The sequence below is a fragment of the Gorilla gorilla genome, chromosome 2 (genome assembly GCF_029281585.2).
Source record: "Gorilla gorilla gorilla isolate KB3781 chromosome 2, NHGRI_mGorGor1-v2.1_pri, whole genome shotgun sequence".
Classification (NCBI taxonomy): Eukaryota; Metazoa; Chordata; class Mammalia; order Primates; family Hominidae; genus Gorilla; species Gorilla gorilla.
The window spans coordinates 204,437,311-204,725,668 of NC_086017.1; the positions used below are offsets into that span (position 1 = coordinate 204,437,311).

Sequence of the window (288,358 nt, forward strand, 5' to 3'; positions counted from 1 at the left end):
CTTGTCAACCATGGCGAGCTGGACTCTTGTCTCTCCACCAGCCAAGACCCAAGGCCTCAGCTCCTTCCCACTAAGGAACAAGCACTCTTTGCCCTGTACAAGTACAAAATACCCACTTCAAATTAAAGTCTTTGAATAATCCCAATGCTCATAAACGTCTTGGAGGCACTGAGCTTCCAGGTCCCAGAGATGTGAATGCTGACATTGGGCCCATTTACCATATGATGGATTCATCAGGGCAAAGTTTGTGTTAGATAATCTCTAGGGTCTTTAAGTACTGAGCATTGCTTTAGCCACCAGAGGACAAGCTCTGTGAAGAAAGTAATCACATGGCATTAAACCCTGCCTCCTGGAAGGTCTGCAACAGCCATTATAGCTTATAGGACCTAATGCCAGATCCCCATAAGCAACGTGAAGATCCAGTCATGCCCCAATGGCTTAGCCAGTCCCTTGTAGGCACATGGGTGGAAGAGTCACCTTTTGTGTTTATACACGTGCTGGAGGGTTAAGGGCATCTCTTCTGGGAGAAGCAGCCTCAGGAATGGTGGCAGTGGCCTCTTCCTGATCACACTAGTATTTCTAGCCATAGAGTTCAGGAGGTCATAACTTAAGCTGGAATTCTTTAGATCTTTTCCATCTGAAGAGGTCAGATTCCCTGTTGCCTATGACTAGAAGCAAAACAGTGCATCCTGATGAACCACAAAGGCAAACTCTGTCCTAATAAGAAGGAAGCTGTCAGCACCATACAGCATAAGAGCAGGGGCCTTCAGAGACAAGAAGGGAGGGAAGAGACCGATGAGGAGACTCAGAAAGGAACAAAGAGTAAAATGTCCACTTCACACAGGGGCCTGAAGAACTGATCATCCCTCAAGAAGTCAAGTCATAGACCACTGAACAGCTTTCCTATCAGAGTGAAGCCAGAGGAAGTAAATGACTGAGAGAGTGTTTCATCTTCTTCCACAATCCCTGACTTGGAACACAATTTCCAGAAAACAAAAAGAAACAGAGATGGGCAAAAGTTTGCTTAAAGAGGCACAGTGAGATAGCAGCAGATCCAGGGCTCAAGCCCGGTTCCCTGCCTCACAGTCCAGCATATTTCCACCAAGAAAGGCTACCTGCTCTGCTGCTGTATTTTCTCTAGAACTCTGCTCTGAATGCTAGAGAGGTGAGGGACACGGGGATGACATGGATTAGGGAGAGGGTGTGTCACCACCTCTAGTCCACGAGGCTTATTCAAGGAAGACACAATGGACGTGGTGAGGTTGGTTAGAACCGTACCTCACCCTCCTATTTGGCAGAGACAAGATTCTCATCCCCTATTTTCCCATGAAGTAAGGGGGAAACTTATCCAGATTTGGATGTCTTCTCTAGATTTTCAAGCTCTCTTGATATTTTTCTCCACCCATCAAATGGAGTCCTACTGGAACATTCTATCTTGGAGATCCAGGCTCCTTCCATCTGTGGCTCCACGATTTTCAACACGTGGCTTCCAAGGCTGCCTTGATTATATAAAAGGGGGACTTCATGGAGGATAGTAAATAAAAGTTTCCATGGACTCATCCTGGAAGAGTTACTCTGAACTTACGCTGGAAGTTCTCAGAAGTTCTTAGAACTCAGTTAGGTGACCACATCTACTTGCAAAGTTGACCAGGAATGTGGTCCACAAGTGTGGCAGGAAGAATAGAAAGTGGGTTTGGGGTTACCTAGCCACACAGCCCCAATGATCCTCTGAGAGACGGGTGAAGATAGATCAGCCTAGATCTCAAGGGACTCTGGTGAGTCTGGTGAGAGAACAAAACCAAGCAGAGGTGACTGCCACACATGGCAGAAGTGATGAAGGCCTGCATGACTGCAGAAATAAAGAGCATCTGTGGAAATCTGAGAGGTTCTACATCTGGTAACAGGGTATGGCGTGGCCTGTGATACCTGACTGAGTGACAATGCCATAAGCTCTTTGCAAGAACCACAAAGGTTAAGAAAATACTTGAATTTTGATACACGACTTGTCCTCTATCTGAAATATGGAATCACATGCCCTCTCTTTAATTGCACTCAGTCTATTCATAAGCAGAGCCAACCAACCCTTGCTTCTTTCACCCCTAACCACCACTGAATCAAAATAACTCACACATTCTCTACAGATTAGAACAAAATAGAAGGAGCTCCCTTTAGAAACACAAATATGGGCTGTTCAAGGTGAAAGTATGATTGTAAACTTTCCCAATCCCTACCTCAAATTTTTATTTTGGAGATCAGCAAATTGGGAATTTGGTGATGTGTAGCAAGCCTTAGATGAGTAGAAATAAAATTATATCTTGTCTGATTACATACATACAAAAACCCCAAACTGTAAATGGAGGCTTCCTGTATTATTCCTTAACCTCTACTTGTCCTGTTAATTCATTTAACAAACAGCTTCTAAGCTTATCAGACTAGTGTTAAGACTGAAGCGGGGGTGGGCAGAAATGAATCAGATGACAATCCTGCCGTTAATGAGTTGATAGGCTAGTAAACAAAGAATAAAAGAACACGACTCCACTATAGGAGGAATAATGGAATAGGCCAGAGAGGGTGGCCAGAGAAAAGGCTAGAAGAGAGAGAGAGGCATGGAATCTAGCTGCTCAAAGGACTAACAAGTGTGTCTAGCCTAGCAGCTTATTTACCTGCTTGGGGTCACAGAGGACTTTGAGAATCTGAGGAAATATGTAGGTTCCCTCCTCCCCAAGAATAATGCACATATGCACATGTGCAGAACATTTTACTTACGTCAAATTTGCCTTACGCTTTAGATGGTTCAAAGGTCTCTTCATTTTATGCTTCTTCATTAATTTCTTGAACAAATATGTATTGAGGACTTACTTCCTATTAGACGTTGTTCAAGGTGTTGAGAGGACAGCAGTAATCAAAGCAGATAATGTTGACTTCTCAGGGAGCAGGAACTGACTGACAAAGCAAGTAAATAAGTAAAACCCACAGTTTGACAGGTAGTGATATTGCCATGGAGAGAAATCAGGTTAAGAAAGTGAAGAGGCAATGCTGGTGGGGGTCAGAAGTGAGGGGAGTGGGGAGTGGAAGGGCATGTGGAGTTGCATGTTAAGTAAGGTGGTCCGCTTGTTGAAATCAAGGCCCAGCACCGTACTACAGTCCTGTTTTATTACAGATTATTACAGTGAACTGAATGGGTACTGAGGCTTCACCAAAGACATACTTTTTTGGTTTTTGTTTGTTTGTTTGAGACAGAGTCTTGCCCTGTCCCCCAGGCTGGAGTGCAATGGCGTAATCTCTGCTCACTGCAACCTCCACTTCCTGGGCTCAAGCGATTCTCCTGCTTTAGCCTCCCAAGTAGCTGAGATTACAGGCACCCACCAGCACGCCCAGCTAATTTTTGTACTTTTAGTAGAGATGGGGTTTCACCATCTTGGCCAGGCTGGTTTCGAACTCCTGACCTCAAATGATCTGCCCACCTCAGCCTCGCAAAGTGCTGAGATTACAGGCGTGAGCCACCACACCCAGCCCGTTGCTGTTTTAGGAATAATTATACCAATTTTAAAAGCATTCCCCCACCTGTCCCCACAGACCCAAACAAAATGTGGTGGTGTTGTCTTCAAAAAAGAGAATTTTTGTGTCATTAACATGATGGAAGAACTTTTTTAAAAACGTAACTGTCAAGTATTCTATTTGCATTTAGGAGACTGTTCATCTATGCTAGATTGTCATTTTCCCTCCTTCTCCCACAAAAGTTTACTGGGAATCCATGTCGTGACTCATAGCTATCCCTCTAACCATACCATGGAAACGCAGGCACCCAATGTGAAAAGGAGCATTTGCTGGGCATCCCTGACACCATTCATGTTTTACTCATATTTGAGTAATCAACACATCTAGAATTATCTTGCATTGCCTAAGTCATATGTATATAGTGAATGTTATATAATATACCTGGCAGGTGTGTTTTAATTTAATTGAATAAAGATACAAATACTTTGTAAAAATATTAATAATAACAAGGTGGTCAGGGAAGACACTACAAAGACCGGAGGAGCTAAGGGCACATGGCTACCTGGGCAAAGAGGGTTCTGAGTAAAAGGAATATCAGGTGTCAAAACCCCGAAGCTGGTGGCCAGGAAGGAAGCCAGAGTGCCCAGGGCAGTGTGCACAGCCAACAGAGTCACAGGATCCCAGGAAGCAAAGCGACGTTGTGGACATATTTGGCACGCAGAGAAGATCGTTCTTTACGTCCCCCTTGTCTAGGTGATAAATTTTTTAAGTGTGACATAGAATTAATAGCAATGGCCAGAAAATAAACATAGAGAGTAAAATGGTCTTTTATTGAATTTTGTATACGTAATCATGCCACTAAAAATGATTTTTAAAAATAAAAAATAAAGATTACATAAAGAAGTAATCAATACTTTTCAACTATACTAAGATATTTTTTACTATAGGAGAAAAATGTATACATTTTAATTAATAATAACATTATAGCAACGAATAAATGAATTTTAATGTAATGAAAACAGAGGCAAAAGGTAAAATTTGGGCAATTATTAAATCATTTCACTCATGGAACATTTTATTTTCTTGACCCATACTTTTTTCAAAAAGCGAACAAAAATTTGAAAAGCAAAATAAATCTCAGTTTTAAAGATATTATTTTTGAGACGTAGTCTCGCTCTTGTTGCTCAGGCTGGAGTGCAATGGCGCGATCTCAGCTCACCGCAACCTCCGCCTCCCGGGTTCAAGCGATTCTCCTGTCTCAGCCTCCCGAGTAGCTGGGATTAGAGGCATGCACCACCACGCCCGGCTAATTTTGTATTTTTAGTAGAGACGGGGTTTCTCCATGTTGATCAGGCTGGTCTTGAACTCCCGACCTCAGGTGATCCACCCAGATATTATTCAAATTCAGAAATATATTTCAAGTATGAACTAAAATGTGCACTTACCATAAAAAAATGACAACTTAGAATGTGCACTCTGTCTTCTTCTATTTGTGAAGAAGATCCCCGGAAGAAAAACCTCTAAGACAACTAGACTAAATTGGAGCCAGGGAATGGAAGTCTGAACAGTGTGGAGAGGGAATTAGATTTTATACTATTGCCAAAAAGCAACCACTGGAGGTTCAATAGTAGTTCTTCAACTTATTCGGCTCTCCTCAGTTAAATTCTGCCCATAACTGTGGAAAACTGCCATATGCAAAACACTATTCTAGGTCCTAAAATGAGGATCCATAGACGAATAAGGTACAAACCTTGCCCTTGAGCTCAGTCTACAGGAGCCATGCTCTCAAGTCCAAGTCTTACGTATTCTCTACTTTTCCTCCAGCTGCTCTTGTGTCCTATTTTACAAAAGAATCTTTGGCAAGCTCATCTCTCCTTGCCAGGTTCAGGCGTGGCTTGTAACTGATATACATAGGTACCACCCATATAGGTATGACCATTCATTGTTTAGCAGGATCCTTTGAGGTGAATTCCTCTGATAGAAACTGGATGATTCAGAATCTGTTGCCAGAAGTTAGGAAGTTTGAAAGAGATTGATTCTTGGAATATATGCAGCTTCTGTCAGAAAGCAAGGCAGCCCAAGGACTTCTGATTACAGCAGGTGAAGCTAAAGAAAAAAATATTCCCTTTTACCCACTCATAGCTGACTCCTCATCAATGAAGAAACAACTCCTCCACCTCTGTTAGTAAGTTTTCTCTGGATCTCTCATTGCTACTCTTTTTTTTTTTTTTTTTTTTTTGAGCTGGAGTCTTGTTCTGTCATCCAGACTGGAGTGCAGTGGGGCAATGTCGGCTCACTACAACCTCTGCCTCCTGGGTTCCAGAGATTCTCCAACCTCAGCCTCCTGAGTAGCTGGGATTACAGGCGCCTGCCACCACACCTGGCTAATTTGTATAGTTTTAGTAGAGACTAAAATGAGTTTCACCATGTTACCCAGGCTGGTCTCAAATTCCTGACTTCAGGGGATCCACCCATCTCGGCCTCCCAGAGTGCCGGGATTACAGGCATGAGCCGCCACACCCAACCTCATTTCTACTCTTATTCTAGGAATGGCTGTAGCTACCCTCCACAGGGGCAGAGACACAAGCTTAGGTAGCTGAGCTAGCTCTTCCATGCCCCTCATGGGAGTCAAGAACCAGAACTTGAACTAAATTCTGTGCTCTGCTTGGTTTTTATTGTAAAATGAGGGTTGATACGTTGCAAATACTGTTAATATGTTGTGGATTATTGAAGCAATTTTTAAAATTTAATTCCTTGTGTTTTGGATTTTTTAAAAAACTGCCTTTTCAGTCATCGAATAAATATTAATTGATTTACTTTCTCATGGAGTCAATTCTATTTTCCAAATGCTTCATATGTCCCAGGTTGGGTGACCTTCACTGTCCTTGAGTCCAACAACTTTGCTTCGGGGACTATTCCCATAACATTTGATAAGTAAGTAAAGAATAGTTCTTAATACATTCAAGGAAAAGAGCCATTCATCTTCAAATCCAAGCACTTAGCATAGGGAGAGGCATATATGATTAGGTGCTCAAAAAATATTGTGTGATGAATAAATGACTCTTTTCCTGCCTAGGGAATATGCTTTTCCTGTGTTACTCAGTGACAGATACCGTCTGCAGTCTGCTCAGATCTTCTTGGATGTCTTTGATGCCTTCACAGGCATTTGTGTGCTTTTCTTCTAATGACCTATTCTTCTGACTCTTTTCAGAGGGTTGCCCTTGAGCCCCTTTGACTGTTCTACCAAAGACCCGAAGTTTGCTCCCCACCCCCACCCTGCCCAGGCAGCCCTGAGCCAGTGACTGACAAGGCAGAAGTCTGAAGCTGTTTCCTTGCCAATAGTTGGGACAGAGTGAAGAAATGTTTTCATTCCAAAGCTCCCTGGCAGCATCAGATTGAAATAAAGACTCTGCCCAAAATCACATTCTTACTTTTATTGTCTTTCACTCTCTTACCAGCTTCTCCTGGAAACACTTCCTTCATAAAATATTTATATATAAATCCAGGTCTTGCTGTCTGCTTCTGGGGAACTCAACTTAAGAAAAGAACTAAGCGTGTCTAATGTTTGTACTCACTACATCTGTAGGTACCGACAACCCGTTCTTTCTCTGGGGAGGAAAACCACCTGCATCGTCCCATTCTGTCACCTCTTACTCAATTCTCTCACTTCAAAATCTACAGTGTCTTTTCTCCTTAATTTAAAATTGTCCATGTAACCATGCTGAGTTTGGTCTGACCATTCTTTCTCCTTAAGGTGTTAGAATTGTTCCAGGATAATTCAACAGGTCACCTTCTGTTCCTGGAAATCTGTTCACTATTGTCAAGGATTTTAAGCTTGTCAAAGCATATGCCATGTTGCCCCCGTGCTCTGTGTATTAGCTGCAGGGGAACAGAATGTCTGCTTAATTTAATATTCTGGAAGGCCTTCCACATGACTGGCCACAAGAACAAATCCACACAAACTCCCAGTTGTATGACTTGTCTGATGACAACAGTAAGTGCCAGTGAGAATGACTGTCCAGTGTTAACTGTGTTTGTCAGTTAAGTCACCAACCTGCGTCAGACCAGTGGCCAAACATGTGCCCCAGTGTAGTCGGGTCAATGCCTTGGTGAAGACTAAACTCCCACCTCTTCTCCCCTCACTGCTGCTAAAAACGCTCACAACCATTGAGACCAGTAAATGGTGCTGGGCAGAGGACAATAGCATTTCCGAAACTATTGTGGCTACTGAAAGAACAGGAGTTCAACTGTATTTGTGGATTCAAAAGAAGGAAGAAAACAGCTGTGATGAGGTGCGGTGGTTACAAAGATGGAGAATGGACAGAGGCCTTCCAGAATGAGTCAGATCACAAGATCTATCTTAAGGAGAATAATCTCTAAACTGATGTTGCAAGGCAAATTGATTTGTTACTACTCAATTGCAGATGATCTAACCTAGTTGGCGAGATGAGGATTTCCTTAAAATATTCAAACCAGAGAATGGTCCAGGATCAGTTATTCTTTTTCTTCCTTATCTGGAGGGTGGATTAGTTTGTGTATCTCAGAAACTGGAGTTTTTGGCTGGGCGCGGTGGCTCAAGCCTGTAATTCTAGCACTTTGGGAGGCTGAGGCAGGTGTATCACGAGGTCAGGAGTCCAAGACCAGCCTGGCCAAGATGGTGAAACCCCATCTCTATTAAAAATACAATAATTAGCTGGGCATGGTGGCAGGCGCCTGTGATCCTAGCTACTTGGGAGGCTGCAGAGAATTGATTAAACCCGGGAGGCAGAGGTTGCAGTAAGCCAAGATTGCGCCACTGCACTCTAGCCTGGGTGACAGAGTGAGACTCTGTCTGAAAAAAAAAATATTGTGGAGTTTTTGCATAAATTTTCAACTAATTTGAAGAATACAAGTAACTAAACCCCATTCTGTGTTTTTGTCCATGGATCATGGCAATGCTTTTCCCCATTGAACTCAGCCACCCGGTGATTGTTTTGTCAATAGTTCAGTACTTAGAGCTCTAACAAAGAGCAGGGATAAATGGGCTCACCTCAAGGGACAGAAGTCTGTCAGCAGGATTTCCTTTCACCAGGGACTGCTTTTGTCATGTAAGGTAGAGAATGCACAGTGACAAACAGAATTTACAAAGGAAATGTACCACAAAAAGTTCTCTCAATGCAGGGTGAGTGGCAGAAAAAATTGTAGATGAGTCTCCATAGGGACAAGTGCAAGATAGCACATTTGAAAGAAAATAATCTAAGTTGTTCTTTTAGGACTATGGTTTCTAAACCTGATCCATCGTTAGATCACCTGGAGAGCTTGATAAAGATATAGCTCCCCAAGACCCATCCTAGAGATTATGATTCAATATATGTCTCCTCGGGCTCAGGAATTTATTTCTAATAAGCTCCTTGAGGATTTTCGTGATGGGTCAAGTTGGAGAGTCATGTTCCAAAAAGAAGCCTATGAATTTCTGTGGACTATTCTATGGAGAAAGTAAGCTAACACATGGCGTGACAGCAACAACAACAACAACAACAACAACAACAACAAACTAAACATAACCTACAAATATGTCCAAATCTGGGCTGTTTTGCACAGATCTTTGCATCTCAAGGGAGATCTCATAGACTTGGAAATTATCCAGAAACTGCCAGTTTAAAAAACCATTCTTCAGGATAGTTAGATGATGGGATAAGAAGAGCTGCAAAAGAAAGCTGACTCGTTCAAAGCATAAGTAGTTAAATCTGTAAACAAAGGCTAGAGGTAGGTTGCTCTGTATGTTATTTAAATAAAATAAGAATAAATAGTCTAAGTAAAACATAATTTAAACAAACAGTAAAACATGGATAACTACAATTGCATTAAAATAGAATTAAATGCATTCAATTCCTGGGAGTCAATAGTGTGTTCACTATTTCACTCATTCTTCATTCATGCATTCTTCAATTTGTTCTTTTACTGACTCCCACAACACAATAAATAGCTATATCATGTGTAAAGCCAAGACTTAAGAAGCTTCCTTAAAGTTTGAGAGATGAAGAAAAAGAAATTATGTGCCACATTTAATCTCCTTTGATTTTTGCTATTATCAATGAGATCATAAATAATATTTTCATACCAATAGCCAATTGGAGATATAGGAAAAAACAAATTGTTTTTCCTACTCTCACACACCACTCAACGCAACACTTTTGACATCAGATGTAAGCCAAGCAGTTCTCCAGTGGACACCAGCTGGATATCCTATGATACAATTGAATTCTGACCCTATCTGCCTAGAGATAGTATGAAATCCCACAGATTAAGGACTTCGTCTCAAAAGACTGCCCCAACCTCACACACCCATTGCAAGTGGTAGGTTGTCACCTATGCTTCTGACCAATTGGGTATAAACTGGGAGTCCCATTATCCCCTCCATGGGTTTGATTAATTTGCTAGGATGACTCACAGAACTCAGGAAATGCTTTACTTGTGTTTACCAGTTTATTAAGAAATATAATAAAGGATACAGATGAACCGCCAGATGAAGACATACACAGGCAAGGTCTGGCAGGGTCCCGAGTCCAGGAGCTTCGTCCCTGTGGAGTTGGGGTGCACCACCCTCCCTGCATGTGGATGTGTTTGCCAAGCTGGAAGCTCTCTGAGCCCCATAGTTCAGACATTTGTATGGAGGGTTTATCATGTAAGCATGACAAATTATTAGGTCCACTTCCAGCCCCTCTCCTCTCTGGTAAGTGGACAGTAGGGCTGAAAGCTCCAAGCTTCTAACTATGGCTTGGTCTTTCTGGTGGCCAGTTCCTATCCAGGAGCCCACTAAGAGTTGCCTCGTTAGAACAAAAGATGTTCCCATCACCAGGAAATTTCTAGGAATTTAGGAGCTCTTTATTAGGAATTGAGGTCAAAAGCCAAATACTAGAACAAAGGATTCCCCTGTCACCCATACCTGCACGGGTGTTAGGAGCTCTCTCTCAGAACCTGAACAGAGACTAAACATTAGAACAAAAGGTTCTCCTGGCATGCTTGTTGCTCAGGAAATTACAAGGGTTTTAGGAGCTCTGTGACAGAGACTGGGGTCGGGGATCAATATAGTATTTCTTACTATTTCACAGTGAAGGAAACTAAGACACGGACATAGTGAGTAATTTGCTCAAAACGGCAACTCCAAGAAGTCTGGATTAGAACTCAAATCTGTCTGATTCCTAAACTTGTACCTTTAACCTGCCATATGCCACTGCCCCAAAAGAGTCACCTTCGAGATGAACTTTGTTGAAGAACTGTGTGGCCTCTAATGATAAGGTCAGACTTGGGACACTGGCAAAGTCTGAGGCTTTGGCTAGCATGGCATCCAATGCCCCCAAGGCCAGTTCTGCCCCCACACAGGCCTACGTACAGCTAGACTCCTGCTGCCTTGAGCCACCCACTGTGCCCTGGGCCACCTGTGAACCTCCCTGACTGCTGCATGAGACTGAGATGTGGGCAGACACAAAGATTTGGATTTTCCCATGTATAACTCTTGGCATCCAGACCACCTGGATTCCAGGAACCATCTAGGGAGAATCCAAGCCTACAAAATTATCCCCAGATCAAGTTACCAATTAGTCATGCATTGTGACTGAATTCCTGAGGCTATTTAAGCCTTTATGAAATTCTCAAGGCTAACCTTGGGCTGGGTCAAGAGAAAACTGGCTCGGCTTTCAGGAAGAGCACTCAGCCAGCTGGGAGTCACTCCACCTTGTATTGTGTTTAGTTCCTGAGCACACCGGGAACACATGGTGGCCCTGAGGCTCTGCGGTGCTTTCTGAGAGGATTCTCCCTGTGAGCGTCCTCGTGCGGACTTTCACCAAGTGGGCATTCACCTTGTGGGGAGATTTCTTTCTTATCTTATAACCTGTGTTTCCGTGGCCATGTAAACCCGGGACCATAGTCAAAAATGGGACCCTGGAAACCCCACTGCTCTGGAGTCCCTCCTGAGTCATTGAGAGGTTCACAGGGATCCTCCGCACGTGCTGCACAGTGTGCTGTGCTCCTGTGACACCATGCCCTTCCCTCTCACAGTCTGTGTGGCCACAGGCCACTGCTTCGAGATTGTCACGGCTGCTTCCATGGTCAGGCTTGCTGGGGGCATTGCCTGACCCTGAGGTTGGTGGCAGGGGACCCCAGGCCTCCATGATGTGCACAGATACCCTGTATCACCCTTGGCCCTTCTCTATCTCTCTTAACCACTTTCTTTCTCCTTTAGCCACTTATAGATATGTGAACTCTTTATGTCACCTGTACTTCTGTGTGTGATAGCATCAGCCACTAGAAACACGCATCTCTTGGGTGGTGGCTCACGCCTGTAATCCCAGCACTTTGGGAGGCCAAGGTGGGTGGATCACCTGAGGTCAGGAGTTCGAGACCAGCCTGACCAACATGGTGAAACCCCGTCTCTACTAAAAATACAAAATTAGCCATGCGTGGTGGCGGGCGCCTGTAATCCCAGCTACTCGGGAGGCTGAGGCAGGTGAATTGCTTGAACCCGGCAGAGGTTGCAGTGAGCCAAGATTGCACCATTGCACTCCAGCCTGGGCAATAAGAGTAAAACTCTGCCTCAAAAAAAAGAAGAAAGAAAAAAAAAGAAACACACATCTTCCACTTGTGTTCCCACAGTCACATCGGCCACAGGGGGATTTTCTCCACCTTGCTTTTATTACACTCTGACACGCAGACCACAGATCACAGAGTGGATCTCTCTTGCGCATGCTTCATATATATGTATACACACACACACACATACACGTATGTGTGTGTCTGTCTGTCTGTCTCTATCTCTACATAACTTTTTTTGTCATAGCTCTCTTTTCCAATGGTCCTTGCAAGAGTCCTAAAGATAGGGTGAAACCAGGCCACAGACGGAAAAATTCATACCCTATTGTCCTCAAACTTTGCACTTTCCCTTATATCCAATGTTTGGGTTTCAACAAGTTTGTTTGGCTCAACTCTTTATCTTCTTTCGGGTTTAGTATCTTCCTGTGTGGGCCCTTGCACTCTCATGCAAATAAGCCTGTAGTGTCTTCTACACATTGAGATAGTCTTTGTAGCACACACCTAACTTTTATAATTCCACACCACACTTCTACATCCTCTCTATATAAATAGCCAAACTTATTAAACACAACATTGAAATCACTATACTTTATACTTCTAGTTGTTTTTATTCATAGCCCTATTGTTGAGTTAAGCTTCAGTATACTGGATGAAAAACAGATGTTCACAGACAAAGGATGAGAAATAAATCAACAAAATATCCCAATGATTACATTTTTTTATGTAATCACGTGACAGCTGCTTGCTGAGCCCCTAACCATAGCTCTGTGCTAGGTGAAGGATGGGAAGATGAGACAACTCAGGCCTGGCCCCTAGCCTCAGAGAAGGTACTCTCTAGTTGAAGTGGGGTTGGGTGGGTGGGAGATATGGTACATTAAGGCACTACAGGACCATGATGCAAGGCAAAAACAACAACAACAACAACAACAACAAAAACTGCATGCCACACAAAGGATAGATATGTAGAATGTGATGGTTGTGTAGAAAAAGAGAGCTTCTTTCTGGCTTGGCAGGTCAGGTGGTATTCTAATGGGATATTATTACTGAGAAATGAGTGGGATTTGGATGTGTCAAGATGAAAGTAAGAATTACTGATGCCCCAAAAGAGAAAACACGAGCCAAGGTATTACATTAGTCCATTCTCACACTGCTATGAAGAAATACCTGACACTGGGTGATTTATAAACGAAAGAGGTTTAATTGACTCACAGTTCTGCATTGCTAAGGAGGCCTCAGGAAACTTACAATCAGGGTGGAAGGTAAAGGAGAAGTAGGCACTTTCTTCACAGGGCAGCAGGATGGAGTGAGTGGCAGCAGGGGAAATGACAGACATGTATAAAATCATCAGATTTTGTGAGACTCACTCACTATCATGAGAACAGCATGGCAGGAACTGCCCCATGATCCAATTACCTCCACCTGGTCCCACTCTTAACACATGGGGATTATGGGGATTACACTTCAAGGTGAGATTTGGGTGGGGACACAGAGCCAAACCACATCATGCTGCCCCTGGGCCCTCCCAAATCTCATGTCTTCACATTTCAAAACACAATCACACCCTTCCAATGGTCCCCCAAAGTCTTAATTCATTCCAGCATTAACCCAAAGTTCAAGTCCAAGTCTCACCTGAGACAAGGCAAGTCCCTTCCAGGTATGAGCCTGTAAAATCAAAACCAAATTAGCTACTTCCTAGATACAATGTGGGTACAGGCATTGGGTAAATACACCCATTCCGAATGGGAGAAATTGGACCAAGACAAAGGGGCTACAGGCCCCATGCAAGTCCAAAATCCAGTCGGGCAGTCATTAAACCTTAAAATTCCAAAATGATCTCCTTTGGCTCCTGTCTCACATCCAGGTCATGCTGATGCAAAAGGTGAGCTCCCACAGCCTTGGGCAGCTCTGCCCAAGCTCCCTGTGGCTTTGCAGGGTACAGGCCCCCTCCTGACTGCTTTCATAGGCTAGTGTTGAGTGCCTGTGGCTTTTCCAGGCTCACAGTGCAAGTTGCCAGTGGATCTACCCTTCTGGGGTCTGGAGGATGTTGGCCTTCTTGTCGCAGATCCACCAGACAGTGCCCCAGAGGGGACTCTTTGTGAAGGCTCCAACCCCACATTTCCCTTCCACACTGCTGTAGCAGAGGTTCTCCATGGGGGCTCTGCCCCTGCAGCAAACATCTGCCTGGACACCTAGGTGTTTCCATACATCCTCTGAAATGTAGGTGGAGGTTCCCAAACCTCAATTCTTGACTTCTGTGCACCCACAGACCCAATACCATGTGTAAGCCGCAAGGGTTTGGGGCTTGCACCTTCTGAAGCAACAGCCTGAGCTGTACATTGGCCTCTTTTAGCCACAGCTGGGACTGAAGCAGCTGGGAATCAGAGCACCATGTCCGGAGGCTGCACAGAGGAAGGGGGCCCTGAACCCAGACCAGGAAACCATTTTTCCTTCTTAGGCCTCTGGGCCTGTGATGGCAGGGGCTGCCATGAAGGACATTTTCCCCATGGACATGCCATGGAGACATTTTCCCATTGTCTTGGTGATTAACATTCAGCTCCTTGTTACTTATGGCAAATTGCTGTAGTAGGCTTGAATTTCTTCCCAGAAAATTGGTTTTTCTTTTCTATTGCATCATCAGCCTGCAAATTTTCCAAAATTTTACACTCTGCTTTCTCTTGAACGCTTTGCTGCTTAGACAGTTCTTCTGCCAGATATCCTAAATCATCTCTCTCAAGTTCAAAGCTCCACAGATCTCTAGGGCAGGGGCAAAATGCCAACCAGTCTCTTTGCTAAAGCATAGCAAGAGTCACCTTTGCTCCAGTTCCCAAGAAGTTCCTCATCTCCAGCTAAGACCACCTCAGCCTGGACTTCATTGTCCATATTACTATCATCATTTTGGTGACAACCATTCAACAGGTCTCTAGAAAGTTCCAAACTTTCCCACATCTTGCTGTCTTCTTCTGAGCCCTCCAAACTGTTCCAACCTCTGCCTGTTACTCAGTTCCAAAATTGCTTCCACATTTTCAGGTATCCTTATAGTAGCGCCCTACCATTTCGGTACCAATTTACTGTAGTAGTTTGTTCTCACACTGCTATGAAGAAATACCTGAGACTGGGTAATTTATAAAAGAAAGGAATTTAACTGACTTACAGTTCCACATTGCTGGGGAGGCCTCAAGAAACTTACAATCATGGCAGAAGGTAAAGGATGCACTTTTATTTTTTATTTATTTTTTTTTTTTTTGAGACAGAGTCTCACTCTGTTGCCCAGGCTGGAGTGCATTGGCAGATCTCAGCTCACTGCAACCTCTGCCTCCTGGGTTGAAGCAATTCTCCTGTCCCAGCCTCCCAAGCATCTGGGACTACAGGTGCCTTCATGCCCAGCTAATTTTTGTATTTTTAGTAGAGACGGGGTTTTGCCATATTGGTCAGGCTGGTTTTAAACTCCTGACTTCAGGTGATCCACCCGCCTTGGCCTCCTAAAGTGCTGGGATTACAAACATGAGCCACCGCACCCAGCTGCAGGCACCTTCTTCACAGGGCAGCACGATGGAGTGAGTGCCAGCAGGGGAAATGCCAGACACTTATAAAACCATCAGATCTCATGAGACTCACTCACTGTCACAGAACAGCATGAGGGAAACTGCCCCCATGATCCAATTACCTCTACGTGGTCCCACCCTTGACACATGAGGATTACACTTCAAGGTGAGATTTGGGTGGGGACACAGAGCCAAACCATATCAGCTATCGAGGTGGGAAAGTGAGGACTGAATGCTGAGAGTAATAGGAAATTCAGTTTGCTGAAGTAGAGAAGGCAATAAGGGAAAAGATCTGAGATGAAACCAGATGTGGCCAGTGGAGAAGGACTTGAAATCCTTAGTAAGCAATGTGTACTTTATCTGGCAGACATTTCAGACCATTAAGGGTTTCTGGCCATGGACATGACATCATCAGAGTTGTGCAATAGAATAGATAGAGACTTTGAGAAGAAAAAATAGAAGAAAGATCTCAGTCAGGGAGACTAGTTAAGAGGCTCTTGTAATCAGGCAGGTGGTGACAACCAAGGGCTTAGAGGAGAGGAAGTTCTGCATGAGAGACATTGCCAAGAGAGGGTCTAGGATTTAGGAATTGCTTGTAGCAGGCCCAGGTGGGACTTTTCATTGCATATATGTGTTTGTAATTACAAAGGTAAAAGCCATCATTTACCCACAAAACTTCCTCGATACGATGCAAAACCATCACCCTGGGCTTGCAGCACAATATGAATGGTGCCTCCTAGGATTGTACAGTGTGAAATACATACAACACATGTGAGACCTCTCTGCAGTGTAACCCCCCTTTAACCACTATTTTAAACTCAGCAGAATGTCCAGAGTAAGTATGTGTGCAGCCTTTATCACAGGTCAGTGACTTATCAGATTTTTCATGGCACTGAAACACTTCAAAGTCAAGACAGCAAGGAAAAGAGCTGGGAGAGTCTGGATGACTCTTTGAGGGCTTTTCATCCAACCATGGACAATGCTCTGCAGCATCCTGCATTCTTTTCCCTGACAGATTAGCTAATTTAATTAGCAGAATCTGGCTAGATGTGAAAAATGTAAAGAACCTTGATTTGGAAGTCAGTACGTCTAGATTATAGACTCAGCTCATTCATTTCCCCATTATGTGATCTTGAACAAGCAGTACTCGTTCAGCTTTGGTCATCTGAAGGGTGGCACAGGCATTATGCAGAAAACAAACCACGGTAGTAGAGCAAGAGCAACATTAGACAGAGTGTTCAGGGAAGCCTTCTTGGAAGAAGTGACAAGTGAGCTGAAATCTGAAGGAGAAGGAATCAGGAATGGAAACAGGGGGTTGGTGGCGGGCAGCATTCAAGGCAGAGAGGATGGCAAATGCAGTCTTCCTGAGGATAGAGCAAGCTCAGAGTGTTTGACAAAGCCACATGGCTCACTCCTAAGGCTCTTTCATCAACTCCGGGAGAGTTGTGTTTTGTTGTTAATTTTATCTTTGTTTAATTTTGGAGAAACTCACTTTACTAATAAAGTTTAAAGGCCATTGTTAACAAGTCTAATGGAAACCAAAGGGCAGACAGAATATTATGGGGCAGCAGTTTTCCAAATGTTTATGCATAGAGAAGTGAGCACAGTTCAAGGCCAAAAGAAAATCTATAGGAACCTGAAAAGCTGTGCCAAGCAAGTCTGAATAAAGATCAAGCAGGGATATAGTTTTCTGTTTCTGGAGACTGAAGTCAGAAACCAGAGCTTTATCCAATCACATGAAATGGGCTCACAGGGCTCTGGTGTTATGATTTTCCTCCCTCAGCTGCAGGAGTTGGCCTTTTCTGTGACTGATGGTCAGGTTCAAGAGAACTTCCATGAGACACCAAAATCTCTTTCTGGAAGAAATTGTGCTCATTATGGCAATTACATTGGACATTTGCCTTGCTGTCATCTTGTTTTTCAACGCTACGGTTTTTTTTCTTCTTTTTTCATTCAGGAAAAACAACGCAGGAGAGTGACACAGCAGGGATCTCGCTGATAAAGGACCTGCATCTGAATCCAGCTCCTCCATCCATGGGCCATGTGTCCTGGTTGCTGAGACGTCTGGAGAGCCTTGTACCTCATCAAAAGAAGAAAGACAGTAATCCTTGCCTTTCTTTCCTCCTAAGGTTGTTAACGAGGCTTAAATGAGAGAACAAGGATGAAAGTATTTTGTAAACTCTAATGCCCTGTGTATAAAGCAGAGAATAATAGCATCTGTGGTGTTAGAAAATGCCTGGAACTTTGTAAAGATGTTGTTTGATTCAACATTACTGGAGTAAACCACACCATTAGACAGAGTAAAAGACTCCACCGCAGAGAGAGAGATTGATTTTTATAACAACTGAATTTATTATAGCATAAACTAAATACAAAGCTCTGAATAAATAATCGTTTTTTTCAGTCATCACATCTGCAGGTGTGTACGTGAACATTTCCATAAGCACATAAGGATACAGATGTCACAGACATATTTAGTGAGGGAAGCCCAGAGTCAGGGTTCTCTGTGGGTAAGAGCTAGATGCCTTGAGATGAACATACAGGGCACCGTCTCAAATGATTTGGACTATGTGACTGTGTTCGTTTCTCCTTCAGACTCTGCTCAAGAAAGTGTATTGATAACAGGTTGCTCCGCCCTCAAGTTTAGGGCACTCTCCCATGCTCTTTCATGCAAAGTTTTTTAACACCTCTCTTTAAGAAAATTCACAAATCAGAAGTATTACCCCAGCTTCAATCTGACAATCAGGACCCCTACTCTGCCCCTCTTTCCTAGGATCTTATCTCCATTAGGGGTCCCCTTTCAAGGTACAGGGCAATTGAGTCTATATGTCCACACAATCGGATCTGACAAGGCTGGGAGCCCTCCCTCCAGAGCCCATCCTCCCATGAGTGTCGGTCTGGTATTCTGTGTGGGTAGTAGTAGAAAATAGTTCACATCTGGTGGCTCATGCCTGTAATCCCAGCACTTTGGGAGGCCGAGGCAGGCGGATCACGGGGTCAGGAGATCGAAACCACCCTGGCTAACATGGTGAAACCCCATCTCTACTAAAAATACAAAAAAATTAGCCGGGCATGGTGGCAGGCACCTGTAGTCCCAGCTACTTGGGAGGCTGAGGCAGGAGAATGGTGTGAATCCAGGAGGCGGAGCTGGAAGTGAGCTGAGATTGTGCCACTGCACTCTAGCCTGAGTGACAGAGCGAGACTCCATCTCAAAAAAAAAAAAAAAAAAAAGGTTCACATCACAGCATAAGACTGAGACACTGGGTGTATCAAGCTTGAAAGAGATCTTGCAGGTAATTGAGTTTCATCTGATACTTGACTTCCTTCTCTACTTGGCCTTTGAATAGGCACTTGTTCCTCCAATGTTCTAGAGTACATTCCACTGCTATCAGTGCTGGCTGTTAGGACAGTGGTTAGGGCAGATGGCCTGAAGCCATCCCCACTGTGATCTTTACCCACTTGTCCTGATTTTGCCTTCTCATGCCACCTGGCACAAGTAGGATCCTTCTTTCTCAGGAAAACCCTTCACAGTCCCCTGACTGTTTTCTTTCCAGGCTAGGCACTCCCTGTTCCTTCAATTACTGCTTCTAAGATGTAGTTAATCCCAGGAATACAGTCTTCAAAATGAGTCTCTTTTCCCAAAGATTTTATGGCTGCTTGACTAGTGGAGGACTAGATTCTTTTCTTCCTGTTTCCTGCCAGCCTTTGCTAGGGATAGAATCACTTAGGATCAAGGCAAGAGCAACTCAAAGTCTCAGAAAGGCAGACAATCATTTTTTGGTTTTGTTTTGTTTCGTTTTGTTTTGAATACACCTCTAGTCCAGGCCTGGCAGGATGCCTGGCATTCATCTGAACAGAGGGCCTGGTATGAGCAAACGGTTGCTCATTCTTTGCTTGCCTGTGAGATCACACTAAGCAACCTGCCCTGCTGGAACTCTGGAATTTGGAAGTATTTGGCAGCAATATAAGGTTTGCTCAGAAGATCTGTATTTGAGGCCTAGATCTGCTCTTGCCATTACTGAATCTCAGCTTTCTCATCTGTATGGTGGAGATGATAAGCCCTTCCTTGTTCAGTCATGGGACAATTGTACAATTCAGGTGAGTTAGTGGAGGTGAATGCACTTAGCAAAGGGCACATTTAAGTATGAACTGTGCAGGCTTATCTTGCTCATGACTAGGTCACAGACCATCTCTAGCTTGCCCCTGCCTATAACCCTCTACTTTTGGAAAATGAGAAACACTTTTAGAGAAGGACATTCAGAACTGCCATATCATTGCTGAGGCTGGCTTTGCAAAAGGAAACATTTCTTTCTGTACCAAAAAAGACAGTGATTCTGCAGTCTTGAAACACTAAAATATCTTCATGCCCTATTTTAAAACCAGAAGTAACAGGGTACCCTCATGGCTGGGAGACACCACGTTCCTAGAATCAGCTGCAATCATAAAGCCATCAGCCATGCTCAAGAGCTCAGTTAGGGGGAAGGAATGCTTGCAAATGCTATTGATAAGTTCCAAAGCCAGCCTGGGCCAGGACACTTATCCCCTGATCAGAACATTCACCTAGGATTTGATGCTCATAATAAAAATTTTGCTTTTGCCTTAAAATATTATGTGTAGGTGTGCTCCTAGAGTTCAGTGTTGTCTCCTGAGCTAACAGAAACCTGAGTCTTCCTTGTGCTGAACAAATCAAATATAACCAAATTGTAATAGTGACAAAATAAGGACAATTTTAGTTTTCTGGAAACTCAAGCCACAAACTTTAAAAAAAATGTACTGGTTGTGTAAGAACTTCCAACAATAGTGCCATATAATGCTGTAGCATGAGACTAATGTTTCTCAAAAGTAATAAAGCAGAGGAGTGAAAATTTCTGGAGTTGGCCATGTGACATGAGAGATTCCTAAAACATAGGATAAGTTACTGGGGTTAGGAGAAGTGGGCTGTAGTGGACAGCACTCGTGCTTTCTGATCTGCTATTTTCCTCTCCTTCCCAGGACTACGTTCCAGACCAACTCTATCATTTGTGGGGCCTGGTACAAAATGAAAATATGGGGACCCCTGTTCAAAAATTAAGAATTTTAAGATGGAAACAGCACAGTGTTAAAGCCAAGTGTGGGGACCTTCTAAGCATGGGTCCCTGTGTAGTGACAGCTCATAAGCCCATGAAGCATCCCCAAACACAGCAGACTGCACTTTCCAGCTCCCTGGCCAAATCCTTGACTAATGAGATATGAGTAGGGAAAGCAATGTGTGCCACTTTTGGGGTGAGGCAGTGAAGAGCCCACATGTGATCTCCAGTCTATTCCTTCCCCAATCACAGTCAACACAGGGTCCTTGCATCGAGCTGATGGAGCCATCAGGTTGAAGCAGTCACTGCTGTAAGAATGGCAGTTCCAGAGTGTCACCTGGATCATGAAAGAAGCACTTGTGTGTTAAGGCACTGATATCTGAGAGTTGTTTTTTATTGCAGCATAGGCTAAGCTTATCCTTAATAATATGTTGGGTAAGGCCAGAAACAGAAGAAAAAGCCTCAAATCTGAAAAGTACTACAGAGAAAAGGAACCCAGACAGTAAAGATTGGTGTAATGTTTCCCATGCATTAGTTTTTCCATCGATGAAGTAAAAATTCAAAAATTACAACTCCGTGAGTATACACAGTACTACTTCCCCTCAACTCATTTTTATAAAAAGGAAAGTATTGTCCTGTCATAAGAGGAAAGATCACATATTTTTCCCCTTTAGCCTGCTTGTCTCTTGGCCCATAGAAATTCTTGGCCCATTCTTGCCTTCACTGAATGCCTCTAATACCTTCAGAAGCCAAGAGGAAAGCACTCTTCTGGGTCAATGTTCTTCTCTGTAGACAGTATTTTATCAAACAGACTTTAGTTTGTCACCATGATTTGATAGGTAGCCCCAAAACTCTAGCTGATGTTACAAGAGTCTCATTTCTTAAAATCAATGAAACTGGCCCCTTTTGTCATTGTTTCTCTGTAATATCAACTTGGATATCACATATCCTTCAAAGTTGTTCTTCATTGCTCTCAAATACTGGATTGCTGTAAGACACTCCTCTGCCACACTCCGGCATGTCAGAGTGGGAGGTTTGGTTTAGCGGGGGCCAACTAGGGTCATTTGCCAAGTCCCTCTGCCATATCCGATACTGGCTTTTTGACTGATAGCCGAAACATCTTTTAATCATCATCCACAGGGCTCGATTTTCAATAACAGCCTCCTGCAAAATAAAAGAATTACTTTTTACAAGCAAGGGTTGAGTGTTTTGAGGCTACAGCCCTCCACAGGCCATCATAAGTCACTACTGCAATGGTTGCTTAGATCCAGCTTGACAAAGAGCTTGACCACTGGACCAATCTAAGGTGGTTTCATTGGACAGGTATTGGTTTCTCAAACATTTCTACTTAAGTAACTCCTGTGGGAGAAGTAAGAGGTGCAACATTTCAAGACTCTGGGAACATAACTTGAAATGGCTTGCCTCAAAAATGAAGTTTCTTTTGAATCTCACATCTAAATTGAATTTAAAATCATTCAAATTCTATGTTTCACTCTATAGCACATCTATATTTTATTTAATATAAAATGACATTAAAATTACTTACTACTAAATACTAAACACAATTGACCCTATATAAAGATGTGGCCCATGTATGACATGTTTTTGATATATCCTGACATATCACTGCATATTTAATTTCACACGGGCCAGTCTTGGAGTTGAACAGATCTGGATTTGGGTCCCAGTTCTGACACCTATTATGGGCAAATTAGTTACTCTATCCACGTCTCAGTGATTAGAATAATCCCTTCCTTATGTTTGTTGTAAGGCTTATATAACTCCCTTTACAATGCAGGGCAGTGCAGGGCACAGCTCTCTCCCTTTGCCTACCCTTTGGAACTACTCATTTAACAAATGGCTATGCACTGTGGTCCTGTTCACACATGCCTCTAACCTTCACCTTCACTGAAATACAATATTAAGATTACAAAAGACATGTCTCTTTGAAAACATTTTGCAATGCCATTTTATTTCATGAGTTAGAGTGAGCCTTGAATAGAGCCCAAGTTATAACTCATGAGAGGTTATCATATTAATTTTCCACTTTTATCATGTTTGCTCACAAAGATTGACCATCTTAGAGGTTATTGTGAAAGAAACAAAGAAAAAATATGGGACGTGAAACTGTCCCACAGAATTAGAACTGATTTTCGTGTCCATCTTTGCTAATTTGAAAGAGTTAATTCTATGAGATTCTATAAGGAACTTTGCCAGAGATAGTAGTTTTCCTAAAATCTACCCATTTTTGCCATTTAGGTTCCACTGCCCATGAAAGGATAGAGAACAGCTAGTCTGAATTATTCCTGTGATACCTGACCATCTGCTGGCTGCGGGGTTGTTAAAGAGCCATATAACCGTCTCAGCCTCTTGGAAACTTAGCCAGATGAGTTATTCTACTTTCCTGCAGCAAAGTTTTTTTGTCCTCTTTAATTAATGTGAAAACAGTAGTTCTTCTTAGAGCTGGGATAAGGCAGGAGCATCAAGTAAAGGTTTTAAAATCTTACTTACTTCAAGGAAACCTTAGCAAACCTTAAAACAAAATAGATGAAACCACACACACACACACACAGAGAGAGAGAGAGAGAGAGAGAGAGAGAAACTTTAGTGCTCTCCATCTCTACATCTTGCCTTGAGTGTTTTTTAGTTCTGGACTCTGATGACCTGTATCACCTTGCTGCTCTGGAAGAGGAAACTACAGAGAGGTGATCTGTCCTGTTACCGCACATTATAAATACAAGGCAGAACTGGTGACATGATCTGAATTTGTATTTCCATCCAAATCTCGTGCTGAAATATAATCCCCAATGTTGCAGGAAGGGCTGGGTGGGAGGTGACTGGGTCGTAGGGATGGATTTCCTTCTTGCTGTTTTCGTGATAGTGAGTGAGTTCTCATGAGATCTGATTGTTTAAAAGTGTGTAGCACCTTCCCCTTCTCTCTCTTCCTCCTGCTCGGGCCATGTAAGACCTGCCTGCTTCCCCTTTGCTTTCCGCCATGATTGAAAGTTTCTTGAGGCCTCCCCAGCCATGCTTCTGGTACAGCCTGCAAAACCATGAGCCAATTAAATCTCTTTCCTTCATAAATTACCCCGTTTCAGGTATTTGTTCACAGCAGTGGGAGAATGGACTAAAATACAACTAGAAAAAAAGGAAAGCCTTAGTGAGACATTTCTTTAAAAAAATTTCACCACATGAGCGCTTCTGACTGGCTACTCAAATAACTCATACATACAAGCATACCTATATAAACACATCAATAATCGTTTTAAAGGTGGGGGCAATTAAAGCTATCCACACTAGCTCTCATGCCTCTCAGCTGGAGGTTCGATCATGAGCACTGGCATAGTAAGGATAAGGTCCTACTCAAACCTGTTTGTTTTCAGGGCTGATCAGAGATTAGATAAGTGGAATAATTTGCCCAAAGTCAGAGAGCAAGAAAGTGGTGGAGCCAGGATTCGAACCCACCCATGTAGATTACCCCGAGCTTGTGCTCTTAACTGCAAATATGCTGAAAATGGAAGAACTTCCTGCTAGAGGATTAAGGAAGACTTTGATACTTCATTACCATACAGCCCATTCCCTCCCAGCTCTTCCCTGCCCACCTAAAAGGGAAAAATAATGATAATAAGAGGTCTAAGCCAAATTATCTAACTTTTGACATGGATCCACTTTCCCAGAATCTTTTTCTACTCATGATGACCATGAGACACAAGTGTAATCGATAAAGCATAAAAGGAAGTCTGCTGGTGAGCTTCAGGAAAAGTTTGTTTCTCAAGAAAAGGTTCAGACTTGCTGGAAATTGGCCTGCTGTGGCCTCTCCTTCCGTTTTTTCCCTGCACTGAAAACAGATGTAAAGTCCGGCTCTGTGGAAGCTATCTGGACACCATAATCACACACACAAACATGAAAGACCACATCGAAGGAGAATAGAAGAGAAAGGTGAAAGAGTATGGATTCCCAGTGACACTACTGAGTTACTAAGCCAGTCCTGAAGCCACCTACCTTCAATCTTCTTCTTGAGTCGATAAACGTCTTTATTATTTAAGCCACTGTTAGTTAAGTCGTTACTTGCCTACCTGATCCAGAGATCAGGAAAGATACATGAAGAGGATACTACTACAGCTGTGCTGTAGAGGATGGAATAGCACTTCAATATGCAGAAATGGAGGAAACATACACCACACAGAGGGAATCCTGTGATCATGAACAGGGATAAGATGTACACACTAGATCCTCCTCTAAAGGGCAAAGACCATCTCTCTGCCATTGGGTCTGAGGACACCCGTGATAATGCTCTTTTATTAATCTGGTTGCTTTAGAGACCATATGGTGTAGCACATTGCTTCTCAAAGTGTGATCCCTGAACTAGTCTCATCGGAATCCCCTGACAACCTGTTAGAAATGCTAACTTTTGCACTTCTTCCAGGCCTACTGAATCAGACACGCTGAGGGTAGGGCTGGGCAGTGTGTTTTAACAAGCCTCCCCGGTGATGCTGATGCCCACTCAAGTTCCAGAAGCTCTTGTTTAGCATATAGGGAGAAGTTCCAGTACTGAAATTCTGTGTCCTGTTCTGCCACCAGCTCCTGTGCAGCCTTCACTCTGCATCGGAGTAAGCAGGGGGAGCTCATTGAGGTCCTGCCTGCACAATACTGCAGGGAAGTCAGGCTGTAGGTTCTCACAGCTCACCATGAACACTCCATTTGCTGAAACAATTCTAGTTCTGTATCCCAGAGCAGAAATAGAGACAGATGGAATCCTGCATCTCACCTCTCCTTTGTTCATAAATGCCTTTTCAGGGCACCCCTGCCTACCAACAGGCTTTGAAGAATGGAGATTGTGTCTGGTAGTACTGAGCAGGGAAAGCGTGAATCACGCGGAGAAAGAAAGCAGGAGCACAGGCTCATTTCACTGAGGAAATGGAGCACAGGGGAGCTGAAGAATAAAAGCTAGAAAATGGAGCAAATGGAAGCTGGAGAATGAAAGCTGGAAAAGCTCACTATGAATGTCATTTCCCATCCGTAAGGCAAAAATGATATGAGTTAAGTGAAAGAAGCCACACACAAAAGGCCACATATTGTATGGTTTCACTTATATGAGATGTCCAGAAAAGTCAAATCCACACAGTCAGAAAGTAGAATAGTGATTACCAAGGCCCAGGAGAAGGCAGAAGGGGCAATGAAGAGCAACGGCTAGTAGGTACAGGATTTCTTTAGCGATGATGAAAATGTCCTGCAATTAAGTAGCGTTAATGGCTGTACAACTCAGTGAGCGCACTAAACACTACTGAATTGTGGACTTTAAAAGGGTGAATTTTATGGTGCGTGAATCATATCTCAATTTTAAAAAGTAAATTGTGTTGGGTCTTTATTTGGAAATTGTAGAAATGAATAGGACCTTAGAGATCATAATTCCATTCTCCCCCGCCCTACTTGACAGATGAGAAAACTAACGTCCTGCTTGGGACTCATCAGAGGAAGGCACCATTGCTTATACTGTGAAGGAAGGGAGCCCCTGCACTGCTGAGTCCATGTCAGCTAAAGCTGTTTTCAGAGTCCCAAAGAAGTCCCCGTACACATATGCGTGCCCACACACAAGATCAGCAGCCCAAGATCAGCACACTTACCTCGGCCACAAGGGACACAATGAAATTCAAGCTGAGCATGATGACAATGGAGGCCCTCCACAGGACGGGAGTGCAGAGCAGCTGGCGGGAGATGATGAAGCACAGTTAGTCTGAAGACAGGCAGATGCTGGAAACATGCTCACATGTTCACAGTATATATTTTCATAGGTTATAAATCTCATATGTAATATATATGTGTGTATATTACATATATCTTATATATATAAAGAATTTCTATGCTTGTATGCACAGAAAAAGTACGGAAAGGTTATACTTATGATCCTAATGATTTGGGGGAGTTATGAGTGTTGCTTTTCTTCTTTTATCTTTTTTTTTTTTCTTGTGATGTGTGTGTTTCTCTACGATTTCTAAATTTCCTAAAATAACTTTGGTCACTTTGCAATTAGAAAAGAATAGTAAAATCACTTTTTGTTTGCTTGCTTTGTTTTGTTTTCAAAAGGGAGGCAAGAATGTGGCTTTATCCCCAGGAGGCCTGAGGGTACCCATGTCAAACCTTCACAATTGGGCAGCATTGCCCTCTTCTCCCTGGTGTCCCATCTCTCCCCAGCCAAGTCCTGCCTTTAGCACTGGCTCAGGGCTTCACCCTCAGGACTGTGCATCCAGCTGCACAGTGTGCCCTCACAAAGTCCCTTGCCAAAGGAGCAAATGGAGCTGAAATCAAGCTTGTCATGACCTGTCCCTTTGCCCATTTTCTCTGTGTCTTCCCCAACCCCTTCCAGGCACATGCCTGATATATATGTATGGTGAATGAGTGAATCAATGGGTGAATTAATGAATGAAAAAGTGCCAAGGGCATCCCATTGTACCTGGCACTGACTTATGCATTGCCTCATACATTAGTGGGAGTAAAAACTGAAACAGTTCCATAGAGGACAGTGTTCTCAAAGTTAAAAATTCAAATCCACTTCTAGGAATTTATCTGAGAAATATACTTGTATATGGCTAAAATGATATATGCACAATAATATTTTTATTGCAGCTTTGTAATAAAAACTTGGAAACATCTTAAATGTCTATCAATATGGGACTACATATAAAGCATGGTATACATATAACATATACATAATATGCATTTACGTAAAATATTATATTAGCATTAAAAAGAATGAGGAAAATGTATGTACTGATATGGAACAATTAATACTGTTATATGAAAGAAGCAAGGTGCAGGACAATGTATGTGTTGTAGCAGCCATGAAAATTTTCCACTCAGATCTTCTGCTGCTGGGAGGATAAATGGTGGATACCCCAACTGTTATGCTCAGAATCCACCACCACATCCACTGTAAAGCATATCTAAAGTCATAAGCTGCACATAGCCAAGAAATGAGGACAGCACGGATTCTCATCAGACTCATTCCTACGAGACGTAGAAACTCCTGATGGGCAACTTTGGCCTGACTTTCTTAGAAGTGTACTGCAGTCTGAGATGCTACACATCTAGCCCTCCTTCTTCCCTCCCTTCTTTTTAGAGGATAAACCCACATCACAGTGTGATGCCTCTCCCCACTTCCTCTGGCTTTCTATTCCCTTACCCCTACCCCGAGAATTTCCTCCAATAAATCTCTTGCATAACTAAACTCAACTTGTCATCTACATCTCAGAAGACCTGAAGAAATATAATAGTTTTCTACTATTTATGTAAAAATGTGGAAGACGAATATACAAAATATGTCCCAAAGTATGTAAAATAAACTGGTGTCATTGGTTACCTCCAGGGAGGGGAACTGGTAACTGGGAATCTAAGATGGGATGGGGATTGTCACTACATGGCTTTTTAAACATTTGAATTGTGAACCAAATGAATGTGTTCCCCATTAAAATAATTTATAAATTTTTAAGTAAGCAGTTTCTAGGTTGCAAAACAACATGATTCCATCCTTTTAAAAAAAACTAAAAATTAATCAACACGTTTATAATATATGAATTGTAAAAGAAGGAAGAATATAGTGATAATGTTATAATTTTCCTTGCCCGCACATTCTACATTTTCTAAAAAGAACATATATTTTTAGGTAATAATAAGAAAAATAATTGTTTTATAAGTGAACAATAATTCTTTGCAGAATCCTTTGCAGTCATGCTGGTAATGACCCTACCCAGGTTCTCTCCAAATTAAATATGTTCCCTATTTTGTTATACCAGAGGACCCAGCCTTTCTGTAAGAATCTTCTTCTATTAAAAAGTGACATTCAGCTCATCACATCTCATCCTTAACTTCTGTAGGATTAAGAAGTTTTAACTGACTGAGAAGACCTGTGGGCAAAGCCTACTTATTTCCATGAATACTTAATTTAACTCACGAAGGCACTTAACAACAGTGGTAATTACACTGCTAACCACAGTGATGTAGTTACAAAAATAAAAAGACTCATGCTAAACATATTAGTATGTCAAACTAAAGATATTAGTTAGTATGCCAAATGTCACTGGGGGTTTGTGCAGGTGTTGCTGGTTGGGAACGCACTGTATGCTCTAAGTGCTTGTTTATATTTAGGAGTCTGATACGCAATGATCAGTCAGTCATTCCTTTGTCATTTTTTGCCATTCTTTGTGTAAGGCACTGGTAATACAAGAATGAATAAGATACACTGTTGGACCTCATGAAACTCGTCTTTGAGATGGAGAGGCAACCAGATATACAAAGCACTCAATTAAAAGAACTGTTTCTTTAGTCATCTCTTCAATATTGCATTTCTTGATCTAAAGATCATTTAGCCATGATTAAATTGTAATAAAAGTAGGATAGGTTAAGGGGATCAAAATATGTTTTTCCCTGGCTTGGATATGTAAAATTTTGGTATCTTGTAGGTTTTTACACCTGTATCAATATTATAAAATATAAGAGAGTTTATGAGGAAAAATATGGCTCTTGGAAAGTGAGTTTTACAGACATTAAGTATGAACACACAGAAAACATTTTTAAAGCCGTAAAAAAATACATAAATATATGATAACCAAAAAAAAGCTATAGGCAAAACAGTTTTAAACAACTTCAAAAAAAGAAGCAATTAGGAAAAAATTCTCTCATATTTGTAAAAGAAAATATAGAAAAACATTTTCTCATCTTATATGAGATCTTTTAAAATAAAAATATTTGGTTAGATGCGGTGGCTTAAGCCTGTAAGCCTAGCGCGTTGGGAGGCCAAGGCAGGAGGCTAGCTTGAGGCCAGGAGTTTGAGACCAGCCTGGGCAACATAGCAAGCCCTCATCTCTACAAAAATTTTTTTTAAAAAATTAGCTGGGCATCATGGCACACTTCTGCAGTCCTAGCTACTCGGGAGGCTGAAGTGGGAGAATTTCTTGAGCTCAGAGGTTTGAGGCTATAGTGAACTACGATTGCACCATGGCACTCCAGACTGGGCAACAAAGTGAGATCCTGTCTCTTAAATAATAAGAAGAAAACAAAATTAAAGTATTCAATAATTAAAGGCTATCTTTAGTCTCATGAAATCAAAACTGGGTAGAATTTTATTTCTTGACCAGTTTAAATAAAAAATATAGATAAATTTAGCATTTTTTTAGCTCTGCCATCCCAAAAGAATAATTTGTGTCAAAAATCATGTCAATTGAAATTGTGATCTGCTTTTTAAAGTTAAACTGTTACATAACTGTAAAGCATCATCATATCCCAAAGATTAGACTTACATCCAAACGTCTATATAATTCTGGTATATCAGCAAATAGAATGAATAGACATACACCAAGCTGTATTATCAGCACAAGGACAAATATATCTGAGGAAATAAGAACACAAGGTATTATTTTGAGAAATCAGAGTGAAAAATGTCACATATATTGACGGATGTATTCTAGATTAACACTGATTTAATTTACTTGATTTCTACATCCAAATACTAGATGGAAAGTATTCATTTCTAAGCAATGGGTCTCACCTCTATAATTTCTATGCATGTCCTTGAAGCAAGTGAAAATTTTCACATGCACATTTTAAGTTTCAATTAATAAAAGTAGTAGATATACATAGGGCAACATTGACAAAAATACATGTTCAATAAATGCCTTGAAGATATCCGAGTATCTGAGTCACTTTAATGCAAATTATCTACCTCAAATCATTTTCTGGTAAAAAGGAAGCCTGTCAATAAACCAATTTTTAAATTGTTATCATATACAGGTCAGTATTTAGCTGCTTCCTCATCCCAGGAAGAAGAAAAGCTAAATAATTTTCTCTGAACAAATAAACTTTTATGAAAATATTCATAAAGGAACTCAATTTGGGCTTTGAATTTTTTCAATAAGAAGAGTAGTGATGATATACAAATAAATGTCTCAAAGATTAAACAGGTCACTCATTTCTCATCCAAACATACCTTCCTACTCCAGAATGTAAGGAAGTAGGAGGGAGGTACTCTGGCCGAGAGCCTCCATAACCCTCTCTAGTCAGGTTCCTCCAGGCTGGACCCACTAGCAGCCTGCCACCACACAATGCCACCCTGACTATTGCCTTCATGGCAAGAGACAGGATCCACTTGAGTTCTGTTACGCTTCTCTCCATTGTTTCCAGGGTGAATTCTGACAAGTACTGACAAGTAGAGAAATAAATTGGTCTTTTCAATTTGGAGTGATCCCAAGAAAGACACCCAGAGGCAAACTTCTGGTGAAGGAAAGGGAGAAAGAAGCCCTAGTATTTAATGTAGCTTTGAAGGAAAGAGCAAAGAACCATGAAAATGAGGCTGTATGATGTGTTTTGCAGAGCCCTAGAGTGGAAGTCAAGAGATGCTAGATAAGAATCAACTCTAAAGCTGTTCCCTAAGTGACCTGGACATGTCTGTTCTCCTCTCTGATGACTTCTCACCTCTGATGCAGTACAGTTCTACTCACAGTTTGTATAAGTTGGCTGTCTAAATGGTTTTCCTTTAGAGAACACAAGAGCCACAATGATACAGTTGATTGTTCCCAAGAACCAGATTGTAGTGTTCTCAAAACTTGTGAAGGCACTATTACTTTCCATTTTTTCTGGAGCAGTTGGAGACACGGTTAACTCTGAGATGCTTTCATTTTGTACTGTGCAGGCACTAAAAGGGAAAACCAAAGAAGCTAATGAAGTAAGATTGCAAGGCTTTATGGAGCATTTGCATCCAGAAGATTCCATACCAAACAGTGTCCAGAGCAGGCACTCAATGCTTCTATAATTGCCTGTGCTTTGGAAAACACACACACACACACACACACACACACACACACTGAAAAATAGGGAAAAAAAATCAACAAGCACAGACAGACCCATATTTTGGATACATTGAGAGAGAGAGAGAGAGAGAGACAGAGAGAGAGATTCAGCCAATTATGTATTCAACAAATTATGCACATTCATTAAGGCTATATGGGAAAGAGATTGGTAAATCATGATTCCTCCCTCAAGTGGCTTAATATCTCTGATAATTTGGCCGAGTGTGGTGGCTCACACCTGTAATCCCTAGGAGGCCAAGGTGGGTGGTTCACTTGAGGCCAGAAGTTTGAGACCAGCCTGGCCAACATGGTGAAACACCATCTCTACTAAAAATACAAAAAAATTAGCCGCACATGGCAGCATGTGCCTATAATCTCAGCTACTGGGGAGGCTGAGGCAGGATAATTGCTTGAATCCAAAGGCAGAGGTTGCAGTGAGCCTAGAACACACCACTGCACTCCACCCTGGGCAACAGAGAGAGACTCCATCTCTATAACAGCAACAACAACAACTGTTGCAGGAAGTCAGGGACCTTGAACAGAGGGACCGGCTGGAGCTCTGGCAGAGGAACATAAATTGTGAAGATTTCATTTTAATATGGACATATATCAGTTCCCAAAATTAATACTTTTATAATTTCTTACGCCTGTCTTTACTGCAATATCTGAACATAAATTGTGAAAATTTCATGGACATTTATCAGTTCCCAAATAATACTCTTATAATTTCTTATGCCTGTCTTACTTTAATCTCTTAATCCTGTTATCTTCGTAAGCTGAGAATGTACGTCACCTCAGGACCACTATTGTACAAATTGATTGTAAAACATGTGTGTTTGAACAATATGAAATCAGTGCACCTTGAAAAAGAACAGAATAACAGCAATTTTAGGGAAGAAGGGAAGATAACCATAAGGGCTGACTGCCTACAGGGTCGGGCAGAATAGAGCCATATTTTTCTTCTTGCAGAGAGCCTATAAATGGACATGCAAGTAGGGAAGATATCGTTGAATTCTTTTCCTAGCAAGGAATATTAATAGTTAATATCCTGGGGGGAAGGAATGCATTCCAGGAGGGAGGTCAATAAATGGCCGCTCTGGGAGTGTCTGTCTTATGTGGTTGAGCTAAAGACTGAAATACACCCTGATCTCCTGCAGTACCCTCAGGTTTATTAGGATGGGGAAAAAACCCCACCCTGGTGAATTTGAGGTCAGACTGGTTCTCTGCTCTTGAACCCTGTTTTCTGTTGCTTAAGATGTTTATCAAGACAATACATGCACAGCTGAACATAGACCCTTATCAGGAGCTTTTGATTTCTCCCTTTGCCTTGTGATCTTTGCTTTGCCCTTTGCCTTGTGATCTTTATTGGCCTCAGAAGCACGTGATCTTTGTGACCTACTCCCTGTTCATACACCCCCTCCCCTTTTGGAGTCCTTAATAAAAACCTGCTGTTTTTGCAGCTCAGAATGGCATCACGGTCCTACCGATATGTGATGTCACCCCGGAGGCCCAGCTGCAAAATTCCTCTCTTTGTACTCTTTCTCTTTATTTCTCAGCCAGCAGACACTTAGGGAAATTAGAAAGAACCTATGTTGAAATATTGGGTGCAGGTTCCCCCGATAAACAACAACAACAAATCTCTGATAATTTGTAAGTGAGTTGAATATATAACTTAACTAACAAAGATAGTTTTGAAGGTGAAAAGGAAAGATGTTAATAATTTCACTGGGACATCACTTAATTTAAAGTGGGCTACTTAAACTGGGGCTGCTCAGGCAAATTATAATCCATGGTCACCCTAGATATCAAAGATGGTCATAGATCATTATCATATAAGACAGACAAAGATAAGTGATAATGAATGAATGATACATTCATTAGTATTAAATCGTGCTACAGAGAAGAAATAATCACTGAAAATTTGCCCAAGGGACTTTAAAAAGCCAAAACCTTTGGCAGAATGAAGACCCATTTGCCTCCCGTCATATTGGCCAGAGGATGTTTGATAGAAATTAGAATGTGAGAAGCAGAAGCTGAGACTATACTCATACCTGTGTATCTCCACGGAATACCAAGGCTGCCTCTGAACCAGGATGAAGCCCGCAACATGCATGGCCAGGCTGAGAAGAATGTTGAAAATCACAGAGAGTAGCAGAGGTGGAGAGATCAGCCGTCCTGCAGGTCTGAAAGGCACCAGCTTAGGGTAGGCACCATTCAGATTCACTATAAAATAAATTCAAATTTTATATTTATGAGAGCAGGAAAATGTATTCTTGATCAGAAGAATGACATAAGTTCATTGGCCCATACATTTGAGGAAATGGACAAACTGGAGTACATCACAAACTGAGGGAATAAAACAATTAATGGACTCAAATTCAAGTCATGTAAAGAATTCTTAAAAGAGCAGACAGAGCCACAAGATGTCACCTTTGGCCTTATAAATAGAGAAAAACTATTAAATTACAGAGAAGGGAGGGATGAAATATACTCTCTCATATATTGCTTGTGGGAAAATAAATTGATGCAAACCTTCTGCAGGGCAATTTGGCAATAAATGTGAAGAGACTGAAAAATGTTCATAACTTTCAACATAGTTATTCTACTTTTGGAAATTTATCCTAAGCTAAAAAAGTTAATCAGAGATGTGAAAAAATGTTCATTACGGCATCATTTACAATAAGTTATGGTACATCTATACAATGGAACAACATGTAGTCACTAAACAGCAATGCTTTAAAACACTTAATGACAAATAATAGGTGATATCCAGCAAAATGGTGAAGTAGGCAGCTCCAAGTTCCCACATCTCCACAGAAATATCAAAATACAAGCAGAAACTGTCAGAAATCTGAAAATCTGAAAAACAGAAAAGTATACTGCAACCAAGTGAACATTGAATCAAGAAAAAGACAATTTTAGGATCACAGGAAAGTTTTGTGGCATTTCTACTTGCACTTGATCCACCCCCTGCTCAGCTTAGTGACAATCCTGAAGATAGCCTGCATTCCCAGAGGGAAACCCTGGTCCCTGGTTACAAAAGGAGCATAGCAGGCTTTATTTACAAATTGTTACATATGTCTGTTCCAACCTGTCTGGGAACTACCTGAAGGATTGATGCAGGCACTCATCTCTGTTCCACCTAACACAGAACTCACTCTGCGCAGAAAAGCAGTGCACATTGCTTGAAAACATTATTAGGCTAACAAATGCAGTTGCCTAGGGCAAAAAAATTACAGTTGATACATAAAATAACCATCGAAAGCCTGGAAGAAAAGCTAAGGAAATTTCCTTGGAGGAATTAGGGCAGTCTAAAGCATCTGTGTATGCTGGGAAATGTAGAATGCTATGTAAATGCCCAGGGCAAAAGCTATGTGCATCCCAGGGCATAGTACATGCTCAGTAAAGACCAGAGAAGACCCAAAGCCTTCAGCTTTGGATTATCTCCACATTCAGTGTAAGCCTAGCAAAGTGTTGAATAAGTAGTCCAGCACAGAAATAATCTGTAAGGACTGGAAAAGGTTTTGTTTGTTTGTTTGTTTTTTCACTCCTAGAGGTCAAGTAAATCTCTATCAAAACATTAGCTGAACAAAAGCTGAAGGAACAAGGACATATGCGGTCTCACATGAAAACTAGTACAGTCTTTCCAAAAAAAGCTTTGGAAAGTCACTAAACAAATGGTCTATTACAGCCTTCAACAAAGAGTGAAACAAAAAATTCAAACCCTAAAATAGGAGAAGAATCTAATTTTCAGAGTTAGAGCATTATAATATTCAACAGAACAAAATAAATGGACAGAATTTGTCCCTGAGGAAGCACAGATATTAGACTTATTAGGTAAAGACTTTAAAACAACTATCTTAAATATGCTGAAATAACTAAGGGAAACCATGGGCAAAGAACTAAAGGAAATTAGGAAAACAATGTATGATCAAAATGAGAATGTCAGTAAAAAGATAAAAATTATAAAAAGGAGTCAAAAGAAATTCTGAAGCTGAAAAGTACTGTAAGTTAAGTGAAAACAGCAAACTTGCAAACTTGAGCAGACTTGAGCAGGCAGTTTGCTGCTCAACAGCAAACTTGAGCAGGCAGAAGAAAGAATCAGTGAACTTGAAAGTAGGATAGTTGAAAATATCCAACCTGAGGAACAGAAAAAAAAATAATAAAGAAAAATGAACAGAGCCTAAAGGGCATGTATAACACAAACAAGCAGACCAACATGTACGTTGCGGGAGTATCGGAAGGAGAGAAGAGAAAGAGACAAAAAGAGTATTTGAAGAAATAATGGCAGAAAACTTCCCAAATTTGATGAAAGGCATAAATCTGCATATCCAAGAAGTACAAGTAATTACAATAGGTCAAACCCAATGAGATTCACATCAAGACATCATATTTGAGCTATTAAAAAACAAAACAAAACAAAGACAAAGAATCTTGAAAGCAATGAGGGATAAGTGACACATCACCTACAAGGGATCTTCAGTAAGATTAGCAGCCAATTTCTCATCAGAAACCATGGAAGCCAGAAGTCAAGGGATAACATTTAACATGCTGAAAGAAAAATAAAAAAACTATTGACTAAGAATTGTATACCTGGCAAAACTGTCCTTCAAAATCAAGGAAGAAATTAAGACATCCCAGATAAACAAAAGCTGAAAGAGTTTGTTATCAGTAACCCTACCCTAAAAGAAATGCTAAAGGGCTCAGATTGAAATGAAAGAATACAAGATAGCTACTCGAACACTTATGTAGAAATAATGATGTCTAGTAAAGGTAACTATATCAGCTATCAGCAAATATAAATGCTGATATTTGTGTATTTTTGGTTTGCAATTTCACTTTATATATCCATGTTATTTAGTATACAATGGAAAAAGATGTAATTTGTAACATCAACAATATAAAAGGGGAGATAACGCTGCAAAGGAGCCGTTGTTTTCATGTTATTAAAGTGAAGGTGTTAATTCAAACTACACTGTTATAAATTTAGAATGTTTCATGTCATCCCCATAATTACATTTTATGTAATTTAAAAACCCACAGCTAACATCATACTCAAGGGTAAAAGACTGAGAACCTTTGTCTTAAGATCAGAACAAGGTAAAAATGCCCTTGTCAGCACTGCTTTCAACAGTGTGCTGGGAGTTCTACCCAGAGACATTAGACAAAAAAGAAATTGGCCAGGCGCGGTGGCTCATGCCTGTAATCCCAGCACTTTGGGAGGCCGAGGCAGGTGGATCACGAGGTCAGGAGATCGAGACCATCCTGGCTAACATGGTGAAACCCCATCTCTACTAAAAATACAAAAAATTAGCCAGGCGAAGTGGCAGGCACCTGTAGTCCCAGCTACTCGGGAGGCTGAGGCAGGAGAATGGCATGAACCCCAGGGGGCCAGAGCCTGCAGTGAGCCGAGATTGTGCCACTGCACTCCAGCCTGGGCAACAGCGAGACTCCATCTCAAAAAAAAAAAAAAAAAGAAATTAAAGTCAACTGGATGTCAGCAAGATGGCCAGCTAAAAGCCCTTAGTACTCATCTCTCCCACAAAGACAACCAAACAACACTATATTTTGATGAAAATAACTAAACGAGAGTGTCAGAATACATCAAAGGAGTAGCAGAAACCCTGTAGAGCACAGAAAACCAGTATGGCCACATACTGGTTTCTATTATAGTACTCCACATCCCAGGAAATATCTGGCATCCAACACCCCACTCCCTAGCCAGGATCAGCTTAGAACCAAGACGATGTCTCCTTGTGGGGAAAAGGTAAGCAAGAGGACCCCAGCAGCTCCCATCAACACCCTGGACACCTACAGTCCTCACAGGCACTAAACCAGCTGAGGGAGTTGCCTGAAGTCCACACAGCAGTGCTACCCCAGAGTAGAAGCTAACAGTGTGCCCTTCTCCCTGTGGCCTACAAGGCTACTGCACTATGTCACCTTGGAACATAAACTACTGCTGGAATGTGTCCTGCTCTGAGGGGAAGTGGCATGACCCCCTACCAGCCTTGAGGCTTAACAGCTGCTGGACTACTCCTGCCTGGTGCCCTGCCATCCCTGATCCGCCACTACATCTCACCTTGAGGGCCAAGTTGCTATGCAGCTATTCCATTTACCCCTCTTATTCCCACTGTACCATGTCCTCTAGGGACTGAACTGAAGCTACACACTACCTCCAGAGGAAATGAGTGCCTTGGCAGAGCTGCTCCATTTGCCCTTCCCAGTCAACACTGCAGCCTGCCCTGCATGGCCTGATGGGAAGCTGTACGTTGCATCCCAGAGAAACTGCCTTGATGAAACTGCTCCATCTACTCCTCTTAGTCACTGCTGCACCCTGCCCCTAGGGACCTGAGTTGAACCTGTGCACTGCCTCTGGTAACGCAGTGGAAGAAAAAGAGTACCATGGTAAAGCTGCTCCATATACCCTTCTGAGTCCCTGCTGTGCCCTGCCCCTTGGAGCTTGAGATGGCACTGTGCGCTGCCTCCTGAAGAAACAATGCCTTGGCAAAGTGGTCCAACCACCCCTCCCAGTTGCTGCTGCCCCTGCCCCCATGCCTGAGCTGAAGTGTAGTGTCTTGCCTTCTGGGAAAATGGTACTTTGGCTTCCCAGAGTAGTCATGCCTCCCCAGTGCCTGAGTTGAAGTAGTGCCCTGTCTCCCAGGAAATGGTGTGTTGGCCAAGAGCAGTCATACCTCACTTCCCCTACCCCCTATACTTACCCCCAAGCCTGAGCTAAAGCAGTGCACTGCCTCCCAAGGAATCAATGCTTTGGCTGAGCTGGGCTGTTGTGCATTCCAGGCCTGAGCTGACATAGTACTCCACATCCCAGGGAAAAGCACTGGCTGAGCAGAGACATCCCTTCCCCCAACAGGAAAAATAGCTCTAGTTCCCTGGTTCCCTAGAGCTTGACTAGCTGGACTAGAGTCTGAACTGCTGAGATACCTCCTTCCCAGGTAAGTGGAGTCATCACTGTGCTGCTCCCTGTCCCCCACCCACTGCCCCTCCAGGGCCCAAGTGATAGCTGTGCCATTTTGGGTTCTTTGCTGTTGCTGTACCCCAGCTTCACAGAGTATGGAATACCACTGTGCCCCATCATCTCAGGGTCCAAGGTCACCACTGGATGGTGCTTCATCTCCCAGGGAACTTCGCTGCCATTATATCCTATTAGCCCTAGTTCCTGAATTGCAGCTGTACCCTGCTCCCTGGTCCCAAACCTCCAGAGCAGTCCTTCTCTCCAAGGAGAAAAATCCTGAACCTAGGAGCCTAGCTTCACAGCCTCTCTAAGGTCTTCCTGCTATAACCCAGCACTACTGCAGCTGCTTATAGGTCATGCCAGACCTGACACCGAGAGGGTCCCTCAGTCAAGTCTCCCCATCATCTATAAAATGGCCACTGAGGCACTCAGAGTCATTACTGGCATTGATCTTAGCTGAAAAACTTGTACAAAGTCTATACTACTGCATCTTCTCAGAATCAGAGTTACCACAATCTTCACAATTAGCATACCGAGACTCATCTGCAAGTGAAAGCCACTGTGTAAAGTTTGGAAGAGGTGATTGTTCTGCCAGGTGTAAAGACATTGATGCAGAAACAAAAAGGAAATACAAAAGAGCAAGATAATAGGATATCAACAAAGAAACACAATAATTCTCCAGTAACTGACCCCAAAGAAAAGGAAAGTTACGAATTTCCTGAAAAGGAATTTGTAATGATCTTAAGGAAACTCAGTGAGATATAAGAGAATACAGATAGACAAATTAGGAAAAGAGTTTCCCAATTCAGCAAATTTAGGAAAATTAGGAAAATTAGGAGAAGAGTTTAAAGAATTTAAATGAGAAACTTAACAAAGAGATAAATATCATTTAAAAAGAACCAAACAGAAACTTTGGAGCTGAAGAATTTAATGAATGAAATGAAAAAAATTAATAGAGAGTTTTAATAGCAGACTAGAGCAAGCAGAAGAAAGAATCTCTGAATTTGGAGCTAGGTCTTTTGAAATTACCCAGTCGGAGGAAGCAAAGAAAAAATGAATATAAAAGAACAAAGACAACCCATAGGACTTATGAAACACCAGGAAATGATCAAACATTAGCATTATGGGATTTCCAGATGGAGAAGAGACAAAGATAGAAACAAAACATTTTATTTAATACGGTAAGTGCTGAAAACCTTCTAAGTCCTACAAGAAATATGAAAATCCAGATATATGAATTTCAGAGGTCCCCAAAAGAATTCAACCCAAAGACATTCTCACCATGGCACATTATAATAAATTGTCAAAATAAAGGACAAAGATAGAATTTTAAAAGCAGCAAGAGAAAAGTGCCAAATCACAAATAAGGAAATCCCCATTAGACTATCAACAGATTTCTCAGCAAAATCCCTGCAGGACAGGAGAGAGTGAGATGATATATTCAAGGTGCTAAAAGAAAATAAAAACTGGCAGCTGAAAATATTATACAAGTAAAGCTGTCCTTCAGAAATGAAGGAGAAATAAAGTCCTAGACAAGCAAAAGTTGAGAGAATTCATCACCACTAGATTTTCCTTACAAGAAATGCTTGACAGTTTTTCAAGTAGAAATGGAAGGACACTACTAATATAAAAACATATGAAAGTATAAAATGCACTGATGAAAGTAAATATATAGTGAAATCCAGAATATCCCAATACTGTTATGGTGCTCTATAAAACATATATATCTCTAGTATGAAGTCTAAAAGCCAAAACAGTCAAATATAATAGTAACTACAATACATTGTTAAGAAGTACATAAAATAAAAAGATGTAAATTGTGACACTAAAATATAAATTGGGGGAAGGATGAAAGTCTAGAGATTTGTATGTGACTGAGGTTAGTTGTTTTCAGTGTAAAACAGTCCATTATAATTATAAGATATTTTATGTAGCTTCATGGTAACCACAAAGCAAAAAGCTATAGCAAATACACAAACAATAAAGAGAAAGTAATCAAAACTCAACATTGGAGAAAACCACCAAATCAAAGAGATAAAAAGAAAAAAAGAAAGGAACAAAAGAACTACAAAGCAACCATAAAATAACAAAGTGGCAATAGTAAGTCCTTAACTATCAATAATTACTTTGAATGTAAATGGAGTATTAAATTCTCCAATCAAAAGACATAGAGTAGCTGAACAGATTTAAAAAAACAAGACTCAACTACATAATGCCTATAAAAGACTCACTTTATCCTTAGAGACACAAATAAGCTGAAAATAAAGAGATAGAAGAAGATATTCCATGCAAATGGTAATCAAAAGAGAGCAAGATTGGCTATACTTATGTCAGATAAAGCAGATGTCAAGTCAAAAACTGTCACAAGAGACAATGCACCCAACATTGAAGCATGTAAATATATAAAGCAAATGCTAGTGAACACAAAAGGAGAAATAGCAAGACAATAATAGTAGGGGACTTCAATAACCCACTTTCAACAAGAGACAGATCAACTAGACATAAAATTGACAAGAAAATATGGGAACTGAAGTGTACATTAGACAAAATAGACCTAACAGACATATACAAAACTTTCTATTCAATAATAGAAGAATACACATTATTTTCTAATGCGCATGGAACATTCTCCAGTTTAGATTATATGGTAGTTCACAAAACAAGTACTAAAACATTTTTTAAAAATCAATTATCATATCAAGTATGTTTCCAACCACAATAATATGAAACTATAAATCAATGACAGGAGGACCTTCAGAAACTATACAAATATATGGTAATTAAACAAGGTGCTACTGAACAACCAATGAGTCAATGAAGAAATTAGAAGAGAAGTTAAAAAATTTTTAGAGAAAAATGAAAATTGAAACAAACACAGCAAAACCTTTGGGATACAGCAAAAGCAGTACTCAAAGGAAAGTTTACAGCAATAAATGCCTACATGAATAAAGAAGAAATAACAAACAACAACCTAATGTTGAACCTCAAGGAAGTAGAAGAACAACAACAAACTAAACCAAATATTAGTAGAAAGAAAGAAATAATAAAGATAAAGCAGAAACAAATGAAATTGACCTAAAAGCAATACAAAAGATAAGCAAAACAGAGTTGGTTTTCTGAGGAGATAAACAAAATCAACAAACCATAGCCAGACTAAGAAAAAAAGAGAGAAGACTAAAATAAATAAAAACAGAGGTAAAGAATACATCACAACTAATAACACAGAAATACAAAGTATCATAAGAGACTATTATGAACAACTGTATGCCAACAAATTAGAAAATCTAGAATAAATGGATAAATTCCTGGACACATACAACCTACCAAGAATGAATCATGAAGAAACAGAAAACATGAACAGACCAATAATTAGTAACAGGATTTAATTAGTAATAAAACTTTTCCAATCAAAAAACGTTCAGTACCTGATGGCTTCTCCACTGAATTCTACCAAACATTTAAAGAAGAACTAATATTGATTCTATTCAAACTATCCCTAAACACTGTAAAGGAGCAAATTATTCAAACTATCCCTAAACATTGTAAAGGAGCAAATACTTCCAAATTCATTCTATGAGTCCCCCACTAGAAGGACACAATAAAAAAAGGGCCAATATTTCTAGTAAATATAGATGTAAAAAAAAATCCTCAGCAAAATACTAGCAAACTGAATTTAACAACACATTAAAAAGGTAATTCACCATGATCAAGTGGGATTCACCCCAAGATGCAAGGATGGTTCAACATATTCAAATCAATAAACATGATACGTTACATCAATAGGATGGACAAAAACCATATAATCATTTCAATAGATAAGCATTTAACAATATTCAAAATTCCCTTCTGCTAAAAACTCTGAACAAATTAAGCATAGAAGAAATGCACCTCAATGCAATAAAGGCCATGTATGACAAATCCACATCTAACATCATACTAACAGGGAAAAGTTAAAAGCTTTTCCTTTAAAATCTGGAACAAGAAAAGGATGCCCACTTTTGCCACTTCTATTCAACATAGTACTGGAAGTCCTAGCCAGAGCAACTAGGCAAGAGAAAAAAAAACAGACATTCAGATTGGGAAGGAGAAAGTCAAATTGTCCCTGTTCGGTGGTGGCATGCTGTTATACATAGATAACCCTAAAGACTCCACCAGAAAACTAATAGAACTAATAAATAAATTCAGTAAATCTTTAGAACCCAAAATCAACATAGAAAAATCAGTAGCTTTTATATAGGCTAATAGTGAATTATCTATAAAAGAAATAAAGAAGACAATGACACTTTCAATAGCTACACCACAAAAAGTAAGATGCCTAGAAATAAATTTAACCAAGGAGGTGAAAAATGTCTATACTGGAAACTATAAAACACTGGTGAAAAAAAATGGAAGCTAACACACATACATGAAAAGACATCCCATGTTAATTGATTGGAAGAATTAATATTGTTGAAATATCCCTGCTACCTAAAACAATCTACAGATTCAATCCAATCTCTATCAAAACACCAAGAAATTTTTCACAGAAATAGAAAAAAAAATCCTAAAATGTATAGGGACCACAAAAGACCTTGAATAACCAAAGCACTCTTCAGCAAAAAGAATAATGCCAGAGGCCTCACATATCCTTGATTTTAAAATATACTACAAAACTACAGTAACTAAAACAGCTTGGTATTGGTATAAAACAGACACATAGACCAATGGGACAGAATAGAGACTCCAGAAATAAAAACATCTACAGTCAATTGATTTTCACAAAGGTGCAAAGAACACACATTAGGGAAAGCACTGTCTCCTCAATGAATGATGCTGAGAAAATTGGTTATCGATGCAGAAGAATGAACTAGACCCCTATCTCTCACCAAATAAGAAAATTAATTCAAAGTGGATTAAAAACTTAAATGTAAAACTCGAAACTATAAAACTACTAAACAAAAACATATGAAAAATGTTTCATGGCTTTGATTTGGGCAATAACTTTTTTGCTAAAACCCTAAAAGCATAGGCAACAAAAGCAAAAATAGACAAATAGGGATTACATAAAACTAAAAAGATTTTGCACAACAAAGGAAACAGTTAACAGATTGAAGAGACAACCTACACAATGGAAGAAAATATTTCTAAACTATGCAGTATAATACAATAGCCACTGACAAGGGGTTAATATCCAGATTATATCAGGAACTCAAAAAAAAACTCAATAGCAAAAATAATAATAAAATAATTCAATTAAAAAATGGACAAAATACCTGACAAGACATTTCTCCAAAAAAACCATAGAAATAGGTATGCCATATGCCAACAGATATATGAAAAAATGTTCAACATCATTAATATCAGGGAAATGCAAATCAAAACCACAGTGAGATATAATCTCACTCCAGTTAGAACAGCTATTATCAAAAAGACAAAAAATAATAAATATTAGTGAGAATGTAAAGAAAAGAGAACACATACTGTTGGTCGAAATGTAAATTAATACAGCCATTAAAGAAAATAGCATGGAGGTTCCCTTAAAAATTAAAAATGGAACTACCATATGATCTAGCAATCCCACTACTGGGTATATATCCAAAGAAAATAACATCAGTATGTCAAAGAAATATCTGCATTCCCGTGTTTATTGAAACCCTATTCATAATAGCCAAAACATGGAATTGCCCTAAGGGTATATCAACAGGTGAATGAATAAAGAACATGTGGTATACACGACGGAATACTATTCAGCCTTAAAAAAAACAAGGAAATCTTGTTGATTGCAACAACATAAATGAAGCTTGAGGACACTGTGCTAAGTGAAAGAAGCCAGACACAGAAGGAGAAATTCCACATGACCTCACTCATTTGTAGAATCAAAAAAAGTTGATCTCATAGAAGTAGAGAGTAGAATAGTGGTTTCTTAAGGCTGGAAAGAATAGAGATAGAGAGGAGAAGGGGATGGAGAGAAGGTTGTCAGTATGTACAAAGTTATAGTTCAATAGGAGGAATAAGTTCTATTGTTCCATTGCACAGTAGGATGATTATCATTAACAATAGAAGACTTTATATTTCAAAATTGCTAAAAAAGAGAATTCTGAATGTTCTCACTACAAAAAATGATAAACGTGCAAAGTGATAAATATGCTAATTACCATGATTTTATTATTACACAACATATACATGTATTGAAACATCACATTGTACCTCATAAATATGTACAAATGTGTGTTAATTAAAAATAAGTTGTAACTTTTAAAAAGAAAAAGGAAATAAAATCATCCAATTGGAAGAAAGAAGTAAAAACATCTCTATGCACTGATGACAAGAGCCTACATACTGAAAATCTTAAGAAACTCACAAGAAAGCTGATAAAATTAATAATTGAATACAGCCATGTTTCAGGGCATAAGATCAACACAAAAACAATCATTGTGTTTCTATACACCAGCAGTGAACAATTCAAAGATAAACTTAAAAAAATTCTATTTCCAAAAAATGAAATACCTAGAGATAAACTTAACCAAGAAAGAGAAAGACTTCCACACTGAAAACTACAAAACTTTGTTGAAAGAAATTAAAGATGACACAAATAAATGGAAAAACCCATTAAAATCTCATATTGATGGATTGAAAGACTCAATATTATTAAGATGTTTGTACTATCCAAAGTGATCTACAGATTTGATGCAATCTCTATCAAAATTTAAATAGCTATTTTTAGAGAAATGGAGTCAGTCCTCAAATTTATATGAAATTATAAGGGTCCCTAAATCATTTCTAAAAATCTTGAAAAGAAAAATAGCATTGAAGGACTCACACTTCCCAAATCTAAACTCAGTAACCAAACCAGTTCGGTGCTAACATGAGGAAATACATGTAGACCGATGGAATAGAATTGAGGGTCCAGCAATAAGCCCATACATCTATGGCCAACTGATTTCAAAATGCATATTAATACCATATAATGAAGGAAACAATAGTCTCTTCAACAAGCTGGGACAACCAGATTTCCACAAACAAAGTAAGGAACTTGGACCTCTACTTCATACCACATGTAAAAATTAACACAAAAAATGGATCAATGACCTAAATGTAAGAGTTAACAACATAAAATACTTAGAAGAAACTTAGGGAGAAATATTCATAACCTTGAATTTGGCATTGGATTCTTAGATATAACACCAAATACATGAACAAACAAATACATAAATAAATAAATAGGACTCCATTAAAATAAAAAACTTGGACATTATTTAAAAAGTGAAAAGACAACATATAGGAGAAAATATTTGTGATTTCATGTCTCATAAGAGTTTAATCTCCACAATATATGAAGAACTGCTAGAACTCAATGTGCAAAAATCACAAGCATTCTTATACACCACTAACAGAGAAACAGCCAAATCATGAGTGAACTCCCATTCACAATTGCTTCAAAGAGAATAAAATACCTAGGAATCCAACTTACAAGGGATGTGAAGGATCTCTTCAAGAAGAACTACAAACCACTGCTCAGTGAAATAAAAGAGGACACAAACAAATGGAAAACATTCCATGCTCATGGATAGGAAGAATCAATATCGTGAAAATGGCCATACTGCCCAAGGTAATTTATAGATTCAATGCCATCCCCATCAAGCTACCAATGACTTTCTTCATAGAATTGGAAGAAACTACTTTAAAGTTCATATGGAACCAAAAAAGAGCCCGCATTGCCAAGACAATCTTAAGCCAAAAGAACAAAGCTGGAGGCATCACACTATCTGACTTCAAACTGTACTACAAGGCTACAGTCACCAAAACAGCATGGTACTGGTACCAAAACAGAGATATAGACCAATGGAACAGAACAGAACCCTCAGAAAGAATACCACACATCTACAACCATCTGATCTTTGACAAACCTGACAAACACAAGAAATGGGGAAAGGATTCCCTATTTAATAAATGGTGCTGGGAAAACTGGCTAGCCATAGGTAGAAAGCTGAAACTGGATCCCTTCCTTACACCTTATACAAAAATTAATTCAAGATGGATTAAAGACTTAAATGTTAGACCTAAAACCATAAAAACCCTAGAAGAAAACCTAGGCAATAGCATTCAGGACATAGGCATGGGCAAGGACTTCATGTCTAAAACAACAAAAGCAATGGCAACAAAAGCCAAAATTGACAAATGGGATCTAATTAAACAAAAGAGCTTCTACACAGCAAAAGAAACTACCATTAGAGTGAACAGGCAACCTACACAATGGGAGAAAATTTTTGCAATCTACTCATCTGACAAAGGGCTAATATCCAGAATCTACAAAGAACTCAAACAAATTTACAAGAAAAAAACAAACAACCCCATCAAAAAGTGGGCAAAGGATATGAACAGACATTTCTTAAAAGAAGACATTTATGCAGCCAACAGACATGTGAAAAAATGCTCATCATCATTGGCCATCAGAGAAATGCAAATCAAAACCACAGTGAGATACCATCTCACACCAGTTACAATGGTGATAATTAGAAAGTCAGGAAACAACAGGTGTTGGAGAGGATGTGGAGAAATAGGAACACTTTTACACTGTTGGTGGGACTGTAAACTGGTTCATTGTGGAAGACAGTGTGGTGATTCCTCAAGGATCCAGAACTAGAAATACCATTTGACCCAGCCATCCCATTACTGGGTATATACCCAAAGGATTATAAATCATGCTGCTACAAAGACACATGCACATGTATGTTTATTGCGGCACTATTCACAATAGCAAAGACTTGGAACCAACCCAAATGTCCAACGATAGACTGGATTAAGAAAACGTGGCACATATATACCATGGAATACTATGCAGCCATAAAAAAGGATGAGCTCACATCCTTTGTAGGGACATGGATGAAGCTGGAAACCATCATTCTCAGCAAACTATTGCAGGGACAAAAATACCAAACACTGCGTGTTCTCACTCATAGGTGGGAATTGAACAATGAGAACTCTTGGACACAGGAAGGGGAACATCACACACCTGGGCCTGTCGTGGGGTGGGGGGAGGGGGGAGGGATAGCATTAGGAGATATACCTAATGTAAAGGACGAGTTAATGGGGGCAGCTCACCAACATGGCACATGTATACATATGTAACAAACTTTCACGTTGTGCACATGTACCCTAGAACTTAAGGTATAATAATAATAATTTAAAAACCCAGAAGACAAAAATTCAATTAGGAAATGGTCAAAGGACCTGAATAAACATTTCTCCAAAGAAGACATGTAAATGGCTGATGAGCACATGACTATATGTTCACTATTATTAGTCATTAGAGAAATGCAAGTCAAAATCATAATAAGATATCACTCCAAACCTATTAGGATGGTTAAAATAATCTTTGTCCATTAAATAACAAGAGCTGATGAGGCTGTGAAGCAATTAGACCCCTTATATATTGCTAGTGAGAATGTAAAATGATGCAGTCATTAGGAAAATAGTTTGGTGGTTCCTTGAAAAGTTAAATATATGATTAACATATGACCCAGATTCCACTTTATACCCAAAAGAGTTGAAAACAGGGACTCAAAAAGATATTTTATGCAAATGTTCATTGCAGCATTATTCACAACAGCCAACAGGTGGGAGCACCCAAGTCCATCAACAAATAAATGGATAGATAAAATGTGGTATATACATATAATGGAATATTATTCAGCTATAAAAATGAATTAAGTTCTGATGCATGTTACAAAATGGATTATACTAAAGAAACCAGATACAATGGTACAAACTGCCTGACTTTATTTATATGAAATATATTGAATAGGCAAATTCATAGAGACAAAAAATAGATTAGAGTTAACCATGGGTTGGAGGGAGAAAGGATGGGGAGTTATTGCTTTAATGGATAGAGTATCTGTTTGAGGTGATGAAAAACTTTTGAAAATATATAGTGGTGATGATTGCAAACATTGTGAATGTAATTCATGTCCCTAAATTATACACATAAAAAAATAAAAATGACTAATTTTGTTATATAATTTTACCACAAGAAAAAAATTAAAATGAAAATAAGATGCACTCTATAGAAGACATAATTCTAATTTCTTAATTTATATAGAAAAAAGACTGGACAGAAATACATCAAAATGCTTTAATTGGTTAGCTCTGGATAGTAAGATAAAAATAGGTTTTTCTCTGTTATATCTTGAAATGTTTTCCATCTTTCACAGTGAATATACGTTAACAACATATACACTTAATATATGCTAAACAGAAAATAATCAAGTTGTTTAACAAAAAATAGAGAAAATCCTAAAGGCACTTGCTATGGAGAAGAGAACAATCACAGAATAAATAAGAGCTGTTTCCAAATTCTTTCAAATAGAATTTTCTGTTCGAAATAAATTTCAAACAGGAGGACTGTTCTGGAGAAAAAATTAAACTCTTCTGTGACACCTCAAATGGCAAAACTGGGATGGATGAAAGTTACACATTAAGAGATAAATTTGGCTTTGTGTGAAGGGGAACTCTGCTAACAAAGTTAACAAAGCCTGTACGAGGTTGTTCTTTCAATAGATTTAACAAATATTTAACAAGCTCCTTTAATATGTCAGAAGTATTGGGATTACAGCATGGATCAATACAGACTAAATGTTGTTCTCATGAAACACACATTCTGGGTGAGGAGAAGCAGGCAAAAAGCTAATGAAAACAAAGATAAATATAGTAACTTCAGATTGTGGAAAGTACGGTGAAAACATAAAGCAGGGTTGTGTGATAGAGAACTGGCTTCTTCACTATTAAAGTGATCTTTCCGAAGAAGTGACATTTGAGCTCAAATATGAATAATGAAAAAAGTCAAAGACATATAAAGATCCAAGGGGAGAGTATTTTAGGCAAAAGGAATAGCCAATGCAAGGGTACTTGAGTTGACCACAGCTTGACAATGTACTAGAGACACTAAGACCAGTACAGCAGTCACATCAGTGAGTGGCAATGCGGGTAGAGCTGAAGTTGGTGAAGTAGTCAGGAGCCCAATCATGTAAGACTTGAATTGAGTCAAAATGGGAAGCATTGGAGCATTTTAAGCAAGAGAATGAATAATAACATTTATATTTAAAAACAATACTCTTACTATTGTGTAAATGGGAGTGAGGAGAGGGCAGCAACAGTGGAAGCAAGATCAGCTATAAAGTTGTTACAGTAATGCACAAGGGAGCTGGCATTGCTTAGTGACTAATGATGGCGGCTACACTGAAAATGGAGGGGGGGAATCACAGTACGTTTTGGAGGCAGTGCTAACAGAAATTTCAAATGTATAGGATGTGATGGGTGAAGAAACAAGAAAAATAAAGGATGACTCTAGTTATTTGACTTGAACAACTAGGTAGATAATAGTGCAATTCCAGTAGAATGTAAGCTCCATAAGGAAAGAAATCTTGTTTTGTTTCACTGATGTATTATTCTAAGTTCCTAGATCAGTAAGTAGCACAAACTAGGGACTCAGTAAGTACATAATGATTATATTGAATATCAGATCTGGGGGAATTAAGAGTTCTGTTTGAGAATGTGAAGTTTAATTCCTATTAAATATCCATGGTTAGATGCAGAGTAGCTACATTTCCAGAGTTTTGGATGGACATCGAGGCTGGAGATATAAATTTGAGATTCATCAGCAGATAGATAATATTAAAGTCATGGGGCTGGTTGAGATTACTTATGGAGATGGTATAGGCTGAAAAGACAGCAGATCCAAGAAGAAGACTTGAAATATTCCAAAAGTTAGAGAACAAGTATATTTGCAAATTGCTCACTACATATTTCTTTTCAGTAAAGTTACTTGTTTCTATATATGCATGTGTGTGTGTGTGTGTTTACTATATATGAATATGCTTCCAAATATATAGGGGTGTGTATGTGTATATGTGTGTATATATATGTTTATATATACACACATATATATGTTTCTATATATATTTATATATACACACATATATATGTTTCCCATATATATATGTGTTTCCATTATATATATGAAAACAAGTAAATATATATTATATGTATATTCAAACTGTTTTGGAGAGCAACATGTTAAACATTTGCAAGTATACCACTGCCTCCTACTGAACAACTGCATAAGCCCAAAATTCAAATTCATGTCCCTGGATGTTAGAATCTGGCTAATGGAAATGGAATGGTAGTAGAATTAGGGATGAGAATGGAGAAAGTGGGTATACATAACTGTTTGGGAAGTTTAAGAATAAAGGAGGCAGTAGCTAGTGGTAGATTCAGGGTCAAATAAGAATTTTTAAAAGAAAGAAGATATGAGAATGTATTATATGCCATCACTGGGAGTGATCTAGTAAACAAGAGAAAGGTTGATAATAATGGAGAAATGGATTATTAGACGAATAAAATCCTTGAGAAGGTTGGAGGAAGTAGGAGTAAAAGCATAAATGGAACCACTACAAACCTATTAGAACGGCCAAAATCCAGAACACTAACAATACTAAATGCTGGTGAGTATGTGAAGCAACAAGGACTATAAATCATTGGTAGTAGAAATGCAAACTAGTATAGCTGTTTGGAAAGACAGTTTAGAGGTTTCTTACAAAACAAAACTTATTCTTACTACACAATCCTTTACCCAGTGAAAATGAAAACTTATTTCCACTCAAAAATCTGCACATGGATGTTTATAGCAGCTTTATTTACAGTTGCCCAAACTTGGAAGCAACTAAGATATCCTTCGGTAGGTGAATGAATAAATCAACTGTGGTACATCCAGACAATGGAGTATTATTCAGCACTAAAAAGAAATGAACTATCAAACTATGAAAAGACATAGTTGAACCTTAAATGCATATTACTAAGTGAAGAAAAGCCCATCTGAAAAGCCTATATATGATTCCAACTATATAACATTCTAGAAAAGCCAAACAAACCTGCATGTTGTGCACATGTACCCTAGAACTTAAAGTATAATTAAAAAAAAAAAAGAAAAGAAAAGAAAAGAAAGGCCAAAACTACTGAGACCGTAAAAGATCACAGTGGTTGCCAGGAGCTTTGGGGAAGTGGGGAAGATGACTAGGCAGAGCAGAGGATTTTTAGGGCAGTGAAAATATTCTGTGTGATAATATAATGATGGATACATGTCATTATACATATGTTCAAACCCATAAAATGTGCAAGACCAGGAATGAACTGTAATGTAAACTATGGACTTTGGATAATAATGATGTTATTATTAATTGTTTCTCACGAAATGCTTTCATTGAGTTTTGCCAAACTCTTGTGTCCGTAATCAACCTATGATTGCAATTGATGACTGAATTAGTTTCAATATGAATGTTGGTTGAGATTTTTCTTAGCTGAGCTAGTAAGACAAAAGCAAAACAACAAAGACATGTCAAAACTTCAATCATTCATCAATAGAATTTCATCAGTTACAACAAAAATACCACTTTGTGAGGAACGCTGATAGTAGCAGAGGCTATGTATGTGTTTGGGAAGGAAGTACATGGGAAATCTCTGTACCTTCCTCTCATTTTTGTTGTGAACCTAAGACAGCCCTAAAAAAGAATAAAGTCAAAAATAAAAAAAATTTCCATTGCAGGAACATTAGGGAGACAATTTATTCATTAGAAGGTGGAGAGTAAGAGAGGTATAATGGCAAGATTACCTTTAAGCTTCATTCTAAATCCTGAGAGGCTAACATTTAGGTATGAGAAATATAAAAGCCATTTGGCTCCTATAAATTGGGTACATTTTAACTATAACTGTATATAAAAGCACTCTGAAGTTAGTGTTCCTGATTTTCAAGCTGCTTTTTTCATTTTAAGTGTTTAGTGACCATTTATAGAAGTTCCACATTTTGCAGAAAACAGCAAAATAACGAGCAAGCTTTTCTTTTGCTAATACTTTCTTGCAATACTTAAAAATGAGGATTCTATTTCCTCTCTGTGTATATATTTGGGAATAAGTTCCAGATCATTGCTGCTGTTGCAGCTGCTATTCCTCATGGTAGACAAATCTTTCCAAGGCAGAGGGAGGGCAGCTGAGGGTAGCACCTCTGGTAAGAAAGTTTTAAAATGTCTTACTTGTTACACCAATAAGAGTTGTAATGGCCAGATCCTGGAACAGAAACTGGTAATTTGAAAGGCTGTTTGTCTCCTGAAAATAAAAAGAAAGCAGACCAAAAAAGTTGTGACCTTCTGGATGAAATTAGATATCGATTACATTTATTTTCTCACGGTGACATAGGGTTTTTCGAGTAAATTACTGTGGAGATGCTGCGGTCGGGGCCTGGTTGAGTTGGTGAGCAATGGTGTTGGTGGAAGTAATCAAAGCCAAACCTGTGAAACCCTCTGTATCCAGGGGGCCTGTCATCACGTGCTTTCAGGGTGGGATTGCTTGTGCATCCTTATTACTTTGTTGAGGAGGACATCTTCCCCTACCAGATTCATCTCTGCTCTCTTTTCTACTTGTTAACAGAAAATTTAGGATTTCATTTCACACAATAAAAAAATACATCCCCAAGTGACAAATGTGTGGTAACCTTGCATAAATTTTACTGATGGAAAATGAGAATAAGTAAACTCACTATTTGCATTCTTGAATGTTTTTAGACAAAATTTTAGAAAATCCTAGCAAAACATCTTAATAGTCTAGAGGAAAAAGTGCTATGTCTTACTGATTTTAAGAAACTCACTCACTTTCTTGCTCCCCACCCCTTAGTGGAAAGGAGGTAATGTTCAATGTTTAATTCTACTTTTGAGTATAATTTGGGAATTCTAAAATAGAGGTCAATTTCCAGAAATAGCCTATCCTTCTCTAGCCCATTTATCAGTGAGTAGGAAAAGATATAGTTTATCTGAGAGCAATAGAACTAAAATCTTTAACCCAGGAAAAAGAAGGAAGTATATAAAGATGAATCTGGATATCTGCCACACAGATATCAAGACGAACTTTCTTTCCTTGGTGTTGGTTAATACGGTAATCTCACATGTTGAGTTCACAGATGATGTGCATGTTTTTTTCTCTTTTTATACCTTGGTAAATAAAAAAAGTGATCACAAGACCTATGTATTTTTTGTGGTATGATATGCCAGTTTTCACGTCCCTATATTCAGGGAACCAGTGGCATGCTGGCTTATACTAACACTTAAAAGTCAATTGCTAAATTTTCAGAGATGTTGTGAGCTGGTTGTTAAACAAAGCCAATATAAAAACTTAAATTATACAAGTGTACCATTAAATAAATTACACTAAAACCAAAGTTAATAAATACTCAAAGCTCAGCTCTTTCTAAATATTTTTCTACATTTTACTGCTATCTGTGCCCTTAAGGTTATTTATGACTCTTGTATCTATATGGGGCAAGTATTATAGAATCATATGCTACTATACATCTTTCCCCACTTCACATTCAGCAACAATAGGCAGACAGCTTGAAACTGGTTATGGTAGGAGTATTTACACCACTGAAATGGGCAAACATTAATAATCAGGTCTTTTTTTTTCATGCTAAATGAAGCATTTAGCAGCACCCCGATGCAGAGAACCATTTCTTTAGTGAGTGGTAGACTAGGGTAGAGCCACATTGCAATTAAGAAGATAAAGACCTTGTCCAATCAGGTAAAAGTAGCAGCAATATATTCAGTTGTGATTTCAGCTATTACTAGATAAAAGGTTTCTATATCAGAGAATTGACATCAGCAACTTTTCCTGTACAAATCTGTCTATTTGTGATTTACTTTACAAATTCTGAAGGATATTTTTGGAGGGGCTGTTGTTGTTCAGATATCCTATTTGTACTCTTTCTTTGAGAGGCATTGTAAATTGAGAGTGCACTGCTACTTGTTTTAGTTCACACTAACCAAGAGGCTAAGTCCCAAGTCATACCCAGTAGAGCAGCAGAACACCAACATACTGAATCATGCTGTACAGAGCCATGTACTTAAACATGCAAAAGGAGGTAACGAGAGCTGCACGTCCTTCCCTGTGTAAGAAAAGAAATGATAAAGACATGAAAGTAATGAAAAGACATAAGGTCAGTCATTCTGTGCTGTTCGGCTAAGCTCAGGAGAAAAAAAAATCAAAAGTCATTATACAACTGTCTGAAAATGGACAACCCTGAGCTCGTGGATACTGGCTGTCAGTAAACTACACAACCCAATTTTCAAGAAAGGCCAATTCCAGGCCAAGGTCCAAGGGCTTTGATCTGGTGATGGAGTCCAGATTTACAGTTGCTCTTGTCCTTTCAGCAGGCATTGTTTTAGCTCCTGAACTCAGATCAGTGGAGCTAGTGCCAGATCTTCTACCTATTCACTAATGAGATGCAGAAGATCATTTCCCTTGTCTCAGTTTCTTCATCTGTGAACTAATGGATTTAAATAAAATTCCAGATTCAGGGGTTATTTTCATACAGGAGCTTCAGCAGCTTGGCAAGCATTTGATTCAAATTTCATTTTGGCAGTCCCAACTTTTTCTAAAACTGGACCAAAACAATATACACACTGAAATTAGTCATATATCAAATTGAAATAGGCTGGAAATGATGAGCATTTTCATTTGTGTTATTGTTGATTGATTTGAGTAAATAGTACACATTTAAAGCATGAAATAGACGACATATGAAATGTCACTTTTATCTTCTATTTCATTCGGTGAAAAATAAAGTTTAAGTTACACTTTTTAAATTTAAATTATACTTTTTTTTGGTCAGAATCTTGCTTAGTCACCCAGGCTGGAGTGCAGTGGCATGATGTCAGCTCACTGCAACCTCTGCCTACCAGGTTCAAGTGATTCGCCCGCCTCAGCCTCCTGAGTAGCTGGGACAACAGGCATGCTCCACCAGGTCCAGCTAATTTTTTTTTGTATTTTTAATACAGACTGGATTTCATCACGCTGGCCAAGCTGGTCTCAAACTCCTGACCTCAAGTGATCCACCCACCTCGGCCTCCCAAAGAGTTGGGATTACAGCCATGAGCCACCACACCCAGCCTAGATCATACTTCTTTAAGTTTAAACTCATGCCCACTATGATGTCCTAGGGTGTTAAAACCTGATCCTCAAACCAGGTTTTTTTCTGTATCAGAGTTTTGCCGTGACATTTCCTCTGCCCAGAGGTAGTTTCTCCTTATTGCTTAGAGAGGTTCTCTGAGCAATAAGGAGAGGTTCTCCTTAGAGAGGTTTTCCCATACCACCCCATCTGAAGCAGCTGCTTCCACCTATATAGCCATCTTATTCCCTTTCACCCTTTTTATTTCCTGGACAGCACCTATCAAAATCAGTAGGTATCATCCTTATCCCCCTTAGTTTCTGGCACTAAATGCCTACTCACTAAAGATTTGTCAAATGCATGAATAAATAAAAAATTGGGAGGACCTAGCCAAATTATTATTTTTATGTGGCGGAAATAGTATATCTGTAGATAAAATGCATTTGAATAAAATTAATTCTAAAACAATCTCTAACCTCACATGGTTGTATGAGCTTGGGCACATCAATTAAATTTTCTGAACTTCAACTTTTTTGTTTGTTAAAAAAATAGCCATTCCTGCATCTCCAGGCTGTTTTGAAGTGTGAGATAGTAGGCATTATAGCATTTTTAAACTAGAAACACATGTCAGTTACAATAACCAAGAGCAGCCACCATGCTCACTATCTCTATCATTCAAATATAATGGAGCAGAAGTACATTTTCGGCAGGGTGGTGGGGGACATCAAAGCAAATTTTAGTGAGAGCAGCAAAAGCCAATAAAGATTTTTTTTTTTTTTTGAGACAGAGACTTGCTCTGTTGCCCAGGCTGGAGTGCAGTGGCACAATCTTGGCTCACTGCAATCTCCACCTCCCAGGTTCACGCCATTCTCCTGCCTCAGCCTCCCAAGTAGCTGGGACTGCAGGAGCCTGCCACCACGCCCGGCTAATTTTTTGGTATTTTTAGTAGAAACGGGGTCTCACCATGTTAGCCAGGATGGTCTCGATCTCCTGACCTCGTGATCTGCCCACCTCGGCCTCCCAAAGTGCTGGGATTACAGGCGTGAGCCACCGCGCCCAGCCAAAGATTTTGAAAACTTTATTTTTCAAATAAAAATTGAAAAGGAGATAGATACATTTGAAAAATGAGGATGATTGACACTTTCAAAGCAATAACAAGTTCCAGATTCCAATCTTCTAAAAATAACCTAATCAGTGAATTCACTGGAAATGCCACTGCTCTCCCAATGTTATTGTTAACTTCTGGAAAATCCATTTGGAAGTAGAATGCTTGACTGCATTCTTCCACAAAACACCCCCCGCACCCAGGGACAGAAAGTTTCTCTAGTCTTTCCCAGGCAGAACAATGTGATTTGCACCAGAAGTCAAGAGAGAGAAAACAATGTTTGAGGAAGTGCCTACTTACTTGATAAGGTGAGGTACGCACTCAATGTTTGGAGTTTTGGAAGTGAAAGGTGAGGCCACAGATGCCTCCTGCTCTGATAATGAGATGCCCACATGAGCCATTTTCAGAGCCTGAAAGCAAAGAATCAGCTTACTCCTCACATAGACTCACGTACGTCTCTACTAAAGCCTCATAAGAAAAGGCCAGTTAAGCTGGCCACAAGGTGGTTTGTGTGCCCAAACTCTAACCAAGAGACTTAACACTGCCTGGAACATAAGAAAAAGATGGCGTTAGGATACCTAGCCAAAGAAATGAGAACTCCAGAACCAAATTCTACTCTGTGTAGCCTAAACTAACCATTGAATCAAAGTGTGACTTTGGTCAAAAGCCTCCCAATGCAACAGTTTATCCGTCAAGAGGAATGTAAATGGTATATATGTCAGGAGTATACCTCTAAAGGGCTTGAGTATAAATGAATGTGAGATTATGACTACACACACTGGCAGCTACTCTAAAGGGCTTAAGTGTAATCAAATGTGAGATTATGGCCACACAAACTGGTAGCTACTTACCCCACAGTCATTGGCTCCATCACCACACATACCTACAAAGTAACTAAGAGGGAACCACATTAATTGTAGATGAGATCAAACCTATCTTGCTAATTTCTCTAATTAAAAAAACAAAGTAACCATCATTACTTAGGGTTCAAACTCATTATTTAAGGGAATTTTCCTAAGAGTCTAGTTTGACTGAAAAAAGTGTGATTCAGCAGTTTATCCAATGGATTTAGAAATTCAGAACATGATTCCTGACCGTAAGTGTTTCATGTAGACACCGCACATCACTGAGTAGGGAGAGCTTTCTCAGCTGTAAGACAGAGGTGCTCACAATTCTATGACGTAAGTTTGGCATGGCAGAGAGGGCACAGGATTTGAAACCAGATGCAGATGTTGACCTGGTCATCTTAACATTTTCACTATTATTATTATTCCCATCATTATTATTATTTTGCCTACGAAGGGCTATGAGTATTAAATGAGGTGCTGTATGGGAAAGTACTTATAAAGTCTAAAATGATAACAAGTCATAGTTGTTTGTGCTGTTAATACTAGCATGAGAGGAAATCCACCCTGTCAACAGTCACTCAACTCAAGTATGTAATGCCAGGCCTAGAAGTTGAAGAAAGAAAACACATCCCTGTTTCAGAATGACTTTTTGAGGCTGGGTGAATACTCTCTTGAATCATTGACAAGGACTATGGAGAGCCAACTTTTTAAATTATGAGCATTCTGACAGCATTCATAGAACATGCTATACTTTTCTTCCACACTGCCATATGGAGGGAACTCGTTGACTCTCTAGGTTTCAGCCATGTTGAGAAGATAGGGCATTCTGAGCTGAGAAGCTAGCCTGATAACGGAATCAAATGAATAGGAGGGCAGAGCAGAAACAAGTAGAAGTCGGAGTCATGTTGTTGTGACACGATGACCAAGATGGAGTACCAGAAAGCCTCTGGTACTCTGTGGGGTTCTATTAACAGGAAACAAAGGGTCCCAAGCGATGGGCACTTCATTTGGACTGCCCATTCTGTCTAGGAATGGAGACCCTTTGTGTTAGAAGAGAATGATTTTTCTGATTTAGGGTGGAAAAATGCCTTGGCACACAAGTATTTTAGTATTTTTAATGTTACATGAATCTCTTGTCATATGAATATCCCTATATCATCATTGTGATGACAGCATATACAAATAAATTCTCACTGTCCCTCCAGGAGCTGAGCTCAAGCCACCTTTCCATTCTTATTTCTCCCCACACTCTTTCAGGACCCTTAGGTTCTAGTCCAGTGATTCTCAGCATTGAATGCAAAATTGACTTAAGTGAAAAAAAATACTGATTTTTTAAGCCCCATATAAACAACTGAATCAGGATCTCTGAATGGTGAGATCCCTTGGTATTGCTATTTTCTCCAAAGCTCCCAAGTGATTATCTCATGCAGCCAGAGTACGGACCACTGCCCTTGCCAAACTGAGTGACTCCCGGTACCTCTTCCACTCCCCCTGACTGTTATGCCTCCATGCAGTTCATGCCACCTGCACTGGCAAAGAACCTACTCCAGTTTCTGAAATTCTTCCACCAGACTGGACTTCTGCCCAGGAGACATTCTTGCAAAGATGGTCCCATTGATCAATATCTGTAAGGAAGCCAAAATGGAGATTTTTTTTATCAAGTCATCTAGTTGTACACGAAATAATTACTAACACTCAGAATGTTGACTGCATCAAGACACTTACGATGAAGAAAAAAAAAAGTTTCCAATGAGCCTTCCTTTGGATTTTAAGACAAACATTGAGGTTTTGGTCATCAGATAAGTGATCAGTGAAAAACAAAAATCAGTAAAGATAATTACTTAACAAAAAATATTTTATGAAAATGATGACCTACAGGAATTTACCTCAGCTGTCATGGGGAATGTGGTCCTGAAAAATCTTGAGCTTAATGGAACCTTGAACTGCACAACAGCAAAAGGTTGATCTACATATCTAAACTATCGATCTATCTATCTCTCTCTATATATATATATCTAAAACTTACCTCCCCCCACTAAAGCTTTAAGTTTGACCCTCTTGAGTACAGAGGTCATCTATCAAAAAACTAATGGTGTTCCTTTATTCTTGGTGTGCTTTCCTGTGTAATTGCAGGGTTTCCACTATACTCTGAGACCCCTTACCACGGCAATATAGTGACGGCCACCCAAAATCATCTGTATAATTCAAGAAATCACTGATACTTCAATCCTACAGATGGTGGAAAATTGACTAATCAAGTTTATTTATTTCAAATCTAGTAGAAAATGAGACAATAGTATCCTCTGCAAAAATATCTGTCTCTCTTAAGATACAGAAAACTCACTGAGTATGTTTTACCTGTCTCAAGATTTGAAATAATTTAGGACCATGTTCTGTAAGAGACATCATCAGCATTTTCATAGGGAGATTGTCACCCTCTTAGAACTTACCTTTGGCAGTAGGCTGCTGAAATGTTGACTTATAACATCAAAGGATTTTCCAGTTAGGGCAAAATGGTAACTTCCTTCTCTGCCTTTATCAGAGACTTCATCCCTGATGTTAATGTAATTGTCCTACAAAGCAAGACACAGTTATTTTAGACTCTTTCATTTGATAGAGTGGTTAGAACCATAAGCATATCTGAGAGAAGTTAATGAAGACAGACCAGGATCTATCTGTAAAAGTCACTCTGATTCCTCAGAGAAGCATTTTCTTTTTGCTGGATCAATCTTTGCACATCACAGACAACCAGTGAATAGGAGAATAACACTTACTCATGTCCTGTTTTCATCGTGATTTGATCTTGGTGAGTCCCACAGAAGAGCACATTTCACACATATCAAGTGTAAAATACAAAAGCACTGCAGCTTAACAAATTTCTCCCTGAAATGAGAACTTACTATTTTTTTGTACTTAGGGAACTAATATTGTTCTACAAGGACACAACGGAGATAGAATACTGACAAGACTGGAGATAAATGAATGAAACTTTTTTCTCACCCTGAAAACATCCGTCTGATTTTCTGATACACAGAGCAGCATCTCTCCCAAAGACTAGATCCCCTTAGAACCCAGTGGGGTGATTGACAAGCAAGGGGAAAGGGAGAAAATAGATTCAGCTCCACTCACTATATTCTTTCTTATATAGGGACAACCACTTTTTTAAGGTTAAAAGATGGATTATTTCCAGCACACAGGAAAGCACTATACCTTCAATCTCTGTATGAAAAGTATGGAAAAACCAATGTAACTGAGTTCGCTCAAAAGCATGAATGCTAGACATTTGGAAGCATATGTTGACTCTAGGTCAAAGCTGCTCAGTCACCAACACTGCGAGACACATTGATAATGTGGCAGAAGGTCTGTGTTCAGGAGTACCTGATTCCCATACGTAATGTGTTTCTTCTCTTCTACTAATGTCCAAGATATAGATGCTGATGAGGACCCGGTGGTTTCATTTGCCTCAATGAGAATGACTTTCTGGCTTTCAGAAATCATTCCAGATTTTCTGGCCACTGTTATTGCAGTCTGAAGATTGTCACCTAGAGGAAAGGAGGAGTATCTCAAGATGAGGTTGACAAGATTGAATTAATTCATGCAGAGCCTTGAAAACCAGAGCAGGGAGTTCAGTCCTTATTTCAGGTATGAAGAGAAACGATCTCTGATATCTTTTTCAGCCCTGACCTTCTGTGACTCCATGATCCCTTTTCCGGTCCTTACTGCTTTTCGTCAGGTTGCTTCATGATCTACCAGTGTATTTTTGCCAGACTGGGGGAAAAAATTAAAAAGCAAAATTCAAATCTATTTTCATCATTTGTTTGCAGCTTTGCAAATGTTTAGGCAAATCCTCTGGTTTAGTAGAGTATCTGGTGGTTCCACTTCCAGGCAAAATGGAGTAAACCCACTAGGATGTATCTCTCCCACTGATTACAATGGAAAACTCTGAACAAAAACCAAGAAGCAACTCCCCAAGGACTTTGAAAAGTAAACAAAAGCTGGCAGATGGTGGGAGGGAGTCAAATTTGGAGAAGCAACCTACAAGGGGATGAGTTTCTCAGCATTTTTTCTCTTCCCTATTCCATATTTGACTGGCGTGTGGGCCTCAGTTAAAAAGCTGTTTGGGCAGTAGAACTCCAAAAGACACCCAGTCTTTCTGGTCAGAAGAGCCAGGAAAAGGGACCTTTGTAGGCTAAAGGGCATGGGCAGAATCCTGGAAAGGAGAGAGCCAGACACGGGGACTAATTCAGTATATGAATTACATAAGTCCCAAGTTCAGCCTAGAGCTGTGCGTGTGTGGACCAGATCCAAAGAAAGATAACAAAAACTTCAGGAATTGAACTATGATATAAATCACCCCTCGTCTGTGAGAGTAACCTCTGAGTGAGGCAGACCCAAACATCATAGCAAAAGATTTTATATTTTAGCTAAGATTGAAACTGCCACCTACAACAGGAAAGATAGAACTTATGGTTGATTGCTAGCCAAAACAAACAAACAAGAAAACTCTCAACATTCTCCAGAAGATTTTAACAGGATTCAAAGTTTCATAACGTAATATTCAAAATGTTCGGGATATTCAATATGAAAAATCTGGAAAATCTGGCCAATTCTCAAGAAAAGCCACAACAGTTGCCAATCCATAGATGGCCTAGATGTTGGAAGTATCAGATAATGGTTTTTAAAGCAGCTATTAAAAGCCCCCTTCATGTGGTAACTGTTAATATTCTTGAAATAAGTGGAAAGACGGAAGTTCTCAACAAGAAAATATAAACTGTGGGAAAAAACCAAGTGGATACTTTAGAATTAAAAAATATAATACCTGAAATTTAAAAAAATCACTGAATGTACTCAATAGCAGAATAGATCAATGGAAATTATACAACCTGAAGAGCAGAGAGAAAAAATCGTTTTAGTGAACAGACTCAAAGATATAAAAATAATTCATATTCATGTCATTAGAGTCCAAGAAGGAGAGGAAAAAAGGTTGAAAAAGAAAAAAAAATTGACAAAATAATAGGAGAAATTTTCCCAAGTATGATAAAAGACTTAGATTTACAGATTCAAGAAGCTCAGTGAATTCCGAACAAGATAAACTTAGTGAGAATCACAACCAGACATATAGTAATCAAACTGCTAAAAATCAAAGATAAACAAAAAAAGCAGTTAGAGAAAACCACATTACATATAAGAAAACAATAATTCAAATTATCACAGATTTCCATCAAAAATATGGAGAGAAGAAAATAGTGGAACAACATCTTTGAGGTGCTGACTTCATCTTTCACTTTGAAGTGTCAACTCTGACTCCTATAGCTTCTAAAAATATTCTTCATGAATAAAGGAGAAATAAAGACTTTATCAGATGAGTGAAAATTGAAGATAATTTGTTGACAGTGGACCTGCTCAAAAAATAAACAACAACAAAAGCTACAGGGTTCTTCAGGTTGAAAGGAAATGATACCAGACGTTAACTTGTAACTTAAGGAATGAAAACACAGAAATGATAATGATCTGGGTAAATATAAAAGTCTAATTTTCTTTACTCATGTTCTTTAACTCTTCCCTGTTGAAAGTAAAGACTATCACATCATCTGGTGGGGGTTTTCAACATATGTCATAGTTATGACAATAATAACATAAAGAAGAGAAAGCAAGAGACATTCCTGGTTATAAGGCTTCTTGAAAGGAGAGGTATGTATGTTGTGATGCCTAGAGCAACCATTAAAAATTAATCATATAACATCTGGCTGGCTATCCTTAACATAGCTTCTCCCAGGTTTCTACCAAACTATGTATGAAGATCCTCAAAAGAGCCGAAGTGGTAGGAAGGAGCTACCTGAGGCTGGAAGGATACAGGGAGCCCTGAGCGCTCATAGGCTTCCTCCATGCTCCACAGCAGGCCCCTGATAGCCTGTCTGCTTTTTGCCCTCTACCACCTGTGAGAGATCCAGTGTTCGGGATAAACAGCCCAGGCCTGAGCTCCAATCATCTGACAGAAAAATCTAATAACCTGTCTAAGAAATTCGAGACACTGGACAGGAAAAGATCAGGAGGAACAATCAGAGCACATGACTACAGAAGTCAAGAAACTGCTGGAGACAGATGAAACCTGCTTTAAAAATAAGGAGAGCACTGGCCAGGCGCAGTGGCTCACACCTGTAATCCTAGCACTTTGGGAGGCCGAGGCACGCAGATCACGAGGTCAAGAGATCGAGACAATCCTGGCCAACATGGTGAAACCCTGTCTCTACTAAAAATATAAAAATTAGCCAGGCGTTGTGTTGCGTGCCTGTAATCCCAGCTACTTGGGAGGCTGAGGCAGGAGAATCACTTGAACCCGGGAGGCAGAGGTTAGAGCGAGCCGAGATCGCACCACTGCACTCCAGCCCTGGCAAGACAGTGAGACTCTGTCTCAAAAAAATATATAAAAAATAAATAAATAAATAAAGCACTGGCTGGGTGTGGGGACTCATGCCTATAATCCCAGCACTTTGGGAGGCCAAGGTGGTAGGATCACCTGAGGTCAGAAGTTCAAGACCATCCTGGCCAACATGGTGAAACCCTATCTCTACTAAAAATACAAAAATTAGCTGGGTGTGGTAGTGCACACCTGTAGTCCCAGCTACTCAGGAGGCTGAGGCAGGAGAATCGCTTGAACCCGGGAGGTGGAGGTTGCCCTGAGCCGAGATCAGGTCACTGCACTCCAGCCTGGTGACAGATCAAGACTCCATCTCAAAAAATACAAATAAATAAAAAATAAATAAGGAGAGCACTTAAGAAAACTCAAATCCCACCCCACACACAATTTAAGAACTGAACGATTCAAAAGGGGATTTGAAAAAGATAATGAGCATTGTTGAGACCTGAGATTGTGGTTTGAACAAACTGGGTGCAAAAAAAAAAAAGGCTTAAAGCAAAATTATAAAAATATACAATCTAAAGCAAGGCAAGTGGTGCATGCCTGCAGTCCCAGTTACTAAGAAGGCTTAGGCAGGAGGATCGCTTGAGCCCAGGAGTTCAAGGCTGAAGTGAGCTATGATCCTGCCACTGCACTCTAGCCTGGGCAACAGAGCAAGACTCTGTCTCTAAAAAATAAATAAATAAACAAACAAATAAATAAGACAACTACAAGAAAAAAGATAGACTGAGAGGATAGATAATAATGGAACTACCAGAAGTAAAAATGGAAAGACAGAGAACAGAGGCAAAAATTAAATAAACAATAGGGAAGTCTTTTCTGGTAGGAAGAAAGACTAAAAAGTGCTGTCCATGTTTCTCCCACTCCAATCTCTTCTTGATTCTGGGGAAGTCTGGTTCTGATCACTGGTTTCCAGGGATTGATTCTAAGGCCTTGGGTCACAGAAAGAAGCAACAAGAAATTCTAATCAATTCAAAACTTTTTAAGTGAATGAATCATCATAAAACTGGTCCATTCAGAGGATAGAGTTGAGTCCATTAAGTTATTGTCACAAGGGTTTGCGTATTTGGTGATTCAGTTATATAAACCAATGTTCTTGTTATAAATATGATACTTTTCATAATCTGTTTTATCATATGTATAACATTCAAAGTGACAGATATTATGATGACTTAATAATAAATGTCAAAAAATGGTAAAAAAATAAAAATAAAAATTTTTCTAAAAGTGCTGTCCATGTTCCAGACTAAGTTAATGAAATAAGGAAAACACAAAGGCAAACATTTCTAAATTTCAAAGTTAAAAAGTTTATGTGCAGAAAAGAGTAAGTTACTTACAATGGACTCTCACTGGACTTGTCATGAGCAATATCAGAAGCCACAAGGCAAAGGAATAGCCCCTACATACAGATCATTAAGAAAAAAGAACAATAATTCAAGAATCTTATATCTGAGCAAGATGTCATTCATGTGTCAGAGCAAAGAAAGATATTCAAGCATATGTAAGAAATCTAAGAGCACCCCTTCATTCCATCCAAGGGCAATACTTCAGTGAAAAAAAATTTGTAAACAAGCAAGGAAAGAAATACAGCAGAAATTTCAATATGAGAAAAGAGGAAGTAAAGAGAGAGGGTGGAGAAGGATGAACACTTGTACATAAATCTAAGTTAAGGATAGATTATGAGAATGTGTCATCTAAGTGCTAAATAAAGATTTTTGAAACAGAAGGGTCACCGTGTAAGGGAAATCCTAACCAGTAGTAAATGAACTCAGCAACTTCAAAAAGTTGGACTGGGGTGTTAGAAAGGGAGAAAGTAAAAAAAGTAAAAACAGTCCAAGATCGTCTTGGATTGTGGGGAGTAGAACAGGGGACAGAGAAGTACAAAAGAGGAAATAAAAGTATTCTAGAGTTTGCAACTGTAGAATTGGGTTCAGGTGAAATGGGAACAGAAAATGCGTGCTTTGATGGGGAAATAATGTATCTTCGTGACATAAATGATAGAGTTAAAAGCATGTGACTACAAGAGCAGGGAAAAGAAAGACAACACACCCCAAAAATATGAACATGAATTCATTAGGAAATCATGTATTCACCTCGTCTCTTTCCCAATTAAAAAATTATAGCATCAGTGTGAAATTTCATTAATAAAGTCACACTTAATTTCATTAAGAAATTTCACACATTTCTCTTGTGTGATTTACTCTCATTGCTCTCTTGTTTGTATGATTTGGAGTTGGGATTGGGAGTAGAGAGGACATCATTTTCTTAAATTTCTAGAATCGTGGATTTTATGATTGATGGGCTTTCAGCATATTTATAGACCCCATCAACTGAGGATGCTTCTTCTTCTAGCACTTGACAATAAAAATCACCTTTGCCTGACTCATGTCTTCTTGCCATTCGGGTCTTATTTCAAATGTCACATCTCGGAGAGGCCTCTCTTAACCATCTCATCTAAAACAGATGGTCAGACACTTTCCTGCATTATCCTATTTGTGTGCCTCAAAACGCTGATACTATTTGACTGATTGGTTGATCTTCTCTCATTCCACTCACACGGAAACTCAGGGAAAGCAGTAAATGTGCGTTTTTGTTGCCCATCTCCAGCACCTGGAATGGTGTCTGGCCCAGAGTAGGTAGTCAACAACATTTATTAAATGAGTGAACCATGTCTATTTCCACATCAAATTCTTACTGTTTTCACTGTATACTTTGTTTTATACCTGTGATCATTACAGTCCTTATCCGGGCTGAGATGAGCTCTTCCAAGACAGGTTTTGTCTCTTCCTTCAATCGATTCTCCAAGATCAGCAGCCCCAGAAATATCAGGTCTGATTCTACCGTCTCCCTGAAAATACATATACAGATGTATTGAACAGAAATAACACATATTACAGCTTTTTTTTTTTTGAGACGGAGTCTCGCTCTGTCATCCAGGCTGGAGGACAGTGGTTCAAGTCATTCTCCTGCCTCAGCTTCCCAAGTAGCTGGGATTATAGGTGCCCACCACCACGCCCGGCTAATTTTTGTATTTTTAATAGAGACAGGGTTTCACCATGTTGGCTAGGCTGCTCTTGAACTCCTGTATTCAAGTGATTCACCCGCCTCAGCTTCCCAAAGTGCTGGAATTACAGGCGTGAGCCACCGCACCCAGCCACATTATAGCTTTCTTACAGGAAGTAAAACAAAAAGAAAAAGACCCCTGTCATAGTGGTTCCATTCACTCATTCAAGCACTGTTAGGTGCTGATTAGGGACCGGGAGCGATCCAGAAAGAGAACAGAAACGGACACAAAGGCTCTGGAGACGTTTACTCTAACTGAATGAAGAGGAAGAGGAAGAGAGTGTTCATTAAGCAAAAGCTTTGCTTTAACCTTTGCAGAAAATGAGCTGAAAGCCCGTAAGGGTCTCCTCCATCTGTTGTGGCTAGGCTGATTTTCATTGCCTCACCTGTTACCCACAAAGGGGAGTTTTAGTTCTGGCACAAAGCATGAAAAATAAGGGAGGTGCAAAGAAAAATAAAATAAAATGCCAGTTTCTCCAGCAGGCAAGTCTATAATCAATATTATTTTAGCCTCGGGAGATATGAGGTCATAATCTCAACAAACAGGCCTCTCTATTCAGGTAAAGCTCATCCCTTTCTTTCTCCACCAGCTGGTAGCAATGATCTTCTGCATCAAGCGTGAAGATTTCTGCAAATAGGTGCAGCCTTCAAGGCTCCTATCCACCCCAAGAATATTTTCAGGGATATTCTACAGAACTGAGTGCAGGGAATACATTCAGGATCAGGAGTTCAAAGATTCTTCCATCATTTATTTATCTTAGACACAGATCGAGAACAAGACACCAGCACTGCCTAACTCTGGCTGAAATACAGATGAAAGTGGCACCCACTCAGACTCCTTGCCTGTCTCAATAGTGGGTCTCACATCAGCTACAGTCATGAACTAGCGTTAGTGATGCTCCCAGGAAACTGCTAAAGCCTCCACGGAGCCACAGGAAGTGGACACAGTTTGAACTACTCACCTCAGAGCAGGCTTGAAAGAATGGCACTTCCTATTTTCTGAATCTATCATTTAAATCTCTCTATGATCTGGTTCCAAACTATCTTTCCAGCTTCAGCTATCACTAAACTCCTCACCCACCCTCATTTCCAGCCAAGTTGAACCACTAGCCATGGGTTTTCTGTCTACTTAACCATCTCTAGACATTTGCTTTAGACTGCTGTAAGACATTTGTCCTTACTTCATAGAAAAGGTTGTAATTTCCCCATGATCTGCTATTGAAACCCTCCCAATGTTCTGAGCCTTATACCACGGCCCCCACAAAGGCTCCCTCAGATAGAAATCATTGCTCCCAGACAGGCGCGGTGGCTTATGCCTGTAATCCCAGCAGTTTGGGAGGCCGAGGTGGACGGATTACCTGAGGTCGGGAGTTCGAGACCAGCCTGACCAACATGGAGAAATCCCATCCCTACTAAAAACACAACATTAGTGGGGCATGGTGCCAGGTGCCTGTAATCCCAGCTACTCGGGAGGCTGAGGCAGGAGAATTGCTTGAAGCCAGGAGGTGGAGTGAGCTGAGATCACACCATTGCACTTCAGCCTGGGCAACAAAAATGAAACCTGTCTCACAAAAAAAAAAAAAAAAAGAAAGAAAGAAAGAAAAAGAAAAGGAATAATTGCTCCCTTGGCATATTACTTATATTTCACTGTAACTCACATTTTATTTGCCCATGTTTTATTCTTGGGCTTCTGCTTTGTCACACTATCTCAGCTCCTTGGGAACAATCCCACCTGATTCAATGTTGTGCTCAATACCACTCATGTGGTGCCCAACACACAGCAAGTGCTCAGCAAATGTGTGCCTAGTTGAAATGCTCTGAGGCCTGTTGGGACCATTTTTTGCCAGGTAATCTATGGAAATTCCTCATCCAGAAATTTTACTGAGTTCAAGGAACAGCACTGAGAAAAAGTGGCAGAGAATATGCAGAGACTGTAGTAGCAGAGACTGGGAAAAGTATTAAAACAGATGTCCAAATCAGAGTCCCATGGAGTCAGAGAGGAGGGTGCTCTCATTTCTGGGTGGAGTGATTGGAGAAGGCTTGCTGTAGAAGATGATATTTAATCTGGGGTTTGAAGGATAACTTGGTTGATGCCTGATTGAGGGCTTATAGGGTAAATGCACCTGATAGCAATAACTACTTAGCATACCCTTAGAATGACCCTCTATGGCAGACGCACCTGAATGTATGTTCCAAGCTAGGAAATCTGGCCGTGGCCAACCCGGAGATTTGTTCCTTGTCTCTGAGGAACTTCTGAGCCCCCATCCCATCTAGTGGAACATGTGCCAGGCCATAAAGGGAGCTGAAGCCCTGAGTTGTGAGGTGGATGAAGGTTGCTGGGTGGAGGTCATTAAGGAGTCAAGTGAAAACACTATACAAACTGCATGATGTTTGCAGGCAGCAGCGGTTTTCCTGCACAGCTCACCACCACTGGAGTATAGGAAGGCAGATATGTTGTCCACTTTGCTGCCACTGGACTGTTTCTGTATGTAAGGTGGTTCTCCTGTCCAGCCGGCTGTTACGGGACTCTCTCCCCTGCAGGTGAGCCCCTAATAAAACCCCATGCCTCCTTTGCTGGCTCTGAGTCTCTTCTTCAGCCTCTTGAACCTGGTGCCTTCCCTGTTGAAGTGCATGGGGGTTTGGCACAATAGGTCTTCCAATCTTTCTCATGGTCCTGGTACTCAGGCCCCAGGCCTTGGTTATTTCTGCAGATGACATGACCTGAGCCAACCACAAAGTGCCAGATTAGGCCAAGAAAATGGCTGCAGGGTCAAATATCTGCCATAGACTACAGCCTACCTTGGCACTAGTATTTCTAGTTCCTCTGGCTTATGGCCTTTGTATGGTTCAAGGCACAATAATCAGGAGGCTGGAGTTCTAATGTCAGCCCTACCACTGCCTTGCTGTGTGAGCATGACTAAATCACTTTCTTTGCCTGGTAAACAAGTTCTTCCTTTCATGAGCATTTAATCTGAACCAAAAAAATTAAAAGGAGTAATTCCTCAAGGGGTCGTAAGCCCTGAAACGGAATGGCTTTCTATCTCTTCTGGCTTCCTGCACAGATATTATGCCTCCTCCTGAAGTATCTAAAAATAATAAAGAATGATAAGTGTAATATATAGAAAGCATTGTCATCCCTGTGATTACATCTCATGTTCTTAAAATCCATGTGACTTTTAAAGGATGAAATATGCATGAAGTGGGCCAATAACCTTTGAAGAGATTATGATACCAATGCTGGAAGCACCCTGAGTAACCACACACAAAAAAACCCCAAAACAACAGCAAGAATGTTCCATCCTAATCAGGAGTTCACAAAGGATCATTAAATTAATTTAGCTGTGTGTATGCATGGTGCTGATGTGCTTTAAGACAGGAGAGGCAGATTGATGACCTGAGATCAAATCCTAGTTGAGAATTTGTGATTTGTGTTTAGACCATACAAGATTTTAAGAAGTTAGAATTTCAGTACCTTTAACCAGGACATGTACTCTCCTGCGCGCCACAGCCCTCACTATTCCCCATTGCTCATGTGTCTCCACAGTAAGTGCTTTGTTACGTGCATGCATTTCAAAGCCATGAGTTTGCAACTTGTAATATGCAAATATCATATTATGACAATGAGAAGCAGCAGCATGGTAGCCAGACTCTTACCATAGCCCTTGGCAACAGCCTGTCAGGAAACCAAGTTCCATTCCCAATTCTGCTCTGTCCCTTCCCTTCCCTGGACCCAAGTTGCCTCTCCTTCAAAATGTGATATCCAATCTCAAAGTTTACTTTTAGCTCCCTTACTTGAGTGACCCTGAACTAAGTTGATCAAATTACAACAAATATACAGAATTGTAGTAGCCAGAGTTTCAGGGGTAGAATGAAACTGGCCCTCCGGGAAGAATGGTCCAACAAGCCCAGGAAACAAACACAATGAGCCACTTCCCACAATGGGCTTCATTTTACCCATCACAAAGTGAGAGGGTTGGGTCACAGCAGTCCTTCTAAGCAGAAACAGTCCTCCCTCTAGAGGACATTGTGGAATTTTTTTTTTTTTTTTTTTTTTGCATCTATGCAAGACTTTCTGCAAAGACCAATGCACAATGAATAATTATCCCGCATCACACATGCCTTTTGAATATTCTACTGGACATTCATGAACACTGAAAAAAGTTATTATACTTTTCTAAGTATAATAATATACTTTTGGCTTATACCGTATATATTTTACTATTATTATAGAATATACTGTACTATTATTATATATATAATATTATTATATTATATTAAACAATTACAAAATTGTTTATTAAAATTTTCCTAGTTTATATGTGTTACATATAAACACAAAGTATTTTTCACACTTATATCCTTTTGAATTTTGCAGAAATGTAACTACCTGTACTATATAAATTGGGAGGAGATTGTATTGTTTTTTTCAGAGTTTTACCAAGACTTGTTAACCACTTCACAGTCACCTTACTGGCGGCAAGACTGAGGTATTTGAGTCTGCAATACATAACACACCTGTATCGGTCTGTATTTGTAGATGTTGCAGCCTCAATTATTCTATACACAGGTACAAGCAACTTGTTACTTCATTTTGTGTTAGTGGAGTCAGCTGAGCATTTATTAAAGTATCACCTGTGTGAAACATTATATGTTTTGCTTTTATTCTTACTATATAATGGGTCATTATATATTTTTACAAAGAATATGTGCAGATAATATGTGAATTTTATTTTAGAATATTGAGTTAAAAAATATAGTTACAAGAGAGTGTTGACTCTGATTAGATTGAAACAAATAGGTTAGACTTCCCAAATGTAAAATCCTAAATTTAAAAATGAGCCTAGATTAGCTCCGTAACAGCATAAGCAGTGGTGGCTGACCTTAAGTGTTAGAAATGACATGAAAGGTGAAATAAACATGATACCTGAAAAGAGTGGAATTAAAAAAAATAAAATTGAACTCATAAATACTGCAGTTTTGGAGCTGTTAAGCATCTCTATTTTAATCCTAAAATGTAAAATTTAATCTATAGGTTAAAATCTTTCTCTAGTATGGCACCTCAGAAGTTTTCCTTGTTTTTTTTGTAGATGTCACCAAGATTACATCATCTAAGCTGTATTTATTTGTTTCATTAAGCTGTGTATTTCCAATCAAAAATTTTTTCTGGTAAATGTTATGTTTCATAATTCCCAACCAATCCACCAACTATAATTTTTTTAAATGGGGTCATGACCACAATTTCAAATTCTGAAACGCTGATTATATTTCTATGTCTGTTTTCACAAAGCTGTAAAAATCACATCATATTAAACATCTTATATGACTATTTCTCATAAAATCCCCCAGTGAGTGTTCACACTATCTTTGGGATTTAGGCAGGGCAGGGATTACTATATCCCTATTTACCAGTGTTCAGAGACAATGTTATGCACACAAATTCAGCAAGCTACATTGCTCTGTCCACCACCCAGAACCCCTAAGTCCATCCCAGTCTAATGCACTTGACATTCCAACCTGGCACATCTTTCCATCAAACCTTTCTGCTTTATCAAAATCATCCCCATTTACCTCGTCAAGGTAGTAGCGTGATGGTCATTTTCCAGCTTCTTGTAGGCCAGTGCTATGACTCGGAAGCCCTGTGTCGTGTAAATCTGAAGTTCGCTAACAAAACTAGTGGGTACTGTTTAGAAAGAAACACAGGGTTAGTACGCGGTATTTGCTTAGGCAGTACTGGCAAAGAAATTCTTTACAAACATCCAACTTTTGCCCAAGAAAACACACTTCTACAAAGATATGTAAACAAGTCAGTTGAAAATTCTAAACATAACTACATTGTCAGGGTTGACCTCTTCAGATGCAGTGAAGCTAAAATGAGAAGGAAGCATTTGAAAAAATTTAAAAAAAGATAGGAAAAGTGTAAAATTCTTTTTTCTTCAGTTTAACCAACAAACATTTATTGAGAATCTACTATCTGGCAGGCATTGGCTATGCAGAGAATAAATCACAAGCTCTACACCCAGAAATAAGACTTTACACCTACAACTATCAGATCTTTGACAAACCTGACATAAATAAGCATGGGGAAAGGCTTTCCTATTCAATAAATTGTCCTGAAATAACTGGCTAACTATATGCAGAAGACTGAAACTGGACCCCTTCCTTACACCATATACAAAAACTAACTTAACATGGATTGAAGACTTTTAAAACCTAAAACTATAAAAGCCTGGAAGACAGCCTAGGCAATACCATTCTGGATATAGGCACAGGCAAAGATTTCATGACAAAGATGCCAAAAACAATTGCAACAAAAGCAAAAATTGACAAATGGGATCCAATTAAACTAAAGAGCTTCTGCAGAGCAAAAGAAACTGTCAACAGAGTAAACATACAACCTACAGAACAGGGGAAAATTTTTGCAAACTATGCATCCAACAAAGGTCTAATATCCAGCATCTATAAGGAACTTAAAGAAAATTTACAAAAAGAAAAAAACAAACAACCTCATTAAAAAGTGGGCAAAGGGCCGGGCGTGGTGGCTCAAGCCTGTAATCCCAACACTTTGGGAGGCCGAGGTGGGCGGATTATGAGGTCAGGAGATCAAGACCATCCTGGCTAACACGGTGAAACCCCATCTCTACTAAAAATACAAAAAAAAATTAGCTGGGCGAGGTGGCGGGAGCCCGTAGTCCCAACTACTAGGGAGGCTGAGGCAGGAGAATGGCGTGAACCTGGGAGGCGGAGCTTGCAGTGAGCCGAGATTGCGCCACTGCACTCCAGCCTGGGCAACAGAGCGAGGCTCCATCTCAAAAAAAAAAAAAAAAAAAAAGTAGGCAAAGGACATGAACGCTTTTCAAAAGAAGATGTACATAAGACCAACAATCACACACACACACAAAAGCTCAACATCATTGATCATTAAAGAAATGCAAATCAATGAGATACCATCTCAAACCAGTCAGAATGGTGATCATTAAAAAGTCAAAAAACAGCCGATGCTGGTGAGGTTATAGAGAGAAAGAAGTGCTTATACACTGTTGGTGGGAGTGTAAATTAGTTAAACCACTGTGGAAGAAAACACAGTGATACCTCAAAGTCCTAAAGACAGAAATACCATTCAGCCCAGAAATCCCATTACTGGATATATAGCCAAAGACAGGTAAATCATTGCATTATAAAGATGCACATGCATATATATGTTTATTGCAGCACTATTCACAATAGCAAAGACATGGAATCAACCTAAATGCCCATCAATGGTAGACTGGATAAAGAAAATGTGGTACATATACATGATGGAATACTAGGCAGCCATAAAAAAGAATGAGATCATGTCCTTTGCAGAGACCTGGATGGAGCTGGAGGTCATTATCCTTAGCAAGCTAACATAGGAACATAAAACCAAACTTATATGTGGGAGCTAAATAATGAGAACACATGGACATATAGGGGGAACAACACATACTGGGGCCTGTTGTAGGGTTGAGGGTGGGAGGAGGGAGAGGATCAGGAAAAATAACTAATGGGTACTAGGCTTAATACCTGGACAGTGAATTAATCTGTACAAGAAACCCCCATGACACAAGTTTACCTATGTAACAAACCTGCACATGTACCACTGAACTTAAAATATAGGTTAAAAAAAAGAGTGAAATTGAAAAAAACTCACAAGTTCTGCTCTAAGGATTTCTGTCTAATTGAGTTACTGCCAGTAGACTAACAATGCAATCAAATGAGATCATTGCTATGATCCATGCCACTGCAGCATGCTATGGAAAGCATTTGGTGGTGTATATACCAGCCTGGGAGGAGGTGGTTCAGTAAAGGAAGGATTCTGGGGCTGAGGGAGAATCATGAGCTTAGGCATGGAGGCATGAGAGTAAGCTGTGAAGAGTTAGGAAAAGCACAGGATGAGGAGTGGTAAGGCCCATCTGGAAAGTTCACTGGGAGTTCAAACCTGAAAGCCTTATATATGATCCTAAAGAAATTTGAGATTATACTGGAGCCTATGAGAGCAACTAAAATAATCGTGAGGTAAAAAATCTGGTCACAGTACAGAGGGCAAATCAAAATTGGGGAGACTGGAGGCAGAGGGTCAATCCACCAACTACTGAAGTGATCAAGAATGATGAAAGCATGAGCAGATGCAGTGAAGGACCACGGATTAGCAACTGATGAGACAGAGGCACTAAGGGGCAGTGAGAAATCAGAGATGACACGTAAATGGGTGGCGGGGGATGTTGGTACCATGCACCAAAATAGGAAACTGGGAAATACAGGAAATGAGAAAGACACGCTTGGTTTTCGTATCGAATTTGGAATGCCAGTGAGCCACCCAATTGGTGATGACCCATAGGCGATTGAATTAATAGATCAAATGCTGTGGGAACATATTTATCTGGAGATACAGATTTGCCAGGTGTAATCCAAGTCAAGTTACAGACCTGTCTCAGGTTGGCAAAAGCTGGCCACTCTCTCTGGTGCACCTTTCATGAATGCCAGTCGGTCACCTCCCATCTCTTGGACAATGACTGTCATTCTTTGCAGTGCCGATGAGAATGGGAACTGATGCAGGATTGCAATTCCTTCCACTGGGACCTGGTTGAGGGATGGGGAAAGGAGAGGAACATGCTGACACAGCTTCTAGCTACCGGGAATTAACCACTCCTTCCGTAATCTTCATTTTAACAAATAAGGGGGAAGGTCTCACCCATTTTCACACCTGAAATTCAAAGACACATCTGTGACCTTTCAAAAACTGGGGGCCAGAAGAGAGTTTCTCTTTGAGTTTGGGTGTTGTGGAGTGAAGAGCAAGCAGGGCTTACCTGGCTGGCTGTTCTGCAGGGCTTAACTACCATGGCATGTGCCGGCACTCCCTTGATGTGGAAATCGTCCCCAGAAAAAGCCATTTCCTATTTCACAAATAGGATATTTCATTGCAGAGATTTATTTATTGTTTGCCCACTGATGCTATGCTTGAACCCTCCCCTTGAGAAGATCCTCAGACCACCTCAATGTGTTTTCTGTGTCTCTTCCCTCAGAGGTGAACCAGATTTATTCCGCCACAGAAAAAAAAAATGCATTGAAAATGCTGCACAACTTGAAGGGCAGACACTTTTGAATTATTCATGCAATTTATCTTGTTTTCTCTGTTGGAATGTGCTGTGTAAAGGCTCAGTCTCCATTTCTGAAGAGCCTAGCTTGAAAGCCATGTGCATGAAGGGCCAGACTTCTTTTGTGTGAAGCAAGCACCTTTCTGTCGTTCTTTTCCTGCACTTCACAGCTCTTCCTGCCCTTGCATGTGTGTCTAATTTGGATGGATGGTTCTCAGGGCTGGGGTAGGGCAGGGCAGAGACTGTGATATACATGGTTAATAATCAGTAATTGCTATAATAATGACCCTAAATTATAGTCAAAGGGACCTTTTACCCAAAGACAACACAGTGCTTTGTAATCATCTCACTGAGTGGCTGACAAGGTCCCAGAGAGGAAACTGGGATCCCTATTTAAAGATATGGAATCAGTAACCCAGAAAAGATGGAGGATTGGCAAAGTTATATTAGATTGCTATGAAATAATGCTCCAGGAGATTTGGAAGGGACCCTGAAGATTGTCTCTTTCAGTGGTGCTCAAAGTGGGCCACCAGAGGCGAGAGCTATATGCAGCTCAGGAGAAAGGAAGGGATTATAGCTCAGTAGTCAGGGATGCAGGTCCCTTAGTCCTCATCTTTAGATCCCACCTTTTATTTCAACTGGAGTAACTCCAGCTATTTAGTCTTTAGAGTGTTTCTGGAGAACGTTTCCTTTTACGAGAAGATTCCAGATTGTTTGTCTTGTCTTGTGTTATGTGAACACCACTGGTCTAATTCAACTTCATTTTATGGTCATGAGAGCCAAAGCCCCAACATGAGAGATAGCTTAATGGGATTCAGCAGTCAGTTAGAGCAGAGCCAAAACTAGAATCGGAAAAGCCAGATTCCTGAACGACACCGTTGGCTCTTAAATCTAGTTTAGAGTCTCAACAAAAGCTCTTTAGTGGTTTTCCTTTTTGTTCTTTCTAGTCTTGGAAATAAAATCAATACGAAATTAATAGAAATAAGACTTATACTCCCCAAGAATCTATGAGTTATCCTGAGCACTGGAGAAAGCAATGTTTTCTGATCCCCATATTCTGGAAAATCTTTGAAACCAGACAATGCTCGGAGAACAGTACAGAGAGACAAGAAATAATTGCATAATAAGTACAATTATATTAATATGATCGAACCTTTAATATTTGCCAGGCATAGTGCCAAGGATTTTCTTAATGCATCATCTCATTTAATCCTCACAACCTCATTATGTAGATGCTATTATTAGCTTCATTGCACAGATGAGGAAACCAGCCTTAGATTGGTTTGCCCTTCACTACCAAATGTACTCCACATTGGAAACCTCACCTTTTATAAGAATTAGATAGCTCTGATATTGCCTATGTTGCTCTGGCATTGAAGAAGCTTCTCAGATTCTCTGAAGAGCAGAGGCTTACCCAGGTGGTGGCTTCAAACATTTTGAGGTCCAGAGGGTCTCCCTGGATGGTCCCATCAAGAAGGATGAGAGAGTGGCAGCTGGCCATGGCCGCACACAGTGGGCCCCATGGCACAGCCTGGCCCGAGGCAAAGCTGTGAACTTCCTGAAAGCTTAAGGAGAAAAGGAAATGGGTTTCCATTCCATCGCCTCATGCCGAAACAGAGCATCTTGGAGGTGAACAAACATGTTTATAAAAAGTAATTTAATATGCTTTGTTGCATTAATAGCCACTCTCCAATCCTCCCACATTAACAGTGCTTCATTCAGCCAAGTAAGTCACTGAGTATGAGAAAGGTCTCTGAGTTTTTTCTTTTTCTTTTGGATACAGGGTCTCACTCTATCACTCCGTCACCCAGGCTGGAGGAGGACAGTGGTGTGATCTCGATTCATTGCAACCTCTGCCTCCCAGGTTCTAGCGATTCTCCTGCCTCAGCCTCCTGAATAGCTGGAATTACAGGCAGCCACCACCAGGTCAGGCTAATTTTTTGTATTTTTAGCAAAGATGGGGTTTCACCGTGTTGGCCAGGCTGGTCTTGAACTCCCGACCTCAGCTAACCCACCTGCGTCGGCCTCCCAAAGTGCTGGGATTACAGGCATGAGCCACCGCGCCCGGCTAAAAACATTTTTCAAAAGAACATTGCATCCACCTCTTCCACCCTGGCCTCTTGTGTCCATATCCCAACCATTATCCCCATCATCTCATTTTAGGTGAGAACACGGTCTCATCTAAAAAGCTATTAAAATACAACTCAAATGTTATATGCAGGCTTCTTTCACTAATTCAGAGTGGAGGCCATTAAGTTCAGCTTTGGCGTCACAAGAAGAATGTCGTCTGCAGCTTGGTTGGTCACAGCCCCTTCTCAAATGTGCAGCACAGGCGTTGGTTCTCAAAGCAGCTTATCCTATTTGGAGGACGTCTGAACGGTGGAAGCCTCATCCTACATCGGGGCAGAATCTGCTCCTGGGAGCCAGTAAGGGTCCACTTGCTCCCCGTCCTCCACATGCCAACTTCCTTCAAACTTATGGATCAACTCTGCCGTCCCCTTCACCCTCTCTCCCTCTGGTGTTGCACAGGAACCTCTAGCACTTCCTCTAATAACAGTTTGATCAGGCCTCCCTCTCAGCTTCCCTATTCTTCTTTTTTGGAAAAGTTCCTAAATTTGTTATTGTCTGATCCTGGAGACCACATTTCAAGACAGACAATTACTTCTGATAATATGGACCCTGAATTTATTTAAAGATAACCTTAAGTTGCTGTAGCCCTTTGTTTTGAAAGCAAACACGTTGCAATGTTAACTCACAATTCAGCCACATGGCTTCCTGGCTTTTGCATTCAAGCTTCCTTTTGTCACACTAAGAGTTCAAAAATGTCCTGGCTTCATATTGACCCTGTTAGTTATATTCATTACTATGTCTTAAAAGAGCAATTCATCTTGGTGGTTTACCGCATACCCGATGGTATTTTAGTAAATATCTAAAAGGAAGAGACCACCAGCAGTACAGTTAACACAGAAACTTAAACTCACACTGAAAAGCAAAATACAGATCAGAAAAAAAATCTTATTTTTACTATGAGACGTACACTATCACTAGTCTGTAATTCTGAGTATATAATTCTTCATTCGAGAGGATTGGGCCAGACTCTGTTTAGCACAGCAAATACATAAAGCTCTCTATCATTCCTGTCCGCGCATTTTTATCTGAGTATTTCTGGTTATCAATCCCTGATAGCCTTTAATAGTTCTTAAAGTATCTGACACAACAATCAGGGCTTTTTGGAAAGGAAGAAATATCAGAGATGAGCTCACCTTTAACAAGAAGGTATTGAATAGCCTATAAGTCAGGTGCTCACTTCTTACCTAGAATTAATTCTGTTTTGTTTCATTTTATTAATTAAATTTGTCATTTTTTATTTTAAATTGTTTTAATCATTGGAATTCAACTTTGATTGGAAGGCAGGAAGGCAGGAAGGAAGGAAGGAAGGGAGGGAAATGAATCATTTACCTAAACATTATATTAATTGTTATTCCTTAAATGTAACAAGTCACTTTTAGAAACGAAGTTTCCAAAGTTTTACGAATAGTTTGGTGTCAATCGAATAAGAAGAACATTCAAAAGACAGAACATATTGAGTTCATTTTAGATGAGCGATTACTGTTCACCTACTATTTGTGCCTAGTACAGAGCTACAGCGCTTAGGATGCAAATCTAAATAAGAACAAGACTGCTCTCAAGATGCTCACATATTTGAACAAATGTACACATATTTTGCAGAAGCTGAAACAAAAACACTAATGAACCATGAGACAAAGTATATATCCAAATCTATCCTCCAGGAAAAATGAAAAAACTTTACAGTTTAACACTTTAAGAGGCCTCTTCTGTACACTAAAGTGGTTAGAAGCACGAGGATCACTTTTTTAATCCAGGAATTAGACTTGTTTCTAGATAGCATTTTAATATGACAATTATTAAACTGTGTAATTAACATTTTATGGATAAATTACATGTCATAATGCAAAAGAACCACAAAGAACCTTTCATGTACAAAATGCTTTGTGATTTAAGTTATAAGTGTTAGAGGAAAAAACTTTCATTTTCAAACAAAACATAAACGTCAAGTGCATCAGAGATTTCATGTTCTGATTCCACGGGAGTTCGTAGTGAGTTGAAAAAGCGGGCAGAGACGCAAACTCAAACATGGCCACAAGAGGGCCACAGGAGAGGGCTGTGCAAATCTTTACCACACCATGCTGAGAACTGTCAAAACTGTCTTTTCTTGCTAGGAAAAAGGAGTTTCAGCCAGGCGCGGTGGCTGATGCCTGTAATCCCAACACTTCAGGAGGCCAAGGTGGACGGATCACCTGAGGTCAGGAGTTTGAGACCAGCCTGGCCAACATGGTGAAACCCCGTCCCTACTAAAAATACAAAAATTAGCCAGGCATGGTGGCAGGCACCTGTAATCTCAGCTACTCGGGAGGCTGAGGCAGGAGAATCGCTTGAACCCAGGAGGCGGAGGTTGCAATGCACCAAGATCATGCCACTGCACTCCAGCCTGGGCGACAAGAGTGAAACTCCGTCTCAAAAAAAAAAAAAAAAAAAAAGAAAAGAAAAAAGAAAAAAGAGTTTCCAGCAGCCAGAAAGTAGAGTTCTCAAAATTAGAATACCAAGAAACATGAGTACACTAGCTACGGTTCTACAAATGTTCCTCTTCCTGAAATTCAGGGTACAAAAGTAAGAGCAGTGTCCTTCCTCCTAGCACATCAAGAGGCTTCAGCTTGAACAAAGAATGTTACCTCCTTAAAGGACAGTGTCCTGGTAATGTCTAAATTACTTATACTGGGTCAACTTCATGCTGGAAGCAAATTATATTTTAGCAAGGATTTGAATGCAGTGTCAAAGCTTCATCTCCCGGATTTGTGAGTGGCATGGGACTGGGTTGGGATGGGGGGAAATGTGTGTGTTTTAGGGAGGCTTTGAAGAATTCAAGATGAGAAGTTAAAAGAAGATACTTTGGCAGTCATTGTCCACCAAAGCCAAAGTCCAAATGTCTCCATTCGTAATTTCAAGAGAAAACATGGAATTTTGGAAAAAGGGACACTAGAATGCACTTAGTCCAAGGTACTCACCCATTCCTATCACAGGACACGACTCCCCAGAGGTCCAAGCCATCCCTTGTTAAGGTGCCTGTCTAAACAGAAACAAATGCTCCATTTACTCTGAAGATCCAGGCAAGGCACGGTGGCTCATGCCTGTGATCCCAGCACTACAGGAGGCTGAGGCAGGAGGATCACTTGAACTTAGGAGTTTGAGACCAGCCTGGGCAACATCATGAAACCACCTCCCTACTTAAAAAAAAAAAAAAATCCAGTGGCCCCATAGTGAAGACTCCGTAGTGCAGATAAATAAGGTATTTTTGTAATGAGAAAATACTTCACAAACATATTAACAAGATCAGCACTTCAAGGAGGGGCACAATGGGTGGGTCTCTGGAGTGCCAGTTGGAAGCGTTGATGAGCTCATGCCAGTTGTCTAACAAGCTGGCACTTAATCTTTTCAAACTTTAGTGTCCTCCATAACAACAACAACAAAAGTATCTTCCTCACAACTTCAGAGGCTTGTTTTGAGGATCTAATGGTAGACTCAATGGATGGGAAAGTCCTCGATATAAAATGGGTGAGTCCTAGTTTCATAGCAGAAGTTTAAAATATGTCATTAAAATAAGGAATAGAGTGAAATTTTTACCTACAGGGCACTGTGAACAGACTCGAAAGAAATGGTTTGCTATTTGGTAAAAAAAAAAAAAAAAGGTGGTGGTATTTCTCTCAGTGCAATATAATGGTTAAGAATTCAGGTTAGGTTTAAACACCAGTTGTGTGACCAGAGCAAATTAATCCCCCTAAATATAAGAGCTCTTATCTGTAACATGGTCATAATCTGAGAGCTGTGGTGAAGATTAAATGGGATAACATAAAGTGTTTCATTTAATATCTAGCATACAGTAAAAGCTAATAATAATCATAATTATTCATAATTATTGCTCGTTTTCTATACAAATTCAGGTCACAATTATCTCTCCCACTCCTGTTTCTTTTTCCAGGTCCGAGGATATAATCTCACAAATAGAATGTCATTTCTTACATTGCTAGTTTGATCACAAAATAGTATAAAAAATGGTGGCAAGAGTCATGTTGACTTTCTGTTCTTGGTAGATGTTTCTGCTATTCCAATAACTATAAAATACAGCCCTGATCCCATTAATTCTCAACTATCAAAACCTTCAGTGTACTGTTGAATGAATATAGCTTCAGTTTGGGAAAATAAAAGAAGTTCTCAAAAGGAATAGTAGTGATGGTTGCAGAACAGTGAGAAGGCACTTAATGCCAGTGAACAGTACACTTAAAAATGGCTAAAATAGTAAATTTTATGTTATGTGTATTTTACCACATTTAAAAAGTAAATTAAAAAAAGAAGTCAACAACAGCAACAAAAGCCTTCAAATAACCCTCCACTGCTTAAAATACATGTAAACAATTTCTTAGCCAGACATTCAAGGTCCACAGATAGCCTCTCCCATTACCAACATCCTGCTCTAGTCAAAGCCACACTCTCTTGCTTTCCTGCCTCCAGGCCTCTACCCATGCTCACCTGTTCACAATGCCCTGAAAGGCATTTCCATCTTATTCTCTCACAACTCCTACCTTCACCCCAGCATATGTGTGTACAGACTAAATAAATACAATAAAAAGACGGTAGAATACAAGGCTGGTTGGGAATAACTGGCAAATAATCAAGGGTAATTTTAAGCAATAAAGTACAGATGGGAAAATACAGCAAAAGCTTGATATGAGTCTCATAGTAAGGCACAGTTTAATAAACTCTTCCTTTTTTATTTGTTCATTAATTCAATCGATATTTATTGCACACTAACTATATGCCAGGCAATATTCTCAGCATCAAAGATACAGCAGTGACGATAGCAAAGGGTTTAAATTTTCGTCTTTGTATGAAGGTTTTGACTGCAGAGAAACAGGATGCTATTTTAATTGCTTTTCATAGGATATTGAAGCTGGAAGGACCCAAAAAGATTCTCCTATTTAGTACCCACTTCTCCTCTAAACCTTGGACTCTGCGAGCTCAAGAGACATATCTTTCCCAGATCATGCATCTAACCAGGGATAAAATGAAGACAGGCACCCACATTCTATGTCTCCTGCCTTGCAAGGGGGTAAAAGTAGACATACATGATGACAGCAGTGGTAAAAATGATGATAAGAATAAGGATGAAACACACATACCTTGTCAAAGCAGACAAGGTTTAACTGTCCACATACATTGATCCTCTGGGGGCTAATGCAGAAGATGCCTCTCTTCTTCAGCCTCCTCTGGGCATAGATAATGCCTGTGGTCAGAGCAGCAGGTAGAGCCGGAGGAACCGCAATTGTGATGACGTCAAGGGCTTTCCTCACCACCTCCTCTGGAGGTTCCTGGACGACAGTCATTCTTTAATTATTACAGACAAATCTCTGATGAACAGCATATGACTGTTTGCCTTTTTTTTTTTTGAGGCGGAGTTTTGCTCTTGTCGCCCAGGCTGGAATACAGTGGTGCGATCTCAGCTCATTGCAACCTCCACCTCCCAGGTTCAAGCGATTGTCCTGCCTCGGCCTCCTGAGTAGCTGGGATTACAGGCACACGCCACCACACCTGGCTAATTTTTGTATTTTTAGTAGAGACGGGGTTTTGCCATGTTGGCCAGGCTGGTCTCGAACTCCTGACTTCAGGTGATCCACCTGCCTTGGCCTCCCAAAGTGCTGAGATTACAGGCATGAGCCACCTTGCCCGGCCTTCCTTCTTTTTGTTTACTTCTTTAGGTCAAATTTCAAGAAATGATATCAGTGGGTTAAAGGCATGACCATGTTTATAGCTCTCACTATCTTTCACCAAATAGCAATAAAAAAACCCATGTGATTTATATTGTTACCAGCAAAACAATAACGTACTAGTCTGCCATGACCTCACCAAAACTGGGTGTCTGATTTTATTTAAAATCCCTTGCTCAGTAGCTCTAAATATGCTACTTTATTGAAAGAAATATATTCTCAGATTGAAAAGAAAAAATGGTATAAAGTGTGAGGAAAAGAGAAGTACACTGATATATCAATAAACAGATTGTTTTATCCCATTATCCCATGAAACCTGTTTGTTATTATGGAACTTAGTGATCAATTGCTGACTGGGATCTGGAAGTCTATACGTAGGCATCAGTGCTTGGTTTTGTTTCCCAGGTTTGTAAACCACATCCTAGGTTAAGGCCAACATGCACAGTACAAAATATACAGAGATGAGTGTGTGTGCATTTAATAAAAGAGCAAAGACAGCTTACCCCGCTAAGCACATAGACGCACAGAGTATAGATCATCCCAATGGTGGCTGTTCCTACAAGGCACAGGAGGAACCTGATGGCATCCCTGTACAACTGAAAATTCACTGGCTTAGGGTAGAGAATGGATCTCACAAGGTCTCCCTTTGCAGTGTTGAATCCTGGAACAACAAACACACACCCCACACTCTCAGGAGACCAACGCTACTGCTAGTGCTCTTCCAAACCTCAACACTGCCTTTGTTTTTCTCTGCTGATATTTGAACAGTGTTTAAGCTCAAAGGCAATTGAAAGATAACTAGAAAAATACATAAATGCTGGAACGGAAATCTCTATCTCAGAGCCCAGTACTCTCTCTGGCCTTCCTTCCCTCTACTTCCAATTTCAATGCATCCTGGAGATAGAAAACCGCCGTACTGGGTGCACAGCACAGCTATGCCAAATAGCATTTTATTTTAAGAAAATGACTCAAACGTGTGCACGCACACGCATGTCACTGAATTAAAATTAAGTGGTCCAGTAAATACTGATGGACTCACTTTTCTAATACTTTGCAATGTTAAATTTTCAGTTTCTAGCCCACCCTGGAAAGAACTTGGGATTCAGGATGAGACCTGAGTTCTAGGTCCAGCTCTGTCAATTGCTGGCCATGGTATTTTTTTAAGTTCATTTGAATTGTGTGGCCTCAGCCTATTCATGGACATAGCAGAAACAGTAAGCATCTCTGCTCTGCTTGTTTGATATGGTGAAAATAGTTTATATACTGCAAAGCACATACATAATAATTATTGTTATCAGTACTATCATTTTTACTAACAGGCATATGCCATAGTTCAATTGGTATTTAAAATATATGGATTTATATATATTTGATGTGTTTTGTACCTGTAGGTAAGACTTCTCCTTGTCTATGGGTCCAAAAAAAAATGGAAAGAATGAATAAGACCTACTATTTGATAGTACAAAGGGTGACTATAGTCAATAATAACTTAATTATATATTTTTAAATAACTTAAAATGCGTAATTGGATTGTTTGTAACTCAAAGGACAACTGCTTGAGGGAATAGATACCCCCTTCTCCATGATGTGCTTATTTCACATGGCAGGCCTGTGTCAAAACATCTCAGGTATCCCATAAGTATATACACAGCTACTATATACCCACAAAAATTAAAAATTAAAAAAATATGATTATAAAGAAAAAACAGCTTCTCTTTACCTAATAAATTTAAGGCACTAGACAAACTGGGCAAAAATATACCATTAAAAATAAGAAAACGGAGGTGATGCTAACCAGTCTGCAGTACCACGGCTCTCACGGTCCCAGAGCAAGCTGCCTTGGCCTGGATAACCTCTGTTCCACAGAAGAGGACATGCCGTTTGTAATCCGCTTCACTCTGTGTTTTCCAGGGCACAGAGCTATCCATCTTGGGTAACGGAGTTTTGGTGACTGGAATACTTTCTCCTACAGAAAACAGGCATCTTGTTTTGTGAGGCAGGATGGCTTCCCTCATTTAAATCATGCCTGCACCCGCGCATCATGCAACAGACATTGTTTTTGTGAGCCTACCACGTGGCAGAGACAACCCTAGGTATTGGGGATACAAGCGTAAACATAGTTCTTACTTCTAAGAGGTCTGTAGTTTAGAATAGGAGACAGATATGTAAACTGATAAGTATAATACAGTATTATAAATACTATGGGTACTGTAAATCAAACACAGATGTCAAGATAGCTGGAAATAACTATTTAGGGAACCACAGGCTGTGCAGTCAAGAACGTGGAGTGTGGAGAATAAAGGGCCGTGAGAGCTATCTAGGAGCCAAAGCATGGAGAACCCTAACTGTCCACAGATATGTCTAAAGGCACTGGTGGGCTGGGCACAGTGGCTCATGCCTGTAATCCCAGTACTTTGGGAGGCCGAGGTAGGCAGATCACCTGAGGTCAGGAGTTCGAGACCAGCCTGACCGACATGGAGAAACCCCAGTTTTGTAAAAATACAAAAAATCAGCCAGGTGTGGTGGCGCATGCCTGTGATCCCAGCTACTCGGGAGGCTGAGGCAGGAGACTCACTTGAACCCGGGAGGCAGAGGTTGTGGTGAGCCAAGATTGTGCCATTGCACTCCAGCCTGGGCAACAAGAGTGAAACTCCATCTCAAAAATAAATAAATAAGTAATAAATAAATAAAGGCACTGGTGACTGAAGGAGGATGTAGAGAGATTTAACCACTTTAATCAGGAGAGTAATATCATATTTATGTATAAGAGAGAGCACTCTGTCCATAGCACAGGGAATGAATCAAAGTCTGGTGAGGTTGGAGGCTGGGCTGGGTATCCGATTGGGAAATAATCACAGGAATCCCAGTTGCAAGGGATGAGGTCTGAACTATAACAGCTGGCAGTGGGGATAGAAAGGAAGCACTGCATTCAGGAAACAAGGAAGTGGCCGGGTGTAGTGGCTCACGCCTTTAATCCTAGCACTTTGGGAGGCAGAGACAGGCAGATCGCTTGAGCCAGGAGTTCAAGACCAGCCTGGGCAACATGGTAAAACCCTGTCTTTTCTAAAAATACAAAATCAGCCGAGCGTGGTGGTGCATGCCTATAATCCCAGCTACTCTGGAGGCTGAAGCACGAGAATCACTTAAGCCTGGCAGGTGGAGGCGAAAGTGAGCAGAGATCACACCACTGCACAGCAGCCTGGACAATAGAGTGACACTCTGTCTCAAAAAAGGAAAGAAACAAGGAAGTAAGAAGCTACAAAACTTGAGAAAATGTTTGTATTGGCAGGTCATAGGGACAGAGAAATTTACAATGACTTTCTAGTTCTGACTTGGGAGAATATGCAGAGGGTAACATTATTCCTCAACACAGGGATTACAGGAGGAGAGAAAGAATTGTCTTTTGGCCACTGTAAGTTGAAGTTGCCTTGTAGAAATACCATGTTGAGAAGCCTTGTAGGCAGTTTGAGATTTATTTGGATTTGAAGCTCAGATGAGAGGCCTGGACGAGAGATATTTAGCCAGAGCTCATGAGGTTATGGATGATAATTAAAGTCACAGAAGCAGACAAGATTACTTAGAGACCAAGTATAGAGTGAGAAGAGGAAAGGCCAAGGATGTAGCCACGAGCAGCACCAACAATTCAGGAGATGGAGGAAGAGGAGCAGCAGAAGAAACTGAATGGGTATAGTCAGTGGTAGAAGAATTTGGAGAGAGAGAATTATCTTAGAAAGTTATAGAGAAGATGGTTTTCAGAAAGAGAGCTGGTCAGAATAGTCAAATGGAACAGACAGGACAATAAGTTGAGAAATTTAAAGAATCAGGCTGGGCACAGTGGCTCATGCCTGTAATCTCAGCACTTTGGGAGGCCCAGGAGGGTGGATCACTTGAGGTCAGGGGTTCAAGACCAGCCTGGCCAACATCGTGAAACGCCGCCTCTACTAAAAATACAAAAATTAGCCAGGCATGGTGGTGCGCACCTGTAATTCCAGCTACTTGATGGAGGCCTAGATGAGACGATTGCTTGAACCCGGGAGGCAGAGATTGCAGTGAGCCAAGATCAAGCTACTGCACTCCAACCTGCGTGACAGAGTGAGTGAGACTGTGTCTCAAAAATAAAGAAATTTAAAGAGTCCACTGCGTTTGGCAATTGGGACTTTGGCAACTTTTACCAGTGCAGTGGGAGGGGCCTATTGCAGAGGCTTGAAGTGCTAATGCAAGGTAATGAATGAAGCCATGAAATAACTATGGCCTGTTCTGAGGAACAAGTTTCTAAAGTCTTTTGATGGTCTCTGCAGAGTGGTCAATAGAAAGTCGGAGTTGCATTACAGTATATTAAGGCTACTTTCATTAGAAAAATGGTACTTGGCACTGCAGAAGTCCCAGCATTACAGGATTTTTATGAATCTATGGGATTTTGAGGGAAAAGAACCTGCTTTGCCATGGTCTGCGACACATTTATTCTTTGTAAGCTAACATAGGAAGAAGGTGTGTACACTTGTCTCCATTACCTGTCTTTCTGGGCTGCCTGAGAGAAATGGATTTGATCTGAACTTGAGTGGGAACCATGTTACACCAATAAGAGTGCGTTCACAGCCTCTGTGTATTCACAGCCTCTCATTTTATCTCTGAGAAACACTTTATGATTCTTCTTTATCTTACAGCAATGTCAGCCAAACATCTCATCATTATGCTACGTGAGTGAGAAATCAAGGCAGTGTAACCTTAAGCAAGTCACCTCTCTGGACCTCAGTTGCCATGCCTGTGATATGAGATAACCTCACAGGTCCCACCCAGCTCCAGCACTGCCATTTGAAAATGAACTACAGTTAGTCCATAACACCCAGTTTTGGACTGGAAGCAGCAGCTTTACCAAATGCTGCATCATGAATTTCTTAACATTTTCAAGCCAGGCCAGGAAGAATTTGGATGACCCCTGTGGGTTTCAGGATGTCACTGATGATTTTCAAACCCTCCAAGTTTATTTAAAAACATGCTTTATTTAAAATAAATAAACATAAAAGTCACAGACAATTCTGAAAGATCTAATGATCTCTACAATCTTTTAAGGTAAATGAGAGGGTTGTAATAATCTTTTGTTCAATAAATAAATACTAAACACTCAAAAACTTATTATTGTATCAAACTTAACACATAGAAAGAGCTTTAATTTGAACCCTCAGATCCATTCACAGCAGGACTAAGTAAGATTTGTGGCAACGGGAAGGTCCCATAGCAGCCAGTGCTTTACAGCCAGCCATTGTCATTCAGGTAGAGGAGGCGTAGGGACCATAGTAGCGTGGAGTGTGGGCCAGCCCACAGAGGTTGTCAGCTGTGGAGATGGAACTGTACCTGTCAGCATGCCTTCATCCACCACACAGCTGCCTTCAATCAGAACGGCATCACATGGCATTAGCACTTTGTTCCCAGTCAAAATTAATAAATCTCCAGGCACCAGGACGCGTGATTCCAGCTCTTGAACTCCAGCTGAAAGTGGGAGGAGACAGAGTTGAGTCAGGTTATTTTCCCACAAAAATACAATCCAACATCTATTTAACTTGGATATCAATGAAAAAGCAACCAAGACTTTTTTTTTTAGAAAGGAGAACATTCCTCAACATTGATTCAAAATTTGAAAACAAAAAGAAAAAAATGTAACAAATTAGACTACATAAAATAAAAATCTTTGTGTGGCAAAATAATAAGAAAAAAATAATGACAAATTCAGAAACAAATTTGAAACTTACATTACAGATAAAAGGTTAATATTCCCAGCTGAGCACAGTGGCTCATGCCTGTAATCCCAGCACTTTTGGAGCCCAATGCAGGAGAATCACTTGAGCCTAGCTGTTTGAGACCAACCTGGACAATATAGCGGGAGCCCTATCTTCACCAAAAAATAAAAAATAAAAAAATTAGCCAGGCATGGTGACACACACCTGTACTCCCAGCTACTTGGGAGGTTGAGGTGGGAACATTGCTTAAATTTAAGCTCAAGAGGTCGAGACTGTAGTGAGTGATGATCGTGCCACTGCACTCCAGCCTGGATGACAGGGCAAGATCCTGCCTCAAAAAAAAAAAAAAAAAATCCTAATAGATAAAGAGTTCCTTTTAAAAACAGATCTCCAGCAAATAACTGTATAGCAAAATTGCTAGATATTGTCACTTCACACACACACACACACACACACACACACACACAAACACAAGTGGTGTGTTAAGTGTCTGCAAAGCTGTTCATTCTTACCCATGATAAGAGAAATGAAAGTTCTTCCCTCCTTCCTGATTGCCTGCCTGCCTGCCTTTACTTCTTTTCTTCCTTATTCAGTCTTAAAGCTATTAGGGCCTGTGCAAGATAGGCATTCCTGCAGGGGGCTGGGTGGGGTGGCAGGCTGCTCTGGGGTATTGGATCCTAAGCAGGATGGAAGGGTGTTTACATGACCTGGTATAGGGTGTCAGAGCTTGAGCAAGGACAGAAGGGCCCCCATGGTGGCAGTGGCCTGCTGTGGGATGTTGGGACCCGAGCAAGGTGAAAAGGGTGTCTACATAGGAGTGGGATGAGGGGCAGTGGGAGCATCAGCGGTGATGAAAGATTGGTTGCATCCAGGCAGAAATGGAACAATAAGTACAGTAGTCTCCTTTGATCTCCAGTTGAACTTTCCATGGTTTCGGTTACCTGCAGTCAACTGCAGTCAGAAAATATTAAGTGGACAATCCCAGAAATAAACAATGTGTAAGTTTTCCAACTGTGCACCATTCTGAGTAGTGATTAAATCTAGGGCTATGCGCTCCATCCCACCCGGAACAGAATCCATGCTTTATACACTCCTTGCTTGTCAGTCACCTGGGTAGTACATTGCCTGTTGCAGTACCCCTGTGCTCATTTCAGGTTACCCTTATTTTACTACTTGTGCCCCAAAGCACAAGAGTAGTAATGCTCACAATTCAGTTATATCAAAGAGAAGCAGCAAAGTGCTTCCTTTAAGTGAAAAGGTGAACGTTCTCGACTTAAAACAAAACTGTATGCTGAGGTTGCTAAGATCTACAGTAAGAACGAATCAACTATCTGTGAAGTTGTGAAGAAGGAAAAAGAAATTTGTGTTAGTTGTGCGTCGCACCTCAAACTGCAAACGTTACAACCACAGTGTGTAAGTGCTTAGATAAAATGGTAAAGGCATTAAATGTGTGGGTGGAAGACAGGAACAGAAACGTGTTCCAAATGACGGTGATCAGACTCAGTACTACCCATGGTTTCAGGCATCTACCTGGGGTCTTGGAATGTACCTCCTGCAGATAAGAGGGGACTCCTGTAGATATAATGAGGTTAATCAGCCAGGTTTCTCACTGAAGAAAGGAAGTTACAAATAGAGAAAGAGATACAACTACAATAAACCCTGTGATAGTAGATTCCAATGAAAAATATCAATGTACTAGATAGAGAGAAACAATATAGATGTAAATATGTGTGATTATAAGAATATATAAACATGTTTGCTAGTCTTCTTGTTTATACACCAATAGTAATGAGCACATCCAGTGCCCAAAGTTTGGTTTCTAAATTCCCTTTCTCCCAATAAAAAGGTTTCCTTAGAGAGAGGACTGAGTACAGGCTGTGCCAAGAAAAGTATAATATAAGCTAGAACATCTTCTTGTGCCATTAAGTAAAGAAATGCTCAAAGACTGTTGGGGACATATTACAAAAATATCAAAGCCAACTTTAAAGGGCTCTCACTGCCTAAATCTGTAACAATTTGAACATCAAAGTAAATAATGATAAGAAAGAACTATAACCATCAAATAAAATAAGGATTTATGAGTCCATAATGACTTAAGTAAATGAATAAATAAATAAGGAGAAGAGACAGGTTTTCCTTGCAGCAAAATGGCAACTAATTAATGTAGAAGGAGAGATAACATTAGAAAAGTCATCATTTGGCAACTATCAAAGTAATAATTAATTTGGCCAAGAAACATCAATGTATACTAAGACTAGTGGGTGAAAAATTGATGAAGATGGTTTATTTATATTATCTCAAAGTATCTCTCAACAAAATAACCATTAATTACAAAGAGGAAAATAATAAATTTGCAATGGAGAAAGCTGGCAGACACCATTTAATTAAGTAATATAAGTTAACATCACCAGTAATAGGACAAATTGAAATTATGTACCATCTGAGAGGAAGCAGTGAAAACACAGCATCATGTTGTGATATTCCAGCCAAAAATGCATAACCTGAATTTAACATGAGGCATCATCAGAAAATTCAAACTGAAGGACATTCTATAAAATAACCAGAGTCAGAAGAGTCAAAGTCACAGAATTCAACTAAAAATTGAAGATTAAAGAGACATGGCAAACAACAGCATTGTGTAATTCTGTATCTCTTTTCTATTAGAACATTATTGAGACAACTGGCAAAACATGAATGAGGTCTGACCATTAGTTGGGAGAAATGCATCAATATTAACTTCCTGGTTGCACAGTCCTTCATGTAGGAAAATGTCTTTGTCTTTCAGAAAAACACAGTAGAGGCCAGGCGCAGTGGCTCACACCTGTAATCCTAGCACTTTGGGAGGACGAGGCAGGTGGATCATGAGGTCTGGAGTTTGAGACCATCCTGGTCAACATGATGAAACCCCATCTCTACTAAAAATACAAAAAATGAGCCGGGCATGGTGGCACGTGCCTGTAGTCCCAGCTACTCGGGAGGCTGAGGCAGGAGAACTGCTTGAACCCAGGAGGCAGAGGTTGCAGTGAGCCCAGATAGCGCCACTGCACTGCACTCCAGCCTGGTGACAGAGCGAGACTCCGTCTCAAAAAAAAAAAAAAAAAAGAAAAGAAATACACAGTAGACCCCATCTGTACAAAAAATACAAAAATTAGCCAGGCATGGTAGCGCACACTGGAAGCTGAGGTAGGAGGATTACTTGGGCCCAGGAGATCGAGGCTGCAGTGAGATATGACTGCACCATTGCACTCCAGTTGGGCAACAGTGCAAGTCCCTGTCAAGACAGAGAGAGAGAGAGAGAAGAAAAAAGAGAGAGAGAAAGAAGGAAAGAAAGAAGGAAAGAAAGGAAGAAAGGAAGGAGAGAGAGATGAGAAAGAAAAAGAAAGAAAGAAAGAGAAAGAAAAAAAGAAAGAAAGAAAAAGAAAAAAGGAAGGAAGCAAAGAGAGAGAGAAAGAAAGAGAAAGAAAGAAAGAAACAGAGAAAAGGAATACATGAAAGGATGTGCGGGTCATGATCATGGAGCTACATGTCGGCAACTTATTCTCAAGAAGTTCTAGAAAAAAAGTTATTTAAATTATTCTTACAACTTTTTTGTAAGTTTTAAATTACTTTCTAAAAAAGAGAGTGAGACATATGTATGAGATAACATTGCTCACCTTATGATTAGAAAAATGTGTAAAATTTCCAGCGCATTCTATTGGCAAGGCTGCGAGGAATCAGTCACTGACACATTTCTGGTGCAAATGTAAACTGGCACAATCTCTATGGAGAGAAATTTTGGCAATATTTTTCTAGCAAAAGTACATAAGCACTTATTTCTTAACCTAGCAATTTTACTTCTCAGAATCTGTGCCGAAGATATACTGGCAAAAATATGAAAAGACATATGTACAAAGCTTTTTATTACAGCACTATTTGTAGTAGTAAAAAACTGAGAAATTTTTTTTCAATAGAGGATTGACTGAATAAACAATAGTTCCTCCACACAAGAGAGGACCATGCAGCTGAAATAATGAATGAAGAATATCTGTATATACTAAATGGTCCCTGGGAAACATAGTTACGTATGTAAAATATACGCAGCAGGAAATACAGTTAAATATGTTTGATATACCTCTATTCATCTAGAAAACAGCAGTATAAATATATATTGTATTTTGTATATGTAATATATAGCTATGAATATTATATATAATCTGTTTATATTTTTAAATGTAAGAATAAATAAAAAACAAAGTGATGATTATAGAGAGAATGAAGACATAAGTCAGAAAGGAGAGGGATAGGAACCAGACTCCCTGGAATGTCTTCTGTCTTACAGATTTGACTTTCAAACCATGTAGATATTTTCTATATCTATATAAAATAATACAAATATAAGTTTGAAAAGCTAACACTAAAATCTAAAGCAAAAGGAGCAAAATAAACCTATCAAGTTTCTGGCATAACCAACAGAAAACTATTTTGAGTGACTTTAATGAACAATGTATAATTTGACTATACATTTCTAATGGGATGTTACAAACGGGAAAAAAAGAATTCTAAAAACATCTTAAATTGTTTTTAGGAATTACATTAATGCTGAGTGCATTAGTTTGTCACTCTGAGGTTATTATATACAATGAGATAAAGCAAAAGAGTAATCTCTTCCTGTCATTGAGAACCAGAACTTTGGGTATAGAGAAAAGAGAAACACAAGTACAATGAATAAAGTAAAGTAAAAAGCCCATAGTGCTAAACTTGAATTGGAAATTATAAGGTCAGTATAACTATGAATTCTAGACTAGAATTGGAAGTTATGAGGTCAGTATGACCTCATAATGCATTTTATCTTAAAAAGTTATTTCCTAAGTATGTTTTCTAAAAAGACCTAGAAACAATGACTAACACCATTAAAATGAGTACTTGCAACATTCTTATTGAGGTTTATAAGCACTGTATCTGGTACTGCGACTTCACCGTCCATTTTTATGTATGGAGATGGCTTCTTTCTTTAAACCTCATAAGCCAAACTCTGCTAGCTTCAGACTTTTCTTCTGTAGTTTTCTTACCTCTCTCAGCCTTTGTAGAATTAAAGAGTTAGGGCCTGACTCTGGATTGGGCTTTGCCTTACAGAAATATGACTGGTTTGAGCTTCTATTCAGACCACTACAACTTTCTCCGCATCCACAATAATGTTGCTTCTCTTTTGATCATTTGTGTGTTCACTATTGGAGCAGCGCTTTTAATTTCCTTCAAAAACTTTTCCTTTGCATTCACAACCTGGCTAACTGGTGCAAGAGTCCCAGCTTTCAGTGTATCTCAGCTTTCAACATGTCTTCCTCACTAAGCTTAATCATTTCTAGCTTTACTTGAAAATCAGAAGCATGTAACTCTTCCTTTTGCTAGAACACTTAGAAACCAGGGTAGGGTTATTTATTGATCTAATTTTAATACTGTTGGGTCACAGGGAGTAGGGAGGCCTGAGGAAAGAGAGAGAGAGAGACAGGAATGGCCAGTTGGTGAACATCTAACACCGATTAAGTTTGCTATCTTACATGAGCATGGTTCATAGTGCCACAAAACAATTGTCATAGTAATATCAAATATCACTGATCACAGATTGCCTTAACAGATATAATCACAACAAAAAAGTCTGAAGTATTTCCAGAGTTACCAACACGTGACACAGAGATATGAAGACAGCACACGCTTTTAGAAAAACGGCACGGATAGACTTGCTCATTGTAGGACTGTCAGAAATCTTCAGTTGGAAAAAAAATGCAGTATCTTTGAAGCACAATAAAGCAAGGGGCAATAAAACAAAGCGTGCTTGTGTATGTATCATAAGTATGTCTACACAGTACTTGATTCTGTTGACAAAATTTGAACATTGCCTGTATAACTATTTTAAAATTATGAGGTTTTAAAAGATGTGATAAAAAAATTAAAAAGACTCTTTATATTTTAGAGCTATATGCTGAAATATTTTCAAATAAAATATAATATCTGGGATAGTTCTAAAATAATCTAGGGTGGAGAGTTAATAGAACAGATGAAAAAAGATTCATTAAGTTGATAATTATTTAATCTGTGTGACAGGTATGTGAGGATTTATTATAGTATTCTCTGTACAGTTGTATATGTTCAAAGTGTTTTATCATAAAAAATATGGACAAAAAAATGACCAATTATATTTTTAAAAGGTAAAAATTCACTTCCAACCAAGAGAGAATAAAAAGGACGAGAATTATCTTCCCACTGGAAACAACCATATAAAATATATGAAACAATGGGTTTTAGACACTGAACATCAAACAACGAAAGAGATGGGAAACAAATAAAGGTGTTCTACATTTGCCACGCTTACTGTCTTTAAAGAGTTTCCAAGCCACTATGCAGAGAAGGGAAACCAGACCAAGTCCAGATGACTACTGAGTTCAGAACACAAAGATGAGCATCGATGGAGATCTTGGCAGCTTGAGTTCATAGAGCAGAGTGCTGGGGAGGTAACTGTCCAGGGGAGAGCCACGAAGATCTGCCGAGGGTCTCTCCTTAGTGTGAAGCAAACTACTGATCAGCATGTTTACATGATGGAACGACTAGCAAATGAACAACCGAACAATTTACATTTTAAAATATCATTTACAATAGCATCAAAAATATGAATTACTTAAAAATAAATCAGAAAAAATGTGTAAGACCCACACACTGAAAACTGCAAAACACTGCCAAAGAAATCAAAAACCTAAACAAACGAAGCAGTGTTATATTCATAGAGCGAAAGATTGAAATATGTTACTAAGTCAATTTTCCATAAATGTATCTATAGGTTCAACACAATACCAATAAAAATCCCAACTTTTTTATGCCTACTCAAAAAGTCTGGTAGAGCACAAATAGACAATCTAAGGTTACACCTCAAGGAACTAGAGAAAGAAGAATAAACCATACCCAAACCCAGCAGAAGAAAATAAATAACCAAGATCAGAGCAGAACTAAATGAAATTGAAACAAAAAAAAAAGCCCACAAAAGATAAATTAAACAAAAAGCTGGTTCTTTGAAAAGATAAATAAAATTGATGGACCATTAGTGAGATTAACCAAGAAAAGAAGACAGAAGATCCAAATAAGCTCAATTAGAAACAAAATGGGAGATATTACAACTGATAACACAGAAACACAAAAGATCATTCAAGGATACTATGAACACCTATATGCAAATAAACTAGAAAATCTAGAGAAGATGGATAAATTCCTGGAAATATACAACCCTCCTAGGTTAAACCAGGAAAAATGTGAACAGACCAATAAGAAGCAGCAAGATTAAAACGGTATTTAAAAAGTTACCAAGAAAAAAAAAGTCCAGGACCAGACAGATTCACAGCTGAATTCCATCAGACATTCAAAGAAAAATTGGTATCAATTCTATTGACACTATTCCACAGGATAGAGAAAGAGGAAATCCTCCCTAAATCATTTTTTGAAGCCAGTATCACCCTAATACCAAAACCAGGGAACGACATAACAAAAAAAGAAAACCACAGACCAATGTCCCTGATGAACATAGATGCAAAAATCCTCAACAAAATACTAGCTAACTGAATCCAGCAGCATATCAAAAAGATAATCCACCATGATCAAGTGGGTTTCATACCAAGAATGCAGGGATGATTTAACATCCACAAGTCAATAAATGTGATAAACCACATAAAGAAAATTGAAAACAAAATCACATGATCATCTCAATAGATGCATAAAAAGCATTTGACAAAATCCAGCATCCCTTTATTATTAAAACCCTCAGCAAAATTGGCATAGAAGGGACACACCTTAAGGTAATAAAAGCCACCTATGACAAATCCACAGCTAACATTATACTGAATGGGGAAAAGTTGAAAGCATTTCCCCTGAGAACTGGAATAAGACAAGGATGCCCACATTCACCACTTCTATTCAACATAATATTGGAAGTTCTAGCCAGGACAATCAGACAAGAGAAGGAAATAAAGGGCATCCAAATCAGTAAAGAGGAAGTCAAACTATTGCTGTTCATCGATGATATGATAGTATACCAAGAAAATCCTAAAGGCTCATCCAAAAAGCTCCTAGAACTGGTTAATGAATTCAGCAAAGTTTCAGGATACAAAATTAATGTATACAAATCACTAGTTCTGCTAGACACCAACAGTGACCAAGCTGAGAAAAAAAGTCAAGAATGCAACCTCTTTTCTAATAGCTGCAAAATACAATAAAATACTTAGAAATACGCCTAAACAAAGAGGTGAATGACCTCTATAAGGAAAACTAGAAAACACTGCTGAAAAATTATAAACGATACAAACAAATGGAAATATGTCCCATGCTCATGGATGGGTAGAATCAATATTGTAAAAATGACCATACTGCCAAAATCAATCTACAAATTCAATGCAATTCCCATGAAAATACCATCATCATTCTTCACAGAACTAGAAAAAATAATCCTAAAATTCATATGGAGCCAAAAAAGAGTCTGCATAGCCAAAGCAAGACAAAGCAAAAAGAACAAATCTGGAGGCATCACATTACCCAACTTCAAACTATACTATAAGACCACAGTCACCAAAACAGCATGGTACTAGTATAAAAATGGGGATATAGACCAATGGAACACAATAGAGAACTTAGAAATAAAGCCAAACACTTATAGCCAACTGATCTTTGACAAAGCAAACAAAAACAACAAGTGGGGAAAGGTCACCCTAGTCAACAAATGGTGTTGGGATAATTGGCAAGCCACATGTAGAGAACGAAACTGAATCCTCTTCTCTCACCTTATAAAAAATCAACTCAAGATGGATCAAAGGCTTAAATCTAAGACTTGATACCATAAAAATCATAGAAGATAGCATTAGAAAAACTCTTCTAGACATTGGCTTAGCCAAAGACTTCATAACAAGAACCCAAAAGCAAATGCAAATAAATAAATAAATAAAGATAAATGCATGGTACTTAATTACTTAATTAAACTCAAAAGCCTCTGCACAGCAAAAGAAATAACCAGCAGAATAAACAGAACATCCACAGAGTGGGAGAAAATCTTTGCAATCTATACTTCTGTTGAAGGACTAATACCCAGAATCTACGAGGAACTCAAACAAATCAGCAAGAAAAAAACAAACAATGCCATCAAAAATTGGGCTAAGAACATGAATAGACAACTCTTGAAAGAAGATATAAAGATGGCCAAGAAACATATGAAAAAGTGCTCAGCATCACTAATGATCAGGGAAATGCAAATCAAAACCACAATGCGATATCACCTTACTCCTGCAAGAACGGCCATAATCAAAAAATCAAAAAATAAGAGATGTTCACGAGGATGTGTTGAAAAGGAACACTTTTACACTGTTGGTGGGAATGTAAACTAGTAAAACTGCTATGGAAAACACTATGGAGATTCCTTAAAGAACTAAAAGTAAATCTACCATCTGATCCAGCAATTCCACTCCTGAGTATCTACCCAGAGGAAAATAAGTCATTATATGAAAAAGATACTTGCATGTGCATGTCTAGAGCAGCACAATTTGTAACTGCAAAAATATGGAACAAGCCCAAATGCCCATCAATCTATGAGCGGATAAAGAAAATGTGGCATATATGTAACATGGAATACCATACAGACATAAAAAATGAAATAATGGCATTTGCAGCAACCTGGATGAAATTGGAGACTATTATTCTACGTGAAGTAACTCAGGAATGGAAAACTAAACATCATATGTTCTCACTCATAAGTGGGAGCTAAGCTATGAGGACACAAAGGCATAAGAATGACACAATGCACTTTGGAGATTCAGGGGAAAGGGTGGAAGTGGAGTGAAAGATAAAAGAGTACACACTGGGTGCAGTGTACACTGCTCAGGTGATGGCTGCACCAAAATCTCAGAAATCACCACGAAAGAACTTATTCATATACCAAAATAAATAAATAATTTTTAACCAGGAAAAAAACTTATATTCCCCTTAAAAATAATTTATTTCCTTTAATTGGTTGGTTACGTCACTAGAGCATGTTTTGAACTTTATATTCTACATATGTATATAATATAAACAAGCCTGAAATAGATGCCAAAAAGGGTTATAATACAAAAACACATACATATTTCCACAATTTAGAATACACTTACCAGTTTCAGTAATTGCATAACCTGTATCACTGCACTTATGGCTAAACACTGGTAACCCAGCCAGGTGTACAGCATTTTTGTGTTTTTCAGAATGTATTACAAATTATTATTTTTTTAAAACAGAGCTACATTTTAAGTGTGTGCAGATGTGAATTTTGGCTTACAGAACTGTTTTTAATGTTCATCTATGGTATTTTCTTGGCAAAGAAAATCCACATTTGTTCCCACTGCATGAATTTAACAGACAGATCAGTAGACATCTTAGGAATACTCTAAGGAAGCAACCCCAGGTTATGGAAAATATCTCATAAAACATTGGCATCTTTGAATCTTATTTGTGACCATTGTTTATGTTATTGTACATTTCATATTAGTACTGAATGAGGAATTCTAACAGATTTTTAAATGAGCTTCTAAAGATTTACAAACTTAAGCCTGTATTTCTATAAATTATTGTAATTCTAAAGAAACCCCAGCACTTTTTAAAGAAACTGACAGGTTGAGTTCAAAAGTCATATGGAAACGCAAAGAGCTCAATAGTGTCAAAATAACTCTAAAAGAGAAGAGCAAAACTGTAGGACTAACATTACCCTATTTCAAGACTTATTATAAAGCAACTTTGTGTGGTATTGCTATAAAAAAGCAAATAGGTCAATAAAATTGGGTAGGAAATCAAGAAATAGATCCACCTATATGCGAACAATTGATTTTTGACAAAAGGTGAAAAGTCAATTCAGTGGAGAAAAGATAATCTTTTCAACAAACAGTATTGGAACATTTGGATATCTGTTTGCAAAAAATGACCCTCAATCGAAAAAAAAAACAAAAACAAAATTCAAAATGTAATATAGAACTACATGTAAACCCTAAAACTCTGAAAGACAATACAGAAAATCATGGTGACCTTAACAAAATATCTTAGAAATTACATCAAAAGCATGATCCACAAAAGAAAACATTGATAAACTGGACTTTAACAAAAATAAAAATGTCTGCTCTTTGAAAAACACTGTAAAGAGAATGGGAAGGTAAGTCATAGACTGAGAGAAAATATTTGCAAATCATTTATCTGATAAAGGACTTGTATCCAAAATGTAGAATAAACTCTCAATTTTAATAATAAAAATAATCTAATAAACAACAGATTTGAACAAATACTTCACCAAACAAGGTATATGAGCAGCAAATAAGTATTTGAAAAGATGTTCAATGACATTAGTCATTAGGGAAACACAAATTAAAACAATGATGAGATACTACCACACACCAAAGTGGCCAAAATTAAAATGACTAACAATACCAAGTGTTCTCAAGAATGTGGAGCACCTGGAACTCTCATACACTGCCAGTGTAAAACGGCGCCACTGCGTTGGACAAAAGATTGGCAGTTTCTTAAAATGTTAAATATCTATCTAGCACATGACCCAGCCGTTCTATAGCTAGGTATTTTCCCATAAGAAATGAAAGAGCATGTCTATACACGGCTTGTACCTAAATGATCATAACACCATTCCTTGGAATAGCCAAAGACTGGAACCCAAATATGCATCAACAGGTGAATGCATGAACAAACTAGTATGTCCATACACCGAGATAGCCTCAGAAATAAAAGGAATCGATGATTGATATACTTAAAAAAATGGATAAATCCCAAAATAACTATGAACTTTGATCCCCCCCAAAATTAACCAAAAATATATTATAAAAGACCCAAAGAATACATACTGTAAAATATCATTTATGTATAATATTGAGCCTGGAAATGAATCTACAGTGACAGAAAGCTGATAAATGATTGCCTGAGGGATGGGGGGAGGTGGGAGGAAGCGGGAGAGAAAAAAACTAGAAACAGGAACAAGGCAACTTTTGGGAGTGATGAATGGTCATTACCTTGAGGATTATGATAGTTTCATGGGAATATACATATGCCAAACTTATCAAATTCTACACTATAAGTATGTTAAGTTTACCAAATGTTAATTCCACCTCAATAAAGTAGTTTTTTGTTTGTTTGTTTTGTTTTGTTTTGTTTTTGAGACGGAGTCTCGCTCAGTCGCCCAGGCTGGAGTGCAGTGGCGCAATCTCGGCTCACTGCAAGCTCCGCCTCCCGGGTTCACGCCATTCTCCCGCCTCAGCCTCCCGAATAGCTGGGACTACAGGCGCCCGCCACCACGCCCGGCTAATCTTTTGTATTTTTAGTAGAGACGGGGTTTCACCGTGTTAGCCAGGATCGTCTCGATCTCCTGACCTCGTGATCAGCCCGCCTCGGCCTCCCAAAGTGCTGGGATTACAGGCGTGAGCCACGGCGCCCAGTCTAAAGTAGTTTTTAAGGTAAAAAAAAATCTTAAGTTCCTCATCCCTTTGAACAAATGCCTAAGGAGAAATGAATATGAAGATGGGAATAACAGCAGCAATCAGAAATACAAATTTAAATTCTTTTCTGATTCCATGTGAATAGCATATAGATCTAAAATAATGGAACTTACCTTTTCTCCCACATACAGAGACCGTAATGCTATTATGTGACTCGACGAGATGGTGGAGTTTTACAGATTGCTGAAAAAGAAGGAAAAATGGAAAAGTCTTATCTATTTGAGCATAGTTTCTAGGTATTATTAAGGTGCTAGGCTTCTTTAAAGATAGAGCACTGTCTTACTGCCAGTTGAATGGAATGTACTGGCTAAAAACAAAGGACTAAGTACTCATTATTTAATTGAAAAAGCACCCAACTTCTAGTGCTCTTCACCCAGCAATAAGTATGTTTTCTTCAGCAGGAAGGAATTTCCCAGCATGCTCTTTCCACTCAGAAGAGTTTTTGACACTGAACTCCAGCCTGGGCGACAGAACAAGACTCTGTCTCAAAATAAATAAATAAATAAATAAATAAATAAGGAGTATGGTGGTTCCTGCTACTTCCTCATAATATTTGCTGTTCTAATACATGAAATATGTGGGATATTGAGAGTGAGTCAGTAACAGAAACAAACAAAAAACACAATTATATTTGATTCCACATTATTGGGAAACTATTGTGTAAAAGACCTCCTACTTGATTCTGGGGGTTAAAAGTCCCAGTCATTTAGTGTGTTCATTTTGTCATCCTGATTTTGTCATTTAAAATACTTCCTAAATTCCCTAGCTTCAAATTATTTGCGAATCTGATAAATATGTTCTAAAAATGATTAACAGAATAAGCCAATGTCAAAAAGACAGGGTGTTCTGCTTTTGAGTAACTCATTCTTTTACCCATTGGTGCATTAATCAACAAACATTTACTGAGCAAACTTTAATATTTCAGGAATAGAATGAACAAAAGAGATATGGTTCTTAACACCAAGAAATTTACAGCCTACTGAGAAAAGTAGGTTTTAATCAAGTAACTACATATATAAATGTATAATGACAACCAGGAATAAGAAAAAAAATAAAGTACTTTTGGATCATTTATAGCAAAGGGAATCAATCAGGAGAAATCTCCCCTGAAGAAGTGACATTGAACCTAAGATCTGAGTAGGAGTTATTTAGTCAAGGGGTAAGGGCAAATCATGAAGATGAAAAAAAAATGGACAATTCCAGGTGACATATCGAAATGTTCTGAGGTTCGGAAAAAAGAGTATGTTTCAGGAAACAAAAAGCCAAGTGCATCTGGAAGGCAGAAAGCAAGGGAGATGCTGGGTGAATGAAGGCAGGAGAAATAAGTCAAAGCAGCAGTTACACGTACAGGTGGAGCAGCAGTCCTTAGAGAGTGGCCTGAAGATTCCTGGGGATTTTTAGGAATGTCCCACAGGGGCTGAGCAGGTATACTCTTTTCCTAATAGCACTAAGGTGTTAATTGCCTTTTAGCATCTTATTCTCGCACAAGTGTACAGTGGAGACGTCCAGAGGCTGAGTGGTGTTTAATATCACAAGAGACTAAATGCAGAAGCAGTTATGAAAATCCAGTTGTTGGAAATAAAAAAAGAAATTCGATTATCAAAGTATTAAAATCAATTGATATAGAAATTTTTTAAAAGACTGCCACAGTCTGAATGTGACCCAAAATTCGTATGTTGAAATCCTAGCCCCCAAGATGATGATATTAGGAGAAGGGGCCTTTGAAACGTGATTAGGTCATGAATAATTTCAGTGCCCTTATAGAAGAGGCCCAGGAGAGATGCCTTGTCTCTTTCACCATGTGAGGATGCAATAGGAAGGTACCATCTCTGAACTGAGAAGAGAGACCTCACCAGACACTGAATCTGCTGGTGTCTTGATCTTGAACTTTCCAGCCTCCATAACTAAAGAAATAAATTCTGTTGCTTATAAGCCAAAAAAAAAAAAAGAAAATCCAATTGTCTTCTATTAAACCAAACATAAAAGAGATTGCAAAAATGTAAAATAATGCCATTCTCCTGCTAAATTATTTTTATTTCAGAAAATACAGTTGTCTTTAAATATATATGTATATATAAATATGTTATTATTATTTTAAATTAATTAATAAATATTTTATGATTCTGAGTTTTAATTCTTAATTTGGTAAATACCAAATGTTTAAAAGATTAAAAACTCTTAGAGATCCTCAGTGATTTTTAAGAGTTTAAAGAGCTCTAGAAACTAAAAAGTTTGTGAACCTCCAGGGAAAGCTTTAAAGTCTGCGATGAGATTTAGAGGTTTATTGTAAGAGCAATGGGAATATTTTGAAGCATTTGAGTGATAAAAGCATGTAAATAATCATATTCTGCAAGAATGATGTATGGAGGCCAGATGGGAGGTGATTGCAAGGTAGAAAATTATGCTAACTTGAACCGTAATAGTGGTAGGGTGGAAAACAGTGAAGGATGCCAGGGGATATTTAGGAAGGAAAAATCAAAGGACTTTCTGTGTAGTTGAAGGGGAAGAAGAGAGAAAGTTTCAAGGTTGGCAACCAGATTTCTGGCTTGTGCAACAGAATGGTCAGTAGTATCTGCTATCACATCAGATAAACCTAAGTGCAGATTTGAGGAGAAGAGTTCTTGAGTTTTATGTCAAAAGTGTTGAATTTAAGGTAATTTTTTGACATTAAGGTGGGAATATCAAACAGGTTGTTGAAGCTATGAGTCTGGAACTGAAAAGAGATATCTGGATTTGAGATACATATACAAATTTGAAAGTTATTAGCATATGCCTCTAGAAGTCATTGGCATGTACAGCTATAAAAATAATGAAGAATCTTTTACGTACTTACATGAAAAGATCCTCAAGATATATTAATAGCAATTTTTTAAATAGCAAGTTAGAAAATAATGTAATTATGCTACCACTTACATAAGAAAAAAAGAAAGTACATATATTTGCTTCATTTGCCTAAAAACTTTTTTGGAAGATTACACAAGAAACTAATGTAAGCAGTTGGCCAAGTGGAGTGGGAGAGAAAAATGGAGCCTTTACATTAAATGCATTTTCATGTTGTTTTGACTTTGGAACACTCATTTTTTAAAAGTCAGATAGAGAAGGATGAGCTATCAAAAGAGAACAGAAAAGAGCAACCGGAGAGGATGGAGAGTGTGTTGTCCCTGAAGCCAGGGAAAAGAGTGCTTCAGAAAGAATGGAGCAGTTAACTGTGTCAAATCCAACTGAGAGGTTTAGCGAAATCGGTACTGGGGAAAAAAAAATATCCACTGCAGGGGGACCATAACATTAGTAAGCAAAACACCAAGAACCCAATAAATTAATAAAGGACTCAAACAGTTCCCAGTCAAAGAAATGCAAATGGCTTAAAGTGTGAAGAAATTCTCAACTCGTAATGGAAAACATGTGATTAGAGTTACTGAATTCTATTTTTACTTATATTGGCAAAGATAAGAAAAACACTTATCTACTGTTGTAAGGAATGTAAATTGGTATTACTTTTTTATATACATAGAGAGACGAGGTCTCACTATGTTGCTCAGGCTGGTTTGAACTGCTGGGTCTAAGCTATCCTGCCACTTCAGCCTCCCAAAATTCTGGGATTACAGGTGTGAGCCTCCACACCTGGCCAGCATTACTTTTTAAAGAGGCATTTTGACAACATGTGTTAAAATAGTGTGCCTAGCTTATGACTAGGTAATTTCAATTGCAGAAATTTTCTATCTCTATATCAATACAGATATTTATAAGCATATATACTTGTTATATACATATGTATACGTATGTAATATGTGTGCATATGTATATGTATATATAGATGCATGAAAAGATATATGTGCAAGGATGTTCTTGCAGCATTGTCTTAGTAGCAAAAGACTAGAAACAACCAAATACATATCAATATCGGACTGGTTAAAAATTACGGTACATCTAGAGAAAATGTATTTGTGCAGATGCAGAAAGATATTTAGGATATAATACGTAAGAAGTTCAAGTGGAGGCTGGGCACGGTGGCTCACGCCTGTAATCCCAGCACTTTGGGAGGCTGAGGCGGGTGGATCACTGGAGGTCAGGAGATCAACACCATCCAGACCAACATGGTGAAACCCCGTCTCGACTAAAAATACAAAAATTAGCCGGGTGTGGTGGCACATGCCTGTAATCCCAGCTACTTAGGCGGCTGAGGCAGGAGAATTGCTTGAACCTAGGAGGCAGAGGTTGCAGTGAGCCGAGATCACACCATTGCACTCCAGCCTGGGTGACAAAAGCAAAACTCCATCTCAAAAATAAATAAATAAATAAAATTCAAGTGCAGAACAGTACACATAGAATATATTCATTCTGTTAAACAAATTAATGCATATGCATTTAATATAACTAAAAGTATACAGAAAATATGGTCCTAGTGGATGTACCTTGAAAGAGGACCTGAACACTGGGAAGTTTTCCCAGCGGGAGGGAGCCTTAATTTTTATTCACACTCTTTTGTTCGGTTTGAATTTTATTTTTATCATAGCCATACATTGCCCTTTCTGTTAAGGAAAAAAACAGCTAATTTTAAAAGAACTTTTTAAATTTTAAAATGATCTATGGGCTTTGGGATCACAGTGGCAATCTTAACAAGATTTGTTTAAATGGAGTCATGAGGGAGGAAGGCATGTCGGCATGAGTGAAAAGTAAGAGGAAGATGAGTAAGTAATGACAACAGACACAAAGACTCTAGAAGTTTTACTGTGAATGGAAGAAGAGTGATATAGTAGTAGCTGAAGGCAGAAGCACGGTCAAGAGAAGAAATTGTTTTGTTTGTTTGAGTTTTGTTTTTAAGTTGGGACAACTTGAGAATGTTAAAAGTTGATGGGAAGGCTCTTGAAGAGAGAAGAGAGGAGTCATTCATGGACTGCACAAGCACCCCAGGAAGGTGGGAGCGGATGGTCTCTCAAGCACTGGCGAAGGGCACTTCCTTCACTGGAATGAGAGTTCAGGGAAGGAGGGGGCTGCGGAGATGAGTCATTTGGCACTCGGAAAGTGGGGAGTTGGGCAATTTTCTGTCTTATGGCTTCCATCTTTTTTTGTGAAATAGTGATAGCTGCTGAATTAAAGAAAGAGTGGAATATGAGAAGATGGGCATCTCAGACACCAGAGGACAGAGATGGCTTGAAACCTTAATTTCAGAGAATGGAAGAGCACCTTGATTAGAGATGAACAGAAGCCTTGTCCGGATGAGGTTGGCATTCACGGATTTATAGTGCAACCAACCAATCTGTTCTATGTAATTTTTTTTTCCAACAGTATCTAGAAACCTGGTGTAGGCATAAAGAAAGTCAGGAGTTGGACTGGGGCCTTGACAAATGAGTACCAGCCAAACATAAACGGTAAAGGAGTTCATATTAAATAGACTCCTCCACCTCCAGCCAAACATAAACGGCAAAGGAGTTCATATTAAATAGACTCCTCCACCTTCCAGCTCTCTGCCACCACCCTCAAGTCCCATCAGTATTCTCTACATACATTTTTTCACATATTCACAATTCATAAACCTTTGGAGGTTGTTCTGGCTAATTAGTCTTGAGTAAATTAAAGAGGGAGGAAAAACAACTTCAAAGGTTAGGGATTGGAATGGGAGGAAAGGGAAAGGACTAAATTGTTGAACACTGGTTACTGTGCTAGCTATTTACAAACTTGCTCTCATTTACTACGGAGTAGGAAGTGACTATTTCCTGATTCTCCTTTCTAACAAATTTTTAATAAAGTCATTATCCTTCCCTTTATGAAACCATAGAATTAATAGAAAAACTCACCTCTCTGAGATCATATACTGTCAAAGATATGGAAATTATGGACATGATTATGATGGCAAAAGCATATTCCTTATAGTCTTCACTAAACCACAAACAGACACTGAAGAGTTGAAATATATAAAATGGATTTAGAACCTGTTGGCAGACATAAAAACAGGAAGACAAGGGAGATTTTTAGGCTTCACACTTAGCTCTTTATTTACTTGTTTTCATAATCATCTTCATGACATACATCATCCCACACAATATTCTTATTATATTTATTCGGCAATTGACATGTGCCAGACACCGCTCTAAGCAACTTTACTTGAATTTTCTCATTGAATTCCCACAGTTACCTTATTAACCAGAAGTTGTTACTTATCTCCTTTGTAATGATAAAGAAACTGAACCTTAGAGCTTGAGAAATATGTCCAAAGTCATGCGACTATGATTGCCACAGACCCAAGACTTAAACACAGGCAATCTGACCCCAGAGCACTTACTTTTAATCACTGCCTCACTTTATAATTTACAAAGTAGCGTCTCATGTATTGACATGTTGGCCATCACAATAGTTATTTAAGGAGTAGATGTTGTCACCTCCTGTCTACATTTACTGGCCTTCAGAAAGGTGAAGTATTAGTTCAGGTTTACAAAGTTAAAATATTTTCTAGTCTCTTCTTCTCTATGATATAACACCTGCCATATTTGAAGTCATTAAGGAACTTGATTAATGGGTGAGTTGAAGACTGCATGTTCTCATAAGTAGAGAGCTGTGCTGAAAGCAGTAAGCTGTAATAGAGCATCTAGAACACTGTGTGAGAGAGTAGCTGTTAACTTCAACAGCTTTAATTCTGCTTTGGTCAAAAACATGCTGTGCCTTTACTTAAATTCCCCCTAGTTGGTTTCCCTCTGTCTAAAACAGGAATGGCAAACCTTTCTTCTGGTTAGAAAGGCAGCACACAGAAACATTCCCTATTGGTTTGTTTTACTTTCTTTCATGCTTGACGGCTTGCTGGAAATATTTTAAAAGTACCTGAAGTTTAGTAAGCTTTTTTTAAGGCAAGGAGGAGTTGAGAGAGAGCACAGGAAGCCAGAGTACAGCTAGAGGGCTATGGTTTGATAATAATCGCTGTAAAGTGAAAAAATGATGAGCTCAGTGATAGGGTCCAAAAGGAAAATTTCATCTTATACCTTGAGATCAGCAGTACTAAGAAGGCTGAATAAATGGGTTTTTTTCTTCCTACAATTTTAGGCACCAAGGAAATTGTATCTGTTACCTAACAAAAGGATTAGCTTAAAAAAAGTTGAGTTTCACGAAGTTAAAACAAGTTAAGCAGCATAGTATTAAAAAAGAAAAGAAACATTATATTCATCCAGCCATTAAATGGTAAATAAGTACAACGAGTTTCACACCCTATATTGCATAAGGTAATGTGCAAAAGAACCACTTGAAGAAAAAGAGTAAGCAAGAGATATGAGGATAATATGCTTGGCATACTTTCAAAATATACACTTTCAAAATATACTCTATATAAAGTTACTTATTAACAAGTAGCACTCCTGATTATTTCACTAGAGCCAAACTTCCTTATTTTCTGTCCAACACCAAGAGAAAATGCTGGAGAAATTACCTCCTTGATGAGCAGTTTCCAAATTGGTGTAACTTCAACATCGATAGTATTAGGCCCACATATTAACCTCCTATAGAAAGAAATCACAGATCACTCTGTCACAAATAATAAAATTAAAACTGACTCCTCACCTATTCAGAAAAAGGTCTATTCCATGTTCACTTTCTCACTTGTGAGACCAACATAAGTCTCCCTTGTTAAATACCATTCTGATCCTTCTCAAAATAATGGGAGGTGAGGGTTCCCAGTTGCAAAAACGATAAATATGAGCATATTGCTTCTAGAAGCATACTCTTTCCAAGGTCTAAATATTTTCCTAAATGGTATTTTGGGTATTTAATATTAAATATTGTCTCATTCAAGTACTTTCAGGATTGGCATGTTCCCAACTCTGTATCTCCTCAATTCCGGTTTTATTACTGTAAGACAGTGAGGTAGTTAAGAGAAATTACTTTTATTGATAAGGAAATGCTGTTTCTACTTTCCTACCCCTATTTAGAAGTTCTGGAAAACTTCAGAATGTATTTTAATGTGAGTGGAAAGGCTCTGTGATCTCAAAAATAGCTCTACACACATAATTATTCAGCTTTTTGATTCAGTGTCTCTAAAACCCAGAGATGTGTTTCTTTGATTATGCAGAGGAAAGACATTTTATGAGTTACGTTACTGTTGAAAACACTAACTGCTTTCTCTGTGTCTTCCACCTCGATGCTCAGATTAAATAGCTTGGTCAAATGTATGAGAGCAGTGCTTCTCAAACGTTAATATTTATATAGATCACGTGGTGATATTGTTAAAATGAAGATTCTGATTCAATGGGATGAAAAGTGGTCTGAGATCCTTCATTTCTAACAAGCTCCCAGGTGATGCTGATTCTGCTAGGCTCTACATCTCTTCAAAGTACTAGAAATGGGGAAGGGGGAAGCATGTGAATCATAGAAACTTAGAACAGCAAGGCCTTTAAAGAGTCCTTCTACCCCTGTCTATGATTGGGAAACAAAGGTCCAGAGAGGAAAAGGTATTTGTTCAAAGCCCACAGACTCTTGACATACCAGTGCCCTCCCTAAACCTCTCTCCTCTGCCTAATAACTGATTTGGAAATGTGGAGCTACACATCTTGCATGGTGTTCTGCTGCTGCTCCATGGTTATCATTTAACTGCGTTATCATGGTCTAATATGTATTTCTTGATTTTAACCTAAAATGGCTCAACTTTATATTATAATAACCTTGAGAAACATTGTATGGAGTAGAAAGAGCATTACATCTGCAGTCAGGAGTGTGGGACTCAGTTCTTCCACTACTAATTCCCATCTGTGTGACCTTGTTCCGGCCATGAAATCCCTCTGAGCCTCAGATTTCTCAATTGTTGTGTGGAAATGGTGATAATGTCTGTTCTACCTGACCCATAAGGTTGCTGTGAAGATGATGTAATATAATGTATGTGAAAGATTTAATTTAATAATACTAAATAGAGCATTACAATATTTTCTGATATTAATCCATTAAGATAACTATTTACTAGCTGTCTATTTGGCTAACTGATAATAATCCTTTTGAGCTAGTATAGGCAATAATATGCATGGTACCTAATCTCCTGTTCTTCTCTTGTCAAGCCTGATCCAAATTTTTGATGTATCTTGGCAGAACTGAGCCAGTCTTCCAAAGAGCTAAAATAATAATAATGAAAAGAACATATTTAGCAATAATATTTTTGAGATAACATTTTTCTTCTTTGGCTGTACTCGCTAAAACAACTTACCCAATTTTCTGGAACTGTCCTTCTAAGTAGTTCCAAACATATCTTATTTTCTGCACTTTTATGCATCTCACCTGCAAAAGAAAAGTACTAAGAAAACCTCTAGTTTGAGGATCAGAGAATAAACAGCAACCCAGTGGCTAAAGAAGCATTTGTTTGAAAAGCAAAGATAAAACTCTAACATACTTATGTAAGATTTTATCCTTTTCTAATTTACCCTTTGCTTTTCTACCATACAAATGGTATTCTTTATTAGAAGTCATCATTCAATCAACATGTATCATGGACCTACTATATAGAAAAATATATATGAATAAAACTTAGTCTCTGCATTCTACTACTTTATAAACTAAGGAGGAAAAAATTCCAAAAAAAGGCATACAGTCCAATATGTACCATGCCAAAAAATAAAAACATAATAACATAAAAAATACGGTCTTGAAATGCTGTAGACATAAAGAGAAAGAATATGATGGAAGGCATCATGATGGAGATGATGTATGAGTTACAGTGTTGAAGGATTGGAAGACTTATACTCAGATGAGAAAATAGAAAGTATTTTAAAGAGATTGTTCACAAGTTAGTTTGGGGGAAGAAGGCAAGTGAGCACGCCTGTTCGTAGAATGAAGAATGAAGCTAGAAAGATAAACTGAAACCAAAGTATTGATACAGGAGTTAAGAAGAAATTACTTAGGCAGATAATGAGGCTACAGAAGCCCTCGGTAAGGTTTTCTTTTTAATGAAAAGCAGTGCCCAGTCATTTTCCTTTCTAACGTAAAAAGAGCCAACTATATGCTACCTCCAAAGAATCATTTAACTAGTAATAACATACAGAGACTGAAAATGAAAGAATGGAAGAAGACATTCCATGAAAATGGAAACCAGAAAAGAGTAGAAATAGTTATATCAGATAAGATACACTTTAAATGAAAACTATAAAAAGAGACAAAAAAGATCACTGCATAATGACAAAGGAGTCAACTCAGTAAGAGATTAACACTCATATGTATGCACCCAACGTTGGAGCACCTAAATATATAAAGCAAATATTAATAAAACCAAAGGGAGAAATGGACTGAAATACAATGATAGTAAAAAATTTCAACACCTCACTCACAGCAAAGAACAAATCATTCAGACAGAAAATCAACGAAGAAATATCAAATCTAAACTACACTCTAGACCAAATGGACCTAATAGACACTTACAGAACATTCCATTCAACAGCTGCAGAATATACATTCTTCTCAACTGCTCATGGAACAGTCTCCAGAATAGATTATACATTAGGTCACAAAAAAGTCTTAACAAATTTTAAAATCATATCAAGTATTTTTTTCTGACTATAATAGTATAAAAGTAGAAATCACTAAGAAAGCAAGAAAAACTTCGGAAACTCTGCAAATACATACAAATTAAACAACATGCTCCTGAACAACCAATTGGTCAACAAAGAAATTAAAAGAGACATTCAAAATTTCTTGAGACAAGTGAAAATGAAAACACAGCTTACCAAAAACCTATGGGATACAGAAAAAGCAGTTCTAAGAGGACAATGTATAGCAGTAAACACCTATATACAAAAAAGAATGATCTCAAATACACAATCTAACATTGAACCTCAGGAAAAATGAGAACAAACTAAATCCAAAATTAATAGAAAGAAGGAAATAATAAAGATCAGAACACAGGTAAATAAAACGAGACAACAAAAGGTAAAAAAACCCAAAGAGCTGGATTTTTTAAAAGATAAACAAAATTAACAAATGTTTAGTCAGACTAAAGAAAAAAAGGGAAGACTCAAATAAAGTCAGAAATGAAAAAAGAGACATTACAAATGATAACAAAGGAATTAAAAAAGACCCTAGCAGATTATTATAAACAATTATATGCCAACAAGTTTGATAAATCTAGAAGAAATGGAAAAATTCCTGGACACATGTAAGCTACCAAGATTGAATCATGAAGAAATACAAAATGTGAACAGATGAATCAGCAATGAGATTGAATCAGTGATAAAAAGTCTTGCATCAAAGAAAAGCTCAGTACCTGATGGCTTCAATGCTGAATTCTACTAAACATTGAAAGAAGAATACCAATTCTACTCAGACTATTCCAGAAAATTGAAGAGAGGAAAATATTTCCAAATTCATCTATGCATCAGGTGATATGCATCACCCTGATAACAAAACTAGACAAGGGCACAACAAAAAAGAAAATCATATGTCAATATTCCTGACAAACCTAGAAGCAAAAATTGCCAACAAAATTAAAGTTAACAGCACATTAAAAAGATCATTCACCATGATCAAGTGGAATTCATCCCAGGATACAAGGATGATTCAACATATGCAAATGAATAAACATAAAATATCACATTAACAGAATGAAACACAAACACCATATGATCATTTGAACAAATACAGAAAAGCATTTGACAAAATTCAACATCCTTTCATGTTAAAAACTCAACAAAATAGATATAGAAGGAATGCATCTCAACACAACAAAAGCCATGCAAATCAACAGCTAATATTATACAAAATTGGAAAATATTGAAAGTTTTTCCTCTAAGATCTAGAACAAGACAAGAATGCCTGTTTTCATCATTTTTATTCAACATACTACGGGAAGTCCTAGCCAGAGCAATTAGGCAAGAGAAAGAAGTAAAAGGCATCAAAATTGGAAAAGAACTTAAATTGCCCCTTTTTGCAGATTACATGATATCATATATAGAACGTCCTAAAGCCTCCACTAAAAAAAACTAATACACAAATTCAGTAGAGTTACAGAATACAAAATCAATGTATAAAAATCAGCAGCATTTCTATACACTAATAGCAAACTATCTGAAAAAGAAATCAAGAAGCAATCCTATTGGCAATGGCTACAAAAAAATAATAAAATACGTAGGAATAAATTTAACCAAGGTCTTGAAAAATCTCTACACTGAAATCTACAAAACATTATTGCAAGAAATTGAAGAAGACAAAAATAATTGAAAAGATATTCCATACTCATGGATTGAAAAAACTAATCTTATTAACAATGCCCATGCTACCAAAAGCAATGTACAGATTCAATTCAATTTCTATCAAAATACCAGTGATATTCTTCACAGGAATAGAAAAAACAATCCTAAAATTTGTATGAAACCACAAAAGACCCTGGATACCCAAAGCAAATAGAGCAAAAAGAGCAAAGCTAAAGGCATCATTCTATCTGACTTCAAATTTCACTACAAAGCGATAGTAACTAAAACAGCATGGTGCTGGCAGAGAAATAGACATATAGACCAATGGAACCGCATAGAGAAAACAGAAACAAATTCACACACTTGCAGCCAACTAGTTTTCAACAAAGGCACCAAGAACACACAATGGATAAAGGATAGTCTCTTTAATAAACAATGCTAAGATAGGCTAGGCATAGTGGCTCATGCCTGTAATCCCAACACTTTGGGACACTGAGACAGATGGATCACTTGAGGTCAGGAGTTTGAGACCAGCCTCGCCAACATAGCAAAATCCTGTCTCTACTAAAAGTACAAAAGTTAGCTGGGCATGGTGGTGGGTGCCTGTAATCCCAGCTGCTCAGGAGGCTGAGGTAGGAGAATCGCTTGGACCTGGGAGGCCGAGGTTGCAGTAAGCCGAGATCGTGCCACTGCACCCCAGCCTGGGAGACAGGGCACGACTCTGTCTCAAAATACATAAATAAATAAATAAATAAATAAATAAATAAATAAATAAATAAAACTGAGAAACCTGGCAATCCACATGTAGAAGAATGAAGCTAGACCCCTGTATCTTACCATACACAAAACTCAACTTGAAATAGATTAAAGACTTAAATGGAAGATGGGAAATGATAAAACTACTAAAAGAAAATATAGGGGAAACATTTCATGACATTGGTCTGGGCAAGAATTTTTTGGATAAGACCCAAAAAGTGCAAGCTACCCCAAAACAAAAATAGACAAATGAAATTACATCAAGCTAAAAGTTTCTATACAGCAAAGGAAATAACTAACCAAGTGAAAAGACAACCTACAGAATGGAAGAAAATATTTGTGAACTGTGCATCTGACAAGGGGTTAATATCCAGAATACATAAGGAACTCAAAAAACTCAAGAGCAACAAAACAACTATTTGATAGAAAATGGGCAAAAGATCTAAACAGACATTTTTCAAAAGAAGACACGCAAATGGCTCACAGATAAATGAAAACATGCTCAACATCACTAATCATCAGGGAAATGCATGTCAAAACCACAGTGAGCTATCACCTCACTCCAGTTAGAATGCTATTATCAAAAAGACAAAAAAATGACAAATGCTAGCAAGGATATAAAGAGATGAAACTCTTGTACACTGTTAGTGGGACTATAAATTAGTACAGCCATTATGAAAAACAGTATACAGGTTCCTTATCAAATTAAAAATAAACTATCATATGATCCCACAATTCCAATAATAGGTATATATCTAAAGGAAATCAGTATGTCAAATAAATATCTGCATTCTCATGTTTATTGCAGTACTATTCACAATAGCCAAGATATGGAATTAACCTAAGGGTCTATCAATGGATGAATGGATAAAGAAAATGTACATGTACATTTTCTTTGTGGAATGTTATTTGGCCCTAAAAAGAAGGAAATTCTGTCAATTTTGACAATGTGGATGAACTTTGAAGAGATGTGAAATGAAATAAACAAGACACAATAAGGCAAATACTGTAGGATCTTACTCATTTGTGAAATCTAAAAAAGCTGATGTCATAGAAGTAGAAAGTAGAATATTGGCTATCCGAGGCTGGGGGGAATAGCATAGACAAAGGGATAGAGGAAGATTAGAAGGAATAAATTCTGTTGTTCTTTTGCAGAGCAGGGTGACTATGTTTAATAATATTGTATTGCATATTCCAAAATAGCTAGAAGAGAGGATTTTGAATATTATCACCACAAAGAAGTGATAAACCTATGAGGTGACAGATATGCAAATATACGAATTTGATTTATACATAATGTATACATGTATCAAAATATCACACTGTACCCCATAAATATGTACAATTATTATGTGTCAATTAAAAACAAAATTTTAAAAATTCTGGTAGCCAGATTAAACCAGTAAAAAAAAAAAAAAAAAAGAAAAAGATACTAAAATACTGAAAAAGATTAGGCTGGCAGCAAATACTAAAGAACAAAGAGGAGGTTATTACAAAAAAAAAAGGAAGTGAGGGTCTGAGACTGTTGGCAGTGGGAGAAAAGGGAAGGGTTGACGCTTATGACAATCGTGTGTTCTTGCTTCTGATTCTTTAAGCAAGTTCATATGTGAATGTGAATTTCCGTGAACTGATGACCTAACTGAACACAAAGAGAAACAATGAGACTGCCATATTGTCACAGAGCAATGGTTATTATACTCTCAGGCTGCTCATTGGAATCATCTGGGGAGCTTTAAAAAAGACTGCTGTCTGGCCCCACCCTTAAGGATTCTGATTTAATTTGTCTGCAGTGCATTCTGGGCATAATATTTTTCATTTTCCTCAGGTAATTTTAATGTGCAGCCAACAGTGTCTAGAGCTTCCTTTTGTAGCTACTCTGCTAGATTCCTATTTGAGAACTTCAACTAAATTTTCCTGCGCTTCAGTTTCCCCATGAATAAATTTAGACAATTGGACAGATTATGTCTATATTCTACCTCAGCTTCTCTCTAGGTATTCTATGTTCAAGAATATTATAGTCATTATAACCATTAGATACATTTTAAAACTGGAAAGACCATATAGCTGGCACAAAATAAGTGCTCAATACATTTTTTATTAAATAAATGAATGAAAGCTTTGTAAAACCATATCAACTGGAAATGCAGTTTAAATCCCTTAGCTCCAAGGTCTAGGTTACCAAAAATGAATGTTAACTCTATGTAATAGGTGTATGTGCAGGTACACATGTGCACGCGTGCATACACACACACACAGACATTCAAAGTTACCAAATAGCATGTAAAATGCTGTATTTTTTTATTTTACAGAATGGATTTATTTCAGCAAGGTTGATTGCAACATAATGCATTTAAAAAGTATATCTTATTGCCGATTTAGAATGAATTGCCAGTAGGAATGACACACAATCTCTCTCTAATTTGCAGATTTCACAATCTGCAAAGGAAATATTTGTAAATGACAGGCTCTAGGGTGTGTTAGCCATCATGACACATGTTGGAATCTCAAGCATCTTGCCTCACAATTTACTTTTCTCTTCAGTATTCTTTGCAATTTTGCAAATAGAGCAGGATTGTAATCACAGCTACTATTTTCTGGCCATGTTAGGACTTTTCACACGTTATGTTTAGTCTTTTCCATCATCCTGTGGTAGGGCAGATATTATTTTCCTCTTCACTTTGCACCTGATGTTCATTTTGCTTAAGTAACTTGCCAGTAATTTGAACTCCAGCCCATCTGGCTCCAGAGTTCAATCTCTCAAAGGATATCATATTCAAGCTAGTCCCAAAGGAAAATCTGAAAATCCATTGACTTCAGGATTCAAGCTGTATAAAGTGATGGCTATCTACTTATTAATTATATAAATGCAAAAATCTGTGTTAGAAATATTTTAAAGGACAAATTGTGGTTCCAATGTGAGGCCCCTGATCAGTTCCAGAACCTCTTATCAAGAGGCAGAAACCACACACTGAGGTTGAAAAATGTATAAAACATAATAGACATGAAACATCTGTAGATGAAGGCAGCAATAATGAGAAATAAAGAGGCTACTGATAAGTTTTACCTCAGGCCAGAAAATAGAAAATTCCATTATCTTCTGACAATTTCTTAAGCCATTCCTCACAGAGTGAGAAGAATGGCTCCATCTTAGACCTTTGGAGCGTATTTGAGATTCCCCCAGGAGAAAACATCTCTGCCAGGAGTTTATCTGCTTCCCCCATCACTCTCAGAGTCTCTGGAAGCTGGTAAGAGGATGTTAAGTACAATATTTGCAAGAGAGGTTTATTTGCCTATTTCCTGGAAATTCAGACCAGGAAACAGCAATTAGGAAACCAAATATCTGCTGCGGGGTGAATTTCATCTTTCTGCTCAGGAATAAGGAAGATTTCCTCTCCCCGGGCTTTCTGCTTGTAATTTCTTGTTAGAACATGTTATAAGAGCATCCTGTTTAACAGGTTAAGCACTGGGTGTTAGCTTTGCCTGCAATCCTGCAAGATGGTCCTTAGCATCTCCTCTTAGCCTGTTTCCAAACCTGACATAGTTCTTTGCTGTAGTCTTCAGACTTCCTTTAAACCAGTGATCTCCAACCTTTTTGGCACCAGGGACCGGTTTTGCGGAAGAGAATTTTTTCACGAATCTTGGGGATGCGGTGATGGTTTCAGATCATCAGGCAACATTAGATTCTCATAAGGAGCACTGTAACCTAGATCCCTCACATGCGCAGTTCACAGTATTAAGGATTTCACTCCTATGAGAATCTCATGCTGCTGCTGACCTGACAGGAGGCAGAACTCAGGAGGTAATGCTCGCCGGCTTGCCGGCAGCTCACCTCCTGCTGTGTGGCCTGGTTCCTAAAAGGCCATGGACAGGGCACCAATCGGTGGCCTGGGGATTGGGGACCCCTCCTTTAAATGCCCCTAAATGGTTACCCTCTTGGTAATGTTGTTATTGTCATCAAGGCTGAGCCCATGACAGCTCCTCTGACTTTAATGAAACTTTTGTTACTAGCATAGCTCATTGAAGTTCACAAATGACCTTAATATCTATCGTCTCATTGTATGTTCATAACAGCCTTGAGAAAGGCAAAGAAGGGGTATTACTTTTATTTTATAAATACGAAACTCAAGACCAGAGAGGCAGTAACTAACCAAACTGCCTATGCCATAGCTGGTAAATGAAGATAGTACACCTATCACAACTTTCCATTTCAAGACCCCTGCCCCTCCTACAATTCTGTGTGTTGACTTGGCCATTTCTTCATTTATCTGTCCACTTATTTATTTGATGCTATTAAAGATGCTAGAATTTCAGAGCAATAAAACCATGAGAACATCGGCTATCTGGGAAGCTTACTTCTCCAGGTGAATGGACATCTAACAGATTAGGGAAACTATTATTTGGAGGTACTTGACCTCCTTTGTTTTTGTTTATTTGGGCAGCTAAGACAACTGAGTGGGTGTGGTGCAGTGGCTCACCCCTGTAATCCCAGCACTTTGGGAGGCTGAGGTTGGTGGATCACCTGAGGTCAGGAGTTCAAGACCAGCCTGGCCAACATGGTGAAATTCTGTCTCTACTAAGAACACAAAAATTAGCTGGGTGTGGTAGCAGGTGCCTGTATTCCCAGCTACTTGGGAGGCTGAGGCAGGAGAATTGCTTGAACCCGGGAGGTGGAGGTTGCAGTGAGCCAAGACAGCGCCATTGCACTCCACCCTGGGCAACAAGAATGAAACTCCATTTAAAAAAAAAAAAAAAAAAAAAGACAACTGGGTGATAACAATTGACAATAGGAAAATTGCTCGTAATTTACTTTTATTACTTTAAATAACTGACCTTGAGCTCATAAAACTAATTTAAACAGCTGACCACACATACATAAATGTAAGACAAAACATTCTGTCTTATAAAATGTTTTTAATATGAATGTTAACTAGTCATAATCCAAGCAGAACTAATTTAATAGGGTGAAGAGGGAGCAACCCAAATGCATTTGAATGACAAGAATTCAAATAAGGTCATTTTTGCAGGCATAAGCAAACCTCCTGGGATATTCCTGGGTGATTACTTTTACTATAAGATTAACCCTGTTACATAGATTGTAATATGGGGAACGATACTATTAGAGCTAATATGTAAGAGCTGGGCTGGGCGGTACATGCCTGCAATCCCAGCTACTAGGGAGGCTGAGGCAGGAGGATCACTTGAGCCCAGGAGTTTGAGGCTGTAGTGTATTATAATGATGCACCTGTGAATAGCCACTGCACTCCAGCCTGGGCAACATAGTGAGATCCTACCTCTAACAAAAGGAAAAGAAAATAGAGCAAGTATGTATTGAGCATCTGCTATATACCTGGAACTACTTTAATCTTTGTATTTCTAAATTTATTGAATTTTATCAATTAATATTAGAAATAGACATTATTATCATCATTTTGTAGATGAGAAAACAGGCTTAGCAGAGTTAAGATCAATGGTTGCACTATTTAGAAGGAGGAAGCTGAGATTTGGACTGTCTGGCTCCAAAGTTCACATTTTAAATATACACTATCAAATGAGGATTGGCACAGTAGAGGAGCTACGTTTAACTTTATACTTGAGGGGAAAAAAGATTAAATCTCTCTGACATCAGCAGTAGCCATAAGTTTACTTACCTTTAGGTCTGGCTTTCTTATGGCTCTGTTTATGATATACTCCTCATCTGTCATGAGAGGGTGGTCAGGAGTGAGACCAAATGCGCTGTTTAATGCTGACAGGTAGATCCATATTACCTTTTTCCAAGAGTAAATTTGGAATTCATCCTGAGGAGATAGACATCAAAACCCCCAAGAAGTTAAGAGAGGTCAGCAGGCTACAATTCAACCTGAGAAACATCATTTTAATATAATTCTGTAAGTGTTTGGCGTTAGTGAACATTCTAGACAGAATGGTTTGTCTCTGAAAGATGATGGATCTAGAACCTTGAAGGAAAAAGCCTGTCATCACTGACTGAGGAATCTGGATGTGAAGATGAGGCACTGACACATAACAAAGCTTGAGAATCAGGAGGCTCATTCTCAGGTAAGAACTAGTTCACTGCATCACCTTTCAACCACCTTTCAGCCCATGACCTGAGGACCATCCCCATCTTTCAAGGCTTAACTCAAATTCCACCTCCTACAGAACAGCCTCATTAACACCCTTCCACCGGAGGGGGAGGGGGGGAACTGTCACTTCGTTAACTCCAAAAAAATGTGAAGTGTCCCTCTCTTGTGCTCTTAATCACTTTTTTTAGTTCTTCTAGACTACCTGGAATGTAGGGACCACGTTTTATTGTTCCTTATCTCCCATTCATGTGGAGCACTGAGACCTGCTCAGTCAGAGTCTGAAGAATGGAAGAAAAAAACTGAATCCATGGACTGAACCTGCCCAAGGTAATTGCCAAGATGTTAGCACAGGTGGGGTTGAAGAAGGCACCTTATTGCATGATCCTAATTAAAACTGCTTCCATTTGCAGTTCACTGATTACTTCACACAGAGTAAAATTAGAGGGAGAAGCACATGATTGAGAAACAGATACCACAATGGTCCCTTAGAGACCGATTTGACAGTGGTTATTATCTGAATAGGGAAATACTAAACATAAAACCCACTCAGATGACTGACAAACCTTAGGATTCAAGAAGTATAACAGAAAAAGTCAAACGTGGGAAAAATTTGATGCTTGGGAAATGTAGGTCAGAGCTGGAAATTGTCTCCACCACCACACCCATTTTTGCTATGAAGAGTGCCCTAGCTGACTCTGCAAAAGGCAGAGAGGGGAAGATACAATCATTGTAGCTAATCTCTTATATTCATCCTCCTAAGAGAAGACCGTCTGTATGCCTTTGCTCCTGCTGCTTCCTTAGCCTGTAGTACACATTCTTCTCTCTTCTCCTTAAGTCTTTACATGGCTGGATTCTACCATCCTTCAGGGTCCAGCTCAGAGTTCATGTCCTGAGAACCTCCCTAATTACTCTGGGTGATCTCTCCTCTAAATCATCAGGATACTCAAGATTCCTACCACATTTTACCCTTTGCCTACCCACCTTACCACTTCTCTTGGACTGTGGGTAGGAACTGTGTATGACGCATGTCTGTACTTCAGCCAGGCTTAGCACAGGTTCTGTGTGCATGCGTGTGTGTGTGTGTGTGTGTGTGTGAGAGAGAGAGAGAGAGAGAGAGAGAGAGAGAGAGAGAGAGAAAGAGAGATGAAGAAGGGGAGGAAGCCAACAAGAGGAGAAAATAACCTTAATAGAAATTGGAATATTAATTAATTAATCAATTTTAAAAGCCAGTGTAATTGGCTGTTACACTGTGGATTTAAAAAAAAAGGTGACTAAATCAATTCAAATCAAATTGTATGGAGTTAAGAATGATGAGCCTAAGAATGGTGGAAGGGAGCTAAATTTTCAATGACTAAGTCACTGATCTGATGATAGACATGGTCTAGGTATGGTAGAGTAGGCAACCAACTCTCTTGAACAAACCTTGATGCAGTTCAGCATTATATAGCTTTGCTTTTGACTTTATCAAAGCAGTTTTTAAGTAAGAACTTTCCATTTCTAATAATAGTTAATATTTATTTCACACTTATTATGTTCTAAGCACATAATGCCACATATGTATTATTTCATTTAATGTCAAAAACACTATGGAATTGTTACAGTTAATTATTCTCCCATTTAGTTGGCAAGGAAAGAAAGACATACTTGGTAACTATTAGAGCAGGGACTTAACAGTCACATCCCCACTCCTGCTTGCCTCCTCCAGAGTCCCCTCTAACCTTCCACTTTATTCTACATTTTGCTAAAAAATATAATTTGATTGGACTGCCATTTTTATGTCGAGCCTGAACTGGAACTTCTAAAAAACATAGTTTCAATGAAAAGTTTGGTAAGAAAATGTATAATTTGTAGGTAAATAGGAACACAAATTATAAAAGAGCCATCAAGACCAGAGACTTCTGGCCACCAAGTAGGGACAATTAGGAAGACAGCAACTATTAATCGTCTCCAGTGAATTAAAATAATATTAACAACTTTCATATGTTTACCTAGCAGTTTCATAATTTTCATATGATTACATAGCAGTTTGCAGAAATTTTGTTATGTTATCTTATTTTAGGCTTACAATTCTCCAATGTTGGTATTATAATTATCTCCATTTTGCAGATGAGAAAACTAACCACCAGCAAGGCTAAGAATTGCTCAAGCCAGTCTGAAACTGGTAGTAGGAATAAAACTGAGACCTGAGTCCAGATCTTTCCATTCCAAATCTTGGTCCCTTCCTCTTTATTTCAACAAGTTGTCCCGTGGTGCCTATGGCTTGCATGTAAAAATCACCTTGAATTCTGTACCAAGTGACAAGTAGTATCCAGTTTCTCACAATCTCTGCTCTCCTGACAGCATAGAATCTAATTCCTGAAATCAAGCTGTCACTCTCTGGCCCTGTGTGACAGCAGACAGACCTCCAGACTGTAATGCCTAAAGAGGGAAAAGCAAAGTGTCCAGGTTCTCAAAGGCCATATTAATCCAGTGCACCAACTGTATGCCTTAGTCTAGGTGTGTATTAAAAACTGACATTCATCTATACACCTATCTCTTCTTATAGCTCATAATATTACCAAATCAAAGGTACTTGGATATATTTGCCTTTAAGCTCATTTCCTATCATCCCCATTTACTCCCAATCCCAATAACTCATAATTCTGTATGATACAAAGTAGAAAAAATAAAAGATAGGACAGCTAGATGACCCTTTTGCTTAGAGTAGGGGAGTGACACTGACTTCTCTCTTGTATACTACCCTGTTGAGGACTCTGTCAAATCACCCAGCTTTTTAAGGAAAAAAAGCAAAGAAATGGAAGGAAAGTACACCAGTGTGAAGTGGTCACTTCAGGCAAAATCATTGACTTCTCAGTTTTCATTTTGGGGTTGTCCAATATGGAAAGAGCACAGGCTTGAGGCCTGAACTCAAATCCCAGCTCTAAGCTGTCTTACAACTGTCTGAAGCTAATTTTCTTTATTTAGAAAATGGAGGTAATACCAAATTTCATGGATGTTTGAAGGATTAAATGAAGTATACATAATGTGTCTGATCCAAGGTTTGGCCCATAGCAGGGAGGCAACAAATGGTATGGCTCTGTGCCTCATTTTTCATAGCATGTTGTTTCTGAGATCTTTCTGTAAGTAGCAACTTATTCTCCCTTTGAGGAAACCCTAAAAGTCTCTCAATTTTTCGTTTTTGGAAAAGCAGCATCTTTGCCTGTAAATGGCTTCTTCTACTTTAGTCTGTTTCCCAGCTGTCTTCAAAGCAGGTAATGATTTGTAAAATACTTAAATGTACCAGAGGAGCTACCATTTTAAATAATTGGTTTATAATGCAAATAATGCAAAGTGCTTGCCTGGCAAATCTGGACTTTTTACACCTCAGGTCTCATTGAGAAGGCTTTACCTCCTCTTTATCAAAAATATTAACCGGATCAGTCCTTGAACTCTAAAAAAATAGGTTTTACAAAAATTCAAGAGTGCATTTCAAAAGTCGAATGTATACAAAGGACCAGTGTTTGACCTGGACTGAAAAACAGAGGGAGAAACCTGGACATTTTTTATTTCCTGTGGTTTTGTACTTTCTGACCCTGGAAATGCCAGATAAACTTTTAGACTTGAATGAAGCAAGCTATCTCGTGATATGGTTTGGCAGTGTCCCCATCCAAATCTCCTCTTGAATTGTAGTTCCCATAATCCCCTCATGTCATGGGAGGGACCCAGTGGGGGATAACTTAATCATGGGGGCAGTTACACTCATGCTGTTCTCATGATAGTGAGTAAGTTATCACGAGATCTGATGGCTTTATAAGGGGCTGTCACTCTTTTGCTTGGCACTTCTCCTTGCTGCCGGCATGTGAAGAAGGATGTGTTTGCTTCCCCTTCCACCATGATTGTAAGTTTCCTGAGGCCTCCCCAGCCATGCTGAACTGTGAGTCAATTAAACCTCTTTCCTTTATAAATTACCCAGTTTTGGGTATGTCTTTATTAGCAGCGTGAGAACAGACTAACACATCTTGCTTACCTAATTCTATCCTTTTACAATAAGAACTTCATCCCTTGAAATTTAAAAGCAATATAATGGTCGCTTCAAGTTCAGGCCAATGCTGTGACCTCTCTTGTATAGTTCACTACACAAAAAAATGTAGTTCTGGCTTGCCTTAAAAAGAACCCATTTCAAAGTTCCAATGAGACATTAGAAAATGAGTAATTTTCTCCTGGAGATGGATACATTGCAATGCTAAAAGGCTGAACTCTAGCTCATGTGAAATACCTAGAGGATTATGGATAATGTAATAATAAATTTCTCAGGCTATTCTAAAATGCTGCACTGTCTTTATAGACCCATAACTTTGGTAAAATTCTTTTATTTTTACATCTATCATTTTTTTCTTTCTCTTTCCCTCTCCTGACCAGACTCATTGATGCTCTTAACATCCCGACCTCATATTCCCAATGTTTTTTAGTTGGAAAAAAGTTGACATTGGCTGGAATATAGGATTTAGTCATAAGATACATAAAGTTCTAAGTTTTGGAGAAATTCTCACAATAATTATTATCTCAGTATATGTTGTCCAAAAAAAAAAAGAGGAGGGAGGGACAACACAATGAGGTTATTAACAAAGCAAAGGCTTTGTTTATGTTTGTGTACAAAACAAGGAAATCTAGAAAACTCAGCATACTTTTTTTGGAGGGATGGGATTTGGGGCTTGCTCATTTTTGTAGTTGTTTTCTGAGGGGAAATGGAGCAGTGGATTAGCTGGTTCATTGTCTGAAACTTCTGGAGATATAGTGTGTAGTAAAAAGTTGACTAATGCCCATGGAATGCCTGCATGCCAAGCAGTCTTTATTTCAGAACTTTACACATATCACATCCTTAGTTCTCACAAGGAGATACGTATTATCATCAGCCCCGGTTAACAGAAAAAAAATGGAGGCAAAAAGAGGTTAAATAACCTGCCTGTTATGAATTGAGTTGTGTTCCCTCAAATTTCTCATGTTGAACCCCTCACCTCCAACATATTTGGAGATAAAGCCTTTAAGAAGGTAATTAATGTTGAATGAGGCCATAAGGGTACACACTAATCCAACAGGACTAATGTCCATATGAGATGAAGAGACACCAGGCGTGCAAGAGCACAGAGAAAAGACCCCATGAAGACACAGTGAGAAGACAGCCTTCTTCAAGCCAGGAAGAGAGGCCTCACCAGAAACCAACTCTGCTGGCCCTAGATCTTGGACTTTCGGCTCCCAGAACCATGAAACAATAAATTTCTGTTATTTCAGCAAAACCTGGTGTGTGGTATTTTGCTATAGAAGCCTAGCAGGCAAATACACTGCCCAAGGTCAAGAGCAGTGCTGGGAATCAAATCCAGGTACTCAGAATCTAGAGTTTATTCTTAAACCACTTCACAATGCTGCCTCTGTAGAATCTGGTCACTGGACAGAGAATAATTAGATCTCTAGTTCCAACTCTAGTTCAACTCTCATCTTACGGCTATGGGACCCTGAGAATTTTGTTTAATTTCTCTATGCCTCCATCTGTAAAACTGGAGGAAAAAATCTCTACTGGTAAGGACCAAATGAGAGAACTATATGTAAATTGTTAAATCGTAATATAAATGGCCCTGTATTATAAAGGATAATAGTCTCAAAACGATTTATCTTAACATTGAGTCATTTCTCAGAGGCCAGCTCACAGAATCTCAGAGATTTGTGGTGAGATGTCTAATGAAGACCAGGTTGAAATGGGACCGAGTTGGGGAGTGGGTAGGAAAGCAGGATTCAGAAGTGGGAATGTGTACCTGAAAGAAACATAATGCTATATTCTCTTTCTCAACTGTGACATTCCACTTCAGTATCCTTGAGATAAAATTCTGGTAGAAACGGTGAGACTATTTATTATAGATTCAACTTAATTCAACGTATTAAATTAAATTAAATAACTAAGCCCTGCTGTGGCTATGTGCTAGGTGCCAGGGGGAATGAAATGTATACTACAATCACTGTCTTCAAAAAGCTTATAATCGGGCCGGGCGCGGTGGCTCACGCCTGTAATCCCAGCACTTTGGGAGGCCGAGGCGGGCGGATCACGAGGTCAAGAGATCGAGACGATCCTGGCTAACACGGTGAAACCCCGTCTCTACTAAAAATACAAAAAATTAGCCGGGCGTGGTGGCGGGCGCCTATAGTCCCAGCTACTCGGGAGGCTGAGGCCGGAGAATGGCGTGAACCTGGGAGGCGGAGCTTGCAGTGAGCCGAGATTGCGACACTGCACTCCAGCCTGGGTGACAAAGCGAGACTCCGTCTCAAAAAAAAAAAAAAAACAACAAAAAAACAAAAAACAAAAAACAAAAAGCTTATAATCTAGACTGTCCAGGAAAAAAAAAAAAGCTGAGAAGTACCAGGAATAGAAAGCTTATAATTTTAAAGGATCAAAAGCTACAAAAAGGAATCCAGCACAGTGAGAAAAAAAAGATTCGGGACTTAGAGAAAGTCTTCGGTTTAAGTTCTTTGCCCCCATATTCCCTCCACCTGCATCACTCTCCATGTGCCTGCCCCCAGCAGCCACCATCACCTTTTAACTCTTATCCTTTGGTGCTCAGAAAGCCTTCCCTGACTGCTTTGACTTGGACAAATCTCTATTATGTAATCCTACATTAACCATGAACCTTTCCTAAGGAGTACTTTTAAGAGGTGGATTTTTACATTTATTTGTGTAGTGATCTGATTAACTCCATGAGGTCAAGAACCCTGGTTTTATTAATCACACACACTTACACACTTGCCCATGAGCCAGCACTGTTGGCTGGCATACAATGTGTGCTCCTCAAATGTATAAAAAAGAGAGAGACATAAGAAAGGAAAGTCTGGCTTTGATATTTACTGGGTTGTAAAGTCACTTGGTCTCTTTGTATCCTCATCTGTAAAATGGAGATGATAATGCCCATTTTCCAGGGTTGTTATGAGAATTAAATAATCAATGACATACTGCTTTATAAACTGTAAAGTGAATAGTATTCTAATACAAGGTAAAAAGCACTACAGCGGTCACAAATGAAAACACAGAGCTAATGCAGGACAGGCAATTAACTCCCTCCCTTCTGAACTGGCGCAAAGAATGAATCAACAAAGACTTCACAGGGAAGGTGATATGTGGCTGAGGAAAGAGGAGAATTTAATAAGTAGAGACAACACCTACTTTCTACATTTACTTGAGAAAGAGAAAGCATGTGTGTGTGTTGACTCCTCACTAGAAAATCACTCTGTAAGGACAAGGATTTCCATCTGTTTTGCTCATAGTTATATTCCCAGTGCCTAGGCCAATGTCTGGTACATGGTCGGTGTGTGGTAAATACTAACTCACTGAAAACATAAGTGAATGAATGCATGCATGAATGGAGGGGAGAAGGAATTATCAGAAGAAACTTTACGGGTAAAAGCAGGCACAAAACAGTGTCTTGTTCCAGTAGAAAGTGGTCCTGGTGTGGGAAACATGGACTATGAGAGACCAAGTTGCAGAGGAGGAGCGGGGAGGAGAGGAGGTAAGCGACCCCGTGAACACAGATGCTGCCGCCTGACGAGAATACTGGTACACTGGCAGACTTTAAGATGACATTTGCGTGGCTGATTGGCAGAGTTTCTAAGTTTTTGAACTAACGCTCCTAGCCCTGACATCTTTAATTGAAACTGAAGCGAAAATGCTCCCCATTAAAACATCAAACGGAAGTGCCTTGAGTCAGGCCGCATTGCTAATCATCACAAAGTTCTCCTCTGCACACCACGGGTCTTTGACAACATGTAACCTACAATGACAATGAGGGGGAAAATGTGTTTGTAATTACAATAAAGATGGAAGCTATGAAAATCAGGAGCATCTGAATTCAAAACAATGCATATAAATCATGTCATTTGCATAGAAACGTGGCATTGCTACTGATATTGGTTAAAAATCAGAAGCAGATGAATAATGAACAGAATGCTGCTTTTAAAATTATAAAATAAAAACCTAATTACTCTTATCTTTTGGAAAAATCTCTCAGAGTCCTTAATAAGAGAAGAAGAACTGAAAATAAACTGTGTACTGTAGACTTTCAGTCAGTACATCACAGTCTTTTTTTTTTAATGTCAAGAAATGACTGCCTAATCAGTATCTGTGATAATGATCTGTAATCTTACCAGCGTGAGATTGATGATAAATAGCAAGTACTGATCTTTTAATAACATGAAGAACAGATATACAACACATTTTCAGGTAGGAGTCATCCAGACCTCCTTAATGGAAAATCATCACAGTCCAGCTATTGTAATATAATTCAAATAAAATCTTTTTAAGATGTCATTTTAATGCAAATAACCTAGCAGCAAACTTTTAAACTATTGGTGCCCAAAGCTTATTTTTATCTAACTCTCAGATAGTAAGAATGTTTGAAATAATTGAGTTCTTGTCTAATTACCTAAAGACTAATTTAGAACCTCATTTATTTGGAGTCTCTGGCATAGCAGATCCATTTAAAATGACACACAAGAGCAGGCAATTAAAAATTAAAGTTGAAATCAAGAGGAAAAAGGCAAGATTGAAGCTGGCTTAGACTGCTCTGATTAGCTGTGGAGGGGCAGTGAAATTTGACAAGGGCTTGACAGACTGTCAAGGATGCAAAGAAAGAGGCAGGATGACGGAACGAAGCTCCCAGGGGCACCAAAGCTTTTTTGAGTCTTTCCAGTATATGCCCACTTGCAAAGCCGGCTACACGCAACTAGGAGAGATCACCCGACTGAGTATGGATGAGAGCTGGAGACTCCCAGTCACAGAAAACCTTCCCTCATGTCCATTGTCCCAGAGGGGAATGCCAGGCTCGTGGGTAATTAGGAAAAGGCACGTCATCCAGATAAGCAAGACCATTAGACATGGGTGCACCTTGTGCATAGCAAGCTCTTTTGTATAGAACACTTCTGGAATGGCTTGAGCAATGACACACACACACACACAATCAAAGTGGTGTTTGATAATGCATTTTACAGTTTGCAAATGCCTTTTACATAGACAATAGCCCTTCATTCTCACACTAGCCCCATTTTACAAGTGGTGAAATTGAGGTCCTAAAAAGTTAGGTAACAAACCTAAAGTACTAGGACAAGAAATCAAAATGTTTGACTCCTTCATTCTCACACTGCCCCATTTTACAAGTGGTGAAATTGAGGTCCTAAAAAGTTAGGTAACAAACCTAAAGTACTAGGACAAGAAATCAAAACGTTTGACTCCAAATCCCAAAACACATCCTCTCCTCATTTAGTGACACTCTTTTTTAATTCACTCTTAGTGGATTTTTTTTCTCCTTTCTCTCTCTTCATTTTCCTCTTACCTATTTTCCTCCCTTCCTTTTCCATTTCCTTGCCGATTTCCTCTTATTCTTGTCTGTGCCATAACTCTGCCAGCAACTCAGAGAGCACGGCTCAGCTGAGCAGACCATCTGAGATCTGAAGAGCTTGCTGATGGACCCTGCAAGGCAGAGCGCGGTTCTGTTTCTACTGTAGCAAAAGCGTTACCCTCTGAGAACTAGTTGAGGGCATACAGATGGACTTGTAGAGTACAGTTAAATTACGTTCATGCCAGAAAATAGTTCGCGTGGAGGGGTTGATCTATAAAAGGGCCCAAAGATGGAGTCTTCCATAGATACTCATGCCCCTGCTCTGAGCCCCAGAAAGCAAATTTTATCCCTGTCCTAGAAAGGCACTCAGGCTATGTATGGGAGGGCCACTCATAGCACTTTACTAAATCTGGATTCTTCTCTTTCAGATTATAAATATATACTGCCTGAGCCATACATCAAATGTCTAGGTCTCTATTTCTCTCCCAAGGACCAAGTGAACAAGTGAGCTCACAAATGGAAGTGAAAACTAGTTACAGCAGTTTTTCTCTAAATATGACCCCTTACCAGAATCATTAGCATCACTTGAGAACCTGTTAAAATGCAAATTATTGGGTCTCAATCCAAATCTAATGAACTAGAATCTTTGGGACTGGGACCCAGCAAGCTGTTCCGATAGCCTCTCTAGATTATTCTGATGCCAATTGAAGTGTGTGAACCCTGGTCTAAGTACAGTTCAATGGAAAAGCCCTTGACTAGGAGCCAGGACTCATGGGACTTAGTCCTGGTGAGGCCCCTCACTCACACGTGAGCTAGGGGAAATTGTGTCACCTCCCTAGCCCCATTTCCTCACCCATCAAATGAAGAAGTCTTATGTGGGGTGCCGGGCACTTTTCTTTTGTGCACATCCTGTGAGTCTTCAAGAAGGATGACACGAGGCATCAACGAAGCACAGCTCCAGCTCAACATCACCAATATCACTTGCTCTTATTCCACAATAACCTCTTGCTTCCTTAAAGTCTTAAAGCTTATTCTCCAAGAGTCTCTAGTAAAATTATAGTTGAACTTGTGAGAAGATGCCTCAGCTATTACCTGTATCATGGCTCACATATCAGCTAAGCTAGAACATAGAACAAGTATTTCTTGAAGGGACCAAGATCCAGAAATGAAAGGTGAGGCTGGCCCCAGTGGAGCAAGTCAACAAAGACCAACTTCCTCCAGTTCTCAGTTTCATTGGAGTTTAGCCTCACCTCTGTTAGATTTCTTTTTGGCCAGTTATAAGGCTGATTGCTATCCTTCTCTCTTACTGCATTAAATAGAATATGTATCTAGAGAGATTGTAATATATAAAAGGAAGCTAAACTCCCAACAGAGTTTGATTTATCAAGAATTTGGTTGTCATTCGGGGCCATGGGCTGATGCATTCTTATAAACACTCAGTAAAAGTCAACTAGAAGAGAGTCCTCTAGGAGACTGTCCTTTCACTCTCTTTAATAGAAACATCCACTTCAGCCTGTCAGCCACCACATAGTAACAGAATTGCTACCACATGCAGGAACTGGGGGTGCAGCAATTAACACGTTAGAAATGCTCACTTCCTTTGAGAAGCTGACAGTCCCGCAGGGATGATGCACATTGTCCGAGTGCCATGAGTGCTGCAAGGAATTGGTATGGAAGGAAATACAGGGAAACTCACCCAAATCCAGAGGCTTTTATTAACAGAGAGAGGCAATGGCCTCAAGGGCAAGATGGCTGCACTTTTTACCCTAGTGTATCTGCAGAATAGGACATGCTCTCATCAATCAGCTGGGACAGACAGCATCCTCCTCAGAGGGATGCTCCCCACCCCTTCCCTTCTTTTCCTCAGGAGTCACTCCAGTGCAGGGAGGGGGATATGTCAGGAATCGAGAGGAACGGTCAGTGTGAACTTAGTAACCTATAGCCTGACTTGACTACTTCACATTTCCTGTTATTTTTAGCTATTAACATGGTTGTTCCCTGCTCTAGCATTCACGAAACTCACAACTTTAAAAGAAATATCTTGTGAAATAGCTCTTCTTAATCAAACCTCACCATCTACAATTTTTAATTTAACTTGTATTTTAAGATCGGGGAACAGGTGCAGGTTTGTTATACGAGTAAACTTGCTTCATGGGGGTTTGTTGTATAGATTATTTTGTTACCCATGTATTAAGCTTAGTACCCATTAATTGTTTTTCCTGATCCTCTCCCTCTTCCCAGCCTCCATCTTCTGACAGACCCCCGTATGCGTTGTTCCCTTCTATGTGTCCATGTGTTATCATTTAGCTCCCACTTATAAGTGACAACATGCGGTATTTGATTTTCTGTTCCTGCATTAGTTTGCTAAGGAAAATGGCTTCAGCTCCATCCATGTCCTGAAAAGGACACGATTTCATTCTTTATTATGGCTGCAGAGTATTCCGTGGTGTACATGTACCACATTTTATTCATCCAGTCTATCACTGATGGGCATTTAGGTTTGTTCCATGTCTTTGCTATTGACCATACACAAATTAGTGAAATCCTGCTAGATGCAAGGCTGTGATGAAACCTAAGGAACCAAAGACTGGAGCCTCCACCCGCTATCTGTCTTGTGCACATCTCCCCCCAGCCATCCCGTAACACATTGTCCAGAAACAAAAGGGGGGCACCAGCCACATAACCAGGTACACACTTACTGTTGTCCTCAGCAACACAGTGTCTGCTTCTTGCAAGGAACATGGGACACAATGTGCCCATACGTGCCATGCTGGTCTCCAGTAAAACACCAAGGGGAGGATTCCAAATGAGAAGATGGATCCGGCAAGGCAGAGACTTTTCCGGCAGCCTTGAGTCCGATAGCCAAATATCTCCTGGGACAGAATCAAAATGATCCCAAATATTGGTTAAGCACAATAAACAATAAATGAACAAATACTGATTTTAGTGATGGAAATGGGGGCAGAGTGAAGGAGTTGAGGAAGGTGAGGAGAGGGCAGGGTGAGGGATGGAGAGAGTGGAGAGGAAATCTTGACAAAGAAGTGTAAGACACGATCCCAGGAAGCAAGGAAGTCACGGTCTAACTAGGAAATCAGTTTCTATCATTTGAGCACCTCGCTACCCTGTGCCAAGCACCGTGCTAGGTGTTTAGATGTGTTGTCTTGATCAGTTTCTATCATCTGAGCACCTCGCTACCCTGTGCCAAGCACTGTGCTAGGTGTTTAGATGTGTTGTCTTGTTGAAGTCTCCCAATCATGCCTATCCCTATGTTTTCCCTGAAGTGAGATAATCATCCTCATTTCATACATGGTGGGACTGAGCTTAGAGTGGCAGAATGGGATGATGTGCCCAAGGCCGCACAGCTAGAACGTTCCGCTGCTAAGATTCCAACCCAGGTCTGTCAGCTGGCTAGCCGACAGCAACACCAAGAGATTCCCTTGGCTGGGATCAGCAGACACAGGAGAAGGAGAGAAAAGAACTAGGCCTTGAAATCTGAGTCAGGATTGGGTGAAAGTATTTGACCATAAGAGGATTAACAAGTAAATGCCAACTTGCCCTTGGGAGTTTGGGGTAGAGTTGTGCCTTCCCATGTTCCTTCCTCATTCAGCAACAAACAATTTTATGTCAAGAGGAAAACACCATAAGGACTATTTGGTTTACTTCAACTCATTCTACTGAGCACCAATGCATCATGAGAGGATATTATTAGACCCCAGAGGATACATACGAGACAAGATAAGAGTCTCACCTCTAATAAATATATAATCTAGACAAATGTCTTCCTTCCAAGGAAATCCTGAGATAGAATAGAAAACTGTCCCTGAAGTTTATGGTCTTAGTCCCACAACTTTATCCCACAAAGTCATGGGTATACTTTCCACTGGTTATGACGGCTAAAACTGAGAGGTAGTAGAGTGTCCTGGTTAAAAGCACATTCTCCGCACCAAGACTCTTTGGGTTCAGAGACTAGCTCTGCCACTTACCAGGCGTGTGATTTTTCAGTACATTATTTAACCTCTTTATTCCTCAGTTTATCTTCCATAAAATGGGATAGTAATAGCACCCACGTAACAGGGTTGTTGCCCTATGTAAGCATTTACTACGGCTGTTGCTGCTATTACTTGATCACATGTCTCTGAAATAGACCTGAAATTCTATCCACCAGTTTATTGGCAGTTAGGTACAAGAATTCCTAGTGTCAATAGTTCTGCTCTTGCTAGAATTGTCTCTTAGGATAACAAGGGAGCTGGAACATAAAACTTTAAATCTATCAACTTCTTTATCTCACCTGATAAAGATTACATTGCCAGGAAAGTTTATATGATGCTTGGCTGAAGGTTGCTTTTGTGTGTAAACATTAGATTCCTTTCTACTATTAGCAACACATACAGGTGCTGAATGGCTTTCTTAGGCATTGTCCAAATTTGGCATAACTGATAAAATGTTCTCATTAACTCAGAAATACAATCTCTTAACTAATTTTGCAAAGTAGAATGTAGATTCTGACATGAATACTCTTCTGCTCCAAGCTCAAGCCATTGCTCTCCAGATGCCAAGCCTAGAATAGCTCTGTCCCCTCAACACACTGGCAGCAATGCTCTCTTAATCCCACACAGAGCAGTGCCCTAGTCTTAATTTCCTTACTTGTCCTGAGTCCAGCTACCATTCTTTCCCATGTGCTTTTTCTATGTTTCAACACTTCGGCATAGATCAATTTCTACCTTCCAACTCAGCCATTTTTTCATCTTTTTAAAATATTATATTTAAAAGTTTCCTTATATTGCCAGTCAGTTGAGCCCCCATGTAATATGGCTGAGTTACTCGGTTCTATAGCAAAAACCTCTCTGTTACTATGCATTCTTTTTTGGGCTACGCAGTGAGGGCTCTCTACAGTTTCCAAAGTGTCTTTGTGTTCATTGCCAACATAAAGTAAACAGAAATTATTATCTTAATTCCCCATTAAGAAAACTAAAGTTCAAAGTTACTATAATACCTTTAATAGTAATAATAGTGATTATTAACAACTAATTATTGATAACAGTGCCAGCAGCTAACACTTATTGGGCACTTAATAGCCTTTCACTAAGCACATGATACATATTCTCCCATTTAGTTGAAAAAGATTAAATTAGTTTCCCAAGCCACAAAGCTCATAACTAACTCAAAACTGGGCCTCCAGTCTAGACCTCTGCAGCACATGGAAGATGGTGTGGGCTGGCCATGTCTACTCCTACGCTCTTCTTTATTCTTTTATTTCAGTTCAATTTAACAAATGTTTGTTACATGTCAACCAAATGGCAGGCATGTGCTAGACGCAGAGATAAATAAGACAATATCTCCAGTCTCAAGGAGCTCATTAGTTTAGTGGAGAAGAGAGTCACACAAACAGCTAAGATTAAACAAGATTAGAGCAATAAAGGGTTACATGGAGAGATAACCATATAAATTGTCACCTGAATGGGGTGCTATTAATAATAATACTGGGACAACAGGAGTAGGTGGGTGTGAAGCGAATGCTTCACTGTAATTTCCAGGCACTACAACCAACTGTTTCGTTTTATTTTATTTTATTTTGAGACGGAGTTTCGCTCTGTTGCCCAGGCTGGAGTACAGTGGCGCGATCTCGGCTCACTGCAAGCTCCGCCTCCCGGGTTCATGCCATTCTCCTGCCTCAGCCTCCCTAGTAGCTGGGACTACAGGCGCCCGCCACCACGCCCGGCTAATTTTTTTTGTATTTTTTTAGTAGAGACGGGGTTTCACCGTGTTGGCCAGGATGGTCTCGATCTCCTGACCTCGTGATCCGCCCGCCTCAGCCTCCCAAAGTGCTGGGAGCCACCACGCCTGGCCTACAACCAACTGTTTTAAATGAATGCATTTCAATGGATTTACCTCGCTGCTCATCCAATCTGGACACCTATTAAAATCCTTGCCTCTGTACAGTTTCTTCTTTGCCACTCTTAAATACTAAAGAACATTTTTCTAAGTTTCTTCCAAGTTAATTTGACTTATAGATTCAGGTGAAAAATTCTCAACATGAATGACCTAATCTAGAAATCTTCAACTGGAGGCTAAAAAGGAATGACCTACAGTCTCATTTCTTTTTTTACCTGTTAGGTATTTCTTAAAACTTTAAATTTGTCCCCCAGTTATTTTCACATAAAAATTATGATTTCTACTTTTTCCTTAAAATAAATTAAAATGGTGACAATATTGTTCCCACATTCTTGCACTGCAGTAATCAGTCGGAGAGCAAAAAAAACCATGTGTAATATAACCCAGAAAATAACCCAGATGCCATCAGTGAGTGAGATGTACTGTGGTGTGTCCACACAATGAGATTTAATACAGCACTTCAAATGTATGAGCTCCAGCAATACACACCAATATGGATGACTCTTAGTAATAGAATAGGAAGTGAAGAAAGTCAGTGCAAAGGATTGTAATAGCATCATAACCTTTTTATAAAGTTAAAAACAGCTAGCATTTCAATTATTTGGGGGATATATCTAGATAAAAGAAAACCATATAGGAAGGAAAGCAAGGGAATGATGAACACATGATTTAGTACAGTGGCTGCCTCTGTTGGGGAAAGGCAGAGGAATGAGAGGCCATACTGTTACATGCAAATTATTGTCAAAGTCCTAGCTTTTGTTTGTGGTGATGGGTTCAGCACATTATTATAAAGAACTAATAAAGCAGCTAACCAAATTAATGCAACACAACATGGGCAAATAATATGAGTGTGTCACGAACCAAAGATTATGGACAATCTAATTGTGAGTACCTCAAGTCTTAGGAGAAAAAAGAACCAGCCAGAGCAAGTACCATATGCCCCCTCTAAACGAGCAGGTGCCCACTTCTTTTCTGTGGTTCCTGCCTTGCTTTCTTTTTTCCCCAACACTGAGGCTATATGTTAGGTTCCGTCTCACATCTCATGCCAGACCTGCTCATTGGAGCTACAGCCTCACCCTGTAAACTAGTGGTTCTCAACCAAGGGAGAGTTTGTCTCCCAGGGTACGTTTGGCAATGTCTGGAGATATTTTTGGGTCACCCAATTCTCAATTGGGTGAGTTACTTCTGGCATCTGGTGCACAGAGGCAGGAATGCTTCTAAACACCCCACAATGCAGAGGACATTCTCCTACCTCCACCCTCCACAAGAAAAAAATTATCTGGCCCAAAATAGTGCCAAGGTTGATAAAACCTGCTTTAGGCATTTTAGTTTCCTCCCACCTAAACTAGGCAGATCTTTAGGTCCTAGTGCCTAGGAAGACATCTTCAGCACCCAAAGAACTAGAAAATTTTGATTTTGAAACCCATGGTAAAAGAGGATTGACACTTAATACTAAATGACCAACAAAGTAGGCAATGGTTGCAATGCAGCCCAACAAATCATTTCACAGATAAGGAAACTGAGGTACTAAGAGAGAAAGCAGATTGCCCATGTGATCTACCACCTGCCTTCCTCTCCAAATCCATCTTGGACCACTCTCCCTCTATATCACTCTGTACCAGCCACGAGGACTCTTTCCATTTTGTTGAATTCACCCAGCCCTTTCCTGCCTCATGGTCTTCCCATGGCTTGCTATTTCTCATTCTTTCAGTCTCCTTTAAATATTTGCTTTTCAGAGAGGTCTCAGCCAACCATCCTATATAATTAAGCCCCTAATCTCATGTGCCCTTTATACTTTTGTTGAATTTTCACAATTTGCAATTTGTAATTTTTTTTTTTTTTTAGACAGAATCTTGCTGACTCTGTCACCCAGGCTGGAGTGCAGTGGCGCAATCTCGGCTCACTGCAGCCTCTACCTCCTGGGTTCCAGTGATTCTCCTGCCTCAGCCTCCTGAGTAGCTGGGATTACAGGCGCCCATCACTATGCCCGGCTAATTTTTGTATTTTTAGTACAGACGAGGTTTCACCATGTCGGCCAGGCTGGTCTCGAACTCCTGACCTCAGGTGATCCAGCCGCCTCAGCCTCCCAAAGTGCTGGGATTACAGGCGTGAACCACCGCACCTGGCCTGCAATTTCTATTTTTTGCTTGCTTTTCTGTTTCCTCCTTTCTGCTCCCCTACAACGAGGCTTTAATTTATGTCATAGTAGGATCAATTCAAGTTTTTTCTTCCAACGTTGTTTACCCAGCATCACATACATTATCTGCATGTAGTGGGCACTCAATAAATATTTGCTGAATCAATCAATATATAAATGAGTGGCTATATTAAAGGAAAGAATAAAGGAAGGAGGCAAAGGTGGGAAAGGGAGGGAGAGAGGGATGAAGGGCAAGAGAGAAGGAGGGAAGGGAAGTTAATAAACCCGTACTCTCCTTGTTCCTAGCCCAACACATTTAACTGTATTATCTCCCTGGACACTAAAAATAAAATCAGTCCACTGAGGGGAGGAAGGAGAAAACATAGCAACTCCCAGATGCTGCTCTGTGCCTTTGGTCATTAGGAAATGTTAAACTAGTCACATCATTTGCATTATATCAAGTTAATCTCTAAGCCTGGGTTTCTTGAATGAGTGAGTGCTAGGAGTTTTGCTTTTTCTTTCTCTTTTTAGCCTGTCTCCAAGAGTTGAAAAGGTGCTAAAGGTAAGACTGAGTTTTACAAACTCTCTGTCTTCAACAGAGCCAAACCAAGGGCCTGCCCTGGAAGGGACAAACTGGTTAGATATCTACTCTCCAGTCTCCTGCTCTAGTCCAAAAAGTGTGTTCACAATCACTTAAGTGTGAATTGTGCTGAAGTCCCAGTCTTGTATATTACTTTGCAAAAAAAAAATTATTATTATTAAAAATAAAAAATAATAATCTCCAACAGTGACTACCGGCATGCAGCTGAGTCCCATTTTCCATTAACAATGTTTACGTCCATTCAGTGGTTACAGGAGTGGCCCTTGAGGGGATCCTGAGGAACGAAATGAACTGGCCACAGCTGGCAGATAGTTGGGATGATAATCAAATTCTCTTCCCAGCTTTGGAATGTCACTTCTCTCTCATTCCCAGCTTTGGAATGTCACCTCTCTGGTCATTGACTCCCAGTTTCTCTTGCCACACTTTCTTTCTCATGATTGCTATGGGAAACAATAGAATGACACCTGGCCCAGATGTCAGGCTCAAGAACCAAGGCAATGATCGTAAAAATGCTTCTGTGCTGCACCTCCAGCATAAAGTCCTTAAAGTATCTTTGCTTCAGTTTTCAATTCAAATTGCCTACTATGTCTAAGACAATGGGTAAAGTATGTCTGCTAGAGATAAATCTTCCACCCTCAAGGAGCTGACAGAAGAGATGATGAGTTTTAAAATAACTATAATTCAGGGCAAAAAATATTAAATGCCATATGAAAAGCACAAGGGAAAAAAATAGTTTCAAATGATGAAGATCTCCTACTGAGACAATTAATAGGAAAATCTTTACAAAAGAATAATAATTTGCAATGGACTTGGAGAGAATTGGTAGAATTTTGATAGCTGGGAAAGGAGAGTAGGAAAGGGCACTCCAAGTGGAGGAATTAGCCTTGAGCAAAGGTAGACTATACAAGGAATATATTTAATGACAAAATGTCAGGTTAATGCCTTACAGGAGTTCCAAGTACTCTAATGTTACGATTAACCTAATCGTGTATGGTTAGATAATACAACTTTGGTTGGGACTTCGGGATTCTAGTTTGTGTATGCTACTCTAGATACGGCTTTTGAAAATCAACTTTGCTGAACCCTTAAAAACTGCACCTCCAGCCAGGTGCGATGGCTCATGCCTGTAATCCCAGCATTTTGGGAGGCCGAGGCGGGCAGATCACCTCAGGTCAGGAGATCGAGACCAGCCTGGCCCACATGGCAAAACCCCATCTCTACTAAAAATACAAAAATTAGCTAGGTGTGGTGGCACATGCCTGTAATCCCAGCCACTTGGGAGGCTGAGGCAGGAGAATGGTGTGAACCCAGGAGGCAGAGGTTGCAGTGAGCTGAGATGGTGCCACTGCACTCCAGCCTGGGCCACAGAGCGAGACTGCATCTAAAAAAATAATACTAATAAAATAGAAAAATAGAAAAAAAAAACTGCACCTCCATCTTTCCCCCTCCACAGTCAGCAGGTGGACCTGTCATAATTACCCTAAAGTTAGCATTCCCAGAGAAAGTTAGTGACAGAGGCCACTGCCTATGGCCATTTCAGCTGAGCTGCAGTCTGATTATGGAAGTAGGCTAAACAGATGTGTTTGGGGCTTTAGTTTCCTTTGACTCAGGGTTCCTTTTCTCAGCCCAGTATGTTGTCAGCTACTGCCTATGAAAACTCCTCCTTGTCACACAGATTGGCCAACAGAAAAGCAACTTATCCCACCTATCAGCTGCAGGCAGGAAGGTAAGACCCTGCCCTGTAGATAATTGCCCACACAAACTTGGGTTGAAGTTCATGAAAACTTACATTTTATGTAAATAATAACTTTTTATTATGTTCCAGTCACCCTAAATATCTATTTTGTCATCTGCTGCTTTAATTCTCACAATCCTGTAAGGAAGGTAGTATCAGGCATGGATCAGAATAAGGAAGGTAACGTTTGGGGAGGTTAAGAAATGTACCCACGGTCACCCAGCCAGTAGGTAAGAGAGCCAGTTCCTTTTTATTTAAAATTCTTTTCACCCAACAAGGCTGCCTGTCATGAAGACACTCCCTCCTCCTCCTTAGCTCTCTGATATTCTCATTTGGCAGGTGTCACAAGTGACAGTGCATGAACACTTGTTGATTGTCCAGATTTGAGCTAATGGATGTGCTGCCCAGACAGGTTCGTAGGTTCCCCTTAAACAGGTTTTCACAAGCTTCAAACTACAGAGTGAGAGGAAATAGGCAAGAGGGACTCCACCCAATAGCCAGACAGTGGTTTCTGCAGGCATCATCCTAATCTTTTGGTCCAGTAATCTTGGGCAAGAGGCATTTTCTAGGCTTTCATGTGATGAGGAAATTAAAACTTCTCTTTCTGATGATGTCTTTAGTATAATAATAAATAAATATTTTGTCTTTGTCTCCAGTTTCTGGCATACAGCAACTAAAACCCTTGGAATGTTCTGAATAACAGGAGTATATTTTGTTATTCAAAATGAGCCCCTCTCAGCCAGGCGTGGTGGCTCACGCCTGTAATCCCAGCACTTTGGGAGGTCGAGGCAGGTGGATCACCCGAGGTCAGGAGTTTGAGATCAGCCTAGCCAACAAGGTGAAACCCCATCTCTACTAAAAATTCCAAAAATTAGCCAGGCATAGTGGCAGCTGCCTGTATTCTCAGCTACTCAGGCAGCTGAGACAGGAGAATCACTTGAACCTGGGAAGCAGAAGTTGTAGTGAGCCGAGATTGTGCCATTGTACTCCAGCCTGGGCAACAAGAGTGAAACTCCGTCTCAAAAAAAAAAATCAAAATGAGCCCCTTTCAACCATATTCGAGTTCATGCTAATAAGATGACCTTCAGGATGGGGGCTGGTGGTCAGAGGAATCAGCCATATCTTTAGATCATTGGAACTTTCAGTTTCACCCCCTGACCTCTAGGGAAAGGAAAGGGGCTAGAGACTGAGTTCCATCACCAATGGCCAATGATTTAATCAGTTATGCCTGTGTAGTGGAAGCTCCATAAAAACCCCTAAATGATGGTATTCGCAGAGCTTCAGAGTTGACAAACACAACCATTTACCAGGAGGGTACGGTACTCTCCCTCCATGGAGACAAAAGCTCCGGTGCTAGAGTCTTCTGCACCTCACCCTATGCAGTGCTTCATCTGGTTATTCATTTGTGTCCTTTATAATAAGCCAGTAATAGTAAGTGCTATGGTTCGGATGTGGTTTGGATGTGGTTTGTCCCCACCAAAACTCACATCGAAATTTGACCCCCAGCACGGCTGTGTTGGGAGGTGGAACCTAGTGTTAGGGGTCTGGTGCAGGCGCGCAGATCCATTACGAATAGATGAATGCCCTCTCAGAGGGGTGAGTCCTCTCTCTCATTAGTTCCCACAAGAGCGGTTGTTAAAAAAGAATCTAGCTTCCTCAGTTTCTCTTTCTTGCTTCCTCTCTTGCCATGATCTTTTTTCCCATGCCCACTTCCCTTCTGCTTTCCATCACCAGTCAAAGCAGCGTGAAGCCCTCCCCAAATGTGGCTGCCAACTTTGGACTTTCTAGTCACCAGAATCATGAGCCAAATAAACCTCTCTTCTTTATAAATTACCCAACTTCAGATATCCTACTATAGCAATATGAAATGGACTAAGACAATGAGTAAAGTGTTTTCCAAAATTCTAACAAATCATTGAACCTGAAAGGGTGGGGGTATGGGAACCTCCCAACTTAATAGCCAAATCTGACAGAAGTGTTGGTAACCTGGGAACCCCTATTTGTGACTGGCATCTGCATGAGGACAGTCTTGTAGGACTGAGCCCTTAAACCTGTGGAGATTGACACTAACTCTGAGTAGTTAATGTCAGATTGAATTAAATTATAGGACACCCATTTGGTGTCCAGAGAGCTGGAGAACTGGTTGGTGTCAGGAAGAGAAAAACTCCACACATTTAGTGTCAGAAGTATTGTGAATAAAAAACAGCTCAAAATCTGAGAGGTGTAAGACAATAAGAGCATACAGAGGTCAGTATCTGGGAATACCAGCCTGTCTAGGCAGCCTATTTACTGCTCAGTGTAAAGACTCAAGCGAGGGTAGCACAGGAGAAAGCTAACATATTTAAAGACAAAGCACTTGGGTTCAAATCCTGGTTCTGCCACTTATTAATTTTATTCTACAAGTCACTACCATATCTAAAAAATAAGAATACTAATGCCTACCTCACAAAACTGTTATGAGAATGAAATGGGATAACAGTTGTAAAAGAGTTATTCAAATATAAGTTGTTATTATTATGGGGGAAATTAGACTTCAGGCTGATTAATAGCCTCTCAGTGATAGCCAGACATGTTTTGCACCCCCATATAAGTCAGATCTCACCTCCCTGACCACACAGTCTAAAATAGCTACCCGGTCAGTCTCTAGCACATCATCCTATTGTAGATCTCTATGAGCCTTTATCTCTATCTGATTTTTTCTGGTTTGTTTATGTTTTTGCAATCTGTTAGAATGTAAGATTCAAAAGAGCACAACAGCTTCAGTTTGGCTGTTCAAACTATGCGTCAAGGATTGCTGAATCCCTAGCACAGAGTAGGCCTACAAATATTTTTTGAGTGAATGAATGGCTCAAATTTTATTGTAAGGATTCTAGTCTAAGGAAGAATATAAGAATATTAACAGACTAGTAAACAGAAAGGCCAAAAATGACAATCATAGAGTGCTGGCACCTGATAAATGCTTAGCAAACATCTAGTCGAACTCATCATTTTTTAGAGAAGAGAGCTGAAATCTTAAGATAATTCTCAAACAAGGACACATAGAAAGAAATCACAGGAAAAGCAATGATCTCCTTCCAAAATCATACTTCCACTCTTTGACCAATGAAGAATATATTTTGGCATACATTTTATCCCCCGGTATTATTATTTCCCTTTATCCCTGGGTATCATTTGCCACTAACTACAGGATTTTAGAAAATGAAAAATGTATTATGAACTAAGAGAGGAAAAGATCAGAGATGATCTGATCATGGACCCCTTCTACAACATCTATAACAAATGCTTTCCTGGGTTCCACACCTCCAATAAGGCAAACTCTACTTCCTGGGGAAGGCTGCTCCATTTTCAGGTAATCCTACTAATAATTACACTATGTGCCAGACACTGGGTTGAAGCCCAGATGTAGGACTCTAAGTTCCCTCCTCATCACCCCACACGAATGCACACAAACACGTCTCTCTCAACCAGAACAACTCTGTGTCTATCTATTTTATATATTAATCTTCCATTAAAAGTTTATGCCTAAACAAGGGCCTATGTAGATGAAATCATTTTGGAAATCACCATATAACCAAATCCCCTGTTGAGATAGTCTGGAATCTTTTCCATATACAGGAAGTTTATAAAAGAAGTGAATGGAAAGCATGTTATACAGCAATGGTTCCCACCCTTCTTAGTATGAGGAGCCCTTCCTTAACATGGCTGGTGAGAGATAAATGATTAAAACTAGTTTTGAAAGAAATTTGGCATTATAGTAACTTTCAAGATATGCATACTGCTTGCTAGGCCTGGCTTGCTAGGCCATATCATTTATGAAATGATATGGATATATCTTAGGAATATAATAATCAGAAGAATGAGAACACAAAATAATATAGTCAAATCTTTGCTATTGTAAATAGTGCTGCAATAAACATGCCCATCAATGATAGAGTGGATAAAGAAAATGTGGCACATATACACCATGGAATACTATGCAGCCATAAAAAAGAATAAGACCATGTCCTTTGCAGGGACATGGATAAAGCTGGAAGCCATTATTCTCAGCAAACTAACACAGGAACAGAAAACCAAACACCACATTTTCTCCCTCATAAGTGGGAGTTGAACAATGAGAACACATGCACACGGGGAGGGGAACAACACAACACACGTTGGGGCCTGTTGCAGGGTGGGGAGCAAGGGGAGGGAGAGCATTAAGACAAATACCTAATACGTGCGGGGCTTAAAACCTAGATGACAGGTTGATAGGTGCAGCAAACCACTATGGCACATGTATATCTACATAAGAAACCTGCACGTTCTTCACATGTATCCCAGAACTTAAAGTAAAATAACGAATTTTAAAATAATAATAATATAATCAGTGTGATTTTGATCCTGTAAACTTCAAAAATATTGTTATGGGATACATAAATAGTTAGAAAAAAATAATATGTTCAAAAGGCAAGGAAATAATTATTTAAAAAGTCTTATGAGAGATTATCTCTGGGTGGGGAGAGAGCAACAGAGATGGGCTTTAGTTAGAGAGGGCTCCAGGGGAAACTCTGGAACGCTAGCAGTGTTCTGTCTTCTGACTTAGACAATGACCACACAGGTTTCACTTTATTATTAAATCGGTTGCATATAATTTTTGCACATTTTTGTGGCACTTCAAAAAAATGCCACATACTCTCAAATGATTGAGATCCACTTTTACTTATGGAGATCACATCAATGCTTGTTGGTCATATGAGTCCTTGGACCCATAGCAATAACTCTTAAGACATCAGGAGTTGCGGCCCACAGCTTTGCAACCGCTGGTATAGGAAAAAGCAAAAAGCAGTGGCTGGGATTTAATCTAAACTCCACTGCTATTAAATAATCCCTTTCCCCTGTGATGTGGTTTGGCTCTGTGTCTCCTCCCAAATCTCATCTAGAATTGTCAAGGGAGGGACCTGGTGGGAGGTGATTGGATCATGGGGACGGTTTCCCTTGTGCAATTCTTCTGATAGTGAGTGAGATCTCACGAGATCTGATGGTTTAAAAGTGTGGCACTTCCTGACTGGGTGCAGTGGCTCTTGCCTGTAATCCCAGCACTATGGGGGGGCCAACGTGGGCAGATCAACTGAGGTCAGTTCGAGACTAGTCTGGACAACATGGTGAAACCCCGTCTCTACTAAAAATACAGAAATTAGCTGGGCATGGTGGCATGTGCCTGTAATCTCAGCTACTTGGGAAGCTGAGGCATAAGAATCACTTGAGCCTAGGAGGCAGAGGCTGCAGTGAGCTGAGATCACGCCACTGCACTCCAGCCTGGGCGACAGAGTGAGGCTCCATCTCAAAAAAAAAAGAAAAAAAAAGGGGCAGCACTTCCCCCCTCCCCTGCCTTCCTGCCGCCATGTAAGACATGCCTTGCTTCTCCTTCACCTTCCATCATGATTGTAAGTTTCCCAAGGCCTCCCCAGCCATGTGGAGCTGTGAGTCAATTAAACCTCTTTTCTTTTATAAATTATCCAGTCTCAGGAAGTTGTTTATAGCAGAGTGAAACTGGACTAATACACCCTGTCTGGGCCTGTTTGTCCATCTGTAACAGAGAGGGTTGAATTAAATGATCTCTTGAGTCCCTCTCTGCAGGTATTTCTCTACAGAACTACCTGTAATTCTTGTAGCAATAGGAACCTTCTGAACATGACACATGTGACAGCTTGCAACCCCCTTACAGATGCACGTCTAAGGTCATAACTCCCGTCCATTGAGATGCCTGCCTTCACTTCAAAGCTGTCCGTGTAGTTTTCACTCAGGATTCAATATTCCTTTAAGGAAAAATACAAATGGTTTCTGTTGCACCATTTGTGCAAATTGGTGCATGTTGTGCAGACTACCTGCTTAAGAACTGTCAGAGCGTCCTCTGGGAGAAGGAGCATGTCACATGCGAGAACCCCCATGCTTGGCCCCAGGAATGGGAGCTAGCCTGCCACCCTGTGACTCTGGCTACTGTGCCATATTGATCAACTGAGCATCAGAATTATCTAGTGTGTGAAGACTATTCGATTCATTTCTATGACTGTATTTAGATTCAAGCACAGCCTTGTGGAAGGTTTCTTGAAATTCTTAAGATGGCACCATCAAGCCATGATGCATGGCTCAGGTTTTGACTGACAGAAAAGGGGCCCTGGATATGCTAGAGAATTTCAAGCCAATGGACAGAAGTGGAAATGGTGACATTAGAATATGTAAAGGGGAAATGAATGATTTGATAAGAATGGAAAATTGTTTGGGAGAATAGTGGGGCATAAGGAAGACCATAATTTCTACTTTTTTCAAATACCCTGGGATGCCATACCCAGCTGATGAAGGGAAATTCAAGACATTAAATGCTGGGCAAGACAATTACAATGTTATCTCAGGGGGATTTTTAAATGCTTTTATTACTACAGAAGCAATGCATGCACATTTTACTAATCAGAAAATAAAAATACAAATAAAAACTTTATATTACCACACCCAGAGACCACCACAATTAACGACTCATTGCATATACTTTTTCTTCTACCAGAATGAAACCATACCATACACATTATTTTACAATCTGCTTTTTTATTCAATGGTCTCCATTTTTCCAGGTCAGTGAGCTTTTAGCTCTTCTAACACCCAAACCATATTCAAATATCCAATGGACCTACCGATGTCCTCTATAACTGGCTTTTAAAAATTGATTTGGCAGGGCCAGGCACAGTGGCTCACATCTGTAATCCCAGCACTTTGGGAGGCTGAGGTGGGCAGATCACGAGGTCAGGAGATCAAGACCATCCTAGCTAACTCGGCGAAACCCCGTCTCTACTAAAAATACAAAAATTAGCAGGGCATGGTGGCACATGCCTGTAGTCCCAGCTACTTGGGAGGCTGAGGCAGGAGAATTGCTTGAACCCAGGATGCAGAGGTTGCAGTGAGCTGAGATCACGCCACTACAATCCAGACTGGGAGACAGAGCAAGCCTCTGTCTCCAAAAAAAAAAAAAATTGACTTGGCATTATTCTACTTCCTAAACTAGACGGTTAATTAGTGTGTTCAACTTATAATTATCCATTAAGTTGTACATAAATATTTTATGTACTTTTATATAGGCATACCATATAATATTAATATATACACTATATATAATATATAACAAGAACATATTTCACAACCAAAGAAAGGGGCAAAATATCAGACATCTCATATAATTGTCACTGAACTTTTGCCATTTGTTTTAATCCAGCTCCTTCCCTTTTTCATGATGATGATTTATGGAAGGGCCAGTCGTCATTGTGCAAGAGTGCCAAAATGCTAATAACGACACCTCTCACCAATTTCAGATGTTACACAAAAACAAGAGACAAGTGACCTAATCTCCAGCTGCTTTCTTTTCATGATTTGTTTATTCATTTGTTTGTTTAGGAATAATTACATTTATCCCACAGAGGAATGATAACAGTAGCCAAATTTTTTGTTTATAAGGAGCCTTATTTTTGTTTTGTTACTTTGCATTCTAATAAAAATTTAGTTATAATTTTACACCAATTTAAGTTTGGCTCTAAACCAAACGAGATTTCCTTAGCACAGTGCTTTGAAATCTTTTTCATATAATAGCACCCATAGAAAAAGTTGCTCAGCGCTGATTAGGTAAATGCATAAGTCTGTTTGAAGCGGGAAGGGACCCATATCTTAACATTCCTATAAGCACTCCAGGGCCACCCATGGCACCCCAGTTGGGTTGTTCTTCCTTATCCTGCATTTGTAGCAACAAAATACCTTTCCCTTCTCTCATTTTCCTCAGTTTAATCAGTGTCAAATTGGGCAAAGTTGCACCTAAAATGAATATGTCCTATAACTACTCACCATTCCTAGGGAAGCTTGCCGTATGCTTTCTCACCCCTATGCCTTTATCCAAGTGGGGTTTTTTTTGGTTTTTGTTTGTTTTTGCTTTTATTTTTGTTTCTCAAATCCTGTCTCAACCTCATTGCTTTTTCTCCTAGGGAAAAAAAAATTCTAGCAATCTTTAAAAGTACTACTCAAATGTAACTTTGTGAAACCTCCTCAGTCAGAACTAGGTACAGGTTCAAAACCAAACTCATTATCTGCACCTTCCTCTGTGTCTGAATCACCATCATCACCACAATTACACATCCACTGGTATGATTCAGAAATCTAGACATTCCCTTTAATATTCTCCCCACGTTCCCTGAACAGCTGAGGAGTCCAAGGTCTATTGATTGTCTTCTAGATATTTCTCAAATTAGTTTCCTTTGCTCCATCCATAATACTACCACCTTATTGGTTCAACCTGTATTCTCACTGGAATCACTGCAAGAGCCAATGGGTTCAGTTCCACCTCTGTCTGAGGTTGTCCACACTGCTGCAGAGTGATCTTCCTAAAACAAACATCTGAATTCACTTACCTACTAGAGTCACCAGCTGTCCTGGTTTGCCTGAGGGGTTTTTCAGGATGTTGTGATTTCATTGCTAATGTCCAGGAATTTCAGGCAAACCAGGATGGTTAGGCACATACTTAAAATCTTTACATCTCTTTAGAACAGCACATAAAGTTCTCCCTAATCTTCCCTACAATATCTTTTCAGCCTCAACTCTCTGTTCTCCTCATCCCACCCCACCACACGCTCATATACACCCTGCACTCCAGCTTTGCCAAGGTACATTCAGTTCCCCGAATGGAATGTGCTTTGTCCCTTTACATCTCAGTACCTTTGTACATTGTCTCCTTTGCCTTATCTGGACTTGCTGTTAAATTTCTATTCATCCATCAAGATTCCTTTCAGTTAGCACTTTTCAATGAAGCCGTCCAGGAGTGGGTCGTGGCTTCTTCTATGTTCTCACAGCACCTTGCATATACTGGTGTCAAAGCACTAGCCCGTTGAACTCTGTCCCCACCAGATATTGAGACATAGAACTTTTCTTTGTGTACTAATACCTAGCACAGGGACTTGTACACAATAAGGGCTCAATAAGTGAGGGAGGGAGGGAGGAAGGAAGGAAGGAAGGAAGGAAGGAAGGAAGGAAGGAAGGAAGGAAGGAAGGAAAGAAGGAAGGAAGGGAGGGAAGGAAGGGAAAGGAAGGAAGGAAGGAAGAGAGGAAGGAAGGAAGAGAGGGAGGGAGGAGGGAGGGAGGAGCGAAGGAGGAGGTAGGGAGGGAAGGGAAAGGAAGGAAGGAAGCAAGGAAGGAAGGAAGGAAGAAGGGAAGGAGAGAAGGAGGGAAGGGAAGGAAAATGTTGATAGAATTCACCTGGATCACTTTGTCTTCTGTGTAACATCGGTGGTTGAGTTAGCTAAATTAAATGTGTGCTTCTCTCACTAGAAGGTGAGCTCCTTGAGGCAGAAACAGAGCTGTATCTACTTTGTATCTCAACAGCATCCAGGCTGCAGGGACTCATTATATTTGTTCAGTTGGCATGGTTTGGCTATTGTCTAAGGCTGAGAAAAGATGGATGACACGAAGGTCTTGCTGGGGGATATGTCAAGAGGGGTTGCATGGATGTACAAGTGTGTGTGGTCCAAATGTGTTCAGTGCTACCCCTTACTGGGTGTGACTGCCATGTATTTACCTTTACAGTAGTTACTGTTTCTCTTGGGGGAAACCTCCTTATTGGTAAGTGAAAAGTCAAGAGTGTAAAAAGCTGGAGTCTCCCACATAAACTAAGCCCTGGAAACAGTTGAAACAGCTTTACCCACTAGGTAATGAGTTATCTGGCCATTATGAGAAAATAATTCCTTGCTCAATGATCATATAGCCCCTATTTCCAATCCATAATAAATATTTATACTGATGTGCCTAAAGGTGAGACTACCAACCATATGCATCAGAATCACATGGGCACTTGTTAAAAGCAGATTCCTGAGTTATCACCCCAAATTTCTGAGGGTCAGGCCAGAGGACCAGGGCATTGCCAGCTCAGTGTCTCAGCTGATTCTTATCACAATGGCATTTAGGAAGTGCTGACGGATACAGAAAAGGAGACTACTATTCATACAGATAATGCTTCTTCTTTCAAATAGCTAATGTAAAAATTAAATGTTTTCTGTAAAGTGCTTACATAATGCCTGACAAGTGGCACCTGTTCGGTACTTACTAGGCAATGCTATTCCTATACTTTGAGTTCCCTGGTGAGAACATGTCTTTTTCCTCTTTCTATTCACTGTGGCATTTTAGCATCTAGTATGCAAACTTACAGATAATAGGCCCCCAACAAACTGAATTACACCAAACTTTGATTGATTTTGAATAAGGCTGAAGGGAAAGCTAAAAACAAGATGCCATTTTTATGTATTAAATTGGTCAAGATTTTTGGCAAGTGCTGAAAGCTGACCAGAGGGCAGTTACAAGGGCATTCTTGTACAAAATTGATAGAATCATTCATAAAGTGGCACAGACTTTCTGGAAAGCAGTTCTGCCCATTTACCATCAAGAGTCTTAAAAATGGTTCATAATTTTTGATGCAGTAATGCAATTATTATTTCTAGGAATCTATCTTAAAGAAATAATCTGAAATGAAAATTCTTAGATATTTTTATACAAAAGAGTAAATCATAAACATGTATCAGAACAAACTCAACTATCTGACACCAGGGGAGTAGTTAAGTAAGTCATGACAGCTTCTTAAAATGGAATAGTATTCAATCAACAAATTAATGTTAATAACAAATTTTAATGGCATAAGGAAATACTGTGTCAAGATGAACAAAGGCATTTATAGTTTGAGTCCAATAATGTAGAAAAAAAGTGTGTAAGAAAAAACTTGAAGAAAATATTCCAAATGTTAACAATGATAGAACTATGAGTAATGTTTATTTATTTCCTGATACTTTTCTGTGTTTTCAAAACTTTATAAATAAAAATAAAAAAATATTTTTAAATAAGGTAAAAAAGAAAAGTATTTTTTGGCATCTCCCAGCACTTTGAGAGGCCAAGAGGGAAGATTGCTTGAGGCCGAGAGTTCAAGAGCAGCCTGGGCTAAACAGCAAGACCTCATCTCTAAAATATATATATTTTTTAAGTAAATAAATAAATAAGATTTCCACCTCTGGAAACAAGTAGTAGACTTACTTTTTCCAATTTCTCTCAATGAGTTCAACTGAAATCCATGGATTTTATATAGAAAACAAACATAAGAAGGCTTAGAACAGTAGAAAGAAGGCAGACAGGCTAGAGATTCTAGGAATTAAGAAATGAATGACATATTTTGCCAGCATATGTTGCTCTAAAAAATAAAAAATTAAAAAAGCAATGAATGACATAGTGGAAAGTTTCCTGAATTTTTGTTCTGTTTCATATATCCCAGGCTTAGAGCAGAAGAAGTTGGTAATCCAGAAACAGAAGCAGACCAAAAAAAAAGAGAAAGAAACCAAACACCACAAAGAAAGCCTACTCTCTCTAGCCAAAAGTCCAGAAAAGGGGCGGCCGAGTAAGACAGAAAACTTTAAGACAATAAGCACTCTACTCTAGGTAAACACCACAGAAAAAACATGACCTGATCCCACCTAACCAGCAACGACCAAATGGGGAACCTAAACTTCCATCCTCACCAGACTGTAATGAGGTCCTTCAACCTCCCTGCAAGGATAGTGTTAGAGAAGGTCAAGTAGAAAGCTGGGATTTTCATCCCTACCAAATGGTAATGAACACCCCACTCCCTGTGGTATCAGTGGAGACCATGTGGAGTCTGGGCCTCCACCCCCACCAGCATTAACAAGGCTCCTCTCCATCTCCGTGCTGGAAGGGATGTTGTCAGAGGAAGCCCAGTAGAGAGTCAGAACTTTCCTAACTACCCCCTTTTTCATATAATCAGTGGAAACCATCTGGGGAACATTAGTGAGGCATTCCTAATTCTTAAAGCTAGAGAGGTATCAGTGGAAAACCAATGGAAAGTTTGAACTCCTACCTTTATCCACCAGTAATAAGGACCCCTTGCCATCTTCAAACATCAATGGAGGTTGAGTGGGCTACCTGGACTTCCACCAACAACTGGGAGTAATGAGGCAGTGCCATATTCTTCCCTGATTGAAGTTATGTCAACAGAAGCTAACAATGACATTAAGTTTTAAATAAGATTCAGTCTCATAACACAATACCCAAAAGTTTCAAGTTTTAATGTATAAAATTATTCATATGTAAATAACCAGGAAGATCTCAAACTGAAAGAAAAAAGACAATCAATAGATGCCAACACCAAGGTAACAGAGAGATGTTAGAATTATCTGATAAGGATTTTAAAGCAGCCATTATAAAACTACTATAACAATTACAAGCACACTTAAATGAAAAAAAAAAAGAATATCTCAGAAAAGTAATAGAAGATACGTAAAACCAAAAGAAAATGTTAGAACTAAATAATACACTACCTGAAATTTTAAAACTCAGTGAATGGACTCAATAGCAAAATAGAGGGACAGAGAAAACAATCAGCAAAATGAAAAATAGAACAAAAATAGTTGTCCAATATGAACTACAGAGATAAAGTAGCCTTTAAAAATTTGAATAGCACCTCAGAGGTCTGTGAGACTATGAGAAGAGATCTGATTACTATGTCATTGGACTCCTAGAAGGAGAGGGGAGAGGGAAAATGACTGAAAAACTTAAAGAAATAATGGCTGAAAACATCTCAAATTTGGTAAAAGACATAAACCTACAAATTTGAGGAGATGAGTCAACCCCAAACAAAACAAACCTAAAGAAATCTACAAAAAGAAGCATAATAGTCAAACCTGTAAAAAATAAAGACAAAAAAAAATGTTAAAAGCACCCGAAGAGTAAAGATACCTACCTATATGGAGAAAAACAGTTTGAATGACCTGCCTCAGCCTCCCAAAGTGCTGGGATTACAGGCATGAGCCACCACACCCAGCTAAAAGCCAAAGACCTCAACACCTCTCTCTCAATAATTCATAGAACAGCTAAGCAGAAAATTAACAAGGATATAGAAGACGTAAAGAACATCATCAACCAACAGAACTTAATTGATATTTATTGAAGAATCTAGCCAACAATAACAGAACATACAGTCTTTTCAAGTTCTCATGGAACATACATTAAGATGGACCATATCCTGGGCCACAAAGCAGACCTCAACTAATTTAAAAGAATTAATTAAGGTCATATAACATCTTCTCCAACCGGAATAGAACTGGAAATCGATAACAGAAATTTAACAAGAAACTCTCCAAACCATTGGAAACTAAACAACACACTTTTGAATAATTCATGGGTGACAGGGGAAGTCTCAAGATAAAAAAACAAAAAAATACATTAAATTGAATGAAAACAAAGGCACGGTATATCAAAATTTGTGGAACACACTCAAAGCAGTGCTGAAACTGAAATTTATAGCACTAACTGCATATATTAGAAAAAATAAAGTTTCCAATACAATAATCTAAGTTCCCCTCTCAAGAACCTAGAAGAAAAGCAAAATAGCCCAAGGTGAGCAGAAGAAAGAAAATAATAAAGATAAAAACAGAAATCAATGAAATTGTGAATAGAAAATCAAAACAAATAGCTGGTTCTTTAAAAAGATCAGTAATATTGACAAACCACTGGCAAGACTGAGAAAAAAAAAAGAGAGAAGAGACAAATCATCAATATTGGAAAATTTAAAAACAAGAAAAGAATAAGGAAATATGAACAACTCTACACATATAAATTTGACAACTTAGATAAAATAAACGAATTGCTTGAAAAACACAGACTATTACAACTTCCACTCAATGTGAAATAGATAATCTGATTAATCCTATTACTATTAAGAAAATTGAATTTGTACTTCCTAAATTTTCAAAGAAGAAATCTCTGGGCCTATACAGTTCCACTGAAAAAAAAGTCTACCAAACATTTAAAGAAAAAATAATATTGTTACTATGCAATCTCCTCCAGAAAGTAGAAGAGGATGGACTATTTTCCAATTCAATTTATAAAGCTAGCATTACCCTGATAATAAAATAAGACAAAGACAGTAAAAAAACAAAAAGTATAGACCAACATCCCTCAGGAATATAGAAGCAAATTTCCTTAACAAAATGCTTAGCAAATATAATTCAGTAACATATTAAAACACTTATAAGCCATTACTAAGTAGGGTTTAATTCAGGGATGCAAAACTACTTCAGCCACACACACGCAAAAATTAATCATCATTGATTTAGCAGATCACCATGTTAACAGACTAAAGAAGAAAAGTCACATGGTCACACCAAAGTAGAAAAAACATTTGATAAATTCACACCCATTCATGATTTTAAAACTCTCAAAAATATAAATAAAAGAGAATTCTTTCAACTTAATAAGGAGCATTTTTAAAAACTTACAGTAACATATGTAATGGTGAAAAACTAAATTTATTCCCCATAATATCAGGAACAAGACAAGAATGTTCACTCTCACCACTCTTACTCAACATTGTTCTAGAATTTATAACTAGACAAGAAAAGGAAATAAAAGGCATACAGAAATAAAACTTACTCTGTTTACATATGTCATTTCTCTGTAGAAAATACCCAAAAATCTACCAAAAACTATCTTCTAGAATTAATGAGTGATTTTAGCAGTTACAGGATACGACGTAGACATACAAAAATTAATTATATTTCTATATCCTGGTAGTAAACATATGGGTACTGAAATTAAAAATACTACTACAATCACTCCAAAGAAATGAAATACATGTAAATTTAACAAAACACCTACAGAACTTATATGCCAAAAACTATAAAAGGCTTATGAGAAAAATGAAGGAAGATCTAAACAGAGAGAGACACCATGTTTACGGTTTGGAAAGCTAAACATAGAAAAGATTTTAATTTTTGTCAAATTGATATCCAGATCCAATGCAATACCTATCAAAATCCCAGTAAGATTTTTCTGTATATAAACAGGATAATGCTAAAATTTATATTAAAAAGTCAATAAATTATAATAGCTAAGACACTTTTGAAAAATAACGAAGTGAAAACAATCAGTCCACCTGATTTCAATACTTATCATATAACTGTACCATAATCAAGACTGTATGGCATTGGCACATAGACTAATGAAATAGAAGAGAAAACTGAGAAACAGACATACACAGATACACCCAACTGATTTTTGACACATATGCAAAAGCAAGAAAAAATAGAATTTTCAACAAATGGCCATCAAGTAATTGGATATCCATAGGCAAAAATGCCCTCAACTTAAGTCTTATATCTTACACAAATATTAACTCATAATGGATCACACATTTAAATAAAACATAAAACTTTAAGAAAAAATGTTGGAGAAAATCTCAGGACGTCTGGCTAGGCAAAGAGTTCCTAGACTTGAAAACATCTTAGGAGCAAAAGACCTGAAAAATGTTATCCATAAAAGGAAAAATTGACAAATTGGACTTTGTCAAAATTAAAACTTTGCTTTGTGAAAGAGCCTGCTGAGAAGAGGAAAAGAAAAGCTACTGAATGAGAGAAAACATCTGTAAACCACACCTGGAAACAGCTGAGAAGATGTCCTGCAATGAGTGAATAGTTAAATCAACCACAGCACCATGGAATACTACTCAGGAATAAGAAGGAACAAACTATCGATACACAAAACAACCTGGGTCAATTTCCAAAGGATTATGCTGGGAAAAAAAAAAAGCCAGTGTTAAAGGTTATGTCCTATATAATTACATTCATGAAATATTCTTAAAACAACAAAATTATAGAAATAGAGAGTAGATGCATGTTTGCTGGGGCTTAAGGAGGAGATACAGGTGGGAAGGAAAGAGATGTAGCTATAAAAAAAACAAAATGAAGTTTCCTCGTGGTGATGGAAACATTCTGTGTCTTGACTGTATCAATGTCACTATACTAATTGTGATACTGTACTATAGTTTTGTAAGACATTGCCAATGGGGGAAACTGGGTAAAGGGTACTCAGAATCTCCCTGTATTATTTCTTACAAGTGCATATGGATCTCCGAATATCTTTTTTAAGAAATAAATGAGCTGGAGTAGGTATCTCCAGGTGATTTTTTATATCTGAAATCCAACACTTTTGAAAGCCTAAGGATCCATTGGCTCTTGGTTATAAATGGCTGCACTATTTCCAGCAAGTGAAACTTCTTACAGGTCTGGACAAAAATGTTTGTGCTGGTTGTGTAAAGGTCCATGTGACCTCAAAATGAAGACAGGTGAGTAACCAAATCAGACAGATCCTAGAGATCTACATCTATTTTAGAGATGGAAAAAACAGAGGGCAGGCAAGGGAAAGCTCCTCACACAAACTTTATTGTTAATGGAAGAATCCACATTAAAAAAAAAAACCCTAGGCTTTAAACAGGGCCATAGCAGCTTGTAAATATCTACTGACTTCACTGACAGCCTGTGCAAATCCTTCAGTGCCACTCAGCCCAGGCCCTTTCAGCACTTGTGGATGAAAGCACTTGGACAATTCTAGTAAGTAACATTTTACTAGGGGCAATAAAGGAAAGGTTAATAATAATAATAACAATATTAATAATATGAGACCAAAAAGGAAATGAGCAGGAATCAACATTTTCTGTAATGTCCCAGATAGAAAATGTTTTAAGCTATGTGGGCCATATTGTCTCTCACAACTATTCAGATCTGCTGCAAAAGGAGGCAGAAGCAATATGCAGACAAATGGAGGTGGCTATTTTTCTTTCTTTTCCTTGTTTTTTCTTTTTTTTTTTTTTTTTTTGAGATGGAGTTTCGGTCTTGTGCCCCAAGCTGGAGCACGGCCTCCTCCGCCTCCCAGGTTCAAGCAATTCTCCTGCCTCAGTCTCCCTAGTAGCTGGGATTACAGGCATGTGCCACCATGCCCAGCTAATTTTGTATTTTTAGTAGAGACAGGGTTTCTGCATGTTGGTCAGGCTAGTCTTGAACTCCCAACCTCAGGTGATCCACCCACCTTGGCCTCCCAAAGTGCTGGGATTACAGCCGTGAGCCATCATGCCCGGCCATAGGTGGCTATTTTTCAACGAAAGTTTACAAAAATAGTCAGTGGGCCATATGTCCCCACGGGCCATAGTTTGCAGACCTCTGCCATCAAGAAACAACATGTAGGAAAGCAACCTGTTCATGGCAAGAGTAACACCATCTTGAAGCAAAACCATCACAATGGCCAATGTTTGACTCCTATCTACCAAGGCGTTCCTGCAGCAAGGTCAAGAAACTATGCCTGTGGCATGGACAACTTCTCATAAAGATGCTTATCTAATTTCCCAGTGGCCATGAGTTTCACAAGAGGGTTTGAGACAGGATACATGCTCTACCCTAAAACCTGGCTGGAGAAAGAATACTTTCTGGAGGGCTCAAGAATCCACCACCTCACAGCTGCCTAAGACATCGCTTCCGTGCCTAACTCCCTATTAAATGTTTCTTTCTGAGAAACCAGATTTGTCAGCTTCTTTCTTCAGCCTCTCAGCACCCTGAGACTTTGGAGATGGGGTTGCACATACCTGCTCACCATGGAACACAACAGAAACAGTTAGTCTTTGCACCTGTAGTGATAGTGCCTACCTAATGGGGTTATTGTGAATCGAAAATAAAGTATCACATGAAAATGCTTAGCAATGGGTATAGGACGTAGTAGTTAGTCAATACATATTAACTATTATTATTATTAGGCATATTTGCGTATTCTTTTGCTATTTTCAGTTGGCCACTTACTTTATACATGGACACTCTGTGGGCAATTATTTCAATGTTGTTAAAACTCAAAATTAATTTTTTTCCTGCACTGAGACCTTGTATAATAGTTCAGAAGGAAGATAATTGGATGTATCTCCCCATAAGGTTGAAAGCCTCCACAATCAAGCTTTTATTAAAGAACAAGTACTACCACTGTGACCACAGAAGATAGAATTCGACACCAAGGTAAGAGGAATTTTCACTTTTATTTATTCCTAATAGGGTAGGAACAGCAGGGAGAAGGTACATGGGAAATTTCTGAAATGAAATATGAAGCCCCGCAGTTTGCTGCTAGAGCCCTATTCACCCTGTAACATGTTCTGCTTGGTCATAATTGATCCTTTAAATGAACATACTGCCTTTCTTGGAAATTCCTTGAACAAAGAGAGGCTTCATGACTTGTCTGTCACAGAGTTCTTCCTCATACTTCTCCGTGATGGTGAATGGCAAATATGGCAATTCTATGTCTCCAAACCGCATCCCTCATGACAACGGAGCCACTAATGAAGAGATGAGCTCCACCTTAGATCTTTACTCCTGAGAGGAGTATTAAAATCAAACTGGCCTCACAAATGTGTAGACCTCCAAAGGGTAGGATTTTAGGTCACTAAGGCTCTCTGCCAAAAAAAAAAAAACAAAAAACCCTTCTAGCTTATACAAAACACAAGACAAGATTTATACACAGAAATATTCACTGCAATATTACTAGTAATGCCAAATAGAAGGCAATCAATGTATATCAGTAGGGCAATTATTAAATACTATTATATAGCCATTAAAAGAATGTTTATTAAGTATTTTAATAATATGAGGGAAATATACATAATTACATATGAAGAGAAACAACATAAAATCATGCAGTATGATGTTAAATTTAATTGAAAAAAAAGGTGGAACACAAACAAAATAAGACTGGAAAGTAAATACATCAAGCAAAATACTAATGGTATTTGCCGCGGGTGACGGCATCATTGTGATTCTTCTTTTACATTATAATTTTCTATATTTTATACATTTTATTCATTGAACATGTTTCACTTTTAAAATCAGAACAATAAACAGTATGTTTTTTGAAAAGCCATTTTCTACCTGCTCACAGATTATTTTACAAAGATATTATCTGATCACAGATTATTTATCTGTGATTATTGATCACAGATTATTTATCTGTGATTATTGATCACAGATTATTTATCTGTGATTATTGATCACAGATTATTTATCTGTGATTATTGATCACAGATTATTTATCTGTGATTATTGATCACAGATTATTTATCTGTGATTATTGATCACAGATTATTTATCTGTGATTATTGATCACAGATTATTAACCTGCTTACAGATTATTTCACAGAGATATTATCTCTGACAAAAAAAGAAAAAAATCACCTTCAGGGACCTGAAAACTGTAAATACTATTTTTTCAGTTAGTTCACCAATTATATATTGACCATCAGATTGGAAATTCTGTTTCTTTGTTTGTTTGTTTGTTTGTTTGGACTACCCCACCCCATTTTTCTCACTCCAAGTAACAGTATCCAATACCCCAATATTCTTCTGGCAAACTACACCCTTCACTATTTGCAGCTGATGTGCTTCATGCAGAGTTGACTCTGACCCCAACTCTAGGAGAGGGCATGTGAAAACAAGCATAGTATTCCAATGGCCACACAAATAAATTTAAAAAGCAAAAATGATTCAGTCAGAGCCAGTGAGAAGGAAGAGTATTTGGCTAAGACTATTGAAAGAAAGGCAAGTTCTTTTTTCCACTGAAGTGGTACCTGGGGATGTGTAATCCTAGAGTTATCAGAGGGCTCCTTGTGAAGTATAACAATAAAACCCAGCTTGGAAGTTGTGTCCATGGCAATCAGGCAAGAGAAAGAAATAAAGCGTATTCGAATAGGAAAAGAGGAAGTCATACTGTCTCTGCTTGCAGATGGCATGATCCTATATCTAGAAAACCCCATCACGTCAGCCCAAAAGCTTCTTAACCTAATAAACAACTTCAGCAAAGTCTCAGGTTACAAAATCAATGTGCAAAAATCAAAAGCATTCCTATACACCAACACTAGACCAGCAGAAAGCCAAATCACTAACTCCCATTCACAATTGCTACAAAGAGAATAAAGTACTTCGGAATACAGCTAACAAGGGAAGTGAAGAATCTCTTCAAGGAGAATTAGAAAACTGCTCAAGGAAATGAGAGAGGACACAAACAAATGGAAAAACATTCCATGCTCATGGATAGGAAGAATCAATATCGTGAAAATGGCCACACTGCCCAAAGTAATTTATAGATTCAATGCTATTCCCATTAAACTACCATTGACATTCTTCATAGAATTTGAAAAAAACTACTTTAAAATTTATATGGTACCCCCCAAAAAAAGAGTTCCCATAGCCAAGACAATCCTAAGCAAAAAGAACAAAGCTGGAGGCATCAGGCTACCTGACTTCAAACTATACTACAAGTCTACAGTAACCAAAACAGCATGGTACTGGTACAAAAACAGACACATAGACCAATGAAACAGAATAGAGATCTCAGAAAGTACACCACACATCTACATCCACCTGATCTTTGACAAACCTGACAAAAACAAGCAATGGGGAAGGGATTCCCTATTTAATAAATGGTGCTGGGAAAACTGGCTAGCCATATGCAGAAAATTGAAACTGGACCCTGTCCTTACACCTTATACAAAAATTAACTCAATATGGATTAAAGACTTAAAGGTAAAACCCAAAACTATAAAAAACCTAGAAGAGGCCAGGCACGGTGGCTCACGCCTGTAATCCCAGCACTTTGGGAGGCCGAGGCGGGCGGATCACAAGGTCAGGAGATCGAGACCATCCTGGCTAACATGGTGAAACCCTGTCTCTACTAAAAAATACAACAAAAATTAGCCGGGCGTGGTGGTGGATGCCTGTAGTCCCAGCTACTGGGGAGGCTGAGGCAGGAGAATGGCGTGAACCCGGGAGGCGGAGCTTGTAGTGAGCTGAGATCGCACCACTGCACTCCAGCCTGGGCGACAGAGCAAGACTCCATCTCAAAAAAAAAAAAAAAAAAAAAAAAGCCTAGAAGAAAATCTAGGCAATACTATTCAAAACATAGGCACAGGCAAAGATTTCATGACAAAAACTTCAAAAGCAATTGCAACAAAAGCAAAAATTCATAAATGGGATCTAATTAAGCTAAAGAGCTTCTGCACAACAAAAGAAACCATCATCGGAGTGAACAGACAATTTACAGACTGAATGAAAATGTCTGCAGTCTATCTGACAGAGGTCTAATATCCAGAAACTATAAGGAACTTGAACTTTTATAAGAAGCAAACAACTCCATTGCAAATGGGCACATGGAAAAGAATGCAGAAATCACTAAGAGTACGTAAGCAACACTAAACTAGTCTTGCCAAACCAACCTCATATAGTCTTTTGATAGCCGATCTTAACCAACTGGTTAGGACAATCATTAACACACACTTTATCTGATTTTCAAAAGTCTCTCTTGAGGATTTTTGCTTCTGAATGTAGAATGCTACAAAGAACATCACACTCCCCCAACAACCAGGAAAAAATAGAGATAACCCACAAAGTCATAAATTTTCTTGAACTCATCAGATAGCTAAAGTTTCAAGGAAATCAAGTAAACCAAATTCCAAAGAACAAGTTCTTCCAAAAAGAAACAGGTTAAAACAATGTTTTTACCTTTTGCATCTCATGAAAGTGATGTTGGCCATACGAGTGATAAGAAGAAATGAGCTAAAATTTTAACAAATTTATAAAGTCCAAGTTTGGACTACAGCATCAGTTTAGCTTGAATATCTAAAGGTCTGAGACTCAGAAAGAGGCTGGCATCCACTCAGAAACTCTTCTTCCCAAGCATCAGTTGGTGTTCATCAGACAGACTGGGGGCAGAGGAGGACATCAGAGAGAGCTCCCTTTGGCAGCATAGGTCTGAAGGAGGTAACTAATGGCTCCAGGAGACAGGCTCAACTTCCCTCTTACCTCTCTGGACTCTTCTCTCCTACTATTTAAGCTTCTGGAATGAGATAGTAATTGACAAAGGCCAATTACTTCTAAGTAAGAAACCATCTGCCAGGACGCAAGCAAAATTCAATTGAAGCTGGATGAAGGATAAAGGCAAAAACTTTTACCATTCACTATTCTGAAACCAGGATTCTACCTTAAAATCAAATGAAATTAATAGCTAGTGGAGAAGCAAGAAACTCTCACCTAAGAAAACTACAAGTATAAGACAGATTTGGCTGCCACAGAGAGGGAGAATATGAATATTGACAAAGCACTACTCCCTGAAGCTAAGATACAAAGGGATTGCCTAAGACTAAGTCTGGACAAGTGCAACAGATAACCCTGTCTACCTCTACTACAAGCCTAGCACTGAGTCATAAGCCCAGGAGGATACCACTGGGAGAGAAACAGGAGCACAAAGAGAGACCACTTCTACAATATAGGAATGCATAGATGACTAAAAAGTGAAGGAGTATCCAGATGATTTGATTTCAACACCTGTGATCCTAATCACTTCTAAGCCCAAAATATCAGAGATTTAAGACTTGTACAAAAAGGGATCTGGAGGTTTTGCTTCTCACAAGTTCAAAATAAGCCCAAAGTATAAAATAACTGCTAAACTAATAAGTACTGTGTGGGGCTTATGTAGCAGTACTAGTACTTGTACTGGTAATAACAGGCTACATCAAAAGCATAAAGTACACTTAGATATGAGCAGAAGGTTTGAAGTCAATCTGCCTATGCTTAATTTCTGTTTTTGTTGCTTCTGAGATGCCAGATTTGGGTATATTATATAGTTTCTCAGTGCCTCCTTTTGTAAGATTGAGGTTAACAACCCACTTGAGTCAGGAGAGAAGAGAGAAACTCATAATATATGCACACATTTTTCAATTCATCTCATCAGAAATATATCAAATAAAGTCAATGTGACATGTTAAATATAAACATGAAATAAGATAGTCTCAGATCTCTCCATCTACCCAAACTTCATTCTTGGATAGTTTTGTTTTAGAACTGGCCTCAAAACATGAATCATTTTTCACAATATTGTCTTCTAAGTACTGATTCTGAAACTCAAGTACCAGAGTTTCAAAATCCTTCAGCCATAGTTCCCCCAAGAAGGCAACAGATTCTGGAAATGCTGAAGTGATTACAGTTTTAGCCAGGGCCCTGCATGTGTACCCACTGAAATCAGAGTGTCCTGGCCTGAGGACATTACATTTCTCTGGAAAGCATTCAGGACATTTGGGCCTCCTCTCTGTTCTTTTTCTGAGGGGCCATTTCAGGTACAGCTGTACTCACTGTCCACAAGAATAGCCTTAGGCTGAGGGAAAAGTTGAGGAGATGGTGTTCTGAGATGCCTTTCAACTCTACCCAGCCTGTGGTTTCAGGCAGCTTACCAAGGTTTATAAGAAGGGCACTCAGAAGTAGCTATGAGCCAATTTGTCAAGTCAACCTACTCTGTCTAGTCTTCACAAAGCCTTGAAATGGGCACCCAAAATGAATCTCTTCTGGATCCATTGGCAAATGACCAACTCCCTCGCCAAAGTGCCAACTCAAGTTCCTGTGCTCTGTCTTCCATGGGCCTGAGGACCCTATACGGTTCAGCATTGGTTAATCATTTGCCAATAGATTTACTCCTTATTTCGTTATTTATGAGTAGTTGACACACAACTGCCATAAATTTCCAGTTCCCATTTGATTTAATGTTTCCAGATATGCTTTTTCTTTCCTTGACCAAAAAACTCACAGCACTTTGAAAAAAAAATGAGTATTACTTAAATTTCTTAAGATGTTTCACAGCGGTTTTATCTGTTTTCAAAATGTTTAAATTGTGTGTGTGTGTGTGTGTGTGTGTGTGTGTTTTGGCAAGGACCCCAAGAAATCATCTGTATTGAGCCTCGGTTCAATCCAGTAAGGTATTATTATTGAAACTGGCCCAATTGTCTCATAGAAGTGATCTTTATAGTCTTTTAAAATAAAAATATTAAAATTGACTCAGGTCTTGAAGATTGAAACTTACATTTGGCCCTCCCTTAGGAAACCCACCCTCAGGACTCCTGAATAGTATCAAGGAACTGAAACTCACCAGATCATCACATTCAGACAGTGAGAAACCAGGTCCCTCATTCCTCATGATTTCCTTACCACTCCCTAATTCCTGTTTACCCAATGTAGTTACATTCCTTTCCTGCTACATAAACCCCAATTGTAGTCAGTCAGGATATGGATTTGAGACTGATCTCCCATCTTCTCAGCTGCAGCACCCAAATGAAAGTCATCTTCCCTGGCAATACTTGTTGTCTCAGTGATTGGCTTTCTATGCAGCCAGCAGCAGGACCTAGACTGAAACCCTGGTGTTTTGGTAACATTATCTCCACCTCGTAAATAGGCCAGTGTTAAAGAGAGGTGAAGTGCTGCACGGTTGTAAGAATAAATAATGTTAGAGCCAACACAACAATGTTGGTCTCCAGGCTCCTAATGTGTATCTTTTAATTACACCCTAATGTTTTTTCTACCATCAGCAACTAAAGTAGCACATCCAAAATTTAACAAAAACAAGAGGCAACAAACCATTATTTAAGGCAAGGACTTAAGCCATGGCCTGCCATTTACTTTGCCAAACAAACCTGGTAATGTCACTTAACCTCCCTATGCCTAAATTTTCGTATTCATAAAAGAGAGATGACAGTTCCTTAGTGGGTTGCTGAGAGGATTAAATAAATTACTATGTGTAAAGTTCTTAGTCCAGAACTTGGCTCAGATCAATCACCATATAAGTATTTGCTCTTACTATTGCCATCCCTACTCTCGGCTTGCTCCTACTTTTCCTTTGGGGATTAAATGGCATTATCATCTTTCCTCACTGGACAAGCTAAGAACCTTAGAGACATCCTTAATAACTACTCATCCTGTTACCTCTTCTTTCTTACTTCCCAGTCTTTGGATTATGAAGTCTTCTTAATTCTATCATTTAAATATCTATTAAATCCATTTTTTACTCAGCATCTTGTCTGACAAGACTATATAGTTTAGTCCTATTCCTCTCACCTGGACTATTTCAAATACCTCCTCACTGTTCTCTCTTCCAACCAACTTTGCTCACTCCACGATGTAACATCCTTTAAAGTATCCTACCATATTACTCTCTGCTTCAAAACTTCCAGTGGCTTCCACATTGTGTCATCCAGGCTGGCATCACAATCATTCTGACCAAATCCAGCTCCACCATCAAAGATTCTAATTCAGTAGGTCTAGAATGGCACCTAGGAATCTATTTGGTGTGTATTCCCCCACCTGATTCTATAGATCAATATTTGAGAATCATTGGAAAGGATACTCATTAGAATGCCTTATAAAGTTCTTCAAAATCATACTCCACCCTCCAGGCAAATGAAATGTCATCTTTCCCCTTGAAGTTTTCTTTGACTAAATTGTTCCTTCTTCTGTGTTCCCACAGTTCTGTATGCATAGCTCTCAATATGATACCTATTATATCACACTTTCATTATATTTGTACCCCTGGGTTCCTAACTTGCAGGGACAACTTCATGGGCACACAACCTGTGTGGTCACACAGGGCCCACACTCAGAAGGGCCCTACGCTCAGAAGGTCCCTATACTTGGCTTAATGCTCTGCTATCACCATCCTGAAATTCTTAATAATTGTTGAACAAGGGACACCTCGTTTTCACTTTGCACTGGGTCTTGCAAATTATGTACTCAGCACTGCCACTCGATTGTGAGCTGCTTGAAAACAGAAGCTATTTGCTATTCTTTCAAAATCCTCCTTGGTTAGCACAGAGGACTCCTGGCAAAAAGTAGAGGTTTCTTAAATATTTGTTGGGTTTATACATGAATGGATGAAAAGATAAAGTATCTCATAGAAAAATAGTGTAGTATGGCTAATTAACTCTGAAGAATAAGCTTTTGTTATTCTTGGGGGAGAGGGGGACTAATTGATAAAATCCTGAGACTATTGACCATTGACCACTCCAAATAAATAACATAACATTTTCTAGGTTTATTTTTAAATTACTCAAACCACTCCTACTTTTGAGACCTCCTGCATCCCTGTTCTCAGAATGCAAAATTACAGTTAATAGAGCTTGCAATTACGCTATCATGCCCAGAGTTTTTGTGCCAGGTACTGTGTTAAATTCTGGGTGTAATGGGAAGGGGAAGGGATAAGCCAAGAAAATGTTAATTGAGCAGGGTCCCTGTCTTCAAGAAGCAATTAAATTTCACTCCTCTAAAATTTATATCGAAGATGAGTTGACTTCATGGGAGTTCTGCAGCAACGAATTGAGAATAAAGACGTTAGACTTGGCCAGTGGCCCAGCTTCCTGAACATTTCAAATGACAAAATGTCTCAGCCCGAACACAATTCCCCCACTATGAGATCTGTGGGTTCACTAGTTAACATTGGCAACCGACTCAGAGGTGCTCATGGAGCATAATAAACAAGTGGCTATTGAGGTGGGGGAGGTGCTTTTGCTCCCGGGTGTTAGAGAAGAAAAGATGAACATCAGCTATCAAAGTGAGCCAAGTAATTGGTGGAAAAAAATGTTCCTAGCTCCTGCTGAAGGCATGACAGGACTTCCAATGTGGTAACGACCACACACCACCCTGCTGCCACATTATGTGCCCATTACTAGGTTCTCCGAAATGACATGGAAGTCCAAAAAGAGTTTACCGTGCTTTTCCACTACTAGTTTTTAGTTACCCACTACTGGTTGGTATAATATCAGTTACAAAATTAAGAGATTCTAGTTGAAAACATATAAATGCCAATAAACATACAAAGATGTGTTCAACTTCAAATCAAGGAAATGTAAAAATAATACAACCACAGAATATCAGTTTTGTATACTGAATGAGCCAAAGTTAAAAAGACTGATAATTTTCAATGTCAGCATGAATGGAGGAGAAAGCAAGTATTCTCAAAAAAGATTGCTAATCCGAGTATAAATTGGTACAACTATAACTTCTGAAGGGTAATTTGGCATGATGTGTTAATCCAAATTTAAAATGCATGTCCCCTTTGAGGCAGTAATAATAATTCTAGGCCTTTATCTTAAGGAAGTAATCTGAAAAATAAATATCTAAGTACAAAGTTGTTCATCACAGCAAAAAAAAAATTAGAAATAATACCTGTGCAACATGGGAAACCTGCTAATACAGCACAATTCATCCAAACACAACTTGAACATTGAAATAGTTATGTGACACTATAATTATCAAATATATATATATATATATAGACACAGAGAGAGAGAGAGATCCATAAAGCATTTGTAAGTATAATGGAAAGTCTAATTTTTTTTAAAGTAGAGATAGAATCACTCCATTTTTGTTAAAAAATATATATTGGCCAGGTGTGGATGCTCACGCTTATAATTCCAGCACTCTGGGAGGCCAAGGCAGGTGGATCTCTTGGGTCCAGGAGTTTCAGACCAGCCTGGGCAACATGGTGAAACCCCGTCTCTACATAAAATACTGGAAAATTAGCCAGGCATGGTGGCATGCGCCCGTGGTCCCAGCTACTCAGGAGGCTGATGTGGGAGGATCACCTGTGCCTGGGAGGTTGAGGGTGCGGTGAGCTATGATCACACCCTTGCACTCCAACCCAGACAGAGACCCTTTCTCCAAAAAAAACTAACATTAAAAAAATACATATTTCTAAGTATATGTATATTTTTTAAGAATAGAATTTTTAAATCAATGGAATAATCTTGTTTTGCCATGATGCAAACAAACGGATAATATCCAAAAACAATATTCATGTTGTTTTTCAACATGTAGCAGGGAAAAGGGAAATTATGAGGCAATAATATGTTCAGTGATGTGCTGGTAAGTATTTAACAAATGGCCTTCAGGTGGGGCAGGGTGGAAGTCCCGTTGTAGTATTCACAGATTTCTGTGGCATAAATACCACCAACATTATTTATTTCAAGCTACCAATGTGATGTCACTGAATTAGGAGTAGGAAAGAAATGGGAAGAAATACAATTGCACCATGCTGTGTAATACCACTACCTCGTATTTCCATGATACAGATAAATTAGGTGCAAATAATCTCAAAAGCATAGATAAGTATGAAGATAGAGCAAAATAGTTATAAATGGTGAATTTTAGGTATTTTTTTTTTTTTTGAGACGGAGTCTCACTCTATTCCCCAGGCTGGAGTGCACTGATATGATCTCAGCTCACTGCAGCCTCAACCTCCTGGACCAAAGCGAGCTTCCCACCTAACCCTCTCAAGTAGCTGGGACTACAGGTGGATACCACCACATCCAGATAATTTTTTTGTATTTTTATAGACAGGGTTTCACTATGTTGCCCAGGCTGGTCTGGAACTCCTGGGCTCAAGCAATCTGCACGCCTCAGCCTCCCAAAGTGCTGGGATTACAGGCGTGAGCCATGGCGCGCAGCCTGCATTTTTTATTGACATGTCTGGTGGTAAACTCATGAAGCATATTTACTTCATTCTTTAGATCCTTATTTGTCATTTCAATATTTTTACAATAAACATATGTTACCTTTATAATCAGAAAAGAATTCAAAGGTTTTTTATTTTTTATTTTTTGCCTTATTTGTTAAGGCCTAGAGAAAAATATCAGGGAACGTTACTTTTTAAAAGTCTCACTGGAACAAAACATTTCCCCAAAAGACTGATTGTGTTAAGGTGTAACTAAAGAGCAATGTTAGACTCAATTAAGCCATGATACCTTTGTTCAGTCATGGTATAAGGAAATGGTTCTAAACTCCTTCAAAATAGAAATACAAAACGTCAGGACTCAAAGAGATTTGTGCTCCCAGACATTCTCATACTCTCACTTTACAAATAAGGAAGCTGAAAAAGGTAGGTGTTTTCCCAACGTATGCACAAGGTAAGTAGAAGATAATCCAGCTCCTCTCCATTTATAAGTGGTCTCTACGGCCTATGAATAAAAGTACATATTCCTGGCCAGGTGTGGTGGCTCATGCCCATAATCCCAGCACTTTGGGAGGCTGAGGCAGGTGGATCACAAGGTCAAGAGATTAAGACCATCCTGGCCAACACGGTGAAACACCATCTCTTCTAAAAATACAAAAAATTAGCCAGGCATGGTGGCATGCAGCTGTAGTCCCAGCTACTCGGGAGGCTGAAGCAGGAGAAACACTTGAACCCAGGAGGCAGAGGTTGCAGTGAGCCGAGATCACGCCACTGCACTCCAGCCTGGCAACAGAGCAAGACTCCGTGTAAAAAAAAGAAAAAAAAATTACATATTCCTTTTGGTATAACTGAATGGCAAGAGACGGCCTCATTTTTGTGGGATAGTATTTATTCAATTGGTTAATTGCTAAGCCCTTGGCTTTTTACCTTTATTTAGATGATAGCAGCTCACACCTCACCAGAACTGTATACTTCTCAAAACATGTTTATATGGATTATCTCCACGGATCTTCATGAGAGCTCTGTGAGTCTGGTAGGGGTAAGAAGGACCACTCCTATTTTACAGGTATAAAAACTGAGGCTAGAGCAGGCAAGCGGCTGGCCCAAGGCCGGTGAGAGCCAGGCCTCCCGTCCTGTCCCAGTGCTCTCCCGGCGTTTCCTCCTCGAAGCCTTTCTGAGGCAGTCATTTAGGTGAACCTTCCCTGAAGGCCACTTTCTCACCTTTCCTTCCTTCTCCCTCCAAAAGCTTCTTTCTACCTTTGGGTCCTGTCTCATTTCGCAGTTAAAGATATTATTTTCAGGTCACCTAGGGTTGCTCTTTAGTTCCTGTTTGCTTTTGGTTTGTTATTTGTTTATTTATTTATTTTTATCTATTTACTTATTTTTGAGACAGAGTCTCGCTCTGTTGCCAGGCTGGAGTGCCATGGCGCGATCTTGGCTCACTGCAACCTCCGCCTCCCAGGTTCATGCCATTCTCCTGCCTCAGCCTCCCAAGTAGCTGGGACTACAGGTGCACGCCACCCTGCCCAGCTAATTTTTGTGTTTTTAGTAGAGATGGGGTTTCACCATGTTGGCCAGGATGGTCTCAATCTCTTGACTTCGTGATCCGCCCGCCTCGGCCTCCCAAAGTGCTGGGATTACAGGCACGAGCCACCATGCCCAGCCTGTTTTTGGTTTTTTAACTCCAAAATGGAAGATAATCCCAGGCATCTTTAGGCCTCAGAATATTCTTCTTTATTTGACATGAGGTCTAAACACTAGCATGTTGTTTTCTCTTGAAATTTGAAGTAATTTCTACCACAAGAGAAATTATGTTTGCAAAGGTTCAAGTAAAGTATATTATAAAGCATGAAACTAAACACTTTGGTGTGACACATTTCTGGACTTGGAAGTCAGAGAAGACAGACTTATTTAAGATACTCGAATTATCTAGAAGAAAAAAGAAACTCAAATTATCTATAACAGAACAGATGCTGGGGAATCTAAGAAGACTGGATGTTGATGTTCTCCTTAGCTTTGTTTTATGAAGGAAGGGAATGTGTTCTGTTAAGAGTGGAATGTTCTCTGGAAGAACTGGAAAAGGTATCAGTGGGCTATGTTCAGGTCCAGAGACAAAAGAGCTGTCAACTTAAACTAACCTGTGCGGTGCCTCAGCTCCTGGACTTACTGGTTGATGCAACCTTAGGGAAAGTCTGTGTGCATCAATTTCCTCATCTTTAAAGTTAGAATCACAGTATCTACCTCATAGGGTTGTGAGGAAAACTAAATTAGCTAGTGGCCAAGAAAATGCTGTGTATACTAAAAATCACTACAAAATATGTAGACTATCTATATAGCTTGGTAATTTTTAAAGTTTACTGCTCTGGGCAAGGGATGGAGGAGTGAGTTAAAAAGGAACAGAGTGTCAGACACAGCAACAGGCAGGTGGCCAGGTTTCTGTAGGCAGAAGAGGATGGAGAGCTCAGGAGTGCATACTAATTGCTGCACCTCTGCTGAGACTACTGGCCCAATGACTGCCTACCAGAAAACACAGTGTCCCTTTCCATATTAAAGGGCCTCTCCTAACTGGGCTTTCAGCTGCATACAAAACTACGTGGAGTTCTCCATGTATCTGATGGTGCCGTTATGAAGATGAACTGTTAACTAAATTGCTTTGGTGGAATATGTATGCTAGGGAAGAGGTAACAGTTTCCCTACAACCATGAATGTCTTCTGGAAAATAAATGATTCCTATTGAGACTTGAAAAACAAATTATCCGAGAGCAGAAAGGGGTTTACTGGAAAAGAGTGAGTGTAATTCTAAATGAGAGAGAGAAAAAAAAATGTTTCAGAGGAAGGAGCCCCTGCCTTCTGGTGAAGAGTATTCAAGATGAAGATAAACTTTTCAACTTAATATCGAGAGTAATGAGATATTCACTTCCTAAAGAAAACTCTTTAAAGAAACAAAGATGATATCCAATGTGGGCTAGCAAGCCATTTCTGGTGACATTTGTGGAGGGGCTGAAGGCAATTCATTTGGCAGTCAAATCTGAATGAAGTAAAGGATATGGTTAAGAAAGGCACCTGAATTAATGTACATTTTACTTCTTTATAATTTTTTCAGCTTTGATAGCAGAAGGGATCTACTCTTGAAAGTCCAAAAAATGTTGTTGCTATAGGAACAGGTAAGCAGATTAGACTTGAAAGACCAGTTTAGGAACAAAGAATGTAATAGTCAGGGCTAAAGCAATTAACTAAGAAAACATTTTAAGTAAATATCTTTCAGGTTTGTTATTTACATATTAATTCCAGGAAGATTAAATGCTATTATGGAATGAGAGCGTCACATTTTAACATTTTAATTACATCATTACTGGCATAAAAGACTATGCTTACACAATTAGCAGAAAGACCTTATTAAACAGAAGTACACATTTCTAACTCTCTCTTGATTACATTGTAATTGAGAAATACAGTTTTAAATTCATCCTGAGCATGAAAGTCATCTTTGATTTTCCTATAGTTCTCAAGATAGAAGCACATCTCAAATCAAAGAGATACTGAACTACCGAAAGTTTTCTGTAACCAATCTCTATAATGAGGAAGCCACAAAAGTAAAATTCTAGAAGAAAACAGAAATGTGTGTAGGCTGATAATTGTTAATATTGCATGTCTTCCCTGTCCAACAGACTCGGTGAACAAGACATGTGAGAAGAGAAGGTCAAAGACCCAGCTGCACTTCTGCTTCACTGCTGAACTTCTGCTTCTTCGTATCAGGGAATACACTGCTCCTCACATTAGGGATTTCCTAAAATTGTTAGGTGTTTTGAACAGAACTGGCTATACCAATGAGGCTCAAACAAGAATCATAAAGTGCATGGTGCTTCTCTCCCTCTCTGTTTTCTTTAAAAAGAAAACATTCTTGACAAGACGAATACCATATTTTCATTCTAGCAAATTTCTGCTGTCAGAGGTTATATTTACAGGATAGAGAGATTTCTCAAACATGACCTTTTCTCGTGTAATACCAGAGTGAAATTTTAGAGAAGTCTGTGTGTGTGTGATGCGTGCATGTGTGCGTGTGTGTGTGTGTGTGTGTGTGTGTGTGTGTGTGTCTCGCAGGCTGAGAAGTGGGATGGGAAGAAGGGAATGTGGCTAGAATCTTACCATCTCATTCTCTTCTCCTTCATTGAGCAGAGCGTGCTGGCCCTTCTCAAAGTGTCCCATGAAAAAGTTATTCCACACCTCCTCCCTGACCTTGTCGGGCAGACGCTTCCAGGATGAACTCCAACTCGCCGAGCCACTGCAGCTCCTCAGCTGACTAAAAGAGTTAATGATCCTCCAGGATAAAACTCCTCCTTGAGCACACACCTTCTCTCAACAAATGACAATACTTGGCAAACTGAACTCCTCCCACGAGTCGCCCTCTGCTAGGAGGAATTGCTGGCTGCTCCCTGCTTATTGCGTTCTCTCAGAGCAGCTGTCTCAAAGGAGGCTGCTCCCATGCCGATCTTTTTGTGCCCAACTTACAGGGAAAGAACTCATTGCCTGCCCAGTGCCTGCCAGCCTCAGACTTCTGACTGCAAATCCAACAGGACAATACAGAGTTGGCAGGACCCTTCTCAGGAGCGAGGAGCGGGTGCAAGAACTCCCAGGTCACTGCTTTATTCAGAGGACCTAAGGAATTGGGTTGAGCGGAAGCCCACAGAGCTGCAGATTTTCTTTGATGAATGAAAGCTTCAGTCCACAGGTTTCTAATAGTACTCTCATTCATTTTGCTTACAAAAGGTACAGATTATCACTAATCCTCTTCAAAAGGTATTTGTAATCACATTTCCTTGTATATGCAAAAAAAAATTATATTTAAAGTGTATGTGAAATTAAGTTTACTTTTTTGAAACACATGTAGAAAAAGAACAAAGGTATCATCAAACTAGTCTATGTAGTCTCCTTTCACTAAAATATTGAAGGTTCAACACTTAAGGAAGTCTAGAAATAAAATATTCAAATGACTATATGGCCAGACTCTTTTTTAATTTGTTTACACATTTATTCAATAAACAGTGCCTGAGCACAGGGACTACCTAAAAAAGTTAAGTCATATTTGCTACCCTCGTGTTGATGTAAGGATTCAAACATCCAAACAAATATGATAGAAAGTGGATTGTTATTATAAGAGCTGGAACAGAAGTCTAAGAAAACTGTCAGAAGTCCCAATGTGGTGTAGAGAAACACACCCCTACCCTAGCTCTGGCAAAATACCTGTATTCCAGCTGCTTGTCTGCACTGGCCTTGCTGTGTGATCATTTAACTATAGGAACCGGCTCTTCTCATCTGGTACCACCCGACAGGACTTTTGAGAGAATGGAATGAGATCATTGTGAAAGTACATTGTACGGCACTGATCAAGTGCTGTTAGGATTATTAAACTAAATGTGCATTTGAACAGTAGGTGTTAGGACATAGTGGCTGAGGGCATATACACTAAATTTGGAAGGCCTGAGTTCAAATTTGGACTGTACTAGGTGGTCGTTGTGCTACCTTGGGATATAACAAGTTATACAAACTCCATTCTCCTCTATTTCCTCACATGTAACATAAAGATGATGATAATAGAACTTACATCCTAAAACAGACTTTTAAGAAAGAGTGCCTGGGAAATAATAGGTGTTCCACAAAAGATAGTTATTTTTACCTTCACCATGTCCACTGTCTCTCCCTCAAGCTACATTGGCAATGATATCTCCAACCTGACCCAAATAACCCTAATGTGACCAAGACCAATGTGTGCATGTGTGTGTGTGTATGTGTGAGTATGTTGTATGTGTAAAACCTTGAGCAAATAGTAAAGTATAGGATAAACATAAAAAGTAAGCTAAGTAAACCCATTGTAATAGTAATTACAAAATATATATGTACGTGTGTGTGTATGTGTGTGTGCGTATATATATGTGTAGTTCTCTTGGTTTCACAAATTTGCTAGCACAATTTAACCAAATAAATGAAAATAAAATTAACATTTTATCACAAGGTCAAAATGTAAGGAGTAAGGTTTATGGGGGGTGGTAATAAAAATGTTCTAGAACTACTGATGGCTTCACAAACTTGTGAACATACTAAACCTCACTGAACTGTATACTTTAAAAGGGTGAATTTTATGAAATGTGAATTATATCTCAATGAAGAGATATAACAAATTTAAAAATCATACCTCAACAAAAAATTATACCTCAAAAAAACCTAACTGGACATTTAACAGCCTTACTAGGCAGTAATTGTATATTTAGTACAGAAAAAATATAAAACAAGCATATTCCAAATTTCATCTCAACTGATGGAGGTTGAGGAGTGTTAGTATGTGACGTGGTGAAACTATATCAGTGCTCTTGGGCAGGTGAGAAAGAAGTAATTCATTCTCCTGTTTATCACTGGCAATATTTGCAGTTTCCTTTTGGCTGGGTTCCTGAATGCACTTGGCAACTCTTGCACCCTTGTGGGATTGAGATGAGTGTGTAACTGATTAACAGCTAGAGGAGAAACTGTACACAAACTTACCCCATCAAATAAATCAGGTCATGCTGCTACAATATTTAAGCTAAACTTGAACAGGAAAATATGTAAGTCCTTACGAACATTAAAAGCTTTTATAAAAATCAGATGTCCATGGAAAATTATTTTCCACAAACCTGGTTCAGTAGAGCTGAGGACTCCAGTAGTGAGAGAGTTTCCTCAGGTTCCTTGGGAGTTCTATTGGTTAAACATCTAGATTTTATCGATGGCAACACTGCTTATGGACAGCACTCACCCTCATTTAGTGCTTTTGGTCTACAAACATAACCATAACCAGAAACAGGGCTAGGTTGTGTGGGAAAGCAAAGAGAACATTTACAGAACACTTCCAGATATGAGGCACAATTCTAAACAGTTTACACTCACTGTTGCACACAATCCTGACAGAAGCCTCTGTGGTTGATACTATTCTGGTCATTCTTATTTGACACAGGTGCAGACATTAAGTAATTTGCCTACATTCAAACCATTAGTAAGTGACAGAATGAGTATTCGGACCTAGGCAATGCAGCTCTCCCAATCCGTGATCCCAGTTCCTGGACTAATACCTCTTCTACATATTTATTTGGCACATCCAAAGTGCTCTGCAAAGAGGTTTGCATTTATATGACCAGAAAAGCCTCTCTGTGAAGGAAGCATTTTGAGAAAGGCCTTGGAAAGAGACAAAAAAGGCTTCAACAGGTGAAGATGCTGAGGCTCGGACAAAGAGTAAGGCCGCAGGAAAGAGCATTTGAAGCAAGGGAATCATCAGAGGGAGAAACACATGGTCATGGTCAGAGCAAGCCCATCAGCCTCACTGCAGCATGGGCTGCATGAAGGAAGAAGAGGGGAGTGACATGTGGCAGGGAAATATGGACCAACGCCATGCATGGAGGTCCTGAATGCCAGGTCTGAGTCTGAGCTTAGTGCACAGCGTGACAATAACATGGAAGGCAAACTGAACTCCATAAATATCCCTACTGTTCCTGATCAGCCTGTACTCTCATATTATAGGAATCAGGTGCCAAAGCGACTCAGTCCTTCTATGCAATACTGTATTTATGTAGACAGTTTTAACCTTCTAAGTTAAGTCTTCTATTTCTCTTTGGAACATTGTTTGAAAAGTTGTTCTTGAATTCACCCTCCCTTTCCTTAATTGTGCCTGTTCAATATTTCTATTCTATACTCTATGTGCCTCACGGGTTGTGATGTGGCGTAGTAAGAATGGCAGATGAGGATTTGGTGTGGTCTGAATTCTAATCTTGACATTTTCCTGAAGGATTCCATTCACTCATTCACTTAGCACTAGTTTGATTAACTTCAGTATGCCCAGATCTGTAATAGATGAAGAATAGAGATTTAATAAATTATGCCCCAGAAAAGTTAAGTCCATTAAGAAACAAGACCAACACCAAAATATAAATTCCATATAATATGCTAATTACACAAGAGTGACAGAGGAACTTCAAGTAGGGAGTTAGGCCAGGAAACCCTCACAAGGATAGGAGTTTTATGCTTGTCTAGATAAATACAGGTGGTAAAGGAAAGCATTATTAACCAAGGAGACGGAGAGCAACAGCACAGATGAGGGCTCGCACACTGCCCATTCTGGGGGCTACAAATTATACACATACATTGATATCTCAGAATTGAGAGGAATGTCCAAAAGGAAAAGTACCTTCGTTCATTCTCTGATTCTCTCCCTGAACTCATTTTTTCTCAAATACTCTCTCCCAAATAAGAATGAGAACAGAAAATAAAAAGGACAAATACTTAGCTACCTCTGCTGATCTGGCATCTCGGTTTGCTTTTGATTATCTTAGGAGCATGCCTGTTGCTCTGAGCAGTTCTCAACCTCTGTGATTGTCTAGAATAGATGTCCAATGGAAAAACGGCAGGACCGGTTTCTCTGCCAGGACCGTGGGGATGCTGATGCTTCACTTGTCTGGCCCATTTAGGTTTTGTGATGATAAATGGTAATAACGTTTCATTATATGTTAATTTCCATCTTTCATCTGAGAACTCACAGCATATTACAAATATTGTTTTTTGCAACATCTCTGTGAAGTAGGGAGGTGAGTAATATCATTGCTCCCATTTGAAGGCTGTAGGAACTGAGTCATAAAGAGGTCACAAAGAGCTGTTCAAGGTCATGTGTCTTTACCACGGAGAGGAACCTGAAACAAGTGCAATATCTCTGCCTTGTCATCATTGGCAATAAGCTGACTCAGTCTTCCTCCTCAGTCCTCATTACACAAATCTGCTATTTGTAAAGTACTTGAGACCTTTAGTTATAGAACTTTATCTAAACTCAAGGCTTTACCTTTAGTATTAATTATCCTAATCTGCTCTAAAATAGTCTGTGGTAGCAAGCAAAGATGCGATATCCCAAAGAGGAATTACCTGCCTCAAGGTGGTGGTGCAAAGTCTAATTGAATTAATTAATGTTTGTAAAACATTTAGCAACCCTTAGATTAAAGGGTCTAATACAAAGATCCAGGGACTCCCCATTAATTACAGAAGAAAAGAGCAGGCTGATGCTGTCTCTGCTTCTCAGAGGACTTGCTCTCAAATATCCCCATTCAGCATCGGGTCTGTTCTCCCAGTGCCTTGGGGTGGCCTGTTGTTTCCCTTTCAGAAGAGTCCTCTTTGCTTTCTGTTATTTCCAAAAATAGGAAATTAAAAGCTCCTCTCTGGAGGTAAGGCAGCTCCCCTTCTGTGAATTTTACCTCAGTTGACAGCTGTTATAACAATTCCAGGTCATTAAGGACAACCTATAAAAACAAAATCCAAAAGAGATGGTCCCTAGGCAGAAGCTTCATGTCAGTGTACTTAATTTTGAGAACTTTTAACCTAAAAATTTGAATATACAAAACAATACAAGTTAGGGTGCTATTATTAACAATCAGAGACTATTAGACTGGGCCTTAGAAGTTACTAAGTTACCTTCATTGTTTCTCAGGTGAGAAAAAAGTTACTGGATGACTGTGTAATGATTTGTCCAAGATCACAATCTGCGAAAGCTAAAACTCTCAAGTCTTATATATGATATACTTCACACAACATCATATTGCTACTCACTTTTTTTTTTTTTTTGAGACAGGGTCTCGCTCTGTCACCCAGGCTGGAGTGCAGAGGTGCAATCATGGCTCACTGCACCCTCAATCTCGTAGGCCCAAGGGATCCTGCCACCTCAGCCTCTCAAGCAGTTGGGACTACAGGCAAGAGCCACCATGCCCAACTAATTTTTGTTCTTGTTTTTTGTAAAGACAAAAAACATGTTGCCCAGGCTGGTCTTGAACCCTGAGCAAAAGCCATCCACCCACCTCTGTCTCCCAAAGTGCTGGGATGACAGGTGTCAGCCACCATGCCCGGCTGCTACTCACTTTTTGTAAAGGGATTAGAATAGGATACTTTGAAACAGTATCTCTAGAATATTTACGAGGACTTCATTTGCCAAGCATAGATTTAAACAGAACTTTTCCAGAACCCACCAATTGTGTAAAGCCATGGCCATATCACTGAATTGTAGAGCACATCCCATTACTTAGGCATGATCCAGAGGGCTTAGGACATAGCATTGGGCCCACCCACTGGGGTGAAAATCTGTGCTTGGGGAGCTGATGACACTGCAGGTGCTTGCAAAGGAATTTTAATCTACCAGGCAATTGAAGCTCACAGCAATTTCTGCTTACAGCTCAGAGGAGCAGTTGGCCAAGGGGGAAGGAGAGAAAGGCCATAAGACAGAAGCAGAAATGTTCCCAACAAGCAGTTAGAGTCCAGCCATGGGGCAGGCGATACTTGGAAATCCAGACAGGAAGCTGGCTCCATGGAGTCTGTCCCCTAGTGGCTAAGCTCCAATCAGAAACCTCGGGCCTGAGGCAGTGTTCCAATTCCGAGTGGGAGCCTGGCATGGGAAAGGCTTCTTCACTCCTAGGAAAAATCTGGGGCTCAAGACAGGCTGCCAGGCAGGAACTTAGGAACAGTAGTACCCACAGAGGACCTCAGGCTTGGGAATGAGGCAAGAGCCCAATTAACAGAATCAGGGCACTGCCTCTGGGCAGACTAACCAAGAGTGTGGCTGGGTGCTGAGCTGCAGAGAGCAATGCTGGGCTGGATTCAGTGCCCTTGCTGTGGGCCTGGGATGACCCAGGAACTGGGCTGAGGCCCCTGGGGAAAATCAAGAACAGGTTCCTGGTGCAGATGAAGAAAGCGGCAAGGCTGGGGCTCCACTGGGCCTCTCTGCTTGCCATTCTTCCAAAAGTCCACTTAGGATTATTTATGCTGGTTACCTCTTTCATCAGCAAGTAAGATGCTCCACAAAAGGGACGAGACTCTCAAGTGGATAAATCAATGATATTTTGAGAGAGGGGTGAAACTGAAATTAATGACAAAAGAAATTCAGAGCTCTTATTTGTGTACTGTACATGTCGTTCAATGTCCTAAGCAAACTGGTAATGGGAAATGTTATTTACTAATGGAAAAAAGAAAGTAATAAGATAGAACTAATGCACCTCCTAGTACTCAGACCCTCTCCCAGTTAGTGTGGCATCAGAGGGGATCTCTGAGGTTTCTCAGCTCTCCCGCAATCCATCAACCCTGCCAAAGCACTTCAAATAAGCAATCTTAATAAAACTGTGCTTACCATGCAAATGTAACTTTAAAATAAGCCCCCCAGCTTCCAATCTAATCTCTGTCCCAATGGAGGTCTTTGGGGGCTGTCACTGTCTTTTCACATCCCTCTTTTTTGCACACCCCTATGAAACATGCAACCGGACTACCTATGTCTACCATGGGATCATCACTGTACTTCTCCCTTCGCTGGAAATGGAGTCCAATCCTCTCCTCCTTTCATCCAGCCTTTCTCTGGCACCAGGGAACTTTGCTGTTGGCTAGCTGCATGCTTTGTTGGTTGCTCTGTTTGTTCATATCTCACTGACCCCAGAGTACATGGCAGAGAATAGCAGTAGTTCCTCACCAGTGGTGTGTGTCAGTCACCCTGGAAGCTCTCCTGGACCCCACATACTCTGGTCCCGGAGAACTACCAAACCCAGACCTACCAAACCTGAATCCCTGGGGTGGAAACAAACAAACAAAAAAAACTACATTTTGATGAGCGTGGGTTATGTTGTACTTATACTACTTTAAAAATAAAAAGGAAAATAAAAGAATAAAGTAGATCTATTGTCATAGCAAGATGTCCACGATACATTAACTGCAAGTTGTTATAGAACGCTATTATTATATGATTAAATGCACTATATTATTAAATGCATTCATCACGCATTTTTGTAAAAATGGGAAATATCTGTGTGTGTGATGTAATATATAGGTGGATATTTAAACAAAAGAGTCCATAGACTAGGGATTTTAGCCACTGTTCCCTGTTCTCCTTGCCATTTACCTCCCAGGTCCTAGATACAGTGAAACCAATTTCAAATATAGAATCATACTGGTCAGCTGGGTGCAGTGGCTCATGCCTGTAATCCCAGCACTTTGGGAGGCCGAGGTTTGCAGATCATGAGGTCAGGAGTTCAAGACTATCCTGGCTAACACGATGAAACCCCATCTCTACTAAAAATACAAAAAATTAGCCGGGTGTGGTGGCAGACACCTGTACTCCCAGCTACTCGGGAGGCTGAGGCAGGAGGATCACTTGAACCCAGAAGGCAGAGGTTGCAGTGAGCTGAGATGGTGCCACTGAACTCCAGCCTGGTGACAGAGTGAGACTCCATCTCAAACAAAAATAATAATAAAAATTAAAAAATCATAGTGGTTATATTATGGCTCTATCATTTGACAGCCATGAAAAATTTGGCAAGTTGCTAAATTACCCTAAGCTTCAATGTTTTCATCTTTGAAATGAGATATAATCCCATTACTCCATGATACGGTATTGTTGGAAGAACAAATAAGATTGTATACATGCCCAGTCTCGTGTCAGACAAATTATAAGACATTTTTTAGGGAAAAAATAGTGTTAGAAGTTGAACAGTACTTGAGAATTTTTTTCTTCCCAAAAAAATATGAAATGGGGAAAAACACAATTGAACAGCTTTATATTAATCTTTCTTGTTTAAGAACAGGAAAGATTATACCTGGTTTACTGAAGGATTGCTTGAAGAGTGTCAGCCCATCAGGACAAGGGAATGCAGAGAAGGCCTGGCTAACCCACAGATCTCACCAGCCTGATCTACCTGCCAAAATGAGAGAAAATGAAAGCCAGAAACTCAGGGACCCAATTCTCCCCTCCTAAGCTTAGTATCCTTTTATTAAACTACTCCTTCCAATATTAAGAAGTCCACAGAAACCAAAGTACCCACAAATATCAATCACTACTTAACAGTAAATGATCAACACATACTGATTTCATCCACTTTAGCCAGGTGAGGTGGCACACGCCTGTAATCCTGGCTACTCAGAAGGCTGAGCTGGGAGGATTGCTTGAGCTTGCAAGGTCAAGGCTGCAGTCAGCTGTGATTGTGTAATTGCGCCACTGCACTCCAGCCTGGGCAATAGACTGAGACTGTCTCAAAAAAAAGTTTGCTTTGTAAACCACCGAATATATACCTAAAATGTTGTTTTCTTATTTTATTTCTTTAAGATTATTTATAGACTATTTCTTGTTAGGAAAAATATTTTATTTCTTAATTATGTATCATCTGAACAATGTATGACGTGCTAATATCAAAGAGCACTGGAAGGAGAGAGATTTACAACCAACCTCTGGCAACCTCACTGTCTAACTTGGGGCAACCCCTGCTGTTCAAAAGAGAGAAAATGAGAGCCAGAAAAGTTACCTTCTAACACTTCTAAATTAGTATTAGAAGTTGAACAGTACTTGAGAAATGTTTTCTTCCCTAAAAATATATAAAATGGAGAAAAACACAATTAAACAGCATTATATTCATCTTTCTTATTTTTAGAATAAGAAAGATTATGCCTGGTTTACTGAAGGATTGCTCGAAGAGTATCAGCCTATCAGAACAAGAGCATTCAGAAAAGGCCTGGCTAACCCAGAGGCCTTGCCACCCTGGTCTACCTGCCTAGCTGGGCCTTGCTAGAAGCACTTGTGGCTGCCACCTACAGGCCTGCTTCCAGCCTATATGCCTTGTGGCAAAAGCTGCATGGCATTTGGCAGACTGGAAAATCATGCAAATATTCATGATCTGGGCAAAATCCCTAAACGAGGGTAAGCAAGCTGTTAAGAGAAATTCAACTGTGTCCTATGAAATGCATTTGCAGGAACTTATGAAGATGTTTATCTCAAGGAACAGGAGATTTAGGAAGTACAGGTTGGTCATCATCAAGTATCTGACTGTTTATCATGTAAGGTGGGATTGACACTAATCTGGTGATTCCAGGGTAAGAACTAGGATTAACAGGTGGAAACTGCTGCCTAGTAGTTAAGAGTAAAGGCTGCAGTCATCTTGACTGTGGTGATGGTTTCACAGATACACCATGACATATTTTATACTTTGGATACGTGCAGTTTATTTTATTTCAACTTCAATAAAGTAGAAAAGAGTATGAGCTATAATGTCAGATAGTTTGGGCTCTAATTATTGCTTAGCCACTTACTATCAGTGTGATCTAGAACAGGGATCCCCGACCCCTGGGCCTTGGACAGGTATTGCAGGAGGTGAGCAGCAGGTGAGCCAGCAAAGTTTCATCTGTATTTACAGCCACTCCCCATCACTCACATTACCCCCTGAGCTCCACCACCTGTCAGAGCAGCGGCAACATTAGATTCTCAGAGGAGCACGAACCCTACTGCGAAATGCACATGAGAAGGATCTAGGTTGCATGTTCCTTATGAGACTCCAATGCCTGATGAACTGTTACTGTCTCCCGTCACTCCCAGATGGCACTGTCTAGTTGCAGGTAAACAAGCTCAGGGCTCCCACTGATTCTACATTATGTTGAGTTGTAGAATTATTTCATTATATATTACAATGTAATAGTAATAGAAATACCGTGCACAATAAATGTTAATGAGTTTGAATCATCCTGAAACCACTGCCCCCGACTCCAACAGTCCACGGAAAATTTGTCTTCCATGAAACTGGTTCCTTGTACCAAATGGGTTGAGGACTGCTGATCTAGAACAAATTATTTAATCTTTAATAGATCTGCTGGAGTCAATATGAAGTTAGGTGAAATAATGCATATAAAGTGCTTAGCAGGGAATCAATGTGTGGCAATCATTTACTGTTAGGCAAACAATTACTGTTATTTTGGGGTACTTTTTCTTTGGTGCTCTCAAAATTGGAAGGAGTAGTTTAATATAAGGCTACTGGGCATAGGAGCAGAGAATTGGGGTCATGATTTTCTGGACCCTTTGAAAGGACATCAAAGAGCACTGGAAGGAGAGAGATTCACAATCAACCTCTGGCAACCTCACTGTCTAACTTGGGGCAACCTCTGCTGCTCAATTAAGAGAAAATGAGAGCCAGGTAATCTTGGCATTAGAAGGAGATTTTGAGATTGACTGGTCCTATTTCCACCCAGTGGTCCCAGTCTAGCCATGAGATGTCCCTGCTTTCCTCATGTCCCTGCTTTCCTCATGTCCCTTCTCTCAGTTCCCCTGCAGAGAGCTCCTTCCCCAGCCAGCACTCTGCTGGCATCTGACAGCCAGGGGGCTTGCAGACCAAACACTATTAAGTGGTGAAGTATTTAAAAACAGGTCGTGAGAAACACATTCATTTCCTGTTTCTTGCTGTCTCACTATGTGATGCTGAACGCACCATTCCACTGCTCTGAGCCTCAGTTGACTAATCTGTTTAATGGAACTGATATTATTGTCCCACTCTTGTGATATTGTTTATTATTGTGATATTGCTTGTTCCTGCTCAGCACAGAGTTAAGTGCTCCATTAATGCCAGGTCATGAGACTATCATGAGCATCATGAGAGGTAGTAGGTAAAATTGATAGATATAGAATGCAGTGCCCAAGTCCTCAACTCACGAACCTATGCGGCTACTGACAGGAGAAGGCCAAAGGGCTTTCTTTCTCCCTAGATAATTCAGATACATTTTAGACAATGGTTCTCCTGGGGTAATGTACCTGCCCTTGTTCTCCTAACCTACTCTTTTTGCTACCTCCCTAAATTCCATTTTCCCTTATTGAATTTAATACCTCAGTAATTATTCTTAAATTTGGATCTCCAGGTTTTTCTTTGCTTTGATCTTTTTAGCCCCTATGATAGAACAGATGGTCTCCAGCTTATACCTTCCCCAGATCTGAACATTTCTTATGTCCAAGCAGCAGCTGGCCTGCCTCCCTACTCAGTGTACCAGTGACCTATTGGCCTTATATTGTGCCCTCAAGAATCTGTGACTGCTCCTGGGTATGCAGCCTGGAACCTTCTTTGCTGGGGCCTCTCAATCCCTGGAACATGTTAGGCATCACAAGAGCCTGGCACCCCTTTCCCTCTATCCCTAAAACATCACACACATACACAAACACAAACTCACACACACACTATTGGAGCATGAGCCCTGGTCACACTTCCATTAGATCCAGTGGTAACAGTTGCCTTACCATTCCTTTCCACTACATTCCTCACCCCTTTCACTTACTTTTTGGAAGGTCTCTTGCTAATATCTTCAGTCCTTTTGGTCAAGGCCCTGTCTCTGACCCCAAATGTCACTCACAAAGCCTAATGTTGTGGTTAACAATATTTTCAATTACTACTAAAATATTTGATGGCACACATATGTTAAAAATGAAAACAAGTTTTCTGGAAGATTGTTAATATTTATCAAAGAGATTATATGTATAATAATCATACCTAACATGAATGTTTGCCATGAACCAAACACTGTTGTTAACTCATCTTATTTTCCTATCTTCAACTCTATAAAACAGACACTTTCGTTATTACCACTTTATCCCACTTTTAGAATTCTCTTGTGAATCATCTCAGACTTATTCAAATTGCATGGATACAAAAATTTATCACAGCATGGTTCAAATTGAATTATGTCCATATAATAGAATATTATGCAACCATTAAATATCAGAATATTCAGGAATGTTTAATATTTGAAAATGATAATTAAATATTAAATGAAAAACAAGATATGCATATTTTTATATAAAAAATGAGCCTGATATTATCCATGGAAACATAAACCAAAAAAGAAAACAAAGAGACAGAGATACGACAAAATCCTGACAGTGAATATCTCTGAGGGAGAATTTCTTACTTTATTCCCGTCTCTGTCATTCAGTTTTCCACAATAAACACGCTTTAATGTTATAATCAGAAAAAGTAAATGTATTAAAAATATATCTCGCTATAGCATCATGTAGTTAAGTTCTGCTTAATTTCTGCTAGAGCCCAAGTGTCCTGCTCATCCTCGAGAGCGTCACAATCTCTCCGATGCACTCCATGGATACGAATTAATATTATTTCCAAAGAAGAGGACCCAGAAATGTAAGAGAGTTTAAATTTACTCCAATTTACAGAAAATATGCAAATAAAGCAACCTATGGTCACTTGGTGCCAAGAAATGAATCCTCATTAAGGACCCAACAAACTTCCTGCACTGTCCTTAGAAATGGAAGTTTAGCTACCATGTGTTAGGTTTTCTCTTCTCCACCAGGATGTTTTCTTCTTCCAGGATTTTTTATCTCAGTGATATCCTTGGTTTCTTTCCTCCCCACCAGCCCCTGTCTATCCCAAATCTAATTGTCCCTGGTTCTGTTTAAAGCCTGCCTGGAGGTGCCTCCAAACAGACTCCCCTTCTTCTGACCCGTGAGCCAGAATAGACCTGCATGGTTGTGCCTTTGGTAAAACAGAGCCACCTGAAGCACCACCACTTTCTTTTTCTTTCTTTTCTTTTCTTTTTTTTTTTAGATGGAGTTTCACTCTTATTGCCCAGACTGGAGTGCAATGGCGCAGTCTCAGCTCACTGCAACCTCCGTCTCCCGGGTTCAAGCGATTCTCCTGCCTCAGACTCCTGAGTAGCTGGGATTACAGGCACACGCCACCACACCCGGCTAATTTTTTGCATTTTTAGTAGAGACGGGTTTTCACCATGTTGGCCAGGCTGGTCTCGAACTCCTGACCTCAGGTGATCTGCCTGCCTCAGACTCCCAAAGTGCTGGGATTACAGGCATGAGCCACTGTGCCCAGCCAAGCACCACCACTTTCTTTTAACCACCAAAGAACTTTGGCAAACAGTTGATTCCAGGAAAAAAGCTGCCACTTTCTCTAGGGGAAAAAAAATTGAACTAAATGCAAAAGCTTTCATCTAATTGCTCTAAAAAATAGACACTTCTCTTCCACTTTAGCCATTATTTCTAGGCACATTGAAAGGAGCATGGATTTGTAGCCTCCCATAACCTGGACTTAAAGCCAGGCTCTAGAATGGGCTAGGAGAGCATGTGCGAGGCTGTGAAGGTTGTTCACCTACAAAATAGGACTAATAACTTTAAGGACTGTTGAAAGAATAAAAATGGTTCATAAATGATAACATGAATCTACATAAACCTAGCACCCAGATCTTTGTTTCTAATGCCATTCTCCAATAAAAGGAACAAAAGCTCCTCGGAAAAATGGCTGAAACTAGGACTGGGGACACAAGTATACAAGATGAGCCTCTTGTAGTGCCAGAACATAAAAAAGTGCTTAAAAAAATTAATGAGGATGGGTCAAATGGGTACAGGAGAAACTGAAGGAGCTCCCAATGGCCAAAGTGGGAACCATTTGAGCAACAAAATAATATCAGTATTGTTTTATAACCCAAAGTATAAAATAAATATTTGTGACCCACACTGATACAAATAAGTTACAGAATAAATAAACAAATGGGCGAGAAGAGATAAATCTCTCATGCAGAAGAATTCAAACAATTTATGTAGATACTACATGCTTGCTAACTGTGGGCTATTCATAGTGATTTCCTTCTAAAGAGTATAGTATAGAAAAGAAGGAAAAGAGAAGCTTTACAGTGGAGAGATTTGACTGACACTATGTCAGCCAGCCAGGTGATCAAGGTCAACATCCACAGTGGCAAGTCATGCTGAGAGTATGTTATCCTTAATATAATGTGATAGGAATGGCATTTTGCCTCTGCGCACTTCTTCCCAAAAGCCCAGAATTCTAGTCTAATAGTGAGAAAAATGTTCGACAAATCCCAATAAAGGGACATGGTACAAAATACCAGTCTAGTAGTCCTTAAAATTGACAAGGTCATCAAAAACAAAAGAAGTTTGAGAAACTGTCACAGCCAAGATGAGCCTAAGGAGAAATGACAATTAAATGCAACTTAGTATCCTGGGTGAGATCCTGGACAGGATAAAAAGCATCAGATAAAAGCTAAGGAATTTTGAATAAATTATCAACTCTAGTTAATAGCAACATAGCAGTATTGGGTTTTTGTTTTTGTTTGGTTTTTTTGTTGTTGTTGTTTTTGTTTTTTGTTTTTTGTTTTGAGAGAGGGTCTCACTCTGTCACCCAGGCAACAATAGCTCACTGCATCCTCAACCTCCCGGGCTCAAGCAGTCCTCCCATCTCAGCCTCCCAAGTAACTGGAATGACAGATGCACACCACCATGCTCAGCTAATTAAAAAAAAATTTTGTGTGTGTGCTGACAGGGTCTTGCTACGTTTCCAAGCTGGTCTTGAACTCCTGAGCTCAAGAAATCCTCCCACCACAGGCTCCCAAAGTGCTGGGATTACAGGTATGAACCACTTCACCCAGCCAGTATTGGTTACTTAATTGTGATAAATAAACCATATTAATGTAAGATATTAACAATGAGGGAAATCGGGTGCGGGGTATATGAGAACTCTCTGTGCTATCATCACAATCTTTCAATAAACCTAAAACTATGCAAAAATGGAGAGTTTATTTTTTAAAAATTACGCATACAAATATGCTTTGCCAGCAGGGTGCGGTGGCTCATGCCTGTAATCCCAGCACTTTGGGAGGCTGAGGCAGGAGGATCACTTGAGCCCAGGAGTCTGAGAAAAGCCTGGGCAACAAAGCAAGACCTTCTATCTAAAACAAAACAAAACAAAAAAATTAAAAATTAGCCAGGCATGGTGGCACACACCTGTAATTCCGGCTACTCAGGAGGCTGAGCTGGGAGGATTGCTTGAGCCCAGGAGGTCGAGGCTGCAGTGAGCTGTGATTGTGTAATTGCACCACTGCACTCAAGCCTGGGCAATAGATTGAGACTCTGTCTCAAAAAAATATGTTTGCTTAGTAAACCACATAATATATGCCTAAATTGTTGTTTTCCTATGTTTTAACATGATTTTTAGGTTATTTCTTGTCAGGAAAAGTATTTTATTTCTTAATTATTTATCATTAGAACAATGTATGACATGCTAATTATAAATTATATACTAGCAAAATCTCAATGCATTTTTATTGAATTTTTTATTTTATCATTGACAAATCGGAAGGGGAAACTATCAGGGTGACAGTGAACAGAAGGGAAGGATAAAGTACTGGAATAGAGGCCTAATACCACCACAGTCTTTATCTTTATTTTTTCCTCATACAATTAAACTCAGCCTCTTAGCATATCCTATTCTTGAGTAAAGCAGGGAGGCAGTGTCACAGCAGTGAAACCCACAGGCTCTGAATTCTCACAGACCAGAGCTTGCATCCTGTGTACCAGTTGTGTGGTCAGGGGAAATTATTTATCTCTACAAGCTTCAGGCTCATCATATGGGACCAAAGGATAATAATATCTCCCATGAGGATGGTTGCTAATATTAAATGAGATGACATATATACAATGCTTAGCACAGTGTATATATAAATTCCCAATAATTGGTAGCTATTATTATTATTAAAGGGGTGTAAAATTTGGCCAGACATGGTTGTAAAAGCAAAGTAGAAAATAAGTATCTGGCCAGGTGTGGTGGCTCACGCCTGTAATCCCAGCACTTTGGGAAGCCAAGGCGGGTGGGTCAACTGAGGTCAGGAGTTCGAAACCAGCCTGGCCAACATGGCAAAACCCCGTCTCTACTAAAAATACAAAAATTAGCCAGGCATGGTGGCGTGGGCCTGTGATCCCACCTATTCAAGAGGCTGAGGCAGGAGAATCGTTTGAACCTGGGAGGTGGAGGTTGCCAGTGAGCAGAGATTGCGTCACTGCACTCCAGCTGGGCGACAAAGCAAGACCTTGTCTCAAAAAAAAAAAAAAAAAAGAAATATCCATGAGTTCAAAGAGAGATACAAATAAACAACTGAATAAATAAATGGGGAGAATAGATAAATCTTCCGTACAGAATTCCAGATAATTTATGCACACAGGGCTCCTCAGAAAGGGCTACATAACTCTTCACTCCTTAACATTGGCTGCTGGTAGTGACTTCCTTCCACAGTGTACGTATGAGGGGTGAGGAGGAAGTAACTTTACAGTGGAGAAACCTACCAAACATTGCTCAGTCAGGTGATGAAGGTTAACTTCAAAATTGGTATGTCACGCTGACAACATGGTGTGATAAGCATGGCACTTTACCTCTTATGGTCTTCCTCCCAAAAACCTACAACTCCTGTCTATCCATGAGAAAAACATCAGACAAACCCCAATTGAAGGGCATTTTATAAAACACCTAATACCCCTCAAAGCTGTCAAGGTCGGCACAAACAAGGAGAATCTGAGGAAATGTCACGGTCTAGGCGAGCCTAAGGAGACATAACGCATCAATCTAATGTGGTATCTTGAATGGAATCCTGGTACATGAAAAGGACATTAGGCCTGTGAAATAAAATAATAATAATAATAAAAAGGACGTTAGGTAAAACTAAAGAAAACTGAGTTATGGACTTTAGACTTTAGTTAATACTAACACATCAGTCTTGGTTTACTTGTTGTAATAAATGCACCATACTAATGTAAGATGTTAACAAAACAGGAAGCCGCCCAAGCAGGCAGATAGCTTGGGCCAGGAGTTCAAGACCAGCCTCAGCAACATGGCAAAACCCCGCCTCTACAAAATATACAAAATAATAATAATAGCCAGGCAACACATGCCTGTAGTCCCAGCTACTCGGGAGGCTAAAGTGGGAGGATTGCCTGAGCTCCAGAGGCAGAGGTTGCAGTGAGCCGAGATCATGCCACTGCACTCCAATCTGGGGGACAGAATAAGACCCTGTCTAAAAAAATAGGGGAAACTGACTTTGTTTGGGGTATATGGGAACTCTCTATCCTATCTTCATAATTTTTCTGTAACTCTAAAACTACTGTAATATAAAAAGTTCATGTTTTAAAAAAGCAGTGGGAATAGAATGTTTGTTACAGTAATTGGGAACTACCTATTTTAAACTTACAGCAGTCTTGCCTTTGTTTATTAATTTGTCAAAATAATTGAATACTCCATGATAGCAATGTGCGAATTTGGATCTAGATGGATGGTATGAACCAGTTTAGGTTTAAAAAACGAACAGAACATCCTCGGTTTAGTGGGACGCCTCTGCCCCCTAGTGTCTTAATATTCAATCTGCGTTTAGTGGCAAAGGACAGCCTGCAAGCTTCAGTCACTTGATGTTTCAAGGTCTGGACAAGAGTGGAGACATTCTCAGAGCCTCTGATCTACTAGAATCGTACTCCAGTTTGTTCGTATACCCAGAAACTTTGCACCGCTGAGTGGTCCCTGAAGACGTTGGTACATGCACGTGATGGAACCAGCTGATGGGAATGTAAAGGGCAGGAGAGCAGTTTGACATGTGAATAGGAAGCCTTACAAATGTGTATAGGCCAGGTGCAGTGTGACTCATGCCTGTAATTCTAGCACTTGGGGAGGCTGAACTGGGCAGATCACTTGAGCTCAGGAGTTCGAGACCAACCTGGGCAATATGGCGAAACACCTTCTTTACAAAAAAAAAAAATTACAAAAATTAGCTGGGCATGGTGTGCACACCTGTGGTCCCAGTTACTCGGAGTGGGGGACAGGGGTTGTGGGGAGGGGAGTAAGGACTGAGGTGGGAGGATGGTTTGAGTCTGGGAGGTGGAGCTTGCAGTGAGCCGAGATCACCGACATGGTTTAAATGTTCATGATATAATGTTTAGCAAAACTCTAAACAGTGTGATCAAAACTTTAAGGAATACCACAGATTAATATATAAAACTTAAAGGAATATCACAGATGAATTTTAAGGAATACCACAGATATATATATATATATAATTTGTATCTACTATGCTAACAGCATCTGAGACATACATCTGTGGTCCCACCAGGACTTTTATCTCAGCCTTATCTCAGCCCTTCACCATCTGGTGACAAATGACTCTCTGGAGCACCTTCCCAAGACTCCTGAGCCACAGGCAATTGGGAGTGTGGCCTTGCCCATTTCTTCTCACTGCTGCTGCAACAGGCTGGCATGAGGGGCTCCTCTGTGAACCTCCTTCCCTGCCTTCTCAGGTTTCCCCAGGAATCACAGTATAGTTTTTCTCCACTCGAGGTTTCCATCCCCACCACTCTAGGACTTCTAGCATTCCACAAGGTGTGGGATCATCTCTGAGATTTACAGCAGCACCCAAATCCAGTCACACTTACCAAATCTTTCCTAGCTCAGCTGTGGAATTTTATCAAATCCCAGCTCTTATATCATTCATTCTTCCAAAATCAATTATTTATAAAATAAAATTTAGCCTTTGTACACAAAAGTCAGACTTTAAAATTCAAAATCCTTTTTCTCTGGGTAAGGTCTTTTCCAGAAACTTCAAAAATCGATTTAGAAAAGTTAAGTGCTAATAATTGTTTCATTTCTTTCTCTTTGCATTCCTGCTATAACCTTACCCTGAATGCACACAGAAAGGCCTTGCGGGTGGTTGAATGATGAGGGGGGGGAGGAGAGTAAACAGGAACTAATCTACATACAGACACGTATATATGTGCATATATGCATACATGTTTATATAAAGAATAGAGAAATTCATTCTAAAAAAGTTTTAATGATTGTCTATGCATAATTTCTTCTTTTTAACTAATTTTCCATATTTTCCAAATTTCAGAAACAAGTTTTATATAATCAGAAAAAGAAAATTACATATAAAAAAGAAACAAATAAGATGTCCGCCTCCGGCATCACCATCCATAGTGAAGCAAGGAAAGTAGGGAACATAAGCTTTCTGTTGGCCACATCTCAAGCTCTCCTCTTTGCAGTTCCTGGTACTTGATCTTTGACCCTACTGATCACTCTCTTCTTGAAACACTTTTTCCTTAAATTTTGGAACACCAAGCTGTCTTAAGCTCTTTTTGTAGTTCTCTGTCCGTCAAAAACCTAGATCTGAGCCAGGCACAGTGGCTCACTCCTGTAATCCCAGCACTTTGGGAGGTCAAGGTGGACAGATCACTTGAGGTCAGGAGTTCAAGGCCAGCCTGGCCAACATGGTGAAACCCTGTCTGTAATAAAAGCACAAAAATCAGGTGGGTGTGGTGGCATGCACCTGTAATCCTAGCTACTTGGGAGGCTGAGTCAGGAGAATCACTCGAACCCGGGGCAGGGAGGTTGCAGTGAGCCAAGATTACGCCACTGCACTCCAGCCTGGGTGACAGAGTGAGACTCCATCAAAAAACAAACAAAACAAAAAACCTAGATCTCAAGCCTGAGTCTGATTCTGTAATGGGACAAAACATGTGTGTGTTGAAAAGGGGTGTGTGGGGGGAGAGGGGTGGTTGGTGAGTATGAAGCAAGAGGGTAATTTGCATGCAGGAGTAATGTGATTAATTTGTAGCCAGTGGGCAGACTATGGTAAAATAAAGATGACCACACATCCCCTTGAATCTGGAAGCCTCTATGACTACTTTGACCAGTAGAATATGGCACCAGTGACATTTAAGGCTCAGATCTTAAGACACTGGCAGCTTCCACTTCCTGTCACTTGGAATACTTTCTCTAGGAGTCCACTTTGTCAAAAGTCAACTAGTCTGAGAATGCTGTGCTGTGAGGAAGCCCAAGCTAGCCATGTGGATATGCCATTTGAAGAGAGATATAATAAAATGGTTGTTGTTCTAAGCCACTAAGTTTTGGGTTGTTAGTCATCCAGCAATAGATAATTGGAAGTTTCCTTCCTGTAAAAGGGGTTAATACTATCTTTGTGGCTATATAAGAGGAGCTATAGTGAGAACTGCAGCCATATTAAACTTTAACTATCATCATAGAAGTTTCTAGAATTACTGTGGAGGAGGAGGCTTTTCTGTATAGGAAAATACTTTGAAAGCCCATCAGGAGTAGAAGGTGAGACCCTAGGGGATGAGTTGACAAAGAGAAATAAAAGATATAATCAAACCACTTTGAATTTGAATTGCACAGGAATTTGGAGGTAGGAAAGAGCAGAGAATACAGAAGCAAGTTGAAATAAGGGAAGAGCAATGGAGGAGAAGCGAGAAACGTGGCCAGGGAACAGAGATCAAGTTACAAAAATAACTGAAAGACTTTTTAAAAACATGGGCATCTAACAAATTTGATGTTGATTGTATATCCATGAGGGAAATCTCTATTAGATTAGCAGTCCCCGGTGCAGTTTTTCTAATTAATTACTAAAATACCTGAAAAATCTCTATTTCTCCAAAATTTCCACAAAGTTTGCTACCAGTATAGATAACTTTTGTGACATTTTTGTTTTGTTTTTAAATTTAGGTGGAAATTTTTTTAAGCATCTGAGTTCCACTCATAGGTTGACTTGGTAGAGAAGAAGGATAACAGATGCCATTTCCTAAACTGAATTAATTTAGACATAGTGATTTTCAACCAGAAGTGATTTTGCCCCCCAAGGAATACCTGGTAATTTCCTAAGGCACTTTTGATTGTCTTGACTGGGACGGGGACTGGCATGGGGCAGGGAAGAAGGACAGCAACTGGCACCAAGTGGGCAGAAGCCAGGGATGCTGTCACGAATCCTGCAGCGCACAGGCTAGCCATCCACGAGGAAGAATTTTCCAGCCTAAAATGTCAATAGTGCCAAGATTGAGGAATCCTGATTTAGAGGAAGCCAAAGATCTGAATCAAAGGTGTCCATGAGAGCCTAAGCCCCCTGCAGAATGTACAGGAATCTTGAAGAAGACATTAGACTTTCCACGATCCATGGAATGTGGCTTGAATCAATCTTATGTAAATTATTGGGAAGAGGGTGATTCTAATTAACCTCTGGGTTACGGCATCAAATAAGAAAAACTAATCAGTTAAAGTTCTTAATTGCAAGTAACAGAAACTAACTCTGGGGAAATTGAGCAGAAAAGGAATGTATTAGGTAATACTGGGCAGCTCATAGAATCTCTGGAAGGGTTGAAGAACCCGACCTGGAGGCTAAGCAGAAAAAAACAACTCATAAAAGCATCCTACAGAAACGTCCATGAAGATATTGGTGCCTCCACCACTGGCACAGACACTGCTGGAATAAACGAAGCCTGAATGTTCTAGCAATCAAGATAGAATGGATGCTTCCAAATAAGGAAAAAGGAGCAGGACCTCAAAGTTTCATTTTGAAAACATATAAATATATTTCCGCCTTAATATGAGAGAGTGAAAACTCGGCCACGTAAGCTCAAAACCTCAGGGTCATTGTTGACTCCATAATAGTAATCCAAGTCAAAATACACTTGGATAAATACATTGCCCTCCTAAGAGGCCTCCTGGTTTTAGTCTTCCACCTATAACCAACACCACATCCACTGGTAGAGTAACTTCCTATTTGGATTATGGTGCTTTCCTGCAAAGAAATTATGCATAAATTAGCTTTCAAAACAAATCCAAACATAATTTGACATCATTCAAAGCACTCTGTGATCTGTTCTGGACCTATATTCCAGTCATCACTCCCACTACTTATCCAGGCAAATGATTTGCTTACTGAGCCCTAAGTATACTTGGCAAATGGTTTTCTTTCTTCTGCACCTTTACTCTTAACCATTCTTTCTTCTGAGATGCCTTTTCACCTTCTCTTTATCTAAATCTCACATTCGTCCTTTAAAATCCAGCTCAAAACTCACAGGACACCTAACAATACCACGAACCTACTTTGTGATCTTGAGAAAATGAATACATTGCTCTGAACTTATAAAAGTACAAAATGGAACATTGTATTTTGTATTTGTATTACACAATGTATACAATTAACATTGCATTTGTACTACATTTTGCTGAAAACTTTTTATTAGGAAACCATACCGTCTACACTGTGCTATAGTGGAACTGGAAGCTCTAAACCTGTAGTCCTGAGGCACCAGGAGGGTGAGTGCAAGAGCACAGTCATTCTGGTGACTTCTTTGCTGATGAAGTAGGACTCATTTTCAAGTCCACCGTTTATCAAATACATCTCTATGTTGCAATCTAACATACAGAAGACTGTATCTCATGATAACCTTTTCTTCCAATGCTTTCAAACAGTGAGGCTTTATTAACACCTGCATGAAACAGTTCTGAAAATTAAAAATACTTCAATCTCTTTCATCCTCTCTGAATAGAGAATATGTTTTAATGGAGTAAATTCTCAACTTTCAGACTGCAAACTCAAGTGCATAATAAATATTGCATTTCTTGGGCCGGGTGTGGTGGCTCACTCCTATAATCCCAGCACTTGAGAGGCTGAGGCGGGTGGATCACTTGAGGTCAGGAGTTCAAGACCAGCCTGGCCAACATGGTGAAACCCTGTATCTACTAAAAATACAAAAAGTAGCCAGGTATGATGGTGTGTGCTGTAATCCCAACTACTCGGGAGGCTGAGGCAGGAGCATTACTTGAACCGAGGAGACGGAGGTTGCAGTGAGCCAAGATCACACCATTGCACTCTAGCCTGTGCAACAGAGTGAGACTCCATCTCAGAAATATCTATATCTATATCTATCTATCTATCTATTGCATTTATTTAAATAGACTTAATTTTAACTCTACACCTTCATTTAGTCAGTTTCTGGGAAGCAACTGCTGCCATTTTGGTGGTTCTCTCAACATGAAAAATAAAGTTAGGTCATTCTCCCATTATAGAGAGTGTGGTGATTCATTTTGTGTGTCAACTTGACTGGATTAAGAGACACCATGACAGCTGGTAAAGCATCACTTCTGGGTATATCCATGAGGATGTTTCTGAAAGAGACGGGTTTTTAAAGCAGTAACTGAGTAAGGGAGATTTGCCCTCACCCAGTGTGGGCAGGCACCATCCAGTCATCGAGTTCCTGGACAGAACAAAAAGGCAGAGGAAAGGAACATACCCTCTGTCTGTCTGTCTGTGTCTCTCTCTCTCTGTCTCTCTTCCTCTCCCTCTTTCTCCTCCCGGGAGCTGGACACCCATCTTCTCCTATGCTTGGACATTAGAACTCCACATTCTCCCCATTCCAACCAGAAACTGACGCAAATACTATTGTGGCTGGGTTGTAGCCAGTTTTCTTAATGTACATGCTGATTTCCTTAATTATTTCCTCCTATCTCTTCTGGCTGTAGGATGGCTCAGTGGAATCCATTTTGTCAACTCCAACAATTAGTTTTTTCACACCCTGTGTGTAAGGCAGAAGGGCATGATCACAGGTCTGTCCGTTTTTGGAGATACCAGCTTCAAAGTTGCCAACACCAGCAGCAATAATCAGGACAACACAGCCCACCTGATATGTCCCTGTAATCACGTTTTTGATAAAGTCTCTGTGGCCTAAGGCATCAGCAATAGTCACTTGCTGGTCTCAAATTTCCAAAGGGAGGTATCAATGGTGAGTAATATCACATTCACACTCAGCATTCAGTTTATCCAATACCCAGGAATAGTTGAAGACACCCTTTCCCATCTCAGCAGCCTCCTTCTTAAATTTTTCAGTGGTTCTTTCTTGATGCCACCACGTGTGTAGATTGGATGGCCAGTAGTGGTGGACCTGCTCGAATCTACGTGTCCAATGGTGACAATGTTGATATGAGTCTTTTTCTTTCCCATTTTGGCTTTTAGGGGTGGTTTTCATGACACCTGTGTTCTGGAAGCAAACCTGCTGCAATAGGAATATATATGTATTGTAATATATACATATATATATATTCCTATTCTTACTATAGCTAGTGCTTTCGGTGGCAGAGTTAGGCAGTCTAAACATCACTCTGTGTTTTCCACTATTGTTCCCAGTTTTACTTATGGTTAAATTGGCCATATGACTAGGTTCTGGCCCACAGGATGTGGGGAGAAATGAAGTAAGTCATTTCTATGCCAGCCCTTACAAATCATGTCAGACAATCCGTGCTCTCCAAAGTGACCTTGGAAGCCACATGTTTCAGATGGTGTAGCTGGGAACAACCTGGGTCTTGCGTCTCCTGCTCAAGCAGCACATCCCATTCTATCTCAACTGATAGAATCACTGAATGCACACTATGTGCCAAGCACTACTCTAAGTGCCCATACGTTAACTAATTTTATAATGAGATACACATATTAGCAAATATCATAACATCATGGTAATAGAATGATACAGAAGGACATGCCTAAAACGGCATTGAACCTCAAATCTACCACACATATCCTTCCAGTATTTCTTCCCCATTCTTTCTGCTTGTCTAAATCTCACCCTAAATTTTATTTCAGTTAAGGAACAAAGTGGTAAACTGGATATGTTAAAGTACAAAGGAAGAAGTTCTAGCGTGTGTGTTTATTTTATATAAATATGTGAATCCAATCTATTTATTAAGAGCTTCTTGAGAGCTGTGGATTCCTACAACCTCTCCTGCTGATATAGCCTGGTAAATTGACTACTGAAAGTGGATTAATTTTTCCTTCTCTAAATGCAAGCACCACTGCTGTTTAGGTGGGCCTCCAAACTGGGAGATAGTAAGTCCCATTGTCCTGGTGGTGTTTGTGAGTTGGACCAGGATTATAGCAGTTGTAGCAGGATATAGCCTCAACTTGGTTTATCTTGGCCCTTCCTACCACCAAGGATTCTTAGGACCATACAAAGTATGAGAGAGAAAGGAGACTGTCAACAGCTTGTGACAATGAGCAGCAAAGATGTGGGAGCTGGTCCTTCTGCAAGGCACACAATTCAACTCACTCTTACAGAGGAGGATGCTAGCAAGCTAGTATACGTACTACTAAGAAGAATCACCATGCAGAATTACTCAAAGCCTAGTATATATTTGTTTTATTGTACAAGCCAAGTTACAGAATAGAATGAAGGTAGGGATTATGTTTTTAGTCTAAAACAGAAGCAAAGAGGAAATGAACCAGAGTGTGGAGCAAAAAATACCTGCAAGTAGGGGGAGAAAAACCTCAGAACTGGGGAGCGGGGAGGAAAGGAAAGGTACAATTTTGAACATGACATTGGCTTAAAAGATTATAAATTGTAAGAGGCATAGAAACTTCAAAACAGAAAGAAAAAACTAAATTGCAAAAGCTTTTAATGATGGGAAGGTTGAAATAGAGTGAAGAAAAGCAGTGGTGTGCTGCTCAAACAATGGTGTATGGGTAATTGTTTAACAACTGGCTCTTCCAAAAATGATGTGTTCATATGCATAAGTTTCTTATAAATTTTACTATGAATAAATGCTTCATTACTATCAATCCTATCTATTTCAACACAGAAGTTGCTCACATCGTTAACCTATGAGTTTAGCTCTGACATGAATATGGGTTGTATTTTCCTATACATTAGTGAGTAAGAGAAAAGTAAAACAATGAAGATGTACATTAGGAAAATTTAAATTAATGATGATGTGGAAGACTTCTTTACTGAATTAGATAATAGTTTTCAAATACTGAAAGAATATTGTCTCAATTCTGTATGTTATTCACAATGTAAAACCACAGACAGAACACACTTTAAAATTTAATCTGTAGTGTTATTTTTTTCCATCACTTTCTTAAGATTAGACAATCAACAAAAAACAAATCAAGCCCTGATTTGTAGTGCGTGCTGATTTCTATGGTGGAAATACTGCCACCATGACTAGTTTCAAGCTATACCAGCAACATGTCACTGAACGCAGAGTTAGAAAGAGAGGCGCAATAGCACCTCATTATATATATAGTGTTTCCACCATGCAAATGCAATGGACATGATAACCATGTGCCTAGAAAATAGTTCCTTATGCTTAGTAGTCACAGGTAATCTCTGAAGTCCCCCAAATTCCTAGCATTCCTAATCCCTTTGAATCTGATGAATCCGATTCTGTTTAGGTGGCAGGAATTATTGAGGAGCCTGAGACCTCTCAAGAGAGTGTTAGGAAGGGACACTTAAGGGAAAACACTTACCTCTTCCTGATCTCTGGGAATGTCTCTCCTCCCATGTTTGCTTCTCCAAGGCCCTCTCTTCTACTCCAGGCCTCCCAGCAAAATCTGGTTTTCTTATAAAACCAGAAGAGCCTTGAATTGCCAACATTTCTCCTGCTAACATCCCCAAGGCAAGGTTACAAAAGCTGGCTGTCTTTTCGATGAGGACAGAAAAGAGAAGTCTGGAAAACATAACATAAACCGAGAATGCATCTCACTTCAGCAGTTGGTACAGCTGAAGCAAGGCTTCAGTGTGAATGCTGACAATGGGGTCACATGTTCTCAGTCAATAACATATTAGATTAGCAGTCCCTGGTGCAGATTTTCTAATTAATTACTAAAATACCTGAAAAGACTTCCATATATATATATATATAATATACACATATATACTTACATATGTATACTTTTCTTTTTTTTTTTTGGCAGAGTTTTCCTCTTGTGGCCCAGGCTGGAGTGCAATGGCATGATCTCAGCTCACTGCAACCTCCCCCTCCAGGGTTCAAATGATTCTCCTGCCTCAGCCTCCAGAGTAGCTGGGATTACAGGCGCACACCACTACGCCCAGCTAATTTTTTTATTTTTAGTAGAGATGGGGTTTTACCACGTTGGCCAAGATGTTCTCCATCTCCTGATCTTGTGATCCGTCCGCCTCAGCCTCCCAAAGCGTTGGGACTACAGGCGTGAGCCACTGCACCTGGCCATATGTATACTTTAATATATGCATGTACATATAATATATACATGTATATACTTATAAGTATACATTAATATATGTATATTATATATAATATATAATATATATGTATATAATATATAATATATAATATATAATATATATGTATATTATATAATATATATAAATTATATAATATATATGTATATTATATAATATATATAAATTATATAAAATATATATGTATATTATATATTATATATATTATATATAAAATATATATGTGTATTATATATAAAATATACATGTATATATAAAATATATATGTATATTATATATAATGTATATGTATATTATATAAAATATACGTATATATAATATACGTATATTATATATATAAAATATACGTATATTATATATATAAAATATATGTATATTATATATATAAAATATATGTATATTATATATAAAATATATGTATATTATATATATAAAATATATGTATATTATATATATAAAATATATGTATATTATATATATAAAATATATGTATATTATATATATATAATATATGTATATTATATATATAAAATATATGTATATTATATATATAAAATATATATATGTATAACAATGAAAACCCTCTAGCCAGTATCATAAAGGAATAATCACTGTGGAGCAGAATTGAAGGGCATAGTTATGGTCAATAAGTACTTTACTACATAAAAATAAAGAAGGGGCTGGGTGCGGTGGCTCAAGCCTGTAATCCCAGCACTTTGGGAGGCCAAGGCAGGCAGATACCTGAGATCAGGAGTTTGCGACCAGCCTGGCCAACACGGCGAAACCCCGTCTCTACTAAAAATACAAAAATTAGCTGGGAGTGGTGGCGGGCGCCTGTGATTCTTGCTTCATCTAACCTCTACCCACTTCCCATCCTCCTCATGTAATCATTCTTCATAGCTTTTTAATGTAAAATGTACATATGCAAATCTACAATTTTAAATGAACAAATCTTCGCTATACATTTTGACAAATGGATGTGTTCATGTAACTGAGACTTCTATCATGATATGGAATGTTTCCATGTTTCTAGAAAGTTCCCCAATGTTCCTCCCCACTCTCCATATCTATTTTTCCTGGTCTAGAGCATCATATAAATGGATGCTCTAAATCAAGCTTGTCCATCCTGCAGCCTGCAGGCTGCATGTGGCCAGGATGGCTTTGAATGCAGCTGAACATAAATTCGCAAACTTTGTTACTGTTTCTTAAAACATTATCAGTTTTGACCAGGCACGGTGGCTCACCCCTGTAATCCCAGCACTTTGGGAGGCAAAGGTTCGTGGCTCACTTGAGATCAGGAGTTTAAGACCAGACTGACCAACATGGTGAAACGTCATTCCTACTAAAAATACAAAAAATTAGCTGGGTGTGGTGGCGGGCACCTATAATCCCAGCTACTCAGGAGGCCAAGGCAGGAGAATCACTTGAACCCAGGGGGCAGAGGCTGCAGTGAGCTGAGATCGCGTCACTGCACTCCAGCCTGGGCAACAAGAGCAAAGCTCTGTCTCAAAAGAAAACAACAACAACAACAACAACAACAACAACGAAATTATCACGTTTGTTTGTGGGTTTTTTGCATTTTTTTTTTTTTTTAGCTCATCAGCTATCGTTAGTTTATTTTATGTGTGGCCCAAGACAATTCTTCTTCCAGTGTGGCCCAGGGAAGCCAAAAAATTGGACACCCCTGTTCTAAATGTTTATATGGTACATTCTTTTTTGAGTTCAGCGCGTCTGTTAGATTCATTCGTGTTGTTACATGTATCCGCAGGTCATTCTGTTTGTTGTTGAGGAGTATTTCATTGTGTAAATTTCCTTTCATTTTCTCACTGCTGCACATTTCATTTGGCTCCAGTTTTCAATTACCGTGAAAAAGTCGCTATGAACATGTTTGTGCAAGACTTTCCATGAACACATGTTTTTACTTCTCCTAGATAAATCCCTGAGAGTGGAATGGTTAGACCAAGGGGGAAGTGTATATTTAACTTTATAAGAAAATGCCAAATATTTTTCCAAAGTGGTTGTGCCATTTTACATTCCTGCCATCGGTTATTGACAGTTCTGGTTGCTCCACATCCTCGACCAAATTTTCATTTCTCTGATGACTAATAACATTGAGCACTTTGTGTTCATTGGCCAAATATGTATATAAAATATATATATATCTGCATATGTATACACACATACACACACACACATACACACATACACACACACACGCATATCTTCCTTTGTGCAATGTCTGCATTTTTGCCCATTTTTAAATGGATTGTTCATCTTAGTACTGAATTATAAGAATTTCCTATATATCCTGAGTATAAATCCTTTGTCAGATATACGTTCTAAAAATATTTTCTTCCAATTTGAGGTTTGCCTATTCGTCTTATCATTGGTGTTATTTGGTGAGCAGGAGTATTTTAGTTTGATAAAGTCCAATTAATGATTTTTTTTAAATTTTATGGTGTTACCCTCCGTGACGTAAGAAATCCTTGCCTATTCCTCTTTGCAAAGATACTGTATTTTCTTCAATAAGCTTCATAGTGTTTACTTGTACATTTAGGGCTATGTTTATACAAGTTTTGTGCATGCTTACTAATTTAGTGTATGGTATAAATTTATACTAAATTTTGTGTGTAGTATGTGTATAGTATACATTTTCTATAGGGATATCCAGTTGTTCCAGCACCATTCATTAAAAAGGCTTCTTTCACTGTTGAATTGCTTTGGTGATTTTGTCAAAAGCCAATTGACTGCAGAAATAGAGACCTATTTCTGAACCCTTTATTCTGGTCCATTTATCTATTTGGCCAATACCACGCAGTCTTGATTACAATTGTTTTATAATAAGTATTGAGGTAGGGTAGGTTTATAAATGCTCTGGCATCAATCTGAGCTCTTTGCATTTCTATATAAATTTTAGAATATTTTGTTAATTTCTATAATTAGTGTCTGCTGGGTTTGTGTTGTAAATGGATTGAGTATATAGACTAATTTGGGGGAAATTGATATCTTAACAATACTGAGTCTTCTATTCCAGGAACACAGTATATCTCTCCATTTATTACAGTCTTCAATTTCTTTCAGCAATGTTTTGTGGTTTTCTGTGTTGAGGTTTTGCACATCTTTGGTAAATTTATGGCTAATTATATTATGGTTTTTTAATGCTATTGTGAATGGCATTTTTTCATTTAATTTCCAGGTGATATTAGTCTCCAATGGCTGCTGTAACAGGTGACCTCAAACTGGGTGGGTTAAAACCACAGAAATGTATTCTCTTCACAATCTGAAGATCAGAAGTCTTTAATCTGTATCACTGGGCTAAAATCAAGGTGCCAGCAGGGCTGCATTCCTGCTGGAGGCTCTAAAGGAGAAGTCCTTGTTTGCTTATTCCACCTTCTGGTGGCTACCAGCATTCCTTGGCTTACACCTGCATCACTCCAAACTCTGCCTCTGTCTTCACATTGCCTTCTGCTCTGAATATGTGTGTGAAAATCTCCCTCTCATAGGAATATATTGGATGGCATTTAGGGCCTACCTAGATAGTCTAGTATAATCTCCCCATCTCAATATCCTTCACTTAATCACATCTGCAAAGAGCCCTTTTCCAAGTAAGGTAACATTCACAACTTCCAAGGATTAAGATCTGATATCTGCACAGGTGTTTTTGCAAGTATATAGAAACACAATTTGCTTACATTGGGTTTGTACTCTGAGGCCCTCCTTAATTCACTACTTCTGGTGTTTGCTTTTTATTAATTTCTTAGGATTTTCTATGTAATCAGTCACATCAGCTGAAAATGTTATGCCTTACATTTCTTGTTCTTGCATTATTGCACTGAATGTAATATATTTAGTCTTAAAAATATAAACCATAATATACAAAAAGTATAAAAATTGTAAAAACTATGGGTTATGCCATAATCCCAAAAATATGGCTTAAACCCATAATCCCAGCACTTTGGGAGGCTGAGGCAAGAGGATCTCTGGAGCCCAGGAGTTCAAGACCAGTCTGGGCAACATAGGAGACCCAGTGTCTGAAAAAAAAAAAAAAAAAAATATATATATATATATATATATATATATAAATTAGCCAGGCATGGTGATATATGTCTGCCGTCCCATCTACTTAGGAGGCTGAAAAGGGCAGACCACTTGAGCCCAGGAGTTCGAGGCTGCAGTGAGCCATGATCACACCACTGCACTCTAGCCTGGGAAACAGAGCAAGACGCAGTCTCAAAATAAATAAATAAACAAACATTATAAAATAATGTGGATTTAATCATTAACAAACAATTTCAAGTTCTTGCACAGTTTCACAAAGGTTAATGTGACCCAAAGCTTCACCTTTATAAAGACAACTCTCAAATCTGTATTGCAAGCCTCATCTCCCTGTGGAACTCCAAAGCTTGATTTCTAACTGCCACCTGAGTAACTCATTCACACTTCAGCACCAATCATCATTCCAAAGCCAGCATTATCATCCCCTTGTAATCAGCTTTTCTATATTTGTGACTGTTACTAATAATGTCAATTGACTTTGGCTTGAACCCCATTATCTTTTGATTCCTCTTCCTAGTTTCTTCATTTAGCTTTTCATTGTTTTAAATACTCTGAAGTATCCTTTCAAAGAATCTCTCACTTCTTCCCATTGCCAGGCTTTGGTTAAGGGCCCTCACACTTGACTTTCTCAACAGCCCCCTATCCAGTCTTCCTGACCCTCAGTTTCCCTCTTTACAAATTCATCCTTTTCTGTTTCTCCAGGATCATCTTTTTTGAGCCCACTTTATGACACTATAGTCTGCCTCTGTGGGTAGTAACTGTTGCAACCCATTACTTGGTCCTCAGCTTGTACTACCTCACATTAACGTTTACCTTTTATGTATGTCTGTCTTCCTAACCAAACCATGGTTAGTTGAGGGTGGGAACTGTGGTTTACTCTTTTTAAAAAAATATATCCTCAGGCCGGGCACGGTGGCTGATGCCTGTAATCCTAGCACTTTGGAAGGTTGAGGCAGGCGGATTACTTGAGGTCAGGAGTTTGAAACCAGCCTGGCCAAAATGGTGAAACCCCGTCTCTACTAAAATACAAAAACTTAGCCAGGCATGGTGGCATGCACCTGTAATCCCAGCTACTCAGGAGACTGAGGCAGGAGAATCACTTAAACCTGGGAGGTGGAGGTTACAGTGAGCCGAGATTGCGCCACTGCGCTCCAGCCTGGGCGACAAAGTGAGACTCTGTCTCAAAACAAACAAACAAACAAACAAAAACCAAATATATATGTGTGTGTGTGTGTGTGTGTATAATTTGTGTGTGTATATATATGTATTTATATCCTCGACTAGGGTTCATAGGAAGTGACTGTAAATGTTTGTTAATAAGGATTATAACATGCTTTTCTGAGGGCTGGGGAGAGTTTGATAATGATGATGGTGCAAACATGTGTGACTTCAGCTAATTGTTGGCTTCTCCAGGAAACCACAAAGAGTACAGTGTTAAGGAACTTGGAGATCTCCCAGGAAGAACTTTGCAAAAGCTTTTATGTATAAATTTAAATATAAAACTTATGAAATCAATTTTAAACATTTCCATTTCCATTAACATCTCTCATTACCTTCCTTTCTGAAAATGTCTGATTCGTTGGATAATTCTGAAAAGGGTCCCTTTTCCTGTTAAGGTAAATATTTTGAGTTTTACCTGGTGAATTGCTCAATTCCCAGCTGAACTGGAAAATTTAGTTTAAAGTAGTAAAATTATTTCATGACTTCTGGATCAGAAAAATATTTTTAACATGTTTTTACAAGTAATTAATACACAAGTTCAGAGTATAAAAGGGTTTACAATAAATGTAAGCCTCCCTCCCGCTCATGACCCACTATCTTCAAGTCCTTCCTTGACTCTGCCCTTCACTAGGGCTTATTAACTCAAATATTTCCATGGGTTAGGCATGTAACATAAATGAGTAATGCAAGTATGTCTGTTGTATAATGTCATATTAAATTGTATTCATATAATTTATTCATATAATTTTACTTGCCTACTTGCATACTTGTTTTCTTTTGCCAAAAAAAAAAAAAAGCTCTTTCTCATTGTTTTGGAAATGGCTGACCCTCTCAGTCCTTCATTTTCTCTCACTTTTGATATTGTAATCATCCAACAGGTTCTTCCTGCTCACTGCACAGACAAAATCATTTCACTGAGACCATGGCATTGAAGTAGAAAAAGAGTTTAACTGATTCAAGGCCAGCCTATGCAGAACTGGAGTTGTCACTCAAATCAGTCTTCCTGAAGGCTCTGAGGTTAGAGCTTTTTATGGACAATTTAGTGGGCAAGGGGTAGGGAATGGGTGCTGCTGATTGGTTGGGGATGAAATAATAGGAAAACATTCCTTGTGTGCTGAGTCCACCTCTGGGTGGGGCCACAGGATCACTTGAGTCATGAGTCATAAGTCTCGATGGGGTGAGTCTGAAATATACCGCAAAAAAGCAGTTTTAGATTCTATAGTAATGATGTTATCTATAGGAGCAATTGGGGAAGTCACAAGATTTGTGAGTTCTGGCCACATTGATTCCTGAGCAGTAAGGGACTATAGAAACCATACCTACATCTTAGCACAGTTCAGGCCCCTCTCATGATCCTGTTCTCCTGGCCTTTCTTACAAAGGTGGTTTTTGGTTCCTGAGCAACGAGGGAGTTAGCTTTAGGAAGGGACTATTATAATCCTTTCTTTCAAGTTAAACTATAAATTACATTCCTCCCCAAAGTTCATTTGGCTTAAGTCCAGGAATGAGCAAGGACAGCTTGGAGGTCAGAAGCAAGATGGAGTCAACTATGTCAGGTTCCTCTTGTCATAATTTTGCCAAGGCAGTTTCAATATAAGTAGTAGTTGTTTTTCCTCTTAATTTTTACTAAGAAAAGTAGAAGCACAAGCTTCATGATAAACAGTAATTGATGTGTTCAATTTCAGAAAGATGAAGGAGTGTGAACTACAGGAGAGGACATGAGTGCCTGAAGGATAAAACTACTACTTGGCTCCTGGTTCCAAGACATTTTTTGTATATAAGAATTGAAGGTTGATGTTGTTAGGCATCCTGATATTTTTATGTGATTTTTTAAAATGTGAAATTTGTTGATTTTTATTTGGCAACAAATGTAGCGTTTTTTTTGTTTGTTTGTTTTTGAGACGGAGTCTTGCTCTGTCGCTCAGGCTGGAGTGCAGTGGCACAATCTCAGCTCACTGCAACCTCTGCCTCCAGGGTTCAAGTAATTTTTCTGCCTCAGCCTCCGAGTAGCTGGCTAATTTTTTTATTTTTAGTAGAGACAGGGTTTCACCATATTGGCCAGGCTGGTCTCAAACTCCTGACCTCGTGATCTGCCTTCCTCGGCCTCCCAAAGTGCTGGGATTACAGGCATGAGCCGCCATGCCCAGCCCAAATGTAGTGTTATTTTTAAAACACTGGATAGGCCAACACTGTCTAAACCAAACAAAACAGGTCTGTGGGCTGAATTTGGTCCAATGGTTGCAGTTTATTATACAACAGTTTGCCCTTTTTTCATGGCAATACTATGTATATATCGGAGATCATTCCTTATCAGGACATACAGACCTAAAGCATAGGTTTTCATGGCTAGTACGGATGTAATTTATGTGTCTAGTTCCTATACATGGACATTTTTACTGATTCCAATCTTTTCCCATTTCATACAGTGCAGAAATAAACATCATCATGCATACATCTTTGCATACGTGGGAATGATTCCGCAGGATAAATGCCTAGAAGTAGAACTGCAAAACAAGGGCTTCATAAAACATATGATAACCATATATAAATGGTGATGGTGGTTAGTTTCTCCTTTTTTTATGGTTAAAGTCTTTTATCCCTAATTTTTCTTTTTTGTTGTTGTTGTTAAAGTCTCTTGGTTTCTCTTATTTTATTTTCTAAAATAACAAGGAAGTAATGATTACAAAGACACTTTTTGTACAACCCTCCAATCCCAGGAAGATCTACAGTTTGCACAGGTTGGTACAGCAAGTTGCTCTCTGGACCTGCCATTGAAACAGTCACCACAATAAATAAAGAAAATTCTAAGAGCCCTGCATTTGGGAAGTTTACTATCAATGGCTAGGTCTACTCTTGGTGGTATTGTGAGTGCATGGGTCCAGACTTATGATTCTGACAATTAAGGGAAAAGGAATTGTCTTTATGCTCTGTGTATTTGTGTATGTGTGTGGCATGGGTGGGGGGCGGGTAGTGGGGAGGAGGTGAAAGATCCCTGAAGTAAAGAGGATGCACAGGACCCTTTTATTTTAGTCCCTAAAAATTGGCTTCATAACCGTTCACAGGCCACATCCCTTTTATGGGCCCTAGTTTCCTTACAAAACATAAAAGGTTTGTGTTGGAAGGGGAAAGGAGTATTTAAAGTGATGGAGGAGAGGAGCTCAAGATGGCTGAGATCTGGGCCTGTCCAACATTGAGAAATTTGGGAGGGGAGCCATCAAAGAAGCCTGGGAGCAGCAGTTCCAGGGAAAAAGGAGAATGTGATGGCCAGAGAGCCAAAAGAAAAAGTAGTTGAAGGAGTGCTCAGCACTAGGCATCTGAGCTGAATGCTGTGGCAGGCTCACTGGCCACAAACAATAGGCAGCTGGTGGAGGCCTTGACGAGGACCATTTCAACAAACTGGTGGGCTTAAAATCCGGAAGAAACAGTTAATGAACAAATCGTTTTGACGCCTTTTATAAACCACACAAGCTTATTCCAAACCCGTTACTGGCCTAACCTATTTAAGTCCCTTTCCCATCTGATCCTCAGAGATTCTAAGGGACTTAGCCTATCCATGACTCTTCGTCCTGCTGCTCACCTCCCATGATTGCCCTAAGGATGTGAAAGTGCTTTCAAACAAAGATGCCCAAGAAAGAAGGCAGGCAAATGTGCAAGCATTAGTTTGTAGTACTCTATTACTGTATTTCACCTTGCACTCTCTAGTTTCCTTCGTGCTCCCTCAATATCCAACTCTTAATAAATCCATGGCTCCCGGTGAGCATTCATCAATTCTCATTCCACTACTTTAGCCCTTCCCGTTCCCGCCCAACTCTCGCCCCCTCGCCTGGCCAAATCTCTAACCTGCAAGGCTAATTCCGAATTCCAAATCGGAAGCAAGAGGGCGGGGCCCCGTGAGAGGCGATGGATTGCGCCAGTCCGTTCCCGATGCACTGTGCGCATGCGCTGGTCCTCCGCGGACCGTTCGTGCTGCCCGCCTAGAAAGGGTGAAGTGGTTGTTTCCGTGACGGACCGAGTACGGGTGCCTGTCAGGCTCTTGCGGAAGTCCATGCGCCACTGGGAGGGCCTCGGCCGCGGCTCTGTGCCCTTGCTGCTGAGGGCCACTTCCTGGGTCATTCCTGGACCGGGAGCCGGGCTGGGGCTCACACGGGGGCTCCCGCGTGGCCGTCTCGGCGCCTGCGTGACCTCCCCGCCGGCGGGATGTGGCGACTACGTCGGGCCGCTGTGGCCTGGTAAGTGCAGGCTCTAATCTGGCCCCGTTAATTCTGGGGCCTCTTGAGAGTGGGGCTGTCTTATCTCTATCTCCAAAAATGTGCAGGTGACTCTCAGGCCAGGCCGAGGGCAGTTGGAGAATTCCCAGATGTTCTTGAGGACCCAGAATGACAGGAGCCCTGGCTGGGCTTACGTTCGGAGCCGGCATCAATACTGGCCCTTTTCTCTGGCCCTACCCAACCCGAAAATTCTGGACGCCTCTCAATCTTGGCCCGTCTCTATTGTCCTTTTGTCTCTGCCCTTTACACCCTTGTGTCTTCAGTGTTCTGTCTGTCTCTGGTTGCCTTTTTTGCCTTTTTTCTGTCCTCTCCCTGCCAGGTTTGTCTCTGTCCATGAGTCACCTCTCTTCACATTTCTCCTAACTCTCGGTGTCTTCTTTTTCTTCCATTTCCACGCCATGTGTACATTGCATCTTCAGGTACCTGGGCTCTTCTATCGGGGAAAGGGGCGTCCGTCTCTTTCCCTCGCCCGCTGATAGAAGTCAGAACTAGAGCAATGACGCACACGGTGTCAGAGATGGTGATTCGAGATGCCCTTTCAATAGCAGCTTTTTTCTGTGTTTAGGGAGAGAGACTTTTTGATGCAAGGTCGTGAACGTGGCACCACCTTTCTAATCTCAATCATTGTTGCCCTGGGGTGGTTTAATTCTAAATAGAAAATCATAGAAATCTTTTCATTTCTGTGCGTTACTATATGCATTGTAATGAGATTAAATTGGATTTTATAGGAAATTTTGTTCCAGTATCATTAGATACCTTCAAGCTCATTGTTGCAGGCATTTGATAGGAAGTAAGATGCATCAAGCAAAATTGGAAAAACGTGGTTTTCCTGAATTAACTTCTAAGCAGTTGTTTTGAATTTTTTCCAGACCTTTTTAAGTGGTGTAGATAATTTATCGTGTTTATAAGGAATGGAATGCATTCGTTAGTTTGTTTTTGTTTTGTTTTGAGACGGAGTCTTGCTGTGTCGTCCAGGCTGGAGTGCAGTGGCGCTATCTCGGCTCACTGCAACCTCCGCCTCCCAGGTTCAAGCAATTCTCCTGTCTCCGCCTCCGGAGTAGCTGGAATTACAGGCACGCGCCAGCACGCCTAGCTAATTTTTGTATTTTTAGTGGGGGGGGGGGGGGGGGGGGGAGGTCACCATTTTGGCCAGGCTGGTCTCGAACTCCTGACCTCATGTGATCCGCCCTCCTCGGCTTCCCAAAGTGCTGGGATTACAGCCGTGAGCCACCGCGCCCGGCCCAATTTGTTTTATATAGGTTAACTGGAGTCCAAAATACAGAACTAGATGAGATAACAATAGTTAACAGTGTTAGTCAGTTAGAATTATTGCATAGGTATTTTTAATCTCATGGAATTTTAGTCTTTGAGTAAGTTCACAGCCCTTGGTATTAAAGTAAGTTATTTACAACCCTTGCATTTCTACTTCTCAATATTTACTGAGGAAATATATCTGATTTTCTTTAAATAAAAAGAGAAAAGACTGCCGAAGATAGCATTCTCTGTTGGAGCAATTAAGATGTATAAGAAGAACTACAAAGACGGAGTTTTAAAACAAACTGATTTATAAGTGGTATTTATTTAATTGGCTGTCATTGGGCTAAATTATTTCTAAAGTTACCATGGATGCCATTGAGTCATGGCTTAAAAATGTCTCCTGGCGATGGCACAGTTTAGCTACCTAAAGAAGTAGAGATGTGGGAAGCCAGAAGCCCCAAGCTCTGCAGTTTTTCTTTTGCTATAGTTCCTTTGCATGTTGTGAAAGAATACAGTTAAATTCCTGCTCCCTAACAGATGAGAGCATAAGCATTTCTTTGGACATACATATGTAAATACATGCTCATGGACATGTGAAAAGATCAATACTAACATTTGGGTGCAATAAATAATTGTGTAAAATTATTTTTAAAAGAATTACATATCAGGAAATGATATATTGATTAAAAGTGATAGTCAATGAACAAGAGAGTAGATTTCTGGGGGAAACCTATTTTGCATCATACTTGATTTTTAGTTTTGACTGAATATTGAAGTCTATATTCAAAATTCTTTTCCTTTAGAACTGTAAAGGCATTGCTGCATTTTCTTCTAATGTAATTGTTTGTTGCTGCTGAGAATTCTTATGACAATCTGATTTTTTCATCTTCATGATTATCTTGTTTTTCCCTTCACGGAACCTGTTAGGGTCTTGACTTTATCCTTTATCCTAAATTTCTCAAGGCTTGGACCAGGTGTGGGTTTGGTTTTGTTTTCTTTTGCTACTCATTTGACTTGGCACACTCAGTGGGCCTTTCCCTTTATCTTTCTTCATTTCTGAGAAGTTTTTCTCTCTTATTTTTTATTATCTTCCTTTCATTTTTCCTGTCCTTTTTCTTTCTAGACATCTCTTAGGAGGATAGTGGTCCTCTTAGATTGATACGTTATGTCCGTGATTTCCAAAGTAAGATTTGTACTCGTCGTCTGTTAAAAGGAAAAGCACACATATACCCTATGTATATATGCACAGTTTTTTATTTTTAAAGTATACATGTATCTGTACTAATTATTTACATTGTAAGTCAACCCTAACATAATCTTAAAGGATAAGATACAAAACATACTGCATCTAGAAGCTTCAGTACTTTCTTCCTGAATCCCAGTAGATCCTTTTGTTCATCCCACGGGATGCATTCCACCCCCATCCTCCCACTCCCTTTGGATACCACATTACCACAGCTCTGCATCACTTAACTTTCCTCTTATTTTTTCACCTTTTTTTTTTTTTTTTGCATTTTATGTCCTGGGGAATTTCCTTAATTCATTTTATGGTTTTACTGTTGTTTTTTTAATATTGGCCATTGCAACTTTTCTTTTCTTTTTCCTTTCCTTTTCTCTTCTTTTCTTTTCTTTCTTTTCTTTTCTTTTCTTTCACACAGGATCTTGGTGTATTGTCCAGGCTGGCCTCGAACTCCTGGGCTCAGGTAATCCTCTCACCTTGGCCTCCCAAAATGCCAGGATTACAGGCGTGCGCCACTGCTTTCGGCGGCAACTTAATTTTTTTATTTTTATTTTTCCTTTTAGAGGGCACCTAGCACTGAGCATTGCAACTTTTCATTTCCATGAACTTTTAAGAAAACTCTTAAAGACATGTTTAATTCTGTACACTTTCTATTGTTCTTTGATTGCTGTTTTTGAATAACAACAAGGAGTACGCCTTAGCATTTTGATGGTATCCTCTTAATAGTCGCAATAATAGTCCCCTTGGCGCTCTGTATACTCTCAAGTCTTAAATGTTTTGTATGCAGCTGTACATTGACAGTTGAATGGTCTCGCTCCAAGTGGATCAGCAAGAACATAAAGAATCATTTAACTGGTACAGGCTGCGGCTTGTGAATTCCCTATTAACACCAAAGAAGACGTGTGAGACTCCATACTGAAACTAAAGATGACTTGTGAGTTCCACACTGAGATCAAATAAGTCTTTATGATGGTGACAGAGAGTGGTGTCAATGCCTAAAGTTTTGGTCAATCTCTGTAAATTGAGGGGCTGACCAAAAGGGGGAACTTAACTGTATTAGACATAATTTTGAGAAACATGGGTATGTGGATGGTAATGGAGGAAATGGGTGTAGATGAGATTGCCTAGGGAGAGTGAGAAGTAGTTTAGGTCTAAGCCTTGATGAGTTCCCAACATTTCCAAGGGTAGTTGAGGATACTGAAAATGAGTGGCCAGTGAGGTAGAGGTAAAGCTAGAGACTGCCCAGGGGAGAGGAAGTTTCAACAATGAGGAGGTGTCAACGTCAGGTATTGCTGAGAGGTCAGATAAAACCAGAATTGAGCAAAATGGCCATTGGAAGCCTATGGTGCCCTCCGTAAGAGCCGTTTCACTGAAGTGATAGAAACGGAAATCAGGCTGGGCACAGTGGCTCACTCCTGTAATCCCAGCACTTTGGGAGGCCGAGGTGGGCGGATCACCTGAGGTCAGGAGTTCGAGACCAGCCTGGCCAACATGGTGAAACCCTGTCTCTACTAAAAATACAAAAATTAGCCAGGTGTGGTGGCAGGCCCCTGTAATCCCAGCTACTCAGGAGGCTGAGGCAGGAGAATCGCTTGAGCCTCGGAGGCGGAGGTTGCAGTGAGCAGAGATCGAGCCACTGCACTCCAACCTGACAGAGCAAGACTCTGTTTCAAAAAAAAAAAAAAAAAGAAATGGAAATCAGGATGGTTTGGCTTTTATTTTAATAAAATAGCTAGAGCAGGGAAATGGGGTACTTTTTTTTCCCCTTTTATGACAAGACATAGCCAGGTGCGGTGGCTCACACCTGTAATCCCAACACTTTGAAAGGGAGGGTCGCTTGAGCTCAGGAGTTTGAGACCAGCCTAGGCAACATAGCAAGACCTTGTCTCTACTAAAATTCAAAAAAAATTAACTGGGCATGCAGGCACACACCTCTAGTCCCAGCTATTTGTGAAGCTGAGGCAGGAGGATCACACTTGAGCCCAGATAGGTGGGGCTGCAGTGAGCCCTGATAATGCCATTGCACTCCACGTTGGGCAACAGAGCAAGACTTTGTCTCAAAAATAAATAAATACCCTGTCTCAAAAATAAATAATAAATATGGGAGGAGAGATTTGACTTTAGATTCCTCAAAGGGCAGGAGGAAAGAGAATTCCAAACAGTGATTCACCTTTAATGGGAGAAAGATTGCTTAATTTTACATGAGGAAGAAGAGGATTGGTGGAGATACAGTAGGTGAACAGTTTTTGTATGAGGAAGTTGAACATATGTCATTCTAATAGCTTCCATTCTCTGTGAAGTAGAGGGCAAGGTCATCTACTGAGAGACGGGAGAGGTCAAGAGAGATAAGGGGAGATTAGAAGAGCTCTCCTAGCAGAGAGTGGAAGAATGAATTGCTAAGAGAGATGAAGTAGGATTGTTAAGTAGTTTTGAGGGCCCTGTTGAGATGTGCTTCCAGTTGGGTGTGATTTTCTCCAGTAGTGCTTTATTTCCCCGGGTACAGGCAGAGAGAAAAACAATAAGGCTCACGGAGGGTTTGTATTTTGTTGGACAAGTCAAACAGAAAAGTCAGAGGACGAGGGAGTTTAGAATGTTTGCAAAAGAGTTATTGAAACGATGAACTGCATAATCTAAGGTGGTAAGTGGGTGAATAGATAAGGAGGATGTGAATAGGTAAGGAGAAGAAAGAAATATCAGATTATTGATTATTGACAGCGACTCTCTAATACAGCTATTATGCCATTTTAACCGATTAAGAAACTAAGGCTTTAGAAAATTCATAATTTGCCCTAACTGCACAGCTAGTAAGCCGTGGAAATGTGATTGAAACCAGAGTTCTTCTGACTCAATAGACTAAATGGATGTAAGGATGTAGTTGAAAGAAGGGTGAGCTAAATGTTGTGGAACCGTGAGCTCTTTCTCTGGTTGATATCCCTCTCTGTAAGTGATAACATGGGTCACGCTGGATAAAACCTTGTGGTGATTGGTGACTTTCCTTTGTCCTTCCTCCTGTGCCTAGTCTGGCGAGTATCTGCCTTTCCCTTTCCTTTCTCATTGCTGCCACCTAACTTTAGGCTCTTCCCCTTACATCTGGGTAACTGAAATAAGATCACCTTTTTGTTCCCCTTCTGATTTACTTTGACCTAACATTATCTTTACTATTTTCTTTAAATTAGTGTTTCATTAGTCTTATTCTACTCAGGAACTCTGTAGTTCCCCATTGCCTACAAAAAAAAGTTGAGCCTCAGCCTTATATTCAGTGATTCTTCAATTGGATATTCAGTCCAGTTTTACTCCTCCTATGAGCCTTCTATGCCAGCTCCTTGGGTCTCTTGCCCTTTCATTGTCTCAGCTCTGCACCCTTCTTTCTCTTTTTTATTCTTTTTTTTTTTTTTTTGTACTTTTTTGGTTTTCTTTTTGGTTTCTTTTTTTGTTTTATTTATTAAACCTCCATCACACTTCATCCTATAGGGTTTTGAACCACAGCAAGGTGCAGTATCATCCTGGGGCTCTGGAGGAAGTGGCAGGGAGTCCAGAATGTCACGTTAGCTTCTTATCTGGGGCCACATGTATTTCTGCATCTGCTGCTTCCCACACTCTTGCCCACAAGTGTCGCTTGTGGAAATAATTTGAGATTTACTGTCTGGCTGACCCTAGTTTCAATCTCTTTTCCACCATTTGCTAATCATTGTACCTTGGGCAAAACATAGTATTAAAAGAAAACTTCAGACAAGTTAAATTTGATGGAGTTTAATTGAGCAAAGAAAAAAAATGATCCACAAATTGGGCAGTCTCCAGAATCACCGCAGATTCAGAGAGACTCCGGGGTGCCTCGTGGTCGGAACAAATTTATAGACAGAAAAGGTAAAGTGACCTACAGGAATCAGAATTGAGACATAGAAACAGTGAGATTGGTTACAGCTCGGCGTTTGCCTTATTTGAATGCAGTTTGAATACTCAGCAGTCTATGAGTGGTTGAAGTATGGCCGCTGGGGTTGGCCAACACTCAGCTGTCATTACAGATGCATACTACTAAGTTAGGTTTTCGATTTTGCCTGCCTATTAAGCTAGGTTACAGTTCGTCCACAAGGACTGAAATATAAAAGTACAGAGTCCTTTTCAGGCCATATTTAGTTCGCTTTAACAATTCCCCCCTTTTGGTCAGCCCCTCAATTTAGAGAGATTGACCAAAACTTTAGGCATTAACACCACTCTCTGTCACCATCATAAAGACTTATTTGGTCTCAGTGTGGAACTCACAAGTCGTCTTTAGTTTCAGTATGGAGTCTCACACATCTTCTTTGGTGTTAATAGGGAATTCACAAGTTGCAACTTTGTACCAGCTAAATGATTCTTTATGTTCTTGCTGATCCAGTTGGAGTAAAACCATTCAACTGTCAATGTATAGCTGCATACAAAACATTTAAGAGTTGAGAGTATACAGCGCACCAAGGGGACTATTATTATGACTGTTAAGAGGACGCCATCAAAATGCTAAGGTGTACTCCTTAATAAAAGTTCTTATGAAATGAACTGAACCAAATTTAGCCAAGTTAAGGTTCAGACAATATAAGCAGTTCAGCAGTATTAGGGTCTGATTGGTCAGAGTCTTCATTTGGAGTATGATAGTGATTAAGGATCATAGTTCGCTGTAAAGTAGCTTGACTTAAAGAGGTACTCATTTTCATTGTTACCTTGGTAATACAAGTCATAATAACTTGAAAACCTGCTAGAAGAGATATAAAGATTAGAAACCCTTGGAAAACCCAAGCTTGCCATTCACCACTTAGGATGCCTGCAAACCAACTGTTAGTTGCTCCTATAAACATATCGTGGGTTCCTTTCTCTTGAGAGATTTCTTTATTGTACTTGGTGGCAGTGTCTAAGGAAACAGCAGTATCAGCCACCTTTTAAATTAAGCTTTCTGTAGTAACAGAATCAGGGGAGGGATAAGTACAAAATTCAGTTTTGTTTAACGCCAAACATAGGCCTCCAGCTTGAGCAAAAAGAAGATCTAAGACTGCATGATCTTCCATTAAGTGTTTTCGTTGAATATGTATGTTGTCATGTGCCTTTCTGAGAGTAGCTTCTACCCATCTGAAACCCTGGGAGGTTTGATTGGCTACAAAATCCAAGAATTTTCCCAATATTCAAATTAGTTTTAAATTCCATACAAATGGTACTTCACTACCACCAAGAGTGAGCCCCCAGGAACCCCAATGGAATCTTTCCCTGGTAGAAACTAGCTTATCCTCGTCTATTTCGAGGCTAGTGCTAATTTCAGTTATTGATCATTTTGGCCTCCAAGTATAAGGGCTATCATGAGAATTTTCAGGGGAAGCAATTCGAAAGGCAGGAGCACGCCAGGCCAGATAACAAGAACCAAACCAACCAAGGAGGCAGAACAGAATATGCAGATTCTCCACAGACCCAATAGAGACCCTCAGGGGTTGGAAAAGGGGGCCACCTAGTTGTATTTGAGCAGGGATCATTCAGGTTTGTTCGACCATGAATCTGTAGCTCCTGAATAACATCCAGTGGGAAATTTACTTTTCTGTGGCCCCTTTATAGTGTGTTGTAAGGGTGTATAACCACATCTAGTAAAAAGAGACCCTACTGGATATACAAGCAATCACTTGTACTAACATAAGTAATTCCCAAATCTTGAGTATGTGATGCCTGCAAGCACAATATACGTTTTGTAGGCATCATTTGGATTGGTTTTTTATATTTGGTGTGATCGACTTTATCAGTTGAAAAAGAGTGTTGTTTTTAGTGAGTGTAGGAAAGCAAGTACTAGTGATGTTTAGAGTATCAAGAATAGATTTCCATTCTTCCCTTGGGGTTTCAGGGTGACTCATTGGGAAATGTGGAGGGGCACTGGCACCCGTGGAGTCGTTTCCTGATTTTTTGGCATTAGCCCACAAACCCAACAGTTACCCTGGTTTTGTGCTAGAGCATAAGCTCGAGCTGAAGCCATCCACTGATTATGGTCCCATGGATTTTCATGTAAGGAAAAGGAAAGGATTAGGGAAAAAAATAAGGAAAACAGAAAAACACATAAGGCTTTCATGGTGGTAGAGAAGTCTTGATCTGTGATCTAGGGAAAGCTGTCTGTAACCAGGATGCTGTCTGCTTCTGGGAAGAGATTTCCCTGGTCAGCTTTACCTTAAAGTCTCCAACGGGTATATAGTACCAGGAGTCTGAGGGGGCCCTTTTGAATTGTGAGATGTGGACCCACGGTTCAAAGCCCTGAAGCTTCTCTGCACTGTGGGTGGTAAGAAGAACTTGGTATGGTCCCATCCAACGAGGTTCAAGAGTGATCTTCTTCTGATGTCATTTCCAGAAGGCCCAGTCTCCAAGTTCCAGACCATGGAGGGTTTGATTGTCCTCAGTTGGTGGATCTCGAAATGCTTCCTTTACCTGGTGGAAGTATACTTTGGCATAATACATTAAAGCCTAGCAGTATTTAGTCGTATCAGAGTTTAAGAGAGCAGGAGAAGCATGAGATGCTAGTATTAGGGACATGGGCCTCCCAGTGACTATTTCATAAGGGGTCAATTTATGTTTTCCAACAGGATTGAATCTGATTGCCATTAAAACCAAAAGGTAGTACCTTTGGCCAAGGCAACTCAATTGATTCAGTTAACTTGGCCAGTTTCAGTTTTCAAATGCTATTTGTTCTTTCAAGCTTTCCTGAAGACTGAGAGTAATAAGGACAATGGTAATGCAACTGTGTCAGTAACACCTTATTTAACTGCTTTATAACTTGCTCAGTAAAAGGAGTTCCTCTATCACTGGAGACTTTTAGAGGGATCCCCCATAAAGGAAAAACATTTTCTAATAATTTCTTAGCTATGGTCACAGCATCAGCTTTCCTACATGGGAAGGCCTTTATCCAATCAGAAAACATGCAAACTATTACAAGAACATACTGATACCCCATTGAGGGTGGTAACTGAATGAAGTCCATCTGTAAATGTTCAAATGGTCCATCAGGTGGTGGAAATATACTGCCTCAAGTTTTTCCGGGATTATGAGTTTGACAAGTCAAACATTGATTATAAGCCATTTTAGCAATTTCAGAATAGTCACCCCACCAGTATTTTTTCATAATTTGGATCACTTGGTCTGTTCCATGATGAGCTGTGGAGAGCTTTCAATAATGGAAGCTTCAAAGATTCAGGAAGGACCAGGCGGCCGTCCGGGCCCTCCGTGAGTCTTTGCTTCACGTTAAATTTACATCCTTTTAGATACAGTTTTGTTTTTGCAAATCAGATGCGTTGCACTGTTTATTAAATAGGTCATCATAGGGAAATTGGCTTGGATTAATCTTATGGAGTTCATTCAGATTGCATATCTTGATGGTTTCAGCACTAGCTGATTGAGCATAAAAATCTGCTGAAGCATTTCACTGATATTTGGGTTCATTTCTACAAGTATGGGCTTCAGTCTTAATAACAGCAATCTGCATTTGTAACAGGATAGCAGAAAGGAGCTCATCTGTTTGGAGTCCATTTTTGATGGGGATCCCACTAGAGGTGAGAAACCTTCGTAGTTTCCATATCATGCCAAAATCACGTACTACTCCAAAAGCATGTCTACTATCCATAAATATTTACTGACTTGTCCTTAGCTGTATGACATGTTCAGGTAAGGGCAGAAAGTTCTGCAGGTTGGGCTGACTTGAGTTGAAGAGTTCCCTTCTCTATTAACTCATTTTGGGTGGTAACAGCATATCCTGCCTGATATTTTTTTTTCTGAGTTTTTGGCATGGGACCCATCAACAAAAAGTGTTAATTCAGGATTATCCAGTGGAGTATCTTGTACATCAACACGAGGGGCCACTATTTCTGATGCTACACTTACACCGTTGTGGTCTTCACCATCATCAGGCAGAGATAACAGAGTAGCAGGATTAAGTAGATTACAGCCTTTTAGATGAAGATAAGAAGAAGATAGGAGAAGTAATTCATAAGATGTTAGTCTACTCCCTGAAAAATGCTGGGTTTGATTGGAATTTAATAGACTTTCCACAGCGTGTGGGACTTGCAAATTAAGTTCATTTCCTAAAACCAGATCTGATGAAGCTTCTACCAGCTTGGCTGCTGCTACTGCTTTTAAACAATTAGGATAAGACTGGGCCTAATTGCAGGCTATAGTATGCAGTGGTCCTATGTTTAGCACCGTGTTCCTGATTGTTACATTCATGAACAAACAAAGTGAAAGGTTTAGTGTAATTTGGAAGTCCTAAAGCTGGGGGCTGTTGTAAGGCCAACTTCATTTGGCTAAAAGCCTGCTCATGACTATCTTCCCAAGGTAAAGGCTCTGGTACAGCATTTTTAGTGAGCTCATACAGTGGTGAAGCTATTAAGGAAAAATTTGGAACCCAGGATCTGCAATATCCTGCAAGCCTAAGAAAGCCTTTTGTCTTTTGGTTGCAGGTCGAGGAAAACTTTAAATAGGTTTTATCCTCTCAGGTAAGAGGGAAATCCCTTCAGCAGCCAAGTCATGTCCCAAATAGTGGACTTTTTCTTTTGAAAATTGAAGTTTTGGCCAGGCCTGGTGGCTAACACCTGTAATCCCAGCACTTTGGGAGGCTGAGGCAGGCGGATCACCTGAGGTCGGGAGTTCAAGGACAGCCTGACCAACATGGAGAAACCCTGTCTCTACTAAAAATACAAAATTAGCCAGGCGTGGTGGCGCATGCCTGTAATCCCAGCTACTCGGGAGGCTGAGGCAGGAGAATCACTTGAACCCGGGAGGCAGAGGTTGTGGTGAGCCAGTATCACACCATTGCACTCCAGCCTGGGCAACAAGAGTGAAACTCCATCTCAAAAAAAAAAAGAAAGAAAAGAAAAAATTGAAGTTTTTCCATTGAAGCCCTGTGACCTTTATATGCAAGTTGCTGTAAAAGGTAAACTGAGTCCATTTCCGAGCACTCCTTAATAGGAGAGCATAACAATAAGTTATCTACATACTGAATGAGAGTAGAATTTTGAGGAAACTGTAGTGTCATTAACTCCTGATGCAGTGCCTGGGGAAAATATGAAGGGGCTTCAGTAAACCCTTGTGGCATTACACTCCGGGTGTATTGCTGATTTTTCCAAGTAAAGGCAAACAAGTATTGACTTTCTTTATGGAATGCTAGAGAAGACTGAGCCAAGATCTATTACTGTGGACAACTTGGAATCAGTGGGTACATTAGGTTATAAAGTATTAGGATTTGGGACTACAGGAAATCTTGGTATTACAATTTTATTAATTGCCTGTAAATCTGGAACAAATCTCCAGCCTCATCCATTTTGTTTTTTAACTGGTAGGATTGGAGTGTTGCAGGGGCTGGTGCATGGAATTATGAGTCCTTGTTTAATTAAATCTTCTACAATTGGTGAGAGCCCTTAAATTGCTTCAGGTTTTAGTGGATATTGTGGTAATTAGGCAAAGGTTTAGAATGATCTGTTAGTACTTTTATAGGTTCTACACTTTTAATTCTTCCTATATCAGTTGGGGAAGAGGCCCATAAACATTAGGTGTTTTCGAAAGATCAGGGATATTACAGGCTTGAGTTTCGATCTTATCAATTTCTGCCTGTAGACAGCATAACAATTCTAGTTCAGGAGAATCAGGAAAACTCTTAAGATTATTTATGTTTCTGAGGAAAATTTTAGGTGCCCTTTTAGCTTTGAAAGTAAATCTGGCCCTACCAAGTTTACTGGAACAGTATCACATAGTAAAAAACTGTGTTTTTCTGAAAGGGGGCTCAGAGTTAATTGGATGGGTTCAGATATGGGAACCTCTTGAACTTGATTTGAAACCCCTGTCACAGAAATGACCTTTTTACTCTGAGGGATTTGTTGGCTTATTAAGGTGGGGTTTATGGTAGATAGAGTAGCCCTGGTATCCATAAGGACTATACACAACTCCCTATTTATTTTAACCTCTGTTTCCCTATGTTCCTTTAAAGGTATTACGGGGAGCAATCCACTGGAGAATCCCTTGGAGCCTCCTTTAAGTTGAATATTGTCAGGAGGACTAAGGTCTCCTGGGCTCCCTCTAGTGGTGAAACAGTTTGGCCTAGAGGGAGGTTTATCAGCCGGCAATCCCTTTTCCAGTGCCCCGGTTGTTTGCAATACAGGCAGACATCTTGGGGTAAAGAACTTCTTGTTCTAGGACCTCTTGATTTGATTTTTTTTAATATATAATTTTAAAAATATTTTCCAAAGTGTGACTTAAAAAATTTTTTTTTATTATACTTTAAGTTTTAGGGTACATGTGCATAACGTGCAGGTTTGTTACATATGTATACATGTGTCATGTTGGTATGCTGCACCCATTAACTCGTTATTTACATTAGGTATATCTCCTAATGCTATCCCTCCCCCCTCCCCCCACCCCACGACAGGCCCCGGTGTGTGATGTTCCCCTTCCTGTGTCCAACTGTTCTCATTGTTCAATTCCCACCTACGAGTGAGTACATGCGGTGTTTGGTTTTTTGTCCTTGTGATAGTTTGCTGAGAATGATGGTTTCCAGCTTCATCCATGTCCCTACAAAGGACATGAACTCATCATTTTTTATGGCTCCATAGTATTCCATGGTGTATATGTGCCACATTTTCTTAATCCAGTCTATCATTGTTGGACATTTGTGTTAGTTCCAAGTCTTTGCTATTGTGAATAGTGCTGCAATAAACATACGTGTGCATGTGTCTTTATAGCAGCATGATTTATAATCCTTTGGATATATACCCAGTAATGGGATGGCTGGGTCAAATGGTATTTCTAGTTCTAGATCCCTGAGGAATCGCCACACTGACTTCCACAATGGTTGAATTAGTTTACAGTCCCACCAACAGTGTAAAAGTGTTCCTATTTCTCCACATCCTCTCCAGCACCTGTTGTTTCCTGACTTTTTAATGATTGCCATTCTAACTGCTGTGAGTTGGTATCTCATTGTGGTTTTGATTTGCATTTCTCTGATGGCCAGTGATGATGAGCATTTTTTCATGTCTTTTGGCTGCATAAATGTCTTCTTTTGAGAAGTGTCTGTTCATATCCTTCGCCCACTTGTTGATGGGGTTGTTTGTTTTTCTCTTGTAAATTTGTTGGAGTTCTTTGTAGATTCTGGATATTAGCCCTTTGTCAGATGAGAAGTTTCAGAAATTTTCTCCCATTTTGTAGGTTGCCTGTTCAGTCTGATGGTAGTTTCTTTTGCTGTGCAGAAGCTCTTTAGTTTAATGAGATCCCATTTGTCAATTTTGGCTTTTGTTGCCATTGCTTTTGGTGTTTTAGACATGAAGTCCTTGGCCATGCCTGTGTCCTGAATGGTATTGCCTAGATTTTCTTCTAGGATTTTTATGGTTTTAGGTCTAAATTAAGTCTTTAATCTATCTTGAATTAATTTTTATATAAGGTGTAAGGAAGGGATCCAGTTTCAGCTTTCTACATATGGCTAGCCAGTTTTCCCAGCACCATTTATTAAATAGGGAATCGTTTCCCCATTTCTTGTTTTTCTCAGGTTTGTCAAAGATCAGATAGTTGTAGATATGTGGTGTTATTTCTGAGGGCTCTGTTCTGTTTCATTGGCCTATATCTCTGTTTTGGTACCAGTACCATGCTGTTTTGGTGACTGTAGCCTTGTAGTATAGTTTGAAGTCAGGTAGCGTGATGCCTCCAGCTTTGTTCTTTGGTTTAGGATTGACTTGGCAATGCAGGCTCTTTTTTGGTTCCATATGAACTTTAAGGTAGTTTTTTCCAATTCTGTGAAGAAAGTCTTTGGTAGCTTGATGGGGATGGCATTGAATCTATAAATTACCCTGGGCAGTATGGCCATTTTCACGATATTGATTCTTCCTACCCATGAGCATGGAATATTCTTCCATTTGTTTGTATCCTCTTTTATTTCATTGATCAGTGGTTTGTAGTTCTCCTTGAAGAGGTCCTTCACATCCCTTGTAAGTTGGATTCCTAGGTATTTTATTCTCTTTGAAGCAGTTGTGAATGAGAGTTCACTCATGATTTGGCTCTCTGTTTGTCTGTTATTGGTATATAAGAATGCTCTCTTTTGTTCTTTGTTAGTCTTGCTAGTGGTCTATCAATTTTGTTGATCTTTTCAAAAAACCAGTTACTGGATTCATTGATTTTTTGGAGGGTTTTTTGTGTCTCTATCTCCTTCAGTTCTGCTCTGGTCTTAATTATTTCTTGCCTTCTGCTGGCTTTTGAATGTGTTTGCTCTTGCTTCTCTAGTTCTTTTAATTGTGATGTTAGGGTGTCAATTTTAGATCTTTCCTGCTTTCTCTTGTGGGCATTTAGTGCTATAAATTTCCCTCTACACACTGCTTTGAATGTGTCCCAGAGATTCTGGTATGTTGTGTCTTTGTTGTCATTGGTTTCAAAGAACATCTTTACTTTTGCCTTCATTTCGTTATGTACCCAGTAGTCATTCAGGAGCAGGTTGTTCAGTTTCCATGTAGTTGAGCGGTTTCGAGTGAGTTTCTTAATCCTGAGTTCTAGTTTGATTCTACTGTGGTCTGAGAGACAGTTGTTATAATTTCTATTCTTTTACATTTGCTGAGGAGTGCTTTATTTCCAACTATGTGGTCAATTTTGGAATAAGTGCAGTGTGGTGCTAAGAAGAATGTATATTCCGTTGATTTGGGGTGGAGAGTTCTGTAGATGTCTATTAGGTCTGCTTGGTGCAGAGCTGAGTTGAATTCCTGGATATCCTTGTTAACTTTCTGTCTCGTTGATCTGTCTAATGTTGACAGTGGGGTGTTAAAGTCTCCCATTATTATTGTGTGGGAGTCTGAGTCTCTTTATAGGTCTCTAAGGACTTGCTTTATGAATCTGGGTGCTCCTGTATTGGGTGCATATATATTTAGGATAGTTAGCTCTTCTTGTTGAATTGATCCCTTTACCATTATGTAATGGCCTTGTCTCTTTTGATCTTTGTTGGTTTAAAGTCTGTTTTACCAGAGACTAGGATTGAAACCCCTGCCTTTTTTTGTTTTCCATTTGCTTCATAGATCTTCCTCCATCCCTTTATTTTGAGCCTATGTGTGTCTCTGCACGTGAGATGGGTTTCCTGAATACAGCACACTGATGGGTCTTGACTCTTTATCCAATTTGCCAGTCTGTGTCTTTTAATTGGAGCATTTAGCCCATTTACATTTAAGGTTAATATTGTTATGTGTGAATTTGATCCTGTCATTCTCTCAACATTTGCATGTCTGTAAAGGATTTTATTTCTCCTTCACTTATGAAGCTTAGTTTGGCTGGATATGAAATTCTGGGTTGAAAATTCTTTTCTTTAAGAATGTTGAATATTGGCCTCCACTCTCTTCTGGCTTGTAGAGTTTCTGCCGAGAGATCAGCTGTTGGTCTGATGGGCTTCCCTTTGTGGGTAACCTGACCTTTCTCTCTAGCTGCCCTTAACATTTTTTCCTTCATTTCAACTTTGGTGAATCTGACAATTATGTGTCTTGGAGTTGCTCTTTTCGAGGACTATCTTTGTGGCATTCTCTGTATTTCCTGAATTTGAATGTTGGCCTGCCTTGCTAGATTGGGGAAGTTCTCCTGGATAATATCCTGCAGAGTGTTTTCCAACTTGGTTCCATTCTTCCCGTCACTTTCAGGTACACCAGTCAGATGTAGATTTGGTCTTTTCACATAGTCCCATATTTCTTGGAGGCTTTGTTCGTTTCTTTTTATTCTTTTTTCTCTAAATTTCTCTTCCCACTTCATTTCATTGATTTGATCTTCCATCGCTGATACCCTTTCTTCCAGTTGATCGAATCGGCTACTGAGGCTTGTGCATCCGTCACGTAGTTCTCGTGCCTTGGTTTTCAGCTCCATCAGGTCCTTTAAGGACTTCTCTGCATTAGTTATTCTAGTTAGCCATTCGTCTAATTTTTTTTCAAGGTTTTTAACTTCTTTGCCATGGGTTCGAACTTCCTCCTTTAGCTCGGATAGTTTGATTGTCTGAAGCCTTCTTCTCTCAGCTCGTCAAAGTCATTCTCTGTCCAGCTTTGTTCCGTTGCTGGTGAGGAGCTGCATTCCTTTGGAGGAGGAGAGGTGCTCTGATTTTTAGAATTTTCAGTATTTTTGCTCTGTTTCTTCCCCATCTTTGTGGTTTTGTCTACCTTTGGTCTTTGGTGATGGTGACGTACAGATGGGTTTTTGGTGTGGATGTCCTTTCTGTTCGTTAGTTTTCCTTCTAACAGTCAGGACCCTCAGCTGCAGGTCTGTTGGAGTTTGCTGGAGGTCCACTCCAGACCATGTTTGCCTGGGTATCAGCAGCTGAGGCTGCAGAACAGCGAATATTGGTGAACAGCAGATGTTGCTGTCTGATCGTTCCTCTGGAAGTTTTGTCTCAGAGGGGTACCCGGCCATGTGAGGTATCAGTCTGCCCCTACTGGGGGGGTGCCTCCCAGTTAGGCTACTCGGGGGTCAGGGACCCACTTGAGGAGGCAGTCTGTCTGTTCTCAGATCTCAAGCTGCGTGCTGGGAGAACCACTACTGTCTTCCAAGCTGTCAGACAGGGACGTTTAAGTCTGCAGAGGTTTCTGCTGCCTTTTGTTCGGCTATGCCCTGCCCGCAGAGGTGGAGTCTACAGAGGAAGACAGGCCTCCTTGAGCTGCAGTGGGCTCCACCCAGTTCGAGCTTCCCGGATGCTTTGTTTAGCTGCTCAAGCCTCAGCAATGGCAGGCACCCCTCCCCCAGCCTCGCTGCCACCTTGCAGTTTGATCTCAGACTGCTGTGCTAGCAATGAGCGAGGCTCCATGGGCATAGGACCCTCTGAGCCAGGCGCGGGATATAGTCTCCTGGTGTGCTGTTTGCTAAGACCATCGGAAAAGCGCAGTATTAGGATGGGAGTGACCCAATTTTCCAGGTGCTGTCTGTCACCCCTTTTCTTGGCTAGGAAAGGGAATTCCCTGACCCCTTGCGCTTCCTGGGTGAGGCGATGCCTTGCCCTGCTTTGGCTCATGCTCGGTGCGCTGCACCCACTGTTCTGTACCCACTGTCTGACAATCCCCAGTGAGATGAACCCAGTACCTCAGTTGGAAATGCAGAAATCACCCGTCTTCTGCATCGCTCAAGCTGGGAGCTGTAGACTGGAGCTGTTCCTATTTGGCCATCTTGGAACCGCCCGATTGTAATTTAAAATGAGAACGAGATGGTTCCTTTGGTTCCTGGTCCCTGTAACTGTTGCAATTGAAGGGGCATAAGCTTATTAGCCTTTTGAGTTTTTTTTGCTCTAGAGTCTTCTCAAAATGCTTAGCTAGGTTGGGCACGATGGCTCACACCTGTAATCCCAGCACTTTGGAAGGCCAAGGTGGGAGGATCACAAGGTCAGGCGATCGAGACCATCCTGGCTAAGATGGTGAAATCCCATCTCTACTAAAAATACACAAATTAGCTGGGCATGGTGGTGCACGCCTGTAGTCGCAGCTACTCGGGAGGCTGAGGCAAGAGAATCGCTTGAACCTGGGAGGCTGAGGTTGCAGTGAGCCGAGATTGCACCACTACACTCTAGCCTGGGTGACAGAGCAAGACTCCACCTCAAAAAAAAAAAAAAAAAAAAAAAAAGTTCAGCTAAGGCCACCAATTCAGTCACATCTCTAACTTCCCATTGCAACTTATGTTTTTTAGTTAAACTGCTAAGTTCAGGATGGAGTCCATTTATAAGTAAAGCAGTTAATGCTGTTTCAGCCCCTGCAGGGAATACTCCTTGCTGTACTTTGAGCCCAGAATGTTTCACAAATATTTCTAAGTACTTCTGTAATCTGAAACTGGTTCATCTTTTCTTTCTTTTTTTTTTTTTTTTGCTTACAAGATTGTATGATGGACCAATTTTTTGTGGAAAAATTTTAGGAACTGAATGTAAAAGGTTTTCAGCAATTTTTCTAGCTATTTTTGGTCCTTCTCGTGAGGAGTTCTTGGAGGGACCTTTAAAATATCCTCCTCAGGTTTGTCCCGTTCTGCTGCTGCCATCCATTTCCGAGCTTCACCAGCCCCCAGTATCATATGAATAAATTGGTAAATTCATGAAGTCCTGGATCGTAAGCTCCTATTAGGATTCTAAATTCCTCAGTAAATTTTTGAGACTTTTCCCTTGGACCAGGGAAGTCCTTCACAATGCGGCTAAGCTCAGTTGTAGATCATGGAGTGAAAGTAGTTACAGCAAGCAGGCCTGGCTGATCAGAAGGTCTCACTTTGTAAGACATCTGTCTAACTTCCTTTTTTTTTTTTTTTTTAAATCGTCTTCAGGGTGAAAGTGTAATTTCACAAAAAGGTTAGTGGACTCAGAGTATGTAGGTAGAGACGGACAAAGAAGGAACAGTCCGAGTTAGATCAAAGTACAGTCCTCTTTCTTCATGTCCTTGGTCTGTTGCTTAAGCTTTTCATTTGGTTTTTGCAAAGAATCTTTTAAGGAGGCACTTTTTGATTCACTTAGTCTTTTGGAGGCCTTTGCGTATCCATGAGACAATATATCCCACTGTATTTGTGGGGGCTTTGATCCCCTTTTTCTAATATGCCTTGCAAACAAACAATTTTATCCAAATTAAAACTTCTCCATTGTGGCCATTTTAATTCTGAGTTTTCTTTAGTGAGGTTAACCCATTTTTCTGAAAATGCACATGTTCTGGGCCCATGATTTTTATACATAAAATTAGCTGGAGTCCCTGAAGATGGAGTCCCAGACTCCTTGGATTGAGATGATCCCATTATTAAATAAGGTACTTATCAGAGGTCTGAGGCCTCTAACTGAATCCAATCCAGTTAATTATCGAATCCAATTTGATCTTGGATCCAGTCCAGGCTAAGTATTGCTTGAGTAAACTCGGAGAGCTCAAAACACAAGTTAGTGGAGCTCGGAATCCGAGAGAAAACTCACCCACGACCTCCAGTTACAATCTAGAGACCAGTGAGTGCAACGGGCTCAGTGGGTACCTTGCCAGGTCACCTGGTGTTCCAGGGGGTTGCCAGAGTTTTTCTTCAAATTCCACTTCTGACACCAAATCTGTTAAAAGAAAACTTCGGACAAGTTAAATTTGATGGAGTTTAATTAAGCAAAGAAAATAAACACTTTGCAAATCAGGCAGCCTCCAGAATTGAATGCAGTTTGAACACTTAGCAGTCTGTTAGTGCTTGAAGTATGGCCACTGGGATTGGCCAACACTCAGCTATTATTACAGATGCATACTACTCAGGTTTTCCATTTTGTCTGCCTATTGTGCTAGGTTATGGTTTGTCCACAAGAACACAAATATAGAAGTATGGAGTCCTTCTCAGGCCATATTCAGTTTGCTTTAACAATACTTAAAAAAAAAAAACAAATTTGTAAAATAAGGATACTTAACCTTACTGGTGTTTCTGAGAGTTAACATTTATATAGTTACGCTGTAGTGAAAACAGCTAGCGTAATGTCTGGTATGTATAGGAACACAAGAGATACCGCTTTCCGCATATCCCCATACCATTCTTCACAGCATTGCTCCTGTCTTCCTTGATTCCTCCTCCTTCTTCTTTTTTTTTGTTTTTTTGTTTTTGGAGATGGAGTCTCACTCTGTTGCCCAGGCTGGAGTGCAGTGGTGCGATCTCAGCTCACTGTAACCTCTGCCTCCTGGGTTCAAGTGATTCTCCTGCCTCAGCCTCCTGAATAGCTGGGATTACAGGCACACACCAACACACTCAGCTAATTTTTGTATTTTTAGTAGGGATGGGGTTTCACCATGTTGGCCAGGCTGGTCTTGAACTCCTGACCTCAGGTGATTCACCCGCCTCAGCCTCCCAAAGTGCTGGGATTACAGGTGTGAGCCACCATGCCCAGCCTCCTTCTTAAGAAGTTTCCAGTCCCATGTAATTAAAGGAATTAATATTTTTTAACTACTTAGAATCAGACTGGCCCTGATTATTAGTAAGCAACTAATAGTAAGCAAGCAACTATGTATGCAACTATGAATGTATGTTAAGATATGGTTGTTGGTAACCTTTCATTCTCTTCAGGAAGAAGAAGAGGGTGGAGCTCTACAGTCAATGTGTACATTTAAGTTCTGTTCCCTTTCGAGCTTTTTTGCTACTTTCATTCTTCTGGGGATCCAGGTGCTTGAGTTGGGATTGATTAACTTCCTTAATTTCCATCCCTGTGCTGTCAGGATCGGGAGACATAGATGAAGGTGTTCTAAACTGCTAGAAATTTTGTTTTTGAAAGCAAAAGTTTGCATGCATTTTTGTTTTCAACTTTTACTTACAGTGAATAGTAGTTAATAAAATAAGTCCCTGCCTTTTCTCTCTTTGGTTTCAATTCCTGAGACCAGGATCACAGCTCACATATTAGAGTGGAGTCCCACTGCTTTGGTTTGAATCGTGCCTTTGTTTCTTATGTCAGTGTGACTTTGGGCAAGTTATTTAAGTCTTTGCACCACATTTTCCTCATCTGTAAAATGAGGATAATACTAGTACTTTCTACATGGGATTGTTAGCAGGATTAAATGAGATAGCACATACTGTAACCATGTCTGGCACATAGTCAATGGTTAGTAAATGTGAACTATTGTGTGACATTGTGGTTAGTCACGTATGGGGCTGTGTGTGTTTCCTTTAGTATATTGCTCTTTTTATGTCATTTCCTTTGTACTGTTACCCTCTCTGATCTTTCTTCCATATTCATTTTTCTTTCAGTGAGGTCTGCCAGTCTTTAGTGAAACACAGCTCTGGAATAAAAGGAAGTTTACCACTACAAAAACTACATCTGGTTTCACGAAGCATTTATCATTCACATCATCCTACCTTAAAGCTTCAACGACCCCAATTAAGGACATCCTTTCAGCAGTTCTCTTCTCTGACAAACCTTCCTTTACGTAAACTGAAAGTCTCTCCAATTAAATATGGCTACCAGCCTCGCAGGAATTTTTGGCCAGCAAGATTAGCTACGAGACTCTTAAAACTTCGCTATCTCATACTAGGATCGGCTGTTGGGGGTGGCTACACAGCCAAAAAGGTGAACTTAACATTCTTACTGGTTTTCCAATTATTATATCATGATTAAGTTTCTATAGCATAAATCATTTTTCTTTTGTGTAGTGGAATACAATTGGATGTTTAAACATTTATTTTGTGTCTCTACCATGGACTAGATTGTTTTAATGATGCTAATAGGAAGATGCCTTTAGAATCTTAGTTATAATTACAGGAAATTAAAATGGCCTAGTGGAAGGAGCACAGGGCTGGGAATAGGAACACCTCGGTTTGATTTTGAGCTTAGACATTTAGTAGCACAGATGTGAAAGTCAGGTGGCATTCTCACACAAGCACTTCTTGGCAGGTCTGGGACCAGAGGCAAGGTGTCCTGTCTCCCAGTCTGTCTTCCTTCTACCCCACAGTACTATTTAGGTCAAAATTATGAAACCTGTTTGAAATAGGAGTATATTGTGAATTTTTACATTTTCCATATTTAACAGAGGAGTGTTAACTTGTTTTATATGCTTGTTTGCTGAGGCCACTTAATTTTGTTTCTTAAAAGTTTTGAACATAATACATTATTCTTAGTAGCTTAATGTGTTTTAATTAAATAATTTTTCTTTACATGTTTATTTGGCATGCAGAGCATCTGATTGACACACTTTCTTGTCTTTTAGACTTTTGATCAGTGGAAAGATATGATACCGGACCTTAGTGAATATAAATGGATTGTGCCTGACATTGTGTGGGAAATTGATGAGTATATCGATTTTGGTTTGTATCATGAACATTAAAATACTTTTTTTGGTCATCTCGAGGAAAGAGAAATAGTTTATTGAGATAGTTTCTTAACTTATGAACCTAATATATCACAGTTTTATTTTAATGATATAAGTAATAGAATATCAATGAAAAAATCTGTATAAAAGAAATACCCAGTAGCCCATCATTTTACCACAGCTGCCACTAACTATTTGGAGCATTTTCTTTTAATTATGCTTACTATATGTGGTTAGTATCTTTTTAACTTATCGATTGATTGAGACAGGATCTTGCTCTGTCACTCAGGCTGAAGTGCGGTCTTGGAATCATAACTCACTGCAGCCTTGAACTGGGCTTAAGTAGTCCTTCCGACTCTGCCTCCCAAGTAGCCGGGACTACATGTGTGTGCCACCATGCCCGACTGATTTTATAATTTCTTGTAGAGATGGAGTCTCACTATGTTGTCCAGGCTAGTCTCAAATTCCTTAGCTCAAACCTCTCACCTCAGCCTCTCAAAGCGCTGAGATTACAAGTGTGAGCCACTATGCCTGGCTTGAGTTTTTTTCTTTTAATTTTTTTCTTTTCATGAATACTACCACAGAATAGTATTTTAGTTCCCTTTTTAAAAATTATGTAATCATGCTGAATATTCACTTTGGTATTTTGTCTTTTGCTACCTAACATATTTTGCCAGCATTTCCATGCTGCCAAGTAGCCTTTCTATTAATAATATCATTTTCTGCATTATGTAATGTTGCCCAGAGCATATTTATTGTGACCCACCTAGCTAGCTCTTTTTGATTGGATACCTTGGTTTTCTGTACCTTTTGTAGCCAAGTTCTTTAAAAGTCTGTTAGTATCCAGAGTAATTTCTTTTCTTAGTTGGCCACTGCCCTCCCTTTTTCAATAGGTGGATGAGAAAAAAGTATATTGGATCGCTATGATTGCCAGTAATTCATGGTGATCTTTAAGAAATATATTTTCATCAAATTTTTTTAAAAACTTTGTCAGATTTCTTAGTTTAGGTGTATGTGGAGGTGGAATTAATCTTTACTTGCACTTATTCACAGAATTTATAAAGATAAAACTGTTCTATGTTGACGAATCCATTTGCAAAAAAAGCACACTTTCAAATTGTTCTTCTAATATTAATGAGGAGAGCTTTCAAATTGATGTATTTGCCAGTACCACAGCGTAGTGGCTGAGAGCCTATATTCTGGAGCTAGACTGCCTGGGCTGGAACCCGGGCTCCTGCACTTCCTTGCTGTGTACCTTAGTTTCTCATCTGTAAATGGTGTTGATAATAGTAGCTGTTTTGTAGGGTTGTCATGAGGATTAAACAAGTTAATACTTTAGCCCTTTATAAGAATAGTATCTGACATATTTTCTTAGTTTCATACTCTATATGTTTTGATCTTTTCCAGAGAAAATTAGAAAAGCCCTTCCTAATTCAGAAGACCTTGTAAAGTTAGCACCAGACTTTGACAAGATTGTTGAAAGCCTTAGCTTATTGAAGGACTTTTTTACCTCAGGTAAGGAAGAAGCTGTTTGATCTAATTTAAAAATTTAAGAACCATGGAGGAAAAATACATGGATTATTTGTTTATTCCCATTTTTTTTAAATTAAAATATTTAGTACCAATGAAAAACAGGACATTTTTTAAAAAGATAAACACAAAGTTTTGTTACACAATGGTTTTAATCTTTGTTTAGCCCGGTAAAATGGCAATTCATAAGCACATAAACATACTTGGCTTTTAGTGAGGGGAAAAAATATATCACTTGTTCTTGACAAGTAGATGAGACTTCCTATGTATTTGCTTTTCATAAGTGGTTGGACCAATTTGGTGGTTTTAAAACAAATTTAAGTATGATAGACCATAATGAGTAGCATTTATTAAGTTTAATCCTGGCATATTTGCCCAATTATTGCCCTATTGTAATATGAAATCTGAGATCTCAGACATCTTTGTTTGCTCATTTCTGTTAAATTTTACATTTCTATTTCCCCTTTTGCTGATTTTTCACAGGTCACAAATTGGTTAGTGAAGTCATAGGAGCTTCTGACCTACTTCTCTTGTTAGGTGTGTAAACAGACATTTTTGCTGACCTTAACATGCCTTTTAAATGCTTCTAATAAACTAGTTGCAAATAAAATTGCAGACCAAATTTATAATGCTGCTTATGCTGAATTTTAAAACCCCAGAACTATATTAGGCAAACTCATTATCCTTTAGGTGGAAATAATAAAATATTTTGTGATAAAACTAAAATTCTTAAATATGTATGTGTATTATAAGATTAAAGCTATTAAAAGAAAATTTACTTAGCAAAAATATTTTCTTGAAATAGATCTAATTGTTTTTGATAATTGAAATGAAAAGTAATTTTAGTTTGTCTCATCTGCCCTGTCATGGTTGACATTTAAATTTGTTTTCCGGCCGGGCGCGGTGGCTCATGCCTGTAATCCCAGCATTTTGGGAGGCCAAGGCAGGTGGATCATGAGGTCAGGAGATCGAGACCATCCTGGCTAACACGGTGAAACCCCATCTCTACTAAAAATACAAAAAATTTGCCGGGCGTGGTGGCACACGCCTGTAGTCCTAGCTACTCGGGAGGCTGAGGCAGGAGAATTGCTTGAACCCAGGAGGCGGAGGTTGCAGTGAGGCAAGATTGCGCCACTGCACTCCAGCCTGGGCGACAGAGGGAGACTCTGCCTCAAAAAGAAAAAAAAAAAAAAAAAAAGAAAAGAAAAGAAAAAAATTGTTTTCCTGCTATACATGGTCTGTAATGCCAGTGGTATGTGGCTGAACTGTAAGTACTCTCGTGTAAAATAATCCTTACCGAAGATTGTCTTATTTTTTATTGTAATTTTCAGTTATATATTTTTAATTGTTAGGTTAAACATATGCTGTGATTGCTATAGTTAGTTTTTTTTTTATTTTCTGCACAGGTTATCAGTCATGTTCCTTAAAATAAGAATAAAGGCGATTTGATTCTTTGAATCTGAGTTGCTCTAAAAATCCATTCACCTTTTCATTGACTCGATGTAATTTGAAATTCAGCTTAGGCTGTTGACATCACTGGAGAATGTAAAGGGTTGCATATTTATCTTTAAGGTTCTCCGGGAGAAACGGCGTTTAGAGCAACAGATCATGGATCTGAAAGTGACAAGCATTTTAGAAAGGTAAGTGTAAAAGAGAATTGTTCATGTAGGTAGTCTTGAAAGATTTTTTAAAGTTTTTACTTCTTTGGAAGATTTTAAAATGATAACATCTGAGAAGCAAATACAAAAACATCCAAGTAGAGATATTGTTACTAATCTTAGTGCAAAGTACAAGGTATTACGTGGCAGTTCTGGAAATATAATTGAGAAGCCCATTTCTTTCACATATGTCCTGTGAAGCATTAGTTTCGAGGGTTGTCCCCAAGAAAGAGTTGTGTTGTTAAGTGTGTGGGGGGAGAAAGGCTCGTTTAGACAAAGCAAGCGGACTTCTTTTCTTTCCCTAGGACCTCTCATACTGTAATATACTCATGCGCATTGTGAATTTCCAAGGAGTCAAAGCATACAGTGTTTTCCCGAATTATTTATCAACAGAACTCTTTTGCTCATGGAACATCGTATAGGGACTAGATTTCACTTTGGGGAAACTAGAAGGGGAATAGGAATTGGGTTATTAGGAAATAAATCAATCCCCTGATATTGATAGTTAACAAAGTTATGTATGGGGTTATTTATGGTATGTTATTTTCAATACATATTCATTAACAAAATCCATATGAAAGTTATAGGAGAATTGCTGAGGTAGAATAACATAGTTTGTATTTATAATACTCATATATTTACCTGACGTTTTCTGAGTCTTCACTTTTTTCATTCTTTTGGAATTGGTAAAATAACTGATTCCTTGAAAGTTTTTTTCTAAATAATGCCTAGATAAATAGATTTATAGAAAAAATATTGTATGAATGTTTTAACATTCATGTAATATGGAACATGTAATTTTTATACCGGAGGTTATTATAGTTTTAATACATCAAAGAAATAATTTTATGTTTATTTTGGAAGCAGGAAGAAGAAATAATTTCTATGAATAGGTTTTCATCTCTTTCCTTGTTCTTCAACTTTGAACTTTTTACATTATATTCCAAATTTTAATTATATTTCAAAAAATTTTTTTCTTTTGCCTTTTAATTTTATCTTTTGGAGAAAAATGTATGTCAAAATGTATGTACGTGTATTTGTCTTTTGATTTGATCTTTTTTGACCCTCTTTTGCATTGACATTATTTTAACCAAAGGACACTCTTGATTGTTCATGCTACTGGGGGAAAAAAAATAAGTAAAATTAGCCTAATATTTGTGGCTTATTTTGAGTGAAGGCCTTAGCCCTTAAGGCAATTAAATTTACTGTGGAGAGAAGAGCTAATCTAATGGAGAGAAGGAGCCTTTGTTACAGGTGTGGTAGTGTGGTTCTTTGAGTGACAAGATTTCTGTTTGCCAAATGGTTAGGAGAAGTCTGTATGTCTGCTTTCTCTCTTATGGCCTAGGATCACTTTGGTGAATGAAAAACCTGTTTCAGGGTCTGACTCAGATAATTCCCTTAAAACTCTGCTAAGGTCATAAATGAATAATCAGTAATTGAACAGAAGCTCTGCAATAGAAAAGAAGCCAGATAATTATTTTTGGAAATTTAATTATATTTACAGATTTTATTTTATACAGTAGACATGGAATTAAATGTATTACATTATGTTCTAATTTACTCTTTGCTTGTTTTGATTTGCTTGTTTGACAATAAATGTCCTTGTAAACTATTTCCTTTTAACTTTTTCTCAATTTATGGTGCTTATTTTCCCCATTAAAGACTTACCAATTATTTTTTTCAACTATTTGTTACACATACTGAATCTAGAGTTGTAATTAAGCTACTTTCATTACTGGTTAAGTCAAATTATAGCAAATGCTACTATAAAAATTTACTATCCAAAAATGTGTCTGAAGCCCCAACTGATGGTTTCAAATTCTGTTATTAATAATATGCAGCATTGTGTTTGCAAAGCTTGGCTGTTACTTGTGATGCTTGAGAATGATGAGTCACTCAGCTAAACTGAGTGATTTTGAGACTTGTGTACAAATTGATGGTTGAATGTAAGCATGCAAAGAGAGACCTTAGCTTAGCAGTACCCTTTTTGAAATCACTCTGACATCAAGTTTGAAAATGTGGGCAATAAGCAGAGGTGGTAAGGTGGCCAGGCTTTAGCCGAATACTTTTTTAACTGGTTCAGTCTGAGGGCTGAAAGCCCCAGATTTAAACAGTATTTAGAGTTTGAAGCAGTCAAGTATTAGTTTAATGGTTGTCAGGTTTGTAACAAAGTTTCTGGCTAGACTTCTACTAGAAATGTAAAAGTACACGTGAATCAGCTTTTTAAAAAAGTAGTAATAATTGAAAAACATTTCTACAACTAGAACTAAAGAAAAGATTTGTCCTTTCTAATAGAAAAACACATCTGGAGAAGTGCTGGCAACTAGCAGAACAGTTAGGACCATTCAAAATCAACTGAAGTGAAAGTGACGGGGAGCTGAGGGGAACACAGATAGTTTGACTTCAGTCAGACAGAATAAACATGATGAACCGATAACCTGTGATTCCCAGCCTGGGGTTACTACTGGAGTTTTAGGTGTCCTGGAAAGTTATAATACCGGTCTTCAAAAAGTCTACAGAAAGCATAGATTTCCACATAATGCTGCACAGGCTAACGAATTAATCAAGTTTCTTTGGTTTGGCCTGGATTTATATCCATTCAGTTTGTGGACACTAATGAATTATTTATGTCATGTTGATCAAAAGTTCTGATATGATTTGATTAATGAAACATTGAAAAAAATAGTAAAACCAACCATTTTTAACCTTACACTACTATCTTGAGGTATGATTGACATACATTAAAACCACCTCTTAATAAATGCTTCTTGTTAATCAAAAAGTTGAAAACGTATGTCCACTGGAGGAAAAAAGACATAGCCCTTGATGTGAACTGAGTATTACTGAGACTTGGAGACCTTCAGAACTACCTGAAGATGAATCGAAGTGCTGTCTACTTTAGAGAATTGGACTAGTTTAATTTGGGAGTCAGCAGATTGCTGCATATCAGTCGTCATATATACCAGTGACAAGACCACTTAGTTCATTCCCTTTTTTAGATTCTGTAAGATTGTTGTGTTCCAGTGAAATTGATTTGCAAAATGAGACATTTTATTTTCTGTGCTTTTGTTCTATCATGTTTCTGATTGGTCATAAGCATCTCACAGAAGTAAGAAATATGGCGATTCAGAAGGCAACAAGCACATTTATAATTTATAGAAAATATTTGAAGGACTTTTTCATGGCCCAAATCATGAAAAGTAGTAGTATTGTTTTAAGTATAATTATTAAATTATAATACATTAATGTTCTTTCTTGCAACATATTGCTCTCATTCTTTTTTTTTTTTTTTTTTTGAGACGGAGTCTCACTCTGTCACCCGGCTGGAGTACAGTGGTACGATCTTGGCTCACTGCAACCTCTGCCTCCCGGGTTCAAGCGATTCTCCTGCCTCAGCCTCCCAAGTAGCTGGGATTACAGGCTCCCGCCACCACGCCTAGCTAATTTTTGTATTTTTAGTAGAGACAGGGTTTCACCAGGTTGGCCAGGATGGTCTTGATCTCTTGACCTCATGGTCCATCCACCTCTGCCTCCCAAAGTGTTGGGATTACAGGCGTGAGCCACCCGGCCGTCTGATTCTTAATTTTATGGTTTATGTTGTACCTCCCCAGCTGAAGTATCTCTTTTCTTTTTTCCCGCGTCTTTAGTGTTCACTCATCTTTATAACATAGCTCAATTGTCACTTCATGAAGCCTTCCATAACCTTTGTAGCTCCATTAATTATATTCTTCTGAGTGTTTAAAACACTTGCCATATGAAACAGTATTTACTTTGGCTTACATTCTTACTGTTTAATCGGCCATTTCTGTTACTAAATCTTTTTCTCAGAGCACCTGGGATAGTCTTGTGTCTTAGTAAAATCAGTTGATTGATTTAACTCGGTAGAGTGGAGGCTGATTAAAGTAAATAAATCTGGTTGATGCCAACAAAATTTTGGTCCCCTCAATTTTTTGCTCTCATTACCTGCAAATTCTCCCCGGCCTTCATATTTGGCAACGATTGAGGAGAACAAGGCTGTAAAAGTAGTTCATGTACTTGATATTCTGAATTGGAATTAAGCAGTGTTGCTTAAGTAGGACTTGCTTTTCTGGGATTTCTTATGCAACAAATAATGTAGTAACTGGAAATCCAAGTTCAAGACACTGGCAGATTCGATGTCTTCTGAGGACCCTTGGCTTCATAGATGATGCCTTCTCCCTATATCCTTACATAGCAAAAGGGGCCAGGCAGCTCTGGCCTTTTTTTGTAAGGCCAGTAACTCCAGAAACCTCATGACCTCATCACCTCCCAAAGGCCCCACCTCTCAATACTATCACATCGTGAGGCTAGGTTTCAACATATGAATTGTGGGAGACAAAAATTCAGACCGTAGTATAATATTTTAAGATTACTTAAACTCTTCTCTACCAAACTCATTAACTTTTAGGTTAGCACAGTATTTTCATTGATATTTTGGTTTCTGGAGTTATTACTAATTTTCTTGATCTGATATAATTAAAAAAAAAAACTGAGGACTTTGTACGTGAAATGAGACTGAGATAAGGAAGCTGATTCAGAGATGGAGATTTAAAAAAAGAGAGATGAGAGTTTGAGATCTGCAGTGTCAAACTGACAATAGCCAGGAGTCAGGAGATATTAAGAGACTACATCATCTGTGATTGTTAATGATTATTTATTGTTATTTATAAATACTACTGTATTTTATATATTATATACATTGTTTTAAAAATTATTTTTGTGCCATTTCTTGAAAGAAAAATGTCTAAGCTTGGGAAAATATTTATTGAAAAATGTGGTTTGTACATCTGAGGAGTGTATCTTGCACAGTAGGTGCATAGATTTCTTCCTCTTCCTGTTCCACATGGCCTTAGCTTAGAGGCTGTGTGGCCATCACTTGGTATTTAGGGTAAGACTGGTGCACAAAATCAAAGACATGTAACCTTGGTATAAGTGTAGTATCATGTAAATAGCTTTTCTATGTCTAATTCTTGTTTTCTTCCTACTTTTTCAGGAGGTCAATTTCAGTTCATTTCAACTATCTTTACATAATAGTGCTTTAGTAACAGGCATGGAAGGAAAGAGACATGTCCCTAGAGTGTTTTCTTGAAATCTAATAGATGATTGGAGTATTTACCATGCAGTTGTGTATATACATAAGCAGTGAATTCGAGAGGAATTTTTAAGCTATAAATAAAAAAACTGTGTGCCTTATAGACGCGAGTGAGAAGTGTGGAATATGGCTGATCCAAAGGGAGTGAGTTATCTCAATTGATTAATCACAGTCAGTTACAGATTGAACTCTTTGTTCTACTCTTTGCCCCCTTCTCACTATTGCTCTTGACTAGTCTTAAGAAAGAAATGTGGAATATTTTCTCACGGCTTTGGGATTTTATAAACTAGAATACTAGTGGTATGTAAATACAGCAGGTGCACTACTGTATAAACCAACATAGGAAGCCTTCTTTAAAGGCAATTGTTTGAGAAATTTGAACACTTGGATAATTTGAATAAAGGATTGTGATAAATGATCAAATGAAAGAAAATAAATCAGGTTACTCTTCTTTCTGCTTGATAAAGCAATAATTTTTTTTAAAGGTAAAAATTATGAGAATGATGAGGATAGTAGTTAGCATTGTCTTTCTTTGATAGATTTGTTAATGATCATAAAACTGATTTATTTAAAGACACGTCTTTTTATAACTATTTTATACTGTTGTATCTGGAAACAAATATTGAATTTCATTTGTCATGTGGAAGAAATCAACTAGTTTTAACCTTTGATTTATAATAAATCAACCACTTTCATTTATTGTCTAATACTGGCAATGATCACAGCCTAATGTATCAAAACTAACAGAATAAAAATTCTCCAAATTATATCCAGACTTTAAGACACTTTCTAATTATATAAAATAAAATATTTTGGGCAGTCATTTTTTAACTCTGAAACTATTTAAAACTCCTAATTTAGAATATCTTAATAAATACCCATTTTCCTCTTTTTATAACTTGGTAAAAATTGAGTCCATTCTTTTCCCAGAACGCTGTTCTTAAACAAATGGTTACCTCCTTCATTAGAACTTTACTTTTTTTAGGATTTCTAATTAAGAAAACATTAGGCTTGTAACACTGTCAAATCTTGGTCGTCTTTCTTCCACGTTTTTTGAGGTCGATTATCTAATAGGCCATCAGTTAATAAAGCTATGCAGGAAATGACATCATGCCACATGTGAATATCCTGTATTAAAAATTGTATCAATATACTATTTTATAATTATGAAATGGAATGAATTTTAGAAATAGAAAAGGTGATTTTTTGTGCATAGGTCCAAACTGTGTTTTGTTTTCATTTCAGAATTTCATAATAACTATATTGTCTCCATATCTTAATTGTGTTTTTTTATAGCACTTTTGTTTAGTAATTTGTATATGCTTGGCTGTATTCTCAGAGGCAGTTTCTATTTAATGTTGTCAAAACAGCTCATAAAAAGTGAAAATTCGGTCAGACTAGTTATTTGATATTATATATGAAATCAAAACAACCTGAAACATTATCTTTTAATTTAAATAACCCCAAATTTTAATCAAATGTATGCAAAGGCACATAGAATATATGACTTAATGTACAACCTTGATTAACTTGATGATGGAAACCTGTTCCTAGGGACCTTTACTTGAATAAATGAAATCTCAAGAAAAACTACTAACTTAAGAATAATAATTTAATAAGTAAGTAAGCTATTATGATCTTCAGTCAGTCCTGCGAGAATCATGGTTGAGAATTCGAAAATTTACACCAGTAAGATCAACACTGTTAAAAAAAAAAAATCAGTATTTTTTCTCCACATTTTTTATATATCTGGATCATTTTATTTAGCACTTATTATTGCACTTTCCTTTTCACTTTTTAAACTATGCTGTTTTATTTTTCTGAGACATCTGATTTACTGAGGAGGAAAATGGAAATGCAGTACAGAGCCCAAGGGTATGACGGCTTTAAATGAGTTTCCATTTCTGTTTTAAGTTACCCGTCCCTCCCTATCTTACATCTGTTCCTTTGTTGCACCCTTTGGTTTAACATTATTCTCCTCCCCAATTTCCTCTTCTCCTCATTGTGAACTCGTGGCAGGGTCTGCTTGGTGAGCTCATTCTCTTACAACAACAAATTCAAGAGCATGAAGAGGAAGCGCGCAGAGCCGCTGGCCAATATAGCACGAGCTATGCCCAACAGAAGCGCAAGGTGATGGATGGTTTAAGGGGGCTACCGATACGTTCACACTAATCAGCCATTTCTGCCAAGATCATGTCACCTCAATCTGTTCATGGACTCCAAATATAAGAAATTAATTTGACAAAGTGAAAATATAAAAGATGCATCATATAAATATGTAACTTTTCTGGAGTGGGTAGTATAGGTAAAGCCAAAAGAAACAAATTCAAGCAGAGGAATTTTGGTTTCTGAAAATTAGGTTGTCTGTAGGGTCCCTGTATTTATACTTAGAACAAAATTAGGAATTTCTCTTTATGTGGTCCCGTTATTGAGTCACCCTAAGTTTGTAGGCATCTTACTTACCTACCTACTTGCTCCCCAAGTTTTTATTTCTAAAATGAAAAGCGTTGCTGCAGATGACCAGTTTACACTAAAGAATAACATTTATTTATTTGTTTTAGCTAAAGTATATGGACAGGGAACATTCATATTCTTGTAGAAGAAAATTATTTTGACTTTTGGGCAAAAGCATGTAGTTCTTATACACTTTGACAAACTCATTGTGTACATTTTTCACATTAACCAAAGTCAGCACAAATAAATTTTCACCTTGGACCACTGAGGGTTTGAACACTGGAAATTTGATATAATTCTGGTTGCTAAAGAACAAGTTCTAATAAAAGCATAAGTCTATACCAATATGTGGCTGTTGGTGCAATCAGCAGGTCTGTAAAAATATGATTTTAATGGTTAGGTAATCCCACAATGGAGATCCCAAAGTTCATGTTTGGAAGAGACTTTTAGGTCAAAGTGAAGTAAGTGTAATGAATTTAAAATTATACTCTGAGATCTTGAAATGAGCTAATTATGTTACATCTTATTAGATCAGAAAAGTTTTGAAGTTATATACAAACGCTAGTCAGGAAAAAAGATTCAGTCATGTAATTCTTGTACATTCTACTATTTAAATCAACCAATATTATAGATTATGATTTAGTGCAGTAATTCTGCTGGCTAACCTTATCTCATTTGGTGGTGGTGAATACTTCAGAGTACTCACCATAGTTTCATTTATGTTTTCAGCATCACTTCCTGGTTTTTCTCAATTCCATGGCTGTGGAATCAATTCCTATGTATATTTAGCTTCGGTGAGCAAAAACATAGCTAGAAAAAGAAAAGAAGTGAGTTTCCTACCTGGTTAAATTAAAGTCGATGTGTTAAGCCAAGGAGGACTTCTTTTGAACGGTACTTTAACAATCCCTGTTCTGTATACTGTGAATGTATCATTTAAATAGCCTAATAAATTGGATGCTTAGGCTGAGCCACCTATACTTTAGTTTTGTTACGGAAAGAAGGGAGAGGAGCAAGTATGTTTTTACATGTTACTTAGAAATAAGAATGTAGCTGTAGTTACACGTTGTTCTTAAGTTTTTTTCGTAAGACAACTTGAAATGAGTCCCATAGGCCTGCTATTTAACATTCTAAGATATGACTTAAGGTTAATGATGAGCTTTTGAATCTGACAATTCAAGAGATATCCATAATGAATACTGATTCATTTTCTACATTGCTGAAAGCTAATGTTCATTTTAAGCCTACTTTAGTAGCCTTTATTTGGGCTTAGAGATGTTATTCCTCTTTCTGATATTTATTGGGTTATCTGTTTAACCCTTTTATATCTCCCTTTCCCGATTTGTAAATTAGAGACTGGCAAGACTTTTTACCCTGAGTAGAGCACCAAACATGGCTTATTCCTGCCCACACTGTAGTTACCTTGAGGGGAAGTAAATGGGACTTTAAAAGCAATTTATGCTCTTTTATAGTGAAATTATCCCTCTTACTATCCCGAAAGACTGTTACCTTACAATATCCTCCACTCCTTTCCCCCTGTAGTTACTATAGACATGACTTTTCGGTTCTTCACTGCCATAAAGATCAAAATCCTAATTCATGAGATTTTTATCATTCCAGGCATGTGAGGTTTACTTGATGCATAAAACCACAAGTACTTTTTGTTGTTTTTTAATTGTTTTTTCTCTCTTATCTTCTTGAAAGTCTAAGTAGATCATCATTTTTGATGTCTTATTAGTAGCAACTAATAAATTTTCCCTGTATCTTCTCAGCAAAAGAACTCAAGCAGAGACAGAAGATTAGAACTACCATTGGTAGTTTTGCTTCCTATGGATATGTTCACATACATAGAAATTTTTACAATGACCTTTTTATATATGTATTTCAGAATTTCAGAATGGCCTCAATGCCTTAATAGGAAGAAACACTTGAAATTTTTAAATTAGGGCTTGGTTTTGTGAGGAGCTAGTAAAGGTTTTTCTCTTTCAGCTTTAGCTTGTTTCCGCGGAGGATTCCGCTCTTTCTCCATCAGTTTCATAGCCCTGGAATTGTAGAAAAGCTCTGGTTTCAAGACCATTGATATCCATTTCTGTCAGGGTGAGTTTTAAATTTATTTCATGATGCAAACAATATATTGAACAATAGGACATGAACTTGTTCTTGTTGTAAGTGGCTGAATTTTTTCAGTAAAGCACATCAAAATAAAATATACCCCAATTGCTAGTTAAGACCTAGAGTGACAGATTGAAAATAGCTTGTGTTATTCTCTTAAGAAAATATATAAAAATTATCATCTCATCAATCTTTAATGTTTATTTTATAAATCTAAATGTTTTTATCTTGTTTCCTAGGAAATATTAGGTCTAATTTTTTACTTTACCACCAGCTGTCTTTTATTTTACTCTTTTTTTGAGATGGAGTTTCGCTCTTGTTGCTTAGGCTAGAGTGCAGTGGCACTATCTCAGCTCCCTGCGACCTCTGCCTCCCGGGTTCAAGCGATTCTCCTGCCTCAGTCTCCCGAGTAGCTGGGATTACAGGCACATGCCACTACACCAGGCTAATTTTGTATTTTTAGTAGAGACGGGGTTTCTTCATGTTGGTCAGGCTGGTCTCGAGCTCCCAACCTCAGGTGATCTGCCTGCCTCAGCCTCCCAGAGTGCTGGGATTACAGGCATGAGCCACCACGCCTGGCCAGCTGTCTTTTAATATAACATTATGATTAATTGTGATGTTCCATTAAACTAAGCGGAGAGGAAACATGCTGGTAAACCATGTGTGAGTTATTCATTGTACCAGAAAGGCAAATGATACATTTTATCCTAAAATTCAAATTTATAAACATCTTAACACTTGTGATCATTAAATACTACTAATCTAGCATATAAATTATATTTGTAGGCGGGGTGCGGTGGCTCACGCCTGTAATCCCAGCACTTTGGGAGGCCGAGGCAGGCAGATCACGAGGTCAGGAGATCGAGACCATCCTGGCTAACATGGTGAAACCCCATCTCTACTAAAAATACAAAAAAAATTAGCTGGGCATGCTGGCGGGCACCTGTAGTCCCAGCTACTTGGGAGGCTGAGGCAGGAGAATGGCGTGACCCCGGGAGGCAGAGCTTCCAGCCTGGGCGACTCCGTCTCAAAAAAAAAAAAAAAAGAAATTATATTTGTAATATTCTACTAACCTTATATCATTTTAACTTTTTATATAACTTTTTTATTTTACCAAATTAAGTTAACCTTTTATAGCCCTTGGCTTATACTAAACATCCTAACTTTTTTGTTTAATTGTATTAGTTTTTAAGTTATTGCCCCAGATGTCAAGTAATGTTGGATTTTCTATAATAATTTAGGATATATTGCATGAAGTCAGTTAGTATTTACATTTGAAACTAAAACAATTTATACTAATATAGTTTATACATTTCATACTAATTTAGCTACAATTGGATAAATATTTAATGGAACAAAGTAAATCAAAGTACCTTTTAAAATGAATTGGAAATTAAATCCACATAACAATTTTTTATGACCACACTATTACAGTGTGATGGCATGCCAAATGATCATAATGTGGAATTATGTATTTCTTCATTGGCTTTCAAGATTCTGTTCTTTAGTTTGTGGGCTCCTCTCCAACTTGCTTGTCTCCTCACAGTTCAGGCGACTGTTTATAATTCTTGTCCATCCTGCGTAAACACACACAGTCAAAATGAAAAAAAAGCTTCTATCAGCAGATCTGTGCTTGCTGTACAGAAATGGGAAAACAATTGAAGTTTGCATTATCTTTTTTCTAATTACCAGATCATTTTTGGAGCTATTTAGGCATAGGCTTTTAAGGAAAAAAGAAAAAAAGAGTGTACCTTTTTTTTCTAGCAAGGGTTGTTATCTATATTATTGAAAGAAAAAATTGGGGAAAATTATGATAAAGTATTTAGAAATAGGAATTAAAATCTTAAAATAACTTTTCATAGCATGGACAAGACTTATTAATGTCTACCTCAATAAGAAAATCATTTAAAAATTTTTCATTTATATTTGCTGCCATGATGTGTTGTGATTGCTTAAATAACCAATGAATGAAGATCAACAAGGATTTAAATGAAGAAGAATATGGATTTAACTATTTTCTCCTGTGAAATAAGTTCATATTTACAAGTTTTGATTTTCAGAAATTAGACAATTATTTTTAAAGGCTGGGATGACAACTTCTGCCTCTTACCGAGAAGTCAAAGCACAGTTATGTGAATTCATCATAAATCACATCATTTTTATTATATTTTGTATTTATAATTGTATTGTGACTACTTTAAAAGCTGTTATAAAATAAAATTGTTTTTTAATATTTTATTTTAGAATTATTAGCATTAATAACAATTTGAAGTAGTTTACACAATACCTGTGAGTTTTATTTTTGTTTTATATTGAAATTAATTTTAGTTGCTTTACTTGGCTTCATTGCTATGGATGCATTCTCTGTGTTACGAGTTAGCAGATCTTTCCTTGGAATTGAATTTAAAAGCAAGCATTTGGCTCCACTTAAATCTCTGAAAATGCAACTTGTTCTTTGCATTTATTACATAATTCGCTACTTATGGTACAGAAATGGATACAATACAAAAATATTTCCTTATAAGATACACTGTGACCAATGAGCTTTTTAAATAGCTGTAATCAGTAACATGTATTTGACTTTTCAAAACACATTTCTGGAGGGATATCAGTGCTTTATTTCCCCAAATATCTGAATCCCTATGCTTTAGTACAAAACAACTTCTGAAGAATTTAGTAACCATATGTGTTGATCTCTTGTTTTTCTAACTAGTCTTTCATAAGAAATGACTAGAATAGCAACAGGAAAATGATTGCCTTTTAAGGTTTTTGTTTCTCAATATAAAATTTTGGTGAACCATTTTTATTGATAAATACAGGTATTTTTACTTTCTTAAATCACTTGATTTAAAATTACTTTGATTAAATATGCATATAAAGTCAGTTGTTTTTAACTCTCAATACTTATCAAAAAAATTTAACTTGCTGTACATTCTGTATAAACCTAGTTCTATTCAACTAAAATTATTTTAAACATTTAGGTGTCAGACAAAGAGAAAATTGACCAACTTCAGGAAGAACTTCTGCACACTCAGGTAATCGTGATGACTAAGAAAAACTAGGGACTTTTAAAAATTATATTCGAATGTAACTTTGGTGATATGGACATTTATTTTTTCAACAGAGCAAAATTTGGAATGTGTAATGATAGAACCTTATTATTATCGATAGATGCAAAAGCTAATTGAGAAATAAGGAATAAAGACAGAACTAGATAAGTATGGAGTTAACTCATTTATATGTAAAAACCTATTTTGAGTGAATCTTATGCCCAAAAGGGAGAAAGTGGCTTGTCCTTATATAAACTTATGCTTGCATTTTTACATTGATAAGCTAATACAGTTAAAGAAATTCGAGTTGAGTCTACCACATCGTTCTAGTGGGCTCTCAGGAACCTTTACTTTGCTTCGCAAGTCTGAAAGCAGTCAGACAATGCTTATCTAAAGCTCTTTCTGGCACTACTTAGAAAAGCTATTTTCTTATAGTTGGTGATAAAATTATTACTTTAAGGACCTATTTTGTGCAATGTAATGAGTGGGTAACATTCTAGTACAGAATTACCCTATCACAGCCAGGCACGGTGGCTCACGCCTGTAATCCCAACACTTTGGGAGGCCGAAGTGGGCGGATCACAAGGTCAGGAGATCGAGACCATCCTGGCTAACACAGTGAAACCCCTTGTCTACTAAAAATACAAAAAATTAGCTGGGCGTGGTGGCAGGCGCCTGTAGTCCCAGCTACACAGGAGGCTGAGGCAGGAGAATGGCGTGAACCCAGGAGGCGGAGCTTGCAGTGAGCCCAGATGGCGCCACTGCACTCCAGCCTGGGCGACAGAGCGAGACTCCATCTCAAAAAGAAAAAAAAGTTACCCTATCACTCAATCATCAGTTTTTCTATATAGGTGACACTGACATGCATTAATTAACTTATTTTTTAAAGTTCAAAGAGTTACTATCAGCTGGGCATGGTGGGTCATGCCTGTAATCCCAGCACTTTGAGAGGCTGAGGCAGGAGGATCACTTGAGCCCAGGAGTTTGAGACCAGCTTGGGCAACCCGGAGAAACCCCGTATCTATAAAAAATTTTTTAAAAATTAGCCAGGTGTGGTGGTTGTGCCTGTAGTCCCAGCAACTGGGAGGCTAAGGCGGGAGGATCACTTGAGCCCTAGGAGGTCAAGGCTACTGTGAGCCATGATTGCTCCCTGGCCAATAGAGCAAGACCCTGTCTGGAAGAAAAAAAAAAGAATAAGAAAAAGAGTTAATCTTGGATCTCTTTTTTGTGAAAAAGTGAAACGACTACAAGCTGAATATCTCTTATCTGAGGTGCTTGGGGCCAGCGTGTTTTGGATTTCAGATTTTTGAATTAGGGATAATCAGTCAGTAGTATGTTTTGAGTCACAGGTTTCTTTGGTATCTATTTATTGAGTCTCAAACCTCACTATACGCTAGACTCAACTGTGCTCTGAGTGGCACTATATCTATGTTTTTAAGGGTTCCTAGCCAGGTGATTCCAATCTGCAACCAGGGGTAAGAGTCATTGGTCACAAAGCATGGCCTCTGGAGCACATTCGAAATGCACATTCTTGACCCCATCCCATACCTACTGAAGAATCAGAAACTCTGGGATGAAACTCAGCAATCTGTTTTTAAACACCCTCAAGATAATTCTGATGCATTCTAAAGTTTGAGAATTATTCTTCTAGAGCTTTGAGAGACAGCTCAATAGCACATCTCTTCAGGATGGCTCCAAATTGGCATCTGTACCAAAATGTTTCCATCCCCAGAAAATATAGACTCTAAAATTGATTTTGTGTTTTAGAAATGAGCCAGTGGAAATTCTACCCTCTTATATGCGTTGATACAAACCCTTCAATTTGTGCAATTGTAATTGTCAGCCACTAGCCACTAGGCACTGATAGACTGTATTATGGAGAATTCACTGGGTTATCTATATCAATGATGTCCAATAGAAATATACAAGCCACCTGTGTAATTTTTAATTTTTACATTAAAAAGGGGTAAAAAGAAACGTGGAATTAGTTTTAATAATATATTTAACCCAGTCTATCCCAGATAGTATCATTTCAACATGTGATCAGTATAAAAAATATTAATGAGGTATTTTACACTTAACAGCACAACCTCACTTCAGACCAGCCACATTTCAGGTGCTTGATAACTACATGTGGCTAGTAGCTGCCGTGTTAAACAACACAGATCTAATCCTTAGATACTACCAGAATTTTGTTATATATACTATTACTAGATATAAATGAATGAGTTTATGTAAAAATATGTTTATAGTAGAGTCTAGCCAGTAGTTCTGCCTGTCTCATACTATGTAGGTGTTCAATTATGTATGCGTTCTTTTAATTTGGCTTGAGTTGGACTTGCTGTAAGGATAGAACCATGATTTCCTGTTAATTACTTTGTTCTTGAAAGATTCCAATAAGCTAAAAAAAATTGTAAGGAATATTTTTTATTATAAAAGGCATATTATAAGTTGGACATAAACATTCTGCTGGTTGTAAGAATGGGTTATTTTTAATAGTTTTCTCTGTGTTGTTAATGTTTAGAGAAGAAATAAAAGCTGGGAAGACAAATTAGAAAGGATCAAATTTATTTGAGAAGAAAAATGTGTAGACAAGCAACTACTTACAAAAAAAAAACCTGTTTAGACTTATTAGTCTTCTTTAAAAATCTGTTTTTATATCATTCTTTTTGGTTTTTTTGTTTTGTTTTGTTTTTCTGTCAAGTAGTTGCTTGGCTACACATTTTCCTTCTCAATTAAATTTGGTCCTTTCTGATTTGTCTTCCCAGCTTTTTTTGTCTTCCCCAGGCTGGAGTGCAGTGGTGCAATCTTGGCTCACTGCAACCTCCGCCTCCCGGGTTCAAGCGATTCTCCTGCCTCAGCCTCCCTAGTAGCTGGGACTACAGGTGCCCGCCACGACGCCTGGCTGATTTTTAGTAGAGACAGGGTTTCACCATGTTGGCCAGAATGCTCTCGATCTCTTGGCATCGTGATCCGTCTGCCTCGGTCTCCCAAAGTGCTGGGATTACAGGCGTGAGCCTCCGTGCCCAGCCTATATCATTTTTTTAAATATTAATATATTATCTCTGGACATGGAAACATAACAAAACATAGAAGAGTTTGAGCCTCTGACAGACCTCTATTCAAAACCCTGCTCCTCTGCTAGGTGACCTTGGTCAGGCTCTCAGATATTCCTCGCTCTTTATTCCTAGTCTGTGTAATTCCTGCTTTATGGGGTTTTTGTGAAGGCTAAGGGAGTTAATGCGTTTGCAACACTTACTAAGGAGTCTGTCACATAATGCATGCTTGGGTACTGCTAGCTATTATTATTTTATAGCATCTTAATTAAAATTAAAATAATGTGAAGAAAGGGAAGAATTTGAATTTTTGTTAAGTGGCCCTGTAATGTGAAGACTTAAAATTTTGATGTAATAAGAAATATTCCCTTCTAGAATGTACTTAAGAACTACTTCTTTAAATTCTTACGTTTTCACTATTTCAAAATAATTTTTTCAATGTGAGTAGCAAGGAATTTTCCAAGTGAAATTCTTAATTATGATAGAAAATTACAATGATTTCCACTGTTTGTAAGAGATAATAGTCATTGTTTATTTTATTCCTAATGTTTTCATAGATGCTTTTAAAATGTAATACATTTTAAATAGGAGATATGACTTCAAGATTTTGGAATATTTTAATTTAGACTTAATACTATTTGATAACCCATCTTTTGCTTATATAGTTACACTTATTATTTTGTTGCAGTTAAAGTATCAGAGAATCTTGGAACGATTAGAAAAGGAGAACAAAGAATTGAGAAAATTAGTATTGCAGAAAGATGACAAAGGCATTCATCATAGAAAGCTTAAGGTATTCTAAGTTTATCTTGTTTATTCTCAAAATTTTACCGCTTAACATTGTGTGTTCATCAGTACCAGTTTCTAAGGAGCTGTAAAGTATTCTGTCATCCTTTTCTTTCTAACCTAACGTGCTTGGAGGATGGAGGGTCTCTTCCTATATTAAGACATTTTATAAGTTGTAGTCTCCAAATACTTGTTTTATACTATGCCCATAAAATCTTTACACTTTTAAGAGTTATTTCATGTGAATCAGTTTATTTTTCTGAAATATCTAGTTTATCTCTAGGCTTAACTTTTACATAAAATTTTATATAAAATCAGAATTGTTAATTGATGGACATGTAAGTGACTTATCATCATTGCTTTACTTGTATGCCAGTGAATGATTAGACCACTTTCTTCAGTTTTTAAAAAATTAACGCTTTTCTTCTAAGGAGAGCTTTCTTAGGCATTTCAAAGAACTTTTGAAAAAGTGTGTGCTGGTATTGTTACCATCAGCACATTGGTGAACTTATTTACCAATAAATCAAGTCTTACTATTCCCCACCCAGCTAAGCCACATGTGCTAAATTGAATTGAAACAATTATTTAACTTAAATCTCATATAAGTAAGCACAGTTTATATGTAGCAAAACTGCAGTAAATCATGGCATATACATTCTGTAGTCAAGGTCCAAAGATAATACAGTCCTAGCTTAACAAACATGCATTAGTAGCTTTGACTGTAAATCATGACTGCATAAAACAGATAACATGACTATTTACAAGTGGCACTTAGAACTGAGAAAAGTCATTTCCAAGTGCTAATATATGTAGAGTTTACCTCAGAAACAGTATTTTCTCTCATAAAATGCAGTGGCAGTTAACATTTTTTGTTTATTTTTAGGCTGGTGGGTTGGCAATTGCTTGCCATTTAATTTTTTCTAGGGATTAAGAAATGAAAGGACCCTTAAGCCATCATTTTGCTCCTGCCTTAGCATTAAAACTTATCCATAATTATTAAATGCTTGATGGTACCCCTTTTTTTCAGGCCTATGTATTTTTTTGTTCATTCATTCATCAAATAATTACATGAAGCTTGTTACATGCAATGCAAGGCACCAGATTCATTTCTGATTCTACAGCAAGAAACGATACAGGATATTTGCCCTTGCTACACTCATATTTCAGCCTGCCAAGTTGTCAGTGGATACTTAACCACCCTTACTGGTTTAACAGTCTTCCTGGTTTATCCTTTATTCAGATGCTTGCTTGCACGTGCTCTCTGTCCTCTCTCTTTCTCTCTCATGCATGCCTCAAACTTAGCAAAGAATAATTTCATTGTCAGTTGGTTACCTGACCACCTTTTTTTGCCTTTTTGGTGTTAATGGTCTTTTCTTGCATTCAGTATTAGCTCATCAGTATTAAGTAATAATTTCCATCTTATTTAATTAGAATGTTAGGAAATCCTGAATTAATTTACTTTATTAAATCATTGTATCTAAATAAACTGAATGAGAAATGGACTTTTAATCTGTACCGTTTTAGTTTTTACGATGAAGATGTATTTATGTAATTTGAGAAAACAGTACAATGATTATGGAAAAACAATTTGAATTTATCACTTTTTTCTCTTGACACATCTGTTATATTTTTTCTTTACTTTTACTGTTTTATATTATAACTTTTTAAAATTTTTACAGAAATCTTTGATTGACATGTATTCTGAAGTTCTTGATGTTCTCTCTGATTATGATGCCAGTTATAATACGCAAGATCATCTGCCACGGGTACGTGAAAAATTGATAGTGAACTTGCCAATTAGCAAAAAAAGAAGCAGCTTAGCTTCCTAAAAATTATGTGTATATATGTACACATACACATATATACATACTAGATGTAGGCATTTATATTTTTTATATAATCTTACATGTTCCAAGTAATGTCTTAAGCAATATTATTTGACTATTTTAGTTCATTATAAATATTAATAAATATAAGTACATTATATTTATGAGGTACTATATGTGTTATAAAGGAAGATATTTGGCTTTATATGTCATAATATTAGTAATATTTAAATACTGAACAGTGGATTAAATTAGCCATATGTGTGAAATTTAAGCTAATAGAATTGAAAATGTGTTTGTAAACAGTAAACTAGCTATGGAAAAGACTTATGGAAAGTTAATAACCTGGTTTTAGAAATACTGGTTTAAATCAGCACAAGTTTTTAAAATAAAAATTAGGCTATAAACAGTGGATCCAGTTATAGTTTTGCTGTTCCTATTTTCAATGTGCACACATGCATCAATCACCATTTTTTTACGGATTTTAAAATATTTTTTCACCTGTAGAAATTTTAAAAGACTAAAAAACTCAGAGCAGCATTACAAATAGGTTTTAATTTTAATTTGGTATCAGAAAAATATGAATAGGTGTTCTTTGTTTTGTGGGAAGGTTGTTGTGGTTGGAGATCAGAGTGCTGGAAAGACTAGTGTGTTGGAAATGATTGCCCAAGCTCGAATATTCCCGAGAGGATCTGGGGAGATGATGACACGTTCTCCAGTTAAGGTAAGAAAATAGGCCGTCTCAGTGAGGTTCCTTAGGAGAGTAACTGCTTCAATGAGACCTGTTCATTGTGTTGAAATGAAGACTTTTAACCAAAGAAAGAATTGATACATAGTGTTTGGAATGATCCCTAGTGTGGAAATCAGTAGAAGGCACAGCCAGGAGGCCAGTGTGGCAGGAGCCGAGTGAGGGGAGAGTGGTAGGAGAGGATGACAGAGACCCAGTTGGGAGGCCTTCGGATTTTATTCTGAGTAAGATAAGAGAGAAGTTAAGAGAATGAGAATATTGGAAGTGGAGTCAATGAATATAGATAATTTTCTAGTTTTATTGTGACAAAAGAGCAGAGAAATGAGGCAGTAGCAATTGAATATTGTTGAATTAAGGGAAGATTTTTAACCCTTTTCCTGTTTAGAAAAAAAGTGCAGCTCAACACCAGTGCTCATTTAATTTTACGTAAACACACTCTCTGAAGCTGAAGCAAATCTGACTAATTTTCAATGTGAAAATAAAATATAAAAACTGTTCTTAGAGTTATTTCTAAACAGTACTAACATCAGAATCGTCCCAATCATCAGAATGTCTGTTTTTTAAAAGTCAGATTTATCAAATCAATCTTCGGCCAACAACTTTTTGAGAATGATGTAAACATCACACATAGGAATTCTGCATTTTCTAGGATTTGACATTTTCAGCTATTGAAAATTACTATATTTTGTAAAGGACGTACCGCTACTAAAAACAGAATGCTTGAAATAGAATGATGTCTTTTGTTTCCAAAGTCAGTATACTAGAGCTATGTGAAAATAATCATAAAAGTGAGATATTTTATGGCAGAGTTATGTTGGGGCAAATGCTGCAGCTGCAAGCGCTGCTGGCAAATATTGTCGGAGCAAGTGGGAAAAGGATTAAAGATGTTTATATGCTGATTATAGTGATCTAATAAAGGGGGGAAATGATGCAAGAGAGAGGGAAAATTGCAAGAGCAAAGTTACTGAGGTGAAGGAGATTGTGACTTGGTGTACTAGTCCATATCTGGGAGCACTGACAATTTCTCCAGGGTCACAGGGAGAAGGTATGGGGCTGCAGAGTCTTTCATTGAACAGATATTTACAGAATGCTTAATATGTACCAGTAGCATTCTAGGCAATATGTTGGTAAACAGCAACAACAAAGAAGATCCTTGCCTTAATGGAGGGTATGTTCTAGTAGAGGGAGACAGACAATAGATAATAAATATAATACATAACTGTATAGTAGGTTAGAAGGCAATAGTGTTGTACAACAAGAAAAAGCAGAACCAGGCAAGGAGAATGGGGGTGCCAGAGTATTCATAGATTGCATTGATAAGGTGGCATTTGAACCAAGATTTGCAGAAAGTGAGGGAGTAGTCCTGAGGATATCCTGTGTTCAGCAAGGAGAACAGCTGATGCAAAGCCTCTGAGGTGGTTGTGTGGCTGTCATGTTCAAGGAACAACAAAGAGGCCTGTGTGGTCAGGTCGGGGTGAAGAGCTAGCCGTGGTCGGGGCAAATGATGACATTAGAGGAATAATGAAGAGCGGGGAGGAACAGATCAATAAGGCCTTATAGGCCATTGTACAGACTTCCGTTTTAAGTAAAATGTAAAGCCAGTGCAGGATTTCGAGCAAAGTAACAAAAGTGCCTTTTAAAAGGCTGCTCTTTTGAAAATAGTTGTAGCCAAGATGTAGAACCAGGGAGTCTAGGCTACTGGAGTATCCAGGTGATACTTGGGCTAGGGAAGTAGCAGTGAAACTGGTAAGAAATGGATAGATTATAAATGTGTTTTGAAAGTAGAATTAACAGGATTTCTTGACAGGTTTGATATGGAGAGGGGAGAGAAGAAAAGCAATGGGGAGAGAGAGAGAGAGTGTCAATCATCAATGATGCCTCCAGGGTCTTTAGCCTGAACAAATTGAAGGATGTAGTTTGCATGGAAGTCTGTCAGTGGATCAGGTTTGGGGGAAGAAGATCAGGAGTTCGGTTTTGGACTTGCTGAGTGGTGATAACAAGCAGTTGGGTATACAAGTTTAGACAGAGGTGTGGGCCAGCGACATACATTTAGGAGTCATGATCAACTATCTAAAAGTAGTATTTAAAGTCATGATCTTACTGGAGAAGATCTTCAAGGGAGTGAGTAGAGACAGAGAAAACACAGAAGCAAGCAGTATATTCTGGGCACTCTGAACATTAAGATGTCGAGGGAAGAGAAAATAACAAAGGAATGTGTGAAGGCCCAACCAGTATAGTAAGAGGGAAAGCAGAGCAGGACAGTGCGCACAAAGTCAGGTAAACAAAAAGAAAATATGGAGGAGGAGGGAGTGCTCAGTGAGGTCACATGCTGCTGATCCATCAAGGAAGGTGAACATAGAAACCAGTCGTTGAGTTCACCAGTGGAGGCAAGAAAGGGGAACGTGTGGAAGTTTCCTTCTGATCGCTTCCGCTTACTCAGTCAAATACTAAGCCAGATGATCAGCTGTTAATTAGAAAGGAGAAGAGATTAAAGACTGAGGCAGGAAGAAAAAGTGAAGTCTTTTAACAGATTGTGGTGACTCTAGGAGTGAATTAGTGGAGAAAGTCAAGTGATATTAGGATTACTGAGTTGGACTGAAGTCCCTTTAAGTTCTGTGGACATAAATTTTAAATGAATCATTATGATTGTGTTTTGTTTTTTTCATGTTTAGCTGGTGGGGGTAGGTGTAGAATAATTGGAAGATTGAAATTACCAAGAATTATGGCAAGAATAGTGGGAGAAAGACAGTGAGGCTGATGCTGAAATCTTCAAGAAATGAAATCTGTTTACAAGTACAACAGGATATGGGCAGCCTAGTGTGATTCATCCAGATTGCACTTTTGTGGGTCTAGCTATGGATTGAATCGTGTTATGTGTTACTAGTTCTGTGTGTGGTACTGTGTGACTGTACCAGACTTTACATATCCATTTTACTATCGATCGATGGGAATTTGGGGTACATCTAACCTAGAGAAAAAAACAAAATGAACCTCAGCCTACACCTCATATCCTGTTCAATAATCAGTTGTAAAAACATGGGAGAGAAACCTACCTTTTACATTGTTACTAGCATCCTAATTGTAGAGCTGTGGATGATACTTCAAGAAGAAATTAATTTTGTTTTGGCAGGCAGGGTGTGAACAGGTTTCCTTGAAACGGATGAGGCTGGTCTCTTTCTGGTTTGTCATTGGTCCCTTAGTGTTTACTAGAGCTTCTCCTTGACCAACCCTGAATTCCAGTTTTTTGTTTCCCTAGAGCAGTGAAAGTGCCAAAACCCCAGCTTAGCATTTTAACCTCCTAGCAGCTTCTTTCTGCTTGGTTTCTTAATATGTGAATGCCGTGAAAGGAGATTGTGCACAGGATGTAGGGTTTTGTTTTGGAGGTTTATTTCTGCAGTTCATTTTTCTTTGGGATTGTGGCACCTTAAGACGTGACTGCTTAATAACTCGGAATTCCAATCTTGTCTACTCAACCCACTGAAACTGCTACACATTTTAAGTTTTTCTCTTGGGCCTTTGCCCTGTGCTACAAATCAGCAAATCCTCTGATGGAAAATAGCTAAACAGCTTTCCAACAGCTGTTTATTGTTTTTTAATTTAGCCTGTTTAGCTAATCTCAGTAGAAGGAATTGTATTTTTAAAGTAAAATAACTATAGAGAAGCTAGAAAAGTGTCAATTAGGCGTTTAGAAGTTCTTGTGAAACCACTGACTGTTAATGTACATTGCTATAACATTTCTTGGCTGGGTGCGGTGGCTCATGCCTGTAATCCCAGCACTTTGGGAGGCTGAGGAGGGCAGATCACCTGAGGTCAAGAGTTCAAGACCAGCCTGGCCAACATGGCGAAACCCTGTCTCTACTAAAAGTACAAAAAACTTGCCAGGTGTGGTGGCGGGCATCTGTAATCCCAGCTACTCGGGAGGCTGAGGCAGGAGAATCACCTGAAACCGGGAAGTGGAGGTTGCAGTGAGCCGAGATCATGCCACTGCACTCCAGCCTGGGCGACAGAATGAGACTCCGTCTCAAAACAAAATTTCTTACCCAAATATCACTCCTTGAGTGAAGCCTGTCGTAGCTCCCTTATCATCAGTTCCATTCTCTTCTGTGGCACCCTAGGTTTTGTCACTCTCTTCTATTATGTCTGTGTATATTTCTCCCAGCATGTAATGAGGTCTAAAACCGGGACAGTCAGCTCTGTGTTTCCCCACCTACAACACCTGACACATAGTTCACTCTCTATAGAGGTTGAATGAATGAATTGTCCTTTACCTAAATTCATCTTTGAGGTTAAATGCAAGGTTTCCTTTTAGTGTTTCAAGTTTTAGAGAGATGATTTTGGGCTTAGTGCTGTGTATAGCATTGACTGGGGAAAGAAAGAGGCAGCAGCATTTTAGGTCATAAGAGATATAAAGGAACCAGCATTCTTGTTGGGAAATCACAACATATATGACATATATACAAACAATACAAATACAAAATTATTGTCTTGTCAGAACTACCATGTTGACAGCTCCAGAGGGTGCCCCAGCAATAGTGTGAAGGGACTCTTGGATTTGTGCAACGCAGTAGCCCTGTCTAGACCACATACGGGCTGTGGGAATTAATATTACTTATAAATACATCATTACCTCTCAGTTTTCTATTACTATCAGGTGACTCTGAGTGAAGGTCCTCACCATGTGGCCCTATTTAAAGATAGTTCTCGGGAGTTTGATCTTACCAAAGAAGAAGATGTAAGTAAAATTCATCTAAGGTTGATATGTGTAATTTTCTAACCTGGATGAGCTTATAAAAGACAGTTAAAGAATATTTGTGAATTAAGATTTTCTTAGATTTTCTTAGGATTTTGTGTTTTCCATTAGCTTGCAGCATTAAGACATGAAATAGAACTTCGAATGAGGAAAAATGTGAAAGAAGGCTGTACCGTTAGCCCTGAGGTAAGGGTTGCAATTCGTTTCAGTGACGTTTTATGGAAATTAAATGTTTATGATTTCAAATAAATCATAATCTAGGTATTGATGTTTAGATTGCTGCTATTCCAAGATATGTAGAGCTTTTAAAAAAAAAAAAATCCAAATAATATATCATTTTGTGGGTAATTTTCCAGAATACTTTTAGGATCAGAGAAAGAATACCATTTTTGTGAGCATCTTATCTGAATGGATGAGATATAGAATTTTCAGAATACATTTCACCAAAAAAAATTCTTAACAAATTCCCCCCAAACTTTAGCATTGTTTTATTTTTATTTTTCCTGAGTAGACCATATCCTTAAATGTAAAAGGCCCTGGACTACAGAGGATGGTGCTTGTTGACTTACCAGGTGTGATTAATGTAAGTATATACAAAACATGTATTTTATTTTATTCTTATTGTGTGAAGCATTTATAATGACATTTAAAACCTTTTTCTTTAAGACTGTGACATCAGGCATGGCTCCTGACACAAAGGAAACTATTTTCAGTATCAGCAAAGCTTACATGCAGAATCCTAATGCCATCATACTGTGTATTCAAGGTAAATCATATCAAAATATTTTAATGTACTGATATGTTTTCTTCTTTAGCAATCCAAGCTTTGCATTAGTTTGTGTTATGTAAACATACAAGATAAATGCATTTTTGCCTTCTCTTCGTATTCATTTTATTAGTAAATTAAATTGAAGTTGAAATTATTTTGATAAGTTTTACATAAGCATCATTGAAATTTTTATCGGCTAGGATTTCTTTTTAGTAAATAACGCAAATGTATTAAAATCTTTCTTGCTGTAATGTAGACACAGGGGTATAATTTGTACTGAGTTTTAAAAGTCTACTTTACATCTTAAAATTCCACAGTGTCATTTTTTTATTTTTTTCAGATGGATCTGTGGATGCTGAACGCAGTATTGTTACAGACTTGGTCAGTCAAATGGACCCTCATGGAAGGAGAACCATATTCGTTTTGACCAAAGTAGACCTGGCAGAGAAAAATGTAGCCAGTCCAAGCAGGGTGAGGTCAAATTCTTTGTTGCGAGAATAGATTCTTTGTAAAAGCTCCAGCTGTGATAGGGATTTGTTATTAAAAAAAAAAAAAAACCTTACAACTAAGATTTATTACAATGAAAGGATAAAGCAAAATCACAAAAGGAAATGGTACATGGTATGAAGTCTGAAGGAAACCAGGCTCACGTTTTTCCACTAGTTCACTCCCAGTAGACTCACACAGGGCACATTTAATTCCTGCAGCAACAAGCTGCTTGTTAGAGACCCAGCTCCTAAGGTTTTCATCGGAGGTTAGTCATTTTGGCACCCTCATGTACCAAAATTATTTCATACTCCCAAAAGGAAAGCATATGTTATAATTAAACCACATTACTTGAGTAGTGAGCCACTGTTATATAGGGAAAGGTTTATATCAGTGTAGGGAACTGTTTACCAGTTAAGTTTTCAGATACCAGCCAAAGGCAGGCAGGCCTTTTTAAGGATAGTAGTCTCAGGCCTGCTGTGTTAACCCTTTTCTAGGTAGCCACCATAACCTCTGCTCTGCCTTCTTTTTAAGGGTAAGGCCTGCCATGGCATTAATGGTTCTGATATGGAGAAGGGGAGAAGTGAGGTAGAAACAAATTTCTGTGGCCTCCTCCCCATCTTTCTTCATTCCTTTCATTTCTTTCAACTCTAGGATAGTGAGTTTATATTTCTTCTGAGATGCAACTGAAGCTTATTTCAGTCCTTTTTGTATAAAAGATTCAGCATTAGCTTAGGTGTAACTTGTCTTAAAGGAGGGATTCTCATCCCGTTATTAATCTGAATGGGCTTCAGGGGGTAGAAACTCTAACATATGTGAAAGGTCTCTATGCAAATATGCATTTTTCTGGGTACATAGTCTGTTTTTTTTTTTTTTAAATCACATTTAGAAATGGATTTTTGATCCTAAAAGAGTTGAGAAGCAGTGGATCCAAATATTAAAGAAGAAGGTGGGAGGGGAGGAAGGAGTAAAAGAAGACAGTCCACCTTGGTTAGAATTTAGATAGTTGAAGAAAGTATGGAAAAATAATAATACCATTTATTGAGTGCTTCATGCCTGGCACTGTATCATATTGTCCCATAATCTCACCAACCTTTTTGAAAAAATTAAGTTGTTTACTTAAGGTCGCATAACTACTAGGCAGCAGAGCAGGAATTCAAACTAAGGTCTATCTGACTTTAAAGAACTACACATCATTCCGGGTTTTCGATACGTGTGTTTTAATAATACATTTTCAATATAGTAAAATTAAATGTATGTTTTTTCAAATAGCAATGGAAAAACATTTTAAATGCTTTTGTGCAGATTTATTTAACTATATACATGTATAACATTATTTTGCTTTCTAAATTGTATATTACGCTTTTAAAACTTATGTAAACTATATCTCACATTAATTTTTCCCACTTTTAAAAATAGATTCAGCAGATAATTGAAGGAAAGCTCTTCCCAATGAAAGCTTTAGGTTATTTTGCTGTTGTAACAGGAAAAGGTATGCAAAGATGGATTATAATAACTTATTTTTAGTTTCTGTTGTTTTCAAATAATAAAGAGTAATTTTCTTGATGAAAATTTGACCATCATTCTTCCCCAGGGAACAGCTCTGAAAGCATTGAAGCTATAAGAGAATATGAAGAAGAGTTTTTTCAGAATTCAAAGCTCCTAAAGTAGGTATCTTGTTCAAATGTTTAAACATTTTACAGTAAGAGAGTAGCTTAAATTGAACTGTTTTCACTTAAAACATCAGGTTTTATAACTATTAGTTTAACATCGGATTTCTAGAATTTTTCCCAAATAGTGAACTGTATCTAATAAACAAGTCCTTAGCTACTTTTTGACAGAATTGAGAGCAGTTTATCACATGGTACAATACATACTGGCATGCTTCCTTGGACATGGGCACTGAAAGACAACATAGATATCTGCCTCTTACTTTATTTTACTTATAAAGTGGTTTTAGAAAATCGACGCTTTCACTTTTAAATATGTGTACATATTTCTCTTACAGTATTAGGGAAGATTGGAGTGGGGTTGTCAAAAAAGTATCCCTAGATATATATTGACAGGAGATAAGATAAGCAAAAAGAGCTAAAGGCCAGTTGTGTTACTGTATACTGAAACTTTATATGTTGAGTTTCTGGAAATAGAAAAGTATGTTTGTTCCTAGGTTAGTACGGTAAGTCAAGATAGTTCTTGCAAACCATAATCTTACATGCTTTGGGGAGTGCACTGACAACATATAGAACTGTGCTGTCTAATATGGTATCACTAGTTTTGTGTAGTTATTAAAATTTAAATTAGTTGGAATTAAATTAATTTCTGGAAGATGGCTTTCTTCATGTTCTTTTTAAAGGCATGGTGGCTCATGCCTGTAATCCCAGTACTTTGAGAGGCCAAGGCAGGCGGATCACTTGAGGTCAGGAGTTTGAGACCAGCCTGTCCAACATGGTGAAACCCCATCTCTACTAAAAATACAAAAAAAATTAGCTGGGCATGGCGATGGGCAGCTGTAACCCCAGCTACTCAGGAGGCTGAGGCGGGAGAATCACTTGAACCCCGAGGGGGTGGGGGACGGAAGTTGTAGTGACCCAAGATCATGCCACTGCACTCCAGCCTGGACGACAGTGCAAGATTCCAATTCAAAAAAATAATAAAATAAAATATAACATTAAATTTAAATTAGTTAAAATTCAATAAAATTCAAAATACAGTTCCTCAGTTACACTAGCCACACATTTCAAGGGCTCAATAACCCAGTGTGCCAGTAGCTACCATATTGGAATGTTTTCCTCCTCACATAAATTTTTATTGAACAGCACTGGTATGAAAGGTAAGAGTGGCTGTTAGCAAGCACATTCGCAGACTTGGTGGTAGTATTGTTGTCCTTTTTGTCATTTTAATATACTTTAGCTCTTATTTTTTTTTAATAGGACAAGCATGCTAAAGGCACACCAAGTGACTACAAGAAATTTAAGCCTTGCAGTATCAGACTGCTTTTGGAAAATGGTACGAGAGTCCGTTGAACAACAGGCTGATAGTTTCAAAGGTAAGTTGGATTTTTTAAAGAAGCAAGCAAATTAAGACATTTTACTAGCTGGCAATCTTTGGCATCCATACGATTCTGTACTTCTTTCCTTTAACAGTTGCTTGGTAGTTCATTTACAATTAGACAATATCTGGAAAATAGAAGAATACAAACCTTCAGTTGTTATACAAGAACAAGATTTTTCCTTTCAGAGGAAACATCTCTAGAAACACATTTGCAGAGTTCAAACATGAGAACATTTCCTAGTGCTTGGAAGTACACAATAAACTATAGAGAATTCTAGATTCACCCTGTTGAGGACGAAGAGAGCAGATGTGTTGGGAAGCAGAGCCCTCTGAACTTCCTTTACTTGGTACCATTTCCTGAATCCCACACTTTCCTGCTCAGTGTCTTTTATCTGAAGAGAATATATTTGCTTTCTCTTTTCCCGTATGTAAATCCTACCTGATCCTACCTATTTATGCCAGTTAGTCCCTCTGCAATCTTGTATTACTTTTATTTCCATTTTACAGAAGAGGAAACAGAAGACACTTACTTACCCAAATAACTTACCCTATTACCCAGTGTCACACAGCATGGGTAATAGGCCCAGGATTTGGCTGTTGGTGGTACAACTGCAGAGCCCATTCTCTCAGCAGCTCTATGGTACTAAACTACTTCAGCTGTGTGCTAATGGATTTAACATGGAGAAACTAGAATCAGGGAGAACAGTTTTGAAAGCTATTGCAAAAATGAAATTCTGAGACGTTGAGATCCCAGAGTACTAAGGGGTCATAGGCGCACTCTCAGAAATTCAGTTAATACAGAGGATATGTGTTTTAACCACTTTAACCACTACATCTGGAAAGAAGGAGGGTCATCAAACTTGAACTTTTCCTTCTTCCTCAGCAACACGTTTTAACCTTGAAACTGAATGGAAGAATAACTATCCTCGCCTGCGGGAACTTGACCGGGTAATATTTGGATACTCATGTATTTTGTATATATCTTAATTTAATGTTATGTGCTAACTAAATTTATGTTGAGAGAAAAATCTGATAAGCTAAATTACTTTGGTTTTGACTATAACTACTAATTTGTAAGAATACATCTCTAGGAGCAGTTATCTCTTTCAATAATTTAAATTATTTATTATATAACATTAAAAATGGATTACAAGATGTCAAAACAAGTGTTGAAAGTGTTTTCTGAGAAGGTAATGAATGTGCTTTAAAGGTTTTGTAGAATTCGTGTATTCCTGTAATTTAGTGGGAATTAAACATTGTTTTTCCTTGATTTTAAAATCCCCATTAGTTAATAAAACACAGCATTAATATATAGTTACTGATGTACTAAATTAATATGTATTGATGCTTTCACTTAACGTGAACAAGTGTTATGTGAAAAACTGCATTCAAAATTGAGAAGGTAGATATTTATGTCAGTTTCTTTGTCCTTATCTGGATAATGGCATTCCTAAAAAAAAAACACTAGAAGTGCATTTTTGCTAGTCATGTATATTTAAACCCAAATTCAGCCTAGTCAAAAACCTCCCTTTGGTTATCTCTGAAAATCATGACAGGGTAAATTTACTGTCTTATGGAAATCTTACTTACTTGTATTTATATTGCCTAGAATGAACTATTTGAAAAAGCTAAAAATGAAATCCTTGATGAAGTTATCAGTCTGAGCCAGGTTACACCAAAACATTGGTAAGTATTTGATATTAATCTCTTTTCTGAAAGACTTTACTGTACAGGTTATAATGAAATGCTAAAACTTAGATTGATAAAGCAGTGATTTATTGTTGCCTTGGCTCATAGGCAAAAACGTAATAGTATATTTTTTTGGCAATATCTAACTACTTTTGTAGTCTAACCAGTTGAATTTCTTCATGTTCTTTTAAAATCTTGATTCTCTTTGCCTTTTCTTTATCTTATACTTAATAAATACATAATCAGGATTTCTGTAAAATCATTTGGGCAGAAGTTTTGTCAAATTGTACTTTAGGTAAATATCAACCTGTCAAAATTGATTTATAAAGGGAGGTTAGTATATATTTTCAGGTTCTCCATTCTGAGTAAGAACAGTTAGTGCTTTCTGTAACATGTGGTTAATATGTTGTATACAAATCACATTTTGAACTTAATGCTATTAATACTTGAAATTTTTAAAAATAGCAAGTAAATGCACCTTTTTGAAAAATTTTTTATGTTAATCTTTTCTAAGGCAGACTGTTACCTTCAGTTTATATTTTATGTAAGTTTGGCCATTCCTGAATTCAGTGGAATGAGACACGGTAAAACAAGCTATGTATAAATAGCCTCGACATTTTTGTAGTCACATGTTAATTAACAAATTCCTCATGCAGAAATTATCTTTCTAATGAAGACTGGTATTTTTAAGAATTTATTTTTGGAGCAGAGCTATCCTCACTGCCATTCATTGTAAATATTTTCTGTACCTAGTCTATTCACTCAGTTAAAGGTTATCAAAAGTGAGCCTAGATAGTAGTATCTGGTCTGTACATTTGAATTCAGCATCACTAGTTTCCTCATTTCAGTGCCCTTTCTTCCTCAGTGGTGAAACCTCTTCTGTCTTCAAGTAGTCCACATTTGCCTGTTTTTAATCTGCATTCCTTATCCAAAAAAAGAGATCTAATTTTATCTATTCTTGTTGATTAATCAAACATTGTTATGACACAACTTATGTTTGTTTATTTGTATCTTAGCCCAGTTCCATGGCTTTGTGTCAGTCAACTTTCAAGTTACAAAGAGATATATAGGTTTACAGATTGAGTATAATACTAGTTGCCTTGCTAGGTTGTATGAGGGTATTTAATGTATATAAAAGTGATATGTAAACTGTAACAACTAATAATGCTGTTTATGGGGAGAAAATGTGGTCCTTCTATAAATTAATTTTTGGTATCATCAAATGGAAAGTTAAGTTTTGTTTGGACAGAGCAACCCTGAAATCAAAGTATTTCTTCACTAAAGTGAGCCTTGAAGATAAATGTAATTTATTTAATACAAAGGTAACTGAAGAGAATTGTGAGGGGACAGTGAACGCATACCACCAGATTGCCCATTGAAAAGGCAACGGTCAGATCTGGGACATCTGGCTGCTAGAGATTTATTTGTGTAAGCTGCCGGATCATATATGATTCTCTGTGTTTTCAAGACTGTAGAGGCTGAAAAAATGTTAAGTTAACACAAATATAAATCAGAGTAGCAGGTCCAAGCCTTAGCTGTTCATACCACATTGAATTCAAGTACATTACACCCCAAATATTTTCCAGATATTTTATTATTTTGACATAGTTGTTGTTGTCTTGAAGTTTTTATTGGTATCTTTTTGCTGAATAATCCTATGTGATATTTTAGGACACTGCTTAAAATGTTTACAATTATTTAAGTCATAAGACTGTTTGATCTATATTTGGTTATCTGGAAAGTGTTAAAAGCATTTTATGTCATAACATGACAGTTTGTTATTTCCTTTAGACATTCCACTGTCCTTCAGTTAAGTTTTAGGAAGGTTATTAGGGGTATAGATTTGACATATAATACATTATAGTAGGAAATACTCACTCAGCATTTTTACGCTGTGCCTGGTTTTCAAGAGTGAATCACTGACATTCAGAAGGAGATATTGATATATCATTAACATCATGTGACCAGCAATGTAGACATATCTTTTCTAGAAGGATAGCTGGCTAGCTTCACAGAAATACATTTTTTCTAAAAATCCTACTATGGTACATTTTTAGAAATTCTCGGACTTCAGAAATCAAAGATTTGCAATATCATAATTTGAAATTTAAAACATGAATAAGTGTTAAGGCAGAGGCAGGAATATGGTAAGGGCCAGGAGATGAGAACAAGAAAGGCGACACAGGTAGCTGTGTCCTGTGGCTTTAACATAAATGGGGGCAAGAGGCAGGAGATAAAACAGTAGATGTAAGCAAAATATTGGGTTTATTAACCATATTCAGAAGCTTAGTATGTATTCCATAAGCAGTGGGGGGAGGGTGGTCACTGAAGAGGATTAGGTCAGGTTTGCATTTTAGAAAGGTCTTTGTAGTAGGCAAAATGGAATACAGGCGGAGAAAACTGTAAGCAAGGAGGCAGTTGGCTTTTGCAATAATTTAGGCAAGATGTGATCATGGCTTAAACTTGGGTAGTGAGTGGTAGTACAGGTGGAGAAGAGACACTTGTGAGATACTTGAGAGGTTACCTAAAAGATAGAATTGACAGGATTTAGTGATTGTGTAGATAATGAAGAGTCTATTAAATAACGAGTATGTTTATATTCAGTAATTACATTGCTAGGAATATATGCAAATGATGTATTTGACAAAGATGAACACACAAGACCTTTCACCTTGATTTTTTTAAATAAATGTGAAGAAATGGAAAGCAATTTATGTGTCCCATTTGGAATTATATAGTATTTGGTTTATATAGAGCAGATTACTGCTCTATGGATAGAAGTAGCCTTTGAAAAGTATAGGATGTTGACATGGAAAACTAAATACAATATACTTTTAGATTTAAAAAAGGGATTTATAAAACAGTATGTATAATTATGAACCACTTGTGTAAATACACACACACAAATAGTTACATATACATAATTTTTTTAATAATAAAACCATAAATAGTGGTTATCTTATAAAAGAAGAACTATGGGGTACTTCTTACATTTTCTGTATTGGTTGAAATTATTATATGGAGTATAATAATCCTCTACTTTAAAATTTAAAAAATCCATTTTAAAAAGTATTTAATTAAAGTGGAATGTAGGTAAAGTTTCTGTAGATAAAGAAGGCAATAACACTATTACCTTTATTATATTTTGCTAATTATATTTTGTGTATTAGTAGAAGTTATCCCTGGTTGATGGCAAAACCTGGAATAGAGAAGTCACCTATAATAACACAGAATATAGTCCAGGCACGGTGGCTCATGCCTGTAATCCCAGCACTTTGGGAGGCCCCCATGGTCGGATCACTTAAGCTCAGGAATTCAAGACCAACCTGGGTAACATGGTGAAAACCCTGTCTCTAATAAAAATACAAAAATTAGCCAGGCATGGTGGTGCACGCTTGTAATCCCATCTACTTGGGTGGCTGAAGTGGGAGAATCGCTTGAACCCAGGAAGCGGAGGTTGCAGTGAGCTGAGACTGTGCCACTGCACTGCAGCCTGGGTGACAGAGTGAGACCCTGTCTGAAAACAAACAAACAAAAAAAAACCATAGAATATAGGCTGGGAAAATTGTTAGATGATAGCAGCAAGTAGTAAGGTAGCACATGACATAACTAGATGAAGTGGCTTCACAGTGTAATGGTTTTTATATGAACATTGAGAACTGATGGTTCAGAAGAGAGACTGGGGTGAGGAGGACTTAGCTTCTACTTTCTAACTCTGAAGGCCATTTAACTGCTGAATAGCTTCATCTCAGCAGAATTTGAGGACAGAGGACAATCACTTTCCTTAAGGAAAGGTTTGGAGGTAAGAATAGGAAAAGAGAATGAGAGTGTAAAATGGTTTGTCATGGAACCGGGTATTATAAGAGCACAACAGAAATTGTTGGGATGGAGGGGAGCAGTGGGAGTCTGGGACAGAGGACAGCAGCTTGGCGATGAAAGGCAGGAGAGGCTGGACAAGGAGAAGTGATAACAGCTGCCTCTGTGGATGTCAAAGCAGCAACCTCCCTTGAGAAAGTTGCCTTTAGCTTCTCAGGATTTGGTAATCAGGATTTTTAAAAGGGTGTCAGGGATATGGATTCCTGGCCCACAGACTCCAGGGAAAAATAACAGACTATGTCTCTTCTGAAGCAGGATGAGAAAAAAGCCCTGGAGATCAGAGGCTGGATCCTGGTCTTCAGTTCAACTTTCAGTAATCTTGAGATTGTGTTTAAAGTGGTATCTGAAGAGGAGGCCCTGACAGGCTGCTTTTCTTCATCTTGCTCCTTAAATTCTCCCACTTTCTGTCATTAACTCAGTGACTAAATTGTCTTTGTCCTTTTGGGCCCCAGTCATATATCCTCCTCAGACTCTGATTTCTTTACTGGTTGTAACTGGAAAGTGACCTGAAAGTTAGCAGTGGGAAACCAGGATCTGTGTTGATTGATTCAGTAGACTTAATTTTACACAAAATGTTTAGTAAATAGTCTTGGAGGGTAGGAGATGTTGACTCTCCTCACCAGAGAAGTTCAGCCGGGCTTTTGGACAGCAGGATATTTCTGCTACCCTGAGATTTGTGGCTATATCCTAAAGGGTTGAGGTTATTCTTAAGAAGGATCCCCTGATAAGCAGAGTTTTTTTTTTATATATTGTAGTATTCTAAGTTTATTACCCAAATAAATATTTCCTTGAGATTTCAAATTGAAATAGTTGTATTTTTTTATTAGTGACCCATGTTCTTTTAAGATGTCTTTCAAGGCAGAATTTTCAACATGATTATGCATCTTTTACATTGTTAACTTAATCATGAATTATTGAAAAATTTTATCTACAGCATTCTATAACATCTCTGTGCTGTGATCTGATAAGTTGTCATATTTATACCAAGAAGTTTTCAGTCTCGGACTCTCCCATAAGCACATGAAGTATGTGTTAATACTAGGCAGATAAGTGTGCATGAAAAGATGCTCAGAATTATTAGTCATTAGAGAAATACAACGTAAAACCACAATGACCACTATACACTTACTAAAATGGCTACAATTTTAAATGACAGACTATACCAAGTGTTGGCAAGGATGTAGAGGATCTAGAACTCTCATTCTCTGCTAGTGGAAATGTAAACTGAGGCAAACATTTCAAAAAAAAATTAAACATGTAATTACCATATGATCCAAACATTCCACTCTTAGGTATTTACCTAAGAGGAATGAAAGCATGTGTTCATAAGAAAGACTTGTACGTGAATTCTCATAGCAGCTTTATTTGTAATAGCCAAAAGCTGGAAACGGCCTAAGTGTCTATCAACACAAGAATGGATAAACACATTCATGCAACATAATACTACACAGAAATAAAAAGAAGTGAAATATTGCTAGATGCGATGGCTCACACTTGTAATCCCAACACTTTGGGAGGCCAAGGCAAGAGGATTGCTTGAGCCCAGGAGTTCAAGACCAGACTCAGCAACATAGTGAGACCCCATCTCTACAAAATTTTTAAAAATTAGCCAGGCATAATGGTGTCCACCTGTAGTCCCACCTACTCGGGAGGATAAGGTGGGAGGATGGCTTGAGCCCAGGAGGTTGAGGCTCCAGTGAGCCATGAATGTGCCACTGTACTCCATCCAGCCTGGGCAACTAAGCAAGACCCTGTCTCAAAAAAAAAAAAGTGAAATATTAATACATACAACAGCATGATGAACCTCAAAATAATTATGCTGGAGTGGAAGAACAAAGACAAAAAAAGAGTATATGCCACATGATTGCATTTATATAAATTTCTAGAAAATACAAAGTAATCACAGTGACAGAAAGCAGTTCCAGTGGTTACAACTTTTGAGGATGATGGATGCGTTCATTATCTTGACTGGTGCGATTTACAGGTATATACGCATGTGAAAACTTATCAAAATTTTAAATATGTACAGTTTATTATAAGTTAATGATACTTCAGTCAAGCTGTTTTTAAAAACAATATTATATTTAGATTTAGTGCTTTTGATACTTTTTTATTTCAGGGAGGAAATCCTTCAACAATCTTTGTGGGAAAGAGTATCAACTCATGTGATTGAAAACATCTACCTTCCAGCTGCACAGACCATGAATTCAGGAACTTTTAATACCACAGTGGATATCAAGCTTAAACAGTGGACTGATAAACAACTACCTAATAAAGCAGTAGAGGTTAGGATATAATTTAATTAAATGGGTAAGAAGCATTATCTGAAGGGAGTAGGAGCTGTGAATTTTAGATTTTATTCCCATCACAGCCTCTATCTTTCTTTTAGGTCTTTATATCTCATTTATTCTTTATTCCTCATCTCTGTTTTGGGACTGACCTTAATGTTGCTACCAGTTACTACGGTTATAAAAATTTACTAATTGGTATGATGTTGGCCTGAGGGTATTGGTACTTCTTCCAAAGACAATATTTAACAAGCAAATTTTGCTTGAATGTGAAATATTTGCTTGAGTATTTGCTTGATTGTGAAATATTTTGAACATTTTCTGTGGATTCTGTGGATTATAGAGATTCCACAAAGAAAATACTTAATAGATGAAGCATTTCATCTGAGCTCAGTTATACTTAAATTATCATTTTCTTAGGATCCTGACAGAAGATTAAACTAGGAATTATTAAAAAACAAAACAAAACAAAACAAAAAACTACCTTAAAGAATCTATTTCTGCTACCATGTATCTTGGCTTTATCACTTAATAGCTGTGTGATCCTTTGCCTAGTTGCTTAACTTTCCTATGTGTTTTTTCATCTATAAAATGGTGACAATAATGTTGCCTACCTCACAGCATTGTTATAAGGATTAAGTAAGTAATTATATGTAAAATACTTAGACAATGCCCAGCCCATGGTAACTGCTCAGGAAATGGACCTGCTGTTATTATGGTCCTCATCATCTGAATTGATCCATCATGTACATCACCCCATAAACAGTGATTGTTCAAGCTAAGAGTCAGTGTGTCCTGTGCTTCTGTGTGAGGTTGCTCACAAAATTGAAGTCAGTGTTAAAAGTAATTTTGTTTTTCATACCTATCTTAAAGGCAGTGTCAGTTTCTAATTATTCAGATGTGATTTCACCCCTTTCCTATCTTGCTCCAGTGTTAACTTCCTTATCTCTTCCTTATTTCTTCAAGCCCCTTTCTAAGAACTCCAGCAGCCTCGCTGCCTAAGTTGCACGTTGCTGAGCCCTGGCAGTTCTTGACACATTTACCCCTGAAGAAGTTAGAGAGCTGCTGCTACCCCTTCAGTAGTTCTCATTACTGGCACTAACATTTTTTCTGCGCCCTGTCCCGTGATAGGATATTTTCACATCCTAAGGTTCAAGCAGTGGAAGTGGTTATGAAAGCATCAATTTTTCTTTCCACTGCTGCTTTCTGTCCCTCAGCACTAGGTGTCATGGAAAGAATGTAGATCTGGTGAGAAGGTCAGGAAACATGGATCTTAACACTCACCCCACCACTCACTCCATATTTTTGGACAGTCACTGTCTTTTTTAAAATGAGAGAGGGCTAAACTCCAGCATTAAAAAGCCCACATAGTTATAAGTAGATTTTGTTCTTCATTATTTTTGACACTGCTCTTCCTTTCACTGTTCAGATCATTAGGAGTTAGCTATAATACAAAGCTGAATACTCTTCGGCTGTGTTTGAAAGTGTTGGTGCATTGCTTCATATCTTTGCTTAAAGACAAAGCTATGAAGATGACTGAATCATTAAGAGATTTTAAAATTTTGCAGTGTGAAAGAAGCAGTCAGACTCATGTCTTAGAGGTTGAAATAAATAAATGAACTAACTTGGGTGGCAGGCTTAGAATACATACCTTATCTTGAAGAGACAGCCCTGTTCAGCTACAGTAGGTGGTGTCATGTAGGAATATGGGTATACCCTTCTCAGTTAGTTCAAGAGAAGCCGTAAATGCAGACTTTTACATGAAATCTCTCAATTTTTAAATATTAGCATGCAATTTTAAAAATGAGAACCACTATACATGTCTAGGAAAACATACCAGGAAGCCATATCCCAAGCAACCCGTGTGAGACCTCTACATCATAGTTTATATTTGCCTTTTTGTTAATGTAGTTTCACATATATTTTCTGATAAGCTGATTTATTTATCACATCTGTTTGGCTTGAGCTCATGTGTTATTTTTCATGTTAACCATTGAAGTATGTAGTAATAATACAGCTTTTTTTCTTTCAAATAATTCTAGGTTGCTTGGGAGACCCTACAAGAAGAATTTTCCCGCTTCATGACAGAACCGAAAGGGAAAGAACATGATGACATATTTGATAAACTTAAAGAGGCCGTTAAGGAAGAAAGTATTAAACGACACAAGTGGAATGACTTTGCGGAGGACAGCTTGGTATGTTGTTTGTATACTGGGGTATCAGCCTCATATTTTTATATAGCTTCTCAAATTGATACTTTTTCATAGGAGACTTTTTATATGACTAAATTACATTCTGAATTAAAAATAATGAAGTAAAGAAACAGATTGATGATCTGTAATCTGCCCTTTAATATTTCCCTGCCCTTCTAAAATCACCTGTTGCTGTTTCTTTCTTGGCTATCATTTCAGAAAAAAGTAAAACTTTGCAGTAAACAGACTCTGATAAACTTCTACAAATTGTCATCTGTTAGCCATTTTATGGGCCTGTCTGTAGATAGGTGCTTCTAATTTTACCCTCTGTGATAATGAAAGGAACTACATGCGTTGGTTTTCAGTGGATTATAAAATGTTAGACGCCTAAAATCATAACACCAGCTACCATGTATTGAATGCTTACTATGTGCCAGGAACTCTGCTAGGTATTTTGCAAGCATTATTTGATGTAATTCTTAACCACTCCTATTATTGTCATTGACAGAGCTGGGATTCAAGCCCCTTTCTAATGGCAAAGCCTGGTTCCTGACACCACCTGATAAATCTTTTGTTATGTAGAATGCTCTCACTACCAAAATCAAATCTGTTAAGTGCCTGCTGTGCTCAGAGAGTTACTAGAGGTGTTGTTGAATTACAGGATTAGGCAATTTTCTGGGAAAATGCAGAGCTGGTTGTAATTATAATTTTATTTTAAAGAAGTGTTTGTCTTTATGGCCGGGCGTGGTGGCTCACACCTGTAATCCCAGCACTTTGGGAGGCTGAGGTGGGTGGATCACCTGAGGTCGGGAGTTTGAGACCAGCCTGACCAACATGGATAAACCCGTCTCTACTAAAAATACAAAATTAACCAGGCGTGGTGGTGCATGCCTGTAATCCCAGTACTCGGGAGGCTGAGGCAGGAGAATTGCTTGAACCCAGGAAGGGGAGGTTGCGGTGAGCCGAGATCGTGCCATTGCACTCCAGCCTAGGCAACAAGAGCAAAACTCCGTTTTCAAAAAAAAAAAGAAAACCATATTTATTCTTGTTAAATGCCTTATTAAGACTGGCTTACTGAGAAAATGGCTTCATTTTTATTCATCCAAAAATTACAAAATTTGGAAGCCAATTTTCAACTGTAATAAATAACTTTTATGATTTTATAGACCTTTTATATGTCTACCTTATTACTTTTTTCGTTGCTGTTAACACTGGGAATAATAGTTAATAATTTTTTTCTCCTCATTTTTGAAAAGGCTAACATATAGGTCATATGGCAAAAAGGAGCGATGAACATGATCTGAATTATTAAGCCCTGAATTTTAGGTTTCTAGATGTTGCATTTCATGTAGTTAAATTTGTAATATTTTGTATAATGTAAATGTGTAATATTACCCACGCACCCCATATGGTTAGCTTGTTTAATTTGGGCCAGGAGAGAATCTCCACTCTTTATTTTTTAGATAGCAAGCTAACAAATAAGCAGGCAAGTAAAAGGAGCTTATGCATTTTTATAGGAAGGATATATTTTTATGCTGGTTTATATACATGGTTATTTTTCCATATTTACTAAGCTGTCAATTTGAATAGAACTACTAAAATGATGAGATGTAAAACAAGTTGGCCTTTTCTCTTCTTGTTATTTTCAGAGGGTTATTCAACACAATGCTTTGGAAGACCGATCCATATCTGATAAACAGCAGTGGGATGCAGCTATTTATTTTATGGAAGAGGCTCTGCAGGCTCGTCTCAAGGATAGTAAGTAAAGACACGGCTTATTGAGTTCTGAGTTCACAGTGGTGAAGGAGTCATCCAACTTTAGTGAACATTTGTAGAAATATATTGAACATTTCAAAGTCTTTGTCATTAATACTGTAGTCGAATATTATTTGTGGAATTTTTTTAGTCAACTGCTTTGTAACTACTAAAACCAATGAATAAAATGGACACATGATGCTTATATGCATTTATATTCTATAAAGCTATAATGCAGAATATTTTAGTGTGTTTGCTACTGTACTTATAGGAATTTTATAAGCAATTATACTTTTAGGTATCATAAACACATATATAATTAAACTCTTACACATGTGCCATATCAGTCATGTGGGTTTTTTCCTTTATTTCAACTGCCTTCATATTGATATAACACTTTGAAATAGTTATAATTTGTGTGTGTGTAAGTGATAAAATTCTTGATAAATTAATTTTTTTTTTCTAGCTGAAAATGCAATTGAAAACATGGTGGGTCCAGACTGGAAAAAGAGGTGGTTATACTGGAAGAACCGGACCCAAGAACAGGTAGAAATAAACAAGTCTCTGGTCTTATGATGATATAATTTTGTTCATTTTAATTCAGGCATTAAAATATAACCTTTTTGTGGCTCTAGACCAGTCTCAGGAATATTAAATGTTTTATATCATACTTTCTAAAATATAATGAATCTTTAGAATAAAGAATAAACTACATAAGAAAGTTTTTTTTAAGTGAAGTAGCCATGTTGTTAAAAGACAAGAGATGAAACATGCCCCTTTTGTGGTTGATTACTTTGTTCATTTCAATTCCCTGTTTGAGGTAAAAAGGAAGATTAAAGTTATGAACAGGCCAGGCACGGTGGCTCATTCCTGTAATCACAACCCTTTGGGAGGCCAAGTCAGAGGAATAGCTTGAGTTCAGGAGTTCGAGACCAGCCTGGGCAACATAGCAAGACCTCCTCTTTACTAAAAGTCAAAAAAAATTAGCCAGGTGTGGTGGCACATAGCTGTTATCCCAGCTACTAGTGAGGCTGTGGTGGGAAGGATTGCTTGAGCCTGGGAGATCGAAGCTGCAGGGAAAATAACTTGTGAATAGAAAAAAATGGTAAGGTTTTCAGAGGATGTACAATGAATATGATTGGCGGGAAAAGATACAATTTTTCTTGCCTTATTTTATTATCTTATCTATATCTACCATTAAAGTCCCTACCCCTCACCTCCACCCCTGTTCATTCCTTTCTGATTCTTATAGCTTCTTTTCCTATCTAGCATTCAGTCTTATACCACTGTCTCGTTCCTTGTTCATTCCTTAAATGAAAGAATCTAAATAGAATATAGAATCTAACTACATAAATTAAAGAAATAATGAAGATGAAAAAGATTTAGCATCCAGTCCATTTTCTTTTCTTGTTTGCTTTGTTCCTTGAATTCATTTAGAAAAAGGAGATCAAGTAATGGAAAAATAGAGGAGACAAAGAGAATAAAAATTGACCAAATGAGATGTCCCTATTTCTTTATTTTATATTTTCATTTTCATTTTAAATACAGTTAATTGTATAATCTATATCCTATTTTTTTCCTAGTTTCCCACATTTCTTGTTTCATAAGTTCTCTATCAGATGTGAGTCTCAGCTTTCCTCAAAATAATTAAGAGACAGTCTTCTTTTTCTCTGTGTTTCTTTACTATTTTTTTTTTTTTTTTTTTTTGGTAATGACTTTTGTGAAAAATGAGCCATTAAGAGACTGAAGCGAAGCTGAGAAGCAGACAGTTAGTGATTGGGTCATGCATGTGTTGAGGGTGCATTGGTTATCTCTGCTCTACAGATGGGCTGAGAGAAGGAGGTCTGTCAGAAGAGAATTTCTAGAGATCCATCCAAGGTTTCTGACTTTGATAGAGGAAGATGCATTGATTAGAAAGAGCTGCTGTAAGGGAGATAAACTGCAAAAGAAAAATGGTATCTGGCCTTCAAGACTTAGTGATATTAGGCCTAAAGTCTCTAGAACAATCGGTGGCAGAACTTGCCTCAGCAACTGACTGGTGGTAAATGTGCTTTGGCCAAACAGTCTCTGAAAGAAATGATTCCTGCTCGTAAGTTATTTTTGTCAGGAACTTAAACCCATAGGGGAATCCCTTCAAGAGAAACAAAGGAATTTGCTTTAAAGTCAGTGCAAAGGGTCTGTAAGCCTAGAAGAGGAATCTGGAAACCCTTTAGAGAAGAGCCTTCTCCCCACAGGATTTCAGGGCAGCATGTGTGAGACCCAGGCTGACTGTAGAACAGAGGCCATAATTTGGAATATAGAAGGGAGGGGCATCTGAATCACCCGGGGAGGTGTTTATATATAGTGTTTTGTTTTTTCTTCAAAAGCTAGCCTCATGTCAGACTCACTGAGTCAAGCTCTCCTTCTCTATCCTTTCTATCCCTCCCACTCCCAGTTGAAAACAAGTGTTTTCAACCTCATACCTGGAGGTTACAGTGAGACATAGATTCTAGAAGAGGTTGAGAATATCCCTAGGTCTCACATCGTAAGTTCACTTAGCTGAATGACAGGATTTGGCAGGAAAAGAAACTTAAAGATGAGAAATCCATTCTCTGAAAAGTATTTTGTGCTTTTGTGTTTCTTTTGTTTTCTAGGAAAATTCATCCCTTTGAAACATTCTCGCCTTGTTTAAGCCAAACTAATGGAAATTTTGGTCAGGATAGATCCAAGAGTAGTTCTCTCTTCTAATGGCCAAGTGTGGTGACAGTCAAATGATGGGTAGAAAGGGGGAAGTAAAACATGAGGCAGGATGAGCTTGGGAACACCATTACCAGCGATTTCCTTTCCATCTCAGACTGAATAGTACATGTTTAAGCAAACAGTGAACTTTCTCTTTATCAAATGCTCTTTTTTCTGAAGTATTAGTTTTCAGAGAGTATTAATTAGTAGTTCCATTTACAAGTTAATTGTTTGCATTTATGTGTTAATCTTGTCTACTCAGATTTCATAGCTGTGATAGAGTTTGGGGCAAAAAAAAACACTCAGTTTCGTAGCTGTGGTAGATTTTCTATTCTAGTAATTTATTTAGGGTAATGATTGAATTTAAAGCTAGTTTCTTCTATCATACAATTTTGAGTGGAGGTTTGAAAAATGACAAGATTAATTTAACACAGCATAAGAATCTTGTTATCAAACATAACTAGTGTAGGTAAGTTTTCCTCCTTTGGTAAAGAGATTATGAATAATTACAGATAAGAGACTGGAAGTGAATTTAAGAAGGATAGATACCTCACAGGAGCAGTCTGAAGTACCATTTTTTATGAAAAAGCTTTTTAAAAATCAAACTATGCATTTTATATTTATTGGAAAAGAAACATGTCAACAAGTTTAAGTCCTTACAGTAATCTCGTTCTTAAGTATAGTTCTTAGATATGAAGCATTTTAGAACATCAGCTCTTGCTATGCATTCAGGGTGCTTTTTCCTAGATTCAAATTATACCCTACGGTCAAGAAAGAAAGAAAATACATGGTAAGATTCCTGGTGCTGTAACTTCCACAGGAAAAACATTTCAGCAAAAGTAAATACATAACAAGTAGGGCTAATCCCTGGGTTTTCTCCCCTCTCATGAGGCAAATTCTTCTGTGTTCATAGGCCATTTACCACATTCATAAGCCGGGGTGCTGTGTTCTTTCTTGTGTTTCTTCCTTGTTTGTTGTGATTAAGCTTGTGTTATCTTTTATGCAATAGTAATGTATTTATTAAAATTGAGACTTTTTCAAGCGCCAAATTATGAACCATCTAAACACAGTCCTTTTTTAAACATTTTAAAGTGTGTTCACAATGAAACCAAGAATGAATTGGAGAAGATGCTGAAATGTAATGAGGAGCACCCAGCTTATCTTGCAAGTGATGAAATAACCACAGTCCGGAAGAACCTTGAATCCCGAGGAGTAGAAGTAGATCCAAGCTTGGTAATAAATACTGCTGGGAAGCAGGAATCTGCTTCCTTAGTATTTGTTTCTTGCAGTAAATGTTACTACATGTGTTAGTTAGATATTTAAGTGCTTAATTTGACTTTTGTCATGTGTACATTTGCTGACAGTAAAAGCTTAGTCATTTTAATTGCGTGAAGAGAAGGAATTTTATTCTCAGTATTGCTTTTTTAAGAGTAATGCTTTAATTTGTAAATGGAGAAATTTACTTTGGCAAGTTCAATGGTCAACAGTCAGTTCATGCAAAATGGGATGAAACCGACCTAGACCTTTGCCCCACGTCACACTGTTTCAGATTGCAAAATAGAATTTCTGTTTAAAAATGGCATATATATGTGTTTTTGTGTGTGGTTTACAGTCAAATGTAACTCAATTAGATGTGAGTGGATTCAGAAAAAATAAAAATGTTGTTTTTATTAAATTGGATATGACCATTGAGTTCTTTCTCCATTGTCCTCTTTTGTTAATGTGAGAATAAAAATAGTCTACACTTTAGGCTACTTTTTGCTTACCTTCATGATGCTTTTTTTGAGGATGAATTTTAAAAAATACTTTTGGGCCCACGTTTTTTAAAAAATACATTCTCTACTGCTTAGTTAAGATGTAAGGAATTCAAAAGCTCCTTATGATATTAGCTTAAGTGAACACAATTAGAAAAATAAGTCTAGTGGGGAAAGCAATCATTAACAAATTTCAAAGCCACACAAACTCTTTTAAAGATTATGTGCTATTTATGTTTCTGTACTTAAGGGATGAGTGTATACTTATTTTAAATTCCACCAGAGGTCAGAACAAGTAAAAAAATAAAAATAAAATTGGTAAAACTCAAAGCAGTTATATACATCTAGCATTATTTATATATTGAAAATGAGATGAAAGCTAATGATTACATGAGCTGTTTGAGTTGAATGTGGATTTAGGTTTTATTCTTGTTGGTCCCAGCTCTCGTTAACAATAAGTTATATTCAGTTTGACACTTTTAAACGTTATGTGGCACGTTGGTGAATACAGTAGGAGGGATTTTCTCTTCAGAGTGGTATAGAAGAGATGTTACATGATTTTTTTTTTAACTTTTTGCTCATGTCTTAGGCAGTGGATTGACTGTATGTCTTAATTAGTTTCTAAGACCAAGAAAACCTCAGGTTTTTTAAGTGACAGTTTGTTCAGTGCACTTTGCAAAGCTATAAAATAAGTAGCAAAGTACCACAAGAAGAATATTGTATGGACTAGATGTCAGGACATGTGAATTCTAGTGTATTTCCATTATATTAGCTAATAATATGTCCTTCAATAATTGATACCACTTTTCTGACCTCACTTACCTCATCTGTCAAAAGGGGTTGATGTTTTTCTAGTTAACATTATTGTTGTTTTGCTCAAAAAAGGACAGAGGGTATTAAAGAATATTGGACACTCAGAGTATCTAGTAATAAAGTGGTAGGGATCATATTGGTATGGTAGCAGTAAAATTTTATAAACAGAAAGGAAATGTTGAGTTGATAGACATGATCTGAGACCATCTTAAGTTCTAACTCTGTTTTTAGATAAGGCTTTCAACCTCTTTCTGCATTGGTTTCCTCACCTCTAACTAGGGGAAGATAATACCTACCCTGTCTACTCCACAAGATGATTATTTGATTATAGTAACAGCATTTGTTTAAATCATTGCTAGTTTTTAAGTACATAATTGGTAATGGGTCAGAGTAGTAGTAAATCTAATCTTTGTCTTAAAAAAAGTAAGTGAATAAAAAAATTTGAATAACTATGTAAAGAATAACCTTGCTTTTGCTTTTAATTAACTTTTTTGGTAAATAAAATTGTTGTACAACTTCTCAGTGTGGTTGATCAACATGAAGAATATACAGTAACTCTGGGCTTTGTTTTCTTTTCTCATTTTAGATTAAGGATACTTGGCATCAAGTTTATAGAAGACATTTTTTAAAAACAGCTCTAAACCATTGTAACCTTTGTCGAAGAGGTTTTTATTACTACCAAAGGCATTTTGTAGATTCTGAGGTAAGGTTTCCAAAAACAAAGAGAAATATTTTTAAGCAACAGTGGTTAAAATATGCTTAAAAGTAAACTTTAGCTTAAGCATTAATTTTAAGTCATTTGATCATCTGGGGAAAAAAAGTATGTGTAATTTATAAAGAATAATCTAACTCTTTTCAAAGACATTTGCCACTTTGTTCGTGATACGTGCATATTATCCTCAATGCTTATAAGAATATGTGAATATAAATAGTAAAAAAAAGTGTGAATATAAATAGTAAAAAAAAAATAAATAATAAAGTAACAGGAAATAGTCCCTTATTCCCTGACCTGTAAGAATTTTAGTTAACATTTTTATGTATTTCTATTCAACTTTTTCTGTACACAGGGAGAGAGACAGAGAGGGAAAGAGAAAGTGTGTGTGTATCTGTGTGTGTAACATAACCATCCATTTGCATAATGGAAATCATACCGCAAAACAATTTTTATCATGCTTTTTTCAGGTGTCATAATTATTTCTTCATATCACTAAATCTTGTTTTAAATAATCATAAAGTTCTTGTATTAAAATGATTCATAATTTAAAGTAACCCCTAGGTGGCAGCAGACTGATATATTTTCAGCATTTTCTTACAAGCAAAAGTGCTTTTAAATATCCTTTTGAAAAAGCTCAGTTAATCAACAATCTTATTTAACTGAGACTTCTAACATGCTGTTCTTTTGTTTTCAGTAGATGAAAATAAATTTGTATTTAAATGCACCTAATTAAAAGTGGCAAGTTTTTTTTTTTTTGCATAATTTTAATTGTAGAGGGAACTTCTTTCTGTAAAAACTCTGTAGAAAGAAGAAACTTCTGTAGAAACTGCCTTCTGTAGAATAAGCTTCTTTTTAAATACATCAATTTATTTTCACACAGCTGAATTTTAAAAATGGCTTGAGTACAGACTCAAAGAAAAGAGGTTAACCTAAGGACGTCTTTAAGATAAACATGGTTAGCTGAAACTAAATATAAATGGAGGGTATATGCTATGAATTTCAACTTACATACAATGTAATGGAATTTGCTACTACTCAAGCTTATTTGCTTTGTCATTAGAATTGAAACAAAGCTATCTAGGTGTCAGACAGATATAAGCCAAATTATGCAGAATTTCATGGCTCTGTACAGAAAGGATTCTGTAGCTTACATCTACAGTATATGCATTAGGTAAATCTGGGTACTTTTTAAGCTTAGGACATATGTACTGGTTCTAGTAGTTGTATGTGTTTACGATTATAGTTTTCATTTTAACTTCGCATCTGATAATCTTAGTTACTTAATATTTCAGTTGGAATGCAATGATGTGGTCTTGTTTTGGCGTATACAGCGCATGCTTGCTATCACCGCAAATACTTTAAGGCAACAACTTACAAATACTGAAGGTAAGCCACATAGGGACTGCAGTCTTATTTTGACATTAAAAAATAATAGTGGTAATATCCATATTTAATAGAAGGATGCCAAAATACTTCCCAAAAGTAGATTTATTAGAAAAACTGGGGCTGGGCGCGGTGGCTCACGCCTGTAATCCCAGCACTTTGGGAGGCCGAGGTGGGCGGATCACGAGGTCAGGAGATCGAGACCATCCTGGCTAACACGGTGAAACCCCGTCTCTACTAAAAATACAAAAAATTAGCTGGGCAAGGTGGCGGGCGCCTGTAGTCCCAGCTGCGTGGGAGGCTGAGGCAGGAGAATGGTGTGAACCCCCGGGGGCGGAGCCTACAGTGAGCCGAGATCGAGCCACTGCACTCCAGCCTGGGCGACAGCGAGACTCCGTCTCAAAAAAAAAAAAAAAAGAAAAAGAAAAACTGGCCAGGTGTGGTAGCTTATGCCTGTAATCTCAGCATGTTGAGAGGCCGAGGCAGGAAAACCACTTGAGGCCTGCAGTTTGAGACCAGCCTGGACAACACTGCGAGACTCTATCTCTACCAAACGATAAAATAAATTAGCCGGGCATGGTGGCACACATCTGTAATTCTAGCTACTTGGGAGGCTGAGGTGGGAGGATCACTTGAGCCCTAGGATTTTGAGGCTACAATGAGCTATGATCATACTACTGCACGCTAGCCTAGGTGACAGAGTAAGACCTTGTCTGTTAAAAAAAAAAAAAGAAAAAAATTATTATTTGCTTTTAAAATAAATCATAATTGGAAAAGATGGGTGATAAAACATACCAGGAGTTTATTTTCATTGCATGAAACTCTGTTGGGAATGGACTCCTAGATATCACTTAGTTTTTTGGGAAATCTGCACTTCCATTAAAGTATATAGCTTAAGAATATGACATTCTCTGAGACTATATAGGTTTCATGCTGATAAAACTACTGTATAACAGAGATTTTCTATGACTATGAAAAGTATTAACTTAGCAATAGTTCTAACATGATAAAAAATTTACTCTCCATATATGTAGGTTAATTTTATCATCTTTATTCATTTATAAAAACGATGCTCCTCAGTTTTTTAACTTTCTTTGAACAGTTAGGCGATTAGAGAAAAATGTTAAAGAGGTATTGGAAGATTTTGCTGAAGACGGTGAGAAGAAGATTAAATTGCTTACTGGTAAACGCGTTCAACTGGCGGAAGACCTCAGTGAGTAGTTCTTACTGCCCTCTACCTTACTACCTTTCCACCTTTCCCATTTCCGTTTGTTTGTTGATCCATTTAATCTCAAACTTACAGAAAAGTTACAAGGAATTGGGCTGAGCACGGTGGCTCACGCCTGTAATCCCAGCACTTTGGGAGGCCGAGATGGGTGGAAAACGAGGTCAGGAGATCAAGACCATCCTGGCTAACACGGTGAAACCCCGTCTCTACTAAAAATACAAAAAACTTAGCCAGGTGTGGTGGTGGGCGCCTGTAGTCCCAGCTACTTGGGAGGCTGAGGCAGGAGAATGGCGTGAACCCGGGAGGTGGAGCTTGCGGTGAGCCAAGATCCTGCCACTGCACTCCAGCCTGAGCGACAGGACGAGACTCTGTCTCAAAAAAAAAAAAAAAAAAAAAGTTACAAGGAATTTTTTTCTTCTCTGAACTATTTGAGAGTAAGTTGCTGACCTTAAGTCCTATCACTTCCAAGTAGGTTCATGTATAGTTCTTAGAAACAGATTTTCTCATAGCAACCGAACATTGATAAATTACAATATCTAATTCTCAGACCCCTTTCAAGTTTCACCCGTTGTCCCAGTATTATCCCTCCATATAACAAGATGTCCCAGGCTCAATACCTGACCCAGCTTCCTTTTTTTGAAGAATGGTGTTTAGAAATGGAGACCTAGAAATTATATATGCTGTTATTGGAATATCACTGTTCCCTGGTTTCTCAGTGGAAAGAGCTAGGAAGTAAGTGATCTGAATGTTTGTGTGTGTGCAGGTGAATATACACACACTGACATCTGTATTCCTAAATCACGTGTATATTTATTTATTAAAAACTGTGAGTTGATGCTGATACTTCCCATTTTAATCCAGCATTACAAGGTTTGTTCTAGTGTTCTCCCTTTCGATATTTGTCACTTGCTTTCCTGATAGAAAACGGGCTTCTAGTATCCTTAATATATTTTCATATTTTGGTCAGTCCTCCTATACATAACCCAACTTGAATGAAGATATGTCCTTTTCCATTGCAGAAATGTTCTTTTTCCCCAGCTCGGACTCAATACTACACACCAGGCCACCACATGGCGCCGCACCCAGCACTGACACTTCTTTTACCTTGTCTGGGCTCTGACATCCGTGCCAGGTTGCTCTTCGTCATGGAGTCCTTTTTACTGAGCTCTGCTCTGACGCTTTGTGCCAGGTGCCTCCCCATCTCATCCTTCCCACCTGCTAGCCCCTGCCCGACCCCAGACAGATTCCCTCCTCACCTGAAGCCAGACCATGCCTTTGTGGAGATATCCTCTTTACCCTGCCTGTGCTTTGCCAGCCTGCACCAGGCCACCCTCCTGCACAGATACTCTTCTCATTTCTGGACCAGGCTACCAACAGCCCCATGTGAACCCATTGTAACCCAGGTCAGGCATTAACACCTGCAGTAGGCTACCATGGCTTCCCCTTCCCACCCTCCTAGCTTGGCCCTACTAATAATCACTTCGTCACTGTTTGGGGTTGATATTTGGTTGTTTCTTGTAGGTTCCTAGCTTTAAGATAGGATTGCATACTAAAATTTACTTAGATCTTTGAGAACTCAAGAAAATCAGTGAAACATTATTGTTATTAAATAAAAATAAAATACCTGTAGTTGGTACCTCTGTTTGAGCCTGCCTTGTTACAAGTTTCCCTTACTTCAGCTTCGTGTAACAAAGTATCTTTTTCTTTCAACGTGTACTTAAATTTCTTGTCTTATTAGTTTTCTGATATCTCAAAGAAAAAAAAAGCAGATATCATTAATAAATTAGAAAGAAGTTCTGCAAATTTAAAAGCAGTTTCTAAGCTGCGTTGTAGGATTACAATACAATCAATAGGATTATCCTGAAGAAACCAGGCGGGGCTCTTCTATGTTATACCCTGTGCCTGCGCAGCATGCTCGCCCCTTGTCATCAGCCCTTGTGGTCCCATTCTCTCCCTCTAGTAATAATCTAAGCTCTGCATTGCTTTCTCCTTTCCTTTTCTTTCTTCCTTTAAATATTCTTCTTTTGAGACATATCTCATTTTAACTTTTATTTTCATTTTCTGTCACTTTTGGTTTTTCTCATGCCACCTTGGCAGTATAGTTAAGTTTGTGCTAACGTAGAAGATTAGTGCTCAAATCTGAATTGCCATTTACTACTAGCTGTGTCATCTTCGGCAGGGACTCTCCCAGAGCCTTAGCTTTTTTATTTGTAAAATGACTATTATAGTGGTTATTTCTCAGGATTGTTAGAATTACTTCCACAAACATTTGCAAGTCCCTGGTTCATAATTTCATGCTAAATTAGTACCGTTACAGGAAGTGGTATATCATTATCACAGTGTATACAAATATATTTCTTTTATTTCCCTCGTGATATAATTATCAAGACAGTGAAACAATTCAATGAATTTTACCAGCATAACACATTTTTAAGTGATTGGAAAATCATAAGTATCTTTTCTTATGTTTTTAGTAGAGGCTTTGCAACCCCATTACTCTCCGCTCCCAATTTGATTATTTAAAGAAAGTGGATTACTAACTCAGATATGTACACTGTCAAGCCAAGTTTTATGTTCTACTGCTGGTTTTCCTGAGAAAGCAGTCATATAACTCCCTTGAAATGATTTACTACTTTTGTACATATAAAATTATAATGGTGTTAATGTACCAAATAATGTCCTTGGAAGCAAGGGTTTTGCCAGTGACTCAGCTGCATCAGTCACCCTCAAGGAGATGAGCCATGACTTTGTCCATTAGTTGGAAAAGAGTCTGGAGAGTGCCTTTTCGTTACTGTTTATCTTTGGTCTGACACTTGGGAATAGGGTCATGGATACTTCAGCCAGAAAACTTTCAAAATTTAAGTTATTAATGTATTATAAGGATCAAAGTTTCTAGTATAGCCTGTTCAATTAGAACATAGTGTGTTGGTTGATTGGATTTGGAGAAAGGGAGGCAATCAAGTTTTTACTACAGTTTCAGCATGTTACAGAATATTGTATAGATTGTTAAAATGTTGATGCATTCATATTTTTTGCCAGTTTTAAGCTTGTACGATTTTAAATCATTTCCTTCCTTTGGAGACTGCCCCCCACCTTTTTTTTTTTTTTTTTTTTTTTTTTTTGAGATGGAGTCTCGCTGTGTCACCCAGGCTAGAGTGCAGTGGCACGATCTCGGCTCACTGCAAGGCGGTTGGTTCTCCCACCTCCGCCTCCCGAGTAGCTGGGGCTACAGGCGCCCGCCACCACGCCTGGCTTATTTTTTGTATTTTTAGTAGAGACGGGGTTTCCTCATGTTAGCCAGGATGGTCTCGATCTCCTGACCTCATGATCCGCCCGCCTCGGCCTCCCAAAGTGCTGGAATTACAGGCATGAGCCACCATGCCCAGCCCTGACTGCCCTTTAAGATGAGTACATAAGTAGTAGTAGTACATTTTTCTTTCACATCCTGGAGAAGATATACTGTGTTCACTATTGAAATGAAACTATAAAGCTAGAGTTAGGAAGATTGAAGAAATGAAAAAGGAGCTCACATGATTTTGTCTCAGGAGAGGCTCTTCCAGGATTCTTTGGAGATATGGTGGATTCCGTAACTGGAGCAGGGAAAGGACAGGATGAGCCTGTGGGTGTAGAAAGGAAGGGAGTGCTTGAAAGATGATGAGGAGATGTCAGCAGGTCACAGAAACCTTCTGAAGGAGGCTCCAACTGGCCAGGCTGGGGACAATTTGGGCCCCAAAATAATGACAGTAACAAATTGTAACTCATTGAATGAAATAGGAATCCATACATTGGTAATTAGATAAATAAGGGAATAAAACCATGATGCAAAAAGGGATGTTTATGTCATCACGCAAAATATGTTCACAGAAAATATGTACTAATTAAAAGAGGGAAAAGAGTAACTTTACAGTGGATGAAGCCTGGCAATCATCACTTTAAGCAAGTGGTCAGAGTTAATATTATCAGTAATGGTCAAATCAAAACCATATGCAAGAAGACTCTAAAATGCAAGAAGACTCCTGAAGTACTTCTAGTATCTTCTTACCAAGGTTGTAGAACTTAAATTCAGTCATAACAATACATGAGACAAACCCAAGTTAGAGCACAGTCTGCAAAATAACTGGCCTGTAATCTTCAAATGCATCAAGATCATGAAAGACAAGGAAAGAGTGAAGAGCTGCTCCAGTTGGAAGAGACTTAAAACTAAATGCAATGTATGATCCTAGATTGGATCTTTTTGCTTTAAGGACATTAATGGGCCAGTTAGTGAAATTTGAAGGGGATCCGAGGGTTCCATTGTAGTAATATATCAGTGTTAATTTTTAAATTTTTATTAAGTTGGGATTATTTTGGA

At 38.8% G+C, this 288,358-nt stretch overlaps 2 protein-coding genes and 1 long non-coding RNA gene across 9 annotated transcripts in view; 2 read left to right on the forward strand and 1 right to left on the reverse strand.

Annotated features, from left to right (window-relative positions):
- Positions 1-18,437: 18,437 nt before the first annotated feature.
- ATP13A4 (ATPase 13A4) lies at positions 18,438-173,393 on the reverse strand. The gene is made up of 30 exons (XM_004038221.5): positions 173,106-173,393; positions 133,118-133,291; positions 120,637-120,783; positions 111,262-111,332; positions 111,089-111,169; positions 109,501-109,570; positions 107,885-108,019; positions 102,203-102,272; positions 89,186-89,320; positions 85,629-85,799; positions 84,337-84,494; positions 83,249-83,437; positions 81,080-81,141; positions 77,410-77,560; positions 75,708-75,794; positions 75,327-75,480; positions 72,451-72,562; positions 66,543-66,667; positions 60,780-60,943; positions 59,852-59,974; positions 58,947-59,026; positions 57,405-57,447; positions 56,854-56,963; positions 54,350-54,446; positions 52,546-52,618; positions 33,564-33,735; positions 31,165-31,358; positions 29,968-30,056; positions 26,299-26,379; positions 18,438-21,838 (listed from the first exon to the last, which is right to left on the reverse strand). Exons 1-30 carry the CDS (start codon positions 173,163-173,165, stop codon positions 21,626-21,628), a joined length of 3,591 nt encoding a protein of 1,196 aa, XP_004038269.3. The 5' UTR covers positions 173,166-173,393; the 3' UTR covers positions 18,438-21,625.
- On the forward strand, positions 171,767-173,951 carry LOC109026421 (uncharacterized). The gene is made up of 3 exons (XR_002005453.3): positions 171,767-171,860; positions 172,063-172,123; positions 172,628-173,951. It is a non-coding gene; the product is annotated as an uncharacterized lncRNA (long non-coding RNA).
- Positions 173,952-209,628: 35,677 nt separating this feature from the next.
- OPA1 (OPA1 mitochondrial dynamin like GTPase) overlaps positions 209,629-288,358 on the forward strand; it is a 104,683-nt gene continuing 25,953 nt past the window's right edge. For 2 of the 7 annotated variants that reach the window (XM_004038223.5, XM_055382685.2), the window contains exons 1-28: positions 209,643-209,935; positions 231,156-231,474; positions 232,112-232,208; positions 233,621-233,728; positions 235,316-235,383; positions 242,531-242,641; positions 248,056-248,109; positions 251,869-251,973; positions 253,646-253,732; positions 254,403-254,516; positions 259,192-259,272; positions 259,402-259,476; positions 259,802-259,873; positions 259,957-260,056; positions 260,400-260,530; positions 261,965-262,037; positions 262,140-262,212; positions 263,476-263,591; positions 264,480-264,544; positions 265,206-265,282; positions 271,281-271,446; positions 273,492-273,644; positions 275,291-275,399; positions 275,863-275,942; positions 279,207-279,347; positions 281,268-281,384; positions 282,689-282,782; positions 283,882-283,992. In XM_004038223.5, coding sequence (XP_004038271.1) covers positions 209,904-209,935; positions 231,156-231,474; positions 232,112-232,208; positions 233,621-233,728; positions 235,316-235,383; positions 242,531-242,641; positions 248,056-248,109; positions 251,869-251,973; positions 253,646-253,732; positions 254,403-254,516; positions 259,192-259,272; positions 259,402-259,476; positions 259,802-259,873; positions 259,957-260,056; positions 260,400-260,530; positions 261,965-262,037; positions 262,140-262,212; positions 263,476-263,591; positions 264,480-264,544; positions 265,206-265,282; positions 271,281-271,446; positions 273,492-273,644; positions 275,291-275,399; positions 275,863-275,942; positions 279,207-279,347; positions 281,268-281,384; positions 282,689-282,782; positions 283,882-283,992 — 2,929 coding nt within the window. In that variant the 5' untranslated portion in view covers positions 209,643-209,903. Of the gene's footprint in view, positions 209,936-231,155; positions 231,475-232,111; positions 232,209-233,620; positions 233,729-234,226; positions 234,281-235,315; positions 235,384-242,530; positions 242,642-248,055; positions 248,110-251,868; positions 251,974-253,645; positions 253,733-254,402; positions 254,517-259,191; positions 259,273-259,401; positions 259,477-259,801; positions 259,874-259,956; positions 260,057-260,399; positions 260,531-261,964; positions 262,038-262,139; positions 262,213-263,475; positions 263,592-264,479; positions 264,545-265,205; positions 265,283-271,280; positions 271,447-273,491; positions 273,645-275,290; positions 275,400-275,862; positions 275,943-279,206; positions 279,348-281,267; positions 281,385-282,688; positions 282,783-283,881; positions 283,993-288,358 lie in introns of all 7 variants that reach the window. The other 5 variants (XM_004038224.5, XM_055382684.2, XM_004038225.5 and 2 more) reach the window with 5 other exon arrangements.

Excerpts from the sequence above, each read along its gene's own strand:
- ATP13A4 (XM_004038221.5), bottom strand. The coding sequence starts at position 173,165 with ATGGGACACTTTGAGAAGGGCCAGCACGCTCTGCTCAATGAAGGAGAA. Across the intron at positions 75,795-77,409 it reads TGTTTGAAGCCACCACCTGG|GAAATGGCTTTTTCTGGGGA; the intron begins GTAAGCCTCTGC and ends TTTGTGAAATAG. Across the intron at positions 52,619-54,349 it reads GTGTTCTGCTGCTCTACTGG|GAGACAAACAGCCTTTCAAA; the intron begins GTATGACTTGGG and ends TTTTATTTTCAG.